Source organism: Hypomesus transpacificus, unplaced genomic scaffold (assembly GCF_021917145.1).
Source record: "Hypomesus transpacificus isolate Combined female unplaced genomic scaffold, fHypTra1 scaffold_51, whole genome shotgun sequence".
In the NCBI taxonomy this organism is placed as follows: Eukaryota; Metazoa; Chordata; class Actinopteri; order Osmeriformes; family Osmeridae; genus Hypomesus; species Hypomesus transpacificus.
Window position 1 is genome coordinate 469289 of NW_025814024.1, and position 213695 is coordinate 682983.

A 213695-nucleotide genomic window follows, 5' to 3' on the forward strand; every position below is an offset into this window, starting at 1 on the left:
ATTTTTTTTTGTCTGTTAAATAGTTTTTTGCTGTGTATTGTTAATGTCTGTTCAAATGTTGGCCTAAGAGGAAGTGAAGTTAAGACTTGGATAAATAATAATAATAATAATGACGATGATATATAAAGAAATTAAAGTTATGTCTTTAAATGTAAATGGTTTAGGAAACCCAGTTAAAAGAGCAAAAGTAATGAGTAAAGTGAAAAAAGATAAGGCACAGATCTGTTTTCTGCAAGAGACTCACCTTTCACAAACTGAACATGAGAAACTAAAAAGGTTTGGATTCAGAAAATCCTTCTATAGCTCACACACCAATACACGGCAAAGAGGGGTAGCAATTCTCATATCGAATTCAACCAATTTTGAATGCCTAAATGAAATAAAAGATAAAGAGGGTCGGTATATAATAATTAAAGGGACAATTGATCAGAACATGGTCACTCTGGTAAATGTTTATGCACCGCCGGAAAGTGATCGAAACTTCTTGAAATCCCTTTTTGATGTTAGTGCAGTACAAATGGAGGGCATGTGCATCTGCGGGGGCGATTTCAATGTAGTGCTGGACCATAATCTAGATACAACTAGTAAGAATAGAGGTAAGATGAATATGTCAAGACTGGTAAACAAAACATTGGAGGAAATGGGCTATTTTGATGTATGGAGAGATATTCACCCTCTAGAAAGAGACTACAGTCACTATTCAGCAACACACTCAGTATATTCAAGAATAGACTATTTCTTTATGCAAAAAGAAGACAGACATAAAGTCAAAGATTGTCAAATAGGCGTGACTGATGTATCAGATCACAGCGCCATATATTTAACTGTTTACTTAATGGGCAGAAAGAGAAATACACTGTGGAGGCTAAATGTAGGTCTGTTAAACAATGAAACAGTAACAGACCAAATCAAAACAGGAATTCAGAACTACCTGGAAGAAAATGATAATGGTGAAACAGCTCCAATCTTTTTGTGGGATGCCTTAAAGGCTGTAATGCGTGGCAAGCTGATAGCAATTACCAGTGGCCTCAAAAAGATAAATATTGCACGATATCAGTCTCTTCAAACTAAACTTAAGATGACAGAACATAGACATTAAGAAAGTCCAGAGGATAACACAAAACAACAATTAAAAGAGATACGTCATAAAATAAATGTACTGCTGCAGCACGAAGTTAAAATGAAAACAAGATACCTTAAACAAACATAATATGAAGTGGGCCCAAAAGCTGCAAAACTGTTGGCACGGAAACTGCGTAAACAGCAAGTAGAAAGAGCTGTCCATAAAATACAAGACCCAAAATCAAACCGGCTTACATATGATCCGAAGGGAATTGAAAGTGTAGTCAGAAACTATTATAAGGAACTCTATACTCAAACATCAGTTACAAATAGAGGAGAGACTAAATCATTTTTGGACACACTGGATTTACCCTCCATAGGAGATATACAAAATAAACAAATAACATCACCCATAACTATAGAAGAAATTGAGAAAGCAATAGGAAAATTAAAAACATCGAAGGCACCAGGGAGTGATGGCTTTGCACCAAAGTGGTATAAGAAACTCAAGAAGGAGATCACTCCAACTCTTCTCACTACCTTCAACTGGATTTTGAAAGAAAACCGCATCCCCCCGTCATGGAAGGAAGCAATAATCCCTGTACTCCCCAAAACACAAAAGAATAGGGAATTATGTAAAAACTATAGGCCTATATCAATCTTAAATGTTAATTATAAAATCTATACCTCCATCCTAGCAAACAGATTACAAACAATACTACCGGATATTATAGATGAAGATCAAACAGGTTTTGTTAGAGGACGTCAGACTCAAGACAATATTAGAAGAACCTTGCTTATTATAAATCAAATTCATAAACACAAAACACCAACAGCATTGATAAGTCTAGATGCGGAAAAAGCATTTGATATGGTTAACTGGGAATACCTATACATGACACTGGAAAAATTTGGTTTCAAACAGAAGACAGTACGGTGCATTAAAGCTATTTATAACAACCCGACTGCGAGAGTAAAAGTAAATGGTTCTCTTTCGGATAATTTCACTCTAGAAAGAGGTACTAGACAAGGATGCTGTTTAAGTCCCATCTTATTTGCCATATACATTGAGCCTTTAGCTCAAATGATCAGACAAGATTCCTTACTAGGTGGAGTAGAGATACACAATGAACAACATATTATAAGCCTCTTTGCAGATGATGTGATGATTTATTTGAAGGATCCAGTGAACTCTTTTGATAGATTAATGCAAACTCTAGAAAAGTTCAGCGGCTACTCTGGGTATAAGTTAAATGTAACAAAGACACAGACACTCATTTTCCATACCACACCAACACAGAAACTAAAAAAACACAGATTGAGATGGGAAGCAAAATCACTTAAATATTTGGGAGTCAACATAACCAAAGACCTTTCAGAACTATATCATAGTAATTATGAAGAAGTAAACAATTTGACAAAAACGGATATAGAGAGGTGGTCTACTTATCCCATGGATCTCACAGACAGGATAAATGCAGTCAAAATGAATATACAACCCAGGTTATTATACCTGTTCCAATCACTCCCAGTGGAGGTGCCCCAAGCACAATTCACAAAATGGGACAAATTGATATCCAGATCTGTATGGGAAGGAAGACGACCTAGAATACGCTTTACCACTCTCCAGCTACCTAAGGATAAAGGAGGTATGGCACTTCCAAATTTGAGGCAGTACTTCTATGCAGCACAAATCCGCCCACTTCTATGTTGGGGGAATAATACCGCTATAACCCGCTGGAAGGATATAGAGATATGCACTCATACTTACCAAATCCGAACATGCGTAGGTGAAAGGCAAACCCCTCTACAGCTTAAGGATCAGATTGATCCAGTAACATCTTTTACGCTAGATACATGGCACTCAGTTACTAAGCAGTTGAAAATAGGTAGGGAGCTTAGTCTTCTAAAATGGATTGCATTTGACAGAGAATTTATTCCAGGGAATATGGACACGACCTATAGAGGATGGGTAAATGATGGCATAACGGCAACATGTACCATTATCAAGGAAGGTGTAATGCTGAGTTTCCAAGAAATGAAAGATAGATTTGGTATAAGGAACGCAGATCTGTTCAGATATCTACAGATGAGGGACTATTATGATAAAAAAAATAAGAAAGAAGGATGGAGAAGTTCATCCCCTGATCAAGATTCTTGTGACGTCATACTGTAGAGAAATACCGAAGGCAATTTCAATTCTTTATACTTGTTTAATGGAATCCAAACAACACTCTACATTATATATAAAAGCTAAATGGGAGAAAGAGCTAGATGAGGAAATCTCCACTGAGATTTGGTATGAAATGTGGAAATGTCACCAGACCACCACACAATCACATAAGTGGAGAGAGTTTGCCTGGAAAAATCAGATCCGTTACTTTATTACTCCCTTAATTACGAGTAAACAGTCGTCAACTCCGCAAACATGCTGGAGAAGATGTGGAGATGTGTCACCAAATCATACACATATTTTTTGGAGCTGTAAGAAAATAGAACCTTTTTGGAGAGAGGTACATGAAGTTGTATGCCGGACCCTGAGATATCCAATTCCCTTTACATGTACAGTCTTATACCTAGGACATTTAGTAGAGTCTGTAGCTAGAGATGACCTATATCTGGTGAAAATTCTTCTTACAGCGAGCAGGAAGACAATCACAAAAAATTGGCTGAAAGCAGACATGCCACAATGCCAGGGGATGGAAAAGTTAACATACAAACTGAAATTGAAAGAAGAGCTATTTGCCAGGAACTGGGGAAAATGGATACAAATGAAACATATGTAGACATGACTGGAAAATAAAATATGAACACTATTATAGAATACTAAGAATTATATTATATAGTAAAGGACAACAAACACGGATATATAACAGGATATATTCATTATATGGCTCCTGTAAAGTCTCCTCCAGGCCAGGTTCACCCTTGTATGTTTTGTCATTTTTCTTTCTTTCTTTTTATTTTTTTTAAGTTATATATTTCTGTTAACCTATTTTCCAATGTATGTTGGTACATTATTTCTGTTACTGTAAGTACATTGTTTATGTGTCTTACTTCCAATAGAGACAAAGTAAAAAAATAAAATAAAAACATGCAAGCTTGTAGGCCCGAAAACTAGGACTGAGAGAGGTTGATGTAGAGGGAGTATGAGAGAGGTTGATGTAGAGGGAGTATAAGAGAAGTTAACAAAGCTGAATGAGTATTTCAAAATTAAAAAGGGAAAACAAACATCATGGAGATCCATAATTAATGAAGAGCTCTGGCAGTAGTGCAATGCTTTGATAATGGTTTACTACATCAGAACTTGATGACTAACTCGATGTATTAAATCGAGTGCAACATTTAAATTAAAGAAGCCAATGACAAAAGGCTCCCACAAACAAGCTAGAAGTAGATAGTAGCTTACTTGTGCTTTCCAATCAGTTTCTAGTTTTGATTGCTGTAACCAAGACTTGTCCTGTTTAAAAAGCATCAAACTCTAGTCTGCAGTTTTTATACCTTGGTTCTATGAGAAGCTTTAAAAAACATGTAAGTCACATTCACTGTTGACCATGCTCCTTATAAGTTGAGGCATACAGACCATCCACATCCTCAAACACTGGAGTGGCATCCATGGGCTCATAACTGCTCATCTGTAAATGTAACAGTTTCCTCTGTGTATATGTAAAAATCACAGCGATTTCCTACACTGACAATAAGACTCACATTTGTCTAACATATGTCTTACAATAACTTTGATCAGTGCATCAAGCATTTTATTGACAGTGTGGGAAATCTACACAGTACCGTTTACATGTACACAGGGTGAAATGTATTGTGCTATATAGTAGGCCCTCATCATTATGTAATTAGTATGTGGATACAAGAAAGTATGTATGTGGTACGTAATAAGATGGCTCAACAAAATAAGTCAAGTTGTGACCATCCTTGTCTGGCGCATAGAAACGACAAGAACACAGGGGACAGTTTCATGGTTTGCAGATGAGCAGTACTAAGTCTACAAATGTTGTTCAGATGTATGAGGATGTAGTTGATCGGTTTGCCTAGAAGTACAACAACTCAACAGTGACTGTGATAGTTCTTTTTTTTAAAAGGCTTCTCAGAACAATGACAACAAAATTTACACTGGAGGGTTGGATGCTTTTCAAGCAGGACCAGTCTTGGTATGGCCATCAGAACTAGACACTGACTGGAAAGCACAAGTATCAGAATCAGAATCAGAAAGGGATTTATTCGCCATGAAAGTTTGCACAGACAAGGAATTTGCTTTGGCAGGAAGGTGCATACAATAAACATATAGGAATCTTAAATTTAAATTAGGGCTGTGAAATGATAAAAAATGTTAATCAAATTAATTACAGGTTTCTGTGGATTAATTACATATTACTGATTTTCCGAATTTTTGTCATTAGTGTGCGTCTTTGTTTTTGTGGTACCTTGATGCTAGAGTCACCCGTTGCCACTCGCGAAACTTTGGGTTCACCAAAGGTTCACCTCGTCCTCAACAATATCAATCGGTCTACAGCTTTTGCAATACATTTGGCAACTAGTCAACTTGTCACAGGCAGACTTAGTGAGGGCCCTACGCTGTTCAGTGAGGGTGGTTTGGCGCACTCTACTTGAACTCCCCTCGCCGACCAACGCATGCTTCGCATGTGGTGGTATAGGTTACTTTAGGCTGGTATTGCTTCGGTGAAACGATAACATTCAGTCATTTAGCATTCAGTCATTTAGCAGATGCTCTTATCCAGAGTGATAACATCTTTCCGCAGAGTAGGCTATGCATATCACTTTGGTTTTATTGGATGTTGCATCTTAGTTTTTTTGGAACACAAACTTATCATCCAGAAGTTGCAGATTGGGTGAAATTTTGGGTATGTTACCTTAAATGCGTTAAACAAAAATAACGAATTAATCCTGTAATTTAATCATAACGCGCTAATGCGTTATTTTTCACAGCCCTAATTTAAATATGTGGTCCAACTATACTAATGTAACCCCCTTCAAGGTATGTACACGTCTGGACCTCTAGGTTCGTAGGAGCTGAGACTATAGCAATAACCAGAAGGACACCGAAAATTGTAATTCAATGTAAACTTTAGTTGAGCAATATTACAATACTGCACAATACAACCTATGGGCCCAACTAAGTAATACAATAAAATAAACTGTCCTTTGTTCCTTACGGAAAGTGTTGCTTTGCGACGTCGATCAATGTTCAAGTCAGTAAGTCGGGGAAAATAGTCAAAAGTCAGTGAATGTATCCACAGTAGGCTCTTGTTGGTGTCTGTCAGTGGGACTGACACAATCCTACCACAGGATCCGTTGAATGGGTGGTCAAAGCTCAGAATTCAACTGGGAGGCTCGCCATCAATGGATCATCTCAGCATCAACCTCGTTGGACACCAAGGCTGGAAGCAAGTTTTTTCAACGTTCTCAAAAAAAGACCAAACCTGTATTTGCAAAACAGGTGTTATAGTACAGAATCTCAGATGCAATTGCAATTAGGCTCAATACAATCATTGAAGATTCAATAAAGGTGTTGTACAACATAAATATATCTTCTCAAGTTGAAACATAACTAAACATAGTTAACTACAGTTGCTTCCAAAATAAATGTCAAATTTTGCTAAATATATCATTTTAACCCATAGTGATTTCAATTAAATGTAATTATGTAAACACAATTTACCAATGCATTCACGTATGTATGACCCATAACCCATATTTTCTTATCTGCATTGTCTCACTTTGTAACCCTTTTTAACATACGATTTTAGATTACAAATAAAATAAATGAAATACATTGTTTTAATTAACAATTCACAGCTTTGCTGTTTTCACCCATTTGAAAGGAGACATGACATGAAAACGTCATTTTATGAGGTTATTTAACATTAATATGAGTTCCCCTAGCCTGCCTTTGGTCCCCCAGTGGCTAAAATTTTCGATAAGTGTAAACCAAGCCCTGCGTGTTCTTCTCCGCCTTTGACGAAATGAAGGCTCTATTGCTCTGTTTGAAAATCTCCCCCTAGTGATGTAGATAGGGGGAAGGTTACCTCCCCTCTCTCTGCTTTGCCCGTCCAGATCATCTGGCCCACCCATGAGAAACTGAGCTACCACCGTGCAAGGGCGAGTGCGATATCGGTTTTTCCTGGAGAGACATCATGGCGAGCAAACAAACGAAGCATAATAGTTGCTCAGTGAGTGGATGTACAAATCAAAACAAAAGTATTTTTTTAGTTCTTTCATCCAAGCTTCTGCACAACCAGTATCTTAATTTGATTTTCGCTGGAATTGCGCCAACACAACTTCAAAGTTTTGTATGTCTGCGCCAAACATTTCAGCCTCTACTGTTTCCTCAACTTGAGCCAATACAAAACTGGCCTTGCAGAAATAAAATTCTGGATCATTACTAACTCTCCTTGGTCAAGCTACAAACCTTGGACAAGTAAGTTAACTAACGCTATATCATTTTGTTGCTTTACTGTATATGGTTACCTAGCTTGCTACCCTTAGAATGTGGCTGTAACATTAGCTCTGCAGCTAACAGCTGAGTTACTGTTGCTAATGTAAAGATAGATGGCATCAAGTATGTGTGTGAATACAAACGCTGTAACGCCAGTGTTGTACACTTCTTTGTTATTTGGATAACCGTTCTGCTGTTGGTGTTATGGTGCGCGTTATGCGCCTTTCTCTTCATTGAAATGACTATGAGTGTGCACCTCTGCAAACCAGGGTGATCAGATGAGAATGGCTAAATTCGAGGCATCTTACAGCAACGGGGGCTACGAGCCATTCCGATACATCCGTTGTAAACATTAGCGGATGTTGCCGCCCCTCTCCTCCTCATTAGCATTTAAAGCTACAGACACCAAAACAGCGCGTTTTGAGGAAAGCTCATCGTGGAACTACTCGTAGTGGCTATAATTCTGCACCATGGCTGAATTTCGGAAAGAGACTTCAGATACAGTATTAGGGACCACTAAGGCCTATATAAAAGCATCCAAAAACAGCATTTCATGTCTCCTTTAAATAACTTAAAACTACAAATTTTCCTTCAATTGCTTATTACCTTGACCCAATCATGCTTAGCGAGTGTGACTAGTTTTTCTTTACAGTGTAATATATCCATATTGCACTTATTTTAATGACCGTGCTTATCACCATTAATTTCCTATTCAATATCAAATAATTTAGTAACATACATCCTTTCACAATGAACTTAAAATGTGCAAAATACCCAAATGATTAGCTAGCGTGACCACGGCATGGGCATATCAATACGTATAGTCAACGAGAACATGTGAGTGCTAGCTTACCAAGAAGGATTATCTCAGGAGTGATTAAAGAAAAATAAAAGTGCTTCATCGACGGTTCTTCCACCTCTAAACAGGAGCCATTATCATACAAAATGATCAACTCACACATTACTCATTTTCAAGACATTAGATTCTGTTTTCATACCTTTTTCGAACTTTTTCAATTAACACAATTACTTTTTCAATTAACTGATGGAACCCCCCTGATAGTCCTTGGGGACTTCAACATCCACCTCCAAGGAACGCAGGCTGTCGACTTCTTGTCTCTCCTGACCTCCTTCGACCTGACGCTGCTGAGCACACCGGCGACCCACAAGGCAGGCAAACAGCTAGACCTCGTCCTGACACGCAACTGTATCACCGACTTAACCTCTGTAACCCCACTGCACATCTCTGATCACTACTTTATCCAATTCACTGTCTCTCTCCCTCCAACCCCTCCTACCTCCCCTCCCCTTGTAACTTTCCGGCGCAACCTCCGCTCGCTATCCCCCTCCCACTTCTCCTCTATTGTAACATCCTCCCTCCCTCCTATTGACGGGTTCTCGTCCCACCCCACTAACACTGCCACCGACACCTTGCTAACCACTTTAACTGCAGCACTTGACTCTCTCTGTCCCCTGTCTACCAGGCCTGCACGATCTTCTCCCCCCTGCCCGTGGCTTACGGATGTTATTCGTGAAGAACGGTCCACCCTTCGAGCAGCTGAGAGGAGATGGCGCAAGTCCAAAGACGGTCTGGACCTTGATAAGTATCACTCCCTCCTCAAATCCTTCTCTTCTCACATATCTGGTGCCAAAACCCTCTACTTTCTTAACAAAATTAACTCCGCTTCAAACCCCCACAAACTTTTTTCTACCTTCTCCACCCTTCTTAACCCACCTCCCCCACCCCCTCCCTCCACCCTGACAGCAGACGACTTCTCCTCTTTCTTTGAGAAAAAAGTCGCCGACATTAGCAGTCGGTTCCCTAAACCCACCCTTCCTACCCCCTCACCCTCCATTTCTGACCCAACTAAATGTCTAAACTCCTTCTCTCCCCTGTCCGAGGCAGAGCTCTCTGACCTCATTCTCTCTCATCGCCCCACCTCCTGTCCCCTTGATCCTGTCCCCTCCCCTCTCTTTCAAACCATCTCCCCCTCTATCATAACTTTTCTGCTCCATGTTCTAAACTCCTCTCTTACCTCTGGCACCTTCCCCTCTGCCTTCAAACAGGCCAGAGTTACCCCTTTACTCAAAAAACCCTCCCTTAACCCTGCCGTCCTCCAGAACTACAGACCGGTATCATTGTTGCCCTTCTTTTCTAAAACAATTGAACGTGCTGTATCTAACCAACTGTCTAACTTCCTTTCTCAGAACAAACTGCTCGACCCCAACCAATCGGGCTTCAAGACCGGCCACTCCACAGAGACTGCCCTCCTTTCAGTCACCACTGCCCTCCAGTCTGCCAGAGCGGCTTCCAGGTCATCCGTCATCATTCTGCTGGACCTTTCTGCGGCGTTTGATACGGTTAACCACCAGATCCTGCTCTCCAGACTTTCTGAGATGGGCATCACTGGCACTGCACTCCAGTGGATCTCATCCTACCTGTCGGGAAGATCCTACCAGGTCTCCTGGGGAGGCAAACTGTCAGGCCCACGCCAGCTCTCCACTGGTGTCCCACAGGGCTCCGTCCTTGGTCCCCTCCTCTTCTCTCTGTACACCACCTCACTTGGACCAATCATCACCTCCCATGGCTTCTCCTACCACTGCTACGCTGACGACACGCAGCTGTACCTGTCATTCCCTCCGACCGATCCGGGGATCTCAGCTAGGATTGAGGCCTGCCTCGCAGACATCTCCGCCTGGATGACTGAGCACCATCTCCAGCTGAACCTTGCCAAAACAGAACTTCTCATCATCCCGGCCAAACCCTCCATCTCCCATGACTTCTCAATCACCCTGGGATCTGCGACGGTGACCCCCTCATCCTCTGCCAGGAACCTTGGGGTGACCATGGACAACGAGCTCTCCCTCACGGCCCACATTGCTGCGGTCTCCCGGTCGTGTAGATTCACCCTCTACAACATCCGGAAGATCAGGAGATACCTGTCTGAGCACTCCACCCAGCTGCTTGTCCAAGCACTTGTCCTCTCCAAGTTGGACTACTGCAACTCGCTGCTCGCCGGTCTCCCATCATGCGCAACCCGCCCTCTTCAGAGAATTCAGAACGCAGCGGCCCGTCTGGTCTACAATCTACCCAGACGCTCCCACGTTACCCCGCTCCTCATCTCCCTCCACTGGCTACCCATAACGGCCCGCATCAGATTCAAGACCCTGGTACTGACCTTCCGAGCAGTGAATGGAACTGCGCCCGACTACATCAAGTCTCTCCTGCAGCCTTACACCCCCACCCGCCACCTACGGTCTTCTTCAGACAACCGCCTGGTGGTCCCACCTCTCAAGACCGCCCGGTCCCAGCACAAGCTCTTCTCCTGCCTGGCACCCCAGTGGTGGAATCAACTCCCCACCTCCATCAGAGACACGGACTGTCTCTCCACCTTCAAGAGAAGGCTCAAGACGCACTTGTTCCGGGAGTACAATGGTACTTAGGAATGGTTTGCTGAATCCAACGCTAGTTTCCTCAAGGTTCACAATGACTCTTGCTTAGACTGTTGCTCTTGTTGGTTAGTGGTAGCTGATTTAAACTGTTGTATTCTTCTTTTTTTTTAGTTAATCCTATTTTTATTGCTTTCCTACAGGTACACCTGCACTTAGAGATCAATGTTGTGTAATTTTAACTTGTTTAACTACATGCTCTTATGGTTTCTTCCCTTTAGCACTATTTTTTGGTTGTCCACAATATGTACTTCTTGTTTTTGACTACCCGCAATGCTGTGGGGCTATCTTGTTGTTATTATCAGTGACCTATGCACTTTGTGAAGCTCTCTCTTGGAAGTCGCTTTGGACAAAAGCGTCTGCTAAATGAATAAATGTAAAATGTAAATGTAACACGTGCAAGTACAAGCGGTGCTCCATGCGTCAATGAGAAAGGTGAAGCTATCTGTGTCTCTGCATACTACTTCCTGTTATCCGTCAAAATAAAACCATTAATATAGAAAAAGTAAATAAAACAATATATAACATAACATAATATGTTATGTTAATATAACATAAATAAAATACAATTGAACCTTTAAACTAGGTGGGTTACACTAAGGATACATAAAGTAGCAATACTAAGTGGAATACAATTAAAACTAGAGAGGGTACACTTTCTTGGGAAATTGTAGGGTGTGCTTGCTTGCTTCAGATGCAGGTGGGTCCGTTTTCCCTTCTAGTGATATGTTCAAGCATTCAGCCTACTCATATTGCATAATTCATTAAGAACACCCTTTGAAACAAGGAACCCCCTTTGAAACAAACTACTGTAACAACGTTGTCACTGGCAGTATTTCAGATGGAATTGCGATTCAAATAGGACCGTTTGCTAACTGAAAAAAAGTCCCCCAAAACGTAATAAGTTCAATATTAATTTAGGGGGACATGGCTAATTCAAAAGCAGTTTGCTAGAGGCAAGCTAGCTGCCGTTGCTATCCACACTCCACTGATTGTTTGAAAGCGCAGGAAATTAGAATGTTTCTTTTGTAAGGGATAATTAAGGAATAAGCCCCAAGAGGCCGCGGTTTGCGCTGATTTTAGAACAGGTAAGGGGAGTTGTTAGGCACGACGCGAAGCGGAGTTTTCGCCAGTTTTGTTTCTCCATGAAGGGGCTTATTTCCCCAATAATGACCGGCGTTCTATACATTATCCCGCTTATAACACGGCTACTTGCCAACAAAAATAACTTAACACAGTGTGTCTTTCTACAATATACAGTGCCCTCCAAAAGTATTGGAACAGTGAGGCGAATTCCTTTATTTTTGCTGTAGACTGAAAACATTTGGGCTTGACATCAAATAATGAACGTGAGACCAGAGATCAACGTTTCAGCTTTTATTTCCAGGTATTTACATCAGGATCTGATGCACAACTAAGAAAATATCACATTTTGTTTGAATCCACCCATTTGTCATGTGATCAAAAGTATTGGAACAGATATACTTAAAACATATTTAAGTGAATAAGACTTAATATTTAGTTGCAAATCCTTTGCTTTCAATAACTGCAGCAAGTCTGTGACCCATTGACGTCACCAAACTTTTGCATTCTTCCTTTTTGATGCTTTCCCAGGCTTTCACTGCAGCCTCTTTCAGTTGTTGTTTGTTTTGTGGGGTTCCTCCCTTCAGTCTCCTCTTAAGCAGGTAAAATGCATGCTCTATAGGGTTTAAGTCTGGAGATTGACTTGGCCAGTCTAATACCTTCCATTTCTTGCCCCTGATGAACTCCTTTGTTGTTTTGGCAGTGTGTTTTGGGTCGTCATCTTGCTGCATGATGAAGGCTCTGCCAATCAGTTTGGTTGCATCTTTCCTTAAATTGGCAGACAAAATGTTTCTGTAGACTTCCGAGTTCATTTTGCTGCTGCCATCATGTGTTACATCCTCAATGAAGATTAATGAGCCCGTCCCAGAAGAAGCCATGCAAGCCCAAGCCATGACATTACCTCCACCGTGTTTCACAGATGAGCTTGTGTGTTTGGGATCATGAGCAGTTCCTTTCTTTCTCCAAACTTTAGCCTTTCCATCACTTTGGTAAAAGTTAATCTTTGTCTCATCAGTCCATAAAACTTTGTCCCAGAATTTTTGAGGTTCATCTCTGTACTTTTTGGCAAATTCCAGCCTGGCCTTCCTATTCTTCTTGCTAATGAGTGGTTTGCATCTTCTGGTGTAGCCCTTGTACTTTTGTTCATGAAGTCTTCTGCGAACAGTAGATAGTGATACCTTCACTCCTGCCATCTGGAGGTTGTTGCTGATCTCACTAACAGTTGTTTTAGGGTCTTTCTTTACAGCTCTCACAATGTTTCTGTCATCAACTGCTGATGTTTTCCTTGGTCTACCTGTTCGACGTCTGTTACTTAGTACACCAGTAGTTTTCTTCTTCTTCAGGACATTCCAAATGGTTGTACTGGCTATGGCCAATGTTTCTGCAATGGCTCTGATTGATTTTCCATCTTCTCTAAGACTCACAATTGCTTGTTTTTCACCCAAAGACAGCGCTCTGGTTTTCATGTTGTTTTCACCTCTGAATACAGTCTGCATAGACAAAACCTATCTTACCCAATCTGAACCTGAGTGTAGACATTCAGTGGTATTTATTGATTGAATAATGTATGTAATAGGACACACCTGGGCAACAAAACACACCTGTCAGTCACATGTTCCAATACTTTTGCTCACGTGACAAATGGGTGGGTTCGAACAAAAAGGTGATATTTTCTAATTTGTGCATCAGATCCTGATGTAAATACCTGGAAATAAAAGCTGAAACGTTGATCTCTGGTTTCACATTCATCGTTTGATGTCAAGCCCAAATGTTTTCAGTCTACAGCAAAAATAAAGGAATTGGCCTCACTGTTCCAATACTTTTGGAGGGCACTGTATATGTTACCATCGTATTGTTGATCAGCAGAGAAATAGTTCACCAAAGAGTTGAACTTCATAGACTTTGAGCTGATTATTTAGGCTTCAAATCAGCTGACGTCACTAAGCAACAGAGTACGCTGGGTTTGAAAAGTTACCGGACTACTTGCGGAGTGCTACGAAAGACGTGAATCCGAGGCAAAAAGGCCACTTCCCTTGACAGCGGTCAAATATGCATAGCAACGGTCAAATATGAGAAAATTGTTCACTGCAGAACGTTGGGAAGCCCCATTCAAGTGAATGGAGCATTCTACAGCATTAAGAACAGCCGTGCAATAAGACATAATAAATTTTAGCCATAGCTGTGGCATTGAAGACAGTACTGTAGCCTACTACTACACTGCCAGTCAGGCTAACGTCAAAACAAAACGTGGTCTCACTCAAATTCTAAGTTTTACACAAATAACAAACTATGCTGACCCGCTGGCTGTCTTCGCAATCGCCATATCTTTAAAACACTGCTGTCCATTTAGATGTAGAATTGACCCTGGTACGAAATTAAGAAAATACTCACCAGACGCAGATCGAAAGTTGACTGAGTGTCAACGCTGTTGACAACACTTGTTGCTGCCGCAATCGTCAATGGAGGCAAACAAATCAACGTTTTTACAGCAATCTATATTCAAATCTCACCACCTGGCTGTTTTCACTATAGTCATATCGTCATAACATTTCCCTCTATCAGTTTTTGTGTAAAATTGAACAATAAAATTAGCTACAAAAAATATGGAGGCTGACAGGCTCTCACGTAGCAAACAAATCAACGTTTTTACAGCAATCTATATTAAAATCTCACCACCTGGCTGTTTTCACTATAGTCATATCGTCATAACATTTCCCTCTTTTTTATTTCAAAGACTGTCACGACCTAAATCAAAAATGCGAGATTGCAGTTCCACTAGAAATCGCTTTCTCTACAAAGCCAAATGGTTGTGATTTTTTGGGGGTGGTATTTTTCACTCGTAATCCAAGCTCCAATTTGCGAGCTAGAAAGTCTGTATCACGTTGTATCCATGCGTCGTTGCTAACGTGTGTTGACGTGGTGACGTAGTCAGCACAGGTTACCCTTCGTCGACAAAAGGCACTTTGTCCCCACAAAAACTTTGTAACCTCCTAAACGGTTTAACGGAACGTAAATCCGAATAGAAGCAACGCAATCGCTACCAAGACGAACATTTTGACACAGGCGTTGTCTATGTAGTCCAAATATTGACAGAGCCTTAGGGGGGCAAAAATAATAAAGGAATAAATAAATATATATGTGAGATAACAATGGTTTGTGCTCGCCGAAGGCAGGCACACCCCATTAATAAGAATACGTAGAAACACTTAAGGTGGCTTCGCCGCTTTGTGGCTTGGCCACCAATGAGAGATAGAAGCAAGAAAAACAAATATAAACATATTGTGAAGTCGGTAACAGCACTACTTAACGCTACTACTTGAATGGTCTCCCTTCAGTGCGCAATTGTTTAGATATCCCCCTATCAAACACCTCCACTTCACTGAAATAGTACAGACAATATTACTTCTAGTTAAGCATAAATATCAGTTAGCCTAACAAAGTAGTGTACATTAATTAGCATTACTTAACTGGTTGATAATAAAGGTATTCATTGTAGATTATAAAGTTGCATGGCATTGTGCAGAAAATGTACATTCTCTACTTACCTCCGATGATAGACTGGTCCAGAGATTAAGACCTATTCTGCATCCTGCAGGGACAGATTCCTCAGCATACTCAGGCCGTAGCCTATATGATGGCCTACAAAAATTATATGGTTAATTTTTAAGACTGTAGGCTGCAGATTTCGTTTAGCTAACAGATCGAATCCACTTGCTTTTAACCTATCATTTTTTTTAAAGTTTTATTAATGTGCTGGCTTTATCAAGACACCTAACGCCTTTATTTAAGACACCTAACGCTACAGTAGTTGGGCTTGGTTTCGATAAAACAAAACAAATAGTCTAAAAGTTCGTATTTCATAAAATTATCATAAGTGAACAGATAATTGTACCAGAATTGTTTTGAACGTTTAGTTAACTTAAATATGTTGAACAATACTTGATTTACATAAGCTATGTCGCACTACTGTTTCATTAAACAAATAAACAGAGTAACAATTTACAGTTCGTTTTTTAAGGAAGCTATGTGTGTAGAGCTAGCTAGCTAGTGCTTTAACTACTGAATGTTAGCTCTAGCTAATCAAGTAGTTTGTTTGACGTTGAAAACAACAAAATTATTTCGACAGCAAAGTTGAAGTAAGCTAGCTAACGTTGTCCAATTCAAGACACCAGAATTGTTTTATACATAACCATACGCGATTCACATTAGCTACTTACACTCTGATAGTAGTCCATCTTGTTCTGAGCTGTAATCCTACAATATTCACTATACCGCAGGAAAATATGATCTTTTTCCGGTCCATGTTTATCCCATTCCCTACATGGCGCTGTCAGATAAAACGAGGGTCCTAGAACTGCGGTCCTGAAACTGCAGCTCTCCGGGGTCTCCGGCCCTGCAGGTACCCCCTACTCGTATTATTGGCATAAACCGACAATTGCTATCGGGTTTCTCATGCTCAAGTGAATGCACTCAGTGGCGTCTTAGAACAAAACAGTTCTATTAGCATAGTAGTTGGTAAAAGAGATATTAGCAGCATCTGCAGAATCAGTAGTTGTAGTAGTGGCATAAGATATAGCAGTATCAGTAGTGGTAGTCGTTGTTTTGTGGTGCTCTTATTCTTTTAATGAGAATTTTAATGAGAGTTAACTGAATAGCTTGTCTTGTGTCTCCACTAATCAGCTTGCTAATACCAATCACCTGTGTTACAGACTGAGTGGCGCGTGTTTGTGTGGTTGCCACGGTGATGGTGCAGCTATGAAGGCTAACTCGCTGAGGGCAGAGAATAACAGAAATGGAGCTAGAATCCACACCTCAAACAAGTTAACCTAGACGCAAAACTACACGTCCAATCCAAACAATAAGGATATATAGGAGACCCAAGACTCTGCCGAAACCAGAGATGTACAGAAATACGACTCTACCCGCAGTTTCTAAATCTGGTTGTTTTTGCCTTTTCTGACGAATTTGTCACCAGATTTGCATTGGATTCTATGGGCGAGAGTTGGACTTTGTCTCGCTTTCGTGGGGCTCTGAACAAATGTGTAAGTCTGTTGAATTCCGTAGACCACTGACTACGACCGGTACAAAATTAGCTATCTATTGATCCAAAAACGAAGCATGAAGAGCGAAAATTGTGGCAATGCTGGCAAACTAGAAATATTTTTTCAACGACATCCGAAGCTACCCTCCACTCTAAGCTTTTCAGTCTGCACTCTAGGCTTTCACGTACACACCCACGTAAATCTCAGAAACGGTTTGAAAAACAATGGGTTTTGGTGTTTCAAAACCCATTGACACTGTATGACTATGTTTAGCTTGTGTTCTGCTCCTCTCTCCTACCAACCGTCTCTGGAGGAGGGGATCCCTCTCTGAATTGCTCCTCCCAAGGTTTCTTCCATTTTTTCTCCTGTAGGGAGTTTTTCTGGGAGTTTTTCCTTGTCTTCCTTGAGGGTTTAGGTTGGTTGGGGGGCAGTTCTATGGGCGCATGTGAAGCCCTCTGTGACATGCTTGCGTGTAAAAGGGGCTATACAAATACATTTGATTTGATTTGCTGAAAATGCGTTGGAATGCTGAAATCAGATTTTTTTTTTTGTAATGGCTGAAAATACAGAAATTAGAAAATACCCGCAAGCTGACAGCTGAAATGAATTTTAAAAATGCGTGAATCACAAAAGAGGGAGTGTGGAAGCTGAACTGAATCAACAACGCTCAGAGCTTAGCCTTCAATGCGGGAAGAAGCTGAAAGCTGAACTGATAGACGAAGTAGCCAAGGCAAGCTTGTCCTAACAAGAATATTATAGTTTTAACAGCTGAAATTATAGTTGGGATAGTAATATCAATAGCAGATGTAGCCTATCATTGAGTGCGTTTACTCGGCTTTTCTTAGTAGGATTCAATGTGTTGATTGAATGAAAGATACATACAGCAGTAGGGCCGATACAGGAAGACACGGCGACACTTTGTTGCAGAAGGATGATGGTGCAAGTTTTCAGAGCTGCCAACTCTCACGGTTTCGCCGTGTGACACACGCATTTCAACCATTTCTCACGCTCTCACGCCACACCTTGTGTATCTCACGCTAAAAAGGCAACGCCAAACAAGTAGCCAAGCTAACGTTGTAAACAGTAAGGGACGGCGCGTAGGTTAACGGAGTGAAGCAACATTGATGCGCAAACAGCCGTGTAAACTCGCTGAAGCAGCATTCCAACAATAATAGTAAGAAAAGGTAGAAATTCTTAAATGGCTTTGCGGCTTGGCCACCAATAAATATATATGTGAGATAACAATGGTTGTGCCCTTGTCAAAGTAAAGCACACCCAACTAGTTTACATGCCTACAGTCTAGGTGTTTTCGCTATCTAGCTGTTCTTGCATTCCTGGCAAATCAGCGTTAAAAAAAAGCAGATGAGCTAGAGTCTAGCTAACATTGACTAGACGGGCATGGCTGATGTTTGTCTATAGCGTAGCGTAGAAAATCCCTGTGCAGTTCGACCCTCGACGCATTTCACCTAGGACAATGTAAAGCAGGATTTGCTATGAAGCTGTTGCTGAAAAGAGGTGTGTTCCGACCTTATGTTCATCACAACCACAAGCTGTATGATTTTGTCGGTAACAGTTATTAGCAATGCTAACGTATCCTGTATCTAGCCTTTTCTCTAGTTCTTTAAATAGATAATCTAGACGGGCGTTGGCAATAGGCTAGACTGCTATTCGTTTTCTGGTTACTTTTTCAGAAGCTTCCCTTATAATGCCGACTACAGCTAGTCTAGCGAGAGTCATTTGCAAAGTAAGTTATGTTGATATGTTTGGAAACTTATTTAGCATTCTACCTACAGGAGACGTTAGCATTGCTAATAGGCTAACTGTTAGCGACAAAATCATACTTACAGCTTGCGTTTGTGATGAGCATACGGTTGGAAAAGCACCTCTTTTCAGCAACAGCGACTTCGCAAATCCTTCTTTAAATTGTTCAAGGTTTTCATTAAAAACTGTCTTTGATGAAATGGTTCAAGCAAATGAATAAATGAGTGTAGAATTTCACAGGGATCTTCTCATAGAAAAACATCAACCCTGCCCGTCGAGTGTCTAGTTCATAGGGAAGATTATGAAAAGTGTCAGCATTCCCAGTACAGCCTGGAACACTGCATTTACGATGGTCCATTTTCAATATACTTTAACAACTTTCAAACTATCTCCTTTGTTGGTCGTGTGGAAGTACACAGAGCAGCGCGCAGCTAAACTAGTGTCTGAGATCCTGGGCCAGAACACCAGAGGGCTGGTCTGTATAAATGTTGGGGCATGACAAAGGTGATGCTATATTTGTGACATCACCAATTCCGCTTTTTCAAAACCGATCGTTTTACAGCTGCAGTTTCAAGTTGTGAGATTTAGATAGGATATAGGTGTCAAAGGACTTTGAGGTTCACTGTATGTCCATTTTACCCACCGAACTGTCTTTATTCAACAAGGTATTTGGCTAAATCTTTGGGTAAAAGTGTTAACTTGAGATCTCCTGAAGTGCTCTTAATCAATGAGCCTGAGATCGATTGTTTTGGTCTTCACTCAAGTTCCTGGGGAAATCACGGTCTTTTCATCATTCAGCTAAAGTTTTCAATGAGGAAACATCACCGTATCACTCTTGTGATTCTTTCTCCCATTTTTCAGGGGCGTAACATTTAACTGCAGCTTTACTTCTGAAGGGTGCAATAATGATGCATGCAAGTTGCCCACTCACCCATAATAAGGCCCGACAGTCCTTGTGTGAGAAATATTTGCTGTCACAAAGTAAGGTAGCAAACATTTAAGCCTAGATTAGTCGTCACAAGCACTGGCTGGGGTGAAGAGTATAACCAACATATATTCATGTTTTACTCATTACATATTCATCTTTACTTATTACTTTTAATCTTTATTCTTATGGAACGGACCAATTTTTATTTGGGTACTAAGACCACAGTGTTTAGCTTCTCAGCTAGCCAGTCCTATCCTACTGGACAGTAGTCGAGTCGCAATCGAGACCAAGACGAACTTTTTGACATTGAAAGTCTAAAAGTTGCGAAACAGCAGTGAGAATGCTGAAAACCTGAATGGGGATAGCTGACCATGCTAAAACAGCTGAAAATTGGAAAATTAGAAAGTTATAAGCTGAAGCTTCAAAGCGACCAAAAGGTATTTTAAATAGGGGCTGGAGCTGGACGAAGGCATAAAAGTACAGGAAAGAGAAGAAAAATGCAAAACAAAGTGAAAAAAATCTGAAAGAAGAGAAACAATGCATAAAAATTTGAAACTTTAGGGAAAAAATATTTGCTGGAGTTTCCAAAGGCCTGAAATGTATGTAAGAAAACGACCTGCAGCAAGATGAAGGCAGAAAAGTACAGAAAAGATACAAAAATGCAAAAGTACTGGCAGTTGGAAGATACTGCTGTGAAAGGTATTTTTGAAAGGACCTGGAGCAAGATGAAGGCAGAAAACAGAAGAAAAGAAGAAGAAAAATGCTAAACAAAAAGGGGAACATTTCTGAAAGATGAGCTGCAGGAAAATGTGATAACTTAGCAGAAAACCAGTTGTTTAAGTCTGGGTTGAACGAATTTGAAGGTAAGAGGACAACACTGGAATGACTTGAACTTGCTGGAAAAACGTAGCAACCGTTGGTCATTGGCAACAGACTGGCAACATTTCTAATGTCCTGTTCAGACACTTAATGACATCAAAATGACATCAAAATAATAATTCATAGTGCAGGGCAGAGCCATAGAAAAAGAGAGTTGCGACACTTCCATAGACTCCCATTGTTATTGAGGAATGCGGAAGTAAAGCGTGTCTCACGCGACCTATAGTTCCAAACATTGTATTTTCCACCGTTGAACCCCATTCATTTTCAGTGTCTCCGAAGCAAGTTTGCTGGTAAATTTATGAAAATCCTGCATTTTTTTATATTTCAACCACCACATATCCATTGTTATTAGTAGTATTTCATATAACCAGCTTTAGATCAAATTTATCGTAAGATTATAGCGTGTTAGATTCTAAATGCAGTTAGAGCTAAACTGTAATTCTAGTAGCTAGCTAGCTATCTAACGTAGAGCTAAGCAACACTTTTACTGAAGCTATAGCTAGAGAGCACGTGTATCATAACCAGAAGTCCGTTGGTTTGGTTATAGTCTGTGAAATTAGTTCTAGTTATTGGTGTTCATTGGCATACAAAGTTAGTCTTCTCATATTAGCCTAGTTAGTAGAGCTAGCAACAATGAATGGCAGATTAAAGGATCCGAAGCAAGTTAGCTGGTAAATTGATGAAAATCCTGCATTTTTTATATATTTCAACCAACACATATCAATTGTTATTAGTAGTATTTCATATAGCCAGCTTTGGATACAATTTATCGTAAGATTATGACTTGTTAGATTCTAATTGCAGTTAGAGCTAGACTAGGGCTAGTATCTAATGTAGAGCTAAGCAACACTTTTATTGTAGCTATAGCTAGAGAGCACGTGTATCATAACCAGAAGTCCGTTGGTTTATATTCTGTCAAATTAGTTCTAGTTATTGGTGTTCGTTGGCGTACAAAGTAAGTCTTCTCTTATTAGCCTCGTTAGTACATCTGATTAGAGATAGCAACAATGAATTGCAGATTAAGGGGTCCCCTATCGTCCAGTTAGCTCTCAACGCTCGGCAGGAATTTCAAGTCCACTCACTAGCTAGTTAGCTCAACTAGATGCATCTACTACTGCATCAATCAAAAGGATAAATGACCTTGTGATAAGATCATCAGCATTAGTGTGGATGATGAGAGTAAAAAGAAAGTATAACTGCATGGAGACGATAACTTTAATGATTATTATCGAAACAGCATCAAGGTATTGTCAGGCTGGTGGAGAGATGACCAGGTTGATGTTGCCTTGACACGGCTGGTTAGTGTGTAGAGACCGGTGGAGAGTTGGAGAGGCTGTAATAAACAATTATATGGAATGTCAATTCTCCCAAATTACAGATTTTTTTATAAATAGTTTTAGTTATGTAGCACCGGTTAGTACCATTTCTTTTACATTAAACACATAATATAAACTTACTGTTTGTGTAGGAGTGATGGTGAGGCTAGTGGAGTGATGCAGCTGGTGGAGCAAAGGAGAGGCTGGTGGTGCTTGCCATTCCTGTAAGCGGCGGAGTGATGACGGAGCTGGTTAGTGGGGCTATTAATGGTGAGGCTGTAAGATTAGGAAAGAATGATATCTGATATTAGTATGTAAATTGACAGTTACCACAAACAAACATAATTTTGCATTTCTGAAGTAGATGAAGCAGATATGTTGACCTTAGTCCTGGGGATCTACATACCTATAGAAGCTGAAGTCAAGGTAGGTTGTGGGACATTTGTTGGCGCAAAAGTCAGGCCGAGCACCTCCATGGCAACGATAAAAGTGTTTGGTGGCCTGGTTGTTGTAGGCCTAGATGTTGCTTGGCTTTGCTGGTTCTTCTTTGATATTTTTGTTTGGCTTTTGCTTCCAAGATGACCGTCTTTTAAGAGCCCCTTTTTCCTTTCAGCCCGTATGTGCTTTGCTGCGATTCTCAACCTCAGCCTGATGTATCTGTTGGTGAGTTTTTTTTGTACATCATGACATGAGGGAAGCCTGCCGTCGATCATCATAGCTTCCTTCTCCAGCACATCCATGGCATTTTGGAGATCCATGAGGGAGGCACTGGTCCTGGTTCGGAACAGCTCCTCAATTTGCCGGACTAGGTCAAAGGCCTCTTGCGACGGCCGACAAAGCGCACCAGGTTTGAATTCCTTCAGCTTCAGTAAAGTACTGTGCTCTCCTTCAGGTTTGTCAGCATTGTGATTAATTGCATTTTTGCATTCATTACAAATTTTGTAGTATTTGTTCACTTGATTTACAATGTATCCTGTTAGATGGTAGAGAGCACAGGTCTCTGTTGTTGTGAGGTCAGGTGCAGGACTGCGCTCCATCAGCTCCTCCACTCGCAGGGCAGGACTGGGTAAGGTCTCCTTTGCATCCAGAAAGTCAGCCAAAAGGCTGTTCTCATCTTCCTGATAGCTTCCTGATTTCATTGTTGCTAAAAACTGCCCAACAGAAATTGACTTCAGTGCTTGGTGAAACTCCACAGCAGTTGGGACTGGATTCCTCTGTCGGATGCAGCCAAATAGGTTTTCCAGACAGTCTTGGGTAAACCTGCTGGTCAACACAAACACGTGTCCCTGGGACAGCATGTCTTCCTGGATGGACAGTATTGTAGATGTTGCCATCACAATCCCTGTTTGTACAGGCTTCCAGCTACTCGGCTGTCCAATCTTCAGCCCACGGAACAGTTGGATCGTGTCCTCGAGGAACTTGATGGCCTTTTGGTACTCCTCCATCTTATGCCTGCTCAGTGCCATTACTGGGTGGCGAGAAGACATGAGGTCGAACCAGTGGTCTACCTGCTCTAGGAGCCATGCTGTTGTCCGGTAAGAGGTGGGTCGTTGTTCCTTCTCAACCATATATTTCAGGCCAGCACTTGTTGCCTTGCTGAAAACATTTAGTGCAGGGCCTACCTTCATCTTGTCAAAATGACTGGGCTGAAGGGTTTTCATTGACACATTTGGAGCAATTTTCAAAGCCATCCCCTCTTGAAAATGAACCAAATCTTTCAGTGGACCGACTGAAGCTTCATTGGAGGGAAGGTTCTCCCTCTCAACCGTATCCGGTGGAATTGTGAACGTCTGTCCGCGGACCAGGGCACTCTTCAAGTTCTTCACCAGGTGTGGGACATCTGGCATGAAGTGTAGCCTCCTGTCTGGTCTTGTTGGATGTGGGACAGACGTTTTGTTGTGGTCCACACCAAAGGCCTTCCACATTGCCCGATTAGGACTGCCCATGTCAGTGGTGACGTTAATCACATGTAGCCCGATGGAATCTGCTCTGTGAATAATGTCCAAGACAATAGGTTTGTAAATGGCCCCATTAGTGGAATTGCCACTGTAGTGTTAAGCCACCACTTGTTTCCACCTTGTCGTGCTCCCTGCCAACATAAAAACACACGCATGTGTTGCCTCTCCTGTGTGGCCAGGTAACGTCACATCCCCATACAGCTTCCCTGTTCCCAGGTGCAGCTCCACGCTTGGAGTGATTGACATCTCATCCACAGTAAGTACACACTCCCTCTCCATCTCTGTCAGGCCATCTACCTTCAGCTTGAGCATGTCAAACACCTCCCCTAGTACTCCTGGTTCCATTTTAATGTGCTGTATTCTTCTTTGCTGGGTTCTGATGTCAGGGAGAGGAATCGACATGTCCTGTAGAAGTTTGTAGCCGGTTGAGCCAGTAGCAAAACGTATTTGAATAGCCTTTTTAAGGATGTAATTTCCCCATCGTATGCTTCTCTTACTCTTCAGACCGCTCTCTTTGATCTGATCTTTCGATAACATTGTTCCAAATTTATTTTCCATTATTATTATTTTTTTCCGCAGGACCACATTCATTCTTTTTTGACAATTTAGGGCTGCCTGTAACCTTATTGTTTGATCTATTTGTTTTGTTAACTCCTCCCTCAAGTCTTTATCACTGTACCCTGGCTCACTTGGACACTGGGCACAGGATCCTGGCTCACTGGGCACTGGAACCTGGCTCACTGGGGCACTGGAACCTGGCTCACTTGGACACTGGGCACTGGCTACTGGCTCACTGGGGCACTGGACTGGCTCACTGGCTGCTGGTATGCCCCTCTCAATTTCCTCACAGTCTAAATCTTCAATAGCCTCTCTTCCCTCACTTTCCCTTCTCTGACTTCCCTCAGTATCTGAAATGATGACATGGCATTGTTAGTGTTATGGGGTGGGGAGGGTGTGCAATTATAAATGTTAGATTCATTCTAAGTTCACATTGTTCATACCAAAGTTCATCATGTGACAGTAGGTGTGGTCACTGGCCACTGAATACACATGTACTGGAAGCTTTTTGGTTGTTCTCTCACTAGGACCCTTCCTCCTCTTGGGCTCAGGACGATGCAGAAATATGCTGGGAACAGCATCAGCCTTCAATTTCAGTTGGCCTTTTTTTGTTTTCGTGAATTGGTCTCCCTCAAAATGTGCCTGCGATGATATTGGCACAATGGCATGAGTTTAATTTCCACATGCATTACAAACTCATAATAGTCAATCCCAATTTCATTATATACATATTACAGTAAACACATTGGTCCTTGATCCAAAGTGAAATGTATAAAGACAACTTAAACTCACACCACACAGTTTTCTATTATTGAATTTCCTTGTGACAGTCAGGTGCCTTCTGCCAACTTGGGCCATCCATTTTTTTCTCCTGTTTGTGTCTTTTGGAAAACCATACATCCCGATCCCTTTCTCAGACCGATTGGAGCATCCAAATGCTGCACAGCCAACCAAAATCTCCTTGTCTTTTAGGATCAAATGAAGTGCAGGAGCTCAATCATTGGAAATTTTATACTGCATTTCAACCACTATAATAATTGTGTGTGTGCCTAGGCTGAGGTTTGTGAACAGCAGACATTTAGATCACTGGATCACTACAAACAAACGGAGTGGAAGAACACTTGACATTTTGTACAGTAAACAATAAAATGTTTTATTGAATTGCAGTTGGTTGCCTTGTATATTCTGTTCTATTTTTATCTATTGAACAGTTGCTGGTGATCATGGTTTGATTCAACTTGCATCAAGTACTACAGATATAAGTGTTGTTAATGTGGTAAATTGTAAGTGGAATGATGAATTAAAAAAATACCAGTTACTTCAACAGTCGAATGTTAAACGTTAAGTGGAACAATTTAGTCCTCATTAGGCTACTGTTTGGTATGTACAGTTCGTAAAGTATGGTAGCTAGCATAGCCATTTCTAGCTCTGCTTCACAATATTGCGTTATGTATTATAAATTAATGTTATACATACATGTTAATAAAGTAGCAGACATACATGATACAACACACCAGTAACCAATTGACATTGTGTTAATATACCGAAAATATCCGTGAAATGAGATGGTGCTGCTGTCTGTCCCGCCGAAAACCATTCAAACAGGTTGACAGCAGTGGGGTTTTTTTTTACAACAGCGAGCTACCGGAACCACGTCACAAAAAAGCTCTAGCTTTTTTCCTGCGTTTCACTGGCAGTGAGTTTTCACAATGTTGTAGTTCATTCTATTTTACACCAAAAACGTCAGAGAGGACTGCCTTATGTAGATACGAGTCAGTTGAAGATAGCCAGAATATCGGATTTCTTCATCCGAGCCTGTTTCATTCGTAATTTGCCTGAGAAAGCGACTTCCGTTGGCCAGCTCCATTGAAAACCATTCAAAAAAGTTGACAGCAGTGGGGCTTTTTGGAACTACAGCGAGCTACATGAACCACGTGATCACATGTCGGCGAGATCAAAGCGTGTCGCAACTCTCTTTTTCTATGGCTCTGGTGCAGGGTTGCCGATGTTGTCGTTGTCCCTGGTGAGTTTTTTTATACGTAAATAACAAGATCATGCTACATCTAAGCAGCGGATCATTTCTTGCAAGTGTGTCAAAGTGGTATGTATTAACACCGTAGGCTTGAATAATAACCGAAGGCGTGAAGCTAGAGAGGATGCAATGGAAGATTTCCTACATAAGCTAGATGTACAACTTCAAATTGATAGCGGAGAAGATATTTAGAGTAAAGACAAGTTACGTTACATATGTGTTTCATATCATCAAATAACAGTAAAAGTTTTCCAGTTACTTTGTTTGTTCGTAGGATTAACGCCAGCTGCAGCAAACACTTACCCCAGTCCTGGTTTGGCTGTTCGTGACGGTCAGCTATGACAGCCGAGCCTCGATTTTTGCAGATTTCTGTAAAGCTTGCTAAAATAAAACGATCTAGCTAGTGAAGAATTTAAATTTACTGTGTCTAATCCAATATGTAATGATGGTATTCAATGACACAAATGTGTTCTAGAAAGAGTGGTCTGGAGTCGCAGAGGTCCGATAATATCAGCTTTAATGCAGCAGTTGGAAATCAACAGTACAGAGCTCCGGGGTTGTCTACGTTTCCCTACCCGCAACAGAGTTTGGGCTGGTTCACGAAGTCCAACTGGCCATCTGTCCCTGCCCCGGCATATATTATACAGTGCAATTGAAACAGAAATATCAAAAAAGGGTTGAGCTTGTTCTCTCGTGTATCAGGGAGTTTGTTCTTCCCTACGCATCCCACCTGCTCGGGTGCTCTCTCAGCCCGGTTTCAAGGTTGCTTCTGAAATGGAGAGATAACAGCACAAAATACAGCCTGTTTCCCACACCCTGTGTGAGACACAATGTTTTAAGCCTGAACACACTTCTAAGTTAATAAGACATCAATTTAGTAAGCACAATACATAACTTTAATACATGCATCCTTTATAAAGTCGTGCAAGCATTGTTCCCGTTGCTATATTCACTAGGGCACAGTGCCCGTGATGCATTTGGTGATTAAGTTGCCACAAATATTAATAACTGGAATTATAGAGAGTGCCATGCCCGTGATACAGCTAATGATTATTGTTCTAGAATTGTACTGTAATGTAATATAAATTCTTTACTAGATTATGTACACTTTAAGCTCAATGTACATATCTTGTTTGGTCGATTGTGGGGAAAAAAAGTTGTACCGTTTTTAGTTATGGAGAGCCATTGCGCTAGCTCGATTATGAGAAATGTTAGCTACCTGGGCAGAGAGAATCACAAATTTAGCTGGAATCCACACCTCAAACAAGTTAACCTAGACGCAAAACTATACGTCCAATCCAAAAAATGAGGATATTTTCCGAGACCCAAGACTCTGCCGAAACCAGAGATGTCCTTTATATGTCTGTGCGGTCAGAAATACGACTCTACCGGCAGTTTAAAAACACGTCTACTTCGAAATTCTCTGACGAATTTTACCCACCCCTCCATTAAAGTCAGTGAGAGAATTTGAAAGGCTGCTCTCGCTTCAAGGCTCAAAGCTGAAAATCTGTAAATGTGAGCTCTTTAGTAGTTAAATTGGCTGAAAGAGGACAAGTTTTCCTATATTTTAAGGTAAAACTTGTTTCTGTAAGTTAAACTATATGAACGTCAGAGGAATTTGTTTGACAATTTAGTTGAATATCAGAAAAAGAGCAGCCAGCAGAGTGTGCCACTCTGCTGGCTGCTCAATCATAAAAATCAAGGAGCTAAATTTTTCATGTATTTCAAACTGTCACGATTCAAAGTCGGCTGAATATTTGAAAAAGCTGAATCATTTGGGAATAGCTGAATGTCTTGTGAACATTTTAAAAGTTGAATGGTGTCTCTAGCTGAAAGTATGCTGAAGCAGTTAAGTTTGAAAGAAGAGGAATCTTTTTAATGATTTGAAAGGATTTACCATTACTTTTAATCGTAGAATAATTTGCACTAAAACCTTAATTCTTTAAAAGGTATGAAAGTGAGAAATACCAGAAATCATAGCCATCATCTCCTGAAGGAGCTGAACATTTTGATACAAAAATTGTAGGAATCAGTGAAAGTATGCAGGACTAGTTAAAGGCCAAAAAACGGCGGAAGAACTAAGAAGTTGGAATCATAATAATAAAGAGAAACAGAAAAACTCACAATAATATATATGTGAGATAACAATGGTTTGTGCTTGCCGAAGGCAGGCACACCCCAATAAAATATACAATGAAATATAAGTTGCCGTAAAATAAAATAAGTTGCCAATTTACAATATAAAACACAATATAAAATACAAATATTACAGGAATTGTAATGTAGTGCAAAATGCAAATTGTTTTAAGACATGAAGTCATTAAAGTCAGTGTGAACTCTTGGCCTTGTTGAAGAGGCCAACAGCGGAAGAGAAGGAACTGTTTGTGTGGCGTGAGGTTTTGGTCCTGATGGACCGCAGCCTTCTGCCGGAGGGGAGTGACTGAAACAGGGAGTATCCAGGGTGGGAGGAGTCGGCCACAATCTTCTTCGCTCGCCTCAGGGTCCTCGAGGTGTGCAGGTCCTCAAAGGAAGGCAGGTTGCAGCCAATCACCTTCTCCGCAGTGCGGATGATACGCTGCAGCCTGCTCTTGTCCTTGGCAGTGGCAGCAGCGTACCAGATGGTGATGGAGGAGGTGAGGATGGACTTAATGATGGCTGTGTAGAAGTGCACCATCATTGTTTTTGGCAGGTTGAATTTCTTCAGCTGCCGCAGGAAGTACATCCTCTGTTGTGCTTTTTGGGTGAGGGAGCTGATGTTCAGTTCCCACTTGAGGTCCTGGGAGAGGATAGTGCCCAGGAAGCGGAAGGACTCCACAGTGTTGACTGGGGAGTCACACAGGGTGATGGGGGTGAGTGGGGCTGTGTTCTTCCTGAAGTCCACAACCATCTCCACTGTCTTGAGAGCATTGAGCTCTAGGTTGTTCTGGCTGCACCAGGTCACCAGGTTGTCCGCTTCCCACCTATAATCAGACTTGTCTCCACCAGAGATGAGCCCAATGAGGGTGGTGTCGTCCGCAAACTTCCGGAGTTTGACGGACGGATGACTGGAGGTGCAGCTGTTGGTGTACAGGGAGAAGAGCAGAGGAGAAAGGACGCAGCCCTGGGGAGATCCAGTGCTGATGGACCGGGAATCAGAGACTTGTGTTCCCAGCTTAACGCACTGCTTCCTGTCAGACAGGAAATCTGTGATCCATCCGAGTATAATTATCATAGCTATATAATTGTTGTACAGTAGTCTACAATTGCAAAACTAACTAAATCCATAAGCTACATATCCTCCATTTTCCCGACACAACAACCATGTTATAAAGTTAGGCTACTGGGTAATGTATTGATCAACAGTAGGCTATTCACTTAACAATGTAAAAAAAGTTAATTTACATCTGTTTAGAGGGTGTCTGTTACCTCGACCTACGTAGCCCATCATTCACGTCAATCATGGCGTGTCGTTTCATTTTGATGAAACGGAGGATGAGGGAGCTGTCATAGTACAAAGCATAAAGGGAACATTCTTTCTGGAAGATGTCACGTGGCCGTGTGCATTGCTTTTGCCGTGGTGGATTGTATGATCCATGTTTTACCTCTTGGGCTGCTTAAGAATAGGGTGCAAGCGCAATTGACTACTTAAATCTGACTTGAATTAGTAGGACTGCGTGAGTTAAAATTGGCCTTTATGGAACTGCTTTAGCCCCGCTTGAATTAAGCTAATTCAAGTCTGGTTTGGGACTTTAAAGGGGCAATTGATTGCAAAACAGATTTTACCTTGTCATAGTTGAATAACGACAGTTTGGTGGGTAAAATGAACATTCAGTGAATATCAAAGTTCATTGACACCTATTTCCTATGCAAATCTCCAAAAAAATAAAATTGGCTGTAAAACGCTAGCTTATAAACAAAGCCACCGGTGTGACGTAGGACGGGGGACCGCCCTTTTTGGCTCTGGTGTGTATCTTTGTCACGCCCCAAAATTTACATCCAGACCAGCCCAAGGTAGCGTCTATCTCTGATACTAGTTGAGCTGCGCGCTGCTCTGTGTAGGCTACTTATAAGGAATTACAAAGAACGTTTTGAATTATAACAAGGATATTGAAAATGGACCGGGAAGGTCACAGTCTTCCCAAGGAGCCATACATTCGACAGGCATGGCTGCTGTTGTCTATGAGAAGATCCCGGCGAAGTTCGACACTCAATCATTCATTTGCTCTGAACATTTCATCCGAGACAGTTTTGACAACCTTGGACATTTTCAAGCAGGATTTGCTAGGAAGCTGAACCTGGAAAGAGGTGCTGTTCCGACCGTATGCTCATTGCAACCGCAAGCTGTAAGGACAGTATGATGTTGTGCTAACAGTTATTAGCAATGCTAACGTGTCCTGTAGGCTATATAGCATAGGTAGAATGCTAAATACGTTTCTACACACATCAAATGACTCTAGCTAGACTAGCTGTAGTCGCCATTAGAAGGGAAGCTTCCGAAAAAAAGCCAGAAAACGAACAGCAGTCAAGCTTATTGCTCACGCCTGTCTAGATTATCTATTTGAAAGAACTGAAGAAAGGCAGGTGCTAGATACAGGATACTTTAGTAAAGGCCCTTGCACACTGAGTCCGACATTTTCGTATGCGTTTTTTTCGTATTCGTCAGCCTAAAATTCGTCGCGCCTTTGCACACTACGGAGCCCCTAAAGGGACATGAAGAAAAAAAAATAAAATAATCATGAAAAAAAGAAAAATAATAAAGCCGAAAGTTTCTCGTGCGCACGAGAAACTTTCTGGTGCGCACAAGAAACTTTCTGGTGCTCACGAGAAACGTTCTCGTGACCACGCTTAAGTATCTGGTGGATACCGCATGCACAGAAGCGTGCATTAGATCTGCTGTTACATGCGTGGAAATGACTTTTAATGACGTTTGCTTGCGAGTCGCCACCACTATATTATCTAGAAAGACATTAAAAACAAATTTTGAAGTTGTGTTGTCTGTTTTGGCACAAGGGATACACCCGTCTTGAGCAGGGGTCTCATTTATAAACATGGCGGTCTCAACATCACATGGTCCACTATGGGTGCAGGAGATGCCCTGACTGCATGGAATACAGGATAACATCATACATCCTACCTTTAGATAACTGCAGAACACAGTGTATAACTAAATATATGTATTTAATAATGTGCATATATCATCATGTCAAAAACTGGAAATACAGTTATAAGCCCCGGCGCAATCGCAACACTTTACGTCCTCGTTATCATTTCAAACTTTAATACTGTTCATAACAAAACGCTTTTGTTTTCAAATTGTATCTCGACTCGGGGTACCGCTGGCACAGTTGATGGCAGCAGCAATATGCTGCAACTCGCACAGTTTTTATTGGTGATCCAACGACCACCAAATAATGTGGTTTTCGAGCCTCCACCTCGCCTACAAGTAACAGTGTCTGAGAAGATACTTTCTCGTGCGCACCAGAAAGTATCTCGTGCACACCCGAAACTTTGTCGTGCGCACCAGAAACTTTCTCATGCGCACCAGAAAGGATCTCGTGCGCACGAGAACCTTTCTGATTATTATTATTTTTTTATTTTATGTCCCTTTAGGGGCTCCGTAGCACACTGAGTCCGATGCGTATTTATTAAACGTTTGCGGGAAAAAAAACGGAAAGAATACTAAATGGATTCGTCAAGCAGTGCGGATGGTTTTGTTGCCCTCTCTTTTAAAAAAGAGAAACATTTGGAGAAATAGGAAATAGCCTATTGGGTCCATCCAATCCTGAAGTTGCGCAGAGAGGAAGGAGAGTTTCATCTCCCTTATCAAGGAGCTCAGAAATTATCCGGAGAAATAAAAAATGTACTTCCGAATGTCAGTGGATCAGTTTGATTATCTAATGTCATATATTATAATTTAACAGATATATTGTTATGTAATTATTGCAGTCATTTAGGTGGCCAGGGCATTGCATGTATTCAATTAAAAGTCTGTATAGCAACTGAATGAATACACCCTGGTTGGGAAGAGGTTATCACGTTTGACAACGAATGAGTGACATTAGTGTAGCGTGCTTCACTATTTCACTCTGCGTTGTGTATAGAAAGTTGATTGAAGACACTGCCACAATGGTCGATCTGCAGGAGTCGGTTTATTTTCCTATACATGAAGAGACAGGACAATTAGCTCTTCCATGCACCCCGCTTCTAGCTCTCGGCCACCTCGCTCGCTGGAGGTCAGGTCGAAAAGAAAACAATTTAACAAATAAATGCATCAAAAACGACCGGTGGTGTGCACATACATTCAGTGCACAACAGCACACCACACGATCCAATAACACAATTCGGACAAAAACAAAAGACATACCAATACGTGAAGAGACAGTACAATTAGCTCTTCCATGTACCCCGCTGCTAGCTCTCGGCCACCTGAGTGAGCACATGGGAACCACATGGGAACCTCATCAACCGCCGTCCCCTAGTTAGCGAGCTCTAATATTTACACTAATAATTATACATTACTAGACATTTTACAATATTGACTTGGTTACAAAACATGAATATGAACACGACATTTCACCACAGTTCTCTTAACAATTTTCAGACCCGAAGACAACGTACCTCGCTCGCTGGAGGTCAGGTCGAAAAGAACAATTTAACTGCGAGAACACATTACGCGCGATGGGTCAAACCAAAACGCGCATACATTTTGGACAAACATACATTTTACAAATACATAACATATTTGTGTTTAAAGGTCTGTACACCAACAATTGGATTTATATCTGTAATGTACTTAAAAAATAAAAACACATTGGATTTTTGACCTTGACATCAAGTAATCAACCTCCCCCTCTCCATTTGACCTACTTGACCTGGTCCTCATGTACAATCCAGTGTGTAATCTAGGGCAGTGGTTCTCAATCCTGGTCCTCGGGACCCCCTGCCCTGCATGTTTTAGACATTTCCCTCCTCAAACACACCTGATTCAAATTAATGGCTCGTTATCAGGCCCATTTATTTGAGTCAGGTGTGATGGAGCAGGGAAATATCAACCTAGCAGCCTAGCAATAACAAATTGTTTTTGTTGAACATTTGTTGGTGATTGGTAAATATCAACCTAGCAAAATAACAACCTAGAGCTCAATGCTCTCAAGACAGTGGAGATGGTTGTGGACTTCAGGAAGAACACGGCCCCACTCACCCCCATCACCCTGTGTGACTCCCCAGTCAACACTGTGGAGTCCTTCCGCCTCCTGGGCACTATCCTCTCCCAGGACCTCAAGTGGGAACTGAACATCAGTTCCCTCACCAAGAAAGCACAACAGAGGATGTACTTCCTGCGGCAGCTGAAGAAATTCAACCTGCCAAAGACAATGATGGTGCACTTCTACACAGCCATCATTGAGTCTATCCTCACCTCCTCCATCACCATCTGGTACGCTGCTGCCACTGCCAAGGACAAGAGCAGGCTGCAGCGTATCATCCGCACTGCAGAGAAGGTGATTGGCTGCAATCTGCCTTCCCTCGAGGACCTGCACACCTCGAGGACCCTGAGACGAGCGAAGAAGATTGTGGCGGACTCCTCCCACCCTGGTCACTCCCTGTTTCAAACACTCCCCTCCGGCGGAAGGCTGCGGTCCATCAGGACCAAAACCTCACGCCACACAAACAGTTTCTTCCCTTCCGCTGTTGGCCTCCTCAACAAGGCCAAGAGCTCATACTGACTCTAATGACTTCATGTCTAAAAACGTTTTACTTTTGCACTACATTCAATTCCTGTAATTTTTTATTTTATATTGTATTTTATATTGTATTTTATATTGTAATTTGTCAACTTATATTTTATTTTATGCCTACTTTTATTCTATTTTAGTGTATTCCACTTATTACTGCTAGTTTTAGTATAGTTAGACCACATATTTAAATGTAAGATTCCTATATGTTTATTGTATGCACCTTCCTGCCAAAGCAAATTCCTTGTCAGTGCAAACTTTCATGGCGAATAAATCCCATTCTGATTCTGATGAGCATACCATAAATAGAGAAAAGCTAGTGTTTTGTGGATCTATCAGGGGGCATACAACAGCACCCGGGCCATTTTCAACCCAACCAATGTTACATACCCTATTCGGAGACCTTAAGAAACAGTGTGAAATGCCCCAAAAACCCAGTCAATCGCCCCTTTAAGTCCAACATATTTGAGTGGCCTTTATGGAACAGGCCCCTGTACTCCTCGATCATCATGATCATGATGGCCAAATGCTGGCCAAAAATAAATGTCCTTAAGTGAAAACATTGTAACATTGAACATGACAAGAAAAGATAAAATACAAAGAAGAAGTTTTTCAGTTAGTTTATTTTTCAATTGCTTAAAAAAACAAATTCATTGATGACTACTTTCACAAATGTATAGCTCATCTGTACTCAGGCTGGAGCCTCATTTTAATGTCAATGAGATGCAAAGGAAGGTGCACTGCATTCAATCGTCGGTTGCGTCACATGACCGCGATAGGGTCAAAGACACTTAAGACACCTCAGTGTCAGAGATGAGGGGCCAACCCTCTTTGCAATGAATTTGCTCCTTTGCATAATGGAATTGACCAATAGCATCTTTATAATCTAAAACTAAAGTAATACCACACTTACACCCTAAACCATGCAAGCTGTAGGTATTACAATAGTTCAGTCATTTAAAAAAAAAACATCAAAGATTAAAACTAAATCCATTGAAATATAAACCTAAAATAAAAAATTAATGAAATGACAGAAATCAAATAAAAACAAACAAAATAAATAAAATCACCTCTCGGGCGGGCGTACACTTGGACGACTGAGCTCGGCGGTGAATCTGCATGACTCGTTGGACAGCCCTCAAGTCCCTGGAGTGTTCTCACCTGAAGGATTTTGTATTCTTGATGCAAGACAAGACCAATCTAAAACTGCCCAGTGGTTCAATGGTAAATGAGGGTTGTGTCTGTTTTGCATGACTGACTAGCCCCAAGCAAAATGAGCTGTAGCCTTAAGAATGCGTGAGGACTCTTAATACAACCACAAACCAACCTACCTATTCAGCAAATAATTTGCTATCATTTTAGCTTTGCACAATGCCTTTACTTGAGCACGCTCCATTGTCTTAAAATACTTGCTTATAATGTAATACTGGATTACATTAAGTCCATTAAAAGATAAATGATTGGCTTGGTATGTCCATATCATAATACACACATCTGCAGATAAGCCAGAGTACTGATGATGTAGTACTACTTTAGTAATATCGTGAAATATTTGTCTTTTTTTCGTCTGTAAATACACAGGTTAATTCATGTTTTCTTCCAAAGCATAAAATGCTTCCGCAAAAATGACAGAACATTACAGAAATAGTTTGTTTGTGTGTCATGCTTTTTTTATGTATTTTCATGTGGAAGCTGCAATTTACTGCAAGAAAATGTAATACCAAATAATATTTGTAAAAAAGTCAGCAAGCCCTCCTACACCATTTTAAAACAAAGACATGATTCTTGAGAATTTAGTTGACAAGGCCACCACTATCTTACAGATATCTTATACAAAGTTCAACCATTTCTTTAGAGCAAAACAATACTCACCTCTGCCTCTGACTATTGATCTTTCCATACCACTGTCCCAAATTCCATTTGAGTTTTTATGACTTTGAAAGCAATCTGCCTCAAAACTGTGCAAAACAAATCAAACCTTTGCAATACGCCTAGCCTAAACTATTTCATTCACACATTCAAACACACAATTTCAAACAATACAAATAATATTATTATTAATAAAAAAAGGTGATAATGTATCAATACCAAGATAGCATGGTAAACACTGCCTGATAGAGGAAATTAAATCCCTCGTAAAAACAATGACAAAAAAAGAAGCAGTTTTGATTACCCCACCCCATCCCACCACTAACTCTGGAGGCCCACAACCCCCTCTGTTGGTGGCCTAGTCTGGATTGGGCTGGCTTGGGTGTCTGGGCTGAGACTAGAGGCTGGAGGAGGGTGTGTTTCGCCCTCCCATCGTCTGTGGCTAGAGGACGGGAGTGTGTCGCCCACCAAGGCTCCGACAGCCATCTACCAGCCAGATCCAAAGCCAGCCAGTACAGCCCAGAAGGCCTGTTGTTTGAGCCCAACAAAGGAACCTCCTACAGAGGGGACAAAGGAAGGCCATGCTGGAGCCCTGGGGCCCAGCCTTGCAGCCTGTCCTCATGACCTGGACCCTATTCCTACTCCCCCCCCCATACAGCCCCCCCCACCCCCCCCCACAAAAGACGGACAGGAGGGGGGAGGACAGGACAGAAAGAGGGGTGAGAGGTTGGCACACAAACACGAGAGAACCTCCCCCCCCTTCTTCACCCCCCACCTCGCTTCTCTTTTCCCCAGACACAGGGCGAGCCCCTCACCCCTCCTCTCCCTGTCATGACCTTGCCGTTGTTCTCGCCCTCCTTGTTTCTTAATGGCCACAGTTTCTAGTGTTGTATTTATGTGTTTACGTGTTTTTCATAACTATGCATGGGTCTCATGTCTTTGTCAAACCAGCACAGTTCTCTGAGGATATAGGGCTTGAGGGTTAGAGGGTATGGAGTATAAGCTGGATCGGGGTCCTTGGTTGTTTTGGTAAACCTTGAGATGGTGGCATTGATATAGTAGTGGTCAGGGGATGTTACACGGATTGAGTCTGTGGACTTGGAAAGGGCTGGAAACCGAGGCTGAGAGGCCTTAGGCAGTGGTGGTAAGCTTCTGGATGGTCCTGTTGTAGTATTGAGTTGTAAGGGCCTCCAGGGGGCTCCAGTGGTGGGCGTGCAGCTCGATGACCTCCATGAGGAGGGATCGAGTGAGCTGGGACTCCGAAGGGCACAGCATCTTGTCCCTGGCTGTGGCCAGCAGCTCCGTCATCATCTCTGGCAGCTGCTCCTCTAGGAGGTGCCCTGTACTCTGCAGCTACAGCGGAGGAGATAAGTTGGAGCGGAAGGAGGAAGAGTAGAAGGGGTAGTGGGAGAGAAGTGGAAGGGTAGTGGGAGGAGCAGATGAGGCGGAGGAACAATAGCATGATGGGGAGGAGGAGGGAGCATGACATAGTGGGAGTAGTAGAGGGAGGAGAGAGACAGACAAGGAGAGGTGACAGTGAACATAAAGCAGTGGGGGAGAGGTGGGATTAACCCCAACAGATGACTGTCTCATTCTTCAGTCCCAGGGCAGTCTCACTGGAGCCTTCAGTGGTCTGCCTGCCTATCTGGCAGTATGCCTGCCTGCCTTTCATATTCTTTACTACACGCTTTACTACAATCTGAATCAAAATTATACATTTTAGCTGGAGCCTAGCTTCTCCATAGTGTATTTAGCAACCATTCAACAGCTGCAGTACACAGACATGTTAGATACGTAAAATGGAGAATGGCAATAGAAAAGTCTGGCTGTTGTGGGTTGTCAGGGGATGTGACTGTGTGTGTGTGTGTGTGTGTGTGACTGCATTTTCAGATTAAGCAGGGCAGTGCATCTGCTTGTCCTGTCTGCTGGCCTGTCACTGTGGATACAGAGAGCAGAGGCACCGTCCCTCTGGCAATAGACCTGGCAGTGTGTGTGTGTGTGTATGAGTGTGTGTCAGAGAGATAGAGCACAAAAGAGGGAGGGAAGAAAGTAGGAAGAGAGAAAGGAGAGCAATAAAAAAAGTGAAAAAAGACAGAGAAAGGAAAGAGATAAAGACAGATGTGAGTATGACAGATTGGTGGTGTGTGTATGCGCAATTTGCCAAAGTGAAACTCCCATGCCCTCTCTCTCCTCCCTATGTCTCTCTTTCTTTCCTGTCATCTCCATCATCTGATCTCTTCTCTTCTATACAACCTCAGATGTTCTTCTCTATTATTGATCAGTCTGAAGAATGCTTCACCGTCCAAGGCCAAAGAGGAGCAGCTTTCCTGGTACCATCAAGGCCCAAATGCCACATGGAGAACTTGCACCCACCATCTCCTCATCCCCATCCTACCATAAACAATCCACGGCTTGCACCGCAAGCAGTGACTAAAGCGTGTCTCAGAGGGGAAATCACTCAATGTGAATGATGTGTAATGTGTAGTGTGCATGGGTAAGTTGTAGAAGGTAGTAATAGTGGACATCGGTGGTTCATTATGTACCTCCATGGAACAGCAGAGAACAGCATCCTCCTTGACGTCTGTGGACTCCAGTAGCTGTGGGAGAAGAAAACAAGAAGAGGATTTTTTTCAAGGAATGGGTTTTCTTTTGAATGGAGGAATGGAATGATAGAACACAGACTAGTGAACCACAGACTAGTGAACCACAGTGAGCAAGAACCTTAGAATACAGCTTCCAAGTCTCTCAATTTTTAGGGGTGAAATAGATAAAACAGCACAATTTAACTGAATAACACATGTATTGAAGTCCCTACATTATCCACCAAAGGTACGCCTATCAATCCGCTGACATTTTGAGATAGGTCTGTGTGTGTCCCTGGACATTTGTTTTGCATGTATGTAAAGACATAACGTAGGCAGGGTTTTCTGTAAGAATGTGCATAAAACATGAGCTAAGCAAAACAATAAATATTTCACTTCCAAGCAGGCCCAGTTCTAGCCAACTTCAGTAGTGGGGGCAATGAGACATTTTGGGGAGACAAATAAATGTTTTTTTAGTGCTGTCAGTTTAACGCGTTATTAACGGCGTTAACGCAAACCCAAATTAACGGCGTAAATTTTTTTATCGCGCGATTAACGCTCTTTTTGACCTAGCAAACTTTGTAGTTTTTTTTCACATTCTGTTGCAACAACCACTGACGTTAGAAAAACTACAATACCACACCGGATCTAGCTAGACCGGAAACAAAACAACAGGCACGCCACACCCACTTGTTTGGGCTTGCGAGCCGGCTAAATAGTCGTAGCAGAGCCCGTTTACGGATATTAGACATTCTCTGGTAGTAGGCTAACGTTATGTTTTGAGTTGATTGCCAGCGCCAGACGCCGAAATGGATGCCAATAAGATTCTGAATGGAAAGTTTACTTTTAAAAGGTTGCCAAATGGTTCCATTGACAAGACCAAAGTGATCAGTGTGTTCTGTCGTTGTGAACTGAGCCGGAGGGAATGAGCTATCATCGCAGCACGTCGTGGAGTCGAAAATATAATTTTGATGGCACACAGCCAAGCACACAGCTGATGCGAATTCTCCGCCTGCTCGTCAAAGCCAGGCGATTGCAATGTTGTTTTCAATTAAAAAAAAACATTTGCACGAAGCAATCCGAACCACTTTTCCATGTCGATAAGAGCATTACAATTTGAAAAAAGAATGGATGAAAAAGAAATCAAGGGACATTTAAAATAGATACAAAGAGTTAACTATGACATTAATGCGATTAATCGCGATTAAATATTTTAATCGTTTGACAGCTCTAGTTTTTTTATTTTTTTACATTTTAGAAGTTTAAAGCTTCAATCTGATGTAATCTGAGAGAAACTTTGATTTGCAATGAGGCTAACAGAGCAAGCTAGCGAACCTAATATGAGTGCTGCTACCCCCAGACGCGTCTGCGGCGAGTCACCCCCTATTCACACCGGACATATCTGTGGCATGTTACGGCTGCGACACAACTGTTGGAGCTGATTGCGGCCACTCTAGTCAATGGTGCAGTTCACACCAGACGAGCCGCGATACATTTTAAAAGCATCCCACGGGCCTCACGCAGCTTGTGAGATCCATGGCTCTGTCGCTTCAAATAGAGCTGAAACTGCATTTCAGGAGTTTCTAACTTCCTTTTTGTGACAAAAACTTTCAGAGAGAAACAGGATAGATGGGCAGTACATAACATTGGAACACATTTTATTTGACCGTGGTGAACATACAAAGACACAGAAATATACAAGCTAGAGAGGGACTAAAGAATGTTAGGTCTGAGCCGCTAAATGAGTCAGGGAGTCAGGTGGCTGAGCGGTTAGGGAGTCGGGCTAGTAATCTGAAGGTTGCCAGTTCGATGCCCGGCCGTGTCAAAATTACGATGTGTCCTTGGGCAAGGCACTTCACCCTACTTGCCTCGGGGGGAATGTCCCTGTACTTACTGTAAGTCGCTCTGGATAAGACTAAATGTAAAAGTTTAAAATGGATTGATACATGCTTTGTAAGCACCCGTCATAATTAGTTTTAGGAAGACTTTTTATAATTTTTTGCTAATTTGTTAAATAGGAGTACATTAAGACCAATAATGTATGTAAAACAAATGTACTTGCTTACTGTGGTGAAATAAGCAGGGGCCAGAAGCAGAACAGTGAACATTTAGTTGCTCGGGGTTCCTCACAGTTGGGGTGAATTGCCAGACCTGGCTGGCATTCTACAATTTCAAAACAATACCACTTATTTCAAACACTATTTAGCCTATACCCTCTATACCTCAACCCTCAACGGACACAATGAAGCTTGAGTCACCATTATCTAGGACATTTTTTATTTTACATGCCAGACTTTGAACATGAAATGCATGAACAATGCAACTGAAAAAAAAGTACATTATCTGTCTGAATTATTCATTATGTTGCATATGGATTTAATCTACAATTTTTTTACAAATGGCTTTCTCTTGCCATTTGACTTCTGCCACCTCTCCACAGCTGATGATGGATCATAATGCTGAAGCTCTGGGCCTTTTGTTAAAATGAAGAACAGGTCTGAAAGGCGTGAGGATGTAAGACTGCTGCGGACATCTGATTTTATTCTCTTTTGGGCACTGAAGGCTCTTTCGAAGTTGGCAGAGCTGATGAGCAGAGCAAGTATAATCTAAACAAGGAACAGTAATCTTAAATTGTCTTCATAACAAAAAAATGATTACGCGTTTTCTGCGCAGACTGGAATTGTAGCTTTTTTGCATCCATTTTTGTGTGTGACGAGTGCCGTAAAAAGCAAATCGATATTTTTGTGAGAGAAAGTTCAAATTCAAGTTCAAGTCTTTTATTTGTCCGGTACACAGAGCAACACAAGGTTAGACTGAGCACTGAAATTCTTAAGACAAGAAAACGCAAGCACCTGGCATAACCTACATATAAGTATACGGAACATAATTTACATCTATGCTGAGCTTAAATAAGTGAAACTTCCAAAATATACAGATAGCAATAAATAGTACACTATACTAACCCTAACACTAAAACTTCCTAAATTACAGATAACAATAAATAGTACGCTATACTAACCCTAATGCACAAAAAACCTGTTTCAACCCTATAACCTATTCTAACTTTTGTGGAGTACATTACATTTACATTTATTCATTTAGCAGACGCTTTTATCCAAAGCGACTTCCAAGAGAGAGCTTCACAAAGTGCATAGGTCACTGATAATAACAACAAGATAGCCCCACAGCATTGCGGGTAGTCAAAAAACAAGAAGTACATATTGTGAACAACCAAAAAATAGTGCTAAAGGGAAGAAACCATAAGAGCATGTAGTTAAACAAGTTAAAATTACACAACATTAATCTCTAAGTGCAGGTGTACCTGTAGGAAAGCAATAAAAATAGGATTAACTAAAAAAGAAGAATACAACAGTTTAAATCAGCTACCACTAACCAACAAGAGCAACAGTCTAGGCAAGAGTCATTGTGAACCTTGAGGGAACTAGCGTTGGATTCAGCAAACCATTCCTAAGTACCATTGTACTCCCGGAACAAGTGCGTCTTGAGCCTTCTCTTGAAGGTGGAGAGACAGTCCGTGTCTCTGATGGAGGTGGGGAGTTGATTCCACCACTGGGGTGCCAGGCAGGAGAAGAGCTTGTGCTGGGACCGGGCGGTCTTGAGAGGTGGGACCACCAGGCGGTTGTCTGAAGAAGACCGTAGGTGGCGGGTGGGGGTGTAAGGCTGCAGGAGAGACTTGATGTAGTCAGGCGCAGTCCCGTTCACTGCTCGGAAGGTCAGTACCAGGGTCTTGAATCTGATGCGGGCCGTTATGGGTAGCCAGTGGAGGGAGATGAGGAGCGGGGTAACGTGGGAGCGTCTGGGTAGATTGTAGACCAGACGGGCCGCTGCATTCTGAATTCTCTGAAGAGGGCGGGTTGCGCATGATGGGAGACCGGCGAGCAGCGAGTTGCAGTAGTCCAACTTGGAGAGGACAAGTGCTTGGACAAGCAGCTGTGTGGAGTGCTCAGACAGGTATCTCCTGATCTTCCGGATGTTGTAGAGGGTGAATCTACACGACCGGGAGACCGCAGCAATGTGGGCCGTGAGGGAGAGCTCGTCATCCATGGTAACCCCAAGGTTCCTGGCAGAGGATGAGGGGGTCACCGTCGCAGATCCCAGGGTGATTGAGAAGTCATGGGAGATGGAGGGTTTGGCCGGGATGATGAGAAGTTCCGTTTTGGCAAGGTTCAGCTGGAGATGGTGCTCAGTCATCCAGGCGGAGATGTCTGCGAGGCAAGCCTCAATCCTGGCTGAGATCCCCGGATCGGTCGGAGGGAATGACAGGTACAGCTGCGTGTCGTCAGCGTAGCAGTGGTAGGAGAAGCCATGGGAGGTAATGATTGGTCCAAGTGAGGTGGTGTACAGAGAGAAGAGGAGGGGACCAAGGACGGAGCCCTGTGGGACACCAGTGGAGAGCTGGCGTGGGCCTGACAGTTTGCCTCCCCAGGAGACCTGGTAGGATCTTCCCGACAGGTAGGATGAGATCCACTGGAGTGCAGTGCCAGTGATGCCCATCTCAGAAAGTCTGGAGAGCAGGATCTGGTGGTTAACCGTATCAAACGCCGCAGAAAGGTCCAGCAGAATGATGACGGATGACCTGGAAGCCGCTCTGGCAGACTGGAGGGCAGTGGTGACTGAAAGGAGGGAGGAGGGAGGAGGGAGTACAGTGCAATAGTGCAAATTTGCAGATCAGTGACTATGTCAATGACCAAACAGGAGCCTGGTGGCGAGGTACAGTGAGGTACAGTAGTGCAATGTTACTGAAAGGGCAACCAGTAGCTGAAAGTGACATTGTATAAGTGACTAGTGTGCAGTAAAACAATGTCCATATCAGTGTCCATTGAGAAGCCTGATGACCCTTGGGTAGAAACTGTTGTCCAGTCTGCGTGTGCGTGACCGGATGCTGCGGTAACGCCTGCCAGAAGGCAACGGGGTAAAGAGACTGAAGGATGGGTGGGAACAGTCTCTTAGAATCCTGCTGGCTTTCCTTAGGCAACGTGTGTGGTAGGTGTCCTGTAGGGCTGGGAGCTTCCTGCCGATGATAAACTCAGCAGAACGGACCACACTTCGTAAGGCCTTGCGGTCCCGGTCTGTGCAGCTCCCATACCACACTGTGATACAACCAGTCAGAATGCTCTCTATAGTGCATCTGTAAAAGTTGGTGAGGATGACTGAGTCCATACCAAACTTCTTCAGTCTCCTCAGGAAGAAGAGGCGCTTACGGGCCGCTTTGACCACCTTGTCCGTGTGAACAGACCAGGTGAGGTCAATGCTGATGTTCACCCCGAGGAACTTGAAGCAGCTGACCTTCTCCACTTCCGATCCATTGATGAGTAGGGGTGCATGCTCCTCCTCCTGCCGCCTCCTATAGTCCACAATCATCTCCTTGGTCTTGCTGATGTTAAGAGAGAGGTTGTCGTCCTGACACCATAATGTCAGGGTGTCAACCTCCTCTCTATAGGCTGACTCGTCACTGAGATGAGGCCCACGATGGTTGTGTCGTCAGCAAACCTAACGAGGAGGTTGGAGCTGTGCGTTGCCGCACAGTCGTGGGTGAACAAGGAGAACAGGAGAGGGCTGAGCACACAGCCCTGGGGGGTGCCTGTGTTGGTGATCAGTACAGATGAGGTGCGGTCACCGATTCTCACCACCTGTGGCCTCCCCGTCAGGAAGTGGAAGATCCACTTGCAGAGGGAGGTGCTTAGTCCCAGGTCCAGAAGCTTGGAGACCAGTCTGAAGGGGATGATGGTGTTGAATGCAGAGCTGTAGTCAATGAACAGCATCCTCACATATGTATTTCCCTTGTCCAGGTGGGAGAGAGCGGTGTGCATAGTCAGAGCGATGGCATTGTCCGTAGACCTGTTGGACCGGTATGCAAACTGCATAGGGTCCAGTGTGGGGGGCAGCGAGGAGCAGATGAATGATTTGACTAGCCGCCTGAAGCACTTCATGATGACAGAGGTCAGTGCTGTTGGGTGATAGTCGTTCAGACATGTGACCTTGGTGTTCTTGGGCACAGGGATGATGGTGGTCCTCTTGAAGCAGGTGGGGAGTACAGACAGGTTAAGGGAGAGGTTGAAGATGTCAATGAAGACCCCTGCCAGCTGGTCAGCGCAGCCCCTAAGGGCCCTACCTGATATGCCGTCTGGGCCAGGTGCCTTGCGAGGGTTGATCTTCTTAAAGCATAGCTTCACCTCGGCTACAGTTAGTGTAGGCACACCACTGGCTTGGCCTTCAGGTAGCTCCACTGCAGGGGGGTCACTGTCCCTCTCAAAGCGAGCGTAGAAGGAGTTCAGCTCGTCTGACAGTAGGACAGAGGACTGGGTCTCATTGTAGCCTCTCCCTTTGTAGTCTGTAATGGCTTTAAGTCCACTCCACATGCGCCTGAGGTCAGAGCCATGGTAACTGGACTCCACCTTGGTCCTGTAAGCCTTTTTCGCTGCTTTGATGGCCTTCAGAAGGTCGTATCTGGCCTTCCTGTACTCATCAGGGTCCCCAGAATTAAAGGCGACAGTACGGGCTCTCAGCTTAGCCCGGACCGCGGCGTCAACCCAGGGCTTCTGATTTGGGAAAGACCGGACAACCTTCTTGGGGACAACGTCATCAATGCAGTGCTAGATGTAGCTGGAGACAGTGTCTGAGTATTCGTTAATGTCCCCATCTGCTGCGTCCCTGAACATCAGCCAGTCAGTGGTGTCAAAGCAGTCCTGGAGGGTCGCCACACACTCGTCACTCCATAGGTGAACTGACCTCTCAACCGGTCTGACCTGTTTGAGCTTTTGTTCATATGCGGGGAGGAGAAGAATGGAGGTGTGATCAGCCTTCCCAAAAGCAGGGCGGGGGAGGGGTTTGTAACTGCCCTTGAATGTTGTATAACAATGGTCAAGGATCTGGTCTCCACGTGTGAAGAAGTCAATGTGCTGATAGTATTTGGGCAGGACTTTCTTCATGTTAGCTCTGTTGAAATCACCAACAACAATGAAGGCTGCCTCTGGGTGCACATTTTCCAGACCATTGATAATCCCATACAGTTCATCCAAAGCAGCGGCCTTGTCTACCTGGGGGGGGGGGCTGTAGACTGCACTCATGACGACCGCAGTGAATTCCCGAGGTAGATAGAAGGGTCAGATTTTTACAGTTAGCAGCTCAAGGACCGGAGAGCAGTGAGATGCTAATACCGCTACATCCGTAGCCCAGAGAGAGTTAACTATAACACAGACCCCTCCGCCCCTGCACTTCCCTGAATCAGCTGTTCTGTCCTGGCGGTATATGGTGAATCCCAACGGGGTAACCGCTGCGATGGAGATCTCTGGAGACAGCCAGGTCTCGACGAACGCCAGTACACAGCAGTTCCTGATGTCCCGTTGGAATTTGATACGAGCGTTAAGTTCATCCATTTTGTTGTCGATGGACTGAACGTTAGCTAGTAAGATAGTTGGAAGAGCAGGTTTGAAGCACCGTTTCCGAGTTCGAACAAGGACTCCAGCACGCCGGACACGTTTCTTCTTTCTCCGTCTTGCGGGTAAACAGAGCGGCGAAACAACAAAGGGCCAGCTGCAGTCCGAGCTCGCACTCCGAAAAGTGGAATTAAAGTTCGTAAAATGATCCTTGCCAAGTGACAACTTAATGTCCAGAAGTGTCTGCCGGTCGTACTGAATAAACGACAATATAACATTAACAAAACAAGTAACGAACACCAAAATGACAAACAAAAAGCTGGGTTTTTGCGGAGCTCTTGTCGACGCGGCCATCTCTTAGGCGCACCGGAAGTGAGGTGCTCCTGTCTCGATCAAAATACAGCTTTTACACGGCAAGAATCAGATAAGCTGACTAGATGTTGCATGATCTTGTCAACTAGGCTATCGTACAGCACTTCATAAATGTTTCCAGTAACATTCGCTAGGTTAGGGCCACTACACATTTACTGTATGGCTAGGGAGTGATTTCCAACTAGCATTTCAACGTTGAATGTCAATCGTGTGCCGAGTGAACTAGACTAGCTAGACTACTGTAGTATGCAGCTAGCTAGCACAGACAAAAGTTAGAGCTACGTAGGTAGCTAATGTGAAAAGAATGAATTTAACACACCAGGGACACCGACAACCTCAGCAACCCTGCGACATTTACATTTAGTCATTTAGCAGACACTCTTATCAAGAGTAAGTACAGGGACATTTCCCCGAGGCAAGTAAGGTGAAGTGCCTTGCCCAAGGACACAACATAATTTGGCATGGCCAGGAATCGAACCAACAACCTTCTGATTAATAGCCCGACTTCCTAACCGCTCAGCCATTTGACTCTGTGAGCCAAGTATATATTTTTTGTTAACGTCTCTTTAATCGTACAGAGGCGTATAAAACAAGACTGGCTGTGTAGACACCAGTGGTGAAAGTAAGCTGGTACTGGCCGGTACGCCGTACCGGTAAGAAATTACGACACACGCACAGGCCCGTCGCGACAAGGCAAGCAAAACAAGCAATTGCTTGGGGCGCCGAGCTGGCTTGGGCTGGCTTGGGGCCTTACTGAAGGCAAAGCACACCCAAAAATCGTTTGTAGCAGCCCTATTCTCATCTACAGAACTTGCCATTGGATTTTCTTAGTCGCCTTCTCTTGACCAGTCGCAGAGCCAGAGGGGTGGCCGGGGTGTCACTGGACCCCCCTGATATTGAACTGGCCACCCCAAAATGTAATTCACTATCCCTGGCAATTGGATGCTGATTGATATAAAATGTATCTTGTTAAAAGAAGCGTTTCTTTTGACACCTGGTAGTGCATTTTTTCCAATCAAGGATATTTCCACATTTCACCAGTCAGTCCAAATCACTATGCCAGTGTCTGATACAGCGCCAGCGACGAAAGACAAGAGCATCATATTGCAGTTATCGTTTTAAGGTTTAGCATTGGGGATTGAGGCTTCCTGAACTACATTTTATAAAAGTTGAGTTGCTGGGCCGCAGAACCGTAGAAAAATATGCATATTGGCAATTTGGTTCCATAACAGATTGAGATAAGAGAAATGTCTTCTTTTTTTTTTGCACTTACCTTGGTAGGCTAGCTAACAGTGCAGTTGTCATACTGTGATGCTGATTCAATTTAGTTTTTTTCATTTTCATTTATATAGCACACTTTAAAAACAAAAGCAGTATCCTTTAGCCATTTGAAATCTATTGTAATTACCTGACTAGGTCAGAGAGGAACAATCGTCCAGGCATAAGATGAAGTTCCCGAGTTATGTTTATTAACCACATGAAAGGCTACTAGTAAGCCAAACAGCTGTTAGGCCCTAGCCCACGCTACATAAAAGAAAGGTAGCCCACAAAACAATAATGATCGTAACACGAAGAACAGATGCTAAACCTGGTCTTAACTTCGAATGATCCATCCTCCCTGCCCAACCCCCCTCCATGCCCCTTCGCCAAACCACCCAAATGCCTGGCTTCCGAACATTCCGGGCATTCCCATGATTGGCAGACAGCAGGTTGATTGGCATGTCGGACCCCGCAAACACTACTGTTAAACAACCAACTAACCAACTAACAACACGAGATGGGAGATGGCTTATCAATCTATTAACATTACAAAAGATTAACACACTGCAGTCAGATACAGTGCCCTCCAAAAGTATTGGAACAGTGAGGCCAATTCCTTTATTTTTGCTGTAGACTGAAAACATTTGGGCTTGACATCAAATGATGAATGTGAAACCAGAGATCAACGTTTCAGCTTTTATTTCCAGGTATTTACATCAGGATCTGATGCACAAATTAGAAAATATCACCTTTTTGTTCGAACCCACCCATTTGTCACGTGAGCAAAAGTATTGGAACATGTGACTGACAGGTGTGTTTTGTTGCCCAGGTGTGTCCTATTACATACATTATTCAATCAATAAATACCACTGAATGTCTACACTCAGGTTCAGATTGGGTAAGATAGGTTTTGTCTATGCAGACTGTATTCAGAGGTGAAAACAACATGAAAACCAGAGCGCTGTCTTTGGGTGAAAAACAAGCAATTGTGAGTCTTAGAGAAGATGAAAAATCAATCAGAGCCATTGCAGAAACATTGGCCATAGCCAGTACAACCATTTGGAATGTCCTGAAGAAGAAGAAAACTACTGGTGCATAAAGTAACAGACGTCGAACAGGTAGACCAAGGAAAACATCAGCAGTTGATGACAGAAACATTGTGAGAGCTGTAAAGAAAGACCCTAAAACAACTGTTAGTGAGATCAGCAACAACCTCCAGATGGCAGGAGTGAAGGTATCACTATCTACTGTTCGCAGAAGACTTCATGAACAAAAGTACAAGGGCTACACCAGAAGATGCAAACCACTCATTAGCAAGAAGAATAGGAAGGCCAGGCTGGAATTTGCCAAAAAGTACAGAGATGAACCTCAAAAATTCTGGGACAAAGTTTTATGGACTGATGAGACAAAGATTAACTTTTACCAAAGTGATGGAAAGGCTAAAGTTTGGAGAAAGAAAGGAACTGCTCATGATCCCAAACACACAAGCTCATCTGTGAAACACGGTGGAGGTAATGTCATGGCTTGGGCTTGCATGGCTTCTTCTGGGACGGGCTCATTAATCTTCATTGAGGATGTAACACATGATGGCAGCAGCAAAATGAACTCGGAAGTCTACAGAAACATTTTGTCTGCCAATTTAAGGAAAGATGCAACCAAACTGATTGGCAGAGCCTTCATCATGCAGCAAGATAACGACCCAAAACACACTGCCAAAACAACAAAGGAGTTCATCAGGGGCAAGAAATGGAAGGTATTAGACTGGCCAAGTCAATCTCCAGACTTAAACCCTATAGAGCATGCATTTTACCTGCTTAAGAGGAGACTGAAGGGAGGAACCCCACAAAACAAACAACAACTGAAAGAGGCTGCAGTGAAAGCCTGGGAAAGCATCAAAAAGGAAGAATGCAAAAGTTTGGTGACGTCAATGGGTCACAGACTTGCTGCAGTTATTGAAAGCAAAGGATTTGCAACTAAATATTAAGTCTTTTTCACTTAAATATGTTTTAAGTATATCTGTTCCAATACTTTTGATCACATGACAAATGGGTGGATTCAAACAAAATGTGATCTTTTCTTAGTTGTGCATCAGATCCTGATGTAAATACCTGGAAATAAAAGCTGAAACGTTGATCTCTGGTCTCACGTTCATTATTTGATGTCAAGCCCAAATGTTTTCAGTCTACAGCAAAAATAAAGGAATTCGCCTCACTGTTCCAATACTTTTGGAGGGCACTGTAGCTACCCTGTTTGCCATTGTATAATGCCTGTTTGAAATACCTATTTCAGAGTAGGGCTAGCCATGATTTAGTAAAGTGTTTTCAACCGGGGGTCTGCGGCCCCCTGGTGGTCTGCGGCGGCAATGCAGGCGGTCCGCGACAAACCTATGTTGATCAGTCCACCATTTTAATTTAATTATATTTTATTAGTGTTCAGAATCTCACTTACACATACTTACATTTTTTCAGATTCTATGTATATTATTCACGGTTTTTAAGTAGATATATCTAAATTTGTTCTAGGTTTTTAAATAAAAACCAACATGGAAAACCAAATGTTAAAACTTCCTTCTATCCAAATGCACTCACACACACACATACACACACACACGTAGGCACACGCTCGCGGGCGCCGGCACATCAGTGGCAGCGGATTACTTTCTAGGAAGAATGGTGGTCCCTGGGACAAAACCAGTTGAAAACCCCTAATCTAGTAATTTAAAGGCTGGTAGTTGATTGAAGATTATAATGGGGATCAGGGTCAGACTGGCCATCGCGAGACTCGGGAGATTTCCCGAACGGCCGGTCAAACAAACAGCCGATACGGCCACGGCACTATTCAAGAAAAAAAATCTTAATAGTTTACGCTCACTTTGAGGACGGCCTTAATACCATTCAACTATTTAACTGGAGCGATCCAAAATCTTGAACGGTGCACTTGTCCGTCCATTTTACAGATCACGATTGGTCAAAAGACAATAGTTTTCAGAGTACAGCCAATTCGTTGGAGCTATTTTAACTAACATCGTTGTTTCTTTGGCAAACAAATGGAAAGGAAAAGAATAGGAGAAAAACAACGGGCAATGCAAGCAAATGCTGCACAATGTAGAAGAATACATGTTTACGCCGTCAAAAGACGGAGAGAGTTTGCATCCCGAAGATGCGGCTGTACCAGAGGCGCCAGGTGCAAGTACTTGTAAGATGCTGTATTTTCGACATTTAACACTAGAAAATTCAAATATCATTCCAAACCATATTGTTTTAATTTTTCTAAAAACACTATACATTTGGTATTACCGTTTGCCAATATCTAGGCTATACATTTTAAATGAAGTAAAATAAATGGCCATTGAAGATATTAGTATAATCAATCTCATAGACAATTAAAAAACAGAGTAGAACATCTGGACTGACCTCTCTGAGGCAGGTGTAGATTGGGCAGACCAGCACCCTGTAGGGCTCCCCAGCGCTGCTTCTCATGGTTCCGAACACCTCGCAAAGGAAGGTGATGAAGCCCAGCCAGCACTCCACGTCCCCCTGTTGCAACACCTCCCGACGTGAGAAGTCTTTCTACAGGGAGGAGAATTTGGGAGGAGAGAAGCATGGTTACCATAGGCATGCATATTAGAACAGGGAAAATTGAAACCATGCTCAACAGAACAGCATACAATTGTATCCAATGGCAGCTTAGAATAAAACTCTAATGACCTACACATACCCCTTTTCACCAACGCATTTTGGGTGCCGGTTCGGAGCCGGTGCCTAATCGCGAACCAGTTCTTCCTCTTTCGACAGACTGGGAACCGGAAAAGTGGTTTGTACGTAGTTCGTATGTGGTTCGCAACGAGCACCACTTCGGAGCTGGTCTAGTTAACGAACCAACAAAGAACCGCTTGGGGCGGGGTTACCGTGACCAACGAAATGCTTTGGCCGCCATTGCTCTAAGTTTCTACAATTCATATTTCAGCTAAACGGTACTTGTAAATCAGAATCTGAATGAAAATGTATCGAGAAGGCGGCAGTGTAGTTGCTGAAAATGTGCTTATTTTATTGATGAAACTGCTCATTTGTAAATTTGCTCCGACTTGGTGGCTGCAGAAAACCGGGAAAGGATAGCATTTTTAATGGCAAAAGGACCACACGGATAATACAAATAGTTAGATTTAAAAAGACCAAAAAGGTCGAGGAGGACAGCCTTTAAAAGAGAAAGCGATTACCCATTGATCTGTCGCATTATAATTTTGATTTGGGTCATGAAAGTCTTGAAATTTGAGTGAGAATGTCGCCCGGTACAGACCGCATAGTCGAGCGGCAACCATGTCTTCGTCATGTCACAAAGTTAATAATTTTACAGTCAATTTTACATTTTAAAAGTCGAGAAGGACAGCTTTCAAAAGATATGGGAATTCTGCTTTTAGCCAGCTGGTCCGATAGTTTTTCTGATTTGTTCAAACTGGCAATCTGAGTGAGACTGCGTCCCCGTTACACTGTTTTGACGTTAGCCTCAGTCAGACTCGCTCACTGGCAGTGTGCACAATGTTGTGATTCACTAAATTTTACACCAGAAATGTCAGGGAGGACTGCCTAATGTAGATACGAGCCTGATGAAGATAGCCAACATCTCGGATTTCTTTAACCAAGCCTGTTTAATTCGTCATTTGCCTGAGAAAGCGACCTCCGTTAGCCAGGCTAGTTTTGGCCGATCACTTGTTCAGGCTATTTAAGGGTATCGGGGTCAAGTGAATTTTGTGCATAGACAAGTGAAACGTAAATGTATTTTTTTAAAGGCCAAGAGCCTCAAAAAGTTAATATCAAGCCCTGCAATCCAGTGGCCAGAGATATATGATGACCTGATCGACACTCCAAGTGTAATAGACCGGGGAGAAGTTCCTCTTTTACAACCGACATGCGCAGTTGAGACTGCTTGACAGTTGTGTGACGTAGGGTGATAATTGGTCTATATAAATGGCGAGTTGAACAAACACGTCGGATGCGCCGTGTTTGGATGCCGATGTAGGTTCGCAAAACCATGAGAAACGTCCGCCATTGTTGATGTTGTGTTTGGCGCTACCGCGCTAGCGTTGCTGGGAAATATGAGACGTATACAGTGACGTAATGACGTGGCTCTGTGGTGGCTCTCGCCCGTGGAAAAGCAAACCGGCTCTTAGTAAGCTCCGTTCTTGAACCAGCTCCGAACTAGCTCCCGGTTCACTTTGGTGGAAAGGGGGTAACAGACACTACACAAACAAAACGTTTTTGTTGTTGATGCTAGTTAGACCTTCATTGGGGGCCGAGCAGCTAAGCTGCGAAGCCACCTTATGTGTTTGTACCTTTTCTTCTTATTATCATTAGGGTTCCTCCTATTGTTTTTGGGTTTATTAGGGTTTCTCCGGTAGGAGAAATGTCAATTTTCAAAGTCCCAAAATTCTGAAATTTAGTACATATGCCTTACTGCTCATGAGGGACAAACATGAGTGTCCATAAATAAGTGCCACATTGACCTAGGGACTTGATCTGTTCCACACACGTGGAAGACACTACAAAATGTTACCATGTGCAAAGGCAACTTCATATCTCATTTTAATTCAAGTATTGAATTAAAGGGACATATAAGTTTGGGCTAACGGTAAAATATTACTTTACACATCCACTTTTCATTAACCGATATTCTGATTCAATCACAAGTTAATATGAAGACTCTTGACAATGTTTAGTACACAAATCTGAGAAATTGTTGAATGCATGGCCGGAAATCCCGGGGGGGACACACGACCCCCCCCAATCCTGGGAAAAAAATGATTTGTCCCCCCCATTAAATCACTGTAAACATAAATATAACATTTTAATAACATTAATAATATCCAAAGATTGCAAACCCCGCCTTTGGTCCCACAATGGTTTGATCCACAGCCCCAGCCCTCAGCAGTGATGCAGGTGCATGTGTGAAAATCGGACAGTATCTGTTTGTGTCGTTGGTGGCTGATGTACAGTAAGTAGTTGTAAGAAAGGATTGGTTTGACAATTTATTTCTACCACTCAATACAATAAAACATTCAGAACTTTCACAATTTTCCCTGCATTGGTCACTATGTTAGCTAGCTAGCTAAGTAACATCACCAGCTGTTTGAATTAAAGTCAGGGAGAAGCTAGCAATGCAGTACTTGTGTTCCTTATCTGACAAGGTGACTTGAGTGTCTACTATCTGAAATGCAGGTTGGCCTTTCACTAAATTAATCCAGTTAATCGCACCATAGCGATTTCACTATGTTGGCAGGGTTCACACACACTAAAATAGCTGCATTTGCATAGCTAGCAAACAAACAATGGAGCAAACATTAGCTAGCACCTATTCCATTTGGCGTCGTCAAAAGATGGAAACTTTGGTATCGTCAATTTAATCCAATATCAGCACGGATATTGTAAACTAGTTCTTCGAAATCCATTTGCCATGGTTAGCGATACTGAACTGAACTATACTATATTCTACCATTGTCATAATTATCTTAAATGGTCTCGTTGCTAAATCGTCTCTCGGGACTTTGAAGCACCTGTGTGCCGATCTGGAGTGAACTGGCGATAGCAAAGATAAATACCACACAAACAGAATTGGGGCTCGCTAGCTCTGCAAATTCAGCTATTCTGGGAAGCCAGCCAATATAAAACCAAAACATGAATTATATTAATGACAAAAGGTTGCAGTTTGCGTTGTGTAAAGTGTGAACTCAGACAGCTGTCAATCCTTGTCAATGCAATCCGTTTCACCTTTTCTAACTGTCTAGCTACCTGGTAGATCGAAGCCTATTCTAGAAGAATGGTAATAATAATAGAAGCCCATCTCCTACTGTAAATAACCTGCACATTGTGTGTGCGGCCAGCATAATTATGTGAAATGTGCTAATTAAATGTTTTATAATGATGCCATTAGGCAGAGGAGGCACCAGATCAGGCTCTACGCTAATGTTTCCACCAAGGAGTACATGTGCTCCTAAATGAAAAAATGTAGGAGCACACAAAGACATTTAGGAGCACAGTGTTATTTAGTATTTTTTTCGTTTATTAAACATAACTTAACACAGGGGCGTTGTTAGACCCTTTTTACAGGGGCACGTGCCCAGTATCAATCTGCTGTACCCCAGTAAAATCCACCAGTAAAATCCACCAGTAAAATCCAGCAGGAGCCACCTCCCGGAAATGAGTCTCTGCAGGTTGGGATGTCTGGTGACCTATAGACCAATTATTTCTTTGTAAACATTCGGGATGCGCGCGCAACGTGGTTGCAGAAAACCGGGAAAGGATAGCATTTTAAAATGGCAAAAGGACCACACGGATAATACAAATAGTTAGATTTAAAAAGACCAAAAAGGTCGAGGAGGTCAGCCTTTAAGAGAGAAAGCGATTACCCATCACAAAAGTCTTGAAATTTGAGTGAGAATTCGCCCGGTACAGACCGCATAGTCGAGCGGCAACCATGTCTTCACTTCATGTCACAAAGTTCATAATTGTACAGTTTTACAGTCAATTTTACATCTAAAAAGTCGAGCAGGGCAGCTTTCAAGAGATATGCTAATTCTGCTTTTAGTCAGCTGAGGGGTATTCCAGAAAGCAGGTTATGCAACATACCCAGGTAAGTTAACTCCCCAGCTGACACCCAGCATTGTAGCAACATTGCCAATAGGTTTCTGCAACATTGTGAATCAGCTGTTGGGTTAATTTACCCAGTTATGTTGCATAACCTGCTTTCTGGAATACCCCCCTGGTCCGATAATTTTTCTGATTTGTTTACACTGGCAATCTGAGTGAGACTGCGTCCCCGTTACACTGTTTTGACGTTAGCCTCAGTCAGACTCGCTCACTGGCAGTGTGCACAATGTTGTATTTCACTCCATTATAGGCAGAAACGTCAGGGAGGATTGCCTAATGTAGATACGAGCCTGATGAAGATAGCCAGAATCTCAGATTTCTTTAACCAAGCCTGTTTCATTCGGCATTTGCCTGAGAAAGTGACCTCCGTTAGCCAGGCTAGTTTTGCCCGATCACTTGGTCAGGCTATTGAAGGGTATCGGGGTCAAGTGCTTTTGTGCATCGACAAGTGAAACGTAAATGTATTTGTCCAAAGGCCAAGAGCCTCAAAAAAGTTAATATCAAGCCCTGCAATCCAGTGGCCAGAGATATATGATGACCTGATCGACACTCAAGTGTAATAGACCAGGGAGAAGTTCGTCTTTAGCAACCGACATGCGCAGTTGAGCCTGCTTGACAGTTGAGTGATAATTGTTCTATAGTCCCAAACATTGTATTTTGCAACGTTCAACCCCATTCATGTTCAGTGTTACAAATCAAGTTAGCTGATTTTGAAAACAGTTTTACAATTATGCAGTAACTTGATCAATTTACCAGCTAACTTGCTTGGTAACACTGAACATGAATGGCGTAATAGTTTGTGAAAGACCCAGAGAAACACCAATATCCGACGAGGCAAAATCCCAGACAATTTTTGAATCCCTGCCGGACGCATTTTTTTTTGTTTAGAAAAGAGGACATGTCTGGGTAAAAGAGGACGTCTGGTCACCCAAATGTTATATAGCCAGCTTTACTTCAAGTTTATTGTAAGATATAGCTTGTTAGATTCTAAATGCACATCTGATTAGCAACAATGAATTGCAGATTAAGGGGTCCCCTATCGTCCAGCTAGCTGTCGACGCTCGGCAGGCATTTCAAGTCCACTCACTGAAAACAAACTTGGCCCTCTCACTGGACATATTGCGTAATAAAAAAAAATATTGGTTGCCTTGTATATTCTGTTCTATGTACCAAACTACTTTCTTGTCTTAAATTGAGCTGGTGTGAGCTACAAACTAGTATGGTAGCTAGCATAGCCATTTCTAGCTCTGCTTGACAATATTGCTGCCTAGTGTTATACGTTAATGTAATACATAAATGTTAATTAAGTATCAGACATATACATAATACAACACACCAGTAACCAATTGATAATAGTGTTATTATACCGAAAATGTCAGTAAATCGAGATACTGCTACTGTCTGTCTCGTTGAAAACCATCCAAACAGGTTGCCAGCAGTAGTTTTTTTGCGAACTACTTGAACCAAGTGATCACGTGTCGGCGAGATCAGAGACTGTCGTTTTTATATGGCTCTGGCCCATTGGTTGCGAATCGTCGCTCGCGCATCATTATACTATGTTCACATCTTGCAGTTGCGACTCTGTCACTTGCTTTCCATGTGAAATCAATGGTATGCTTCATTTCATCGCGCTGTTGTTCCGTGTATTGACAACAGCCCGTCACTCGCGCACTGTGCTCGTAAATTATTTTTCAAGTTCGCGCATACCTATTTTTAGGCGCAAATGCGAGTGAAATGCTCGCACTGTAGAGCCCTGCAGATGACAAACAGACAATAGTGCTGCAGGTAGGCAGGAACAGACTGGCAGAGACAGGGGGTCTCGGGTAAGTTTGTTGAGTGTCTTGTTTGGCAACATGATGGGTTCTCTTCTTTAGACTTGTAAAATCGGGACATAATTGGACAGGGTTCATACACATTTTGACCAATGGATTTCCATGCCTTTTCAATGACTTTAAACCAAATTTCCATGACCAAACCTTTTGTGAAATCTTGGTGTATACGTAAAAAAGTTATAAAATGTAGTATTTAAACAAACAATGAGAATTACAAAGCATACAGTATACCTAGATGACACAAATTAATGAGAGACAATTGTTGATAAAAAGAATAAACATTCATAAATGTAGTCAGGGGGGTGTTCCATCAACGTCGATTAAGGGAAAGCGAGACTTATTTCGCCAAGTCTCACTAACTTTAGCGAGAGTTTTGTTCCATGAAGGTGGATTATTCTAGTTCTAGCTACGTAATCAAGGTTCGGAACTAGCCTGATCCGTGTCAGGCTAGAAGTCAAGCTAAACTAAAATGTGTTGCAAATAATTTCAAACAGGCGGAAACAGAATCTCAAAAGACAGTTCCGTCGAGTAAATTCCTGCGCGCAAAGCACTTTAGTCCGTGTTCGGAAACGTAAATTCAGACTTGTGCAGACATGAATGATTCACGTGTTTAGGCCTAGTTCATCTCCAAAAAATATATTAATTTAAATTAACAAGTTAAGAAGAAATGTCACTTTAGCTGTTTTCAAAAGCCATTGGTTAATTGACATAAAATAAGGCCTTAGAAACTAAGCAGTCTCAAGACAAGTTACAACCAATTATGGCGTATCCGTTCTTTGACAAGCCTGTGGTGGATGAAGGTGCTCAGATTATACAAACAGCGTTTATCCCACCAGCCCCAAGGGTCTTCAGAGACAGAAGTAATGCTTCCCTGACCAGTATCTGTGGAAGAAGTATAGGTTCAGCAGGCCCAGCATAGTTCATCTAGATAGATTTAATTGTCATTCTTGAAAATAAAAAAACATAAATAATATATATATACATAAATATATATATATAAAATAACACTTTAGCAACTCTTAAGGATGGCAATGTACACATAAGAGCAGCCTACCATCCTTTGTAGAAAATAAATAAACAGGAGAGTAGACTATAAAAGGAGAAAGGAGGGTAGTGGACTGCAGTTTATGTAGGTATGCCTAAACTATGTAGTCTGCTGGAATCACACACAAGGAAGCATATTACCCACTGTAGCCAAGCATTGACACTGTTCAGTCTGTCTGCATCTGTCTATGTCTTTGCATGTGGGACGTTCTTGAACTATGCCAGGAAATATGAAGGGTATACTTTGCTCCAAGCAGTACCTGAATATTATCATCAGTTTTTCAGGTAATCTTGAAACACAAAGAATCAAGGAGACTCTTTATTCAATTGTATAAAGTATTTTCATTGTTTAAAGTAGCCTATACGTTGACAAGCCTCCATATTACCTCTCCTCTGGCTTCCCCAATATTATAGGTGCAACATACTGTCCCCATGGGTGTATCCAGGCCCAGTGGAAGACTCAGGGGGTGACTGCCTGGTGCCCCCATGGTTGAAAGTGTTTCTAAAATGCCTTTGAGTGGCAAAAATTAGACCAAGTGCCCTACTGTCTGCCATTCACATTGTGAAATATGCTTGAGTGCCCAGGATGCCCCACGCAATAAATGACAGTGCCCTCTATAAGTGTAAAAACATGTCTTAATGAGTTCCTTTATAGTATAGAAAATGTGATACAGTACCCTATAAGGTGCCCTTATAATGGCCTAAATTGGACTGTTCCCATGCCCTTACTTCCAATGGAAAAGGGTGCTGTTATGAAGTGCCCTTTATGCTGCCCCTACATGACAGTGTCCCAAATGTTGCCCTTTCCAAAGAAGACAATTAGATGCTGTGCCCAACAGTCTCCCCTAATGTTCCCAGTAGGGCATGCTTTCCCAAATTGAGTCTCTCACTGTCCAAGCCCCCTCTGGATCTGTGGAGGCAGACTATGTTAATTGGAAATACTCATGATATAATAATGATAGTCATGCTAAGCAATTTTTAATGACTGTTCTTCCAAACAAAGTGTGCAGTTTGGGTCACCTTCTGATCTAAAAAGTCAATGCTGGATCTGTGCAATACTAGTAATTTCTGTGAATCCCTATTTTAGTCATGGTTATCTTTCCCTTTTATCTTAAATCTCATCATTTAGCCTATCAGTTAATAAATGTGTGTGGCAAAGTTATTTTGAAGTAATTTAAAACATTATTAGCCCACATCAAGTGCAATTAACCATGGCTTTCTTCAGTGTTTTGAATTTTATCCTACAATTTTCGATTGCTGCCACGTTCCCTTTTGGGCTAATATTATTTTTATCTCCTGTTGAGAATATTGGCCATAGGCTAGCCTACTATCAGAACGGTTTCAGACAGCTCATCAAATTACGCTAATTATCAGTAGGCCTAAATGCATATATATATGTTAAGTCGATTTGGTAGGTCTACAATTTACGCATGTTAACGGTCATAATGGTTTGACAAGTTGTCTCCCTTGCCATGGTAATTGCGGCAATTCTTTTTACTCCCAAAAAACGTTTTACTCCCAAAAAACTCAAAAAAACTATTTACGCTGCTGAAACAACACCTCTCTGCTGCTTTACGCTTTGCTTTTTGCGACATAACTCCTCTTTTCGACTATCGCCTGATCTGGGCTGCAGAGTCTAAGCTTATTGAGGTCTAGCTTGAATTAGCGTTGCTTGTTAGTGGAACGGAACGTTAGTGGGACGGCTTGAGGCTTAAGTCTAAGTTGACGTTTACCCAAGTGAGACTTATTCGTGTTAGCGCGACTTGCGTTAGCGATGTTGATGGAACACCCCCCTGGTTGACAGGCATTCATAACACTGACACATCAATAAGAGCTTTAGTATGTAGTAGCATCCAGCTAGTGCACACATTGCTTTCTCTTTTTTAGTGCAAAATTTAACAAAATGTTGAGTTGGAAACTAACTCTTTGACCATTAATCAAAAAAAACAATTTCACATTTAAACAGGTTTATAAAACAACATTTGCATAACAAGTGCTTTCTCTTTGTGTTTGACACACACACTTCTGTCCCCTTCAGAGGCTAGTGAGAGAGAATAGAATCAGACGGATTTTATTCACCATGAATGTTTGCACAAACAAGGAATTTACTTTGGCAGGGAGGTGCATTCATTAAACATATAGGAATATTGAAACTTAAATATGTGGACTAACTATACAAAAGGAGCAAAGTCTAGCTAATACTAAGGGGGGTCGAGCTAGTTATACTAAGGGGAATACAAAATAAAATATAAGTAGCCCTAATTTACAATCTAACCTAAAAATACAGATAGTGCAAACGATACAATAGTGCAAATTGAAATGTGCAGGGTGTCATTGTGCAGATTGTGATTTAAAGTCAGTGTGAGTCCTTGGCCTTGTTAAAGAGGCCAACAGCGGATGGGAAGAAACTGTTCTTGTGGCGTGAGGTTTTGGTCTTGATGGACCGCAGCCTTCTGCCGGAGGGGAGTAGCTGGAACAGGGAGTGTCCAGGGTGGGAGGGGTCGGCCACAATCTTCCTCGCCCGCCTCAGGGACCTCGAGGTGTGCAGATCCTCGAGGGAAGGCAGATTGCAGCCGATCACCTTCTCAGCAGTGCGGATGATACGCTGCAGTCTGCTCTTGTCCTTGGCGGTGGCAGCAGCGTACCAGATGGTGATAGAAGAAGTGAGGATGGACTCAATGATGGCTGTGTAGAAGTGCACCATCATTGTCTTTGGCAGGTTTAATTTCTTCAGCTGCCGTAGGAAGTACATCCTCTGTTGTTCGTTTTTGGTGAGGGAGCTGATGTTCAGTTCCCACTTGAGATCCTGGGAGAGGATGGCGCCCAGGAAGTGGAAGGACTCCACAGTGCTGACTGGGGAGTCACTCAGGGTGATGGGGGTGAGTGGGGCTGTGTTCTTCCCGAAGTCCACAACCATCTCCACTGTCTTAAGAGCATTGAGCTCTAAGTTGTTCTGGCTACACCAGGTCACCAGGTTGTCCGCTTCCCACCTGTAGTCAGACTCGTCCCCGTCAGAGATGAGCCCAATAAGGGTGGTGTCATCCGCAAACTTCAAGAGTTTGACAGACGGATGAGGTGCAGCTGTTGGTGTACAGGGAGAAGAGCAAAGGGGAAGGGACGCAGCCCTGAGGAGATCCGGTGTTGATGGACCGGGAGTCAGAGACTTGTGTTCCCAGCTTAAGCTGGTGGCAACCTGACCAAGTTGTAATGAGAGAAAAAAAAAAGTGCTTTCTTACTGTCTTCGGGACCTTAACTGAACAGTCACTTACCACCTTAGCGTTTAATTTCTGTAAGCTTCGCATCTATCTGCTTTTCAATCTCCAGCAGAGATACCTTCTTCTCTTTTTGTGTTCGGCGGAAGCTGTTGGATTTGGTGATGAAGGTCAGTTGGCCTGTAGCTTCTGCTAAATGACTGAAAGCATAAACAACTGTTTATTAAGTTTAAGTTTTTTTGCAGATTACAACTTAAAGTGGCAATGAGGTCTTAAAATATTTTGAGAAGGTCTTCAAAAAGTCTTTAAAAGGTATTGAAATTAACTTCAGGATTCCTGCATATACCCTGTTCTTCTACAGGTATAGTCGTGCACTTTTTGGGGTTCATGTTGTTTTAATTTGTAACTTGTATAACTGCATGATCTTATGGGTCTTCCCTTTGGCACTTGTTTAGTTTTTCACAATATATGCTTCATGTTTTGGCTGCTTGCAATGTTTGGGACTACCTCGTTGTTATGATCAGTGACCTATGCTCTTTTGTAGAGCTCTCTCTTGGAAGTCGCTTTGGATAAAAGCGTCTGCTTAATGCATAAATGTAAATGTAAATAAGCTTTATATTTATTTAGGGGAAAATGGCTCATTCAAAAAAAGTGTACTGGAAGTGATTATTGTCAGTAACAACTCAAAATGCGACCATTTGGTCTCACTCTAGAGCCCTGCATTGGGGAGCTGACCCCTTTAATTGTACTTCAAGCTAGCTAACTAACTAGACTACTGCCGTGTGGGAATCGCAGGAGCAAACCAGTTGAAGGGAGTACAAAAATACAGGGTGTTGATATCACAGCCTGGAGACATACCTAGCTGCATGTTTGGCACCAACATTGTGTATGTAGTGCAAACATTTACAAAGCCTTAGGGTGGGAAAATAAATAATAATATATATGTGAGACAACAAAGGTTGGACCCTTGCCGAACAAGCACACCCAATTATCTGTCATCCCTGACAAACTCGTTCAACCTCCACATCACCTATTCTAGTCACCTATGCAGATCATAAAAGCAATTTCTCATTACTTTAAACAAATTGACAAGGGCACCATTAGAAGTTCGATAACTTATAAAAATAAAAGTACAAAACATAAGTCATTACATGCACCATAGTTGAGCCAGTTATCATAATTGTTGGCCTAATTCACCATACGGCGCTTGCATGTACAGTTCTGCCTAAGGGGTGTTTGCTGTGTTTACAATAACATTTGTATTTTCTCCTTTGTGCTATGCAATGGTGTAAAATTGTCTTATATTTTTCTGTATCACGTTTGCATAAATAAGACACAACAACTGACTGGGGAGACTCCATTTGTACAAACATTGTTCCTGTCGTATGCTTGTTTGTAGATCGCTAAATCCATGCCTCAAGAAACAGACCATAGAGGCTAAAGTGGTTGGAAATAGTGCCCATGTCTGATGCAGCTGGTGATTATGATGTCATAGTTGATTTGGTGTTTGTGTGCACATTGGCAATGTCCAGACAGTTTTTACATCAGTAAACACATAGGGCCTCATGTACTAACGCTTTTGCGCCCACTTCAGCAGGGCTCCAGGCTAACTTTTTCCCTTGGTTGCACTGGTACGCCACAATTTCAAAGTCACCTTTTTATCTGGCTCCATATACATACAAATATATTATGTAAATTATCTTAAACAAGAATAAGGTGTAGCTAAATATTATTACTAATATATTTGAAGCCCAATTAAACTGTATATAAAAATAACAATCTTGTGATCAGTGCTTCACTGAGCTGCCAAACTAAAACATTGCAAGCAAAATAAAACATTTCAAAATAGAAAGTGCTACTGACCTAACATTTCATGGCTCAATTATTATTATAGCGGGTCCACCCTTGCTTTCGCATGCCCTTCAGATGGCCAACAGCTTAGCTCCATGGCCCAGCTCCGTAACTCAGGGGTAGACAATTAATTTTGACAAGATGCCACAAGAGAAACTTGAAATGTGTTGGAGGGCCGCATCAACAATAACTTGAACTTAATTCTGCTCACTATTAATTTCCCCCCATTGTAAAAAGCAGTAAAGTATATATTTTGATTAGCTGCTACAAGTTACCAGAAAAATAAGGATATTCTGTAAATGTTTATGTAAATATTTTACATGTTGGTCAACTAGGAAAAGACTATCAAAGTAACAGTAAAAACTAAAATAATCATCCCATCAGGATTTCATTTTATTTGCAGAGCTGCCAACTCTCACGGTTTCGCCGTGTGACACACGCATTTCAACCATTTGTCACGCTCTCACGGCACACCTTGTATATCTCACGCTGAAAAGGCAACGCCAAACAAGTAGCCAATCTAACGTTGTAAACATTAACGGAAGACGCGCAGGTTAACGGAGTGAAGCAACATTGACGCGCAAACAGCCGTATAAACTCGCCTTGTCTCTCACTCCACTTCAGTGGGCTTCAACAAGTGCATTGAAATCTGGCTGAATGTCTGACGTGGATATGCAAAGGACAACTGACAGGTGATGATCAGGGACCTGCAGTTTAACTAGCAAACCATTAACCATCAGACGGCGCCCACTGAATCAGTCAAGTTCTTATTATGTCCGCGTTCGTTTTTTTCTTTTGTCGGTTTGTGCCGATTCAAATTATAATCCTTCAACACATTGACCTGTTCTCCAAAACTAAGAACACAGCTTTGACTTTGACCTCAGTAAACAGATACATAGAAGTCCATGTCTTGTTAAAAACTCTACATTCTGTATCAACCTTTCGTTTTTCATTTTCGATGGCTCCTGTCGGTGAGGTTACGCAAGCGCACATTTGTAAATCGCCTGATCACTAGTCTTTCAGGACTACATATTTACTACAGCTCAACACATTTAATTATTTTTTATTTTTTATTTACCTCACGCGGGCCGGATTGGGACAGCCTGTGGTCCGGTTGTGGCCAGCGGGCCATACAATGCCCAGGTCTGCCATAACTGATTCTCTGGTGCTCAGGTCGTAATTTCAATCACGCAGCACGGAGCAGTGTAGGCCTACAGGAATATCTGGACCACAGCCAATCAGAGGCAAAGACCCACCCTACGATATCCTACACAAGAAAACTGGCACTGAGATACATAAAAAACATTTCACCCAGCTACTGAACTTACTCAACAGATATCAAGATGTATTCATCAGTGGACCAATTGCATGCTTTCGAAGAGGAAAAGAAGCCTTCAGTCGACTACTATCTTTCAACACATGGTTGGCATCTGTCTGTCTGGCACACAAACTAAGATTTATCGATAATTTCAATGTGTTCTGGAACTGTGCAGACCGTTTTCAAGCTGACGGACTCCACCCTAACCGTAGAGGATCTCAACTACTAACAGAAAACATCAGTCACGTGCTCCTGACCACAAATCAAGTTGCTCCCCCTATCCCTGTTGTGTCTAAGCTGACTGACGCATCCCAAACAACTTCCCATGGAACAGAACAGAACATTCAAACAGCCTCCTGCAAAGACATGGGCCTTGCACAGATCTGCACCCCCCGGATGAATTCCCTTGTGATGGAACAACTCAGTGACATAGACTTTCCCAAAGAAAAGCTACGCTAGGACAGCCACCATGCTATTTCAGTAGACATACCGGTCATCATCACAAACAGAAAATGGCATGGTAAAATGCATGGTTACAAACCTGAAACTAGTGTTAGAAGTCACAGAACTATCCATATTCTTCAAACAGATTTATCAACCCCTGTTTTATCTGTTAATACCCCACAGATGAAACTGGCCCTTCTAAATGTTAGATCACTAAATAACAAAACATTTCTAGTTAATGATTTGGTCAAAGAAAACTAATTAGACTGCATCTGTTTAACAGAAACCTGACTAAACAACGACACGGCAACAGCAACTTTGATAGAAGTGTGTCCGCCAGATTACAGCTTCCACCAAGTTTCTAGGAAATCCAAAAAAGGTGGAGTCGCAGCTATTTTCTCCTCTGAACTATTGTTCAAAATCACTGAGCTAGGTGAATGTTTGTTGTGTTGTGTGTGCAGTGTTGTATTTGTGTGGATGAGATTTGGGCCTGCATTGTTATGTGGATGAGGTGCCTGCCTGTGTGTATATTTAGGAATTTGCGCATGTCTGACTGACAACATCCCAGTAGGCTTAAGTTAGTGACAGGGAGTAGTCCAGAGTGTTGAGTTGAGAGCAGCAGTATGGGAGCCAGCAGCACACACAGCAAAAAACATGAAAGGCTGCTGCTTCAGCTCCTCTATCCCATATGCCTCACACATCCCATTCCAGCCACCACTGTTCATCTTTTGGGAATCAGACCACTACCTATTGGACTAGACCCTTAAAGACTATATGGGGTTGTGTGTGTGTGCCTGAACAGCAACCTGCTTGATTTTAACCTCAAGTGACAGTAAGGACCTTCACCTTGTATTTTAGTCTCTTCCTCAGCCTGTCCTTGGACGACTGCAACAGATTGACCCTGGGGCGGTCTGCCTGGCCCTCCCTTGTCGACACACTCCCCATTGTTCCCTGGTTGGGGCTACCACTCTCATTATGATTGACCGTCTGGTCTGGTTTTGTACAAGACCTATGATCTTCACTTAGGGCCTTCTTGCTAGCAGGGTCCGGCTTGGATTCCTCGAATAACACATTTTCAGTCTTTTTTTCGTGTTTTCGACTTTTTTCAGTGTTTTTAAAGGGTGTACCCTTGTCACCCGCTATGGGGGGCTGTCCCTGCCCAGGGCTAGGCCCAGTGTGCGGTTTCTGGTTGTTGTGCCAGCGACGGTTCAGGCTATAGCCATGGTGGGATGGTACCGGGCGCTGCCCACCATAGCTCTGGTACTGGCGTCCATGTTGTTCCCTAGGAGGTCGGCAACCATTGCCCCCAGGTTTCAGGAAATATCTCAGTACTGCAACTGCTCTCACCAAAATAATTAGCGACCTCAGACTAAACTCTGATGCAAATAAAGTCTCTATCCTTATCCTTTTAGATCTCAGTGCAGAATTTGATACCATTGATCACAACATCCTAATCAATAGACTTGAAAAGCTTATTGGGTTCACGGATAGTGTATTGAACTGGATGAAATCATATATCACAGGAAGGAAGTTTTATGTTAGTTTAGGAGACCATAGCTCTAAGAAACATGAGAACTGCTATGGGGTTGCTCAAGGAAGCTGCCTAGGTCCATTACTTTTTTCTCTTTATATGTTACCACTCGGCGACATAATCAGAGAACATAACATAGAGTTCGATAGCTATGCAGATGACACACAACTATATATATCCACTGAACCCAACGATGCAACGGCCATCAATTCCATTACCAACTGCCTGTTGGCAATAAACAAATGGATGAATGATAACTTTCTTAAATTAAATGAAGACAAAACCGAAGTCCTACTATGTGGCCCCAAATCCAAAAGAGAGATGCTTACTAAGAATCTAGGAGGCTTAACCCCCTGTCTTAAACCAGAGGTGATGAGTCTCGGTGTAATCCTGGACTCAGATTTGAATTTCAACTCCCACATTAATAAAGTGACCAAAACAGCTTTCTTTCACCTGAGGAATATAGCAAAGGTATGACCATTCATAAACCAAAATGATGCAGAGAAGTCAATTCATGCTTTTATATCCAGCCGGCTGGACTACTGTAACGCACTTTTCGCTGGTCTTCCCAAAAAAAACACTGAAAGACTACAGCTCATTCAAAATTCTGCAGCTAGATTATTAACCAAAACTAAAAGGAGAGAACACATTGGTCTGGTTTGTTATATGTTTGAAAACTGCACAAGGCAGCTCGGATCCAAGACGGATTCGAGAGACCGCAGATAGTGCGGCTTGTCTGGTTTGTTATATGTTTGGAAACTGCACGAGGCAGCTCGGATCCAAGACGGATTTGAGAGACCTTAGATAGAGTGTGGCTTGTCTGGGTTGTTATATGTTTGGAAACTGCACAAGGCAGCTCGGATCCAAGACGGATTAGAGAGACCGCAGATAGAGTGCGGCTAGTCTGGTTTGTTATATGTTTTAGATCTATTACTTTTATCACTTGTATTATTGTTTTTGTTGATTTTATGTAAAGCACCTTGAGCTACAATTCCTGTATGAAATGTGCTATATAAATAAAGTCTTACTTACTAACAGCCCATCTCTGTCTCTGATTAGTTTAGACCACGATATGATCCAACCATGAGTGTGAGTTCCGTCAAAGAAGAAACAAACGCTTCGTTCCTGGAGAGGCAGGTGCACCGGTGCGACCTAGGAAACATTTTAGTCGCACCCGTACAAATTTGGTCTCACTCTAGAGCCCTATTCAGGCGTATTTGTTTCGCAATCTGCGAGTAAAAGCATGGCGAGGTATGTACAAACATGCTGCAATGAGTTAAAAGCGCAGACTGCCTGTCGCGGGAACTGAAAAGGGCAAATACCGCTTTTCCGTGTCATGCATATGCATTCACGGGAGGGTCAGGGGAAAGTGGGAGTTTCCCAAAAAGATAAGGGAGGAGATGCGCAAAGTGCGCCTAATTATGTATTCGGCGGTACGGTAATACAGCGGTATTCTGTGTGTGTCACCGACATCAGCGCAGGCATGGGGGATTTGCATTTGGGATATGATAGCTCAAAGTACCACCTTTCATTAGAGACAACAATTATTAAGCTGACAAAGTTCAATGCGCTTTTCCCTACTTACAGCGCGGTTAGCCAGTGAAATCCAGGATCCCCTAGTCTTCAGACAGCTAGGGAAATTGTTACTGACACATAGTGATCACTTCTAGTAAACTTTAACTAGCCAGGTTTCCAGAAAAAATGCTTATTTATGTTTTTGGGAGCATATTTTCAGTTTGCAGATGATACTGTTTGAATCGCGACTCCAGCTGTGATACTGCAGGTGAATAAGCTTGTTTCAAAGGAGGTTCTTTAATAATGAATTAATGCAATATGAGTACATTCTTGAAAATATCACAAGAAGGGAAAAACTTTAGGGAAGTTTAAGTCAGACCATTTTTACACAGGATTGCCCAATTTCTTCATTTTGATGCAACTATTTCAACTATGTGAGGCTGCCATATAGCCTATCACAATTCCCTCATGCACTAGGGAAATGAGAAGATAACTGTTTCATTCTACACTTCACTCTTAGTATTCTGAAGTGTAAATGAGTTGCAACAAATGTATGCTGTATGCTCTCAAGCATGCGCAAAGACGCAGAGTCCAGTTTACAGCCCAATTCACCATTTACAAGCATGCAATGTCCGAATTATCGGACCAAGTTATCTCAGGTGTCGATCGGATCGGAGTCGGACCGCCATTATTTGAACAAAGGTGTTTACAAGAAAGGGATAATTCAATTTCAGTCCAAATAAGCTAGTAATTTGAATCCATGTAACCACGGTGTGTGATACTAGTTTAAACAATAGGTTTGGAGGTGATATAATAAAATAAAATAAAACAACGCAAGCACACCTCACAATTTACACAGAAATAGTACCCTCTCTAGTATACCTTTCGATATTTCAGAAATGCTATTGTAAGCTATTTTATTGAATGGGCTGTTATAATGTTAGGCAGGAATTAGAAAAGGGGGACTTTGATTGTGAAGGAGGAAGTTGTGTGAGAAGAGAGTAGGGACAATAAAGTGTGGCCGGCCAAATTGAAGAGTCACGGACCACTGTAGTCTCCGTGTCTCTAACTATAATAAATTCTAAGAACGATCAAGAATAATCAGTTAAACTTGTGAATCCAATGATCATAACAGCCCCCGCCCATGCCGTCGTCTCCTTTTATTAGGCCTACCTTATTATATTTATAAATGGTTAAGCCTACCATTTACAAAATGGTTGCAAACTATCAAAGTCATATAATATGATTTGTTTCACTTGTGTAAATATGCTAAATGTGTTTATTTGTTATGTTCATCCGCTTTACAAAACCTATTAGCATTTTACGATTACAGTTATTGTTTCAGCTATGTTATGACATAACAATAGACATATCTAATAGACACAAAGGAGAATTGCTTTCTATTGAAACAAATGGACTACACATTTTAAGAAAACTAACAGTACGTGATATATATCGTTGCCGTACGTACTTAAAAATTCTATTGTGATATACATTTTAGGCCCTACCCGGCAATACTCTGTAGCACAGAGTCAAACCTTCAACACGGTCATTTCTGATCCCGACTTTGCATTATATGACGCGTCATACAATGCCATTATCTTTCTGGATGAGCCTCAAAGGGTTCATAGCAGACCTGGCATCTCCTTCTCCACAGGGGAGGGAGAAGGCCCGGTCAAATAGCCACCTTCCTCAACCACTCCCTACTCCAGAAAACTGAATTAAACCAAGGATTTATCCAAAACAGACTTTTAATGGATTTACAAACATCTCTCAAAGACAATACCGATTGTGGACACTAGGAATTGTTGTGTGACAATGTATGCTTTCCCTTTAATGCTGTGTTGATTTAATTGGATGTTTTAATGTAACTTCCTTTTCTGTTATCAACATGATTTTAAACTACAAACCAAACCATTTATAAATGTTGTGCAGATATATTATGAAGTGTATGCAAGATATGAACATTTTAAGGACACTATCCAAAAGTTACATCCCCTTCATACCCATCTGTGAACATTTGAACAGCACCCAGGTGAAGGAGTTGACTAATGAACTGTTTTACCTGCCTCAAGACACTTACCTTTTATTTTGATTATAAATACCAACAACAAATAATCACTCCCTGAGTCCACTGATACAAGTCCAGACAATGGATAGGCATTCAAAAAGGATCTTACCAAGCTCCTGAGACTCAACATTGTAGTGATTGCAACACTTTATGGACGATTCTGCAGAAGTCACCAAACCCAATTTAAATTGTGACACTGAGATAACTAAACTCAGTCTCACCGCGGATTAAAAGAAATACTTTCAAAAAAAAAACTTTTGATCGGATTACACAGATTAGTTTACTACAGCCAAGATTTAAACAGACTCCGCTTTCGACTCACAACTTCAACACACCAGCAAACGTAAATGCGACAAGCTATATTTCTTACTTGTAACACTGGCATGAAGTAATTGATATTGTGTGTGTTTTGATTAGACTACACGGAAAACTAACTCCCGTTAGTTTACAACTAGACATTCTCGGTATTAGACAAAGGCCTTGATACTTTCTCCTCCCCCTACCCGCTCCATTCATCTGACCCATTGTATGTTTTGTTTCATATGTTAGCCCATCAAACTCTTACCAAAGCCAATAACATATTTCCATTACTGTTCATTATATTACCATTTATTCCAATAAATCATTGTGTTTAATTTTAACTCGCATATTCTGATCCCTCGTGTTATTTGATATGCTCTACACTTAGAATTTATTCGTTAAGATTAGACTGATTATTACACCTTAACTTAGGTTTTCCTTAATGTCCTAAAACCAATATTAAGGTGATGCCCCATTCTAACTAAATACTTGATTATAAATTAAGTATTTTCTATTCTTCAACAGGCAAACCCCGCTACAACTCACTCACCTGGAGCATGTTAAGCAGTAGGGACCTGAACTTGGTCCCCTCTACCATGAAGAGGGCCATCTTGTCACAGAGCTTGGCAGCCGTGGCAGCAAAGCTACGGTCGCTAACAGCCTTGCCATAGATGGTGCTCACAATCTGGGCTAATATCTCCTCTGAGCGAGCTGAGCTCTGGGCCTCCTCCAGGAAAGAGCTAAGCTGGACCTCCACCCCACTGCTGTTGTTCCTCATGCTGTTGAGAATCTCCAGCAGCCTGTCCATGCGGTTTTGCAGTGGGTCCCCCTCAATTGCCACACACACCTCCTCCTGCACAAACACACATGCAGAATTCAGAGCATGGAAGGATGTAACGTAAGACTTAAAGCTGTGATTTAATTTGCTAGCCATACAAAATTAGCTGACAAACTATGGCGTATTAGAGCCAATGCAATTCTGTTTGTGGTAATTTGCAATGGAATTTTTAGCAAGTTGTTGTAAACCAAACCTACCGTGCTTCATCACTTTAACTATGTTGGTCTACTCTACTTAAAAAATCATACATCGTAGTATTGGCACGAAACATTTATTGCCAACAAATCAATAGGATACTCAAATCAATAGGTTAGGACGTATTCCTTCAGGTTGCCCTATGGTCTGTCTGCTAAAGTAGTCAAATGATTCTGCCTTTAAACTTCAACACAAAGGACTGAGCGGGCCTTAATATCACTCTCCAGGACCCAAACTCACACAGGAACCACATAGCATCCCATCCCAGAATATCGCTGTACTAGCAACATTGCCCCATCATTTTTTGGTGGATGACTGAAGATGTGGAGCCAATCCCTGGCTTTGAGTCTTTCGACAGTGTAGTGTTTGTGTGGATGAAATTTGTGCCTGCATTGTTATGTGGATGAGGTGCCTGCCTGTGTGTATATTTAGGAATTTGCGCATGTCTGACTGACAACATCCCAGTAGGCTTAAGTTAGTGACAGGGAGTAGTCCAGAGTGTTGAGTTGAGAGCAGCAGTATGGGAGCCAGCAGCACCAACAGCAAAACACATCAAAGGCTGCTGCTTCAGCTCCTCTATCCCATATGCCTCACACATCCCATTCCAGCCACCACTGTTCATCTTTTGGGAATCAGACCACTACCTATTGGACTAGACCCTTAAAGACTATATGGGGTTGTGTGTGTGTGCCTGAACAGCAACCTGCTTGATTTTAACCTCAAATGACAGTAAGGACCTTCACCTTGTTTTTTAGTCTCTTCCTCAGCCTGTCCTTGGACGACTGCAACAGATTGACCCTGGGGCCGTCTGCCTGGCCCTCCCTTGTCGACACACTCCCCATTGTTCCCTGGTTGGGGCTACCACTCTCATTATGATTGACCGTCTGGTCTGGTTTTGTACAAGACCTAGGATCTTCACTTAGGGCCTTCTTGCTAGCAGGGTCCGGCTTGGATTCCTCGAATAACACATTTTCAGTCTTTTTTTCTTTGGTGTTTTTAAAGGGTGTACCCTTGTCACCCGCTATGGGGGGCTGTCCCTGCCCAGGGCTAGGCCCAGTGTGCGGTTTCTGGTTGTTGTGCCAGCGACGGTTCAGGCTATAGCCATGGTGGGATGGTACCGGGCGCTGCCCACCATAGCTCTGGTACTGGCGTCCATGTTGTTCCCTAGGAGGTCGGCAACCATTGCCCCCAGATTGCCCTGCAATCGGCTGCTGGGGCTGGTGTTGTAGTTGTGATGAAGGTTGCTGCTGCTGTTGTTGATTGTGATGTTGCTGTGGCAACTGCTGCAGATGCTGCAGAGGATTCTGGATCCTTCCACCGCCTCCCCCTCCTACCCCCTGCTGTCTTTGTTGTCTCCTGAAACAAAAACATGTATTAGTTACCCACAAGGCCATGCAGGGTACTTCCGTCATGTCACGCCGCTTAGGGCGCTGACCCCCTTGCTTTGAAGCAACTTCCATTTGTTGGCACTCTCTGGAGCCCTGTTCTTGAACAATCTGTCCAGTTTGCTCTCTCTTTCTCTCTCTGTGCTTCTCTACTCAGGCATCCATGTTACGACAGTCAACCACAGTCCTTCTGCATGTTACACTGTCCAATACAGCCCTTTCTGTCACTCACCATAATTTTTGCTCAAACTCAAGCACCGGAACATCCCAGTACAGTAATTACTGATAGGACACACAAGACACAGACCAGGCCTTGGCTAGAAGAACCTGTGCATTGTTACATTTAGCGACCATCAATAATTCCTAAACTTTCCTCTTTGGTTCCTCTGCTACGGATAATCCCAGAATAATCCCTTTTATTTATTCTGCAAAACCTCCTTACACACTATATCCACCTGACTGTGTGAAAATGCCCTCCAATACGGAAACGGAAACCACATTCAGAACATAATGTACATAATGCAACAAACACACACATATAATGCCATTTGATAGAAAGCCCAAGTTATCAGTGTTCTTGTAGCCTGGGGTTTCCTGATTTTTGACAGTAAAGGCATACATGCTGCATTAGCCTTTGATTTAAGCTCTCTGTAGTCTTTCAACCAGTGTCATCCCCAAAGAGAATGCATTCCTGTAGATCAAAGTGCCAGCCAAATAGGAATGACAGAACCCCTTGCGCCCACAAGAAATCCTTTACATATTACCCCAGACAGCAAATAGATAAGCCTGTCTTCTTAGAAGATCTCTCCACCTCTTCTACTCTCCCACTCTCCCATTTCCCCCTCTCTCTTGCTTTCTGACTGAAGTGGGCTCACTCCTCAGACACAGCATAAAGTAAAAACCTCTGGCTAGTTGCAAAATCATGCTGAGAGCAGTCTCTCTGACGTTAACATAAGTCTACCAACAATACTCATCCAACCTCCACCATCCAACCCTCAAAACCATGGCAGAGTTGTTTGAAAATAGACGTTGCTTGTGTTATATTGTGTCCCCACACACGTGTGCATGTGCCCAGACACACACAGAGGAAGAGAAAACATGAGACAGACATATACTCAAACATTATGTTAGAGTATGTCTACTCATTAATTCTTCTCTGCTCTAAACATAGGCGAGGCCACAGTGGTGTGTGTATACGTGTTTGCTGAATTGTGCTATGAGGGTGTTTTTGCAGTACTGTGCCGGCGGTGTGTGCATATCTCTATGCGTAATCAAATCTCATTTGCAACCGTAGTCGCCATAGACACACAGCTGACCTACATTCAGCAACGAAGACTCCTCCAGAGCTGTAATTGTCCGACTGGAGGCACACAGCCTGCACGCTGTTTCCCCTATCTTTCGAAACTCTATTTTTACTTTTACACTAACATCCAAAGCTATATTAGCGTAGTGTAGTATCTGGTGGGGGGCAAGGTCTGTGGTATTAAACTTATATGGGGAAGTAGATATATAAGGGCCATGAAGATGCCGCTGTGTCTGATGACGCCAGCCCTCTAGAGCGAGTGCGGTGTTTCCGTGTTCGGTCCATGGTACATGAAAAGACACGTGCAGCCTGTCGCATGAGCTGCACAGAGGCCGAGAACAACGTAATTTGATCAAAATATGACACGCAGTATTTCTAGTAGAATCGAAAGCAAAACATTGTGAGATGGGAGCAAAGCACAATTAAAACATGTACTATAGTTTAGAACAAATTAAGTTGTCATCAAACGTTATTCATTTAGAAAACACTATAATCCAAACTGACATCCACATATTGCATTAAAGTGATATACAGTGCATCTGGAAAGTATTCACAGCGCTTCGCTTTTTTCACATTTTGTCATTTTACATTCTTCTTCCAAAATGGATTAAAATTAAAAAAATATTCAAAATTCAATTTTGCTGATTTGCACGAATTTAAGAACCCTGTGCTCACCTTTGGCAGCAATTACAGCCTTAAGTCTTTTTGAGTATGATGCTACAAGCTTGGCACACATCAGCTCCAGCTTGGAGGAGGGGGCGTCAGTAAACATACATTTTCAGATATCTCCAGAGATGTTCAATCGTGTTCAAGGCTGGGCCAGGCTGGACATTCACAGAGTTGTCCCAACGTCACTCCTTTGTTATAAAGGCTGTGTGCTCAGGGTCTTTGTCCAGTTGGACCTCCTTCGTCTGAGGTCCAGAGCGCTCTAGAGCAGGTTTTCATCCAGACTGTCTCTGTACATTGCTGTACAAACTCCAAGCAGGCTGTCATGTGCCTTTTACGGAGGAATGGCTTCCGTCTGGCCACTCTGCCATACAGGCCTGATTTGTGGAGTGCTGCAGAGATGTTTTTTCTTCTGGAAGGTTATCCCCTCTTCACAGCGCTGGAGCGCTGTCAGAGTGACCATCGGATTCTTGGTCACCTCCCTGACTAAGGCCCTTCCTCCCCTGGTCGCTCAGTTTGGCCGGGCTGCCAACTCGAGGAAAGGTCCTGATGGTTCCAAACCTCTTCCATTTACGGATGATGGAGGTCACTGTGCTACTCAATGCTGCAGAAATTACAGATCTGTGCCTTGATACAATCCTGTCTAGGAGGTCTGTGGGACTTCCAAATCATGTCCAATGTAGTAGAAACATCTCAAGGATGATAAGTGGAAATAGTGTGCACCTGAACTCAATTTTAAGTAAAAATGTAAAATAAAAATATAGATTTGCAAACATTTCCTAAAAAACGTTTTCACCTTATCATAATGGGTTATTGTGTATAGAATTTATAGGGAAAATATTATTTAATCCATTTTGGAACATCGCTGTAACAACATGTGGAAAAAGTAAAGGACTGTGAATACTTTCCGGATGCACTGTAGTGGATATGTGACAGGGTCCAATGAAAAGGGAACGTTGCCGGTCAAGGTCATTTCTTCTTTTTTTACAGATTGTGAATGTGCAGATTGTAAGCTTTCAAATGACGTGTCATACATTGAAATCTGAAGATAGTTGAAGAAGATCCGCGTATCTGAATGTTGGTAAACCTGGAAAGCTCTGGTGGAGATACTTGGCATCACATGTTGTTTTGTGTTAATCATTAGAAGCGTCGAGCGCTGGTTATTTCACTGCAGTGAAGAAGATAAAATAAATATTCCCACTTGATCAAATTCCAGGATCCTGCTTTCTTGACTTATCCTAGATATGTTTTTTATCACCCAGTATTTTTGTCCTGACTACATTGCACTGTTCATGGCCCGATTATGGTTCAAGTTCTGTGTTAAGTAGTTGGTGCATATCGAATCTTCCGAAAACAGCCTGAAAGATGTATTCACGGTTTACCAGTTCAAACAATGAAAGATTACAGTACAATGCCCGAAATTAGCCTCGAATAAACGCCGCACCAAAAATGAACGTTAAACCCTGCAGCGTTTATTCGAAGAAATACAGTGACTGTGAGATCGAGGTTCTGACAGAGGTGGAGGCGAGAAAATGTGTCCTGTTTGGCGGCCTGTCATCAGGTATTGGCGACAAAAGAAAGTCGGCAGAGTGGAAAACTGTCACTATTTGCGCCCTTTCTTGTTTTTAACCTGTAGCACTTTGAGATTTTGCTAAATGTAAAGTGCATTACAAATTAAATCCTTATAAATATTACAGTGGGGAACCGTCAGGGCTCTCTAGGCCCTCAGAGAGGGCCTAATATATTATAAAAATATATATTTTAAAAGTAATCTGTTATAATTGTATTTTATCAATCCATAAATGAACAATGTTTCTTAAATAAAACCTTCAATCCTGCCCTATTCAGTTTATGTTGTAATGTGAAGAGTTAAATGAAAAAATCCTGTTTTGTCACCCTATCAGAATTTTGCTGCCTCCGTTGTTGGGAGGAAAATGCTATGCAGCTAGCTCTGTGATTGGTGATCCAGCTATGAATTTTACAGAGGGCCGCTTGATGGAAATTCAATGAAAGACAAATTTAAATTGACAGTAAAATTGACCAATCATATCTTCCCTCTAAATGGATGGGCCTTGTTATCGCTAACTTTATGAAACGTTCCCGCAAGTGAGGAGGACATTGTTTCATATTTGTAATGCGCCATTTTCTAGGTTAACTGCGCTGACCAGCTGTCTCCCTACATCTTTAACACCTCCCTGGAGACATGCCATGTGCCAGTCTGTCTCAAATCCTCCACCATCATCCCTGTGCCCAAAAAGCCCAGGCCAACTGGACATGATGACTACAGACCCGTCGCCCTGACCTCTGTGGTAATGAAGTCTTTTGAGCGCCTGGTGCTGGCACACCTTAAATCCATCACTGACCCTCTACTGGACCCCCTGCAGTTTGCCTAGAGAGCCAACAGGTCTGTGGATGCTGCAGTTAATTTGGCCCTCCACTTCACCCTACAGCACCTGGACTCCCCAGCATCCTACGCCAGGATCCTGTTTGTGGACTTCAGCTCTGCCTTCAACGCCATCATCCCCGCTCTGCTTCAGGACAAGCTCTCCCAGCTGAACGTGCCTGATTCCACCTGCATGTGGATCACAGACTTCCTGTCTGACAGGAAGCAGTGCGTTAAGCTGGGAACACAAGTCTCTGATTCCCGGTCCATCAGCACTGGATCTCCCCAGGGCTGCGTCCTTTCTCCTCTGCTCTTCTCCCTGTACACCAACAGCTGCACCTCCAGCCATCCGTCCGTCAAACTCCTGAAGTTTGCGGACGACACCACCCTCATTGGGCTCATCTCTGGTGGAGACGAGTCCGACTATAGGTGGGAAGCGGACAACCTGGTGACCTGGTGCAGCCAGAACAACCTAGAGCTCAATGCTCTCAAGACAGTGGAGATGGTTGTGGACTTCAGGAAGAACACAGCCCCACTCACCCCCATCACCCTGTGTGACTCCCCAGTCAACACTGTGGAGTCCTTCCGCTTCCTGGGTACTATCCTCTCCCAGGACCTCAAGTGGGAACTGAACATCAGTTCCCTCACCAAGAAAGAACAACAGAGGATGTACTTCCTGCGGCAGCTGAAGAAATTCAACCTGCCAAAGACAATGATAGTGCACTTCTACACAGCCATCATTGAGTCTATCCTCACCTCCTCCATCACCATCTGGTACGCTGCTGCCACTGCCAAGGACAAGAGCAGGCTGCAGCGTATCACCGGCTCTGCAGAGAAGGTGATTGGCTGCAATCTGCCTTCCCTCGAGGACCTGCACACCTCGAGGACCCTGAGACGGGCGAAGAAGATTGTGGCGGACTCCTCCCACCCTGGTCACTCCCTGTTTCAAACACTCCCCTCCGGCAGAAGGCTGCGGTCCATCAGGACCAAAACCTCACGCCACACAAACAGTTTCTTCCCTTCCGCTGTTGGCCTCCTCAACAAGGCCAAGAGCTCACACTGACTCTAATGACTTCATGTCTTAAAACGTTTTACTTTGCACTACATTCAATTTCTGTAATATTTCTATTTTATATTGTATTTTATATTGTAATTTGTCAACTTATATTTTATTTTATGCCCACTTTTATTCTATTTTAGTATATTCCACTTATTACTGCTAGTTTTAGTATAGTTAGTCCACATATTTAATTCCTATTTTAAGATTCCTATATGTTTATTGTATGCACCTTCCTGCCAAATCAAATTCCTTGTCAGTGCAAACTTCATGGCGAATAAATCTGATTCTGATTCCGGTTAACTTTTAATGAGAAGTTGGAGTTAATCGGCAAAGGAAGACCTACACCAGAACTTCATTTTGTGCAGAAAACCAAAGCTTTTGAGAGCCTAACTATATGTTATAGTGTTGTGCAGAATGACCGGTCAATCTGTGGGTACCAACGCAACATCATTGTGCACAATTACGTGAATAGTGCCGCAAGGGCTAGCTCAAATAGTGCCTAATGACCAACACAACACAATGTAGTCAGCCTCAGCCTAGGGGGTCAGCCTAGGTATTCTATACAGGTAACAAGCTGAGATCAGGAGCACACTCTTTAAGGGTGATATGCAGATTTTCTGTATACATGAAGCTTGTGTCTTCGTGAGGTCAAGAGGTCGCGCTGTGGGCCCCTGGAAGAACACATATAGATTTGGGAATGTGCTCTGTGCAACCTCTGAAGAGCAAAGAAGCAGATAATGGTCTGTATCTTGTGTTTTTTCCCGACGAGTAATTTAGGTCAGAGGGCCAAGGTTTAAGAGTCACGGTTCGCTACTGTATTATTATAGGGCCATAAATGCTGTGGGTTCAGAGAACCGGACCATGGCAGAAATTAAGAAGAAATGGTCCGATGTTAAACTTTAAAAGAGAAACGAGTGGTGGAGCATTGTAACAGCATGGCACCTATAGCGTGACATGCATTTGCTGAGTGATTATTTCGTTCGTTTGACACCCTAAAGTTTAATAGAAGTTATTAAGTGGTGGCGGATTAAACAGAATCGAAGGCTATATAGTATTTCCCGTTTTAGGTTTAGGCATTTTGATGTGATCATCCACATTAATGATCAAACTTTTATTTTTATGTTTTTGGAATAGTCGACGTCATAAACGTAGTAGTGGAAACTTTATCTTGTAATGTTGTTGAGTTTCGGCACTTTTCAGTTAGAATTTGACATGTTACAGAGCCAGACAAGACTTTGGGGACGGTCTGCACATTTATACATGAGGCCCCTGGTGACCGGCGTGGAGATATGCGCGTCTTGTTTGAACAGCATCGTGCCATTCGTAGCTTATTGTGGTGCTTCGTGGCGCCTCAGGGCGCTTCACAGCCAGCGTCTCCCAGGCGTTAGCTGAATTGAATCTATGGCTCTGGATTGATTGTAATGTCTGGACGTCAGTTTCCACGCCTACTGGCCTCCTGTCATTATCATATTGGGAACAATGAATGAATGAATGAATAAATGAATGAATACATAAATACATTTTAATTATAAGTAAGTATTGATTGACAATTGTGCATTCATTAATACATTAATTCATGTTTTTCTGTCTAAATGCATGGCTGTGGTCATGTATTTATTAATTCATTCATTTCTAAATATGGCAGGTTTGGTCCTCCATAGTCTCACACAACTAGCCCTCTCCTTTACCACATCCCTCACGACAACCACACTATAATAATAATAAATGCTATTTTTAACGCACTTTTCATTTGAAAACAAATCTAATAGTGTTTCAGTAAATATTATAAAACAAGGTAAAACATCAATATAAAATACAATTTGATAATTAAAACTCATAAGATCTGCTCAATATAAAAGTATTTAGTCCTTTTTTTAAAGTCTCATAGGTTTGAGGTGCCCTCAGATGGTCGGGAAGGGCACTGCGGTCCCCTGCGGTCTGTATGCTGGCCACCCACTTTAAATTGGGATTTTTGCTCCTTTGCTTTCAAAAGCAATTGAATGGATCCTTCATGAATTTTCTATGGCATGCCTATATAAAAGACAAACTATCCATTTATGAAACCAAGTACACAAAGAGGAGGGAATGGAATGGTTTCTGTGTTTAAACACTCCCCCCAAATAGGATGACTTGCTCACCTCCCCCCAATACAAAGACATGCTCCCCCAAATGGGAAACGACATTACATTAACTCAAAATGGAAAGGGTTGGTACAACACTTTCATTGCTAAATGGATGCACAGTAACTAACAGAAAATAAGAAATTGATTGACAAGCTACAAAATGCAATAATGACAGTTACTTGCACAAGGACAGTTGTTTGGCTATCGAAGCATGTAGCAAGTACGTATGCAAAAGTATAAATTACATGTTGGCACCAACCAATAAATTGCACCAACACTGCAATATATCTAGAAAATCACAAAAAAAATTATACCGTAAGGACACACATCATTACCAAGGCTGTCTTGATGCATGAAGAGAGAAAATGATTTGACAGATGGGACAACATCTGTGTGTATTTATAACAATGCCATGTTTGTACAGACAACATTTGGGTTGCCGTGATAGAAAGATGTTTGTGGAAAAGGCAGGAAATTCAAATCAGTCACTGAGGCGGACGGATGGATTGGGCTGTTATCCCTCTGCAGTGCAGAATTTAATTTTGAAATGTTTTGAGAGAATGAAAAATACATGTTCCCAGTAAGACACACGCACATTCCTGTAATTCAAGCCTCATTTCAGGTTGAATATGTCAGCTAAATTCAAAACATTTGTGCTTCCGCCTCTCCTGCTATCTCTCATCTTTATTTGTTTTGACCGTACCCTACATCAGCTAAAACACTTCATTATGAGTTGGACTGGGCTATGTCTGTGAGTGTGAGTCAAAGACGAGATATGTATGAGTTTGCTTGTCAGTTTTTTCCTTTTTGCATGTTTTTCAACAAATCTGCACATTTGCTCAAGCTTTCTTTGTGGTTACTGCTTAAACCCTCCAGACTCTACCGCGGGTAGTCTTGACTTGAGACTTTAAAAACACAGTTGTCACCTCCTTTATGTTGCCTTCCACCCAGGTCTGAATATTCATGACCACAGGCACATGTACAGTGAAGAACCCCTGCTGATTTTGTATGTTTGCCCACTGACAAAGAAAATATCTGACTATCATTTTCATGGTGGGTTTATTTGAACAGTGAGAGACAGAATAAAAAATAAAAAAAGTTATGAATTGCATTTTTATGAGACATAAGTATTTGACCCCCTCTCAATCAGAAAGATTGAGAGGGGGTCAGCCTAGGTATTCTATACAGGTAACAAGCTGAGATCAGGAGCACACTCTTAAAGGGTGATATGCAGATTTTCTGTATACATGAAGCTTGTGTCTTCGTGAGGTCAAGAGGTCGCGCTGTGGGCCCCTGGAAGAACACGTATAGATTTGGGAATGTGCTCTGTGCAACCTCTGAAGAGCAAAGAAGCTCGTGCATTCGTTCGTGTGGATTTTTGGAACTTTCCTGACGCGCTTTGATCCACAAATGCATTTTTTCTAAAAGATATCCTCAGCAGCCTCAGATCGTCTCTTCCAATTTTAGCCAATCACCGGAGAATGTCTAATATGGGTAGACGGGCTCTGCGTTAGCCTAGGAAACACGGAAAATGACTAAACATGAATCCTGCCATTCTCAACAATATTTAATCAGGTATGATCATCGGTTTAATAAGATTAACAAGCAATATTTTACCTACATGCTACCAGACGACATTGCTCATTATCTGAAGGAGACGATGTCCGTCATTATGGCAGGTTGTTGAAGTCCACATAGACACGTTCATATGATTGGCTAAAATTGGAAGAGACGATCTGATAGGCTGCTGAGGATATCTTTTAGAAAAAATGCATTTGTGGATCAAAGCGCGTCAGGAAAGTTCCAAAAATCCACACGAACGAATGCAAGGATTCACACCAACGAATGCAGGGATTTGTAACTTGTGTTTGTCAGGTTGCAAACGAATGTAATAGGGTCATTTATTTGTGAATCGCGTTACAATTGTGAATCACGAAATACATTTGTGAATCGTGTTACGTTTGTTTGAATCGTGTTACGTTTGTTTGTTTGAATCGTGTTATGTTTGTATGAATCGTGTTACGTTTGTTTGGATCGTGTTAAATTTGTTTGAATCGTGTTGCGTTTGTTTGTTTGAATTATGAAACTAATCTAACTCCATAGGAACAGCCAAACAAAGTCGTCAACAAAGCCACCATAAAAGAAGTGAGGTCATATCTCAGCACCTCTTTACTGCATTGACGCCAAATTTGGTATAGGGACTAGGGACACTGTTCTAAAGAGGTCCAAAATAGGTCATGCCATTTCACCTCTAGGTGGCGCTGCAATCAGCAAAAATTTTGCACCATTTATCTTCAGATCAAGCCTCACAAAAGACATCACATGTTTTTTGGATTTTCTACACTTTTTGACTGGAACAGCCAATCAAAGTCATCAGCCAATCAAAGTCGTCAACCAAGCCACCATAAAAGAAGTGAGGTCATATCTTAGCACCTCTTTACTGCATTGACACCAAATTTGGTATAGGGACTAGGGACACTGTTCTAAAGAGGTCCAAAATAGGTCATGCCATTTCACCTCTAGGTGGCGCTGCAATAGGCAAAAATTTGGCACCATTTATCTTCAGACCAAGCCTCACAAAAGACATCACATGGCGTTTTGATTTCTGCAACCGTTTGTTAGTTACAGCCAATCAAATTGAGCAACTGATCCGGAAAAAGGGAAGTGAGGTAATATCTTAGCCAAGCTTTGATGCATTGACTCCAAACTTGGTGTATGGACTCAAGGCCCTCTTATTAAGAGGTTTGAGACAGGTAGTGTCATTTGACCTCTAGGGGGCATTACAATAGGTAGGATTGTGTTTTGACCAATAACTGTTGATTTGTTTGGCGTCTGATGCATGTTAACGCGTGATACCAGACGAATTGATTAGGCCGCCATTTTGAATGAATGAATAAAACTTTTTTCCTTACTCCTACACACAATGTATCCAATATTCACCAGATTTGGCACAGATTATCTTCAGACCACAATCACCTTGCCATGTAAAAATATGACTGAATTACAGCTGTTTAAACTTGGGCCAAATCTGACCATGCGTGCCACAGGAGAAACGGCTTCCTTTTTGTATTCAGTAACTGTACACAGCAATTCCCAGCGCTGACAATGGCTCACTGGGATAAGACGGGCTCCGTTGAAGTGCGAGGTTGTAGGTTTGAATCCAGCCAAAGTCTCCACGATAATGGCCACGATAATGTTTAATTCTCAGGGGATTTATACTCATGAAGAGTCCGATTTATTGTGCTTTGTAGATATAGTGAATCTACATCTAGCCAGTGCATCGGATTTCTTGCATCATAACTTCTTAACAGATTTGTCATAAATCACAAGATTGGTCTCTTCTGATTATACGTGGCATACCAAGTTGAAATATATCACATTGTCCTGTTTCCACCATTTTGGGCGTCGGCCATTTGGAATTTTCATAAAAACATACTTTTTTGAACTCCTCGTTCGCCGTTGCTCCTATTTTCATGGACAAGTAATGAAATCATTTTCAGATTACAATCACCTTGATTTGTCAAAATATGACTGAATTACAGCTTTTTATACTTGGCTCAAATCTGACAACGCTTCCCACAGGAAAAACGGCTTACTTTTTTTTATACAGTAACTGAACACAGTAATTCCTAGCACTGAGAATAGCTCACTGGGATAAGATGGGTTCAGACGTTGACTCTGAAGTGCAAGGTCATAGGTTTGAATCCAGCCACAGTCATCACGCATGTCATGATACTTGTTTATCTGTTTAGTGATGCCAGGTATGCCACAGTAGCTGTCTAACAGTATAATCATAATGGTAATGATAATGTTTCAATCTCAGGGGATCTATACTTAAGAAGAGTCAGATTTATTGTGCTTTACAGATATGTGTCCTCTAACCTCTAGGGGGGCGATGCCATGTCTGACACATGTTAACTTGTGATAACAGCCAAATTGATGCCGCCATTTTGAATTAACTAATAAAACGTTATTGTCCTACCCCTGCTACAAAATGTATCAAATATTCACCAACTCTAACACAGATTATCTTCAGACCACAATCACATTGACATATCAAAATAGGACTGAATTACAGCTGTTTAAACTTGGGACAAGTCTGACAACCGCTTGCCACAGGAAAAATTCCTTATATTTTTACGCAGTCACTAAAATATGATTTCCAGCACTGAGAATAGCTCACTAGGATAAATTGGTGTCCTGTCAACGTCAGAGGTTCAAATCCAGCCAAAGCTGACAGGCTAGTCATGTCACTGATTCTCTATTTAGCGAGACTATAAGCTGCTGCAAAGAAAGCCAGGTAAACCGCAGTCACTAGATGTCGAAAGTTTCTTCTGGGTCATCTGACCTGCTTGGCCACCACATATACTATATTTGTGGTTCATGTTGTTTTAATTTGTAACTTTTATAACTGCATGCTCTTATGGGTTCCCTTTGGCACCCTTTGATTTTTCACAATGTATGCTTCATGTTTTGGCTGCTTGCAATGTTTGGGACTACCTCGTTGTTATGATCAGTGACCTATGCTCTTTTGTAAAGCTCTCTCTTGGAAGTCGCTTTGGATAAAAGCGTCTGCTAAATGCGTAAATGTAATGTATACTCCGGACAGATTATACCCCCATGATATCAGATTGATATACACAAGAATTACTTAATTTTTCAAAATGTTATTGGGGGTTCAGCTTTGTCAGGTAAATTAAGTGAGAAAGCTAACTGACTTAATCTTAAAACTCTAAAACAGACGTAGACAAAATAATATACTCAAGTTTGCTTTCAATTAAAATGATATATTGTAAAACATGTTACACGTATTAAATAATCAAAATAAAATATACAAAATAAACAAATAGTACAACTTAACTTTGTCTCAAGAACTATTTACATTCCACTCCTTAGCATCACACTTCAAGGGTTACAGTGCAATCCTTCTGGCCTTCCTTGCTGCACAATGTCATCAATCACATCATCGTATGAAATCTGACCACCAACTTCACGGTTAACCACTGAGGCGTTCAAATGGGACAGTCGTTCAAAAAAAGAGAACAATCCCAATACTAAGACAAAGCTTAAAGATACAATCACCAGCCCCGTGTACCACAGCTCCATGGAGGAAAGAACCAGGGTCCCAGAGCAGGGCCCCCAGTGCAGTAGAGCGTGAGCACATCAGTAGTTTGTCAACACAGGAACAACCCAGCCCTGCCAAAAACGTGGCCCATGGCCTTAGCAGATTGCTGCAGCAATGCATTATAGATGGTTGAGACAAACACACACAATCAATCCCTTGTCTTTATTGTACTCTTAGGTCTGGCATCAAAAAGGAGTTTAGCTCCTACTCTTTCTGTCAATTTATACACACACACACAAAATATCCAAATAAATCGAAGCCTTTGCTTTTAAAAGAAGATGAAAGAGAATATGTGTTGCTTTTTTTAACTCTGGCTCAACTTTCCTACTTTCAGTCAAGACACCTAAATATTTTGGTTCTTGCTGGTTTCTTAGCAACCGGGGAGAACCTTTCCGATGACATCATGTCCTGAATTTTTTTTCAGATTAAAGTCAGATTAAACTGGATTTAATTGAGGAAGGGCGCTGCAATCAGGAAACATGGTGTGCACTCATCCACATGAGATTGAGGGTGACATTGCTAACATTACACACACACATGCAACTCAGGTTGGGTTTTGTTGGAGTTTTTTCTCTCTTGAATGTACGCCTGGTCCCTGGCTTCCTGTTATCACGCATCTTAAACTACAGAGAAGTGTCAACAAGATGGGCGAACTGACTGAAGAACAGGGTTAAAAAAATTGTGTGTGTGTGTGAGAACCCTTACCGTCGATCGTTCCTCTTGCGTCGGAATAGTTTTTTGGTGTGTGCAATTTCAGCTTCATTAGGAAGGGGTGGGAAGGCCTGCTGAGAGAGAAGGAGAGAGAGGTAACTATTAATATGTCTATAAATGCAGTTTCCCCTTGGATTTTTCAGGGGGGGCGGTCCCATTCATTTTCAATGGATGTCACGTGACTGGCCCCACAAGGCTGTGTGAGATGCCTGGCAGTGCGAACAAGTAGCCTATCAAGAGAAGCAAACCCTATTCTATGCGTTTATTAGGGCATGTGGACGAGCAATAAAGATAAAGAATAAATCTTTACTGGGGCACAGGCCCCTCATTAGAGCTACTCATCACTTTTCCTTTTCTTCCGTGCGAACCAATTGTTTTTGCAATAATTTGCATGCAAAAAAAAAGCTTCATGTAATATAATACCTGAGACTCATTTTGTTATGTTTAAATAAGTTGAATGTATTCTCCACAGGTAGGGCAGCCTAGAAGGCACCGCATCATGTTTTCCCACTGGTAAGGCACCCAGAGGCCACAGCTTCATGTTTTCTCCACTGGTAGGGCACCCAGGAGGCACTGCTTCATGTATTATCCACTGAAAGGGCACCCAGAGGCCACAGCACCAGGTTTTCTCCTGTGGTAGGGCACCCTAAAGGCCCTGCATCATTTTTTTCCCATAGGTAGGCCACCCTAGAAGGGACTTTATCATGCAAACCCCACACAGAGTCCACCACTGCCAGCACCACATGGAGCCCCTCGCGAGGAGCGAATCTGCAAATTTAATTGCTGACAGTGGATCTAGTGTACACATAGACCAGCGATCAGGTGTAAATAACAAGGGCTACTGTTGTGAATTATTATTAATTGAAGATTAGTTTAATAGTACCTTAATTAATTATTTGAAGTTATGGGTTATGTTATGGAAATTTGATGTTAAAATGAAATTGTATAATGTGAAAGGGGATGCTTTTATTTTGAAGTGCAGGAAGTGACGTGTGAATGTTCTCTCGTCAGTTTTAGTAGTGATTCTATGAAGTCAAGTGCAGTTGCTAGAACCTGCCATTGTCTAACAAATTGTTTAACTTGAAATTCTTCTTTTTTGTAAAATTGATTCAAATTGGAGAGTAAAATATTCCGTTCTTTAAAGGAAAAATGTTTGATCATTATTAAAAGCTTTCATTACACAACAGCAACGTTGCGAAAAACATTTCTCGCAAATGAATTGAACACCTGAGGTGACGAACAAGAAGCGAATTGCTTGTATATGTGAAAACAGCTTCATCTCGCACATAGAATATATAGCCCCCCCTCCAAAACAATGGTAGGGGAAACACTGAAATGTGACACTCAGACGGAAGGCAATGTGCTGTCCCTCTGACAGAAATCACACACTCTGAGGACTACTAGTTGGCCACTAGCTTGGTCTCACCAGCATCCCCTACTCCCAAAGTCTTACAGTAAATGGGGGACACATTATTGGAGACCGCAGGGGGAGGGCAAATGACAAGCACCCTGCAACTTGGCTAAACCAACCACTGTCTGGCTGAGGGAGGACTAAGGGCCAACCTACAGGACACGGCTTGGCATGGCACGGGAGTTCAAGCCCAAGGACTCACAGGAATGTCGGCAGTCTACAATTTTCCTCATGACAAGCTCACAATGATAGTTTGGGAGATTGCGGGAGATAGAGAGGGAGGGACAGACAAAAAGGGAGAAACCATATGGCAAAGTTCTTATAGTTTTGCATTTTGTATTCGTTTTTATTAGTGGTGGGCCGTTATCGGCGTTGAGACTCTTATCGCCGATAAAAGAAATATTGCCGTATCTATTCTCAAAATTGGGTTGGGAGCTGGGTCTATACTACGCAAACTATGATGATTTTCACATTGATATTTTAGCACGGATGTATACCTAGCCGAATTGCACTGTAGGGGGCGAGAACGAGTCTCCAAACGTGTGTATGCCTTTTGTATGAAATTACCACATCAAACTTGACGTGCTAACATGGATGCAGCTATGAAGCCGCAGGGTTTGCTTCAAGGAATATGTATTATTAAGAAGCTGGAAACCTCGACAAGACTAAGGTTGTTTGTACCTTGTACTATGCGGAATTAGTTTACTGTAGGAGTTCTTCCAGTCTCAACACAGCACAGCTCTATCAGCCAAGCTAACTAATCTCCTCGCTCACCTGGCTTGAGAAACCCGTTCTCAAAGACTTACTTTTAGTAATTATTTGTGTAGCACACATATTCTGAATGCCTTCGGTGGAATACAAATGAGCCATTTTAATCTAGTTTGATACCAAGATTACAGTGAGATTAATCTAGATTTTAAAAAATTATCTATGCCCACCATTAATTTTTTTGTCTTTTTCGTTTTGACTTTTTGTTTTCAAATACAGTTTAGTTTTAATTAGTTTTTAAAGCAGGTTATCTAGTTTAGTTTAGATTTTTTTTATATGCTTAGTTTCAGTTCAATTGTAATTCATTTTAGTGTTGGTTTTAGTCTTTTATAATAGTCTATGGGTTATTTGTCAAGGTCAGAAAAAGCATTGTGCACAATTGTGTAGACATCCCAGTATCAATAACCAACGCTTCCTCCCGTTTGTGGTCCTGCATATTTACTAACCAGCAGCCATCGGTTCTCCGGTGAAAGCATTGCTGTAGTGTTCTCTGTCCTACGATTGTATCCGTCATGCTGCCTAGCCCTGTACCGGGGTTAGGGTTAGTCCTTTACCTTATCAAGGTAAGCTAGGTTAGCCTCCTTCTGCGCGCTTCTCAAATGTACTTTCAAATTTTTGGGATTTTCTTTTTTAGTAAATTGTCCACATATTTCACCACCTTCCACTGCAAGGCACTTGCTTTTATCTGACACACAGTCATATTCAAAGTAATCCCAATAAGGACTCTGCCGCTTTCATCCGACTTTCGGTACCGCCAAGATGCCAGGCAAGGAGCATTGACTATGCCAGACTGGAATGTCGTCATTTCTGGGTTCCCAGTCGGAAATGTAAACTGTAAAAGATATTTGTTTTATGAAAGACAAAGACGAAAACTAAGGACATTTACTCTATAATTGTATTTTATTTTAATTAGTTATCGTTTTTTTGTAATGCCTTGCTTTTATTTTTTATTTCAGTTAACGCTATTGTTTTTTACCACCTAGTTTTCGTTATTTCGTTTGTTTTTGTTTACGATTATAACCTTGCCATATGGCAAATATAGGGAGTGGGTGGGTGGTGTGGTGTAGTGTAGTTGTAAAAAAACAGAAAACCTCATCCTTTATACATTTGGCTGTCAGTCAACCAGTTGCCTGGCTCCGAGCCTAACAGTGTCTATCTGATGTTGCCATGGTTACTGATGATGGAGTACTAGTGAGTGTGAGGTGGAGGAAGGTTGTGAAAGGGGGAGGCGGTAAAAGTGTTGTGTGAGTTGGTATATATTTTCTACTGGAGGTATATAAAAAAATAAGTGTAGTGGGACATATGGTGCAAAATGCTACTGCTGCAGTATGTGTTTACACAAGAAACGTGTGTGTGTGCGTTCCCACTTAGCGCGACAACAAAACCAGACACACAGCAGAGGTAGAGACAGTTAGAATCCACCACTATCTGGCACCACACACATTGTCCAAACACATCTCTCCTCTATCACTTGCCCATCTTTGTGCTTGTAAACAATGCTTGCACCGTCTCAAAACTGGTCGCAAAATGCAACCATTTGGTCGCAGTCTGAAGCCCTGCCCTATTGAGCTACACAGTTCGCACTGTAATTATCGTGGATGTTTGCATGAGCCACTACCCGAGAAGCGTCAGGTAGTTGCGCGGGCCAACATTTATTTTTGTTATATATTTGGTATATATTTGGTATTTAAATGTTTCTAAGATTCCTCCGCGTACCACTAGAAGGGGGCACACGTACCACCAGTGGTACGCGTACCATTGTTTGAGAACCACTGCAGTAGAACATACAAGACAGGTGGAGTGGTCGTTAAACACATAAGCCCTTTTTGTGTATGTTTTGTCTTACTGTCTCCTAACTGTCTGGACTGTGTGCATTCCATGTCTATATTCTGCTCAGAGGGGGGCCTCGCTGTATGACCTCTTGACCTCACAGAGACTCAAGCTTGTATGTACACAGATAATCTGCCCTACATAGTTGAAGATACGAGTATCTGAATGTTGATAAACCTAGAATGCTCTAGCAGAGAAATCCCCCTTGGAAGATTCTGGACCTTTTCAGGATACAGCTCCTTCTGACTTCAGCCAAAAATGTAAAAAAAATCTGCGAGAGTTGTCGCTTGCAGTCAGGGGAGGAGTTGAAAACAGTTCCATCAAGTCAGACATTTCCTGCATGCTTCTGGTGGTTAACTGTGTTAAATCAGTCAACGTGGCCAATCAATTGCTATTTGCTTGCCTACTTCATGGCTGACAAGCTGGACACGATAAAAAATATTTTTATTTGCATGAAATCGACACGCAACTTGCTACTACCCCTGATCTGGTCATTTTATTTCTAGGATTTATCTGTTAAACTCTGTCTCCAATCTGCAGATTGATAATAGGCCTACGTTTAAATCCCTAACTTAAGTTTCAAGTTTATTTTTGTTGTTGTCAGGTGCACAGAACACAAGGTCAGACTGGGCACTGAAATTCTTGGGACAAGACAACGCAAGCAACCTGGCATAACATACATAAGTACTAAGAATTTACCGTATTTTTCGGAAATAAATCCGCGGCTTGTACCCCGATTTTACAGTTTTTTTAGTGGCTGTGCGACATATATTTCGAAGCGTATTATAGCCCATTTTTTGAACAAAACAGAAAGACTTTAGGGGTTATAACTCTCTTATAACCCTATTCAATCGATTTCACAAAACCGCATTAGAATTTTAGCCATGTGCGTGAAAGGGAGAATTACACCGCCCGTGAAAATAAAGGTGGAACCAATTAATACAGACGTTGTTTCCCTCGCTCTGCCATTTCCAGGCTGCCGTGAAATTAGCTAGTTTTGGCTATAGAGATCAAAATAAGTTTGTGAGCCACGTTTACGCCTCAACTCTTCGATAATGTTTAATTTACATTTCTCTGTATAAATACTGCAGACTGAACCTAGCAGTCACTTTGTATTCACATTCCCTCATGTTAAAAGTAAAGTTTAAATGTAAATATGCCTCGCAATGAATCTGTAGCTGCACCATCATCTTCTAGAAGATCTTATACAAATTCCAAGAAGCTGGAGATAATTGAACTTGCAAGTCATTGAACATTGATAATATAAATTAATTGGATGTAATTGCTAACAAACATTAACTATAAATGAAATGTTTATACAATACACAAAACAATTCAGGGCTCGACATTACAGTAAGGCTTGTCTGCTTGTCCGAGACAAGTGGATTTTTTGTAGGGCAACTGGAAGAGAAATTTGCTTGCCCCCCTGGACAAGTTAAAACTCAGACAAAATAAAATTCCATGCCACTCATTACGTCTATTTTACCAATTTTATTTTACCGAATTCTGCATTAGCAAAACAAAAAAGTGGCTTAGTCCCAAGATCTCTACAGACCGTGCAGCTAATTTAATACTCAACACTTGAATGGGGGCTTATTATTTGAAAGAGGAATTATTTACTGTGTTGTCTCAGTTACACTATCAGGGCTTGGAAATACAGTGATTTGCTAAAGTAGGCAAAGGATAGAACATAACATTTGATAACATCTCATCATCCCGGCCAAACCCTCCATCTCCCACGATCTCTCAATCACCCTCTCGTGTAGATTCACCCTTTACAACTTCCGGAAGATCAGGAGATACCTGTCTGAGCATTCCACCCAGCTGCTAGTCCAAGCACTTGTCCTCTCCAAGTTGGACTGCTGGTCGCCGGTCTCCCAGCATGTGCAACCCGCCCTCTCCAGAGGATTCAGAATGCAGCGGCCCGCCTGGTTTTCAATCTACCCAGACGCTCCCATGTTACCCCACTCCTCATCTCCCTCCACTGGCTTCCCTTCAGAGCGGTGAACGGGACTGCACCCGACTACATCAAGTCTCTCCTCCAGCCTTACACCCCCACCCACCACCTATGGTCTTCTTCTGACAACCGTCTGGTGGTCCCCCCTCTCAAGAGCGCCCTCTCCCAACACAGGTCTTCTCCTGTCTGCCCCCCTATTGGTAGAATCACCTCCCCACCTCCATCAGAGACACTGAGGGCCTCATTTACTAACAGAATTGCGCCCATTTCAGGCGTGAAATAGCGGGTAAAGACATAACACCGCATTTACAAAGGCAGCGCACTTGAGTAAAAATGCAGATTACCGATGCTGGGAGGGTATAAGGGAAAGTGGGTGTGTATATTTCTAGTTATATTTTGGTTATATATTGCTCCTGTTCGCAAAACTTTTTTTTTTCTTTTTCTTGAATCACCCATGGTGGCAGTAACATGCAGGCGATTTTTCCCGTCTTTTAACGGTGCGCTTATTAACACTAATGGGCGCTGATTGCCCGACGAGGATCTGGTTTGATAAATACCTCGCAAAATGCTGAAATACACCGTCCGCTACTTGCGGTTGGGCAAAGACGCAGATTAAGCTGCAGTCGCAATGTTATAAATAAGGCCCTGACTTTCTCCCCACCTTCAAAAAAAGGCTTAAGACGCACTTGTTCCGGGATTACAACGATACTTAGGAATTATTTGCTGGACCTGATTTTTGTTTCCTCCGGGAACACAATGACTCTTATTGAGGGACTTGTTGCTCTTGTTTGTTAGTTGTAACTGATTTAACTTCTTGTACTCGCTGTGAATTATATTATTGTTGATTGCTTTTTCTACAGGTACACTCTTGCACGTTCTGAGGTTCATGTTGGTTAATTTGTAACTTGTTTAACTACATGCTCTTATGGTTCTTCCCATTGGCACTTATTTGCTTTTCACAATGTATGCTTCATGTTTTGGCTACCAGCAATGTTTTGGGGCAATCTCGTTGTTATGATCAGTGACCTATGCACTTTTGTAAAGCTCTGTCTTGGAAGTCTCTTTGGATAAAAGCTTCTGCTAAATGAATAAATGTAAATGAAAATGTAAATAATGATTTCAGTAAATCAAACAGCTTCAAGACCCAGTGAAATGTTATATGCTACAGCAAACTAATGCTAGCATTACTAACGACATTGGCTAATTCAACTTCGGTAGTGTAACCGAGCTCTTTGTAGGTTTGTTTTAAATAATATTTGATATGGTCGTGTGGACAATAAGACACAGATGCGGTCTCTTTTCAAAACTTGTATTTTCCCCATTCCCCATTCCCCATTCGAACAGCCCTCACTGACTTCACCTAATGCTTACGTTAGCATCATGCTTACGGCAACTCCCGAGGGACAAAACACCCTTGTCAGTTGAACATTGAAAAGGTCTGCTACAGTAGGCTATCCTTGGGATTTGCAAGCTAGCTACATTTATACTATATCAAAAATAATCTTGCAGACATAACACTGGATATTGCCACTAAATGAGTGACTTGGCTTTATTTCTGGACATACTATCCACAACCGAAGTGTGTTACACAATGTTGTAAGATCGCTTATACTCGTGCATTGCTTGGTATTGTAGCGACAATGCTCTTGGTTCCCAGAATGCCCCGCGGCAAGCTGAAAAGCTACGAAGTTAAGGGCATTAGCTTAGTTAGTGATGTGCAAATTTTCTGCATGTGAGGTTTTCTCTTTCTGTGGTCAAGAGGTCACGCAGCGGGCCTCTGAGAATACACATATAGATCGGGGAATGTGCTCTGTTCAACCTCTAGAAAGAGCAAGATACAGAGAATTGTACAAACAATGAGTTACAACTATCACCTGGATGCCATTACCAATGTGCATTATTAGTGGAGTTGGTACCTTGTAAGGGCATGTTTTGGTGGTTACTATATCTGTACTGCCCAGCCATATATAAAGGCCATCTGAGAGACATGTTGGTCACTCATGCCAACCACACTGCCTGACTGGTGGCGTGATCTGATGTCGTGCTAATAAACCAAATCAACCCTTTTCCAATGTGGTGCATTCCTTGGCCTGCCCTCAGACAGACATCTCATTCTCAGTTAGATAAGCATTGTTTGGAGTTCTATTGTTGTGTTTGTTTTGTTTTGATATGTGTAATGCTATGGTCTGTAGTTAAGATAATTTGAGTGTTCAGCCTGATTGGGAATGTTGTCTAGTTAGATGGCTATCCAAGATGTCCTATTGGAAAGTGTTTTTGAGCAAACAAACAGTCGTGAACATTGTTCTGCTCAATGCTAGTTGGCGCCAAGGTATTGTTGGCCCCATTTAGAGTGCGGCCTATATTCTGGCGCGGCCTATATTCCGGTGCGGCCTGTACTCCGATTTACAAACACAAAGCTGTTTGTAAACCACCATTCTGGTGGGGTGCGGCTTATAGAAAATGCAGATTATTTTCCGAAAAATACAGTATACTACATCTATGATAAGCTAAAATAGAATATAAATAAAATAATAATAAACGTCCTAAATATACAAAATAGTATGCAATTTACAATACAATATACTAGGGCTGGGTGATATGGGTAAAATATTATTGATATAGATATTAATATTTCCATTCGATAACCATAATTAAGATGATAGACCACAGCTCCGTAGTAGTAGCAAAATAAGTCTCTTCCTTAACTTTTTCCCTACACTCGGCATAAAGTTTAGGCAGCTCGGTGTGAGAGAAATGTTTGCTGCCAGGGGGCAAGTACCTGGGGTAACTTAAGCTTTTTAAAACCTTGCTTTTTTTCATTTTTTTTATCAATACTTTGGTGCAAACTCACACTTTCTGCATGTTCCAATGAGTGATTTTACTTCAGGTGTTAAAAAGTTTTCTTACACACTAGTATTATAATTGGACCAATACGCTGTTTTTATTGGTCCAGACACGTTCTAAGAAGTCCGCAAAACCGTCGGCAAACGATTTACGGACCTAGCAAGCGGTTGCCTTGGAGATGTTGACAGGGTTCCCGCGGGGTCTTAAAAAGTCTTAAAGGTCACATGACATGAAAACTTCACTTTAGGAGGTTATTTAACATTAATATGAGTTCTCCTAGCCTGCCTTTGGTCCCCCAGTGGCTAGAATTTTCGATAGGTGTAAACTAAGCCCTGGGTGTTCTTCTCCGCCTTTGAGAAAATGAAGAATTAATTGACCGTTCCGCAGGGCCCCGCCCCCTTAGTTACTGTCGCTACATCCGACACAATTCCCGGAACTGTCAACCCAAAAGCCATGGCCATGAGTATGGGGATGAGTGCTATAGCTGTCAGTGTGATGATTTTTGAAGTAATACCTCTGCGATATCTTCCAGATACAGGTAGAAGGGACTGCAATATGCAGTGGAAGGATATATTCAAAATATTAAAATTAGCAAAAAAAATCGAAGCCAAAGTATACAGGTCTCAAGTAGCCTTGTCTGGCCAGGCACTTGAACAGCAAGCGCAGGGTTGGGATACTCAGGAATAGGTCGCCCACTCACACAATTCTACGAAGATTAAAATAAAATAAGTTTATAATGGCATCTTACAGCAACAGGGATACGAGCCATTGCGATACATCCATTGTAAACATTAGCGCATGTTGCCGCCCCTCTCCTCCTCATTAGCATTTAAAGCTACAGACAAAGAAACGTGTTTTGAGGAAAGCTCAAGCAACTGCATGGCTATTGCTGCCACTGTTTTCGGCAATAAGAGACATTTTCTGCGGTTAACATTAGCTACTCCACTTGAGGTGCTCAGAATATTTTAGTGAGCGTAGGCTACCATTTCTCCGCAACTTCCTGCTGCATCACAGAAATTAAATGTATTGCTGTTCCTAATTATTCTCTATCGACATTATCGATATTATTGAAAATTATAAATGTTACGATATCTTTATTGAGGGAAGTCATTACTTACTAGACCTCTAATACACATACTGACCTATACTAACCTTGTAGACCTAACTAACCAAAGACAAGACCTATACTAACCTAAGACAAGTGGGGTAAGTTAGTGCAATAGTGAATTGAAAGTGACAGTGTGTAAAGTGGCTTGTGAGAAATGTATCAATGTAAAGTCACCAGTGGGAAATGTATCAATGTCCATATCAGTGTCCATTTAGAAGCCTGACGACCCTTGGATATAAAGAATTGTCCTGTCTGCTAGTGCGAGACCGAATCCTACGGTAGCGCCTGCCAGAAGGCAACGGGATAAAGAGACTGAAGGATGGGTGGTAACAGTCTTTTAGGATCGTGCCTGCTTTCCAGAGGCACCATGTGTGGTAGGTGTCCTGTAATGCTGGGAGCTTCCTGCCAATGAACTCAGCAGACCGGACCACACTATGTAGGGCCTTGCGGATTCTGTCTGTGCAGCTCCCATACCACACTGTGACGCAACCAGTCAGAATGCTCTCTATAGTGAATCTGTAAAAGTTAGTGTGGATGACTGAGTCCATGCCAAACTTCTTCAGTCTCCTCAAGCAGAAGAGGAGTTTCCGGGGCGATTTGACCACCTTGTCCGTGTGAGCAGACCAGGTGAGGTCATTGCTGATGTTCACCCCAAGGAAACTGAAGCAACTTACCTTTTCCACTTCGGATCCGTTGATGTGATGGGGTGCATGCTCCTCCTCTTGCCGCCTCCTATAGTCCACAATCATGTCCCTGGTCTTGCTGACATTGAGAAGGTTATTGTCCTGACACCTTGATGTCAGGGTATCAAGCTCCTCTCTGTAGGCTGACTCATCACTGCCAGAGATGAGGCCCACAATGGTTGCATCGTCAGCAAACTTAACAAGGAGGTTGGAGCTGTGCGTTGCCGCACAGTCGTGCATGGAAAGTAGAACAGGAGAGGGCTGTGGGGTGCCTGTGTTGGTGATCAGTGTGGATGAGGTGTGGTCACCGATTCGCATCCATTTTGTCATCGATGGACTGAACATTAGCGAGTAGGATGGATGGAAAAGCAGGTTTGAAGCTCCGTTTCCGAGTTTGGACGAGAACTCCAGCACGCGGCCTCTTTTCCTCTTCCTCCTGTCTTGCAAGTTAGCAGAGGGGCAGAACAACAAAGAGCCCCTTGCAGTTCGAGCTTGCACTCCGGAAAGTGGAATTCAAGTTCGTAAAATAGTCCTTGCCAAGTGACAACCTAATATCCAGAAGTGTTTGCTGGTCGTACTGAATGCGCAACTCGAAAAAACTACTTACAAACACTAACAAGACAAACAAAATGCTAGGTCTCGTCAGTGCGGCCATACTACAGCATTTAAACTTAACTGAACTTAGTCATAAGGCTACATGTGTTAATGAAGACACATGTAGCCTTTCTTCAACAATATTATTGCAGTAAGTAAATAACGGCTATATGTTTTTAAATATTTAATATGGGGCAGGACATAAAACGTTTGACGTGGTATAGTAAACCTTTGTTGTTATGCATAATTGGTTATGATGGTTGACAAGTTAGTACTTAGCCTTAACATCATGGGCGGGTCGGGGGGGGGCGAGGGGGGGCTTTGGGGCTTGATGCCTGAATGTTTTCTCAAAAGCCCTGTAGTGTCCAACACAATGTTTATATTACATAAACCTAAAAAAATCTATTTGGCGCTCAAATGAATGGCAAAACATTTTCGCGCTCGCATTACGTGTGGAAGTCCATATCTAGCATCACATCAAACCCAGAATACGTCCTAGGTTTGGGCTAACCCTGAATGTTTACAACGTCTGTCTTTGCGCCTAATTAATACTCTGATCGTTAAAATTATATAAATACACGAAATAATCTGATCCCTTTCCGTAATCATGATACCCCCCAGAAATGTTCACTAAACCCCCAGTCAAAGCAGGCTGCATCTGCCCCTGCCTTCAGACAGGGTGTTATTGTTGTTATTGCTGCAAATTTAGCAATTTCTTTATTTTCTTTCAAGGCAGATTTTCTGTGTACATGTACAGCCTAAGTATCTGTAAGGTCAAGAGATCCTGCAGCGAGGCCTCTCTCTGAGCAGAATATAGCACACAGCCCAGACAGTTAGGAGACTGAGGCAAATCATGTACGAACTGGGACTTAAACGTAATTAACGACCATCTCAGCTGCTGAATGCTCTAGTGTATCAGTGTACTGACCACTGAAGACCCGTTAAGGAAGCAATTCTGTGCATCCTATATCTGTACTGTCCAACTCATGTATTTAAGCATGGCTTTGAGACAGAATTTTCACTCATGCCATCAGTATGTCTTAAACTGATTGTTTGATCCTGGCACTCGACTAATAAACCAAAGTCAAATTCCTTTCCGTTGTCATGACTCCTTCCAGCCTGCCTTTCTTCGGATAACCTCCCTATCAACTTCTCTATCAGCAGATGTCGCATGGACTTCCTTGCTCAAACATGTAATTCAGACGGTTATAACCTAAATACGATTTACATGTATAGCCTATGCAAAATTATGACATTCTTTTCAGTACATAGCCATTTGTGTGTAGTCAGGTAGGCCTAAGCGCAATTCTTATGTTATGACATTAGAGGTAACAATAATTGTAATGATACAATGAAGTAGCTTATGTTTTGTAATGTGGATACACATAAATAAATGCAGGTCAAACAAAGATAAATGTATCCTGTGCACAATGCAATGTCTATTCATTCTAATTAGTCAGTCGTTGTGGGCTAAAACAGATGTAGGGCCTATGACAAATGTACGCCGAACACGCAGAAGGCACGATTGAAAGTTGACACTTTCACTTTGTGAAACATATTTATATATCATACTTGACTTGAGACCAAATCTACCGATTCACAGCCATGTATACGAAACATTAGGCTACAGCTATTATAGGCTGATTGACTTATATGGGAACTGCGCTTGAAAGATAGCCTACTGCCTACTGAGTGGAGTTGGGAAATAGGGGTAGAGTTTGCTTCTGTTATGACATAATAGTCACTGTCTATTAACTATCCTTTAGTTGTAGATAGGCCGCCAACTTTATTTATCAAACGTGGTTCACACATAATGCACAACTGCTTATAAGTAACCCAAGATCGACACTGGGACCTGGAGTACCAATGTTACAATAATAAATAAAAGGACACATTTCTGAATAAATTTGAGAATTTTCAAACAAGTTACACTGCCTCATATTTGCAATAGTCCTACTTGGACCATGGCCTGACAATAAAAGATGAACAAGAATAGTTTTTTGCCAGGATACATTTACATTTAGTCATTTAGCAGACGCTCTTATCCAGAGCGACTTACAGTAAGTACAGGGACATTCTCCCTGAGGCAAGTAGGGTTAAGTGCCTTGCCCAAGGACACAACGTCATTTTGGCACGGCGGGAAATCGATCCGGCAACCTTCTGATTACTAGCCCGACTCCCTCACCGCTCAGCCATCTGACTCCCCAGGATAACTGGATCTATCAGACAATCGAATGTTTATAATGTCCCTGTGTGTTTCTACTTTTGACTCGGGACAACGATTAGTTAATTGTCAGCTGACAATACAATGTTCATAACATCGGGATACGCATTTATAGACCAACTGAAGTCTAACCCTCAACGTGTATGACATGAAACAAATGAAAAGTCACCAACTTTCCACACGGAAATTAATGACAGATTGACGAAGGCCACTTCAGTTTATAACCTTGCCTTGGCTGCGTGCAAGAAGTGCCATCTAGCAATCATTAGTGGACCCTTGACCCCCTATCCGCGCTAAAAGTAGCCGGCTGCACCATGATGAATCACATTACGCATTAAGTGCCCACAACTCAACTGGAAGCTTAGGTAAACATGAACAAATTATGAGTATTAGTGATCCTAAACATGTTATTTATTATACTGAGTAACTCTTTCAACATTTTACCTTTTGTAATATGCAAAAAAAATGAAAACTGTAAAAAGACTGAAAGAATATTTGAATGCCCACAACAGCCCCTTATTACAAGAGTGTGTCACATTCTTTTGTCTCACACACACAGTCCGATATACATTGTCACAAACACACACACACGGAAACACACACACTATGTGTGTTTGTGTGGACCAGAGTTTGTTGATGTGAGAGGTACAGAGAGAGCACACCAGAGCATACACAGCTGTCTATCACAATAAAAGTAATGTCGACATCATCAGCCCAATGATCCGAGTTGACTGTCTGGGACTGTGCCTGTTTGTGTGTGTGTGTGTCAAAGAGAGTCTGTATGTTGTTGTGGGGTTAAAAATTGTCAAATTTCTCACTCCACCACCTCTGATCTCAGTACCAACCCTAGACCCTTGCCCTGGGATTCTCATACTCACCCACCCACTAACACAAAATCATACATACTCTCACACACGCAAACATTGTACACACAACAACAACAACTCTAGTTGCCTGTTTATCTCTCGGAGTGTGACCTGAGTATGACCATAAGGAATGGAACTTACTCATACACAGTGAATCTGCCTTCATTCAATAACATGGGTTCACTGCAAAGGAATCTGACGTCTGACCCCTATTATTGTCCTCGGGTCTCTGTGTGTGACAGAGACAGAGACAGAGAGAGATGGGAGTGGGGGGGCAGAGGGGAGAGAAAGAGAATGAGAGGGAGATAGTAAGGAAGAGACAGAAAGACACATATAGGACATAGATAGAAGCTAGAGAGGGGGAGAGAGTGAGATACAGGGGAGAGAGTGAAAAAGAAAAACTGTGAGGGCGACAGAAAAACAGAGCAGCCAGCTTTTCAGAAAATCCGGCAAGGCTCCCACCCATTGGCTGGGACAAGCTCCACTCTCAGCTGGGTAGGAAGATGCTTTCCCCCCCCCTGGCTTCTCCTGGCTTGGTACTTTTCCACATTGAAGCACATTATCTCGCTATCCCCAGCTGGGGAAGAGGAAGCGGGGGGCGTGGGAGAGGGCAAAAGAAGAGCATGAGTGACTTAGTCTTGACAAAGTAGCGCCAGAGTCTCCTAGAGATGGCTAGACGCTGGAGGTCACTGTGGTATGAAGTTCTCAGTCTCTCCTATTGTAAAGCAGAAAGCCTATGGGCAGACAGCACATTAATTTCAGATCCTGCCCATGTAATGTGAACATTTTCAGAGTATCATCATTGACATTGTTGTTTGGATGCAGACCTTACACAGCAAGATGGAACAGCCAGCCACCTCTTCCAGTCAGAGTCGGAGCGCTAGTCATGTGTGTGATTCCTGACATTACGTAAGCAAGGCATCTGAGTGACATGGAGTGAACAATCTCGACTCACTTCCTTGCCACTCTGCAGCCAGTCAATGAGTCAGCCAGTCAGAGAAGCTTCCAGTTTGTCCTGATAAGCCAAGGCCTCGAACATGAGGCAGCCTCTGCCCTCTTCACCTGAGGACAAGAACCCGTTCTGTGTTGACCGGGACAATCATGTGTGGCCTACCAACCTCAAACCTCGACCCGAACCAGGCATACTGTTAATACCCTGGACACATTAATAAAGCACATTGCATCCGCTAACTTCTCTGACTGCAGGCTTAACCTTTGCCCTGAATCTTTGGGGCTGTGTTGTATATCCTCTTGATCTCGAGGGTCATTTGTATCGTCTCAATTTCGTCCAATGCTTACTTGTGGGGTGTCATTTGCCACATCTGGGTAATGGACCAGACAGGTGGGGAAAGCCTGTGTGCGTGCGTGTTGAGTGTTTGACTGTGTTTGAGTTAAGTTAAGAACACCCATGAGTGGCCTGTTTGAAAGTCTAGACCAGTGGTTCCCAACCCTGGTCCTCAGGGCACCCCCTGTCCTGCAAATGAATGATCATAAGTAGGCTTCTGCAGAGCTGGATGACGACCCATTCATTTGAATTAGGTGTGTTGGAGCAGGGAAACATCTAAAACATGCAGGACAGGGGTGCTCTAAGGGACCAGGGTTGGGAACCACTGGTCTAGACTGAGCACCACAGCCAAACCCAAGGGCAAAATAGTCAAATCGGAAAACCCAACATTTTCCCCCAAAAAAGTCTTCATAGACGTTCTAAAAGAAAGCCATAAATGCGGCTCCCGAAACCTACCACTGGAGGGCACTGCAAGCTTACAGCTTCAACACATCAGTATTTTATTTAATGTAATTACTCTGTTTTGCCACTAGTCAGCATATGACAATATATAAAATAACAAATTATGTTTCTCTGCTAGGACCAATGTGTTAATCTTTTGGCCACTAGAGAGTGCTCATCGCCAAATCTTAACTGGTACAAAGTAAGTAAGGTGAAGACCGCATTCCTACAAATAACATCAGAATGAAAATAAATATAAAAATAGCATCTCAGTTTACTTCTTGATGGAGGGGAGCCACTTACTGCAAGTCCAGGTAGAAACCTTTCCATTTCGGTCAGGTCTATCCCATCATCCCCATCAAACTTGTCATTGATCATTCTGAGAGACATAGACAAGAAGCAGGATAATAAAAGGGATGAACAGAATGGAGTACATCTGAGTAAAGTGCAACACAGGAGAAAGGAGTAGATTCCAGTAAGGCCAAGTAAAGCATAACATAGTAGAGTTGAGTAAGCCAGAGTAGAGCCAGTTTGAGTAGGGTGAGTAGATCACTCACCCTTCTCGGTCGACGTGTGGAAGGTGCTTTGGCGTGCCCCGGAAAGGCTTCCTGTGGAACTGGCTGAAGTCCAGCTTCTCAGGCTGCATGTCCCACGTGGCACCTCTGCAGCAGAAGCAGGAAGATGAAGACCAGCAGGGGGAGCAACAAGAGGAGGTAAAAAAAGACGAGAAGGATTAAGACAAAGCAGGAGGAGGATGAAGAGCAGGATGTTTGTGAAGAGGAGGAACAGGAGAGAGAGAGGTGAGGATGAGGAGGAAAACAAAGCAAGCGGAGGTGTAGGCAGAGGAGGAGTAGGATTAGGTAGAATTAGGGAAGTAGGAGGAGGAACAGGTAGAAGAAATGGGCGGAGACAAGGAGAAAGAAAATGGTCAGGAAGGCAGACCAATAACATGAAAGACAAAACGTCAGTTATGAACAGGTACAAATAACAGCAGTATACAAATAATAGTAGTAATTTTTTTGAGCAGGTGTTATAACACATTCTCGAAGGTTTCACCATTAACTTGATACTGGATATTGAATGTTTTTTTTTTGGGCAGAAATGTCGACTTTTGGAGAAATCCAAGACCTGCATACTGTCTGTTAACTACCCACAGCACCCACTCAAACATACTGACCCTGTCCAACCTTCCACCTTGCTTAGGTCCCTGGTCCTGTTGTGTTCTGCACTACAACAACCAGTGAAAAAACAGCTAGCTCAGTGGATGACACATATAGTGCAGTGTTTCCTCTAGGATTTTTTTAGCAGTGGGGGCAGGTCTGTCCTCGCCCCGCCCAAAACAAAGTTCTATCCCTAACCCTATATTTCGGAGCAGGTTAATGTAATAGTCTAAAAGCTAATATAAGTATGTAAGTAAGTATGTTCTAAATGGCATGAATGCTGCCAATTCATAATTGACGTAACAACTTACTGTAAATGGTCAGTGGCCTAGCCTATCGATTAAGGTGGGCCACTCGGAAGCATGTACACCGTCTGCTTCATTTGATCTTGATAGGCTAAGCATACTGTAGCAAATAATAACAACATACCCACTATTTATGAATTAAAACTACTTTAGCATAATAATGCACCTAAAATACGTAAGTAGGGCTGTCAACTTTTCCAAAAACCTTGGCGTGAGATTTGGTAGCCCCCCCAGGCGAGCTTTTGCGAGCTTCACTCCCCCCAAAGGCGAGTTTACACGGCTACATAGCCGCGGGAACATATTTTATCAGGGGGGTGCTGGCGGGGGCTTAATGTTGCGGGGCGGCAGAGAGGAACTGGGAGTAAAAATTGGCCCTGCACTTTGATCCAGACCGGCCCACCAGAACTGGCCCCCATATACGCCACCACAGCTGCCCTGCTAATGCAAGCATAGTCTGTGTTCAATGGGATGCGAGTTAGGGAGTTGAATCCTTAAAGCGAGCACGCATTGCGCGCAAGCCGAAACATTTTGGGCCTTTATTTGAGCGCAAAATAGTTGAGCTTCATGTAAAATAAACAGCCGTTTTTCAATTGGTAAAACCTTGTCTAGTGAAGGTGATTTCTTTGTCTCTTCATTTTTCAGCCCCACCCTTAGTTTCTTACCCTGGTTTTCCATAGTTATTCTTTTCCCGGTGCTCCCGAATGCCAGTCCGCTACTTCGGAGCTGTGCCACGGTGGTGAATTTTTAGGTCATATCATTTTAAATTCTCGTGCTGTCAGGGGGTGCTGCAGCACCCTCGAGTACCCCTAGTTCCCGCGGCCATGCACAGCTGTTTGCGCGTCACTCGGTTGCTTCACTCGGTTAACCTACGCGTCGTCCGTTAATGTTTACAACGTTAGTTTGGCTACTTGTTTGAGGTTGCCTTTTTAGCGTGAGATATACAAGGTGTGGCGTGAGAGCGTGAGAAATGGGTGAAATGCGTGTGTCACACGGCGAAACCGTGAGAGTTGGCAGCTCTGCGTGAGCAAGGTCAGCAATCGCTATCGAATTAACAGACGCGTCACTTTTCACTTTCATTGGACCACACTTTGAGAACGACTGCCATATAAGATGCTTCACCCATCCCCCAGTGCAAACTGCCCACAGAGCCATCAGCACCTCACACTCCTTTGAACTCAACTTAATTATCTTCCCTTACCAATGAACATTGAAGCTTATAGATTTCATACACATACATCTATGCATATGACCAAAATGTCTACCACAAGGACATCTATATATTCATGAGCATACCATAAAAGGAGAAAACCTAGCATTTCATCCTGGGGCTTTTTCACAGGATGCATCAGGGCTCATAGAACATAACCCGGCCCATTTTCAGCCCAACCAATGTTACATACCCTATTCGGAGACCTTATGGAACAGTGTAAAATACCCCCCAAAAAACAGTCAATCACCCCTTTCAAGCCTTTAGCTGTTACTCATGGGTTGAGGAGTCTGCATTGTCTCTTGGGAGTCATCTTGGCTTGGCGCCAACTTCTAGGAAGAGTAGCCACAGTACTAAACTGTCTCCATTAATTGACAATTTACTGTCAACTGATGGATGCCTAAACACTGAGATTGCTTTGTATCTCATTCCAGCCTTATTCAGATCAACTACTCTTGATTGTTTGCCTTGAAAGAGCTCCTTTTTGCAAGGCATGGTTCACATCAGTTGGAGCTTCAGAGCTTCAGTTGAAGCTTCAAACAGCAATCATAAAATGTTTGTGTGTCTTATCAGTCAAAGTAGAACCAAACAACACCTCCAAACTCATTTCAATAATTGGACTCCAGGGGCCTCATGTATAAACGTTGCATACGCACAAAAAGCTTGCGTACGCTGGTTTTCACGCACACTTTGTGATGTAGAAAGAATTACTTGACGTGAGAATGTGCGGCCCGTCACAGAAACATTTGAGCAGACGTGAGAATGTGCGGACCGTCCGCAAAGTTTTGTCTGACTCTGTAACATGGCGAATTCTAACTGAAAAGTGCCGAAACTCACCAAACATTACAAAATAAAGTTTCCACTACTACGTTTATGACGTTGACTATTCAAAAAAACAAAAAGTTTAAAAGTTTAATATTGTAGTGGAAGTTTCATCATTATTGTCATGTGGATGATCACATCAAAATGCCAAAACCCAAAACGCGAAATGCTATATAGCCTTCTGTTTAATCCGCCACCACTTAATAACTTCTGTTAGGGTGTCAAACGAACGACAAAATCACTCTGGAAATGCATGTCACGCTAACCCTATAGCTGCCATGCTGTTACGATGCGCCACCACTTGTTTCTTCATTTAAAGTTTTACATCGGACCATTTCTTCTTAATTTCTGCCATGGTCCGGTTCTCTGAACCAACAGCATTTATGGCCCTATGATAATAATAATAATAATGATTTTATTTGTAATGCACTTTCGTAAAATCTCAAAGTGCTACAGGATAAAAACAAGAAAGTGTGCAAATTGTGACAGTTTTCCACTCCGCCGACTTTCTTTTGTTGCTAATACCTGATGACAGGCCGCCAAACAAGACATATTTTCTCACCTCCACCTCTGTTGTCAGAACCTCGATCTCACAGTCACCGTATTTCTTCGAATAAACGCTGCGGCGTTTAACGTTCATTTTTGGTGCAGCGTTTATTCGAGGGCTGCGTTTATTTGAAGAATCACGGTAATTCAGACAAAGAAATGACCTCAGGAGCGCATTTATAGTCCATCTGCATATTCATTTATGGGAGGAGGCACGGCGGGGTCAATGGCTCGTTCACGTGCAGTCAATCTCACGTTGATTGTGATTTATAAAGGAAAGGTGCGCAGGACCTTGCGTACGACTGGTTTTACACATGTGAATATTTCTGTGCGTAGGTACTTCTTGAGTTTTGGCCGTACACCATCTTCTGGTATGAAAGCTGCGCAATCCTTTATACATGAGGCCCCAGGTGTGCAAGCAACTGACGTAAATTAGCTTTCGTTGAAGTAATTAGTTTTTGGGTTTACTTTTTCCTCCAACACTGTGCATGTTTAATGGATGTGTTCAATGAACGACTATGCGGCAATGCACAGCTCCAACTTCCTTGTTAAGTTTGCTGACGACACAACCATCGTGGGCCTCATCTCTGACAGTGACGAGTCAGCCTACAGAGAGGAGGTTGACACCCTGACATCATGGTGTCAGGACAATAACCTCTCTCTCAACATCAGCAAGACCAAGGAGATGATTGTGGACTGTAGGAGGCGGCAAGAGGAGGAGCATGCACCCCTACTCATCAATGGATCTGGAGTGGAGAAGGTCAGCTGCTTCAAGTTCCTCGGGGTGAACATCAGCAACGACCTCACCTGGTCTGTTCACACGGACAAGGTGGTCAAAGCGGCCCGTAAGCTCCTGTTCTTCCTGAGGAGACTGAAGAAGTTTGGTATGGACTCAGTCATCCTCACTAACTTTTACAGATGCACTATAGAGAGCATTCTGACTGGTTGTATTACAGTGTGGTATGGGAGCTGCACAGACAGGGACCGCAAGGCCCTACGAAGTGTGTTCTGTTCTGCTGAGTTCATCATCGGCAGGAAGCTCCCAGCCCTACAGGACACCTACCACACACATTGCCTCAGGAAAGCTGGCAGGATTCTAAGAGACTGTTACCACCCATCCTTCAGTCTCTTTACCCCATTGCCTTCTGGCAGGTGTTACCGCAGCATCCGGTCACACACACGCAGACAGTTTCTACTCAAGGGCCATCAGGCTTCTGAATGGACACTGATATGGACATTGATTCACTTATACACTGTCACTTTCAACTACTGGTTGCACTATCAGTAACATTGCACTACTGTACCTCACTGTACTTCGCCATCAGGCTCCTGTATGGTCATTGACTTAGTCACTGATGTGCAATTTTTTGCACTATTGTACTGTACTCCACCTAGGTTAGATAGGATATTGAGTTGTAATAGGTTTTATCTGAATTTGATGATTGCAGTGTTCTAGATGGTGTGTAGTTTATAAGAGAGTTACCAATGTAGCTAGGTCCTTGTCCGTGTAGAGCTTTTTATGTGAGGAATAGGACCTTAAAGTCAATTCTAAAGGTAACAGGGAGCCAGTATAAAGTAGCTAGGACAGGACTAATGTGTTCTCTCCTTTTAGTTTTGGTTAATAATCTAGCTGCAGAATTTTGAATGAGCTGTAGTCTTTTAGTGGTTTTCTTGGGAAGACCAGCGAAAAGTTACCGGACTGCTTGCGGAGTGCTACAAAAGATGTGAATCCGAGGCAAAAAGGCCACTTCCCTTGACAGCGGTCAAATATGCATAGCTAAGTTCAAATGTAAAAAAATTGTTCACCGCAGAACGTTGGGAAGCCCCATTTAAGTGAAGAATGTAGCATTCTACAGTATTACGAACAGCCGTGTAATACAACTTTTTAACGTATACACCAAGATTTCACAAATAGTTTGGTCATGGAAATTTGGTTTAAAGTCATTGAAAAGGCATGGAAAAGTCATGGAAATCCGTTGGTCAAAATGTGTATGAACCCTGAGGCCTGCATTTGATGATCGCAGTGTTCTAGCTGGTGGGTAGTTTATAAGAGAGTTAGCAATGTACATAGGTCCTTGTCCGTGTAGAGCTTTGTATGTGAGGAATAGGACCTTAAAGTCAATTCTGAAGGTTTTAGTTTTGGTTAATAATCTAGCTGCAGAATTTTGAATGAGCTGTAGTCTTTCAGTGTTTTTTTGGGGAAGACCAGCGAAAAGTGCGTTACAGTAGTCCAGCCGGCTGGATATAAAAGCATGAATTAACTTCTCTGCATCATTTTGGTTTATGAATGGTCGTACCTTCGCTATATTCCTCAGGTGAAAGAAAGCAGTTTTGGTCAATTTATTAATGTGAGAGTTGAAATTCAAATCTGAGTCCAGGATTACACTGAAACTTGTCACCTCTGGGGTAAGCCAGGGGGTTAAACCCATAGATTCTTAGTAAGCATCTCTCTTTTGGATTTGAGGCCACACAGTAGGACTTCAGTTTTGTCTTCATTTAATTTAAGAAAGTTATCATTCATCCATTTGTTTATTGCCAACAGGCAGCTGGTAATGGAATTGATGGCCGTTGCATCGTTGGGTTCAGTGGATATATATAGATGTGTCATCCGCATAGCTATGGAAATTCATGTTATGTTCTCTGATTATGTCACCGATTGGTAACATTTAAAGAGAAAAAAGTAATGGACCAAGGCAGCTTCCTTGAGCAACCCCATAGCAGTTCTCATGTTTCTTCGACCTATGGTCTCCTAAACGAACATAAAACTTCCTTCCTGTGATATATGATTTCATCCAGTTCAATACACTATCCGTGAAACCAATAAGCTTTTCCAGTCTATTGATTAGAATGTTGTGATCAATGGTATCAAATGCTGCACTGAGATCTAACAGGATAAGGATAAAGACTTTATTTGCATCAGAGTTTAGTCTGAGGTCACTAATTATTTTGGCAGTACTGTGAAATTTTCCTGAAACCTGACTGCGAGACTTCGTGAATATTACTTTCTTCAAGAACATAATTTAATTGGACTAAAACTATCTTTTCCAGTACTTTACTAATAAATGGAAGGTTTGATATTGGTCTGTAATTTGCATGTAGACTGTTATCCAATTTGGGTTTCTTTAATAGGGGCTTTACAACAGCTGTTTTGAAGGCATCTGGGAAGACGCCAGTTCTAAGGGATGTGTTTATAATCTCTAGCACCGGACACAAGCATGAGACACTATCAAACACTCGCTAAAAGAATGTTATGGGTATAGGATCAATATCTGAGGTTGTGAAGTTAGATTCGCTGACAATTTTGGAAAGTTCACTAAGTGTGATACAGGTAAATGTGCTCAAGGTTATGTTGCAGAATCTACTGATGTCAGTTTCGACCCCACTATTACTAGTACTAGCTCTGATCAAAGTTATTTTGTTCTTGAAGAACAAAGCAATCTCTTCACATTTAACTGCTGAGGATGGAGGGGGGGCAGGGACAGTGTTTAACAGCTGGTCAATGGTGAAGAAAAGAACTCTGGCATTTTCTGTAATAATGTTGGAGAAATATTCTCTCCTCGCTAAACTGATGGTTTTGTTATAGGTGGTTAGTGTATCTTTGTAGATATTGTAGTGGATAGTGATCTTTGTTTTCCTCCATTTTCTCTCTGCTGCACGGCATTTTCTTTTTGTTTCACTAACATTTTTATTTCTCAGCCATGGGGAGGTTCTGCTTGTGCACTTCTTTTTGGTTTTCAGTGGTGCGACAGAGTCTAACACAGTTAATAGTGCATCATTGAGGTTCTCTACCATTTAATTCAGAGAGCAGTCATGATTAGTTGGCTCATATAGAGCAAATTGTTCAGAAAATGTAATCATAGCTGTTTTGTATAAATATCTTCTTTGGACTAAGAATTATTTTGTGGTTTTAGTTAGGATAATTTCCACAATAAAAAGTATACAGTGATGGTCTGAGAGGGGTAGATCAGTTATTGAAATATTAATGATATTTAGTCCAGTTGTTATCACTAGATCTAGTTTAGAAAGGTTTAGAAAATCCAAAATCCATGTGATATCTTTTGTGAGGCTTGGTCTAAAGATAATCGCTACCAAATTTGGTAAAGATTGGACAACATGTGTAGGAGGAGTAGAGACAAATTCAAAATGGCATCAATTCGGCTATTAATACAAACTACAGAGGGTACAATTTCTGGGGAAATTGTAGGGTGTGCTTGCTTGCGTTGGTTGCATGGCTCCGTATTTAAATGACATTTTACAACTGATATTTCTGTATATTTTATCTAAAAATGCATAGCCTACTTATTATTTATAAAGATTACATAGATTTAAAAGCATATTTTTTTCTTCTCATTTACAACTCAACATGGCCTATCTAGCCCTAGTTTGGGGGGGCTTGAGCCCCTACAAAACTTTCATTAGCCCCCCCAAATGTTTTATACATAAAAAAAGATTTTTTTCTTTTCTTTCATATTGTAAATCTAAATGTGTTCATTTCTCTTCCTAAAACCCACTAGAGGACACTATTTAAAAGTATATTTAAAACATGTATTCTGGGGGCCCTAGTTTTGCTGGGTCACAGAAAATATTATTGGTTTTATCTAGGGGCTTAGCCCCCCCAAAAGTGGGAACCTAGATTCGCCCCTGCAACAAAATACTAAGAGTGAAGAGTGGAATAAAATAGTTGTCTTCTCATTTCCCCTGCAAGAGGGAAAGGTGATCAGCAACCTCATAGTTGAATCTAAACGAAAACATTTGGCAGACCGGTGTAAAAATGTACCTAATCTCTATGACTTAAATGTCATTGTAAGTTTTTCCCCATCTCGTGATATTTTCAGGCATTTAGCCTACTCATATTGCATACATTCATTAATAAAGAACCCCTTTTGAAGCTTATTTTAATAGGGTGACCAGACATCCTCTTTTACCCGGACATGTCCTCTTTTCAAGACCTAAAAAATGCGTCCAGCAGGGATTCCAAAAACGTCTGGGATTTCGTCTCGTCGGATGTTTGTGTTTCTCTGGGTCTTTTATCATAGACATATATACATGTATATATGTCCATGTCTTTCACAAACTAATTATTACGCCCTTACAAGTTTTGAAAAGTGTATGTCCCTTACGTTCCACCTTCTTGCGCGAGCTCTTGACTAGAGAAAACTGTCATTGGTCGACCGCCTTCTCAGTGTTGCCAGATGCAGGACCATTATCCTCCAAATACGATCATTTTGAGCCTTTGGTACGATACTTAGGCATTTCAAATCTGGCAACACTGAGCACCTTAGCGCCTCCACTAGTTGCATTGTTTACAACAGCACATGACAACTGCAGCCATGCCGAAACGTAAATGTGTCTTTATTTTCTTATTTTAATATGTGGCTATATAAATAATGTATTATTTGTTATATTTATTGCCTTAATATATGGACAAGACACATTAAACAACCACTGAAAACCACAGAAGCACTGGACTAAATGGCACAAAAAAGATCTGTTTACATTTGTATTTTGCAATTTTGTTAAGGTATGAATAAATGAACATATAGCCATTTTGTGACATTTATGCATTCACATGGTCATGGTGCGAAATGCACCGTAACGAAGTTTCCTCTTTTTTACAAACTCAAATCTGGTCACCCTAATTTTAACAACAACGTTACCAGCAGTAGCTATCTAATATGGAATCGCAATTCAAATAGTACCATCTGCTAACTGAAAATATGCCCCCAAAAACGTAAATAAGCTTGACATTTATTTAGGGGGAAATCACTCATTCATAAAAATGCGATCATTGTCAGTAACAAGGTAAAATGCAATATAGCCCTGCTGTGTGGAGAAGCTGCTATTGTAGGCTACTACTACTACTAGTAGTAGGCTAGGAGTCAGGTGGCTGAGCGGGTAGAGCATCGGGAGATGCGGTAGAGCATTCACCCTACTTGCCTTGGGCAGAATGTCCCTGTACTTACTGTAAGTCGCTCTGGATAAGAGCGTCTGCTAAATGACTAAATGTAAATGTAATGTAAATGTACTAGACTGTCTTGGTTGCGATTGCGTTGGTTGAATTCGATTTAACGTTACTTCCGTTGTACGGTCTAGGCTGAAACAAATTATTTTCATGAACAGATTGACAAAGTTTAGGCAGTGGCAATGGAGTTCAGGTTAGTAGTCACTAGTCAGGTAGGTTCACCTATTGAAAGACTTTTGATTGAAGTAACAGTGCGTTCACACCGCAGCGTTTTTTACCGCGTTGCACTGCTGGCCTTCCCACAGTGCACCACCCTCGGGGGCGTGTCAGACAGATTAATTCAGAGCTGTAGTTCTCTTAAATCACTGTTGTAGTTCGTATAATGTCATGGCAAATGTGCAGACAAATACAACTTCCACACACATTAAGCAAAAATCCAATAAGCTTTCTAGATCTGAAATGATATTATCTACAGCACACAATAGGTTATCTTTTTTCACACTTTTTTTAGGCAGAGTGAAAGAATAAATGCCACCGGCACTCTATGTAACGGGTCTTGTGCCGGCTGGAAAAAAAGATGCATCAGACGTAAGCGTTGACATGTGTAACCTTTTATTATATTACTCGAAATCTCTGCAAATCAATTGCTAGATTATGACTTGACACATTCACTGCATGGATAGCGAGTGGCTGCCAGCCAGCATTTTAGCGTTGAATGTCAATCGTGTGCCGGGTGAGCTAGCTAGACTATACAGCTAGCACAGAAGAAAGTTTCGTAATGTGAAGAAACTGAATTAAAGTACAAAATACACACCAGGGACGCCGACAACCTCAGCAACCCTGCGCCAGGCATCATTTTTTTTTGTTTACGTCTCTGTAATCGAAAGACGTATCATACAATACTGGGTATGAAGACACATATACGATGAGTTGCTCTTCCATCTTGAAATTGTCAAACGCAGAAATGTTTACCATGACCAACAGTTGCTACGTTACAAGAAACAAGAAACCGACCCGATTGGCCATCGCTGGCGTTTTCACGCTCCTCATTTACATAAAGTTGAGAAAATCCAACATTCACCGCCCCGCTCGCCCCCGCTCACCTTCCCATAAGGCCCTTAAGGGGCTCGCCGCCCCGCTCTGCCCGCCCCGCTGCAGTGTGAACGCACCGTTAGGGTTAGTGCCGAACATGTGCCGCCGTTTGACATCCTACGTACTGTAAACAGCTGTGGACATGTTTTTTTTAGCTAGTCTTCTAGACTAGGCTACAGTACAGCGTTGCAGTGAGCTACACTGGTTTGAAACCACAGGTAATGATAATTTCACCAACAAATCGTTTAGTTGTAATCTAATGTCATAATAAATCGAAAATGTATTTGTGAGGAATGTTTATTTTAACGATTGAAAACAGATGCATCATAGACCGCAGTAGTAGTATGTGTTGCCCGGGCAAGTGAAATTGTAAACTACCGTTTCCGAAAGTAGATGTACTTCCTTAATAATATTACCTTATATTGTACATTACACATCACAATTGTGTGTCATATCACAAAGTAAAATGAGCAAATAGTTATCACCCAGGCCTCTTTGCTTGTGGCGTTTCTGCAGCTGCCTTGCTGTAAAGAAGTTAGCCTAGCCATCACACGAGTTTTCGTGACGTTAGTGGCGTCAGTGACTGTGGCTAGCAAGTTAGCCACCGTTAGCTTCACGCTTCGCAGATTTCTGTAAAACTTGCTAAAATAAAAACGATCTAGCTAGATTATGTACACTTTAAACTCAATGTACATACCTTGTTTGGCCAATTTGGTCGATTGTGGATAAAAAGCACTTACTCATATTTGATTTTTCTCATTTTGAAGGCTCAAAATTGTAGCCATTTTGGTTGCATATGCTCCCAAAATTGTATCTGTGTGACTTTCAATTTTTGGGGGGAGTGTAGCAGACTACTTGTACATAATTCATTGGACAGGTTCACGCAGTGAGGTCTGTTTTCCATCGCACAAATCAAGCTTTTCATCTATTGTGTTTCCCAGTACAATCTGTCAGTTAAAAACCCAAGCTCTGCGCGGCATAATTACCCGTGAGAGTCCATGGTGTTGGCGGCCCAGATGTCAGTGCCTAAGATATCGAAAGAGCCTTCTCTGTTTCCGTTCTGAAAGAAGTGCAACAAAGCAGAGTTAGAACAAACCTTAAAACTACAAACATGGCTGTCATGTCAGGACAACAGCAGTCAATGTGAATTGGCCATTCATCAAGGATGACCCACTCTCCTTAGTACCTGGCCCTATGATAATCTATTTACCTATTTACATACTGGGGGAGTAAGATCTGTCACTGCATGCAGGGTTTGTTAAATAGCAGTGATATCTATTCTACACAGACAAACAAACACACACTCACAGGCAGTGTTGGGGTTAACATGTTATACAATATAACGCAGTGTTTCCCACACATAGACTAATTTGTGGCGGTGCGCCACAGAATCAACACCGGCCGCCACATATAGCGTTTCGTAATTTTTTTTATCGCTATTTAGGTTAAAACACGCAGCGTATTCGTTCAGCTGCATTTGTTTTATTGAGTAATATTATTACAGTTACTTATTTAAGTAACTTGCGATACTTAATGTTTCAGAAATGCTGATGCTTTCAATAGCTGCAGAATGTTAGCCAATTAAATATTAATTCACTTGAAGATCAAGTCAATCCTCCTCGCTGTTTGAGTTGCACAAATGTCTGTGGCTTGATCATACCAGGTAGGATTTTTCTGAAGAGACTTCTGAATTTTCTTTTCAATAGAATTCATGACCAAACCCATTGTGTTCCATGTGTAACTTTTTATTTGTTTCGGGCACGAAAAACTTCGCTCAACCCATGCAAAAGTTGCACCAATGGTTGCAATCAGACACATAAATCTGTACCCTACAGCTGTGGCATTGCCCCATCAAGTCCACTGGATTTCATGAAGGCAATGGCCTCGCAGTAGCATGGCTGCCAGCCCAACTTAGCCCCGCCCACAAAAACATTTGGTCGGTAAGTTGGGTCTGGGATCGCTCGGTTGGAGAAAAACTATGTCACAACAGGAGCTGTTCGGACCAATCAAATTGTCAGGGCGGGCTTTATACGATGATGGACAGATGATCAACAGTAACATTAACAACCACGTCACCAAAGAGCGCTTGGGTTGAATTTGTTTTCAACAAACAACAACTACGTTGCTTTGATTGGTTGTAGGTATATCCAATAGAGCGAAGAGGCATTTTTTTTACGAGTTCGGTTGAAACACGCCCCATACTCACAGCCCAACGGAGCGGTTTCAGACTCATATTCTGACTAGAATTATGAGTATGACAACATCAGGCTAGCCTCACAGAGCTTTCGTGAAGAATTTATGTCTGGATTACGATAGCTTTTACGACCCCAGGACCGGAGATCCTGTTGTTGTGTTTCAATCAGGGTTGATGTCGTAAACACGCAAACACTCTAACACACGCGCCAGGTCTATGCAAGGGAGCCAATGAAGAAGAGCCATGGTACATTGGCATGCCTTTGTCTTAACCAATGACTGTAAAGAGCGGGGCTGCTTAAATAGGTAGCTAGCACAACATGCTAGCAGACAAACTTTGTAGCACAATGGCATGTGATGTTTGCGCCACAGAATCAACACCGGCCGCCACATATTGCGTTTCATAAAAAAAAAAATATTCATGTAAAAACATGCAGCGGATTCAGTCAGCTGCATTTCCTTTCCCTGCTCTCCCTCCGTCTCTCTGTCACTCAAGCGTCTTTCTTACATACGCACAGTCACAACGTCAACACACGTTAACAACGGTGCATACCTACGCCATTCTATTAAGACCAACAGCTATATAAGCGGGCCTTCAGCATTAGTGCCGTAGCAGTCTGACATGAAACAACCACCCGCCATAAATAGCTTTTCTAATCTGTGGGAAACACTGGACTTTGTGGGGAAATCGGACTTGAAAGACACAAATTTGTCCACATTTAAAAGCTCCATGAATCGCAAGCATTCTAGATGTTGAAAGCGCTGCGTGATTTGGGTGATGATACTGTCGTGAATGGAATCGTACAGCCGCCTATAAGCTTGACGCGAATCGGATTGGCCCTGCCTTGTTTTTCTCCTGTGAAATAATTCTGGGTCGTGTACAGCGACAGCCCTTTGGTAAATTTGGACAAATGTGTTCTCCAATTTTAGCTCCTCCATGATCCGTAGGAAGCTCTCTATGCGCAGTCTGCAATTGGAGACATCCATGGATTTGTGTTGCAAGATGTCAATCACAACGTCGGTGGGTAAAACAATTATTGCTCGAAAGCTAAGAGTAAAAACACAAAGTCAAAGTCCTCCAATTTTCCCCTCAACCCATCAGCTAAACATATGGTCTCGTCATTCATTGATGGATGGTCAACAAAGTGGTAAAAATCGCCACCAGTTTCTCATAATTTGAGTCAACTGTGTTCATGACCCTGGAGGTAAAGTTCCAGTGCGTTGGAGCACTCCTGGGCATTCTAGTGCAACCATGATCCTTGAGCAATGCCACTCTTGCTGGATTTGGAGAAAAAAGAAGTGAACCCACCCAGGTGACCAGATTGAGGCGATGGGCATAACAGTGGACAAATGTTGCACTGGGTGCCACTTCTCTTACTTTAGCCTGCCAGCCATTAAGGTCCGAGGCCATGACGGCCGCACCGTCATATGTTTGCGCTACAAGTTTGTAAAAAGAAATTGAAAGTGTGCCTGCACAAATTGGAATAAGGACAGGCAATCCCTCCCTTTGGATACATCGAAAAAGCCCATGAAACGTTCCTGTATGCTGCCCTGATCATCCACGAATCGCATTATCACAGAGCGCTGACAATGGTAGCTTATGTCTGTTGTTTCATCCAATTGCCACGAGAAAAATGGCGCCTTATCCAAATCATTTGTTATGTCTTTATGAATAGTGCTGGATATTGCGGAAATCAAATCATTCTGTATCGTTTTGGACATACTTGTGAAAAATTATGAACCTTGCATATGTTCTGCCAGCACATGGTCATACCGTGCCATCACCCCTAACAGCTCCCTGTAATTACCCTTATTGTCCAAATCTACCCCCTCATCATGCCCTCTGAATGACAATTCTTGCATTTAGTAATACATTGTTTTGGACAAACTACTTGACATGGTTAGATAGTGTATATGTAACCAGTTCATTTTTGTTGGGATGTTTTGCATACCTTGACCACGCTGAAACTTTTAGGGTGAGTAGAATCGTTTGCTTTCACTTAGTTTACATATTGGTGACCGGACAAAGAAAATAGTTATACTTGCTGCTGCAACTTAATATTGAAATGGTTTACATAAGTACAAGCACAAGAATCATAGCTTTCCAATGATGTATGGCATGTGTAGCAGTCTAAAAAACATATTTGTTAGAATTTAGTGCGGAGTAACTGGGGAAGGAGGGGGCAGACACGTTTCCACAACTCGCTACAATTAAAAGTAATAGTAAAAGTTATATAATAAGTAATAATATAACTTTGTACAGTAAGTAATAATGTAACTTAATCACACTACTCTTATAGAACAATAATAAGTAATAACTAATATATAACTTTTTTGAGTAACTTCCCCCAACACTGCACACAGGTATACAAGTTCTTTACCTGCAGCTTGATTGGTCCTCTGAACTGATTGTTGCACCCTCTGCTGCTGGACCTGGAGCCAGAACCCGGTCTGGACCCTGAGCTGGGCCTGGAGCCTGTGCTGCCATTGCTGCTGTGCTCCCACTCATCCTAGAGGTGGATGGAAAGAAGGATGGAGCGAGGGATTAGTGGAGAAAGATACAGATGGAGAGAGGTGCAAGTGAAAGGGGAATATCCCATCAGCCCCTTAGAGACGGGCAGGGCAGGGCAGGGCAGGGCAGGTCAGGCCGTCGTAACAAGTGGGTGTCACAACAACAGGGTGTCAGATGGCTGAGCGGTGAGGGAGTTGGGCTAGTAATCAGAAGGTTGCCGGATCGATTCCCCGCCGTGCCACATGATGTTGTGTCCTTGGGCCTTGCCTCGGGGGGAATGTCCCTGTACTTACTGTAAGTCGCTCTGGATAAGAGTGTCTGCTAAATGACTAGATGTAAATGTAATGTATATGTAAGTTAAGCCCAAGAGCAGACCTCAAGATGCTTAACACGAGAAGCGCAGAGGGGTGATTTTGACCCAGTGAAGAGAAGTAAAAAAAAATATCTTGGCACTCAAATTCCAGGACCCTGCTTTCTTGCCTTTTCCTAGATACGTGTGTTTTATCACCCAGTGATTTAAGATTTTCTAAGGCACACCAGGAAAAGCTAAATGAAAGGTATGTCACTCCTGTTTACTCTTAAATAGCTGCCAGGTGCGCATGTGTAAAGCAGATAAACATAACTAATAAAAGCATTTTTGCATGTATTCAAACATGGGTCAATGTGGTAGAAATGTTGGTCATATGCATAGATGTATGTGTATGAAATCTATAAGCTTCTATGTTCATTGGTAAGAGACAGGAAAGATAGATAATTAAGAGTTCAAAGGAATGTGAGGTGCTGATGGCTCTGTGGGCAGCTTGCCCTGGAGGATGGGTGAAGCATCTTATATGGCCTTCTGTCCTCTGGTTAGTGTAAGGGGTCAATGAGGCAGTTGCTCTGAACTTTGGCTAGAGAAGGACTGTGTCCTGTTTCATTGTTTGTGTTAATTAAAAGTATTGTTTGAAGATGACCACACAAAGGACAGTTGACCATTTGGCTGGCCAACCCCTGTGGCTTTATTATCTACTGCTCTGAAGAGAGCTGTGACATCAAATAACTTTGGGACACTTGGTATGGAGATGTATTGTTTCAAACTGTCACTAAGTTGAGTTAGCCAATCACATAATTTCCTACATTGATTGATTGACCTTATAGAATGCCATTTGATCTGAAGTTTATATAAGGCAGTGCATGCGTGATAGTTCTCTATCACTCTTACGAACGATCTGTGTGGATGGCACCTCCTTCGTTAATGACTGATCAGCAAAGCTTTGTTCAATCATCTGTAATTGTATAGTCTAAATAAATTGTATTGAAACCGCCATCTTTGACTATATTCAAATCTATACAGTCCAGCGAGAATTGTCTTTGACAGTCAAACAAATCCATAGATAGCCAAGAAAATCACCAAAGAAAATCGACAATCTACATATGTAAGGCGAATTAGTGGATACTCAAACTATAGTTTGCGATCAGTCGGTCTATAGAAGGAGCTATTGAAACAGTCTCAAACATTCAATGGTCTGATAGATCCAGTTATCCTGGCAAAACTGTTATTGTTCTTTATTTATTGACAGACCACGGTCCAAGTATTACAAAAGGGAGAGAAGTGTATGTTGGGAACTTTAAGGTAGAAGCTATGATCTCTGCTTGCTCTCGTTTATCCTGCTCTCAAATGTTTGCTCCCTGAACAATACATTGGACTGTGGCTTGTGTGTTTATATCAATGAAATGTATTCTTGAGCAGTAGTCGGCCTATCAGAATGGAACGCTTGGAAAGTTGGGTAACTGGATTTGAGTAAGCTACACCATTGAAAGGAACTGTTGAGACCAAATGCATTGATTCACGACGCGATCGATCATTAGGGTAGATGGGATCGCATCTTTCAAACAGCCTGGAAGATGCATCCATGGGTTACTAGCTCAACAACAAAAAAAGAAATCATGTGCACAATGCAGAACCTAAAATTAGCCTATTTATTCGAATTAGTCTGTAGATGTAAAGTAAACCAAACTAAACTAAATTATCTGTCAGGCTAGTTGTAGTAGATAGGCCGCCTATTCGTCGTCGTCATCTGCCGCTTGTCCGGGGATCGGGTCGCGGGGGCAGCGACCTAAGCAGGGAGGCCCAGACTTCCCTCCCCCCGGCCACTTCCGCCAGCTCTTCCTGGGGGACCCCAAGGCGTTCCCAGGCCAGCTGAGAGACATAGTCCCTCCAGCGTGTCCTGGGTCTTCCCCGGGGCCTCTTCCCAGTGGGACGTGCCCGGAACACCTCACCAGGGAGGCGTCCAGGAGGCATCCTAATCAGATGCCCGAGCCACCTCAGCTGGCTCCTCTCGACGCGGAGGAGCAGCGGTTCTACTCTGAGCCCCTCCCGGATGACCGAGCTTCTCACCCTATCTCTAAGGGAGAGCCCGGACACCCTACGGAGAAAGCTCATTTCGGCCGCTTGTATTCGCGATCTCGTTCTTTCGGTCACTACCCATAGTTCGTGACCATAGGTGAGGGTAGGAACGTAGATCGACTGGTAAATAGAGAGCTTCGCCTTTCGACTCAGCTCCTTCTTCACCACGACGGACCGATGCAGAGCCCGCATCACTGCGGACGCCGCACCGATCCGCCTGTCGACCTCGCGCTCCATTCTTCCCTCACTCGTGAACAAGACCCCGAGATACTTGAACTCCTCCGCTTGGTTCAGGATCTCCTCCCCGACCCGGAGATGGCACTCCACCCTTTTCCGGTCGATTACCATGGCCTCAGATTTGGAGGTGCTGATTCGCATCCCAGCCGCTTCACATTCGGTTGCGAACCGCTCCAGTGAGAGCTGAAGGTCACGGCCCGATGAAGCCAACAGGACCACATCATCCGCAAAAAGCAGCGACCCGATCCTGAGGTCACCAAACCGGACCCCCTCAACACCCTGGCTGCGCCTAGAAATTCTGTCCATATAGGTAATGAACAGAATCGGTGACATAGGGCAGCCCTGGCGGAGTCCAACCCTCACCGGAAACAAGTTCGACTTACTACCGGCAATGCGGACCAAACTCTGGCACCGGTCGTACAGGGACCGGACAGCCCCGATCAGGAAATCCGGTACCCCGTACTCTCGGAGCACCCCCCACATGAGCCCCCGAGGGACACGGTCGAACGCCTTTTCCAAATCCACAAAACATGTGTAGACTGGTTGGGCGAACTCCCATGTACCCTCCAGGACCCCGCGGAGGGTATAAAGCTGGTCCACTGTTCCACGGCCAGGACGAAAACCACATTGCTCCTCCTGAATCCGAGGTTCGACAATCCGACGGACCCTCCTCTCCAGGACCCCTGAATAGACTTTCCCAGGGAGGCTGAGGAGTGTGATCCCCCTAAAGTTGGAGCACACCCTCCGGTCCCCCTTTTTAAAGAGGGGAACCACCACCCCGGTCTGCCAGTCCAGAGGCACTGTCCCCGATGTCCACGCGATGTTGCAGAGTCGTGTCAACCAAGACAGCCCTACAACATCCAGAGCCTTAAGGAACTCCGGGCGGACCTCATCCACCCCAGGGGCCCTGCCACCGCGGAGCTTTTCAACCACCTCGGCGACCTCAGCCCCAGAGATAGAAGGGCCCCCCCCGATGTCCCCAGACTCTGCCTCCACGTCGGAAAGCGTGTTGGTGGAATTAAGGAGGTCTTCGAAGTATTCCTTCCACCGATCCAGGACGTCCCCCGTCGAGGTCAGCAGCGCACCATCCCCACCGTATACAGTGTTGACAGAGCACTGCTTCCCCCTCCTGAGCCGCCGGATGGTGGTCCAGAACCTTTTTGAAGCCGTTCGGAAGTCATTCTCCATGGCCTCGCCGAACTCCTCCCATGCCCGGGTTTTTGCCTCCGCGACCGCCAAAGCCGCGTTCCGCTTGGCCTGCCGGTACACATCAGCTGCCTCTGGAGTCCTACCAGCCAATAAAGTCCGATAGGCCTCCTTCTTCAGCTTGACGGCATCCCTCACCTCCGGAGTCCACCACCGGGTCCGAGGGTTACCGCCGCGACATGCACCGACCGCCCTGCGGCCGCAGCTCCGGTCAGCCGCTTCAACAATGGAGGCCCGGAACATGGCCCATTCGGACTCAATGTCCCCGGCCCCCCCCGAGACATGATCGAAGCTCTCCCGGAGGTGGGAGTTGAAGCTCCTTCTGACAGAGGGTTCCGCCAGACGTTCCCAGCAGACCCTCACATTACGTTTGGGCCCGCCAGGCCTGACCGGCGTCCTCCCCCACCATCGAAGCCAACTCACCACCAGGTGGTGATCAGTTGACAGCTCCGCCCCTCTCCTCACCCGAGTGTCCAAGACATGCGGCCCCAAGTCCGATGACACGACTACAAAGTCGATCATCGAACTGAGACCTCGGGTGTCCTGGTGCCAGGTGCACATATGGACACCCTTATGCTTGAACATGGTGTTCGTTATGGACAAACCGTGTCTAGCACAGAAGTCCAACAACAAAACACCACTCGGGTTCAGATCGGGGGGGCCGTTCCTCCCAATCACGCCCCTCCAGGTCTCACTGTCATTGCCCACATGAGCATTGAAGTCCCCCAGGAGGACGAGGGAATCCCCAGGAGGAGCGCTTTCCAGCACCCCCCCCAGAGACTCCAAAAAGGGTGGGTACTCTGAGCTGCCGTTTGGTGCATAAGCACAAACGACAGTGAGGACCCGTCCCCCCACCCGAAGGCGGAGGGAGGCTACCCTCTCGTCCACCGGGGTGAACCCCAATGTACAGGCGCCGAACCGAGGGGAAACCAGTATTCCCACCCCAGCTCGACGCCTCTCACCAAGGGCAACTCCAGAGTGGAAGAGAGTCCAGCCCCTCTCAAGGAGACTGGTTCCGGAGCCCACGCTGTGCGTCGAGGCGAGGCCGACTATGTCTAGCCGGAAACTCTCTACCTCGCGCACCAGCTCAGGCTCCTTTCCCGCCAGCGAGGTGACGTTCCACGTCCCTAAAGCTAACTTTTGCAGCCGAGGATCGGACCGCCAAGGCCCCCGCCTTCGGCCGCCGCCCGTCTCACACTGCACCCGACCCCCATGACCCCTCCTGCGGATGGTGAGCCCACTGGAAGAGGGTCCCACGTTGTCTCTTCGGGCTGTGCCCGACCGGGCCCCATGGGAAAAGGCCCGGCCACCAGGCGCTCGCCATCGAGCCCCACCCCCGGGCCTGGCTCCAGGGGGGGGCCCCGGTGACCCGCTTCCGGGCAGGGGCAACTGAGAACCATTGTTGTATTTCTTCATGGTTGGTTTTTTGAGCCACTCTTTGTCTGGTCTTTCACCTGGAACCTGTTTGCCTTGGGTGACCCTACCAGGGGCATGAAGCCCCCGACAACATAGCTTCCAGGATCACTAGGACACGCAAACCCCTCCACCGCGGTAAGGTGGTGACTCAAGGAGAGGAGGCCGCCTATTTGATTTATCAAATGCAACTTTCATTTTACATGCGCTAATGCCCTTACAGCCCTTACCAATGTTACAGTAATATAATAGCCTACATAAAACCAAACTACACATTCTCAACCAGTTTGATATTATTTGGGACATATTATCCACTGTGTCTTGTAATTCTGAAAGTTGTTAAATTTAATTGGATAAGCATCATCAGGCTAACATCAAGCGCAACTGCAGTCTAGCCTAATCCGCAACGTGTTTGACATTCTTTAGCCAATAAACTACATTTTGCTGAATGATTGAAGGGCTAGACAACAAACACTCAAATTAAATAATCACTGACTAACAACACGGACTAAATGAAAGATTGACAAAGGCACGTTAATTTTAGGACCGTGCCTTTGCTCCGTGCAACAAGCGCCATCTGGCAATCATTACATGTCCGTAACAATGCCCGTCTGTAGACGCGTAGGTCAATTTGACCCCTCACAGTGCTATAAGTAGGGAAAAATGACTCAGCGCTTCTAGTGCAGAAGTCTTCAACAATCCTAAAATGTTGTCGGCTGTCAAGGTGATTTCTAATTTGTTTTGCAGATTATGAAAGTTCAGATTGTAATGTTTCAAATGATGTGTCATATATTCAAATCTGAAAATAGTATCAGAAGACCTATCTGAATGTTGGTAAACCTGGAATCCTCTAGCAGAGGACCAATTACCCTTGAAAGATAGCCCCTAGACCAGGGGCCCGTTCTCCGTACGTCGCTTATAACATCCGAGATCAAATGACACATCCAAGATGACATCATCGTGCTAATCATGATCTGGCTGATTCGGTTCTTCCAACACCCTTGTTGTTTATGATTAGTATAGCTTGATTGAGTTATGCGTTAGTCTACAAGGGGGTATGTATCGATGGTTGAAACCTTGATCAGCAATGCTGCTATTGGCTGCTTACATAAGTCTATGGCTGCTCACCATGGCCAAAAAGAGCGCCCCGTATTTTCCGCAAACAGAGCCAAACAGAGCAAGAGCTTGCTTGAAGGTTACTCCTAATTGGAAGATTTGATAAAAACGGCAGGGATCACCTCAAAGTCTGCAAAATCCAGGAGAGGGCTGGCAAAAAGTAGCAGACAATTGAAATGTAGTGACCACATTAGATGTTTTTTCACTTATTACAGTAGGTTAGGCCTTTTTGTGTTTGTATTATCTTATTTTGATAATTACTTTTTTATCATCTAATGTCATATAATTTAATGTGGATCCAACAAATTTATGATGTAAAAGACACCCTCACAAGAAAACCGATCAAAAAGTATAGTGGGCTGTCTCGCTGTGCTAATTAGATCTGTCTATCGCGCAATGTGCGATTCATATTAAATTCTGCTAATTATTTTTGCACCTTCTGCAACAGGTTGTTGTTGTAAAAACGGACAAGACATGGCTGTGACAGACTTCCTGTATCACCTCTGCTTGTAAAGACGCAATCACATCTTGTTTACATAAAATAAGCCTGCTCAGAAGAAGGTTTAAGCTTACGGACCTGTTGCTATGACAGCAAATCCAGGATGAGTTTCGAAGAACCGAACAATCCAAGATCATGACAAATCGTCAACAATCAAATCCAGCTAACAGAGTTAACGATGTACGGAGAACGGGCCCCTGTTCATACCTTCACACTGTGTTATTGATTGTCTTAATCACTTGAAACGCTGAGTTGCGCTTAAACACCAATTTGAGACACCATTTTGAGATTTCTTGAATAATATACATATCTTGAGTGCTTTATGTACCCATTAATCGACAGTGGTGGTTAACCTGCCATATGGCCTTAAAAAAAAAAAACAGCTGGAAAATGTTAGCGGTTTTCACAATCCTCTAGAGGAAACTTTCCTGAACAAATTGACATCAAGTTAAAGGTTGTGGCATTGAAGTTCATGTTAGCAGCCAAGGGTGTAAAGACCACTAGGCTAATTACAGATGTCTTAAACTGTTATGACCTCAGTGCCACATATGGGATGGTATTCACACAGGCATTGGCTCTAATTTGAGTGGTCGTTAGTTTCATCAATGGAAAAAACTGCAGATCTGGGACTTTTGATTCAAGTCGTGGGGGTGCTAGTTTGTCTGTGGGTAGCTTCTAAAACAACAATAGAATTGTATGTTTGAGTTTGTAACTGCAGTGATGGTAGCTACAGTACACATTTCTAAGGTGTAAGGTATCTCTTGTAAGACACGGGTTGTCAACATCTACAACATTGGTAGCAATCTTTTGAGAAATATTTAATAAAGCAAAAGGCATGATGTGTGAGTATGGACCTGGGACTGAGCACCTTTCTCTGCAAGTGGATCTTCCACTTCCTGACGGGGAGGCCACAGGTGGTGAAAATTGGTGACCGCACCTCATCCGTACTGATCACCAACACAGGCACCTCCCAGGGCTGTGTGCTCAGCCCTCTCCTGTTCTCCTTGTTCACCCACGACTGTGCGGCAACGTACAGCTCCAACCTCCTTGTCAATTTTGCTGACGACACAACCATCGTGGGCCTCATCTCTGACAGTGACGAGTCAGCCTACAGGGAGGAGGTTGACAACCTGACATCATGGTGTCAGGACAATAACCTCTCTCTTAACATCAGCAAGACCAAGGAGATGATTGTGGACTATAGGAGGCGGCAGGAGGAGGAGCATGCACCCCTACTCATCAATGGATTGGAAATGGAGAAGGTCAGCTGCTTCAAGTTCCTCGGGGTGAACATCAGCAATGACCTCACCTGGTCTGTTCACACGGACAAGGTGGTCAAAGCGGCCCATAAGCGCCTCTTCTTCCTGAGAAGACTGAAGAAGTTTGGTATGGACTCAGTCATCCTCACTAACTTTTACAGATGCACTATAGAGAGCATTCTGACTGGTTGTATTACAGTGTGGTATGGGAGCTGCACAGACCGGGACCGCAAGGCCCTACGAAGTGTGGTCCGTTCTGCTGAGATCATCATCGGCAGGAAGCTCCCAGCCCTACAGGACACCTACCACACACGTTGCCTAAGGAAAGCCGGCAGGATTCTAAGAGACTGTTACCACCCATCCTTCAGTCTCTTTACCCCGTTGCCTTCTGGCAGGCGTTACCGCAGCATCCGGTCGCGCACACGCAGACTGGACAACAGTTTCTACCCAACGGCCATCAGGCTTCTGAATGGACACTGATATGGACATTGTTTTTCTGCACACTAGTCACTTATACACTGTCACTTTCAGCTACTGGTTGCTCTATCAGTAACTTGCACTACTGTACCTCACTGTACCTCGCCAACAGGCTCCTGTATGGTCATTGACATAGTCACTGATCTGCAAATTTGCACTATTGTACTGTACTCCACTTAGGTTAGAATAGGTTATAGGGTTGAAACAGGTGTTTTGTGCATTTAGGGTTAGTATAGTGTACTATCTATTGTTATCTTTAATTTAGGAAGTTTTAGTATTAGGGTTAGTATAATCGATATTTATTGCTCTCTGTATATTTAGGAAGTTTCACTTATTTAAGCTCAGCATCGATGTAAATTATGTTCTGTGTACTTATATGTTATGTTATGCCAGGTGCTTGCGTTGTCTTGTCTTAAGAATTTCAGTGCCCTGTCTAACCTTGTGTTGTTCTGTGTACCTGACAAATAAAAGACTTGAACTTGACACATCAAGGGAGGAAGTTGATTTAGATTTGGGCTCAGAGCCATTATTCTGCCAGACACAATATTTGATCATTTGGATCAGTGCAGTAAGGCAAATGCAAGCATATTGACAGTGTCCTTGCATTAGCCAAGGACAAAACAAGACTACTTTGTGTTGATTAGGTTGAATTAAAAAAGGAGACAATGGCAAAATCATCTCTGCTCCCACAAACAAGCTCTAGTTACAGTAGCATACTTGTGCTTTCCAGTTAATGTCTAGTTCTGATGACCATACCAAGACTGGTCCTGCTTGAAAAGCATCAAACCCTCCAGTCTCTCTTTTTTTGCCATTGTTCTGTGAGAAGCCTTTAAAAAAGAACTAGTCAGTCATTTGTTGAGTTGTCATTCTTCGAGGCAAACCTATCAACTACATTCTCATACATCTGAACAACATTTGTAGACTCACTACTGCTACTGACTTTAACTGACACATCTTATTACGTACCACATACATACTTTCTTGTATCCACATGCTAATTACATCATAATGTACAACCCTCTACAGACACAATGAAGCTTGAGTCACCATTGGCTAGTACATTTTTTATTTTACTCGTCAGACTTTTTATATGAGATGCATGACAGGCAACAGGAAAAAAAGTACATTATCCGTCTGAATTATTCTTTATGTTGCATATGGATGTATTTTGCAAATGGCTTTCTCTTATTACTTGACTTCAGCCACCTCTCCACAGATAATGATGGATCATACTGCTGAAGCTCTAGTCGTCCTGTTGAAATGAAGATCAGGTTTGAAAGGCGTGAGGATTTGAGACTGCTGCGGACCAGTGGCGGATCTAAGGGGTGGCCCAATATAAAATACTGCCACCCCAATCCTCCCATGGAATTATTATTTTTTGTACATTACAGAACATTTCAATAAATCATATTAATGTTACTGTTTAATTTAAACTCCAATGTTATAGCATAATCATTTACCATAGGGAGTACTGTAACCCCCTACCTTTGGTTTTGATTCGCCTCCAGGAGGCCACCCAACAACTTACTTCTGCCACCCCACTGAATGAAAATCTCTAGAAAAACAAACAAAAAAATATTACGCGTTTTCTGTGCAGACTGGAATTGCTTTTTTGCATCCATCTCTTTGTGTGTGATGAGTGCCGTAAAAAGCAAGTCGATCTTTTAGTGAGAGAAAGCGACAGAGGCAGTGTAGCGTTTTACCTTCCCTAGCGACAAAAAATCGTATCCAGCGACAGCGACAAATCTAGCGACTTTCCGTTACTTTGGCAATCTCCGTTTTCGTTGTTGAGCAGCAGAAAAATAACTAATTGTATGTCTGTTGTCATAGCAGCCAATCATGGCAATTCGCTGTCAAGCAACGGTGGGTCATTGAAATCTGCGCTAAATGTATTATTTGCCTCAGTCACAGGCGAGTGAATTTGAACAATTTACTATCCATTGGCTAATTAAAGATAATTTGTTGTCGCCTAGCGTGCGATATGCGAGTCATTTACTCGTATTGTAGAGGGTTAATGTACTATACATGTTATAGCACAATACATTACACCCTGTGTAGGCCTACATGTAAACGGTACTGTGTAGATTTCCCACACTGTCAATAAGATGCTTCTCTTAATGCACTGATCAAAGTTATTTTAAGACTTATGTTAGACAAATGTAAGTCTTATTGTCACTGTGGGAAATCACAGTGGTGTTTATACGGAGGACACACAGTTACATTTACAGATGAGCAGTTATGAGCCCATGGATGCCACTCAGGTGTTTGAGGATGTGGATGATCAGTTTGCCTCAATTATCAAATCATTGCACTACTTCCATAACTCTTCAGTAATTATGGATGTCTATAATGTTTGTTTTTACTTTTTAATTTTCCCAGAGAGGTGTTTAGTTGCCTTGCACATCAAGCAAATGAAATACTCATTCAGCTTTGTCAGCTTCTCTTATACTCCCTCTACATCAATCTCTCTCAATCCTAATTTTAGGGCCTTCTAGCTTGCATGTTTTTAGATGTTTATCTGCTCTAAATGAATAGGTTGTCTAAAAAATTAGTTGGAAGCATGTCTTATGGCATTGTACAACGCATTTTCTTCATCAAACACCTTGTCAGATTAGTGTTAATCATAGTTCACCTATTACACGTGTTACTGCACACAATACTAGTAAAAGGCATACATTTGTGCATTCTTGAAATAAGGGACAAAAGTACTTTTGAAAAGTGAAAACAAAAAATCTATACTACATTTATTCAAATTGGATATCTTCATAAACAGGGGTCTCACCTATCATACAATGAAAAGGAACAGGTTTTTTATTTAACCACCTTTTTATAAAAATGTACATTTACTCAATGAGTAACTTGATTCGTAATTTGTCAACTCCGCCTGACATGATTTGTTTTGTTTTGTTTGTTTGATCAATTCAACAATACTGTAAAGTCTTAAAGTGTGTAGAAATGGTGTGCCTTAGCAAGGTTAAGTGATACATTTTACTATCATTTTATATTGTTTTGGAATTAGCCATCTTAAATTACCTTCATTTAGTTTACTATTTTTAACATTTTTTATATATACAATCAGTGGTTTTGTGCACACAAAAAAAGAAAAACCTCCATCTTGGAATGTTGACACACAATTGACGGTGTTGACACAAAATTGACGGTGTTGACAAACTAATCAAGAATCAAACTGATAAATGATATTTAACTAGTTTTGACTTGGCAAGGGGAGAGAGTATCAAGGAAAAGGGTATCAAACTTAAAACAAAGAGTACCTGATGACAGGTACAGGACATGTAAGCTATGTCAACACCATCAGACAACATTTCTGACAGAGTTTACGTCTGACGGAGTTGACAAAACAACATGTTTTTCAACTTAATCATGTCTAGTAAATGCTAACCATTTTGATTTTCCTCAGTTGCCAGCAGCCACTAAACTGAACCAAAATAACAAGTTTTATTTCAAAATTCTTGATTGAAATCATCCCTACTTGGAAGACAGTGTTGACACATAAAAGCTGTGACCACAGGAATTTCAACTTGTTTGCTGAATAGTATTTTTTTTTACAAATGTGTTGGACTACTGCATCCATCAACAGAAAGAAGTCAAAGGGAGTCCTCAGGGTTAAAGCTGACCAATATATGCCTGAGTTGACATGAATTGATGACATATTTTGAAAGACTGTTGTTAATGTATAAAATAATGCAATGTTTACTTTAAGTATTTAGTGATATTTTATTAAGCCATCCAATTAACCTCATATTCATATTTGGGCATTTTAAAACATGTAATTTATTTTGTTACTGTGACCTCTACGGAGGACGAGTTCATTTGCATGGGCTTTCATAGTACAGTACAGTAACGGTATTTTATAAAATGACTATAAAATAAAATAAATATATAAAAAAACTAAGGGTCTAAACCAGGGATGCCAGGGTTACGGCCCGACTGTACCTCTCATCCGGCCCACGGGTCATAAGGGGAGAATTAATTTTTTAATTGGATTTTTATACAGATCCGCTGGATCTGCACACCTCGAGGTCCCTGAGGCGAGCGAGGAAGATTGTGGCCGACCCCTCCCACCCTGGACACTCCCTGTTCCAGCTACTCCCCTCCAGCAGAAGGCTGCGGCCCATCAAGACCAAAACCTCACGCCACAAGAACAGTTTCTTCCCATCCGCTGTTGGCCACTTTAACAAGGCCAAGGACTCACACTGACTTTAAATCACAATCTGCACAATGACACCGTGCACATTGCAATTTGCACTATTGTATCGTTCTCTTGCACTATCTGTATTTTTAGGTTAAATTGTAAATTATGGCTACTTATATTTTATATTTAATTTTGTATTCCCCTTAGTATTAGCTAGACCCCCCTTAGTATTAGCTAGACCAGGAGTGGGCAATCCTTTTAAATGAATGGGTTGTTATAAAGCTCTGTGGAAGCCATGTAATGACCATTCATTTGAATCAGGTGTGTTGGAGCAGGGAAACATCTAAAACATGCAGGACAGCGGCCCCTGAGGACCAGGATTGCCCACCCCTGAGCTAGACTTTGCTCCTTTTGTATAGTTAGTCCACATATTTAAGTTTCAATATTCCTATATGTTTAATTTATGCACCTCCCTGCCAGAGTAAAATCCTTGTTTGTGCAAACATTCATGGCGAATAAAATCCCTTCTGATTCTGATTTGTCAAGACCTGCATGCTAAAGGCAGCCGAGCTAGTGTGTCCTGACAAGTGACAAGCTTTAGCTAACATAAGCTTATCGAGTGACGGACAGAGTTGAAGAACTTTCTGGTGATTTGAAGAGTCAACTAAAAGAGAAGGTTAAGTCCTTCATCGCATTCTCTATTGCTCTCGACGAGAGCACTGACGTGACTGATGTAGCCCAATTAGCGATATTTATTCACGGAGTGGATGCTTCCCTGAATGTCACTGAGGAGTTTGTGTCAGTCATGCCAATGACAGACACCACCACAGCTAACGACTTGTTTGTTAGCCTTGTCGGGGCCCTGGACAAACTGGAGGTGGACTGGAGTCGCGCTGTCAGTGTGGCTACCGTTGGTGCGCCTTCTATGATAGGAAGAAAGGTAGGAGTAGTTGTGAAGTTGAGAGAAAAGGTAAATGCGGCTAATCCAGAGCAAGTATTCTGGAACTTGCACTGCATACTGCACCAAGAGGCTTTGTGCTGCAAGAGTCTGAAAATGGACCATGTCATGCGTGTTGTTATTGACACTGTGAATTTTATCAGAGCCAGAGGACTTAACCATAGAAAATTCTACGCTTTTTTTGTGGAAAACGACATTCAACATGGCCTCCCCTATCACACCGATGTGCGTTGGTTGAGCCAAGGCGCAGTGGTCAAACAGTTCTACAAATTACGCACAAGTTCATGCAGGGGAAAGGGAAGCCTGTGGTGGAATTGGACCAGAGATCTTGCCTTTTTAGTGGACATTATGGAACACCTAAATGTGTTGAATGTTACTATGCAGGGCTGCGTTTCCCGATAACGATGGATCGTAGCTGTTAAGAGGGTTCTCTATGATCAAAATAACGATCCATCGTTATTTCTTACGTGCGTTTCCCGAACATGCTCGTAAGGAGAACCATCGTACGTGTCTCTTAAGTTGCACTTAACAAGACGCTGTCCATTGTACTGAAATGTGATTATTCTGACGCAATTTTTAAGACTTTAAAATTAAAACGTTAACCAAAATATTTGACAAATGACCGTACACAAAAAATATTTTCAGTCGAAAATTTCACATTTATTATACTTATTTGCTACTTATTTGAATACTTTTCAATGTACATTGTATGATGCTACATGAAGGCAAAGACGATAAGGTGAACGTGCAAACTATGCTGCATCTGAGTTTTACACCGGTGTTAGGACCCTGCAATCAGCAACACAGGATGCTAAATACCAATAGGAGGTCTTGGAAATTAAGTGGGCTTGTCTCCAAATTGAGGTGAGGAAGCTCTTGTTTGAAGAAATGAAGTTCACAACGCCCTCCGTTTCTGTGCCTATTCTTTTGCCCAATCAAAAAGGTAGTGTCAAATTTAGGTTACATTATAGCCCAAGAATACAAATGTTTATTTAAATTAAGTTAAGGCTGAATTGTGTATTGTATCATATATTCAGTGTTGCCTGTCCAATCCTACATGTGCTTTCACCTTATAGATCCATGTGAGGAGCAGGAGCAGGGAGAACAAACTCCCATAAAACAACTATTTCTCAAATTATGAGTCCTATATTTAAACTACAAGGTTAAAAACCATGCATATAAATGGTATCACATATGGCATGTCCCAGCTAGCAGCCTAAATAATTAAATGTACAAATACAAGCATCTCAATCCAACATATTTACTGTCTTATTTTCTAGTGCTGACTATATCTACAATCCTGTATAGGCCAACAGCTTTCCAAGACCATGTTTGCAATCTCATAATTCTCACATATTGGTGACAAATGACATTGTGACAAATGACAAACACATAAGTAATAAATACCCCATGTCTTCAACATGGGATCATTGTTTTTGACATGAATAATCAACTCTCCTTTAATTGATGGTTGATCAATTATACCATTATGAGTGTAAGATATGTCACATGATATCATGATGCTCCTGAACCACATAGAAGCAGACCAGAGGCTAACAAGGAGGTCCTTTGCACTGACCCATGCAACCCAACTACTGGAAGTGTTTAGGATTAATGCCACTGGCAGTTTTCTGGAGGTTATTGGAGATGGACATGGGCTCTCCAAGGCCCCAGTGTCAAGATCTGTGCAGGCTGTCACAACTGCATTACTTTGCCACTTCCCAGACCACATCCAATTCCCCACAACCAGAGGGGATAAGTCTGCGGTGCAGGACTTCGGCGATCTTCAATGGCTTTTATGATTTTTGTATTAGTAGTAGTTTTCACTCCCTCCTGGCCCCTTCACCCTCTGTGACTTCCCAGTCAACCCTGTGGAGTCTTTCCATTTCCTGGGCGCCACCATCTCCTAACATCAGGCTCGGCTCTGCCACCAGCCTCTTCATCCACCGGGCTTGGCGTGCTACCAGCCTAGGGCTGGGCGGTATGACGGTATATACCCGGCGACAGTAGAAATGTGTCTACCGGGAGAGATTTGGCTATACCGTTTCCACCTCTCCAGAGGTGTGTCATTAAGGTGTGATTGTCATTTTAGCATTCATGCAAATCAACGAGTGTCTGGGTGACCAGTGACAAAGGGGCCGCCAAAACAGCCCTACATTTGCGTTGATCTGACGGAATTTTCGATGTGGAGTGTATTTTGTCTAAGCGGACCACATTCATGCCGATGCTAATAACTTATATATTTGATGTCCCATTCTGCAGGTAACCAATTTGATTTGTTGTTCAAGTTTTGTGTCTCGCGCTGTAAAATTATTGTTGTAAAATTACACTGGTGGCGTTAATAGCATTCTTGATCTAGGACAGGGGTCGGCAACCCAAAATGTGGAAAGAGCCATATTGGACCAAAAAAACTAAAAACAATTCTGTCTGGAGCCCAAACAAATTAAAAGCCTAATATAAGCCTTATAATGAAGGCAACACATGCTCTTAGTGTCTATATTAGCCTATTATCAAAATGATAAGTAAGCTACAAATACATATGAGCATTCATTATAAACAAATCATAGGAATGGTTTGTTGAACCCAACGCTAGTTTCCTCAAGGATCACAATGACTCTTGCTTAGACTGTTGCTCTTGTTGGTTAGTGGTAGCTGATTTAAACTGCTGTATTATATTTAATCCTATTTTTATTGCTTTCCTACAGGTACACTTGCACTTACAGATTCATGTTGTGTATTGTAATTTGCTTAACTACATGCTCTTATGGTTTCTTCCCTTTAGCACTTATTTTTTGGTTGTTCACAATGTGTACTTCTGTTTTTGGCTACCTGCATTGCTTTGGGGCTATCTTGTTGTTATTATCAGTGACCTATGCACTTTGTAAAGCTCTCTCTTGGAAGTCGCTTTGGATAAAAGCGTCTGCTAAATGAATAAATGTAAATGTCATTAAAAAGCTAGCTAGCTTCCGTTACCTAGCAACCTAGCATAACACTCGTGGCAATGCTACTTCCTGCTAGTGTTACTTGTTAGTCTCCTCATTTTAAAATTTGAAGCCATATGATAAAGTTTCCATAGTCGATAAGATAGATATGTACTTTATTAACCCCCGAACGCAAATTATTGTGTCCAGGTAGACAGATAGCTAGAAAGCTCACACAGTCCAGAAAATCTTTAATCGATAAGTTGGATATTGTAGCTACAGTACAGTTTGAGTCTTTTGTTTTTAACTCAAGTGTTGTCTCATGTGAGGCAGCTGTTTTTGTTTGTAATAAATAAATAATAGTGTGATGATGTACGGAGGATGTATGGTTATTTTGTACCATTTCATAATTAAATTTACAGAACAATTACTATACCGTGATATATACCGTAACCGTGATATAAAATTACTCATACCGTGATAGAAGATTTTGGCCATATCGCCCACCCCTATAATTCGAATAAACATCTTCAATGTTCAATTGTTGTTGTGTTATTGTACTCGTAGAAGCGTTACGTTAATGCATTTCTAGTTACTATTGCACATTACAACAGCCATATTTAAATGTTATAGTATTTTGTATAAGACTGACATTGTTTTTTTAAATACCTTCATTGCATGTGCTAAACCCACCAAATCAAATTATTTTGTGTAACCTAAATTTACTTGAGAATAAACCAGATTCAGAATTTTTTTCGGCACTTAACCTTGAATGGTTTCCTAAGAAATATCCAAAAAAGAGAAAAATGCAAAAAGAGAACCAAAATAATCGTATTTTCCATCTGAAGTAACTTTCAGCATTAGTTTAATGTAGTTTTAATGGTCGGCCTACGTGTGTCTCGACTGAGTCTCTGTGCTACGATGCACTTAGCGATCTACGATTGGTCTGGAGCTCTCGTTAATCTACAACGATTTTCAAGGGCCTCTTTAGCTACGATGGTTTCGGGAAACGGCCCGTACAACTAAGATCCATCGTACGATTGGACTTTACGATCAACTTAGGCTTACGATGCTTTCGGGAAACGCAGCCCAGAGCCGCAACAAACTAGTCACTGAGTATTATGATAGTGTTCGTGCTTTTCAAAGTAAACTCGAGTTATGGAAGACGCAGCTCTCCAAGCGCAATGCAGCCCACTTCCCCTGTCTAAAATCTCAGCCTGTCAATCATCAGAGTATGGACAAGTACGCAAACTTGCTATCCGGACTCAGGCATGAATTTAACAATCGATTCGTGTTTTTTACTGAACTGGAAAAGGAGTTTGCGCTTTTTCGCTCTCCATTCACCATTGACGCTTCCGAGGTCCCGGAGGCGATCCAAATGGAACTGATAGAACTGCAGTGTTGCGCACCTTTGAAGGATAACTACGGATCTCTTGCAATCAAATCATTCTATCAATCCTTGCCACCACAGTACCCAATGCTCACGGCTTTTGCAGGTAAAATACTTTGTATGTTTGGGACAACATATTTATGTGAGCAGGCCTTTTCCGTTATGAATATTAACAAGTCAAAAGTGCGCAATCGCCTGACTCACGGACATCTGAATGATGTCATGAAAATAGCCACTGCCCAGAAACTGTTGCCCGATATGGACAAGCTGGTGAAACTTAAAAAAGGTGTCTGGCTTCGACGAGTAGCTGAAGTGTTTTCATGTACAGGCCTTCAATAAATATAATAAAAGCAATTGACAGTTTACGCTTGTGTTATTTACAGGAAATGTGCTTTTCAAATTTATAAATGTAGGCTACTTGCATGGATAGGAAAATGTTACGTCTTTAGAGGGTAACTGTCTCCTGCTTTAGGCTATGTAATTGTAGGCCTCATTGTGAGAATATTTTGGTGCCAATGACATTTTTTATTGATGTGTAGGTCTTCATGAATAGTTTCAAATAGTCTACCTATCCATGTGTTGAGTCAGTGTTTGGCCAAAAGTGTAGTCCCTGAGGTCTCACTTGAAAAAAATATGGCCCCCTGTCCAATTTCACCCTGGCATCCCTGGTCTAAAAATACACAAATCTTTCATATACAACTTATAAAGCCTTTTTAAATGAAATAATGTTTAATCTTTTAAGTCAAATTGCTAAATGTTGATGGGGGACATGTTTTGTCCCATAATTCAAGAATCAATGAATATCATGTATTGCCTCTGTGTCCCCACACAGGCCAACATCCCAATCAACTCTATCAACACTATGGCTGTCAAAATTGCTCAAAAATATTCCCTTTGAAAAAACACTTATATTCAAATATATTTTAAATTTCTGGTTGCACATTAGGTACGTCAATAACAGAACAAATTAATACAATGAAACATCTCTACTTGTATACTAATTTATTTAGTATACAAGTAGTTTAGACAAACGACAGAATTAGTTTAAACATATTTGACAAATTACCTACACAAAAATAAGTAAATGAACTAATGGCCAAAACCGCAGACCCTGGCCTCTTGCTCGCACACACACACTCTTTCTTTCTCTCTTTCTTCCCATTTCCAGACATCACTTTAGATTTTTTTGGGTTACAATCACTTTCTCTGCTGCAGTCAAGCTGGGTTCTGCACTTTCTGCCACGCAAGTCAACTGTCAAAAGTGACGCTGAGGCGCGCGCCCACCCGCAAAGCAGACAGACGCGCTGCCGCAGCTTTTTTTTTTAACATTCTAATATAAATTTTCACATTCGAAATTCGTTTTTTAACCACTATTCGAATATTTATTCGAATTTAGAATATTCGTTGACAGCCCTAATCAACACCAGCCAATGGATACATCAACGTTTAGATTTGAAAGTTGTCTGTGACACTCTGAAACTCAATGAAATCATATTGACAATGATGAAACCACCCCTTCTAATCGCTAACAATCCAAATGTCACTTTTTGCCTTTTAAATCAAGTTTAATCAACCTAACACAGCTTGGTCATGTTTTCCTTTTCTTTGGCATAGTGAAACTAGACTGTTTCTTTAGTTCGTCTCACTTAAAAGAAAGCATGGGCCTGACCAGAGCATAGGTGGCCCTATAGACCACACCTCAAAGTTGTCAATTTGGATGGCATTTTGACCCTATAAGGCCAAATTGTCTGGAAGTTGGTATGCATGCCTTATAACTCACGTGGAAATCCCATTTATTGCAACGCTAAAATAATGCTTTATACATTAGCCAGTCAAAAACTGATAATCTGATTCAATCACCAGTTGATATGAAGACTCTTGACAATGTTGAGACAATGTTACCAACATCTGAATAGTTGAATGTAAGATGAAAAGTAGATTTATTGTGAATTTTCGAAATATGCATGCTTGGCTAAATGCTAGGGCATCTGCGAATTAAAGTCTGCCTTCCTCCCCTTACGCGCGGGCACCAAATCTTCACTGACTCATCCAGGCTTCAGACACAGGCGAGCTTGAGACGGACGCACATCAGGGTTTGCTGTCAGACCGGGGGGGGGGGGGGGGGGGGGGGGGGGGGGGGGGGGGGGGGGTGTAGTTTGTGCAATAAACTAATGTGTTCTGCAGAGAAGGGAGACTGGCGTTGGTCACGGTTTGGAATGGAAGGGACGTAATTAAGGTGGCAGGCATGTGTTGCTTAGGTGGCCACCTTAACGTAAAAGTGCTGCAGGAAACTGCACATTCAAGGCTTTCTGGAAAGGGTGGGCTGACCTAGCCCCCACCCCTCACTCCTTGTTATTGCTTCGGTGAAACGATATCATTCAGTCATTTAGCAGACGCTCTTATCCAGAGCAATAACGTCTTCCCGCTGAGTGTGCACTTTGGAACACGAACTTCTCATCCAGAAGTTGCAGAGTGGGTGGAATTGTGGGTATATTACGTTAAATGCGTTAAACAAAAATAACGAATTAATCCTGAAATTTAATCATAACGCGTTAACACGTTATTTTTCACAGCCCTAGTAAAAAGTTGTAAAATTTGGCATGTTGAAACTGCAGAGCATTAGTAACTACCATACCAAACATTGGCTACGTGAGACAGAAGGTGGCGCTACAGGCCACGCCCCAATTTGCCAATTTTGTGATGCCTTTTGCATCCCATTTGTCCCCAAATTCTGAAATTCATTACATATGCCTTATTTCCCATGATGAACAAAAATGCATCAAGAACCTATAACGACCGCCATATTGGATTTTTCGGTAAAATTTGATAAAAACTACAAAATTCTTCTCATGAACCAGATCTCTTCCACACACGAGGAAGACACTACAAAATCTTACCATGTGCAAAGGCAGCTTCATATCTCCAAAATTGAGTTAAAGGAAATCTAATTTCAAGTTCAAGTCTTATTTGTCAGGTACACAGAACAACATAAGGTTAGACTGGGCACTGAAATTCTTAAGACAAGACAATGCAAACACCTGGCATAACATAACATTTAAGTACACAGAACATAATTTACATCGATGCTGAGCTTAAATAAGTGAAACTTCCTAAATATACAGATAGCAATAAATAATCGACTATACTAACCCTAATACTAAAACTTCCTATATTACAGATAACAATAAATAGTACACTATACTAACCCTAAATGCACATAAAACCTATTTCAACCCTATAACCTATTCTAACCTAAGTGGAGTACAGTACAATAGTGCAAATTTGCAGATAAGTGACTATGTCAATGACCATACAGGAGCCTGGTGGCGAGGTACAGTAGTGCAATGTTACTGATAGTGCAACCAGTAGCTGAAAGTGACAGTGTATGAGTGACTAGTGTGCAGTAAATCAATGTCCATATCAGTGTCCATTCAGAAGCCTGATGGCCCTTGGGTAGAAACTGTTGTCCAGTCTGCGTGTGCGCGACCGGATGCTGCGGTAACGCCTGCCAGAAGGCAACGGGGTAAGGAGACTGAAAGATGGGTGGGAACAGACTCTTAGAATCCTCCCGGCTTTCCTTAGGCAACGTGTGTGGTAGGTGTCCTGTAGGGCTGGCTTTACACATACACCAGTCAAAAACTGATATTCTGATTCAATCACAAGTTCATATGAAGACTCTTGACAATGTTTTGTACACAAATCTGAGGAATAGTTGAATGTGAGATGAAAAGAAGATTTGTTAAGAATATTTGAAATGTGCATACTTGGCTAATTGCTATAGCTTCTTCCATGGGCGTCATTAGACCCTTTTTACTGGGGCACCGTGCACGTGCCCCAGTATAAATCTGCTGTGCCCCAGACAAATCAAATGTTTGAGTTTTAACAATTGTCTTTATTAGTCAGTGCATTAAATTCGATTGATAACCCCTGAATAAATTAACGCAGTATCCCAATCAAAGCTTCTAAAAGTATTTAACCGAAAGCACAAACCAATGCAAGCAGAATTCCATGTCAGCGCGCTCTTCTGAGCTTGCCAAATAGCCACTGCAGCAAGCACAGAGAAGTCCACACGACTCCAGAGTGTGGACTTGAGGTAAAGTCAGAATTGAGGTAGGCTAAGAAAACATTACAAAACTAAAGATAGTTTCTTAATGAGAGGCCTACCGATCATCCTATTGTGACAACAAAAATATTACATGAAGCAAAAAAAAAAAAAAACTATTTGCGCTCATATGAATGCCAGCGTTCTTCAACTGTTGTATAGTGGGTTAAGCAAGGGGAGTTTCTGTAGCCTAGTACTGCGTTGTGCACAGCAAGCTTGAAAGAAAAAAAGGGATATGAATAGGGGCCTGTGCCCCAGTAGAGTTTTATGTCTAGCAACGCCTCTGGTTTCTTTCCAAATCCTGTCTCCTATGCTCAGCAGCGCGCGCACTCCAAATTCAAACAGACTCATCCTGGCACTTGACACACACGCGAGCTTAGGGAGAAGCACACACATCCAAGGTTTTTTGAAAAGGGTGGGCTGACCAAGCCCCCACCCTCACTCTTTGGTTTTTACAGAAGGCCCTTGTGGATCTTGGTGCTACTGCATTTCCGATTTTGTATGCAATGGTAAAAGGTTGTCCAAGTTCTGAAACATTAAAAGTATAGGCCATGAGCCTATACTTTTGTGGACCACTCCACAAATGGACCACCATTACCCATAGGTGGCGCTACAGGCCACGCCCCAAATCTCAATTTTCAAAGTGATGGATTTCCACCCCATCAGTCTAAAATGTCTAATAATTCATTTTTTCAAGTAATAAGCCCCCGTTCAAGTGTTGAGCATTAAATTAGCTGCACGGTCTGTAGAGATATTGGGACGAAGCTGCAATACAGTAGATAACAGAAAGTGTTTCATTCTGCAGAAATTGTGTAAATGTTTAATGTAACAAATAAAAAAATTATAACACCTAAATTGTTATAATTTGTATAATATTACAGCGCATCTTCGTTGTTCAAAGACACAATCTTTACCCGGACATAACTTTTGTGCATGGTGAAACGTAAATGCCTCAAAAAGTTAATGTCAGGCCCTGAATGATCACTGTCACTAGATATAAAGAAAACGTTGACTTTCACTCGGTGCTATTCACTGACAGTAAAAATATATATATATGTGCACTGCTGTTAGTAGGCTAGCTCCAGAGCTCGTTGCTGCGTTGCTATATGATAGCAACTCATTAGGACACTTCACCAACTCTCCACTCACTCTCCATGGACCATACATTTAATTGGCCTTGATGGCCATCAGGTCTCGGCAATTACTCATTTGCCCTCTCATGTCTACTTGGTTCAAAATGATATGGCTGTGGGCCATCATACACATTAGTGTTTTTTGCCACCTCTTCTTCATCCCAGTCAGTCACCATAGTTCTGGTACTAGGCTGAGGCTACTCTCCTCCACGACTCACCAACGTGACGTCATAGCCAAATTGCAAAAATATGCTAATGCTAACACCAGAAACTACAAATATTGTGTTTTAACACCATTTGGAGACACCATTTGGAGATATTTTAAATGATAAACAGTGTTTAACCTGCCATATGGCCTTTAAAGTTTCCCTTTCCCTCTTCAAACCAAGGTGCTGGGAAGCTTTCTGGAAGTAATATAGTCATCCTGACACATCATCCAGTACAGCAGTGTTTCACAAACTTTTTTTCTGGGGACCCATTTTAAAAGTCACAAGCCTTCGCGACCCAAGCCAATAAACATACGGAAATCACAAAATTAAGGTGGATTTGACCATTATTGAACAATAATGAGGATATTCTATTGTTATTTTAAAACTTGTAGGCCTACTGCCATTGTTGATAAGCTATCTCAGACTGAGTGATCACTTCTCGCTGAACAATTGAACCAGCAATATTCAAATAGTGTATCCAATAATTCCCTAATTGGACATTAATTATATTATTATTTATATTATTTTCAACATTCAATTGAACCAGAAACATTGGAACAAAATATGTAATAATTACAAAACGATTACAAATTATACGAAACATGTTGACCCATTTCAACATTGCTAATGGGATAGGTAGGCCTGTCTGCGTTTTTGTAGCGCAGGCCACGATGCAGGAGGAGAGCGCAACACGCATATCAGGCGCAGCATTCAGTCCCAGTGCTTTGTTTTCATTTTTGTGAGCACAGACAATCCCAATTCGCACATGTACGTGGTAGTGAAAGGAATAAGCATAGAAATACTGGCACTACTGAGGACAGGATATTCTGACAAAATGCTTATCCAGAATGACGATAAGGTCACAGATCCATAGGGTCAGTGCGATCGCAGCTGAGCTGCAACAACTCGGTTTCTTCTGCGGGACTAAGCGTCAACTCAAGCAAAGTATCAAGGGGATTTTGCATCCTACTTTTATCATTCAGAATGACATACCTCTCTGTTGGAAAATAGCGATCAAACTTCTCAATAAGCGCAACGACATGAGTTTGAATAAGCGCAGACGGCTGCTGGTCTTTCAAATAGGGGAAGCTCATTTTCGGCCTAAATCATATGTATTTTACATTAATTTTCTAGTTCACTGACTAGTTCACCCCTACGACACTAGCCTAGCCTACTGTATATTTACATGTATTCATTTAGCAGACGCTTTTATCCAAAGCGACTTCCAAGAGAGAGCTTTACAAAGTGCATAGGTCACTGATAATAACAACAAGATAGCCCCAAAACATTGCGAGTAGCCAAAACATGAAGCACACATTGTGAACAACTGAAATAAGTGCCAAAGGGAAGAACCATAAGAGCATGTAGTTAAACAAGTTACAATTAAACAACATGAATCGCAATGAATGAATGAAGGAACGATCAACAAAACAAGATTAAACTCGAAGAAAATGTGGGAATTAGGTTAAACTGAAACAAGGCATGCGGTGTAGCTATAATTGTATGAAATGTATGATGAAAATTTGCTAGCAACTTAAGCAAATACCAAGAAATGGGTTGCAGCAGTTTGTCTTTCGACAACACTTACAGAATCCGCAATGGGACTGAACTTACATTACATTACATTTATTCATTTAGCAGACGCTTTTATCCAAAGCGACTTCCAAGAGAGAGCTTTACAAAGTGCATAGGTCACTGTTAATAACAACAAGATAGCCCCACAGCATTGCGGGTAGTCAAAAACAAGAAGTACATATTGTGAACAACCAAAAAATAGTGCTAAAGGGAAGAAACCATAAGACCATGTAGTTAAACAAGTTAAAATTACACAACATTAATCTCTAAGTGCAAGTGTACCTGTAGGAAAGCAATAAAAATAGGATTAACTAAAATAGAATACAACAGTTTAAATCAGCTACCACTAACCAACAAGAGCAACAGTCTAAGCAAGAGTCATTGTGATCCTTGAGGAAACTAGCGTTGGGTTCAGCAAACCATTCCTAAGTACCATTGTACTCCCGGAACAAGTGCGTCTTGAGCCTTCTCTTGAAGGTGGAGAGACAGTCCGTGTCTCTGATGGAGGTGGGGAGTTGATTCCACCACTGGGGTGCCAGGCAGGAGAAGAGCTTGTGCTGGGACCGGGCGGTCTTGAGAGGTGGGACCACCAGGCGGTTGTCTGAAGAAGACCGTAGGTGGCGGGTGGGGGTGTGAACTTGAATAGCTTCGGTGACTTTTTGTAGTACAAAATTACTGTAAATCATAAGGAGATGCAGTCTTTCGACAGACCCTCCAATCATCACGCAGAAGCCCAGCGTTCAGGCCAGCCCACTCCTCCATTCACCCCCAGAGACGCTGAGCGTACATGGGCGGGACATAATCGCAGTTTCGAAGCACTGAAAAAAACTGTTCAAAACTGCCCCATGGAAGTCCAATGGAAGCTGAGCTTCAACATGAAAATGAACTGTGGCGCTACGGGAATGAATGAGAAGGAAAGCATTCAGTCGACCTGTTAATATATGTAGCTGATTCTGAATGAACTCGTCTTCGATATGAACGTGTTCTAACGCATTTAAAATCTTAACACAATAGTGAATATTTGACCATTCATTTGTTTATGAAATCACCATTGGCAAAGATGCAGATCGTGACAAGGCGACCCCCCAAAAAATCTCTTGCGACCCACCTGAGGGTTGCGACTCAGTCTTTGGGAAACACTGCAGTACAGCATGTGTGTCCAGGAGAGTTGAACTGGTACTACCTTTAGCATAACCTTCCCAGAGGGATTACAGTGGTTCATATACCATACTTGAGGTTGTGCTCACAGTGAGAACGCTCTGGTTAACTATAAATCAGGGCCGGTCCTTCCTACAGGCGACATAGGCAGCCGCCTAGGGTGGCATGAGGAGGGGGGCGGCATGAAGAGGGGAGCGGCATTTTCCCAAGTGCATCCATTAATTAACCCTCCCGCACACCCAGCACAGGGCGCCAACAGCGCCACGTCATATCTCCACGTTGCGTTTGGGGTGGCGGCACTGCAATTTGCGCTCCCGGTGAGAGGCACCACGATCTGCGCTCCCGGTGCTGTTGATACATTTTGCCTAGGGCGCCAGATGTGCTAGGACCGGTACAGCTATAGATGCAGCTTAATGCAGAACGAGAAAATGTTGCTCATTAAATGTAGCGCAGGGCTTCTTAAAAGGGTCATTAACTGCAAAACCGAGTTTACCTTGTCATAGTTGAATACAAACTTTTCTGTGGGTAAAATGGACATACAGTGAACCTCAAAGTCCATTGACACCTCTTTCCAATGCAAATGTGACGATATGAAGCCGCTGCTGTAAAATCGTAGGTTTAAAAAAATCCACGAGTTTGGCTTTGGTCTGTACCTTTGTCACGCCCCAATCTCAGGGCTTGCATACATCTCAGACACTAGTTTAGCTGCGCGCTGCTCTGTGTACTTCCACTGTAAGTGGAAGTGTGACTAAGTCAAATTATTTTGCCTACAGTTATTAGCAATGCTAACGTATCCTGTATCTAGCATAGGTAGAATGTGTGATGATTTAGTTTATTGGAAATGGGGCTAACGTTATTTCATGTTCCTGACTGTTTCATTCGAATAAATAACCTGTGTTATCATGTAAATCTACAATTCACGATGCATGTTTAACCAGATCTTTGTCAGGTTATTTTATTTTTCACCAAGATAGCTGGACTTAACTGAAGCTGTTTGACTCACGATAGTTTGGTTGCTAAAGGGTAACGTTACCCACCTAAGTTGTTCCCGTTTGCTTAAAAAAAAACAGAATTGCCCTGCAAAAGCTAACCACAGTAACTACGCAAACAGTGAAACTGAGAAATGACTTCAAAGTTTTTGGACTATCCAGCCAGATGTGTTGTAGGTAGATTAGTGGTAGTGCACTGATTAAACATATATTAATGAAGTAATATTTATTCATCAAAAAACACGGCCACAGATTTGACCCATGACCCCCAAAATGCAGATACTTCACTCTGGCTTGGGATCTCCTTAAATAGCTATACAGGTAATGCAGAAGCGAAGTGCAGTAACTACAATTTTGTTTTCCCAGTTCTATTTGTATTTTCAGAAACTATTTTGACTATTTTAATATTTTGTAAATGTATTTAATAATCAAGTTTTTGCCATGGTAACTAATTAATTTTGATCATTGTCTTCAGTATTTTACACAATAAATTAATGCAAAAGTACACTGAATAACAGGAAAGATATGAAAGTGAAATACACTAGTCACCACCTAACATAAGATAGCTTGAGTTAAAGTAACGTTTACTATCTTATCACCGGTGAGTTTAGCGCAGTTGGTTTTGTAGCTCATTAGCACATTACTTAGGACTAGCCATAATCTGGATATTTTCTTTTAAGTGCTAGTTCCAGTATTCTTTTCCCTCTAGATGCAATTTCATTCAGGTGAGAGTGGTGATTAATGAGCTCGAAATATGGACCAGTAGAATTATTTGTAGTCTGCAGTAAGTGCATCCAATGTAGGAGCAAACAGATACAGAGCACAGTAACAGCGCTTTCCTGTGGTTTGCTTTGGTTTGAAATGCGTCCGATGTATGGGGAAACAGATAGGAGCGCCGTAACTACACTTACTGCGGTTTGCCTCAATTTTAAGTGTGCTTTTATAGTTACTGCAAGTCTTTATACCCCTTTTCTCAAAAGCGGAGCAAGATTGAACTCTGAAACCTCGTCACAAAATAAAACAGATATTGAGAAGTTAAATTTCACTTAACTCAATTTTGACAAAAATGAAGTTACTGTGGTTAGCCTTTGCACGGCAGAGAAGTGGAAACAACTAACGTTATCATTTCAAATGATATCTAGTCAATCTGTTGAAAACAGTGTTGTGTAGACACAATAGATTTATTTGTACGTTATTTCAACTCTCCACCTTCGATGTTTCAGTGAGTGCTGTTGGCCGTAGGGGTGGGCGATATGGCCAAAATCTCCTATCACGGTATGAGTAATTTTATATCACGGTTACGGTATATATCACGGTATAGTAATTGATATAGTAAATATAGTCAATTTAATTAAGAAATTGTACTATATAACCATTCCGTACTTCATCATCACACTTGATTATTTATTACAAACAAAAACAACTGCCTCACATGAGACAACACTTGAGTTAAAAACAAGACTCAAAGTTACTACTACGAGCGTTCCGATTGGCTGATGCGCAGTCATGCCATCCGCGTGGTGACCTAGTACTCACAGAGCGATACGGATCCGTAATGCCCTCAGACAAACGGGGGGGGGTTAAAAATAATTCCTTCGTTAATAATTTGTTACACAGAACTTTATTATTTAAATATTCATCCCAAATTATTCACACCTTCACAAAATCAACCACAAACAAATAATTTCTGCATATGCAAGTAGCAACGCTAGTGCTAAATAACTATTAAAATGGTCGGCTCCATGACGCCGGGTAAGTAGCTAGCTCCTGAGACTTGTCACCAAAAGAACGAAGGGAAACCTTCAATTAAGACATGTTCGTAGGTACCTAGCGAAAAGTAGCCTGAACTTTCCTAGATCTTAAGGTAATGCTGAATGCTCGCTGATATAGCTGTCTGTCTTACTAGAACGGCGAATGTATGCATCGCTGCTAACGTGTGCTGACGTTGTGACTATGTAGGCTATGTGAGAAAGACAGTGACAGAGTGACGGAGGGAGAGTAGGGAAAGGAAATGCAGCGAAAGAATTTGCTGCATGTTTAACCTAAATAGTGTTAAAAAAAAAAATTACGAAACGCAATATGTGGTGGTCGGTGTTGATTCTGTGGCGCATCGCCACAAATTAGTCTGTGTGGGGAAACACTGAAAAGTATACCGCGGTTGAAACAGTATAGCCAAATCTCTCCCGGTAGACACATTTCTACCGTTGCACGGTATATACCGTCATACCGCCCTGCCCTAGTTGGCCGTGTTGCGTCTTTGCTCCGTAGCTTCACTCGTTGCGTCCTCACGCGCAGCTCATCTATATATTCATGAATAAGGGAGAAAATCTTTTGTTTTATTTAAGGGCTATTTCACAGGATGCATTGGGGCGCATAGAACAGCACCCGGGCCATTTTCAGCCCAACCAATGATACATACCCTAATAGGAAACCTTAAGGAACAGTGTGAAATACCATATCAAATCAGTAAATGACCCATTTAAAGCACAATTTGCGGCAAAAAACTGTCTCTGAATTCAGTGTTTCCACAGAATTAGATTCCATTCGTGGTGGTAGGTAGGGGCGGAGCCAACCGTTTCAAAACAATGTCCGAAATCTTCCGGTTCTGAAATGACAATACACCAACGATGCCAGTGTTAGCAGCATTGGTGCTGCGCCTATTCCGGAACTGATGTGAGTTCTGATTCATATTAACAACATCCAAAGAATTAATTCTTTTTTTTTCTGTCATACTGAAATACACGTTACATGATGTTTGGGATTAGTGATGTGCGAATCGAGGCTTTTCGAAACACCGAGACAATTGAAACATTGGAGTCGGGGCTTTTGAAACGCTCAAACTTTACTCAACAGCGACATCTGCTGGCAGCTAAGAGTATGGGATAACCAACAGTCTTAAAGCTAATTCCACATCAAGATCTCAAGGATGCCTGTGGTAGAACAGAATTATTGCCGTCCTGCAATGCAGATGGTGTGATATCGAATATGGCAGTGATGGCTTTAATCTAACAATACCATGAAGCCAAAATATGATTTTCTAACTGTGTGAGACGATGGACTCAGTGTAAAGTTGTTACAAATTCATATATATATATTTTTTTTTATACACAACAGCACACAAACAGACAAATGAACAAACAGGATTTCGCTAATTGCACAAAGTAACTAACGTTCTGTCTAACTCTCAAACGGTCTCTAACTCTCTCAAACTCTCACAAATCTCTCAACCAAGCTCTCACGCATTCAAAACCTTTGGCTTTGCCACCTAATTTTATACCCAACACTTCAGTCTTTTGGCAAGTACGAGACAGGTTTTGTTCAAGATCACGTCAGAAAATGTTTAAAAAACACTGACACGTGACCGGAAATGTTTTTAAAACATTGTTTTAAAAAACATTGCAACTGATCGTTGAAACGTTGTTCCGATGCAGTGAGTGTTGAATGTGTCGGGACAGTATCGACACCGTAGTACCGAGCAGACCATCACTATTTGGGATGGTGGGCACATTTGTTACAATGACTTATGTAGCTTATGCTGTAGTTTTAACGTTAGCCTATACCTCGGTTAGAAGGGGAGAGAGAAAGAGAGCATCTTGTATCATGTCAAAACTAGCAAAATTCACTGAATATCCTAGTTTAATATAGTTACAAAAGAATATGCAATTGGTTTGTCAAAAAACGATTACCCCAAATAACGCGATTAGCCTAATGAATTGTGATTAATCTAGATTTATTAATTTCGAATATGAGATCGATTTACCCACGACCGTATTGACATGTTAGTTTTCCTCCTAAAGACCTTGAACTAGCCCCCCAAAAAAGGTGTGCAATGCTGTGAAGAAAAAAAAAACATGTTCATCTTGTCAGCTGAATGGCTGCACTGCCATATCCACTGTTTTGTTTTGCACTCAGGGTTTGACGCAACGCTTTTCAGTTAAGGCGGCCACCTGAGCAAAACACGCCTGCCGCCTTAACTACGTCCCCCCCCCAAAAAATAATCAGCCGTTGTCCTGTTTTTTTCCACAGGTACACTCTTGCACTTTTGAGGTTCTTGCTGTTTAATTGTAACGTGTCTAACTACATGCTCTTATTGTTCTTTCCTTTGGGACTAATTTGGTTTCACAATGTATGCTTCATGTTTGGCTACCCGCAATGTTTTGGGGTATCTCGTAAATAAGCCATAAATGTAAATGTTTTCTCCCTTCCATTCAAAACCGTGACCAACGCCTGTCTCCCTTCTCTGCAGAACGCATTAGTCTATCGCACAAACCCCCCCCCCGCTCCGCTGACAAACCCCACCCTACCACCTTAACTAACACCAGGGTTTCCCACAGCACTGCTGTGGGGGGGGGGGGGGGGGGGGGGGGTGATTGACTGGGTTTTGGGGGTATTTCACACTGTTCCTTAAGGTCTCCGAATAGGGTATGTAACATCGGTTGGGTTGAAAATGGCCCGGGTACTGTTCTATGCCCCCTGATAGATCCTCTGAAATGTTCCCGGGAAAGACACATGCTTTTCTCCTTTTATGGTATGCTCATTAATATTTAGATGAGCTGCGCGCTGCTTGGTTGGTTTTCAACGAGTGAAGCTGGGGAGCAAAAACGCAACACGGCCAACGGCACTCACTGAAACACCAAAGGTGCCTTTCTGCAGTTCTTTCAAATAGATAATCTAGACAGGCGTTATCAATAGGCCAGACTGCTAGTCGTTTCCTGGCTATTTTTTTGGAAGCTTCCCTTCTAATGCCGACTATAGCTAGTCTAGCTAGAGTCATTTGCTAAGTAAAGTATGTTTATGTGTTTAGAAACGTATTTAGCATTCTACCTATGCTAGATACAGGAGACGTTAGCATTGCTAATAACTGTTAACGACAAAATCATACTGTACTTACAGATTGCGGTTTCGATGATTATACGGTCGGAACCTCTTTTCAGGTTCAGGTTCTTAGCAAATCTTGCTTGAAATTGTCCAAAGTTGTCAAAACTGTCTTGGGTGAAATATTCAGAGCAAATTAATAATTGAGTGTCGAACCTTGCCAAGATCTTCTCAGACAAACACGAGCCATGCCTGTCGAATGTTTGGCTCCTTGGGAGGACTATGAGTGTTAGTCTTCCCTTTACAGCCTGGAACACAGCATTTACGACCATGGTCCATTTTCAATATCCTTGTTATAATTCAAAACGTTCTCCTTTGTAATTCCTTAGAAGTAGCCTACACAGAGCAGCGCACAGCTAAACTAGTATCGGAGATCTACGCTACCTCGGGCTGGTCTGGATGTCAATTTTGGGGCGTGACAAAGATACAGACCAGAGCTAAACAAGGCGGTCCCCGGACTGACGTCAGTCCGGTGGCTTTGTTGAAAAGCTAGCATTTTACAACTATGACAAGGTAAAATCGGTTTTGCAATCAATCGCCCTTTAATTAGCGATGTTCGCTGTGTTTCCGCCAGTTTTTCTCCGCCAGTTTTCTCCCTTTCAGTTGAACAGCAGTCTCCCTTCTCTAGAGAACTTCATGTATGTGTAATGTGTGTGTTATATACATATAGGTGCTTGACTGTATTGTTTTGACAAATGTCATCCTCATCAACATCATTATTTATGTCCCCGAAGTGCAAAAATGTGGTTAACCTCTGTCTGTCAGAGGACACCCCCATCCCCATAACTGTACACACACACACAGAACTTACTGGTTTGGATGATCCTCTCCCCCGCGAAGATGACCAACTCCCGTCTTTTTTGTTCTTGCAGTCCTCTGTCCACTTGTTTAGAGACAGGGGGGTGGGGGTATAGAGATTGAAGGGCAGTCATGGATCGAATAGAATAATCATTTCAAAGGCATAACACACCACAATCACCTGTTTGTCTACATTTTGACATATTTGACAATACAATCAGTCAATTAAGTCAAGGAACATTGAACTAACTTGACTAAGTCAAATTAACTAATGTCAGAGTGGCGTTTTAGCTGTCATCAGTTTTAGGGAATGGGGCTTGCTTAGAATTAGTATTAGCATAAGCATATCAAAATTACTGAGGAACTGAGGCTTGCTTTTCATAAAAATATCTAAATAAACTAATAGGGATGAGTGAGTACACCATTAGGGCTGTCACATTAACTACTTTTTCTTGTGAGATATATTGCACCAAAATTAATTGCGATAAACGATATTATTGCACACATGTCAATTGTAATTTTCAGTCACAATTGTATGCCACTGATTACATAATGACCCCCCCCCCCCCCCCCCCCCCCCCCAAAGGCGAGTTTTCCCGGCTGTTCGTGCGTCTATCTTGCTTCACTCCATCATCCCTTATTGTTTACAACGTTAACAGGGCTACTTGGTTGGCGTTACCTTTACAAGGTGTGGCGTGAGTGTGTGAAATGGTTGAAATGCGTGTGTCTCACGGCCAATGCGTGAGAGTTGGCAGCCCTGTGTTTGTCAAGCAGCATATTTGTAAATGCTGGGTTTTCGACCGTGTTTAATGGCTGCATCTCTTTGGCTAGATAGCGAGTTACGCCATTTCGCGCTGTCACGTTTATATTTGCACTGTCGGGAAAAGGTATCTGTGACAGAACTGTATGGAAAACCCTATTCCAGCTGCAGTTGTTGTTCACAGGTTGAAAAACTGGGTGGGATAGTTATGTATTGCTAGGTGAGACGTTAGGTTAGTTGCCTCTTTTCGTTTCCACTGTTTTTAAACAAAGTCGACATACCGGCTCGTTCACGTTAATTGGCTCTCATCTCATTCGGCTGACAAACAAAATGTTCCTACACCAGTCCGGAGCTGAAGATTGCGGCTTTGAAACCAAGTCCATTTTTACTTCTTCTTCCAAACTAGCTGTAGATGTCATGAAACAGAACACTTTATAACAGTGAGTTCACACCTTCTCTTCACCTGTCGGTGTCCGCTCTGTGTTTGTGGAGACGATAGTCCCACCTACGCTTTAGACAAAGAAAGCAGACAACCAGATGCTGACTGAAGCAGCGGGGTCGACTAAAATGTTGGTGACATTCGTTCTTATGTAAAAATTAATTTAATCATTCTTTTTTATAATAAAAATGATCAGTTGCAATATTTTGCGGCACCAAAAATTATTCTGCTCATTTCCATATACCGTGCGATAAGTTAATATATTGACTATCGCGACAGGCCTATACACCATTATCTGTATCTGTATCCCTACTAATGTTTGTTGGAATCAATCTTTTGTGTTAGATTCGAATAAACACTTTGCATCATACTTTGCTGCCATTTCCATGCTGTTTTACATTTTGATATTGGTTAAAAAGCTTAGATTAATATTTTTCCGACACATTCACGACCCGTCAGCCATTTCACATTATGTTTTCTTTTTTTCGTTTCTCTGTCGAAATGAGAGGAAATTATTCCGCTCATTTCCATATACCGTGCGATAAGTCAATATATTGACTATCGCAACAGGCCTATACACCATTATCTGTATCTGTTACAACCAACTAAATTAATTGTACCCGTACTCGGAATGGGGGTGGCTTAAACCGGAAGTTGGCCGGGCAAAACCAGAAGTTTTTTATTTAAGCCTGAAATTGATATGGGTTGATCAGTGGTTGTTATATTTAGGGAAAAAACTGTTTACAGAACAGCCTCAGAATTGAGCTTCGAATCATGTTTTTGATCAAAAATCGAATTAACCGGTAGAAGCCGTGAGTCCTGAGCTGTAAACTTGCAACTGCACTGTGTCCAGTTTGAGCCAAGTTCTCAAAGTAACTCGGCTAGAAAGGTAGCAAGCTGACAGAGAGCTGTGAAGATGGCATTATTGTGTCTGTGTAGGCAGCAGAACTGCAGCAGGCTGGGTACAGTAGGCGAGGAGACGGATATCTGTATGTAGCTGGCCTATCACAGAACGACATGGACAGACACAGCTAGCAGCCAAGGTTCTAAATTAACTTTTTTGATGTCCCCAATGTGACAATCGGAATCAGAATTTCCACTAGCCAAATTATCGTCGTCGTGGTATTTAATGCCTTGACTTTAAATGTATTAGTTCCCACCACAAATTTGTTTGTTTAGTTTTTTTCTTTCGCGTACATGCGGCAATCCTAACAAAACATGAAAACATTTTCGTGATCAAACACAAGTCATTTGTTGCAGAAAAAAACATCGCACTGCTGTAATTATGAAGATGGAGAAATGATTATGGATTATATGATTGAAAATGAACCTCTATTCACCTTTATTACTTTTATATGCTATATTACTGAAAACCAGATGCAAAGCTGTTGATTGATTAGTATTACCACTAAAACATAGAAAAAATAGAGGCCAAATGTGGAAGACGAGATAGATAGAGTTTGAGTGCAGAGAAGTATGTGTGTAGGCCTCTCCCATGAAGGACTACAAAGCCCAGATATTGAGAACTACAAGCGCCAGACACCAGGGGACAGATTTATGTCCTTATATTCAATATCCCTGTGCAGCTGGGCCGCAAGGCCTCACGTGGGCCCTGGAAGGAGAGAAAGTTAGGGAAAGTACAGGCAATGCAAATTCTGTGAAAATTGACCAACCGGGTGTGAAATGCATACATGAATCTGTGACCACATATAATGTACCAATGATAAAATATCACAAAATAATGGAGAGTAAATATATAAGCGAATGTCCGAGGAAAATTCCAGTCAGACTCCGGGGTCTACTTATGTTAGTTGGAATCAATCTTTTGTGTTAGATTCGAATAAACACTTTGCATCATACTTTGCTGCCATTTCCGTGCTGTTTTACATTTTGATATTGGTTAAAAAACGTAGATTTATATTTTTCCAACACATTCACGACCCGTCAGCCATTTCACATTACGTTTTCTTTTTTTCGTTTCTCTGTCGATATCCTCATCCCTTGCCTCGTTCCTCTTCTCGCCCCCAGAAGTTTGTCCCAACCAGTGTTGATCAAGTTACTTGGAAATAGTAATTACTGATTACTTCTCCAAGAGAGTAATCCAGTTACTTTTCTAACTATTTATTTTCAAAAGTAATTAGTTACTTATATAATGATAATATAATAATTACTTTACTTAGTTACTTTTCAAAAACGTGATGCATAACCTGAATACGCAATAAAGCAATAGACCTTTCAGCCTTATTCTATTCTTTCTGCATATTACATCATATATCTTGAATTCCAAGATGGCGCCGACGGAGGCAGCCGCGGTAGCTAGGTGCGCTCAGTTTTGTCTTGTTTTGTCTGTTAATTCAGTGTTCTGCCAAGATTTCCGGGGTTCTCCAACAAGAGAAGCACTTCTTAACATCAGGACTACAACTCCTGTGGATCTATTTCCCACTTTTCTGCTTCAAGCGGCAGATTTAGTGGGAATTATAGTCAGTCACCCTCGGCTTTGTCCTAGCAACAAAGCGTCGTAGGAGAGGTAAACGGGCCGGTGTTTTGGTGAGACTTCGTCGGCGCGGAGTGTGCACAGCGTTACCGGGGATATGTCTCTTCAACGTGCATTCGCTGAGCAACAAACTGGACCAACTTCAGCTACTGGTGTGGAAAAACATAGACTTTCGTTCATCTTCCGTTTTGTGCTTTACGGACACATGGCGTAAACTGATCCCAGACTCTGCGCTACAGCTAGCAGGTTTCAAACTTCTGAGAGCGGATCGTGACCCTGCTTTCTGGCAAAACAAAAGGGGGTGTTATTAGTTTTTTTATTAACAATGGCTGGTGTGAAGATGTGACAGTGATTCTGCAGCACTGTTCTCCTGATCTGGATTTTTTAAAATTAACTGTAAACCTTTTTACTCGCCACGTGAGTTTGCTTCATTCATACTGGTCGGCGTCTACATGCCACCTCAGGCTAGCGCCAACGAGGCTCAACGTGTGCTCGCCAACCAGATGTTGAGTGGGGAGCATGAAAATTCCGATTCCTTGGTTATTGTGCTACGCGACTTTAACAAAGTCAATCTCACTCAAAAACTCCCCAAATACAGACAATTCATCAAATGCCCTACCAGAGAAGAGAAAACTTTGGATCACTGCTACTCTACTATCAGTAAAGCATACCATGCGGTTCCCCGAGCAGCTCTGGGTCACTCAGACCAAGCCATGGTCCACCTGATTCCTGCATACAGGTAGGAGCTTAAGTGCTTTAAGCCTGCTGTGAGGACATCAAAACAATGGACCAGTGAGGCTATGGAGGAACTGCGGGCGTGCTTGGACTGTACTGACTGGGACATGTTCATGACTGCTACCAATAGTCTGGATGAGCTCACGGAGGCTGTGACATCATACATCAGCTTCTGTGAGGACTGCTGTATACCAACACGCACCAGGGTGAGCTACAACAACGACAAACCCTGGTTTACAGCTAAACTCAGAAGGCTGACGCTGGAAAAACAGGCCGCGTTTAGGAGTGGGGACAAGGACAGATTTAAGGAGTTGAAGAACAGGTTTAGCAAGTCGGTGAGAGAGGCTAAACGACTGTACTCAGAGAGACTAGAACATCAATTCTCTGCTAACGACTCTGCTTCTGTCTGGAGAGGGCTTAGGCAGATCACCAACTTCAAGCCCAGAGCCCGCCACTCCACTAACGGCTCCCGCCTGGCCAACGACCTGAATGAGTTCTACTGTAGATTTAAAAGACAATTGGACAGTCCTGAACAACCCCTTTCCACCCGTGAGGCCTCCCCCTCCCCCCTCTACAGTGACGACCCTCTCCATTCAGGAGAGAGAAGTGAACAAACTGTTCAAGAGTCAGAACCCCCGCAAAGCAGCTGGGCCGGACTCTGTCTCTCCAGCCACCCTCAAGAACTGCGCTGACCAGCTGTCTCCGGTGTTTACCTACATCTTCAACACCGCCCTGGAGACATGCCATGTGCCAGCCTGTCTCAAGTCCTCCACCATAATCCCTGTGCCCAAAAAGCCCAGGCCAACTGGACATTATGACTACAGACCCGTCGCCCTGAACTCTGTGGTAATGAAGTCTTTTGAGAGCCTGGTGCTGGCACACCTTAAATCCATCACAGACCCTCTACTGGACCCCTGCAGTTTGCCTACAGAGCTAACAGGTCTGTGGACGATGCAGTTAATATGGCCCTCCACTTCACCCTACAGCACCTGGACTCCCCAGCATCCTACGCCAGGATCCTGTTTGTGGACTTCAGCTCTGCCTTCAATACTATAATCCCCGCCCTGCTTCAGGACAAGCTCTCCCAGCTGAACGTGCCTGATTCCACCTGCAGGTGGATCACAGACTTCCTGTCTGACAGGAAGCAGTGCGTTAAGCTGGGAACACAAGTCTCTGATTCCCGGTCCATCAGCACTGGATCTCCCCAGGACTGTGTCCTTTCTCCTCTGCTCTTCTCCCTGTACACCAACAGCTGCACCTCCAGTCATCCGTCCGTCAAACTCCTGAAGTTTGCGGACAACACCACCCTCATTGGGCTCATCTCTGGTGGAGACGAGTCTGATTATAGGTGGGAAGCGGACAACCTGGTGACCTGGTGCAGCCAGAATAACCTAGAGCTCAATGCTCTCAAGACAGTGGAGATGGTTGTGGACTTCAGGAAGAACAAAGCCCCACTCACCCCCATCACCCTGTGTGACTCCCCAGTCAACACTGTGGAGTCCTTCCGCTTCCTGGGCACTATCCTCTCCCAGGACCTCAAGTGGGAACTGAACATCAGCTCCCTCTCCAAGAAAGCACAACAGAGGATGTACTTCCTGCGGCAGCTGAAGAAATTCAACCTGCCAAAGTCAATGATGGTGCCCTTTTACACAGCCATCATTGAGTCCATCCTCACCTCCTCCATCACCATCTGGTACGCTGCTGCCACTGCCAAGGACAAGAGCAGGCTGCAGCGTATCATCCGCTCTGCAGAGAAGGTGATTGGCTGCAATCTGCCTTCCCTCGAGGACCTGCACCCCTCGAGGATCCTGAGGCGAGCGAAGAAGATTGTGGCCTCCCTGTTTCAGTCACTCCCCTCCGGCAGAAGGCTGCGGTCCATCAGGACCAAAACCTCACACCACACAAACAGTTTCTTCCCTTCCGCTGTTGGCATCCTCAACAAGGCCAAGAGTTCACACTGACTTTAATAACTTCATGTCTTAAAACAATTGCATTTGCACTACTTCACAATTTGTGTAATATTTGTACTTTATATTGTATACTGTAAATTGGCAACTTATATTTTATTTTATGGCAACTTGTATTTTATTTTATTTTAAATTTTATTTTAATTGTATTCCACTTAGTATTGCTAGTTTATGTATCCTTAGTATAGTTAGACCATGTATCTAAATTTAAGATTCCTATATGTTTATTGTATGCACCTTCCTGCCAAAGCAAATTCCTTGTCTGTGCAAACTTTCATGGCGAAAAAATCCCTTTCTGATTCTGATTAAATGTTATCAAATGAAACTGTCTCTTTGTCAAAACTTGTTTTATTAGTTTTAATCTTTTAACTTTATGCACATTGCTTTGAGGTGGAATTTTTCACTGTCGATAAGTTTTCTTCCCACGCAGTGTACAGCGGACGCTAATGTTTTTGTCACTTTTTACCGAGTCAAACTCAAAGGAATGTTGGTACTTACTAGCATTAAACTGCATGGTCCTGCTCTCTCCCGCAGTCTATACAGGGATATGCACAGGCTATTGTTGCCCGGGCAACAGCCCGTTTGCCCTGATTGGCTGATCTGCCACTCTGGAGAGAGAGCCTAAATGAACGTTTTTTTGGGGCTGCATCAATATGATAAGCCCATCATTAGTAAAGTTAAATCAAATCAAATTGCGATATCATCCAGTTCTGTGTTCATTTATTTTGCCACCACAACGTCAGCGTTGCCCTCTGCCTCAAGTCACATGACATTGTATTCTCACGCCGGTGCACTGCGAGTGTAGCCTGGCTCTGCCCTCCTACATACTTCCGCAAAATTTTCATTTTGCTTCTGTACTCCGTCTGGGCTTTAGGTATATTGTGGCAACCCTGCCGAATATCCAGAAGTTAAAGCCGGAGCAAGAACAATCTTTGATCCCCACGGGGTACGTTTGACTTTCCAGCTAGACCCGTTAGTGGTGAAGGAGTTGGCTAAGGCGAACGCTAGTGATTGGATCTCTGGGCAGATCCAATAGTTTTAAACTTCAACAGAGTACCCGCCTTCAAGGAAGTTAACACTTCGCTCCAATGGAAATGAAATGTACGAGAGTCTGGTTAGGACCAGGCTACTGCGAGTAAAGCTCGAGAGGGAAAACCCTTCCACTTTAAATGAGACTTTTTGAAATAAAGGATATAAAGACAAATGCCCTGTGAATAGTAAAAGAAAATATATCCACTTGTGTCTCCAATAATGTGCAGCATCAGCTTGTAAAGTTTGCCTCACGTTGCATTACCTTGAACATGAACCAAAGCTGCAGCAGCAGCAGCAGGCTAACATATGTCCAGTCTTACATTACTGTGCGCTCTGCAAGGGAGGGGGGGTTGCATGTCTGTGCACGTCCCTGCCATGTTATCTCTTGTTGATCTGCACACACACTGACGTGGCACCGCTCATACGTGATTGTCAAGAGACACTCACTCAAACAAAATCACGGTTTAGTAACGCAGTAACGCAGCCTGCCTGCGGGAAAGTAACAGTAATCTAATTACTGTTTTTACCAATGTAATCCCTTACTTTGCTTGAAAAAAGGTACTTCTAACGCATTACTGCCCATCACTGGTCCCAACCACCGCCGCATTAAGTTGAATCTTAACTTTTTACTTTACTTTACTAGCTAACTCCCTTCTCTTTCAGTCTATGCTCCCTGCTCTGGCTCCATTCGTTCTTCTCCTTTCTTGTGTTTTCGGGTGGACGCTCCATTAGTTTCCACTGTTTCTCGCGCTGGTTTTCAAACTGCGCGCAGCCAATGGGCGTATGAAACGTCATCACGTAGCATTACGGTACGGTGTTCATGCGAAATGTAGGAAGTACTGCCAGGGGGAGGGGCCAAGATGGCGCTGATCCATGCAGACATGCTGCATACTTGATCCTCGGACAAGTAGGGATATTCACGCAATAAGTGATGAAAAAAACTATTAGAGTCTATATCAATAACATCTAACTCTGGTGGCTGATATGAAGTTTTTGGGGAAATTCGTACATATGGGCAAACACAAAGCTAAACATCCCTCCGAAAAGGACGACATGGAGAGTAACGTAAACATTGCTCCAAACCAGTCTTATGATTCACAGCCAAAGGATGAGATGATAACAGATGCATCTGTTACAACTGACACAGAAGATGCAGATTGGCCTTCTTTATCTTCTCTTCCAAACACTACAGCTAAGAGTCCAGCGCCAAAAAAAGGGAAGGTTATGCCCACACACGATACAGATCTGAGCATGGTCCTTGCCGCTATTCAGTCTCTCTCCACAAAGTTTGAGGTAATAGTTCAGAAGGTTACATGCTGAGTTCTGAGCAAGCAATTTAAGGTTGCGATTCTTGTCCCAAATATGGCAGGCTTCATTCAGTGATTGAAACTAATATTATTAACATTCAAGTTTTACAGTATAGAACCGACATTGAACACTCCGAGCGAGCTGTGCTGTGGTAAACATGGAGATGTACACACAAAGGGAATAAACATGTGGATAGCAAAACATGTGTTACTGCAATACTTTTCTGAGAGAAATATTTGATTTTCTGGAAACATTTCTGGGGTGCCAACAATTTCGGCCATGACTGTATATATAAGTGTTGGAGGTATTTATTCCGTGTTTATTTAGTGTTCTTATTCTTAGATGACAATTCTTAATTTGGGGGAATCAGTTCATTTTTCTCTTAATGTTAGAGGCCTAAGGAATATTGTAAAGGGAGGGCACTTTTTCTTTTTACAAAACAAAGAGAAGCTCAATTTTTGTTGTTGCAGGAAACACATTCGTGACACTGATGCAAAGTTTTGGAAAGCTCAATGGTGTGATTCAATGGTTTTTGTCATGGCACAACTCATTCAGCAGGGGTTGCAATTTGGTTTCAAAATTTTAAGGGTGAAATAACAAAGATAGTTTACTCTGGGGAAGGAAGATGGATTATAATGATATTAAAGATAGATAACACACAATTTATTATATGCAATGTTTATGGACATAATAACAACTGTTTAAATACATGTATGTTTGAAAAACTTAGCTGGATCTTGTTCGACTTAAAAAGCAAGTACAGGGATGAACATGTGCCGATAGGTGGAGATTTTAATGAAGTCCTTGATGATGCCCTGGATAGATTTCCTCTGAGAAACAGTGTATCCATGAATTGTCAACTTTTTTGTGATAACCTACAGGTTATTGATGCTTGGCGCTTCTTACACCCACATAACAAAGAATACAATTGGAATAATAATGCTTTCACTCAAATCAAGGATTGATTGTTGGCTCCTATCCACTAATGCTGTTCAGTTTATCTCTGATATTTCAATTGGCTACTCACCTTTGTCAGATAATAGATTTATTATAATTTCATTAACAGGAAGCATAGACAGTTGTAAGCGAATTTGTGGCTACTGGAAATTCAACAATAAGTTACTTTATGATTTTTTTTTTATACAGAAATTGTTGTAAATGTTGCCTCTATATTTGAAGATGACTCCAAGAGTCATACCCAAAGGTGGGAGCTCTTTAAATTCAGGGTTAGACAAATAGCAATGCGTCGTGGTAAAGAAGAGGTCAATTGTAAAAAATCTCAAGCTATTTTAGACAACCTTGACAAATTATCGTCAGGTTGACTCAGATGAGGAAGCTACTTTACTGAAACTTTGAAATGAAATGGATGATCTTTACTTAGATTTGGCTAAAAGTTCCTTATTATTCTTATCCCTAGAGCTATTGGGATTTTGAGGAACATTAATACAATTGTTAAAATGTTGTAAAAGGATATTAATAGTTCTGTTCCCTTACAATTTGACACCTCAAAGTGATTCCCTATTAAAAGAGGGGTGGGACAAGGTTGTGGTATTTCACCTTTCCTGTTCTTAATAGTTGTGGAATTACTCTCCATGAAAATCTTAAATAGTTCTGAGATTAATGGTGTATCCATTTTTGACCGAGAGATAAGAATCTCACAACTTGCTGATGACACAACCTTGTTCCTAGAAAACAAGGATCAAATTAGCAAGGTTCTTGAAATTATTGACGCCTTTTCAGACGAATCTGGCCTAAAATTAAATATTTAAGTTAAGACCAGTGTGAAATATACTGCCATTCATATCTGCTAGGGCTGCAACTAACGATTAATCTGTCGATTCTTTTTTCGATTGATGAATCGATAACGAAACAAAAACAAAAAGCATTGCAAATTTGCAGTGCAAAAAGTCTTCAGAATGTGCACAAACAGGCACACAATTTTGAAAAAGTTATTAATATTAGCATGGATTTAATGCTAATTTAATGCTATAATTTTCAAGATGAGCAATTTATTTGAGTTTTGTTTAAAACTTTATTGAAAATTGAAAGGTTGTGGAAGTAGGCCAGACTTTATTAGAATAATCTTGTGTGTATTTAAGATTTCTTGACACAATAAAAAAAAAAAGTTACGATTTGCGAGGATTAAGCTATTTTCAAAGATTAGTAATTTTCTATCATTTTATTTGAAACTTTATTGAAAAAGTAAAAGGCTGTGGAAGTATACCAGACATTATTAAGATACTCTGGTGTCTATTTGAGGTTTTATATGCCTAAAAATATTATTAAAAAAACCTATACCCATTTTTCAAAAGGGTATGGGTTGTTTTCACCCGGTCCCTAACGCGATGCTGCAAAGTAGCGTCTTCCGAATGTGAGACAAATGTCGAATATGAAACTAACTTCACCGCCGTCAATTAACACACTGTTTCGATGTATTTAGTGTGACATGCTCCTACACCTTACCTTGGATGACTTGGGTCGTACTGATTTCCCTCCCTCCGCCATGTGTTTCAGAACGTTACTCAACAACGTCTCTAGGATGGCCTTTCCTCTACCTCCGCGCTCAACTTAACTTAGTTATTGAGTGGCGTAATAATGAATTGATAATGACATTTGTTGCCAATGCTTTTAATAAGCGATTTTAATCGATTTAATCGATTCGTTGTTCCAATCCTAATATCTGCAGACAAATCTCAGTAAGGCAATAAATGAATTTTATACCAAAACTTAAGAAAGCAAAATAAAAATTCAACAATTGGCTTCAAAGAGACTTGGCAGGGTTCTTTTAACTAAAGCAGAAAATCTAATTTCATATATTGAGCTATCTCGCTATTTGCCCATGACAACACTTGCAAACAAATTAATAGATTATTATTAAACTTCTTCTGGAAAAACAAACAACATCTGAAACAACAGGTTTTATGTGGTAGAAAAGCTGATGGAGGATTTGATATCAGTAGGGCTGCAACTAACGATTATTTTGGTAATCGACTAATCTATCGACTATTTTCGATTAATCGACTAATCTAATGATTATTCCCCCCCCCCCCAAAAAGAATGAAAACATTTTGAAATTTGAATTCAAATGTATTTGAGTTACAAGTTGTGTAAACATCATTATAAATATTCAAAATAGTAATACATATTAAAGTGCAAAAATGCTTTTAAAAGTGAAGTGCGGTTGTTAATTTAGAACCCTGCTAACAGCACTACCCAATGAAGGGTTTTTTTCTTTACAAGTACGGATATTGACACATTTAACTCATATGATGCTCGTGCTCGTAAAAAGTACATTATCCATACTCGGCTCAACCCTATAAACTAACCTGTGAGATGTGCGACTGGGGTTTTTCCCCATCTGCGTCAACCTCACTTTTGTCTCCCAGTAGACCTTGCACCTGGTACTCGAGGACATAGCTGTCAATAAAGCGCTCCAGCTCCTCAATCTCCTGCGATCGCGTGCTGCCCGCCTCAGAAGACGCCGATGCCACAGACGAGTTCTCCATGACAAGGGAACGAGGGGCAGGACCTGCAAAGAGGGGCGGGACCTGCAAAGGAGGAGAAAAAGATAAACATTATAGAGATTTTGATAAAAACATGGTGACACACACTGTCAAGTGAGAACTGTGTTTGCATTTAGCATTCTTTAATGTCTCTGAGTAGCAGGGCTGGACTGGCCATCTGGCATACCAGGCATTTGCCGAATCGCCGTTATAATTTATAGGCTTTTTCTTTGGGGGGGGGGGGGGGGGTCGCCCTGGCCCATAGAGAACTGACAGCGGCCCATTGGTTAATTTTCTTTATTGGCACTGGCCTGACCCAATCAAATCCAGGAACCCCCCTCCCCTGATTCATAATACTGCCTCCTGCAAGCCCAGAGACACGAGCTGTTGGGTAATGCGTATGCTGGTTTAGCATCGTTAACGTTTAGCAATGCTAAAATGGAGAAATTACCACCAAAGCGCAAGGGAGGCACAGAAAAGTTCAGGGAGAAAAAGCAAAACAAAAAAAAATCACAGACGAATGCCACAAAATGTGCAAAAATTTCGAACATGTTTGGGGGGGGGGCTTTAGCTGCTTCAACATCAGTATTACCTATAGAGCAAGGAGGAGAGGTGGCTGGCTCAGACAGGCAGAAACATGCTGACAGGGTCAGGGAAGAAGCCGAGGAGGAGTGACCCTGACAGGGCCATGAGAGGGAGTGAGGAAAAGATGGAAGAAAAAGTAGTTGACGACGTGGTAAGGAGTAGGCACATTCTCAAAGGGACTCAGGAAGGGAGGGAGGCTGTGTATGTGTTTCTGTATTGTATTTAGCAGACAGTTTTGTCCAAAGCGACAAAATATGAATCTTACAATAATTAAAATGAACAGTTTTAAAAGTTGCAAAGCTAATATTAAGCAAAATAGTAACAATAACAATACAATATTAAATATGTATATCTTTTTTAAGACCATTAAATATACTAATCAAAAACACTAAGAATGAATTATTTAAGTGTAAGATCAACAGATAAGTCGAGACCCTTTCTTGAAGGATCCAAAACTATCACATGAACGCAGAACACTAGGAAACTCGTATTATAGAATGCACACATATTTTAAGGACTGTCTGCAGTGTCTGACCAGTCACGGTGGGTGTGGGCCGCCTGGGCCGAAGATGCCAGGGCCGATTTTGTGTCCCAGTCCAGCCTTGCTGAGTAGGATTGTTCCCTAATAACATTTAGGGCCGCAATGATGCTATTGGGGAGTCAGATGGCTGAGCGGTGAGGGAGTTGGGCTAGTAATGAGAAGGTTGATTCCCTGGTTGATTCCCTGCAGTGCCGAATGACGTTGTGTCCTTGGGCAAGGCACTTCACCCTACTTGCCTCGGGGGGAATGTCCCTGTACTTACTGTAAGTCGCTCTGGATAAGAGCGTCTGCTAAATGACTAAATGTAAATGTATTCCACAAGCACAACATCAATCTTATTTACATCCTGTAAAGGAAGTCTAAAATTGCAGCCATGTCCCCAAAATTTCAGTAAGAGGGCACCGAAGCCCTATATTTGCCCCAGAGGTTCTTTAAAGGGGCGATTGACTGGATTTTGGGGGTATTACACACTTATGGTCTCCGAATAGGGTATGTAACATTGGTTGGGTTGAAAATGGCCCGGGTCCTGCTCTATGCCCCCTGATAGATCCTCTGAAATGTTCCCAGGAAAATTCACTAGCTTTTCTCCTTTTATGGTATGCTTATTAAAATTTAGATAAGCTGCGCGCTGATTGGTTGGTTTTCAACGAGTGAAGCTGGGGGCAAAAACGCAACACGGCCAAAAGCAGCACTCACTGAAACACCGAAGGTGGAGACTTAAAATAAAAACGCGCAAATAAATCTATTGTGTCTACACAACACTGTTTTCAACAGATTGACTAAATATCATTTGAAATGATAACATTACTTGTTTCCACTTCTGTTGTTGAAGCAAACTGGATTTACTTAGGTTGGTAGAACGTTAGGCTACAGCTTAGCAACTAAACCATATTGTGATTCTACTCGGCTTCAGTTAGCTAGGTCTAGATATCTTGCTGAAAAATAACCTGACAAAGATCTGGACAAACATGCATCGTGAATTGTAGATTTACATTACACAGGTTATTTATTTGAATGAAACACAGTCAGGAACATGAATCAACGTTAGCCCCATTGCCAATACACTAGGCTAAATTATCACACATTCTACCTATGCTCTTGCGTTAGCAAGCTAAACTAGTTTACATGCCTACAGTCTAGGTGTTACTAGTAACAGTTACTAGCAATGCTAACGTATCCTGTATCTAGCACCTGCCTTTCTCCAGTTCTTTCAAATAGATTATCTAGACAGGCGTTAGCAATAAGCCAGATTGCTGTTCGTTTTCTGGCAATTTTTTCGGAAGCTTCCCTTCTAATGCCGCCTACAGCTAGTCTAGCTAGAGTCATTTGATGTGTGTAGAAACGTATTTAGCATTCTACCTGGTATGCTATATACAGGAGACGTTAGCATTGCTAATAACTGTTAGCACAACATCATACTGTCCTTATAGCTTGCGGTTGCAATGAGCATACGGTCGGAACAGCACCTCTTTCCAGGTTCAGCTTCCTAGCAAATCCTGCTTGAAATTGTCCAGGGTTGTCAAAACTGTCTTGGGTGAAATGTTCAGAGCAAATAAATGATTGAGTGTCGAACTTCGCAGGGATCTTCTCATAGACAACAGCCGCCATGCCTGACGAATGTTTGGCTCCTTGGGAAGACTGTGAGTGTTAGCCTTCTCTGTACAGCCTGGAACACAGCATTTACTACCGTGGTCCATTTTCAATATTCTTGTTATAATCCAAAATGTTCTTCTTTGTAATTCCTTATAAGTAGCCTACACAGAGCAGCGTGCAGCTAAACTAGTATCAGAGATAGACGCTACCTCGGGCTGGTCCAGAGCCAAAAAGGGTGGTCCCCCGTCCTACGTCACACCGGTGGCTTTGTTGAAAAGCTAGCGTTTTATAGCCACATTTTTTCTTTTAGAGATTTGCATAGGAAAGAGGTGTCAATGGACTTTGATATTCACTGTATGTTCATTTTACCCACCGAACTGTCGTTATTCAACTACGACAAGGTAAAATCGGTTTTGCAATCAATCGCCCCTTTAATGATGCAATAGAAGTTTAATTTTTAATTTACACAAATATTTTTTATTAGTCCCATTGCCATCCTTCAGACAACTTAAATAGGCCTTTGTTCCATCTAGTTTTTAGCCCACACTTATCTTCTCCACCAGTGTCCCTAACAACCTTGTCGACCTAACAACCTTTCTTTTTCCATCCAATTTTCCCCTGTTTTCGACCAACTCTTGTATCTCTCATGTCTTGTTAGAGAGGTGTGTTTGTGTGTATAGTAGTCACGATACCAAGTAGAGCTGCAACGAATAGTTGACAAAATCGACTACGTCGATTGTGAAAAATTGTCGAGGTGGATTTTTATCGTCGACGCGTCATATATTATATATATATTATAAAAAGATTCAGAGCTGCCGGTAATTTTCATTCAGCATTGCACTGCCCTACCGGAAGTGCAGGGGGCAGTATCGCTTAAACTGTCACACCAAGGCAAAAAATAAGAACTTTTTTGAATCATGGCGGAACAGAGTGTGGGAGAGCCGAAACAAGTTAGATCGAGAGCTTCAAAAGTCTGGGAATATTTTACCAGCAAACCAAATAAAAAAGTACAATGCAACATCTGTTAAATGGGATTAGCATTTCATTCCAGCACCACGGCAATGCATGAACATTTGAAGCCTTGTTAACTTATCGTAAGATTTACGCTTACATGTTGGAAAACAGAACGTCTCATGGAGGATGCTTGCTAACGCTATTTCAGTTATTTTACGTGCAATGTAGTTAATAAGTGAATTATAAGAACGTCTCATGGAGGATGCTTGCTAACGCTATTTCAGTTACTTTACGTGCAATGTAATTAATCAGTGAATTGTCAGAACGTCTCATGGAGGATGCTTGCTAACGCAACTCCAGTTATGTTATGTGCAATGTAGTTAATCAGTGAATTATCAGAGTAGCCTGTCTTTTCGTTCGTTCTGAATAGTTAACTTCTTCCACTTAGCATTCGTCAAACTAAATATTGTGGAAAAATTATAATTTCATATTAACACAATTACGAGAGATCTACTCTAGCATTATACAAAAATATGATAAGCCAACATTAATTAAAACTTTGTTTGCACTTCACTTTTAAAAGCATTTTTGCACTTTAATTTGTATTACTATTTTGAATATTTATAATGATGTTTACATGTTTACACAACTTGTAACTCAAATACATTTGAATTCAAATTTCAACATTTTTACATTCTTTTTTTTGGGGGGGGGGGGGGAGAAATGATTAGATTAATCGAAAAAATAGTCGATAGATTAGTCGATTACCAAAATAATCGTTAGTTGCAGCCCTAATACCAAGCAAACATTGCAAATGAGAGGCCTAACTCTATCACTGCCTGATATCAGCTATGTAAAGAGGATTACCCCTGCCTGGAGCTGGCTGTTGCTATAAGACCAATGGATATCTGCCTGGAAGAATGATTAGATACAGGCCTTAAGGCGTTTGCTCACTTAACAGGCATAAAAGTTGAGCAAGTGTGTGTTTTGGGCTAATCTACTTGAGATCATTAGCATAACTAAAGGTATCCTCTCAAGATAGATGTTACGTTCTAGTAGGCAGTGACCCTGACAGTATACATGCCATAATTAGGTATGTGTATCATATTATTTTATTGATTCCAATTACGATTCCGGTTTTCGAATCCAGTTCTTATTGAATCTTGGGTCGATAAGATGAGAAAAAATAAACTAGTTTAATGTTCTATTAGCTCTAGGGGTGGAACGGTACATGTATTCGTACCGAACCGTACGGTAAGGGCGTCGCGGTTCGGCTCGTAAAATTACACGGAGAATACACGGTATAAAAATTCATAAAACTCGCGTGCAAATTAATTAATGTAATGCGGAACTACTGTAAGATATTCGTGTTCTTTTGGTGCAATCTGTAGCCCCGCCTTAGCTCTGAAACTGATTGGTGCCGCCACCTGTGTAGCCGAGCTGTGCCTGAGTGAGTCAGAGATAGCTAGCAGCAGCAGCAGCACTAAATACGTAGCCTATGCAACGCTAGTGCTGAATATGAATGTTCGTAGTGTAAGTATAGCGAAAAATAGCCTAAACTTTCCTAGACTTTTAGCTGCGGTACTAATGCTGAGGGCTCGCTGATATTGCTGTCTTACTAGAACGTGCATTTAGTCTAGCAGATGCTTTTATCCAGAGCGTAGTATCTATGAGTTGTTGCTAACGTGTGCTGATGTTGTACACACCCAATAAATTCCTAATTTCCAGGCCTCTCTAGTTTCTACTCTGCCACGATCTTCTGTAGCTTCTCAGCTAGGTGAGTGCTTGTGTGCTGCTCATACAGGGGCCGTGTCTGTAGAAATGAAGCTTTCATTTCCCACTCAGTCAATAAAATGAGCAGTCACCGTGAGGTAGCTTTCGGTAGCACGAGAAGTCCAACCATCAGTCGTTGCAGCTGACAACTCGCGCTCCATCAACGTCCGTGTTTTGTTGTATATGGAAGGGACCAGGGCCGCCGTTGCTGCTACTGTATCCCTGCCTGTGTTTGCGCTGTTGCTCAGCTAGTAGCCTATCGTGTCGTCAGGAGAACTGATTGATAAGCGCATCATACATTTAGCTAAGACTTGCATGTACAGTAGTTAGTCTGGAGCCCTTCTTCTGCATTTATTTTTTGCTTTTCCCCCCATTGTACCGATTCGTACCGAACCGTGATGTCTGAACCGCAGTACGAACCGAAACGTGACTTCAGTGTACCGTTCCACCCCTAATTAGCTCTGATTCTGATGTGCAAATAGACACCAAGAATATCCATTGATATATAAATCTATTGAAAAAATAAGTGCATGTTGCGCTTTCTGTATTTATTCAACATTTGTAGGCCTATAATCTTATCATGTAGCCTACTATACACTAGTCAGGGCTCGACAATAACGATGGTCCGATGGCCCGGGGCCAGTAAAAAGTAACGTCGGGACAGTTAAACTAACAAATTATTGATTGAAACATTTTTTGCATTGTTACAGTTAACATCCTTCATGTTTTGCTATTGCTAGATGCATAAATAACTTTGCAGATCGTGGGGTGCACAGTTGGCAAATCAAGAGTTGAGAAGTGAGCGACGAGACGTCATATTGTAATTGTCTAATCTCGATACATTTTTTAACAACTGGCGCGAGACAATAAAGTGAAGATGGCAGCAAAGTAGAGCTACGAGCTGCCATCGTAGCTCTACTTTGATGCACTGTGTCGTCTGTCGTATGTTCCCGTCTAAAGCAGACAAAAGTGGATCTTTTTACACAGGCACCGACAATTTTTCGAAAACAACCCCTGACCAGCCATGCTAGCAGACAGCGCCTGGTTTGCGTGACAGCTAAACGGATGGTTGACAATCCATCTTCCAGGCCGTTAACCATGCTGGTCAGGAATTTAAATGAAGATGCCCATCGTGTTATTGCACGACTTATAACAACGGCATATCACGTAATCAAGACGGGCCAGCCGTTCGCCTCGTTCACTCAGGCTATTCAACTGCAGCAGAAGAATGGTGTCGACTTGGGCACTTAGTATCATACTGATGAAATGCTATGGAAGCTTTTACATTTACATTTAGCAGACGCTCTTATCCAGAACGACTTAGAGTAAGTACAGGGACATTCTCCCCGAGGCAAGTAGGGTGAAGTGCCTTGCCCAAGGACACAACGTCATGTGCACCGGCCGGGAATTGAACTGGCAACCTTCTGATTACTAGCCCGATGCTTTTATATATTAGCATTGACGGACCAGAGGTTTCAGTTTCTGTTTGAGTTGTGCAGAGATGACTGTCAGCAGGGAAGAGAGCACGTCATGTTTGAGGTTAAAAGTCAGTTGTTTTGCTGACTATTACCTTTTTATTTTTTATCACTAGAAATGTGATTTGGTTGTTATTTTTATATCCAGGATGTGTTTAATAAATGGTTTAACATTTTAAAAGAATAACGCAACCTATAAGTCTTTGGTTTCAAGTTTCAAACCCACTGGCCCGCAAAAATTGTTAATGTTGAGCCCTGCTAGTGTTGCACTGGGTTTTTAGGAACGATACGATACTGGCATTAAGAAAAAACTGTACTTTTAATGTGACAAAAAGGCAATTGAACCACAGCGATAAAAGCTGTCGGATACTGTGTCTTCAAGAAAATCGGACCTGCATGTGATGTCACACCCGTGCTACGCTACCCTGCTACATGCGGCCGGTGTTGGGAGAATTCAGTTGTCCTGTTCCCCCTTCAGCGCAAGTTCTCGAAACAATGACATCGCTATGTGGAGCTGTATATGATTTGTATCATCGTGTGTGTAAGCAATCACATACAGGCTTTAAGGTAGCCTATAAAATGTATGTTTTCAGAGGTTTTATTGCTTAATCGTGAGTCACATGAACGTTAATTCTAGCTTTTGCCGTTTCAGAGTCTGTAACACAGCTAATGCAGGGCTCTCAAGGCTCACGTATTTCGACCAGTTCACACTCTCTCACACATTGTATTTCTCACACTCAAATCAAATCACATTTATTTGTATAGCACTTTTTACACGCAAACATGTCACAGAGGGCTTCACATGCGCCTATAGAACTGCCCCTCAACCAACCTAAACCCTCAAGGAAGACAAGGAAAAACTCCCAGAAAAATTCCCAACGGGAGAAAAAATGGAAGAAACCTTGGGAGGAGCAATTCAGAGAGGGATCCCCTCCTCCAGAGACAGTTGAGAAGTCAAATATAACTAATCCAACTGTATACAATTGATGGACGAGACGCAGGCATACGGAGGTATGTTGATAGCTGTCTGTGAATTAACTGGTACCTACCAACCATCAGAATCACCAGAAGCACCCCCCCAGTTACGTGATAGGATTTACTCCTGAGAAGCGCACCAAGAAAAGTTGTTTTTATTTATTATTTTACGATTATCATTATGTATAACAAGTTAAGTCTTTACCAGTCTCTAACAGAGTACAGGGGGAACGGGTTCAGGGATTAAACCACCAGGGGAACTATTTTATTAGGGTTCTTCCAGTGGGAGGAAACTAGGGCTGCACGATTAATCGAATTTTAATCACAATCATGATTTCTGCTTCCCACCAGGGCCGGATTAAGACAATGGGCTTTAGGGGCTGCAGCCCCGGGCCTCGCCACCAGGGGGGCCTCAGGTTGCCCGATGTCGAATGAGTCAACGGCACTGCGCATAACATTCGAAAAATTCAGAGTGAAACAAAAATAATGTGCGAAAATGTCCGGTCAAGGAAAGCAGAGAGTGTGGCCAAAATCCGCGATGGGACTAAACTCGAATAGCTTCGGCGACTTTTTAAAGTCGCCAAAAAAATCGTTGTCAATCAAAAGGAGATGCAGTCTATCGACACACCCTCCAATCATCAAGCAGAAGCCCAGCGTCCAGGTCAGCCCACTCCTCCATTCACTCCCACAGACGCTGAGCGTCCAGAGAAGAATAAAATGGAAGGGAAAAAGATGCAAGGAGGAACTGAAAAAGCCAGGTAAAAAAAGAAAGATCTGTCACTTCATAAATCTAGGTTCCTGCAAGGATGGGAACAATATGTTTTCTCAAAAGCCCTGAATCTTTCAGGTAAACATTTGGGTTGTATTTTCCGGAAAATATAGTTAAGAATATGACTCCAACGTAATGTTCATATAAGGCTAGGCTACATAAAGCTAAAAAAACTATTTTGCACTGAAATTAATGTAAAAATTTCCGCTTGTGCGCCATTCTCGCTCGCATTAATGTGAAGTTCCCATTTCACCTCACATCAAAACCTTGACTAGGTAGGCTATTAGGTTCGGGTAACGGGTTAAGCACCAAATGTAATTCAGTTTTTTGATGTTTTAGGGGAAGCTGAGCTTCCCTTGCAGTCTTAAAGAAATCGCCACTGCACACAACACTTTTTCTGCTCACGAGTTCCATTTTCACTTTCTCTCAGCATACTACCTTGAACGGACCACCTAGCTACGTAAACACATTCCCGTATTCAACGGCGGCGTCATTATTTCGATCAGCGTAACCAGCGCAGTGCAAGCGTAGGGTTCGGGTTCGGTGGGAAAAAATGTAAGGTTCGGCGAAACCGAATCCCGTCTAAAAGCCCAATATTCGACCGAATCCGAATCCTGGATTCGGTGCATCCCTAGTCAATAGAGCATGACATACTGCGCCAACTTCTTTCTTTTCTTTCAACTTCTTCTTTACTTTGAAGAGCTCATTGATGAGTTTGCATTGAGAAAGAGCAGAAAACTGACCTTTTAATATCACATTTACATTTAGTCATTTAGCAGACGCTCTTATCCAGAGCGACTTACAGTAAGTACAGGGACATTCCCCCCGAGGCAAGTAGGGTGAAGTGCCTTGCCCAAGGACACAACGTCATTTGGCTTGGCGGGGAATCGATCCGGCAACCTTCTGATTACTAGTCCGACTCCCTCACCGCTAATCATCTGACTCCCTATATATCGTATACATATCACTGATGTGATGATGGTGAGTCACATTTAAACTGATCATATTTATAGAGTGGTTCTGTGGACTTTAAAGCACTGATGTGTGTCAGTGCACCTGGCATGGGTTTGTGTGCATGTCATGATGTGCGTGGGGGCGATATAGGGGCCTCATCCTGGTAATTAGCCCCAGGTCTCAAAATGTCTTAATCCGGCCCTGCTTCCCACGATCAAATTCACGTGATCGAGCGATATTTAAAACGCGTTATTCCGTTAATAGAACGCTCCGTATCAAAGTTATTTTTTGCAAAGCCAATCTAGCGCTCCGTAAACCAATAGGTGCGTTCGACATCGGCTGTAGTAAAGTCGTAGTAAAGGCTCTGTAAAGTCGGAAAATTTGTAATTTTATGTATTGGGCTATGATAAACTCTTTCTCCAATCTGTATGCTGCAGCCGGCTGCGGCGCTGCATGGAGTCGAATACACCTAATGTCTGATCACAAGTTCCCTGCACCACGCAGCTTAGTTTCTAGATGTAGACGGTTACAAAGGACAGAGGCCCCGTTTCACACTAGCCCGAGTAAATTTAAAAACCCATACATGTCTACGTTTGCACCTCCCGTTCACACTAATACAGCGTATTCGGACACTGAAAACTGAGTTTTTCGAATACGCTCTCCTAGCCGGAGACATTTGAAAACGCCGGGTTCGCGTAGTAGTGTGGACGGGGTCCACGGAGCTTTTCAGATACGATGACGTTCAGTTGCTATGGCATTGGGGGTAGCTTTCGCTCTACAGCTATAATGTCAAGATGAACATGGAAGGTGAAAGAAATATGCTGCTCCATCTCTATAATTTATTTACCAGTTTAGTTAGTGTCAGGTACAAGTATTATCACTTAATAGATAGCCTACGCGTTACTCCTACGCAGAAGGCGAGTATTGTAGCCTACTCGGTGTGCCTGAACGATAGGGAGACAAGGCAGAGAAGACGGTTTGAACCAAACATAGAGCGGCGATTCAGGGTGAGACCTGGCTGAGACCTGGCTGAACAGCTAGCTGGTGGGACAATTTAAAACACCAAATAGTATTGCCAGAGGAGTATGTAAACAGGGCACCGTGGCGGGAGGGAGGGGCAGGAGTAGCGTAACCATGACAACGATTGTCATGTACCCGTGTTAGTGACGGCAAACATTTGGAAAACTATATGAAAACTCTAGTGTGGACGGAGATCGTAACCCATAAGATTCGCCATGATAGATTTTGCTGTACTGTCCACATTTGGTACAACCTTCAAAACCCTTCTCCTCATGAACCATAGATCCAATTGACTTTGTTACAGATGTGCAGACTTCATGTTTTTATAAAGGGTCAAATTGAATAAGAAATGCAATACAAAATGGCTGAAAGGGGTGTATTTATGTAAATATCTACATTGCCTCTTTGTGTCAATAAATCTAATATAATTTTGACTGTTTTTCAAACCTAATATGGTTCAAGACGACATCACTCTGAAGTGCCATAAACAATTTCACCTTGGTATGTCAATATATGATTAAATTCAATTGAATTGCTCCACAGCGCGCGCTACAAATGTTCACAAACTCATCCTGCCCCTTGACACTAGGGTGACACCCTGTCCCGCTTTGCGTTGTGTCACACAGCATTTTCACCCCTTGTCCCGCACGTTGCATATTGAAAATTCTGTGCGATACAGCGCAAACTAAGCAGGACAGGTGGTCACCCTACTTGACACGCGCGAGCTTGGCGAAACGCACACACATCCATTTTGAAAATGGTGTGCTGACCAAGCCCCACCCTTGGTCTTTAGCTCCTGTTTCATTTAGCCCGTTGGCCTCAAAAAGATAAAAAATACAAATAAAAAGTTGAGGGCCAAGGGCTAGTGGTTAACTAATGGCTAGGGGTAAGGGGGAGTTTTGGGATTCGGCCTTAATCTGCCAGACAAGTGGGTGCCCCTTCATTCTTTTGGTGAGCAGTTTCACAAACCCTTCTTACCCGGCGTCATGGAGCCTAGCAGCTAATTACTTATTTAGCACTAGCATTGCTACTGTATCCCTGCCTGTGTTTGAGCTATTGCGCTGTTATACTCAACAAGTATCGTGCTGAGGTGTCGTAGGACTGATCGAAAAGTGCATCATACATTTAAGTCATTTAGCTAAGTCTGTAAAGTACAGTATGTAATGTCACATTAAATCATGTATTTAAACTCAAGCTTATATGGTGCTAAATGACAGTAAAAAAACGGACCCATCTGAAACCGACGCAGGCACACCGCACAATTTCCCCAGAAATGGTCCCAGGGTCCCTAGAGTCCCGCAGATTCTTGGATCAGACCTTTATGGGTGCTCAGCCCCCAATGAGAATGTGACTTGAATACAGTGCCTTGTAAAAGTGCTTAACGTAACCCCCCTTGCTAATATAAATCCCTAATTTCACTGGATAGGGCAATTCCATGCAAAGGTCACCCTTACCATGGAAAAAAATGTTGTGCCCACACGAATATAACTGTTTTTCACTTATGTCTATATTTTGTTGCATGTAACCACTCTGATCTAAATTTATAGACAGTTGCACTCTTTTACATAATATACAAGTTGTGCACTCTAGTTTTCAATAAAATGTTACCATTTAGCATTTTCCTGATTGACAAGGGAATGATAGACCATTGTGTATGCTCAGCTTGAGTTAAAAGCACAACTCCTTAAATGCATTCAGCCTCTTGTTTATGAGTCAGTGAGTTCCATGGCCAAGTCACGTCCATAACGTTTTGTAGAATTAGTTTATGCCTATCAAACAGTGCCGATGCTACAACATCCAAAGTTTCTGTGCAAAGCTTATTTATACCAATGGTTAGTTTAATAAAAAAATATTGCCCCTTTGTTACTTTTAAAAACTTTAATGATGTGTTATGGACGTGACGTTACGGACGCTACAATATGTAAATCTTCACAATACACTGTTCACAACACAATGGATATGTTCTCAAATGAAACGGCAAAGCTTACAATCATGTTTTCGGCTGTTATAACCCCTTTCACCGACGTGTTTCAGTGAAACAGACATTCCAGTCATGATTATAGTCGGAATCATGTGTAACATGATATAGCCTAAACATATCTTCAACGATCGACATCTTCTCCAGTGATACTGAAATTTCGAGTAGCCTAATTGTCTTGCCATAACTGTCTTTGCCATAACCTCGATCCCCGCTCCATGTTTGTAATATTTACTTCCTACTAGAGGCAACTCGAAAGTGCTCGAGGGACTCGATTGGTTTAGGCATTTAAGGCGGCGCTCTGTAATTTGCTCACGCTACCTGTCAGATCAAGCTGAGGTAGGGTTGACAGCTTCGATCAAAGTTGTCGTTGACTGTTTTGGGGGTATTTCACACAGTTTATTTGTAACTCAATGTTTTTAATTTCAGTGCTTAATCAATAGTTTAATGTTGAAAATCACTATTCATGTAGGCGTTTTATGTAATTTGCAGAAGACTGGTCCAGACGGTCACATCCATGACATTCAAACGTCATATCCGAAATGCTGGTTTCCCAAAAAAGACAAATATATAAAGAATTGATGATTTTTTTGTGTTCATTACTCAAAATCATTTGTAACTGTGTGAGAGTATTCACAGCTAAAGATGATTGTGACCATTCTGAACTTTTATAATAGTAATTTGACAACAACTCCATCTAAAAAAAAGATAAGGGGTCCTTTTCTTGTACCCAGTGCAATTGACTTTGTACACTGACGCAAGTATCATTCCGCACTCAACGGAAAGCAGACTTTTCCCTTCACAGACGCACGTCGGTAATTTAGGGAAGGAACTTGCGCTCCCAGGGCAGTTCAGCGAAAAGAGGGGGCGTGTTCCGGCGCAAACGTTCCTTGGTGTTATTTAGCAGTTTGCCAAAAACAATTCCGCCACAGACCAGGAAAAAGTTAGTCTAAAGTCAATGGTGCATTATTCAGATGCTATTTTAAGGGTGCATGCTTGGCCCATGCGCACTACTGGCAAAGGCCAGGCTCCTTTTCCTGCAAGCTACGTTACATTTCTTCCATGTCAGTGATTGAAAAGAGTTTCATGAGTCTCTGTATGTGAACTTGATTTTTAACAATTGTGGCAAATTCCGTTATAATAGCAATCCGCAAGATAACAAGCGCGCCTGCTCTTAAAGGAAATGTGAGCTGTTGCTCTGATTGGTTTATTGCACGTTACGTTCAAACCACACCTATGAGTAATGTAGCTACTTCAGACCAACCCATTTTAGATTTGCGCCAGGCGCAGAGTCATTTATCCTGCCAGTATAATAGCAACAATGCCGGAGTCCCGCCCACAAAGTCACTTGCGTTTCACTTTTAGATGCTTACGTTTCAGATTGTTAAAATAGGGCCCAAAATGTCATTATCAATGCTATTTTGGTGGCCATCTTGAAAATCTCCAGTGACATTTCAGATGGTTTTCTTAATGTTAAAACTATTTCACAAGTTATTTTAGATGTTGAGAAAAGCGCTGTAAAAGTTTGATTCTTGATTTCCCAACAGATTCTGTGTGTATTTCAGACACGTCACATCCATAACAGAATAAAGTCACATCCATAACGCAGGTTTTTCCTCATAAAATTCTGCATAAAAGACTAAATGTTTTAAAAATTGCTATTTTTATGTTCACCTAAAACTCCATGATCATGTCAATATCAAACTTTCTACATTAGACTTAAGGGTTCACAGAGTTACAGAAAAAGAGTACAGTCTCCAGAAAATGACTGTCATTTCTCATCACATCCATAACGCAGGTGTTCTTGTAATAATTTTGTGTCTGAAAAATATTTTTTGCAAAAAATTGTTTTCCTCCTCTATTCTACCCATTGAGTATTTTCAGAATATGCATGACTAATTTAAATATTGTAAGAAGCTTTGTTTTACTGATACATTTTTCTTGTAATTTTGAGTACAAATGTCACATCCATAACGCTGGAATTACCCGATAACAATTAATACATTTATGTATTATTATTAGTGCTGTCAGTTTAACGCGTTATTAACGGCGTTAACGCAAACCCAAATTAACGGCGTCAATTTTTTTATCGCGCGATTAACGCACTTTTTGACGTAGCAAACTTTGTAGTTTTTTTTTCACATTGTGTTGCAACAACCACTGACGTTAGAAAAACTACAATACCACACCGGATCTAGCTAGACCGGAAACAAAACAACAGGCACGCCACACCCACTTGTTTGGGCTTGCGAGCCGGCTAAAGAGTAGTGGGCTAACGTTACGTTTTGAGTGGATGGCGAGCGCTAGACGCCGAAATGGATGCCAATAAGATTCTGAATGGAAATTTTACTTTTAGTCGCAAAATGGTTCCATTGACAAGACCAAAGTGATCTGTGTGTTTTGTCGTTGTGAACTGAGCTATCATCGCAGCACGTCCAGTCTGAAATACCACTTGATGGCCAAGCACACAGCTGATGAGAATTCTTCACCCCCTCGTCAAAGCCAGGCGATTGCAATGTTGTTTTCAACAAAAAACATTTGCACCAAGCAATCCGATCCACTTCTCCATGTTCATTAGAGCATTGAAATTAGAAAAAAATATTGGACAAAAAGAAATCAAGGGACATTGAGAATAGATAAAAATGTGCGATTAATTGCGATTAATCGCGAGTTAACTATGACATTAATGCGGTTAATCACAAATAAATATTTTAATCGTTTGACAGCACTAGTTTTAACTCCTCCCCGACTGCAAGCGGCAACTCTCGCCGGTCGTTCAATGCATCCGCAGTCAATGTCGATATAAAGTGAAGGTTGCCAGTTGGTGCCATGGACAACGTTGCCGCAACGTCGTAACAATGTTATAAAGTGAAGGTTGCCAGTTGGTGCCATGGACAACGTTGCCGCGACGTTGTACCTTGGTTGGCTGGATACTAATTTGTGGTCGCATGGACAACTTTGGCGCGACGTTGTACCTTGGTCGGCTGGATACGTTATTTTTGGTCCCATGGACAACGTTGCCGTGACGTTGTACCTTGGTCGGCTACGTTAATTTTGGTACCATGCGTTACGTTGCCGTTATGTTGCTCTTTGGTCGTAGGACAACGGACCTCGAGTGCATTATAAGTGGTTTATCCAGAGATAGAGAGATCACACTGGACTGATGTCAGTTCTGCCCCTTTGGAATGTAGCCTAGTCTACATTAATTTCAAATCACACACAATACTAAATGTTGCAGCACGTAGGCTATGTAGACAATGCATGCTTCATGTACAACTCAGCCCCAGAATGTCATTGGTCATCAATTTTCTCAAAGCTCTCCCTCCGTCTCTCTGTCACTCATGCGTCTTTCCCACATATGCACACAGTCACAACGTCAGCACACGTTAGCAACAATGCATACATATGCCGTTCTAGTAAGACCGACAGCTATATCAGCGAGCCTTCAGCATTAGTCCGTAGCTAAAAGTCGAGGAAAGTTGAGGCTACTTTTCGCTAGGTACCTTACTCACATTTACATTTAGTCATTTAGCAGACGCTCTTATCCAGAGCGACTTACAGTACTCAAAGTTTCCCCTTCGTTCTTTTGGTGAGAAGTCTCAAGAGCTAGCTACTTACTCGCCGTCATGGAGCCGACCAGTTAAATAGTTGTTTAGCACTAGCGTTGCTACATGCATAATGCAGAAATGATATGTTAGTTGTTGTTATTTTGTGAAGGTGTGAATCATTTTTGGATTAATATTTAATGTAACAAATTATTAACAAATTAACTGTAACAAATTATTAACGAAGGAATTATTACGACCCCCCCCCCCCCCTAAAATTATTGTGGCCTCCTTACTAAGTATTATGCAAGCCATTTCATGCCAGCCTGTCACTGGGTCTAACATTTACAGTATATATGAGGCACAATGTGGTAAGGGCACCACAAATGGCTTAATGCATAACCCCCCCCAAAAGATGGTGGACATGCTGTAACTTAACTTGTCTACTCTTCCATCATGATTGACAGCCAATACAAGTACCAGCGTATTTTGAAGTCAAAATGCATATCCGCTAGGGCTGGGTGGTATGACGGTATATACCGTGCGACGGTAGAAATGTGTCTACCGGGAGAGATTTGGCTATACCGTTTCAACCGCGGTATACTTTATACTATATTTTTGTATTACACGTGTCAATTAAATGTCTGGTTGTTGTATTGTATATAAGCCATCATATCGGTTTCGGCGCATTCTTGCGCATTTGGCGCATTCTTGCGATATTTAGAATTGTAGTTTAACTTCTATTTGATTTGCTATTTTCGTTTGACCTGAAGCACATTTGTGTTGGTCTGACGGAATTTTCGATGTGGAGTATTTTGTTTTTAAGCGGACCACATTCATGCCGATGCTAATTAGCCTACTTATATATTTGATGTTCCACTCTGCAGGTAACCAATTCGATTTGTTGTTCAAGTTTTATGTCTCGCGCTGTAAAATTCTTGTTGTAAAATTACACTGGTGGCGTTGCTGGCATTCTTGATCAAGGATGACTAGTGAAGGCTAACTATTTACTGAGAGTGAGGTCATGCCTGGAATTCGTGTTGACCGAGTTTTAACGAGGTACGCCGAAACCGAAGTTATATGGATAGTGAAAGTCAGACTGATCGCTTTTGCTCATTTAGAAATTTTTGTCGGAGGGCATTACGGATCCGTATTGAGCTGTGAGTAGCTCACCAAGCGGATGGCATGACTGCGCATCAGCCAATAGGAACGCTCGTACTCGTAGTTTTTTTTTGTCTTTTGTTTTTAACTCAAGTGTTGTCTCATGTGAGGCAGTTGTTTTTGTTTGTAATAAATAAATAATAGAGTGTGATGATGTACGGTATGGTTATTTTTGTACCATTTCTTAATTGAATTTACAGAACAATTACTATACCGTGATATCTACCGTGACCGTGATATAAAATTACTCATACCGTGATAGAAGATTTTGGCCATATCGCCCACCCCTAGGGCTGTCACGATAACTACTTTTTGTTGTGCGATATGTTGCACCCAAATTGATTGCGATAAACGATATTATTGCAATTTTCTGACCATTTTATGCCACTGATTACATAATGACAATATAATAGCAGAATAATGCAAGTACACTTTTTTAAAGAACGTTTTATTCTTTAGAATCGGAATGTGAAAAAATATATCCTAAATAAATTAAATAAATAATAAATACACCTTTCTTAACAAAAAAGTGCAAGTTAACAAGAACTAGATCAAAACAAAGTAACATGTTAACAAAGTCAGTTTAGACTTTTAAAGTGTCTCACACAAAGGCACAGATGCATCAACAGGCCATTTCTGCTGCCAGATCAGTTTCTTAATTGTTAAGCAGATTCCGAGAAAGGAACACCAACATGTTTACCTTGTGGGGCTTAAGGCAGGATCTTTAAGGGGTAACAATGTTACCAGCTGTGCTAAACATTCTTTCTGAGCTAGTGCTTGTTGCACAAATGCACATGTATTTTTGTGCTAACTTGGCTATTTGGGGAAATCTGCTATGGTTATCACTCCACCACATCAAGGGATCAGATGATGCATCAACTGCTTCTTCTTGGAGGAACTTGGTCAGCTCCGCATCAGCCTGCACTCTTTTTGGAACCGATGCCAGAGTCTGGTGACTTGTAAGTTGGGTTCTCCTGATCTGGAGAAGGTCACACAGCCTCTTTTTCTTGGTTGCTGGAGGTTCAGATTCAGATCCTTCGCTTACCCCTGCAGCTTTATCGCAGTTCTCACCACTGGCACATTCTCTTTTTAATTCTTCCTCGTTCATGTCTAGTAGTTCTTGCAAGAGCTTTTCTTTGACATCATCCAAGACCTCTGCATCCTCCATGGTACTACGATACCTTGGATCCAAGATGGTGGCCTTTGTCAGAAGGTTTTGGATTTCAGATGGGCTGTATTTCGTTTTCAATACCTTGCACGTTTGCCTTATGTTTGCTGTCAGTGCAGTGTCATTTGGGTCTGGTGATAAGAGTTCGCCTTGAAGAAGTTCCAACACAGGCTTTACTGAGGACACAGTGACATATCTTTCCCCTGAGAGGACATCTGTGAAATCAGCCACTGGCTTGATTGCTGCATTAATGGATTCTAACACAGAAACATCCTGCCAGGTTGGGTTGAGGTGGCCATGTTTTCGATCTTCAACCAGGACACGTCTTATGGCTGGGAGTTGCTCTAGGACCCTCTCTATCATTTTTTGCTTGGTACCCCATCGTGTGGCGACATCCTGTGAAAATATAACATTGTTTTTTTTTTCATTAGTTTGTCTATTCTAACATTATACATCAAATACTACTTTTACTAGTAGCACTTTCACAAATAATAATTTTACATGGTTATTAAAATGTAACCAATTATTTAATACATACAACAGGCCCCAAAGTAAGTAATAATAAAAAAAAAGTTGATATTTACCCTTTAAATATGTTGTGTTGTATAACAAGTTATCATCACTCACCAGTACTAGATTGTGTTGGGGGACATTGGTTTCAGTCTGTGCCTTCCTCAGGTCTCTCTTCTTTAGCCAGCTCAGGTTGAAGGTGTTGACAAGATTCCTACAAAGTCCCATGGCACGCGCTGTGCGATCCTTGTCACTGTCCAGTCCATGGGAAACAGCCAAATGGAGGTTGTGTCCAAAGCAATTAAGCCACGGCCAGCCAAGATTACGTATTGCAGCCACAATGTTTGCACCGTTATCTGTAGTTATACAGGCCATTTTGTGTTCATCCAATTCCCAGTCTGCTAAAGCAGACTGAAGGGCTTCAGCAAGTACATCCGCAGTGTGGTTCTGGGGTATGTATCTGGTCTCTAAACACTTTGACTGCAGAGTCCAGTCAGCAGTTATGTAGTGTATGGTCAAGCTCATATAAGGCGTCATATTTGAGCTTGACCACATATCTGTAGTGGCAGAGTAAAATTAGATGTCTTTCATCTCCTTCAGAATCTCGTCTTTTACTTTGATGTACAATGATGGAATGGCAGTTTGAGAGATGTACGTTTTCTTTGGCAATTCGTACTGTTTGTCAAACGTTTGCAGCATATTTTGAAATGCTGGTTTTTCGACTGTATTTAATGGCTGCATCTCTTTAGCAATATAGCGAGTTACGCTATCTGTGAGTGTGCGCCATTTCGCGCTATCGCGTTTGTATTTGGACTGTCGAGAAAAGGCATCTGCAACAGATAACTGTCTGGGCGACCCCGCTCCAGCTGCAGGTCTTGTTCCCAGGTTCAAAAACTGGGTGGGATGGTTGTGTTTTAAGTGAGATTGAAGGTTGGTTGTGTTGCCTCTTTTCGTTGAGACTGTTTTTGAACAAAGTCGACATACCGGCTCGTTTAAGTTAATTGGCTCTCCTCTCTCGTTCGACTTAAAGCCAAAATGTTCCCACACCGGAGCTGAGGATTGCGGCTTTGTAACCAAGTCCATTTGGACTTATTGTTGTTAACTTATTCCTGCTAACTTATTCTTGCTAACTTATTCTTGCTAACTGGTTGGTGATGTGACGAAACAGTAGCCTACACTTCTTAAGACAGTGGGTTCACGCCTTCTCTTTACCTGTCGGTGTCCGCTCTGTGTATGCGCTGCCTGAGCCCCGCCTCCTCTTTCGACAAGGAGACAAAACTACAGGGGCAGTCCGATTGACTAAGATGTTGGTAACATTCATTTTTATGTAAAAAGTTATGTAAAAATGAATGCAATATATCGCAGCATCAAAAATCATCGCGTTCATTTCCATATATCGTGCGATAAGTCAATATATTGACTATCGCGACAGGCCTACCCACCCCTAATATCCGCTACACAAATTGTGTACAGGTTGGCAGGTCTGCTTATTGATAGAACGGCAGGGACGGACTGGAAGTAAAAATAGGCGCTGGACTTTGATCCAGACCGGCCCACCAGAACCGGTCCCGTATACGCCACCACACCCAGCGCCTTGCTAATGCATGCAAATTCTGTCTGATGTGATGCTAGTTAGGGACTTCCATGGTTAATGCGAGCGCGCATAGCGCGCGAGCAAATTTTTTTGCCTGATTTGAGCGGAAAAAAAATTGGGGAGCTTGAAACAAACATAACCGTTTGTCCAATTGGTAAAACGTTGTCTAGTGAAGGTAATTACATTTTCTTAGCCTGGTTTTCCATCTTTATATTGTCTCAAATTAGCTTTTCTGTCAGCGTCACAGTTGTGTGTAAGCGGCATTAAGGACTGCATACGTTCATTTGGGATTTTCCACCGGAGCTTTAGCTAGCTGGCTAACGTTGCGTTCTCTTCTGCTGTGTTCAATGACTCAATTCATCAAGCTGTAGCTAACGTTAGCTAAGTCTATGTCAACAGAGCTCCTGGGTAACTAAACTTAAATATACCAGAAAATATAAAAATGATTGAAACCATCATTCACCAAATTCAGTCAAGTAAATCGCCGAGGCCAGGAGTGCTTTCAGCTTCTGATGGTGGTCTGCACTGGTGATTAGGGGTGGAACGGTACACTGAAGTCACGTTTCGGTTCGTACCGCGGTTCAGACATCACGGTTCGGTACGAGTTCGGTACAATGGGGGGAAAAGCAAAACAAAAATGCAGAAGCAGGGCTCCAGACTAACTACTGTACATGCAAGTCTTAGCTAAATGTATGATGCACTTGTCGATCAGTCCTCCTACACCACAACACAATAGGCTACTAGCTGAGCAACAGCGCAAACACAGGCAGGGGGATACAGTAGCAGCAACGCCGGCCCTGGTCCCTTACATATACAACAAAACATGGACGTTGATGGAGCGCGAGTTGTCAGCTGCACCCTCCGTTTCACTAACGACTAATGGTTGGACTTCTCGTGCTACCGAAAGCTACCTCACGGTGACTGCTCATTTTATTGACTGAGTGGGAAATGAAAGCGTCAGTTCTACAGACACGGCCCCTGTATGAGCAGCACACAAGCACTCACCTAGCTGAGAAGCTACAGAAGATCGTGGCAGAGTAGAAACTAGAGAGGCCTGGAAATTAGGAATTTATTGGGTGTGTACAACATCAGCACACGTTAGCAACAACTCATAGATACTACGCTCTGGATAAAAGCATCTGCTAGACTAAATGCACGTTCTAGTAAGACAGCAATATCAGCGAGCCCTCAGCATTAGTACCGCAGCTAAAAGTCTAGGAAAGTTTAGGCTATTTTTGGCAATACTTAAACTACGAACATTCATATTTAGCACTAGCGTTGCATAGGCTACGTCTTTAGTGCTGCTGCTGCTGCTAGCTATCTCTGACTCACTCAGGCACAGCTCGGCTACACAGGTGGCGGCACCAATCAGTTTCAGAGCTAAGGCGGGGCTACAGATTGTCCCTAAAGAACACGAATATCTTACAGTAGTTCTGCATTACATTAATTAATTTGCACGAGAGTTTTATACATCTTTATACCGTGTATTCTCCGTGCAATTTCACAAGCCGAACGGTGACGGTTCGGTACGAATACATGTACTGTTCCACCCCTACTGGTGATGCAAGGACCTTTGCGTTAATATTTCCATGCACTCGCGCTCCCCTCTGACACGCGCACCTGTTCGCAGTTCACTGAATATGAATACCACCCCCCCCAAAACAATTTCTCATCGAATCTACACGATTCACGTAGGTCACCTATTTTGGTTTCAAAACGGCGATTTTCGCCGAAAGGTGAGGGATTTTCATGTCTGTTAATTGTAACTTGTTTAACTACATGCTCTTATGGTTCTTCCCTTTGGCACTTATTTTGGTTGTTCACAATATGTGCTTCATGTTTTGGCTACCCGCAATGTTTTTGGGGCTATCTTGTTGTTATCAGTGACCTATGCACTTTGTAAAGCTCTCTCTTGGAAGTCGCTTTGGCTAAATGAATAAATGTAAATGATGTATAATATTTTAGATGTGATTTTTTTTTACTTGTATAGCCCCTTTCACAAGTGCAATTATGTTGATAGGACACTAACTTATTTTGTGCTTCATTTTCAGGGCCAAGAGACAGGACCTGCAGCGGGGACTGGCAGAAGATTTTATTCACTGTTTGGCACTTTACTTGAAATAAAATGACTGAATGTTACATGGAAATGCTGCCTCGTTTATGATTAGCTTGAGTTAGGCTACACATCACACAAACATTATCCTCCTAAAGTTGGCTACCATGTAGCCTATTATCCAAGAACAAGTAGCATTTTGGTCAAATGACCTGCTTATGAACCGCCCCAATATAAGCAGTAGAATTGAGAAATGTAGGTTATGTAATTAACGTTGCAGTTACAGACTGGCAACGTCACGAAATTACGTTGCTAGGAGGTCGCTGTTACCGAATGGCAATGTCATCAAATTACGTTGCTAGGAGGTCACGGTTACGGACTGGCAACGTCACAATTTACTTTGCTAGGAGGTCACGGTTACGGACTGTTAACGTCAGAAGATTACTTTGCTAGGAGGTCGCGGTTACGGACAGGCAACGTTACTAAAATTACGTTGCGGTTACGGACTGGCAACGTCACAAGATTACGTTGCGGTTGCGTTTTGGCGTCCCACAGATGCACGGTCTTTGGCGACGTTGCGGCAATGTATGTTTGGTCATCAAATGACGTTGTGGCAACGTAAGGGCAACGTAACTGTGTTAGCTGGGTATATTCCTGTTCTACTATTGTAGCCTACTGTGTTCTATGGCACAGTGGCCGATCACTGGCGCAAACTGGGACATTAATTAACTCAATCTTATACGAAGAAACCAAGAGGCTAAACTGACCAGTACAACTGTGCATGTAGCCATCTGTCTCACACAAAATGTAACAAAACGTAGGCTATATTGCGGAACGTTTATGGTTGTAAAAGGGATTAAAACATTGAATTTCGTTATTGAAATGCGTTAGTATTTTGAGTTTTTATCCTGACATAATATTACCGACTGTAGAAGCTACTAAATTAAGAATTAATGTATTAAGTTATGATCTTTCTGTTTCAATATAAACAATATATACCATTAAAATAGGTCATAGTCATAGATTATAATGACCACACATCTGTCCGGCCCGGGCTTCCAGTTCCACGCCCTGCTACGTCGGCTGCCTAGTACCACTGTCGTTAACAAGGTGGAGATGTAGCACAGAACAGACGCATGATGCTACTACTAGGTTGCACTCTCACAACAATGATCATACAGCAGCATGCATTTTCGAAAGGCAACAGACGCCAGTAAGTAGATAAGGCAGCCTCACTGTGAAAAGCTAATGACCGTAGGCTAGTTAGCTAGCTACAGTACCTAGCAAGCTAACGTCAACAGGTCTGTCTGACACGGCAACAGAAGCAGGGAGCCAATTGACATTAGCCTATAGCTCTGTATATAAGCCAGCTAGCTAGGTATAGCTAAAACATTTACAGTTAAAAAAATACTCTTAAGTAGCATTAACAGTGATATCTTGTCAAAAGGTGACAAAGGTGACAACAGTGCAAAACGTCCCTAACCAACTAGCACAAAATGCAGAGCATTGGATCTGGTTACACACCACCTAGCTAATCAGTTTAACCGGCAAACCGTTTTCCATGGAATTTAAACTCTTTCAGAAAGCACAAATTCTTACCCAAGTCTTGGATTCGGATTTCTGAGGAATCCGGGATTACCTTCTTTAATTAAACCCGCGGTGTCATGGGGCTACTTTTTAAGAAAGAAATGTGTTAAGATAACGCTCCCTACACACCACTAGAGAAAGGAGAATGCAGAAATGTGACGTCTGGTCCGGTTTGATGACAAACCGCGCACGTGGAGGGTTGGATTGTGGGAAATGAAGTCAAAGTGTCTCTCTCCAATGTGCTTAAAGTGGCTGAAAAGCAGAACTGAAAATGAGTTTTAAGTTAATCACACACCACAGAAGAATGTGTTGTTAACTACACATCCAAATTCGAAAAACGGGTGAGAACTGTTCAACAGTCTATCTCTAAATTTCTGTGCAACAACGTTTTGCGCTTTGCACATGCTTTCAGCAACTCATTTCACAAGCATATAATTTACTGACAAGCAAATCATGGGATTTTCTTTACAGCACCTTTAATACGTCAAAGCCAGACAGGGTTGTTTTCTAGCCAAATTGTATGGCGGGCGAAAAAGGCCACAGAGAACCTGCCTAAGGAGACTGTCGTGTGAGATCTATTTCTGGATAAGTTGCCTATATGTCATCACATTGTTGTGGAAAAATCATCACACTGTTGTAATTATGAAGATGGGTAATGATTATGGATTTATATGATTGAAAAGTAAACTCTAAATCACCTTTCTAGTATATGGTATATTACTGTAAACCATATGCAAAGCTGTTGAATGATTATTTTTACCCCTAAAACAGGGCTGGACTGGCCATCTGGCATACCGGGCATTTGCCCGGTGGGCCGACGCACTTTTGGGCCAAATCGCCGAATCGACTTCCAAGAGAGAGCTTTACAAAAGAGCATAGGTCACTGATCATAACAATGAGGTAGTCCCAAACATTGCAAGCAGCCAAAACATGAAGCATACATTGTGAAAAAAACTAAACAAGTGCCAAAAGGGAAGACCCATAAGAGCACGCAGTTATACAAGTTACAAATTAAAACAACATGAACCACAAAAAGTGCAGGACTGTACCTGTAGAAGAACAATCAACAGTAAAATATTTCACAGCGAGTACAAGACTTAACTTCCTTATAACTAACCTACAAGAGCAACAACTCACTCAATAAGAGTCATTGTGATCCTGGAGGAAACTAACATCAGGTCCAGCCAAGCATTCCTAAGTGCCGATGTACTCCAGGAACAAGTGCGTCTTGAGCCTTTTCTTGAAGGTGGGGAGACAGTCAGTGTCCCTGATGGAGGTGGGGAGCTGGTTCCACCATTGGGGGGCCAGGCAGGAGAAGAGCTTGTGTTGGGACCGGGCGGTCTTGAGCGGTGGGACCACCAGGCGGTTGTCTGAAGAAGACCGTATGTGACGGGTGGGGGTGTAAGGTTGCAGGAGAGACTTGATGTAGTCGGGTGCAGTCCCCTTCACTGCTCGGAAGGTCAGTACCAGGGTCTTGAATCTGATACGGGTGTTGATGGGTAGCCAGTGGTGAGAGATGAGGAGCGGGGTAACATGGGAGCGTCTGGGTAGATTGTAGACCAGGCGGGTCGCTGCGTTCTGAATCCTCTGAAGAGGGCAGGTTGCACATGCTGGGAGACTAGCGAGCAGCGAGTTGCAGTAGTCCAACTTGAAGAGGACCAGTGCTTGGACTGGGAGCTGGGTGGAGTGCTCAGACAGGTATCTTCCGGATGTTATAGAGGGTGAATCTACACGACCGGGAGACTGCAGCAATGTGGGCCAAACATGAAACTTGAAGAAGAGGGGACTGAGCTGAATGAAAATTGTAAAACTTTTTACCATGCAGTTGTAGGGGCTGCCATAGACTCCAATGGGAGAGGAAGATGATTTACAATAACTAGAACATGCATTTCCTGCAAAAAATGCGTTGGAATGCTGAAATCTGATTTTATTTTATGGCTGAAAATACAGAAATGAGAAAATACCCGCAAGCTGAAATTAATTAAAAAAATGTGTGAGTCACACTAAAGAGGCAGTGTGGTAGCTGAACTGCATCATCTAACAAAGGTAAGTGCTTAAAAACTATGTGGGAGAATACATTTGAACGTTGTGAAGCAATCGAAGAAATAGTTACATTTCAAGAGGCAGTGTGAAGCTGAACTGCATCAACAAAGCAAATTTAAAAGCAAAGAGCTTAAATAGCCAACAATGCAGGAGAAGCTGAAAGCTGAACTGTTAAACAGAAGAAGTAGGCTAGCTAGTCGTAACAAGAATATTATAGTTTTAACAGCTGAAATTATAGTTGGGGTAGTAATATCAGTGGCAGATGTATCATTAAGTGTGTTTACTCGGCTTTCTTAGTAGGATTCAATGTGTTGATTGAATGAAACATACAGCAGTAGGGCCGATAAAGGAAGACACGGCGACACTTTGTTGCAGAAGGATGATGGTGCAAGTTTTGTCCGTGGAGCATACAACGATTAACGAAAAGAATCATGTAGACGTGTTTGAGTAATCGCATAACTAACTACAGAGGGTTAGCCTGACGTCATACTCATAATTCTAGTCAGAATATGAGTCTGATAACTCTCCGTTGGCCTGTGACTATGGGGCGTGTTTCAACCGAACTCGTAAAACAAATGCCTCTTCGCTCTATTGGATAGACCTACAACCGTAATACAGTGCCCTCCAAAAGTATTGGAACAGTGAGGCGAATTCCTTTATTTTTGCTGTAGACTGAAAACATTTGGGCTTGACATCAAATAATGAACGTGAGACCAGAGATCAACGTTTCAGCTTTTATTTCCAGGTATTTACATCAGGATCTGATGCACAACTAAGAAAATATCACATTTTGTTTGAATCCACCCATTTGTCATGTGATCAAAAGTATTGGAACAGATATACTTAAAACATATTTAAGTGAATAAGACTTAATATTTAGTTGCAAATCCTTTGCTTTCAATAACTGCAGCAAGTCTGTGACCCATTGACGTCACCAAACTTTTGCATTCTTCCTTTTTGATGCTTTCCCAGGCTTTCACTGCAGCCTCTTTCAGTTGTTGTTTGTTTTGTGGGGTTCCTCCCTTCAGTCTCCTCTTAAGCAGGTAAAATGCATGCTCTATAGGGTTTAAGTCTGGAGATTGACTTGGCCAGTCTAATACCTTCCATTTCTTGCCCCTGATGAACTCCTTTGTTGTTTTGGCAGTGTGTTTTGGGTCGTTATCTTGCTGCATGATGAAGGCTCTGCCAATCAGTTTGGTTGCATCTTTCCTTAAATTGGCAGACAAAATGTTTCTGTAGACTTCCGAGTTCATTTTGCTGCTGCCATCATGTGTTACATCCTCAATGAAGATTAATGAGCCCGTCCCAGAAGAAGCCATGCAAGCCCAAGCCATGACATTACCTCCACCGTGTTTCACAGATGAGCTTGTGTGTTTGGGATCATGAGCAGTTCCTTTCTTTCTCCAAACTTTAGCCTTTCCATCACTTTGGTAAAAGTTAATCTTTGTCTCATCAGTCCATAAAACTTTGTCCCAGAATTTTTGAGGTTCATCTCTGTACTTTTTGGCAAATTCCAGCCTGGCCTTCCTATTCTTCTTGCTAATGAGTGGTTTGCATCTTCTGGTGTAGCCCTTGTACTTTTGTTCATGAAGTCTTCTGCGAACAGTAGATAGTGATACCTTCACTCCTGCCATCTGGAGGTTGTTGCTGATCTCACTAACAGTTGTTTTAGGGTCTTTCTTTACAGCTCTCACAGTGTTTCTGTCATCAACTGCTGATGTTTTCCTTGGTCTACCTGTTTGACGTCTGTTACTTAGTACACCAGTAGTTTTCTTCTTCTTCAGGACATTCCAAATGGTTGTACTGGCTATGGCCAATGTTTCTGCAATGGCTCTGATTGATTTTCCATCTTCTCTAAGACTCACAATTGCTTGTTTTTCACCCAAAGACAGCGCTCTGGTTTTCATGTTGTTTTCACCTCTGAATACAGTCTGCATAGACAAAACCTATCTTACCCAATCTGAACCTGAGTGTAGACATTCAGTGGTATTTATTGATTGAATAATGTATTTAATAGGACACACCTGGGCAACAAAACACACCTGTCAGTCACATGTTCCAATACTTTTGCTCACGTGACAAATGGGTGGGTTCGAACAAAAAGGTGATATTTTCTAATTTGTGCATCAGATCCTGATGTAAATACCTGGAAATAAAAGCTGAAACGTTGATCTCTGGTTTCACATTCATCGTTCGATGTCAAGCCCAAATGTTTTCAGTCTACAGCAAAAATAAAGGAATTGGCCTCACTGTTCCAATACTTTTGGAGGGCACTGTATATGTTGTTTGTTGAAAACGTATTCAACCCAAGCGCTCTTTGGTGACGTTGTTGATTACGTTACTGTTGATCATCTGTCCATCATCGTATAAAGCCCGCCCTGACAATTTCATTGGTCCGAACAGCTCCTGTTCGGACATAGTTTTTCCCCAAACGTGCCCCCCCAGACCCAACTTCCCGACCAAATTTATTTGTGGGCGGGGATAAGTTGGCCTGGCAGCCAGGCTAAGAGAGGGTACACTTTCTGGGGAAATTGTAGGGTGTGCTCGCTTGCGTCGGTTGCAGGTGGGTCCGTCCCCTTAAGTTTTTCCCTTCTAATGGTATTTTCAAGCATTTAGGTTACTCATAATTCATTGAGAACTCCCTTTGAAACAAGCGAACCCCCTTTGAAACAGGCCACTGTAACAACGGTAGTATTTCAGGATGGAATTGCGATTCAAACAGCTAACTGAAAATATGCCCCCAAAAACGTAAATAAGTTTGACATTAATTTAGGGGGAAATGGCTGATTCAAAAGAAGTTTGCTACAAGCAAGCTGCTGTTGCTAGCCAAACGTCACTGAGGGGATTGTTCATAGACATATGTCTATGGGATTGTTTGAAAGCGCCAGAAAAGAGAATGTTTCTTTTGACATAAGGTTTAGGCTGTGGCATTGAAGACAGCGACAAACCACACAAGCTTGAGTTTAAATACGTTATTTAATGTGACATTACTTACTGTACATGCAAGTCTTGATTTGCTTAAATGTAGGCTACATGTGCTGCTAATACTCCACGGCACGATACTGGCTGTACAACAGCACATTTATGCACGTTGTATCCATGCGTCGTTGCTAACGTGATCTGACTTGGTGACGTAGCACTGAGTACCCTTTATTGACTAAAGGCACTTTTTGCCACAAAAACATTGTAACCTCCTAAACCGTGCAACGGAACGTAAATCCCAATAGAAGCAACGCAATCGTGACCAAGACAAACATTTTGACAGCAACGTTGTCTATGTAGTCCAAATATTGACTGATCCTTATAGGGGCGCAAAAATAAACAATAATAAATAAATATGTATGTGAGGGAACAATGGTTGTGCTCGCCGAAGGCGTGAGCACACCCAATTACACATGTATACGGAGTAATCGTATTATTCAATAGTATGAACCTGCAGAGCCGGAGACCCCGGAGGCCCCGGAGAGCTGCAGTTTCAGGACCGCAGTTTCAGGACCGCAGTTCTAGGACCCTGACAGCGCCACCTAGCGAATTGGAAGTCAGTGTCACTAGATCGCAACAAGATATTTCATAGATGTAAAGATCCAGTGTAATTTGATAAAATTAAGTAAGCAAATTAAGGAAGGTAAAATAGTCTAAAGAAAAGGTGGAAAATATATAAATGTGTTAAAATGAAGTAGGCTTAAGAAAATTAAGGAAGCTAAAATAGCCTAAAGAAAAGGTGAAAAATATATCAATATGCAATCAAAACATTGATCAGATAAGTGGATCAGGGGCCTATTCCATAAAGGCCGCTCAAAAAAGCTAGACTGTAAAGTCCTAAACCAGATTCGAATAAGTTTAATTAGTCAAGCGGGGCTTAAGCGGTTCCATAAAGGCCAATTTCAGCTCACGCAGTCCTACTAATTCAAGTCAGATTTACGTAGTCGAGCTAATTGCGCGTGCACCCTATTTTTTAACAGCCCGAGAGGTAAAACATGGATCATACAATCCACCACGGCAAAAGCAATGCACACGGCCACATGACTTCTTCCAGAAAGAACGTCCCCTTTAAATCGTGTACAATGACAGCTCCTTCATCCACCGCTTCAATCAAAGTAAAATGACACGCCATGATAGATGTCATGAACGATAAGACCTTCGTTGATTAATTACCCTCTAAACTAATCTAAATTGACTTTTTAGACAAGTTCGAGTTCGAACTACGTTGAGGTAGCTTTATGGAACCGAATGAACAAGAAATTAGTCCGACTAACTGACATAAGTCTGGCTTATTCGGTAAACTCGCTTTATGGAACAGGCCTCAGATCAACTTTCATATTGCTGTAAATACTGCACATGCCTGTGTGCATGCTACTTTTTGGATGTGTCTGACACCACAAAGTTCTGGAAAAGTGAAGTTATATTCTATTCTATTTGCTATGGTTTTTGCAGTCACTCAATCTCAACCACAAATGTGTAACGTTAGAGAGGCAAGACAGAAGGTTGACTCTCAGGGCAGATTCAAGATATACATTGTTTATTTTGAATAATTGTCAAACAATGACAATCACCCCTCCATATCACTCGATCGCCTCCATATCACTCCATCTAGACCTCCATTTAACTTCATTCTTTAAATATAGCTGCAAGCAGCAATGAGGTGTCCAAGCCGGTTAAGCAGGTAAAATGAACGAAAAACTTTTTAGACATTTTAGAACAGGGTTCTGAGTAAATGCAGCTTTGAATCCATCAAAGATTTGCTGAGATACGACCCAACTTCCTGTTTGCCGGCTTTGCCGCAGATTTTGATTGGCTGTACCGATCAAACCGTTTTGAAAATGTTAAATAATGTTGATAGTTTGTGTGAGGATTAAGCCTAGTTTATACTAAAAAAGTGTCGCTCAAGCTGCTGCATTTATACTTCGGCAAACAGTCGCCTGTGCTCAAGGTTCGCAAGACGTAAACAGAATCATTTTACCGTTACATTCATAGCCATGGTTACATTGTTAACGCTTTGTAGCCTAGGTGATCAATCGAAGAAAATGTCTGCAGCTAATTTGAGAGAGGGAGAGAGAGGGGTTGGAGGAATAATAGAGACCATTTCAGTGGAGGAGGAATTTGATTTATTAGAGGAAGAGGAATTACTAACAGAATTGCTGTTAGCGAGAGAGCACAGAAGGGAGAGACGATGGTGTGTTCGTCCTCTAAACAGGAGTCGAGAGAGCCAGGGAGAGTATCAGCTCGTAAAGCAGATGAGGGAAATTGACCCAGAAATGCACTTCAGATATTTCAGAATGTCAGCCAGTAGGTTCGACGATTTGGTCCACCGCATCCGTCCCTACATCCAGCGTGCCAGCACCCACTCATCACCTGTTACTGTAGCAGAGAGGTTGGCCGTCACACTCCGTATCCTGGCTAGCGGGGGCTCACAACAGAGTGTGGCTGCTAGCTACCGACTAGGGTCGGCCACAGTCTCAAGTATCGTGTCCGAAGTTTGCCAGGACATACACACGGCACTGAAAGATGAGTTCATCCCCTACCCATCCAGAGCTGGGTTCCAGGAGATTTCAAGGGATTTCTGGCGGATGTGGAACTTCCCCAACTGCATCGGTTGCATTGACGGGAAGCATGTGCAGATCAAAGCCCCTCCATCCGCCGGCAGCGAATATTTCAATTATAAAGGAACACACTCCGTGGTGTTGATGGCAGTTTGCGATGCCCAGTACCGTATTACCATGCTGGACGTTGGAGCCTACGGGCAGAGCGATGGGGGGATTTTTCAACCCAGTCGGTTTGGGCACGGGCTTCTCCAGGGGCCACTCGATCTTCCTCCGCCAGCCGATCTTCCTGGAAGTACAGTGCCCATCCCACACACCTTTTTGGGAGATGCTGCTTTCCCCCTACACGCAAATCTAATGCGTCCCTACAGTAAGATTCCTGTTGTTTCTGGCCTCACGTTGAAAGCACAAAGTACAGCACCTCGTGAGGCTCTTCTGATTGTGCACCGGTAAAACTATCCTAACGGCAACAATTAAATAATTCCCAATAAGTCGCAAGCGGAACGAAAAATTGGTTCCTCCTTTAGGCTAAATAAAAGGACATTTCTTGTCAGGAAATGTATTACTTATTTATTCGAATGTTTATGCTGAACATGTACCTATTTATTGACCCTTAAACCCAAATATGGACTGAAATATTCTCTAATAAATCTCAAAATATGACAGTGGTCTCTGATGAAAATCATACAAAGCATTGTGTCTCTTGTCTAATACTTCTATATGCAGGTACCAATCTTGACGAAGGAAAAAAAATCTACAACTACAGGCACTCAAGAGCCAGGAGGGTGATCGAAAACACCTTTGGAATCATGTCTGCGCGATGGAGGGTCCTAGGTCGGCCCATCGAGTTCCATCCAAAGAAGGTGGTTGATGTGGTCAATGCCTGTGCGGCTCTCCACAACTACCTGTGTTACACAGACGCTGCAAACTCCTTGGCCACTAGGTATTATTATAAATTCAGGTGTAATTGCAGCAACAGGAATCAAATAGGAATCAAAGATCTTTAAAAGTCTAGCCTTGTTATACTTATATAATCCAACTCATCACCCTGTATAATGTGTGTTTGTACATATTTCATCTGTCAGGTATATCTCACCAAACTTCACTGACACAGTGTCAGCAGCTCAGGAGATCCAGCCTGGGGAGTGGAGACGGGTGGTTGCCGGGGACAATAAGCTCATGGGTATTGGGCGTCTGTCAAACGCGAGGGCATCCCAAGCTGCCGTTGCCACCAGGGATGACCTCAATATGTTTTTTCAATCACCACAGGGTCAGGTACCCTGGCAGCTTGACCACATCAGAAGAGGTCTCCTCAATCCCCACCCGCCACAACAATAACTGCAATAATAAATAATAATATACTGCAATAATAAATAATAATATATATCTCATCAAAATCTTTTGATTTCTTTTTTTATTGTGAGACTACTCCTCTGTATTTTGCCCTGCGTGCTCCATCTCAAATAGGAGTTTGTGTATGGCAAACTTTGCTTCGCTCTTCTTCTGTGGAGGCAGTTTTTGGAGCATGCTGGCCACCATGTTGCCAAAAACACTGTCCTCGTTCTCTGCTCTGGCCTGTCTCTCCTCCCGGATCCTCCGTAGCTCCTCCAGCCTCTGCAGGATTGCCTCTTCTGAGCCTTTCCTCTTTCGGCGCTGAGATGGCTGTGAAGGAGCTGGCCGTGTAGAGGCTGGCTGTGATGAAGCTGGCTGTGATGAAGCTGGCTCTGCTGTGCTGATCCCAGAGAAGAGTGCATCCAGGTCTTCCCTGTTAATAGTAGTTTCTTAATTCTCTGACTAGGACGCAATGGAAAATATTGTAAAGTTTCAAGCCTTAGCATAAGCATTGTATAGGCTATTGAATACCACATTGAGAGGAAATGTAATTTTGGTATGATTCCAATCATTTCGAGCATTGTGCCTCATTTCAGATTGCTTAGATTGTGTATTTAAAGGGTAAACAAACTAGTAGCTTTAATGTTGCTGCCCCTGCCATATGTAATGTGTGACTGCAGCATAATGACACAATCATAATACTCACTGTCACCTCCTCTGTCTATGGAAAGTTTGTCATGGTGTTGTTGGTGAGCCTGACAAAGTCGTGCATCCATGAGAGGCTTATATAAATGTCGGGGACACGCTTTCCTTCGGCATCGCCGCTTCTCCCCGCCATCCTCTTTTTTGCCTTGTTATACCTGTACACGTACATGCTACTATTATGAGTGACCTTTATTAAAATAACAACACTATCTATAATAGCTATTTTATTTGTATTCTGACTGTTGTTAGCTTCATTAGCCACCACCAGGAGGAATTTAACGTTAGCTCTACCTGTCGCGCAGTTTCTTCCACTGGGCCTTGCACTCCACTACTGTCAAGCCAATCGTTTGTGAAATCTCCCCATGAGTTTAGTAGCACTTGATGATCTTTATAAAATGGCAGAGAGGCATTATAAAGGTGCGGATATTTTCTAACTTGCTCCGCCAATCTCTCCTCTATTCCTTCCATCATAAACATTTGTTGGAAAACAGCTGTTGGAAAACAGCTGTTGAGCGCTCGCTGAAAATTCAAAACAATGAAGTCAACGACGCGTGCCGTCTATCTAGTCAATCACACTTGAGCGACACTATGTGACGACATCAGCGCCAGTAGAAATTTCTCCTGGTAGGCAACGCTTTCAAGCGACGGTTAAAAGTCTCGACCGTGACGCCATTTCTGTCGGCGACCTTTTCAAAAGTGTCTGCGACCTAAGTATAAATTGGGCTTTAGGGATGAGATAAGATTTTAACAATTCCGATTCCTTATCAATTTCTGCTTATCAATTTGATTCCTAATTGATTCTCTTATCGATTCTTTGTGGGCAAGGGGGGGGGGGGGGAAAGAGCACAAACGGGTTTATTGTTGAAATACTGTTTCAGCATTCAAAGTACTGTTCTTTGAATCTTTATTCAACTTCTTTTATTTCTTCTGTGACACCCTTCAGCACCTTCAAATCTTCAGCTATTAAACCGCGAAACTATCAAAGAATTCAGCAGTTTCAGGCTATGACTGCTGTGACTTTTCAGCTTTCTACCTCTTACGTTTGAATTAATATAAATCAATATTCATCATATTTTATACATGGTTTTCCAATGGAGTTCTTTTTCAAATCTTAAACTTCTTCAACTTTCAAATCCTTCTTCTTCCTCAATATTTTAGCTACAGCCACCATTTAAACTTTAAAATGTTTACAAAACTCTAGAAAATATATATATATAATATTTATTCATCTTTTTTATATCTATTCAACTTTGTTCAATATCACTGATTATGTTCCATGAGTTTTTCAAATAGTTTCTGAGATTTACATGGGTGTGTATGTGGAGAGCCTAGAGTGCTGACTGAAACGCTTAGAGCTTCGAAATTTGTTTCAAAAAGTATTAAAAATTGGCCAGCATTGCAACCATTTTCAGTCTTCATGCTTCATTTTTGGATCAATAGATAACTAATTTTGTGTTGGTCGTAGACAGTTGTCTGTGGAATCCAACAGACTTACAATTTTTTTCAGAGCCCCACGAAAGCGAGACAAAGTCCAACTCTTGCCCCATAGAGACCAATGCAAATCTGGTGACAAATTCGTCAGAGATAGCAGAAGGAACACGTTTTTTAAACTGCCGGTAGATTAGTATTTCTGTTTCTATAATTTCAGCTACTAAAACTAATATTCTACTTCTTCTACAGTTTAACATTTCAGCTTTCTGCTTCTCCCGCATTGTGTTTTAGCTCTTAGCATTGTTAGATGATGGAGTTTAGCTTCCACAATGCCTCTTTTGTGTGACTCACACATATTTTAAGTTCATTTCAGCTTGCGGGTATTTTCTCATTTCTGTATTTTCAGCATTTAAAAAAAATTAATTTCAGCTTTCAGCATTCCAACGCATTTTCTGCAGGAAATGCACTTTCTAGTTTACATTAATTTTCTTTTATATAATTTTCTATAATGCTGCACACCATATACATTATGTATACATACACATTTAAATGTTTCCGTTGCTCTTCTTCTACACTTCTAGTAGCTACGCTAGCTTAGTTATAGAATCTTCAGTTTTCAGCCAAGGTCAAATCATATAATATGACAGTGTCAAACATCGGCCATTCTGTTAAACAATTAAAATGCTAAGTTCAATGATGGAATAAAAATCGATATGCACAGTCAGGTTTCGACATAAGCGATGGCCCGGGGCCAGTAAAAAGTTACGTCGGGACAGTTAAATAGCAACTCACTGGCCCGATCGGGCCACTGCAAATTATTGATTGAAAAAAAGAAATTTGCATCGTAAAAGTTAACATCCTTCATGTTTTGCTATCTGCTAAATGCATAAATAACTTTGCAGCTCGTGGGGCGCACATTTGGCAAATCAAGAGTTGAGTGAGTGACAAGTGGTTGTCTAATTGTAATTCTCTAATCTCAATAAAATTTTTAACAACTGGTGCGAGACAAAAGTGAAGTTGAAAGCAAAGTAGAGCTATGCATTCAAATGGAAGCAACTTTTTTTATGGAGCTAAGATGCACTGTGTCGTCTGTTGTATGTTCCTGTCTAAAGCAGACAAAAGTGGATCTTTTTTACACAGGCACCGACAATTTTCGAAAAAAATCCCTGACCAGCCATGCTAGCAGACAGCACCTGGTTTGGGTGACAGTTAAGCGTAGGGTTGCCAACTTTCTTAACCCCAAATGAGGGACACTTATTCCCCCCACCCCCCTTTTTTGGCTGATTTCAGCGAAAATAGTTTTTGGAGCTTGAAACAAACAAACGTTTGTCCAATTGGTAAAACGTTGTCTGGTGAAGGTAATTATGTTTACGTTTCTTAGCCAGGTTTTCCATCTTTATATTGTCTCAAATTATAACTTTTAATCTGTCAGTGTCACTGTTGTGTGTAAGCGGCACCAAGGGCTGCATACGTTCATTTGGAATTTTCCACTGGAGCTTTAGCTAGCTGGCTAAGGTTGCGTTCTCTCCTCCTGTGTTCAATGACTCAATTCATCAAGCTGTAGCTAACGTTAGCTAAGTCTATGTCAACAGAGCTCCAGGGTAACTCCTGGGTAGCACAGACTCGGCGCCCTCTGCTGTGCAACTAGCGTGTCCCATCGCAACGTTTGCGTGATTTTAGGTGCGTTTACAGTAGCATATTATTGGCCGGCAAGGCTGTGATTGGAAAACGGGACTGGAGCTGTCCCGGACGGGACAAATCAAAATCACTGATAAATTGGGATGTCCCGGACAAATCGGGACGGTTGGTAACCCTAGTTAAGCGGATGGTTGACAATCCATCTTCCAGGCCGTTGACCATATTGGTTAGGAATTTAAATGCAAATGCCCATCATGTTATTGCACGACTTATAACAACGGCATATCACGTAATTAAGACGGACAGACGTTCGCCTTGTTCCCCCGGGCTATTGAACTGCAGCAGAAGAATGGTGTTGACTTGGGTACTTAGTATCATACTGATGAAATGCAATGGAAGCTTTTATAAATTAGCATTGAGGGACCAGAGGTTTCAGTTTCAGACAGACAGTCGTGCATTTTTTAGGTTAAAAGTCAATTGTTTTGCTGACTATTACCTTATTATTTTTTATCACTAGAAATGTGATTTCATTTGTGTTCTTTTTATATCCAGGATGTGTTTAATAAATGGTTAAACATGTTAACAGAATAACATAACTTATAAGTCTTTGGTTATGTTGTAACAATGATAAATTACAACTTTTGGAGGGGGGGCCAGTAAAAATGGCCTTGGGGCCAGTAAGTTTCAAACCCACTGGCCCTACGTTTTGAAAATCAAAAGTTTTGAAAATCAAAAACCATGTGAAAACAAATGTTTGCTTATTGCAGCGCCACCTAGAGGTGAAATGGCATTACCTATTTGACCTCTTTAGAACAGGGTCCCTCGTCCTCATACCAAGTTTGGTGTCAATGCAGTAAAGAGGTGCTGATATGACCTCACTTCTTTTATGGTGGCTTCTTTGACGACTTTGACTGGCTGTTCCAGTCAAAAGGTTTAGAAAATCATAAAAACATTTGATGTCTTTCGTAAGGCTTGGTCTGAAGATGATCTGTGCCAAATTTGGTGAAGGTTGGACAAACTTTATAGGAGAGTTAGCGAAAAAATGTTATATTCAAAATGGCGGCCACATCAATTCGGCCACATCATTTTGATTGGCTGTAACTAACAAACGATTTCGAAAATCAAAAATCCAAAGGATAACTTTTGTGAGGCTTGGTCTGAGGATTTTTTTACGTTTTGGGTGGCTCTTAAAAGAGTCGTTGTTGTGTGTGCTGTAGCTAGCACAGGAGTCGTCGGAGACCGTCTTGGATGTTTCCCAAGAACACATTGTTTCCAACGTGATCAAGGTGGACACCGTCGGGTCGGTACATCCACACGAAACCGTGTCGTATATGGGGGTGTTGAATGATCCCCATCCCACGGTCGGCCAGGAAGCTAGACACCGCGGCGTTGACTCGACATCTTGCCCTGTCAATACCAGAAGCGCTGGTGCTCCTCTGATACCTCCAGACGCAGCGTTCCAGGATGTCCGAAAACACCAGCAGAGTGTTTGGGAACATCTCCAAGATGGCCCCCAGGTCTCGCTTCATCCGCCTCGTCAGGTGTAGCCCGGTCACTTGGCTGAGGTCGTTTCCCCCGACGTGGAGCACCATTATGTCCGGGCTGGGAAGCATGCCACGCTTCTCAAGGAGCTTAGGTACAAGGTCTGCCTCATGCCCCTCACCCTTACCCATTCAATGTGGCACTCCAGTGCAAGGTCGGGGTACAGTCCGACATCCTCCGCGTCTTGCGCAAGCCAGTATACCAACGAGCTGCCAACGATCCAGACGTGGGGACGACTTTGGTTTTCCATGGTGTGATATGATCCAACATCTGCCTCTAGCTGGCTTCCCGCTTTTCATTACAATCATTACAAGACGGAGGAAAGTAAAATGAGCAAATAGTTATCACCCAGGCCTCTTTGCTTGTGGCGTTTCTGCAGCTGCCTTGCAGTAAAGCAGTTAGCCTAGCCATCTCCCAGAAGTTAACGAGCTGCTAAACTAATGTTCTGCTAGAGATAGTCACGTGAGTTTTCGTGACGTTGGTGACGTTAGTGGCGTCAGTGACTGTGGCTAGCAAGTTAGCCACCATTAGCTTCACTTTTCGCCACAAAAACGTAATTTCTACTTAAACCGTGCAACGGAACGTAAATCCCAATACAAGCAACTCAATTCCTACCAAAACGAAACGTTTGACACTGAGGTTGTCAATGTAGTCCAAATATTAACAAAGTTTTAGGGGGGCAAAAAGAAATAATAACTAGAAAAGGCTGTTCCTGCGAAACATTAGTGAGAATGCTGAAAACCTGAATGGGGATAGCTGACCATGCTAAAAAAGCTGAACATTTTGTAGAAAGTTATAAGCTGAAGCTTCAAAGCGCTCGAAAGGTATTTTAAATAGGGGCTGGAGCTGGACGAAGGCTTAAAACTACAGAGAAGAGAAGAAAAATGCAAATCAAAAAGTGAAAAAAATCAGAAAGAAGAGGAACAATGCATAAAAATTTGAAAATTTAGCAGAAGATTATTTGCTGGACTTTCAAAAGGCCTGAAATGTATGTTACAAAGGACCTGCAGCAAGATGAAGGCAGAAAAGTACAGAAAAGAGAAGAAAAATGCAAAAGTACTGGCAGTTGGAAGGTACTGCTGTGAAAGGTATTTTTGAAAGGACCTGGAGCAAGATGACGGCAGAAAACAGAAGAAAAGAAAAAGAAAAATGCAAAAGAAAAAGGGGAAAATTTCAGAAAGATGAGCTGCAGGAAAATGTGAAAATTGAGCAGAAAACCTGGAGCCGAGTGCACCAGCTGGGCGTAAAAAAGTTGGTCTTAACTCTTACGTCGGTCTTAGCTACGTCCGACTTTGTGATTTGAATTTACACCAAGTACACCAAGCTTGACAGACCAAGGTCGTAGCTACGTCTGGTCTTAAGATGCGCGTCCTTGTGAAAATGCGAAAGTGTCGATCGTTGCCAAGCAACACATTTAAGAGCCTATCAGAGCCAGTCCACGGACATTCTCTGAGCCTATCCGAAGCGCACTTTATAGCTAGCCTATCTCCCTTCAAAACAAGCCATGGATAAAGAAAAAGAAAAGGAAAATACATTTTACTGGTAGAGAAATTAGAAAACATATAGTTTGTATACTGAGAATAGAAGCGTGTTCACGGGGAAATGTATAATAATATCAACACAAACAAACAGAAACAATCAGCTGGAAATCGATCAACAACAAAATAAACAGTGGATTTCTGCTACCACGGACGACTTTCTCGCCTTAATGCCCTTTCCATGTTGCCTATTAACAAGACGCGCTGCATGTCCGATCAAACTAGTGTTAGCCCTAATTAGGCTACCATGGATAGGATATTGGTCCGATTTTCCAACTTACGCCTGCTCCCCACTAGGCGTAAAATGTACACCCAGGTGCAGCACATAAAGGGCTAAAGTCTAACTGGTGCACTAGTCGTAACTTTAAGTTAGTCGTAACTTTCAATTCTACGTCGGACGAAGCGTACGTCCAGGCGTAAGCCCAGCTGGTGCACTCGGCTCCAGTTGCTGAAGTCTGGGTTGAACGAATTTGAAGGTAAAAGGACAACACTGCAATGACTTGAACTTGCTGGAAAAAGGTAGCAACCGTTGGTCATTGGCAACAGACTGGCAACATTTCTAACCTAGAATCTAGGTTTCAGGTTCAAGACGGAGGAGAAACTAATCATGCGTGCCTGCACACCCAGTCCTGTTCAGACACGTTAAAAGTCAATTGTTTTGCTGACTATTACCTTATTATTTTTTATCACTAGAAATGTGATTTCATTTGTGTTCTTTTTATATCCAGGATGTGTTTAATAAATGGTTAAACATGTTAACAGAATAACATAACTTATAAGTCTTTGGTTATGTTGTAACAATGATAAATTACAACTTTTGGAGGGGGGGCCAGTAAAAATGGCCTTGGGGCCAGTAAGTTTCAAACCCACTGGCCCTACGTTTTGAAAATCAAAAGTTTTGAAAATCAAAAACCATGTGAAAACAAATGTTTGCTTATTGCAGCGCCACCTAGAGGTGAAATGGCATTACCTATTTGACCTCTTTAGAACAGGGTCCCTCGTCCTCATACCAAGTTTGGTGTCAATGCAGTAAAGAGGTGCTGATATGACCTCACTTCTTTTATGGTGGCTTCTTTGACGACTTTGACTGGCTGTTCCAGTCAAAAGGTTTAGAAAATCATAAAAACATTTGATGTCTTTCGTAAGGCTTGGTCTGAAGATGATCTGTGCCAAATTTGGTGAAGGTTGGACAAACTTTATAGGAGAGTTAGCGAAAAAATGTTATATTCAAAATGGCGGCCACATCAATTCGGCCACATCATTTTGATTGGCTGTAACTAACAAACGATTTCGAAAATCAAAAATCCAAAGGATAACTTTTGTGAGGCTTGGTCTGAGGATTTTTTTACGTTTTGGGTGGCTCTTAAAAGAGTCGTTGTTGTGTGTGCTGTAGCTAGCACAGGAGTCGTCGGAGACCGTCTTGGATGTTTCCCAAGAACACATTGTTTCCAACGTGATCAAGGTGGACACCGTCGGGTCGGTACATCCACACGAAACCGTGTCGTATATGGGGGTGTTGAATGATCCCCATCCCACGGTCGGCCAGGAAGCTAGACACCGCGGCGTTGACTCGACATCTTGCCCTGTCAATACCAGAAGCGCTGGTGCTCCTCTGATACCTCCAGACGCAGCGTTCCAGGATGTCCGAAAACACCAGCAGAGTGTTTGGGAACATCTCCAAGATGGCCCCCAGGTCTCGCTTCATCCGCCTCGTCAGGTGTAGCCCGGTCACTTGGCTGAGGTCGTTTCCCCCGACGTGGAGCACCATTATGTCCGGGCTGGGAAGCATGCCACGCTTCTCAAGGAGCTTAGGTACAAGGTCTGCCTCATGCCCCTCACCCTTACCCATTCAATGTGGCACTCCAGTGCAAGGTCGGGGTACAGTCCGACATCCTCCGCGTCTTGCGCAAGCCAGTATACCAACGAGCTGCCAACGATCCAGACGTGGGGACGACTTTGGTTTTCCATGGTGTGATATGATCCAACATCTGCCTCTAGCTGGCTTCCCGCTTTTCATTACAATCATTACAAGACGGAGGAAAGTAAAATGAGCAAATAGTTATCACCCAGGCCTCTTTGCTTGTGGCGTTTCTGCAGCTGCCTTGCAGTAAAGCAGTTAGCCTAGCCATCTCCCAGAAGTTAACGAGCTGCTAAACTAATGTTCTGCTAGAGATAGTCACGTGAGTTTTCGTGACGTTGGTGACGTTAGTGGCGTCAGTGACTGTGGCTAGCAAGTTAGCCACCATTAGCTTCACTTTTCGCCACAAAAACGTAATTTCTACTTAAACCGTGCAACGGAACGTAAATCCCAATACAAGCAACTCAATTCCTACCAAAACGAAACGTTTGACACTGAGGTTGTCAATGTAGTCCAAATATTAACAAAGTTTTAGGGGGGCAAAAAGAAATAATAACTAGAAAAGGCTGTTCCTGCGAAACATTAGTGAGAATGCTGAAAACCTGAATGGGGATAGCTGACCATGCTAAAAAAGCTGAACATTTTGTAGAAAGTTATAAGCTGAAGCTTCAAAGCGCTCGAAAGGTATTTTAAATAGGGGCTGGAGCTGGACGAAGGCTTAAAACTACAGAGAAGAGAAGAAAAATGCAAATCAAAAAGTGAAAAAAATCAGAAAGAAGAGGAACAATGCATAAAAATTTGAAAATTTAGCAGAAGATTATTTGCTGGACTTTCAAAAGGCCTGAAATGTATGTTACAAAGGACCTGCAGCAAGATGAAGGCAGAAAAGTACAGAAAAGAGAAGAAAAATGCAAAAGTACTGGCAGTTGGAAGGTACTGCTGTGAAAGGTATTTTTGAAAGGACCTGGAGCAAGATGACGGCAGAAAACAGAAGAAAAGAAAAAGAAAAATGCAAAAGAAAAAGGGGAAAATTTCAGAAAGATGAGCTGCAGGAAAATGTGAAAATTGAGCGGAAAACCTGGAGCCGAGTGCACCAGCTGGGCGTAAAAAAGTTGGTCTTAACTCTTACGTCGGTCTTAGCTACGTCCGACTTTGTGATTTGAATTTACACCAAGTACACCAAGCTTGACAGACCAAGGTCGTAGCTACGTCTGGTCTTAAGATGCGCGTCCTTGTGAAAATGCGAAAGTGTCGATCGTTGCCAAGCAACACATTTAAGAGCCTATCAGAGCCAGTCCACGGACATTCTCTGAGCCTATCCGAAGCGCACTTTATAGCTAGCCTATCTCCCTTCAAAACAAGCCATGGATAAAGAAAAAGAAAAGGAAAATACATTTTACTGGTAGAGAAATTAGAAAACATATAGTTTGTATACTGAGAATAGAAGCGTGTTCACGGGGAAATGTATAATAATATCAACACAAACAAACAGAAACAATCAGCTGGAAATCGATCAACAACAAAATAAACAGTGGATTTCTGCTACCACGGACGACTTTCTCGCCTTAATGCCCTTTCCATGTTGCCTATTAACAAGACGCGCTGCATGTCCGATCAAACTAGTGTTAGCCCTAATTAGGCTACCATGGATAGGATATTGGTCCGATTTTCCAACTTACGCCTGCTCCCCACTAGGCGTAAAATGTACACCCAGGTGCAGCACATAAAGGGCTAAAGTCTAACTGGTGCACTAGTCGTAACTTTAAGTTAGTCGTAACTTTCAATTCTACGTCGGACGAAGCGTACGTCCAGGCGTAAGCCCAGCTGGTGCACTCGGCTCCAGTTGCTGAAGTCTGGGTTGAACGAATTTGAAGGTAAAAGGACAACACTGCAATGACTTGAACTTGCTGGAAAAAGGTAGCAACCGTTGGTCATTGGCAACAGACTGGCAACATTTCTAACCTAGAATCTAGGTTTCAGGTTCAAGACGGAGGAGAAACTAATCATGCGTGCCTGCACACCCAGTCCTGTTCAGACACTTTAAGATGACATCAAAATAATAATTCATAGTGCAGGGTTGCCGATGTTGTCGTTGTCCCTGGTGAGTTTTTTATAGTAAATAACAAGATCATGATACATCTAAGCAGCGGATCATTTCTTGCAAGTGTGTCAAGGTGGTATGTATTAACACCGTAGGCTTGAATAATAACCGAAGGCGTGAAGCTAGAGAGGATGCAATGGAAGATTTCCTACATAAGCTAGATGTACAACTTCAAATTGAAAACGGAGAAGATATTTAGAGTAAAGACAAGTTACTTTACATATGTGTTCAATATCATCAAATAACAGTTAAAGTTTTCCAGTTACTTAGCGTTTGTTCGTAGGATTAACGCCAGCAGTGCAGCAAACACTTACCCAAGGCCTGGTTTGGCTGTTCGTGACGGTCAGCTATGACAGTGAGCCTCGATTTTTGCAGATTTCTGTAAAACTTGCTAAAATAAAAACGATCTAGCTAGATTATGTACACTTTAAGCTCAATGTACATATCTTGTTTGGTTGATTGTGGAAAAAAAGTCGAACCATTTTTAGTTATGGAGAGCCATCGCGCTAGCTCGATTATGAGAAATGTAGTTAGAATCCACACCTCAAACAAGTTAACCCAGACGCAAAACTGTACATCCAATCCCAAAAATAAGGATATTTTCCGAGACCCAAGACTCTGCCGAAACCATTGATATCCTTTATGTGTCTGTGCGGTCAGAAGTACAACTCTTTTGGCAGTTTCCAAAACGTCACCCAATTCTGCTTTCATGGTGCGTGTCTGTTTGGTTGCCACGGTGATGGCGCAGCTGTGATCGCTAACGAACTGGGCAGAGAGAAAAAACACATTTAGCTGGAATCCACACCTCAAACAAGTTAACCTAGACGCAAAACTATACGTCCAATCCAAAAAATGAGGATATTTTCCGAGACCCAAGACTCTGCCGAAACCAGAGATGTGCTTTATATGTCTGTGCGGTCAGAAATACGACTCTACCGGCAGTTTACTTCGAAATTCTCTGACGAATTTTACCCACCACTCCATTGAAGTTAGTGAATTTGAAAGCGCTTTAAGCGCTTCAAGGCTCAAAACCCAAAATCTATAAATGTGAGCTCTTTAGTAGTTAAATTTGCTGAAAGAGGACAAGTTTTCCTACATTTTAAGGTAAAACTTGTTTCTGTAAGTTAAACTATATGAACGTCTGAGGAATTTGTTTGACAATTTAGTTGAATATCAGTGTGCCACTCTGCTGGCTGCTCAATCATAAAAATCAAGAAGGAGCTAAATTTTTAATGTATTCCAAACTGTCACAATTCAAAATTGGCTGAATATATTTGAAAGAGCTGAATCATTTGGGAATAGCTGAATGTCTTGTGAACATTTTAAAGGCTGAATGGTGTCTCTAGCTGAAAGTATGCTGAAGTAGTTAAGTTTGAAAGAGGAGGAAGCTTTTTAATGATTTGAAAGGATTTACCATTACTTTCAATGGGAGAATAATTTGCACAAAAACCTTAATTCTTTAAAAAGTATAAAAGTCAGAAATACCAGAAGCCATAGCCATCATCTCCTGAAGGAGTTGAACGTTTTGATACAAAAATTGTAGGAATCGGTGAAAGTATGCAGGACTAGTTAAAGGCCAAAAAACGGCGGAAGAACTGAGAAGTTGAAAAGCAATAGTGAGAATTCCCACAATAATAAATATATATGAGAGAGAACAATGGTTTGTGCTCGCCGAAGGCAAGCACACCCCAATAATAATAGTAAGAAAAGGTAGAAACCCTTAAGTGGCTTCGCCACTTCGCGAAATATCACCAAATATAGCTGCAAGCATCAATGAGGTGGCCAAGCAGTCAAATGACTCATAAAACACCTCAGAACAGGGTTCCAAGTGCATGCAGCAAGTTTGGTGTGAATCCATCAAAGATTTGCTGAGATCAGAATCAGAATCAGTCCATGACCCTCTCCATTCAGGAGAGAGAAGTGAACAAACTGTTCAGGAGACAGAACCCCCGCAAAGCAGCTGGGCCGGACTCTGTCTCTCCAGCCACCCTCAAGAACAGCATTCTCACAATAAAGAGAAACAGAAAAACAATAATAATAATATTAATAATATATATGTGAGATAACAATGGTTTGTGCTCGCCGAAGGCAAGCACACCCCAATAAATATAGCTGCAAGCAGCAATCAAAGGGGCCAAGCATCATTTGATATGGAAATTCAGTAGCTAAAGCAGCAAAGCAAAACTTTTCATTAAAACATTCATGTCATTTTGAGACAAAATGCGCTGGCTACATGTAGCAGCGTTATATCTACAAAGCACACTAAATCCGCTTCTTCTTGACTATAAATCCCCTGACAATGAAACGTTATCATTACCATTATGATTATACTGCTAGACAGCTACTGTGGCATACCTGGCTTTGCTAAACAGATAATACAGTGTCACGAAATGCTTGATGACTGTGGCTGGATTCAATCCTACAACCTTGCGTTTCAAAGGAGCACGTCTTATCCCAGTGAGCTATTCTGGCTGCTGGGAAACAGTGTTTGGTTACTTTATAAAAAAAAGGAAGCCGTTTCTCCCGTTGCGCGCTTTGTCAGATTTGACCCAAGAATAAACAGCTGTAATTCAGTCTTTTTTTGACATATCAAGGTGATTGTGGTAGGAAGATGATTAGATGACATGCTCGTGATGACGTATCAAACTTTCGTCTCCATACGGTAAACCGTCGCAGAGACAAGGCCTCACGTCCGCTTTGGCGTGCTCTTTGTCAAAATCGTTTGCGCATTACTCGTGAACGGTTTGACTCATCAATAACATTTTGATAACTTTTTGTCGGCATGATCTGAAGATGATCTGTGACAATTTTCATGATAATCGGAGCAACGACCTAGAGTTCGAAACCGTTGGCATTTCTTAAAATGCAAGTGACGGAAAAACTATCATGACGACAATGACGTCACAGGGTTCAATCGAATCGTCTGCATCCAAGGAATCCAATGATACCTCAAATAAGAAAAACAAACCTGCAACCTAATACTTTGCAGGTCACAGTCCCAGTCCATTGAGCTATTCTCAGTGTTGAATAATGTGAAGTTCAGTTACTGTATAAAAAAGTATGCTGTTTCTTCTGTGGTAAGAGTTGTTAGATTCAGCCAAAGTTTAAACTACTCAAATTCAATTATATTTTTAATTGTTGATGGTACTTCAGAGTGATGTCATCTTGAACCCAATAAGGTTTGAAAACCATCAGTCAAAATGATATTTGATTTATTGACACAAAGATATTGAGGCAATGTGGACATTTACATAAATACACCCCTTTCAGACATTTTGTATTACATTTCTCATTCCATTTCACCCTATATAAAAACACACCTGCCCGCACACTATCACCCAATCCATGCCGTTTACATCCCTCCCAGCGCAAGTCAATCCAAAGCAGAATTGCTGTTGCGGACGCATGAATTTAGACGTCAACCAAAATTTGATCATCCCATGCTCATCTCCTTGCCAACATTAATGATTAAAGGCCGACTCTCACTTCCTATTAAACCACACAACATGCACTCTCAGGGTGACTAACGAGATTATTTTAACTAACAAACAACAATATTACAAACATCTAACTGAACGAACGCATCCCCTTGCATCGCTGTTGTAACCAAACTATTTTTCACAAGTCTTGGCGTTTTTTGACATGCCGCACTGCATGCTGGGTACCCAAGAGCGCTGACGCTGATGATCTAGCTGTGCTCCGACTGCATGATATAACGAGATGCTAGTGACGCGCTAAGGTCTCGGCGTCTCCTGAAATGTAAGGCGTCTTTTTGCCTTGAAGCTGCGTGCGCATCATCATCAAGACCCCATGTATATGTCAAGATAACATCAAAGCTAACAATTTCGCCAAATCTGATTGCAGCTTTGTAAACCATATGTACTGTGTTATGGTTGTTTGAGTAAAAAAAGGGCCTGCAGGCAGGGCCAGGGCCTGCAGGCAGGGCCAGTCAGGGCAGGCCAGCTGGATGAAGCTGTCCTGGGGTCAGGGCTGAAGAGAAGCTGTCCTGATTCTGATTCTGTCCAGCTAGAGGCGGGTAGTCCAGCAAGGGATCAGTGTTTCTCTCAGCATCCTCTGTTGAACTCTGTTGAGCAGGCCTCTGCATGACCCTCCAGACCTGTAAAAGTAAAGAAAGGATCGATGTCAGTTTTTATTCAGATGACTAATCATTGGTACATTGACTAAATGTGTGTAATGCGAAGGATAACACAAAAATGGAATTGCTGTCCTAAATTATATTTTTTATTATACAATGGTGGAGCAGAAACTAGCAATTCCATGAATCCCATGGAAACAAAGGCAAATGTGTGAGATGTACTGATGTGGAGCACAAATCATCCAAGAAGCAGTACTTCTCTTGAGTGGTTTTTATTCAGATGGCTAATCATTGGATTCAGGTCAAAAGTCTATAACTTGAACTGGTTTCATTACTTAGGACACTACAAATCAGCAGCTTGGCATGCTGGGACATGGAAAGGATTAAACATTTAGACTTTCATCAAAGTATAAAATGCTGGTTTGTCCTTTTTCATCAATGTCCTCAAAAAAGCAGTCTGCAGAGCTACTGTGTCTGTGGGGTTACTGTCTGTTTCTGGAGGGGCAAGCAGGGCCTGCAGGCAGGGGTAAGCAGGGCCTGCAGACAGGGGCAAGCAGGGCCTGCAGGCAGGCAGTCAGGGCAGGCCAGCTGGATGAAGCTGTCCTCGGGTCAGGGCTGAAGAGAAGCTGTCCTGATTCTATCCAGCTAGAGGGGGGTAGTCCAGCAAGGGATCAGTGTTTCTCTCAGCATCCTCTGTTGAACTCTGTTGAGCAGGCCTCTGCATGACCCTCCAGACCTGTAAAAGTGAAGAAAGGATCCATGTCAGTTGTGAAAAATGAAGCTTTTTACATTTACACTTGACATAAACTACAGTTTTGACCATGAAATACAGTGGCATTACTTGAACTTGAATCCAAATGTGTTGAACTAATGGAGACCCGGCCATGCAAAGTCACTCAAAACATTTGGCTCGATTCCAGGCTCTGGCAAGAGTATTTAGCTCTAAACTGGTCAATATACACATCTGACCAAAGACCAGCTCGACCTTTGCCTGTAAACAGTGATTCTGACTGTCAGAGACCTTTAAATAGGCTGACCGAGTGAAACTAGCCTGGCTAACGTAGGTCGCTTTCTCAGGAAAATGACGAATGAAATAGGCTTGTTTTGAAAGATCCTATATACTGGCTATCTTCAGTAGACTCTTGTCTACAAAAAGCAGCCCTTCCTGACGTTTTAGGACTAGAATTTAGTGAATTAGGATATTGTTTACACACTGCCAGTGAGTGAGCGAGCCGAGTCTGTCACTGGGGCAAAGTCAAAACAATGTACCCCCGGGACGCAGTCTCACTCCACTTGCAAGTTTTCCACAAATCACAAAAATAATCGGAGCATCTGGCTAGAAGCACAATTCCTACATCTCCTAGAGGCTTCCCTCCTCGAGGTATGGTAACAAACACATTTTTGGTGTCGACCAAACTGTGAAATGGTGAACTTATGAACATGACGCGACCAAAACATGGCTGCCGCCTAAGCCTATGCGGTCTCCCTGGCGCATAGGTTTATTAGAAAGACTTTCTCGACCCAAATCAAACTTCTGAGCCGACAGGTCTGTGGGGAATTGCTTGTTCTCCTAAAAGCTGCCCTCCTCTACCTTTTTGATGAATTCGCCGAGATGCTACATGATTCAGTAATTACACAGGGGGAAAAAGCTAGCTACTTTTCGAGTTCGGTTTTCCGTCACTTCAAACTCACGATCTAAAGGTCTCAAAGTGCTCAAACCTTCACCATAATTCAAGAGTATTGTACTTTCACGAACCCAATCATTGATTCTAGCTTAAAATGTGGGGACTTATAGGACTTACTGAACGTGGCTGCCTCCAACACATCTTTCAGGTGATTCCAGTTGAAAACAACAATGGCCACCAACAAATTATTTATATTCGTAACGGCGAGCTGCGATTGGAAGCGAAATGAGGGTGAGGGTGGGGGTTGGTCAGCACACCATTTCCAGAAAGGATGTGTGTGCGTCTGGCCAAGCTCGCGCGTGTGTCAGTAGGTTGACCACCTGTTCCTCTTTGCGCTGTATAGCACAGCATTTTTTATATGCGACGTGTGGAACAAGGGGTGAAAATGATGTGCGACACAACGCAAAGCGGGACAGGTGGTCACCTCAACAATAAACCAAACAACCCTAAGATTATCATCCACACTGGCTCGTTTGATATCCTACACAAGAAAACTGGCACTGAGATACTTAAAAAACATTTTACCCAGCTACTGAACTTACTCAACAGATATCAAGATGTATTCATCAGTGGACCAATTGCATGCTTTCGAAGAGGAAAAGAAGCCTTCAGTCGACTACTATCTTTCAACACATGGTTGGCATCTGTCTGTCTGGCACACAAACTGAGATTTATTGATAATTTCAATGTGTTCTGGAACTGTGCAGACCGTTTTCAAGCTGACGGACTCCACCCGAACCGTAGAGGATCTCAACTACTAACAGAA

The 213695-nt window shown here is 42.2% G+C and overlaps 2 protein-coding genes and 2 long non-coding RNA genes across 7 annotated transcripts; 2 read left to right on the forward strand and 2 right to left on the reverse strand.

The window, feature by feature from the left end:
• The first annotated feature begins 20929 nt into the window (after nucleotides 1–20929).
• Nucleotides 20930–22603, forward strand: LOC124465479. The gene is made up of 4 exons (XR_006955814.1): nucleotides 20930–20970; nucleotides 21918–21978; nucleotides 22149–22266; nucleotides 22361–22603. It is a non-coding gene; the product is annotated as an uncharacterized LOC124465479 (long non-coding RNA).
• Nucleotides 22604–24326: 1723 nt separating this feature from the next.
• Nucleotides 24327–25632, forward strand: LOC124465480. The gene is made up of 3 exons (XR_006955815.1): nucleotides 24327–24397; nucleotides 24619–24778; nucleotides 25040–25632. It is a non-coding gene; the product is annotated as an uncharacterized LOC124465480 (long non-coding RNA).
• A 9229-nt stretch (nucleotides 25633–34861) lies between these two features.
• On the reverse strand, nucleotides 34862–187567 carry ctif (CBP80/20-dependent translation initiation factor). Of its 4 annotated transcripts, none has more exons than XM_047017236.1 (13): nucleotides 187433–187567; nucleotides 163009–163230; nucleotides 150961–151032; nucleotides 117963–118091; nucleotides 114375–114448; nucleotides 102852–102956; nucleotides 102598–102673; nucleotides 86278–86354; nucleotides 72271–72883; nucleotides 71045–71347; nucleotides 51150–51305; nucleotides 38669–38722; nucleotides 34862–37478 (listed from the first exon to the last, which is right to left on the reverse strand). In XM_047017236.1, exons 2-13 carry the CDS (start codon nucleotides 163186–163188, stop codon nucleotides 37257–37259), a joined length of 2061 nt encoding a protein of 686 aa, XP_046873192.1. In that variant the 5' UTR covers nucleotides 163189–163230; nucleotides 187433–187567; the 3' UTR covers nucleotides 34862–37256. The 4 variants fall into 4 exon arrangements, with proteins under 4 accessions (XP_046873192.1, XP_046873191.1, XP_046873193.1 ...); XM_047017235.1 differs by having other exon boundaries at nucleotides 86278–86357; XM_047017238.1 differs by having other exon boundaries at nucleotides 37343–38105; nucleotides 86278–86357.
• On the reverse strand, nucleotides 180974–183680 carry LOC124465462 (E3 SUMO-protein ligase ZBED1-like). The gene is made up of 2 exons (XM_047017239.1): nucleotides 182304–183680; nucleotides 180974–182072 (listed from the first exon to the last, which is right to left on the reverse strand). The coding sequence occupies exons 1-2, from the start codon at nucleotides 182739–182741 to the stop codon at nucleotides 181233–181235; spliced, it is 1278 nt and encodes a 425-aa protein (XP_046873195.1). The 5' UTR covers nucleotides 182742–183680; the 3' UTR covers nucleotides 180974–181232.
• Nucleotides 187568–213695: the final 26128 nt, after the last annotated feature.

Excerpts from the sequence above, each read along its gene's own strand:
- ctif (XM_047017235.1), bottom strand. The coding sequence starts at position 163,188 with ATGGAGAACTCGTCTGTGGCATCGGCGTCTTCTGAGGCGGGCAGCACG. Across the intron at positions 102,957-114,374 it reads AACACCATGGACTCTCACGG|AGGTGCCACGTGGGACATGC; the intron begins GTAATTATGCCG and ends CTTCTGCTGCAG. Across the intron at positions 51,306-71,044 it reads TACTGCTTAACATGCTCCAG|AAAGACTTCTCACGTCGGGA; the intron begins GTGAGTGAGTTG and ends TCCTCCCTGTAG.
- LOC124465462 (XM_047017239.1), bottom strand. The coding sequence starts at position 182,741 with ATGTGGTCAAGCTCAAATATGACGCCTTATATGAGCTTGACCATACAC. Across the intron at positions 182,073-182,303 it reads CCCAACACAATCTAGTACTG|GATGTCGCCACACGATGGGG; the intron begins GTGAGTGATGAT and ends ATATTTTCACAG.